At 37.5% G+C, this 288,358-nt stretch overlaps 1 protein-coding gene across 3 annotated transcripts; it reads left to right on the forward strand.

Moving 5' to 3' along the window:
* Positions 1-11,648: 11,648 nt before the first annotated feature.
* CSRNP3 (cysteine and serine rich nuclear protein 3) lies at positions 11,649-234,598 on the forward strand. 3 transcript variants are annotated; one of them, XM_056110365.1, is made up of 7 exons: positions 11,649-11,708; positions 35,434-35,604; positions 69,481-69,565; positions 152,765-152,935; positions 216,280-216,539; positions 227,444-227,740; positions 230,046-234,598. In XM_056110365.1, exons 3-7 carry the CDS (start codon positions 69,553-69,555, stop codon positions 231,108-231,110), a joined length of 1,806 nt encoding a protein of 601 aa, XP_055966340.1. In that variant the 5' UTR covers positions 11,649-11,708; positions 35,434-35,604; positions 69,481-69,552; the 3' UTR covers positions 231,111-234,598. The 3 variants fall into 3 exon arrangements, with proteins under 3 accessions (XP_055966340.1, XP_055966341.1, XP_055966342.1); XM_056110366.1 differs by lacking the exons at positions 11,649-11,708; positions 35,434-35,604; positions 69,481-69,565 and adding an exon at positions 133,489-133,689; XM_056110367.1 differs by lacking the exons at positions 11,649-11,708; positions 35,434-35,604; positions 69,481-69,565 and adding an exon at positions 135,431-135,533.
* The last annotated feature ends 53,760 nt before the right edge of the window (positions 234,599-288,358 follow it).

The raw sequence follows: 288,358 nt of genomic DNA on the forward strand, positions 1-288,358 counted from the left end.
TGAACATGATTTCTCTTTCTCTCCAAGAAATCTATATTCTAATTCACACAGTCGAGATGAAAGAACCCCCTTTTTGTGTGAGTATCTCCTTAATGTTCTATATTCCTCAAACAAGATAAATAACCCAGGTTCAACCTATTTAGCATATACTGCCTTGTAAATTCTCCACGTATATGTTGATCAATTGACTTTTCTTTGCTAATCTGACTGATCACCATCTAGCCTGAGGACAATCTAGTAGATAGATTTTCTCCAGCACCTCAATAATTTTATTCCAGCATTCAGCATTCCCAACAGACTTAGACGTGAAAAATATGACAAAAGATAAGAACCAGGCCCAAATAGACTGAGACAAGTTCAGTACTATAAACCAGAATTATTTTTTCCAGGGCAGAAATGGTTGAAAAGATTGAGAATGCCCCCTTGTCTTAAAGAATAAAAGGGCAAGAAATCTTCAACAGAAATCTTTATTTGCCCATACGTTTGGAAATGTGATCTGTAAGTGCAGAGCCAGGAGTAAGCCCTGAGCACTGCTAAATTTGGTCCAACCCCAATAGTCCCTTAAGTAGGTAATTGTTTACTTAGTCTTTTCTATTGTTTTTCTCTTTCCCATGTCATTCTTTTTTCTCTATTATTATTTCTTTACTTATACATACTATAAGCTTAGTCTATTGTTCTGTGCTGGAGCGATAGCACAGCGGTAGGGTGTTTGCCTTGCAAGCCGCCAGGCCTGCTGAGCCGGGTTAGATTCCTCTGCCCCTTTCGGAGAACCCGGCAAGCTACCGAGAGTATCTCGCCCGCGTGGTAAAGCCTGGCAAGCTACCTGTGACGTATTTGATATGCCAAACACAGTAACAAGTTTCACCATGGAGACGTTACTGGGCCTGCTCGAGTAAATCGATGAACAATGGGAAGACAGTGTTACAGTGCAGTGCTACATTTGGAAATAGAGCTCAAGAGATCAATCAACCCATAAATGAATTTATTGAGAACCCTGGCATCCAGTAATTTGCATCCCGCCCTTCCTAAAATTGTGGCACATTATTGTTTCTCTTTGCTCCTTCTGATAATGCAGATGAAGTGGCTATGGGGGACATAAGTCAGTCTTCTTGTCAGTTTACTGGTACCGGAATAAACCTGTTTATCAGCTATTATAGGCTGAACTTCGGCTTTCAAGTGACATGCACTTGAATTTGTGATCAAGAATATATACACTATTCACTTTTATGCCTTTGCAAGCATTATTCTATTCTTATTTCTTAGATTTAAATAAACTCACAACTGCATATTGATTTGTATCAGTTGATAATAGTAAGTAAAGTAAAGTAAAGGCCCTCCCGTTGATCATCGATTTGCTCGAACGGGCCCAGTAACGTCTCCATTGGAGACTTTGCTGTTACTGTTTTGATCAGTTGATAATAATATTAATAATTATAATAATAAACCATCAAAGTACTAGCCAAGTACTAACCAGATCTGACCCTGCTTAGCTTCCAAGATCAGATGAGATCTGGCGCAAGTGGGTAGGGTGTTTGCCTTGCATACAGCCGACCCGGGTTCGATTCTTCTGTCCCTCTAGGAGAACCCAGCAAGCTACCAAGAGTATTCACTCGGCAGTGCCTGGAAAGCTCCTCGTGACATATTTAATATGCCAAAAAACAGTAACAGTAAATCTCACAATGGAGACATTATTGGTGCCTGCTCGAGCAAATTGATGAACAATGGGAGGACAGTGTTACAGTGCTGTAATAATAACCACACATCTGTTTTGGCAAGATCAAAGACAAAAAAAGATTGATGTCATTTTTTGTTCTTCCAAGCAGAGATAAGTTAAAAAAGTGGAAAGAGTGAAAAGACTTCAGAATTGTGAATGCTTGCATATATACAGAAATGGGGAATGAAAAACTTGACTCAAGCATTTTATTACCTCTCACGAATTGCTTTAAAGCATTACTAACATTTGTTGAGTATTACAGCTATGCCATGAACTAGCTTTTTCTTTCTTTCACTTGGGGAAAGGGAAAACGAAAAAGTATTCTTTAAAATTTAAGGAAATGTTAAATTACCTTTGAGATAATGATAAACATTCAAAAATATCTTTTAAGATTTTAAGTTTTAAAAGAAATCTTTAAAGGAGTGAAAATTCAGTTGAAATATGTTTTACTCTTCAAATATGTCAGTAAACCCACTGAATTCCATAGGCAATGGTGCTTCATTTCACAGGACTATTAACTATGTAAAGAAATTTTTCACTCTTTCTGCTGATTTTTCAATATTCAGATGCAGACACCAATATTTTTTTCTTTTACAAGGAGATGGAAGCAGATTAGCTTAAATGTTTATCCATATGCATTATTAATAATAATTTTGCCATATTTTGCTTTCCGAAAATTTATTCTTAAGTACCATTCTTAGGAAATTCTTAGAAGTAAAGAATCTATACACATGTTTTTTCTCAACAAATAACCCTAAATTGCTTTGATTTCTTGCTATAATTATCTTAGATTTGTAATAAATATATATTTGTTGATATATAAAAAAATAAGAGTGTCTTCCTACAATACTACCTTGGAGGAATGGCTCTCTGGGGGTTCTAACTAGAGTCAACTTGGAGGTAATAAAATGACAAAGCATCTTTCATTCCCTCTGAGATGACTACAGAAGAACAGGATGTATAGTCCTGTAGTGCCCATCATAAAGATTTACACAAATTGTTCCTTTCTTTCAGATTGCTGTTACTTTCCTCAGTGTTACATTCTGTCATTAAATTCTCCACCCTCACTATTACAGCTTCCATTACCACCCACATGGCACTAAGGCTTTATCCATGGGTGGCAGATGTTATCACCATATGTCATCTGATCAATTTTCCACTCAAGGGTAATGTAATGTTTGGGGGAAAGCCAACTCACACTTTAGTAAAGGCTTTCTCTGTAGTCTCCACCAGCCGTAAATGCAAGCATCCTTTCAACTTCTTGGCTCTGATACTAAACCAAAAAATCAGCAGGGATCTTAGAGATGCTTTGCATGTTTCTGTGTTAGCTGGGCTTCCTCTCACTATCTCTTGCCAACTTGTTTCCTATTGAGGAGTTTAACATTATTTTGCTTTCTTCAGCTTCTATGTATTTCAGAATATTTCAGGCAAAGAATCATTACATAAATGAAAACTAACGGAGAGAAGTGCTTTCATCTGGTTCCTGAAGTTGTTACTGCATGTTTATTTTTAGGATCCACACCTCAACTCTTTGTTCCAGAAAATGGCATTACTCATAAAGTTCGAAATTTTTATTCTATGAATTGAAGAGGGTAGCCAAAACTAAATCACAATCAATATATACACATAGGGTTGATTTGCTCTTCCTCTTTCTTTTACTCTTTTCCAATTTTTCTTTTATCTCCATACCGTCTCCCAATGTCACTCATACCCTTGCAGGAGATTTATATTTTTATACATTTATTGAAATTTTCATTGTCAATCACTGTGATGTACTCCACATATTTTAATATTGAATAAAATATAGATTTCTTTGAGTTCCAAATCTTAGAGATAAACCTTAAATGATTTAGAAATTATTAAAATTTTAATTGCTGCTTTTTCCATCCAAAATATAATGTTTGGAAGGAGAGGAAATGGAAACAATTACCTATTTTTATTGATCATAAAATGATCTCACAGTTAAGCATTCAATATAACTATAATTTGGTAGAGAAATTTGTTTTCATTACACATGATCATAATCTTGTTTGTTTTGTCTTTGTTGTTTCAAGGAACACTCAGCATCACTTAGAGTCTGCTCCTGGCTATGTGTTCAGGGATCATTCCCGGTGGTGCTCAGTAGACCATATGTTAAGGGAGATCAAGCCTGGACCTCCTGTACGCAATGCATGTTCTTACTCCTTCAAGATATCTCTCGGTCCCTCATTTAATAACTTAAAGACTTGGTTTTGACACTCATGATCAAACTCATTAGAATTCGAATTATCCAAATGCTAGTCATTTCTTAGGAAATTTGTGTTCAAACATCATCACATCTTAATGCTTAAATTCCTTATTTTCAACTTAGCTATAAATATATATGTATATATATATAAGGAAAGCACATACTGCTTTATTGATTCTATAGCTTATTTTTATTTATTAATTTACTTTTCAGAAAATATGAATGGAGTCACAATACTTGAACACTTTTCTCAGAAGTCTTTCACTAATACTGCATAATTGTCATGAAATTAAAACCCTACTTGAAGCTGGTTTCAGTATGAATCTCTGAAGAAACTATTTTGATCAATTTTATTTTTATCCAGAGAATTTTATCACTAATCAAATTATTTCTGAAATGTTTTCTGCTGTGCTTTTCTATCTAAAATGTCAAAATTTGAGTTTAAAAATCAATTTATAAGACTATTATTTACACATGCAATACATTTTTTAAACTCTTAACAAAAGATCATAACATACTTTTTTCCCCTCACATAAAATACATGCTACTATTGCTACTATAGTTGTTCCAGTTATTGATCCATGCATTCTGTTAGGAAGAATCTCAAGATCAGAAGATACATATACTGTTTAATTTTGACCCAAAACATTGACTAATTCAATATTCTTGTTTTGTAGAATGGACAGCACATATACAAAAGATGGAATTAGCCTCCATTAGCATGAAAACTCCATAAAGTAAGATTTGGTTTAATGTAATGTTTAAGCACAAGGAAAGTGTCTTCCACATAAAAATGTTCAGTAAACATTGATGAATCCAGACTTTTAGATGAATATTGTTCATTTTCTACTTCCAGTCAATAAGCACATTCCTGTAAGTCTCATCAGTACTTTAATTGAAATCATTAAAATATCTCTGAGCATCTTTTACTATCTGTGCTTGATTACTATGGTGTCACACTGACAGAGGCAAGACTGAAGATCTACATTGATATCAGGTAGGCAATTTATAGGATATAAGAAATACTTTGGCTGGTAGCAGTGAACCATTATTTTTGAATTTCTACAACCATTTGGTTGATAACCATAAAGTCTTGTGTTCTATTTACTTCTGTTGATCAGTTAGTTTCAACATTGTATTAGCAATCATACTCAGTAGAATCAGGCCAGGTGTTGGATACTTGGGGCTGATTATGCAGTGCTGCTCAAACCCAATTATCTTTTTCTTTCACAGATAACGGTACTGGGTGTGGGGACATATAGCCATAGGAATGATATTCAGGGCCTTGCACTACTAATACCTGAGCTATCTTCCTGGACCTTTGATCTTGTGCTTCTAATTCTTGATTTCAAAAAGCAGTTCATGAATCTGCAAGTACTTGTTCAGACAATGCTAAAAGGAAAAAAGACATCACCTTATATAAATTATTTTTATCATTTGACATGTTTATGAGACAAGAGAGAAAATGTATTCTATTGATCATTCAGATTACTTTAATGAGTTTTTTAAAATCTTTGAATTTATTCATTGCAGGTTTTCTTATGAACAATATAGTTTTGATATTATATGAATTGCCACTCCTCAAGATTAGCCTAATTCCATTCATTTGGGTAGGATACAAATGCTATTAAGGATTTTCTTTAGTTTAGTATGAATAATTTCATTTAATCATTTGGCCTGTGTTAAGCCTCATCTGTTTCTTTAGTGGCCATTGTGTTATCCAAAATCCTTATCTCTACAACTCTATTATAGGAACCTTCACTCAGTTAATACATAAAACATTGAAATTTCTTTCCTATAAAACTTACTCTAATTTTGAAACTTCCTTGAAGGTTAGTAATTCATTTATTCTTTTATCTTCACTTTCCAGCTTTTAAAGGATTCTTAAATTGCTTAATAGTGGTGTTTAACAGTTAAAGATTTGGTAATATCTGCTAGTCATGAAAGATGTTAAAATCCCTCAGATTACTCTGAAGGACTGCTACTTTTGTGTCCAGAACATGAAGCTGAGTTTCCATGGTGATCAAGGATACAACTATCATAGTCTTTTAGAAGAGCATCTTCTCTATCATTATAAGCCTCTAGTATTCCTGTCACTTCCATTAAGGTAGAGACTCCTGCAGCAACAAGAAAGACCACTCTATGCTTCTGCTCAAATTCAGCTTCTTAAAATTGATGAAACAGCCTAGAGATTGCTGTGCTGGGAAGTCAATGTCCTCATCTATATAAAGCATTAGAATAGTCTTATTTTTATCTCTCATTCATTCTTTTTTATCACACTGTAATTTTTAAAAATACTGTTGCAATAATATGGGTTTATAACCTATTTCAGGTATCCAGAGTAAAATTAGATATCTATCTTATTATATATACTATGTATATATAAAAATTATGATTGCCAATACACTTCTAACTTCTATCCCTTTTATCTTTTGGTAACTAAGTGTTGTTTTTATATCATATCTTACTGTGCTCAGGCTTACTACTGGCTCTGTGTTCAGAGGTTACTCCCAGCAGCATTCAAGGGACCATATATGGTCCCGTGTATTGAACTAAGGTGATCCATCTGCTAGACAAGCACCTTACCTCTTGTACTATCTCTCCACTTCCCAACTATTTTATTTTGATGTTGTAAGCATTTATTTCTGTTTTGCTTCATCTAACTCATTCTGAAAACTACCTTCTGCCCCAACACTTTCGCTGAAAAAACTACTTCATTTCAGCTACAAATAAAAGTCAAGCTCAAAGGATGACAACAATGTTTCTATATTAAATGCACACAACTAACCTGGGGGATCTTGTAAAAACACAGATAGTAAGGTCTTGGGGGGAAGAGTATATTTTGGTAACACCGATAGTGTTCAGGACTTATTTCTGGGGGTTTGGGTGACCAATAATACTTCCAAAGATCAAACTGCAGTTGTCAGTCTGCAAGCTAGTCTTTAAGCCCTAGACTATCTCTCTATCACCCATATTATAATTCAATTTACTGGCAAGAGGCCTGAGATTCTTCATTATAAGAAGCCTTGAGATGCTCAAGGGTACTCAAACAGTTGGCACTTTATACAGCCAGGCAGAAGACCTGGCCTTTGCTTTGATAAAAAATCTCCCTAGTATCTCTAAATCTGTGTGTTTTACTGTACCACACTCTCCTGGCTCCCTTCCCACGCATTTCTTTTAATATTGTTTTTCCATTCTACACTTCTCTTCTTTATAATGTGCTTTTTTTTAGTATGTGTGCAGTTTGCATTAGAACATTTTTCTTTGTCACCATGATCTACAGATCTACATTAGAAACTGTTTTCGCTAACAAAAAGAAAATCAAAGAGTATTTTTATGTTTTTATGACAAAAATTGAAAAATGAAAATAGTAGGTGTAGAGAGTTTGTATCAGAATTATGGTTGTCTTGCATGTGGTCAACCTGGTTTAATTCTAAGTCATATGGTCCCCAGGAATGATGTTATAGCCCCCAAACAATGCAGGTTATGACTTTAAAACCATTCCCTTCTAAAGGGAAAAAAATCATCATCATTTAATTTGTCACAAGCATAACAGAAGCAGCATGCTCCCAGTTGTGAGAATGGGACAACCAACTTCTTTCCCTGAAACTGCTTTAGGTAGATCACAATGTATCTTATCATTCCTACTTTTGCTATATGTGTTTGATCAGTTACTTAGGGGGAATCTGAGAATACTAAACAATCCATCCAAGTAAATAGATGACAAATGTTTGTTCTAAGTCCTTTCAGCTCATGAATATTTCATAAGACCACTTTCCTTAAACTGCTGCTGACCCCATTCAGTCTCCAACTCTGCTTAGGAAAAGCTAGCCCCAAACACAGAGCCAGTAGGTGGTCCCAACACTGCCGGATATGGCCCAACTCCTTTTTTCCCCCACTAAACAGTAATGCACATTTAAGTAAAAAGGAGAACTATCTAACCCTAGTTTAATCACCAACCTGTGTTTCCTCCTAAATTAAGTATTTTAATAAATGTATGAAAGAAATAGCTTGAACATTTAAATAAAATTAGGTTTCCATTTTGGAGAGATAATACAGGGATTAAAGCATTTGCCTCACACTAAGCCTAGTCCTTTTCAGTTCCCATCCCTAGCATATATGATCCCCCAATTACCACAAGGAATGAGTCCTAAGCACAGAACCCTGTACTAAGACCCTCCAAAAGAAATAATTAAAAAAAAATGATGCTTCCTGAACCCAACTCCAGAGATTCTGATTTAGTTCATACAGAGTGGAGTCCTTTAGTTTTCAATTTTCATTCTTAGGGGAAAAAAAGGTGCTTTGAACCACAAATTTAAGAAACTCTGCACTGAGGTCATCCATCAGCACACCAACACCCTAAAACAGTGCCTCCCCTTTCAATTTAAACCAATTGCTAAGAGTATGGTGGGAGGGGGCTAAAATATGGAACATAGGAGGAGTGTGGTAGCTAAGGGTGAAAAGGGGAGAAGTGAAACTTTCTGTTAGTCACCTAAAGAAGGCAGATTTTCATGGGGTCATCATGTATTTTTTTTTGTCTCAAAAGGGGACAGTAGAGCAGCTGGTTCATGGAAACTTCTGCATGAAAGTGACTTCCAAATTATACTCACACCCTAGACCTCTCTATTATTTCAGCCAACTATTTGATATTTAAATCTGAATAGTTAAAACCATGTCAAAATATCTTTTTCTCCCAGTCCCAATAACGTTAGCCCTCCAGTACCTGAAATATTGATGCTATAATCTAACCAGAATAAATTGGGCTAGAGTTTTTATCTAATAAAACTAGCCAGTCAGACTCATAGCATAGTGGGCATAAAAAGCTCAAGCAAAGTTAGCAAAAGATGCTGTGCTGCACAGTTCTCACACAATGGTTCACCAAGTCTTGTGTGAAGCCCACAGATAATATTTCTATGGTGTTTGCCTTGCACGCAGCCAACATGGCACACCCAAGTTTAATTCCTCCGCCCCTCTTGGAGACCCTGGCAAGCTACCGAGAGCATCTTGTGCGCATGGCAATATTCAATATGCCAACACAGTAACAACAAAAATCTCACAATTTTTGTGAGACGTTACTGGGCCAGCTCGAGAAAATGGATGAACAACGAGAGGACAGTGACAGTGACAGTGATTTTTTTTTTTTGCTTATTTGGGGTGCCCTGGACAATGTGAGGGAGCTATCATGTGATGAAATGCTACATATCCTCCAGTCCTGTGGCTATTCCTGGTAGCACTGGGGTGTATGAGAGAGAGACAGAGAGACAGAGACAGAGACAGAGAGACAGAGAGGGAGAGAGGGTGTGTTACAATGTGCATGTGAAGGGGGTAGGAGGGACTTGAACCCACAACCTTGTATCTGCCTTCTCATCTATGGTTTAAACAACATACTGGGATCCAGATAAACATTTTTAAATACAGCTCTGCAAAGATACTTTTTAGCAGGTAATCCCAGCCTTCACCTTAAATAATATGTCTCTCCTAAGGACTCCTTCAGCTATTCCCAGCAAGAGGATCATAGAGACTATGAAAGCATTTCGCCAAATAGAGGACTGAGTGTGGGAATAAGAGATCATTGGACTTTCTTCTTATCTTCTCACACAGCCTCCTAATTCTACTCCAAATAACCTTGCATTCGTCGATTGCCTCGAGCAGGCCCCTGTAACGTCTCTTTCATCCTAGCCCTGAGATTATATTCAAGGCTCTTTAGGAGAATGAGACCCATCATTGTTACTGGTATTTGGCATATTTGGTACGCCACGGGGAGTTTGCCAGACTCTGCCCTGTGGGCAGGCTACATTTGATAGCCTGCAAGTTTGTCCAAAGTAGGAATGAGACAGTAAGATGTCATAAAAAAACCTTGCATACCAAGTAAAATTAGTGCCCTTCTATCTAAAGTAAGTTTTATATCAAGTGATCTTCTGTTCTCATTCTAACAGGACTGACCTTCAAAGCAGTTATGTATAGTTAATTCTGAACAAAGGCATGCCCTCATGCTCCTTACTCTTGGAAAACATAAGGAAATTAGAAAATCATGTCTCTGTCTCTGTCCTCTGTCTTTGTCTCTGTTCTCTGTCTCTCTCTGACTCTGTCTCTGCCTGTCTCTCCTCTCTCTCTCTCTCTCACTCTCTTTATGTTTCTACATCTGCCTCTCTCATTTTCCCCTTTAACTTTATTTTTATAAGAACAAATTACTAACTTAAGGAATTAAATAGCAAAGCCTATAAATATCTCAAGTAACCAGCACATACCTCTAGGGTAGAAATGGCTTTCATTGTTTCTGCCTCCCTAAGGAAAACTTCCACACACCTCCGTTAGTGGAAACTCATTTAGTAGAAATATGTATCATAAAAGACATCAAAAATCAAATGGGCTGGACACGTAATGAGATTTATAGACAACCGCTGGACTAGAGCCATTACTGATTGGATTCCACGAGACATCAAAAGATCACGTGGACGCCCACCTATAAGATGGTCAGACTTCTTTGTCAAGACCCTAAATGATCGGTTTGAGGCTCTACATGTTCCTAAAATGAACAGATACCATTGGGCTACGCTAGCACGCAACCGGGGTGAATGGAGACGTTACTGGCACCCGCTCGAATAAATCGATGAATAACAGGGATTAAGTGATTAAGTGATTAAGTGATGTATCATAAAGAGCTATGGTATTTATTTACATTTAAATGTATACATATATTTGTTTAAATTACTTGCTAGTCTCCATCTAACTTCCTGTGGATGAATTAGCTTTGTTGCTTTTAAGGCTTGCAAATCTCTAAATTGACATTTTCTTCAAGTGACTCTTTATTCATGGTCTGCCTTTTAGTTCAAAATTTAGATTATACTGTCTCGGGTTTAATAGAATAAAATTGGGGTTCAATTAGTGGCTTTGGATCATGGCAACCAAGTGGCTGATCCCTTTTTAATCTTCCACATGCTCCATTATTCACAGGTTAATGCTGGCATCTAAGGAATCTGAAGAAATGACAATGACATAAACGGAAAATATTTGAGTATTTGAATACTCCAGATAAAATATCTTTTTTATACTTATTAAGCCATGAAACTGGTTTGAAATGAAGATGGTGCCAAATAGGTATTGAAATGTAAATATATATGATACATCATTGTAAAGAAGATTCTAGATTCATTGTAATAATGTTTGTCTTTGTGAACTGAAGAGATGTAATGTTAGATAGATGTTTAGTTTCGACCTCCTGCATCTACATATCAAAATGCAGAAAGAGATCATTTTTTTCCTCACTACTCCACTGAAATAAAATTGGTGGAAGATTTTTTAAAATTGCAGTTTCCTAGGTTTTGCCTTGAATGCTTTGCTTTAATCTTAGGTGGAAAAGACATCAATTAACCCCATTTTTCTAAATCCAAATTAAACCTTTTTCTTCAGTTGAATTCACCTTGCTGACATGTCCCATGGCTTGGAGCTAATACATGAAATATCTTTAACCTCATTATTCTTTTCCTCTCCATATTCCTTTTCTCCTCTACCTCCTATCTCTCTCTCTCTCTCTCTCTCTCTCTCACTCACTCTCTCTCTCTCTCTTCTCCCAGCTGCAAGGATTTGTCCTCTAAAAGAGTGGGGGTGGGAGTGAACACGGATGGAAGCCGAGCTGGGAGCATGAGCCAGAGAATGCCAGGATCTGGCTTTTGTTATTGGTTGGCTACTGCCTGATGGATAGAGGAGGGAGGAGTGAACGCCTCAGTCTGTTCTGACGGAGCCGAAGTACAGAAACCATATTTACAGGTAAGAGCAAAGCAGATGAAAATAAATCCTTTCATTAATGAATGGTTGTTTTTTCAAAAGAGGATACTTCCCAAATACTACTGAGACAATTTTAGAATATGAAAATTATGCTGAAGACATTTCCAAAACCCGTGTCCTTTTCATTACTTGAGGAATCTTTTTCAATGAGCTGTTCTTTTCTCTGCAAAATCTTTAGAGGATACATACATGAAGGCACGTTTTATCCAGGATAACTTTCTAATCAACTGTTATTGAAGCAAAATTAATAGCAAATGAGTCATTGTTTGCCTTTCATTTGTTTGTTTTTATCCAGGCTTATGTTATTGAGATTAAAGCAAGGTTGAGTGAGAAAAGCTCGGTAAATTCCACAGGTTCTGGGAAAATGGAGTTTCTCTGTGTGTACATTATAAAATTTCAGGATGTGTTTTAATGTTTACATATACTAAATATTTTAGTAAAATATATTTTCAGGCTGTAGACTTCTAATGCTACTTTAAAGTGCATTTAAGTTCTTTTATTTAACTTGGTCCTCTTGATAATCCCATGCTACTGAGTAGCTGTATTATTTTATTTAATACATTATAATTTATATGATAGTTAAATATTATCTGCATTTTGCAATAGGCATGTAGTTTTATGTTAAAATTATATAAACCTCTTTGTAAAGGATTAAATATTATGATAAAATAGCATCTTAAAAGACAATTTTCATTGGTTTTTAGTTTTCTTTCTCAATCAAAGATATCTAGATAAGAATTCACCATGGCTTTAAATGTTGATGATATTCCTTGTGCAAAATTTTTTAACATTTTGAAAGTTAAGATTTTTCTTTATTAGTTGTTTACACATATTATTGTTATCTTTGATTTTCACTTAGGGCAATTAGGAGAGTTTTTAAATATATAGATTAAATTACAAACATAAAACTATGAAAAGAAATAGATTTCAGCAATTCAATTTTCTAGTTATTTTAATTCATAAAGGTGGGCCAACTAAAGGTGGGGAATAGCAATGAAACAAGGCTTCTCTTAAGAGGAATTAGAGTATGGTTTCATTAGTAGTCAATATATACTTGTTGATTACAATATTAAAATAAAGTCAACTGATGAAAAAATCAATGATGAAAATTACCCTCTCATATATTTTAAATATTTCTTTTAAGTCACTCACACTTCAACAATAATGAATTTATATATGTACATAATTTCTAGGAATTTTGGTATTTTTTTTGCTATTTGTTTTTATTTAATACTTGAAATTTTTCTTTTAATGGAGGCCAAAAATAACAGTTTTTTCAAAATTTGAAAAAAATTAACAGAGAAGCTAGTGAATACTGGGTAAAGATGTAGATGAGTAGAGAACTATAAATAAAAATGCTTAAATGTGTACAAATGCTTCATTTTTGTACACTTAGTCTCAAATTGATCCAAGCAAATACTTTTCATAGTTTATTTTAACAATTTCTACATTTCACAATAAGTACATAATAACTAAAATTTTTCTATGTTTTTAATGATTTTTTTTTCTAATATTATTTTTAAAACAAAATGGTTGAAAATAGTCAACCTACTAGGTTTGAATTTAAGATTATATGCAAGGCCAGTTATTCAACTCCTGAAATGCATTAGGAAAATAAGCCAAGCAGTTACTTTTTTTTTTTGAAATCATAAATTCTTAGTAAAGCTACCTCCAGGAATGAAGGGGAATTGATGAAAATTAGAGAGCAGAGTTCCACGTGGTTTTAAATTATTCTGTTTCCTTGGAAACCAGCTGCTGCAGATGCATTTTGCTTTCTTTGGCTAAAAATATCATCCTGTTAATAATTGCTAAGGGAAATGTTCTGAATATAACCAAAATATATTGTTCCTGCTTTTTTTAAAAATAATTTTCTTACCAGTTCACTTTTTGGGTTTTTTTTTAGCATAAAAGGTAGATAAACCCTCTCTCAATCAAAATTTTCTAAAAGTCTAGTGAATCTAGTGGCAGACATCTGAGACATCTCCACAACTATGGTAGCTTATGCTGCAGAAACTGAAGAGGAAAGTGTGTGTGTGTGTGTGTGTGTGTGTGTGTGTGTGTGTGTGTGTGTGTGTGTGTGTGTTGGAATGGAAAGAAAAGAAAGAAAAAAGCATGAAGAACAGTTAAGAGGTTCCTGTCCAAGTGAAGTATGAAACAAGAGGAAGGAAAACCATGTAAGGCTCCTCTGTGAAAGTATGGACACTTGTTTTTCCTTGGTGCAAGCACTTAAAACATTCAAATGTAGGTTTTAAATAGAGATTACTGTATACAGCTTCACCACCTTTTTGATACTTATGTTTTTTACCTTACATTTGTAGGGGTTAGTAATAAGCTGAAGACAATAAACTGAAAAACATTTTTAACATCTTAGTCGTATCAATGATAAGAAAATACTTGAGATATATGTTTAGACCTAGAATAGTGAAGAGGATTAAGTGCATATTTTAAGAAATTAATTCTTTATGTGTAAATTTTAAAAACTTAACACCCATATCATGATTCATTGGTTCAGTCATTTCCTTACGTTTATAATCTATTTTAGTTATTCATAACAACTAAAATTTTGATTTTAAATTATTAAAGCAATATATTTTATTGTAATAGTCACTATTATACACATAAATGCTTTTTGTTTTATCTGATGCCTTTTATTTGCAATAAATCATTTTATGTGGCTTATAAGAAATAAAAATCTACCAATCATCATATTTTAATTTTGGCAATTACTTAAATGAAAATATTTTCATTATAATTTTTCTAATTCTATTATAGACAGGAAAAGTCATTATAAAACTATTACATCTTTTCTATTTTATTACAAGTGAAATTTCTAAATATAGTTTCTTTATCTAAAATTTTTACCTATAATATTTAATTTTTATTATATTAGCTCTATTTATATTACATTTGTTTAAAACATGATTCTAATAAGTGCAAAAGTTAATTTCAAAGATTACTATTCATCAAAGAAGTCCATTAATGTAAGATCAAGTTTCTTATTTACTTTTACTTTAATACAGGTAGATAGTAGTCATGTGATTTACTTGCAGTCTTCATACTTCAGTTACATCAAGGGGTTACCATAATATCTATCAAAAAAAAAACAAAGGATGATGTTGTTTCAAAATACATTTCTTGATTTCTCCTGACTCATACATAGTCATAGCAATGACATTACCACCATCTAAAAGTAGTCTTGGTAATAAACAAATCTTAATGTATTGTTGATTAAAAAGTCCTTTGGCAAGTTCTCATTTGATTTTCATGTATTGCCTTTGAATCTGAGTTACACTAAGAGTATTGGAATGGCTTCTAGAAATAATTCCTTCCCTCAATTATTTCTTGATACATATCCAGAAACTAAAACTCACATGATTTTTTTATTTGGTGAAAAACTGAGCATTTCCTTGTACAAAATAGCATCCAGATGGAGACAATTTCATTGCATATTGAATATAGTATATAAAATTACTACAAATTAAAGAAAATAGAGTTTAGGACTTTTGGAAGAAAGTGAAAAGGTATGACTTGGACAAGAGGGCTAGAGAGTACAAGGAATAAGGCAGTTGTGTATAGCTAACCACAGTTAATCCCCAGCACCTATAGGATCCCTGAGCACCTCTTATCCCTGAATGCAGAGACATGAATAAGCTCTGAGGATGTAGCAAAACATCAAAAACCAAAAATTATGACATGGGTAGAGTACACCCAATGCAAGGCAATAGGGAAATTTTGAGTTGTTCAGACCACATGACTTTAGATCTGTCCTTGATGTCATTTGACTCTAATCATTTTGATTTACTGTTACAATCTCTTGGGCTTTTTGTGAATTTGCTGTCAAGGTAAAAAAATAGACATTGGGCTTTGTCCTCTGATGTGTTAGTATAGAGTTAGTTACTATCAGATAATTGATATATCATAATATATTCAATAAATGAAGCAGTAATTTCCTAAGCAGGTCTCCTGAATTATTTAACAAAGATTTTTGTTTATTTTTCTATCCCTGAGGTAGCCTCTCAACAGAAAAGAAATTTTGGTCAGCAGTCTTTACTAGGTACTGTTACTTTTTATACTGTCAGCATATTACGGCAGAGAATCGGAGAAAGGTTTCAAATCGTGAAAAATGATTCTTGTTTTGTTTTTTTATAATTCTTTCAGCTCATAAAATCTATATTTAAATTTTAAACTTTTGGGGATGGAGTGATAGTATAACGGGTAGAGTGTTTGCCTTCCTTGTGACCAACCTGGGATCAATCCTCAAAATTCTGTATGGTCCTCTGAAAACTACCAGGAGTAATTCCTGAGTGCAGAAAATGAGTAAACTCTGAGTATAGCTGGGTGTAGCCCCAATACAAAAAAGCAGAAAACAAACAAAGAAAATTTTAAACTTTTTGGCCCATTGTAATATCTAGAGAAGTGATTGGACGTGGACTTTCCTGTGCCCACTGAAGTCCACCAGCACCCTGAGTATATGATGGGAAATTCTGAGTGTAGAGACTCTATCTTAAGTGTCTACATTTAGAGATCTTTACCCTCTTTTGACATTGTCATTGAGAGCTCTCAATCCCAGTGCTGTTTCAGGCCAGTACTGTGCTCCCTATCATAGCTTTCTTCATATTTCTTTGCTGTCAACTCTTTGACCTCCCTTTAAGTCTCTAACTGTTAATTATAGCATTTGTTGGCTTGAATTTGTCTTAGTCTTTATACTGAAAACTAATAGAATGTTTAACGTATACTATGTTACACAATTGTTTTTGTTGATTGAATAAAAAGCGAATGGTATTTTCAGATAATATTTTAATCTTTTCTTATACTTCCAATAACATTAATTATATTCTAAGGTAGTTCACATATGTGCTTCTCTATTAATTGTTTTCAATATGGAAGATCCATGTCTCATAAATTTTATTGAGCAATGCAGTTTAAATTCTTCTACCTGATATTTGATAGGCTAATATTTTTTATTTTCCCACATTTCTGCAATTCAGTCATTGCATGTTGTTTTGTTAAATTAGTACTATGTGAGATAATAGAATTTGAAAACAAATATTTTTAGAAAGTTTGGGGGAGTCATACTCAAAATTGATCAGACGTTACCCCAGGCTCTGCACTCAGGAATTACTCCTGCTGGACTTGGGACATATGGGGTACCAGAGATAAAACCCCGCCATCTGTGTGCAAGGCAAACACCCACTGTACCATTGCTACAGCCCTTTATTTAAAAATTTTGTATTAGTGAGACACCATGAGGTACAGTTGTAGACTTACAAATTTTGTGCTTGGGTTTCAATTATACAATGATCAAATACCCATCTCTCCACCAGTGCCCATTTCCCACCACCACAATCCCAGTATCCCTCCCACCCCCCATTTTCCCCATCCCACACTGCCCTCTGTGGCAGGGTATTCCCCTTTGTTCTCTCTCTCCTTTTGAGTGTTGTGGTTTGCAAAAGAGGCATTGAGTGGCAATCATGTTTGGTATATAGTCTACTTTCAGCATGCTTCTCCCATCCTGGGAGGATCCTCCCAACAACCTTTGTTTGGTGCTCCCTTCTCTATCTGAGCTGCCTTTTCCCCTAACGTGTGGCTGGCCTCCAAGCCATGGAGCAAAATTCCTGGTACTAATCTCGGCTATTCTTGGGTGTTAGTCTCCTATTTGTTACTTTATGTTCCCCAGGTGAATGCAATCTTTCTATGTCTATCCCTCTCTTTCTGACTCATTTTGCTTAACATGATACTTTCCATGTAGTACCACTTGTATGTAAATTTCATGACTTCATCTTTTCTAACTGCCACATGGTACTCCATTGTGTAAATGTACCAGTTTCTTTAACCAGTCATCTGTTTTTGGAACATTTAATGAAAAAAAAATTTCTATAGTGAAGTAAATTTGGGACATCTAGGCAAAATTTCTACAATATCCATTTTTTAGATTCTTTTTTATGGTGATGTACAAGTGAGGTAAAGTATTTTTAAAAGGGTCCATGGTATTAAATACTTGGAGAGAGAGTATAGAGATTAAGGCACTTGTCTTCCAATGGCTGGCCCTGATTCAATCCCCAATACCACATGAACCCATAAGCACCACTAGGAGTCAGGAATAATTTCTCTGTATTAATGAATATAACTCAAATCCCATAAAATACTCATATATATGTATATCATTCCAGAATATTTTTATCCAGACCATAGCACTGTAGCACTGTTCTCCCATTTTTCATCGATTTGTTTTAGCGGGCATCAGTGACTTCTCCATTGTTACTGTGTTTGGCATATCGAATACATAATAGGCAGCTTGCCAGGCTTTGCCATGCGGGAAAGATACTATGGGTAGCTTGCCAGTCTCTCTGAGAAGGGCGGAGAAATTAACATGGTCAGCAGGGTCGACCTGGTGGAAGGCAAACAAACGCCTTACCCACTGTGCTGTAATCTGGACCACGCTTCCAATAAATAGCATTATCCATTGTAAAAATATGGGTCAAGTTGTTATATATTACATTAACCAGTGTTGAAATATATAGTATATGTCTTGAAGAATGTATAATGGTTAAATCATTGTTCATGTCTTTATAATATCAAATATAAAATATTCAATTAACTACAGTCTCTTAAGAGTAATTCATTTTTTAGTTCCTTGTTTTCCTTCTTTCAAAATTATTTCTTTTTCTATTTTTTAATGTAGCGTATATAGTTATGTTTCAAAATATTCGTAGTCACAAGAAAACCTTACATTCAGAATACATATAATTTTCATTGTAAACTCCATGCTGCTCAGTGATAGTCTATAGTACATACTTAATTCAGATTCATTTTAAGTGAAAACAGTATAACACTCATAGGCTTTAATTTTTGGCTAAATTTATTTATTTTTGGTAAGAAAAAAACAGGGTGGCAGGAGGGAAACTGGAGTCATTGGTGGTAGGAAATGTGCACTGCTGAAGGGACGGGTATTTAAACATTCTATGACTGAAACCTAATCATGAACAACTTTGTAACTGTCTCATGCTGATTCAATAAATAAATAAATAAACAACCATGAACATGATTGACAGTGTAGAGTAAATCCAAATAATTATCATTTAAATTCTGAAGACACCTGGATGTAGAAAGGTTGTTGACCTATTTCTTCTGAAAACATAATTCCAAAAATCACAAACCAAATTTGTGTAAAAATTTGTAAGAATTCCAAAAATCACAAACCAAATTGTGCTTTCACAGACATAAATATATTTAACACAATATTTTTGTATACTTTATTAAGGAGCATAATGTTAAGTAAACAGAGTATTAGGCAAACACGACACAACACACCCCCACACAAAGCCCACTAAAAAATTAAAAGAGAGAACATAGGGGAAATACTTCTAATTCACAATTATAAAAAGAAAACCAGCTTCAAGTAGTAAGATATCATCAAGAATTAAGGAAGAATGGGATGATTAAAATTATTATTCAAATTTCCAAACCCCTGGATTTAAATACTACTACTAGGGCTGGAAAGATAGCTCAAAGGGTTGGAGCAATGGCTGTGCATACAGGAGACCCAGGTGTGATCCCCATAATCAGCAGCACAGAGAGTGACCCTGAGCACCATGTGCAGAGTAACCTCTGAACACTACTTGTTTACCTCCTCACACTGATGCCACAAATAAATAAACTGAAATAAACCAATTTTAGACTTTTTTACTTTAGTTCTGTGACCTTGGTCTTGTCATCTCACCTCTCTATAATCATATTTTAGTTTAATAATGTATTCATATTAATATCTACCTCATGTCTTCAATGGAGATAAAGAATTGATAGAAAACATATTGTTATTTGATGACTCTAAAGCAAATTACCACCAATTTAACACCTTACAAGGTGCTTATTTATGAAGATATAGCAGTGTAAGTTTTAGTTCCTGCTCTGTATGACTAAATTCTGCGTTCATAAGACTGAAATTAAAGGCATCAGCCTGACTATCTTTCTTGAATAACATTGATTTGTCTTTTCTCCCCCTCCACCCCCTCTATCTCAGTGAGCTCAGGTTTATTGACTTAAAACCATACAGGCCTGAGGTCTGTAGTCTGGGATATACTTACTTACTTACACCCATCACTCCCATTCCTCTGTGTTTATCTTTAACTTCTTCTTTGTGCTCTGCTTCCCCTATCTGTTAATCACATATATCCCCAAATCAGATCCTGTGACTTGTGTAGTTAGATTCTTCTGAGTACTCTGTATTTTGTATACGCAAGTGAAATATTGCATTTCTCTTTCCCTATGTTCTTTGCATAGTTTGCTTTAGAGCAATGTCTTTTTTACATAGACACAGGAAGACAGTTAATGTTATGCTTTTGTAACTTGGGAGTTAATTGACTCTGAATTACTACTGGGCATCTATATTTACTCGACTTCAGCCTCAGTTGTCCTTAGTTCCTAACACCCCAAAGGGATGGTTCTGATGAGGGAGTTGGATGGACCCAGGACAACCCATAAGCTACGCAAGCATTGAAAAGAGACAAGGTCTAAACTATACTGGCATCAAAAAGACACAGGGCAAGCATCTTAGAACTTATAATAAGTTAAGAACTTGGTCATAAACAAACTCTGTCATGACCCCTCCAAAAAAGTAACTAGATAAAGACCCTGCTGGGGTTAGGAAGTACTAATCTGGCCTGAGGTCTGTAGTCTGGAGTATATAGAGAGATGTCCCCAGGAGAGCCACCTTAAAGCCTAATATATCTCTGTATCCATACAAAATGACTAGAAATATGATTAAGAAGTAAATTTAAGATGACCATTTAAATGGATATAGACTAAGGAACAGAGAAATATGGCCCTAGATGGTATTGTGCCCTTGGTGGATCTCCTTGAAGGATGAGGTTTTGTTCTAGAAGAAGCTTTCCCTGAGGGAAAGGCTTTACATCTGTTGATTACCTATGTGTAATTGCTACTCCCAACTCCTGAGGATTTTCTCTATAATGAACACTGTGAGACTCGACATGAGAGACTGGAAAATGGGGTGTTGGGAGGTGATGGGGAGAGTGGAATGGGAGGCAGTGTGAGATGGAGTGAGGGGCAGTGTGAGATTGGAATAGGACAGATATTGGAATAAATGGCAAATGATCACCAACCAGCATGGCCCCCATTTCCTCCTCTATTCATCCATTGCCATCAACTGGACAGGTTGGTGAGATGGCCCTTGGCCACCAAACACTTGAGGCACATGCCCACATTTTTTGAACCCACATTTCTTATATGTTGGGGGGATGAAATTCTACTTCAAAGCTCATTATTGTTGGAGTATATCAGTTCCTTTCAGATATAGGACTTCGCTCTCTGTTTCCTACTTGCTGTAGCTGGAGCCTCTCTGTCTAGAAGCTGCAACATTCCTTCTAATGTGACATTTTCAAAACTACAGAAAATATGACCTTGAAAGAATCTTGCTCTTAATTTCTGACCTATTTAAAATGGTTCATGTGATTAAGACAGGACACTGATTTGTGACCTTACTTCTATATGCAAAATCCCTTTGCCATATGAACGCAAATGCAATCACTAGCAATGCTCACACCATATCAACACTCCTGAGGTAATACTGCATGTGCACAAAAGTGAAAGGTACTCCTGCATGCCATCATGGAATTTTTTCTGTCTAATACATATATAAAATGTTTGCGAAGGGTCTGGCACAAAGGAGTGCTCTGTGTATGATAGTTCTTACTCATATTTCATATATGAAAAAATTCATAGAAATAAACTTAAAAAGCAATTCCACAATAATGGTAAAGGTATAACAAGTGTTTCAGGTCATTATTAAATACAAAAATTAGTAGATACTTTTGTCCAAGTATTTTGGAGATGTAAAAAAAATCCAAGTAATTTTAATTTCAGTAATTCATACTAATATATAATCAGATTTATACATAGAAATCAATCACAATCACAATCACAACCATCCTGTTATTCGTCAATTGCCTCGAGCAGGCCCCAGTAACGTCTCTTCATCCTAACCCTAAGATTTTATTTTATTTTTTAAAGTGCCATATTCAAGGCTCTTTCAGAGTTAGGAGAATGAGACCCTTCTTTGTTACTGGTATTTGGCATATTGGGTATGCCACGGGGAGTTTGCCAGACTCTGCCGTGTGGGCAGGTTACATTCGGTATCCTGCAGGTTTGTCTAAAGTAGGAATGAGATGATAAGATGTTGCGCGGCCACAAATGTGGCCGCGCGCTTCTGGGAGCTGGGTTTTATAGCTCTGAATCTTGGCCGTTGATGGGATTACATGGCGCCAGGGGGCCAGGTGGTGGGTGTGACCCACCCTACTGGAATTTGGAGGATCTGGGTGGAGGATGCTCAGCCCCAATCCAAGTAGGCTTGGCGATCTCGGCCCTGGAACCCACGTGGCTTTGTCTCTCTGCCGGTACCTTCATGTGTGCAGAGAGTGGTCTCAGCATGGTCATGGCTGGTCCTGGAGGTCTTCAGCTGCTGGAGCCCCGGTCGGGGCGGGGAGGAAAGTTAACCTGCTCCCCTCCAAGGGGCCCCGGTGAGGACAGCCAGGCGTGGGGGCAGGAGACTTTTCATACATAGAAATATATGAAATAAAATGCTAAGTACTATTATTTTTACTAATAATTTTAAAAGACACAAAGTATCTTCTGCAGAGGTTTTGTTAAATATGAAGACCATGTCAAGCCCCTAAACCTCAAAGTGCAAGAAAGTGTGTTGGCTTCCTCATTCCTAATTTATAATCCTGTGTATTGAGCTTGCTAAATTATACTGTTGGTCAAGATTTAGATTATGTTTTCCGTTTTGTTTTACATTTAATGCAGGACATTTTGAACTACATAAAATGTACCAATGGAGAATAAGGAAGCTAACAACTGTACAAAAGTTCCTATTAGCCCTATTTTCTATGTTGAACACCTTAAGATAAGTTAAGTAATTTGATGAATAAATCCTACATAGTTAATGATGAACTTTGTTTCAGGCAACAGATTTATTACCCTTTTCATCCAGATGATGACTTCTGATGCTTTCTGGGATGCTCCTTTGTTGAAGATTAACTGTCCACATACACATGGATCTATCTCTAATTGTGTTCTCAATTCTATTCCATTAGTTGGAGAAGCGATCTTTTAGTCTGAGAACCTATCTTTATTCCAGTAACACACTTCTTGATTACTATAACTCTGTTGTATGATTTAAAGTTGGGGAATAAAACGATTTTATTTTTAAAAAGAGGATTGATTTGGCTACTTAGGGGTAGGGTGGGTTATTACTTCATAAATTTCAACCACATTAGGTCTATCTACATCTTGAAAGAATTTCATGGGCATTTTTATATGTTCTTACCATCTCTTTCTTGCCTACTTACTATGGCAAGGACTTTTCATTACTAAAGTGAATAATAATGCTGATAACAGTCAACCTTAACTCGTGCCTTCTGTTAAAGAAAAGTTTTCAGTTTTTCTCCACTGAGTATTATGTCAGTTGTGGGTTTGTGATAGATTTAAATATATTGAGAAAAATTCCTTCTATTGTCATTTTATTGAGTAAGGTTTTCTATTTTTTATCATGAAATGGTGTGGAATCTTGTCAAATGCTTTTACTGGATCTATTGATATAATATGATGTTTTTCCTTATTTTGATATGTTATATTATTTTGACTGACCAACATATATTTAGCCATCACTGCATCTCTGGGTAAGTTACTTGGTCAGGGTTATTATCTTTTTTATGTATTTTGGATTCAGCTTGATAACATTTCAAAGATCTTTGTGTCTATATCAAGGATATAGATTTATAGTGCTTCTTTGTTATAGTGTCTTTGTATGTTTTGCCATCATGGGAATGTTTGTTTCATAGAAATTGCTTGGGAGGATTTCTGTTTCTTTGAGTTTCTGAAAGAATCTGAAAAGAATGGAAGTATGTTTTTTTTAAAGCTTAGAAGTATTGTCTAGCTATACCATTTGGGCATGGGTTTTTGATTGGGGGGAGACTTTTGATTACTATTTGAATTTTCTTGATAGTAACTGGTCTTATCAAATGCCCTGATTCCTCTTGATTCAGCCTTGGAAAGTTATGAGTTCAAAAATTTATTCATTTCTTCTAGGTTCAGTGGCATAGTGATTTTCATATTAGTCCCTGATGAACCTTTATTTTCTGTAGTATCTGTTGTGTCATCTTTCCTTTTATTTCAGATTTCATTTTTAGTGTCATTTTTTTATTGACTTACCATGAGATCCAGTTACAAAGCTCTCACATTTGAGTTTCAGTCCAACACCCATCCCTCCACCAATGCACATTTTCCACCACCAATAACCCCAGTATCCCACCCCCATCCGAACCCTCCCCCTGCCTCTATGTCACACAGCTTCCCCCATAGTCTCTCTCTACTTTTGGGCATTATGGTTTGCAATGCAGATACTGGAGGCTATCATGTTTGATCCTTTATCTACTTTCAGCACACATCTGCCATCCTGACCAATTCCTCCAACCATTATTTTCTTAGTGATTACTTCTCTATTCCAGCTGCTTTCTCCCCCAACTCATGAGGCAGGCTTCCAATTATGGAGCGATATTCCTGGCCCTTGTGTCTACTGTCCTTGAGAGTCAGTCTCATATTATTTTTTTTTTATATACCACAAATGAGTGCAGTCATTCTATATCTATCTCTCTCTTTCTGACTCATTTCACTTAGTATGATACTCTCCATGTCAGAGTCTTCTCTCTCTCTCTCTCTCTCTCTCTCTCTCTCTCTCTCTCTCTCTGTCTCTCTCTCTTTCTCTCTGTGAGTCTAGCTAATGGTTTGTGAATCTTGATTATTTTTGCAAAACTGGCTCTTTATATTATTAATCTTTTGAATTGTTTCTCTAGTTTCCATTTCATTAATTTCTGCTCTAAGCTTTAGTGTTTCCTTCACTCTGCTTTCTTTGGGAACTTTTGTTGGTTTTTTGTAGAAACCTAAGCCATGTTTTAGGGTTCTTTCTTGCTTCCCAATCTATACTCACATTGCTATGAACTTTCCTTTTCCAGACACCTTTGCTGTGTCTTATATGTTCTGATAATTAATATCTTCATTCTCTATTCATTCTAGAAATTAATTTTTTTTCTCCAATTTATTCTTTAATGTATTTATTGTTCAGTAGTAAATTTTTTAATTTCTAAGTGTTTGTTAAATGTTTTAAATCAAAAGAAATATTCAAATATACTTGATTTCCATTTTCAAACACTGTTATCTGAGAAGATACATGTTATAATTTCTATCACCTTGATTATATGAAGGTACTTTTGAAGACCTGGAATATGGTCTATCTTCCAAAATGTGCCAGGTGCACTATAGAATATATACTCAACTTTTGGGTGATGAAGGGTCCCTATATATGTCTGATAGATCAATCTCTTCCAACTCTTCCTTAAAGTCCAATGTTTTCTGGTTGAATTTTAGTTTAGTTGATCTATCCAGTAGAGATTGGGGAGTTGTTAAAGTCTCCAACCCACTATTGTATTGTTGTCAGAATATTTGTTCAGGCCTACCAGATAAGTTTTCAATTGTTAGATTGTCTCTTATCAGCTGTATTAATATTTTAGAGTGTGACTTCTCCATGCTGTGTAGGTCACTTGATCATAAGAAATGACAACCATGTCCCTTTTAGTCCTTTTAATATTGAAGTCTATGCTGTCTGATACAGAGCTCAATCTTTTTAAGGGTGTTGTTTGTCTCTAAGATTCTATTTTTAGAACTAGAGCGATAGTACAACTGGTAGGGTGCTTTGCCTTGCTTTTGGCTGACCTAGGTTCAATCCCTGGAATTTCAAATGGTCTCCAAAGCACTGCCAGAAGTGAATCCTGAGTGCAGAGCCAGGAGTAACCACTAATTGTTGCCAAAACAAAAAAAAAATTGATTTTGATCCCATTTTTACTTTGATTAAACAGATATGTCTCCTGTAGGCAGAGGAAAGTTCAGTACAGTTTTCTGATTCATCCTGACACGATGTTTCTTGATTGGTGAGTTTAGGCCACTGATGTTGAGCAAGATTATTGATATGAAGGATTTAATTGTCATCTTTCCGAGAAATTATCTGTTTTTGTAAGGTTTGTCTTCTTTTTTGGGGGGTCACACCCACAATGCACAGAGGTCACTCCTGGCTCTGCACTCAGGAATTACCCATAGCGGTGCTCAGGGGACCATATGGCATGCTGGGAATCGAACCCTGGTTGACCGCAAACAAGGCAAATGCCCTACCTGCTTTGCTATCGTTCCTGCCCCAAGGTTTGTCTTCTATAAAAGCCCCTTTAGTGTTTCTTGCAAACTTAATTTCAAGGTTATGAAATTCCTAAATTGTTGTTGTCAAAAAGCTTTGTATCATTCCTTCAAATCTGAATAATAATCTAACTGGGCAGAGTATTCTTGGTGAGGTGTTCATTTCATTGAGTTTCTTTTTAAATATTTTATTTAAGTACCACGTTTTACAAAGTTTGCTCGAGCGGGCCCAGTAACGTCTCCATTGGAGACTTTGTTGTTACTGTGTCTGGCATATCGAATACAACACAGGTGGCTTGCCAGGCTCTGCCGTGCGGGCGAGATACTCTCGGTAGCTTGCCGGGCTCTCTGAGAGGGGCGGAGGAATTGAACTCGGGTCAGCCATGTTGGCTGCATGCAAGGCAGACGCCCTACCCGCTGTGCTATCGCTCCAGCCCAATAAAAGAAAATTTATGAAAATTCTCATATTTCACCAGGGAGGGTGGAAAGTCCATTTCTGAAGATTTATTAAGCTGTTTCTATCTGAGCCTTCTGTGTTACTTATTTTGTTTATTGAATTTATTTGATATCAGTATTACTTTCCCATCTAATTTGGTGCACTCCTACTGGAATTTCAAAATTGTGGAATTTGAAAGTGTTGCAGGGCCACATATATGGCTACGTGATTCAGAAAGTGAACAGAGATGGTGGCTGTGGGAAGTGAGCATGGCTTCTGGAGCTCCCAGAAATACAACAGTGTGGGGGAGGCTGTCCACCTCCTCTCTAAGAAGACCCCAGATTTCTCAGCCTGATTTTAATCAGAGACCTGGAGTTTTCGTAGTTTGGTGTCTCTGGAAAGATTATTAGTGAAGCATTGGAGTTGGGTCTTTAGCCTGGATGCAGCAGTGAAATGTGACCATAACTTTTCAGGCTTCAGCAAGGTGAGGACTCAGTTCACCCCCCTCCTGAGGGAACCCCAGAGTTTTCAGTTGGGAGACTGTGTGTCCATGAATTTTAGTGGCATGGCTCTCTTCTCCTCAGAGATTTAGTCATTTAGAAACTGAAGAACAGGGCCAGTGGGTGAGTTGACATGGTGGTGACTGTCCATTTCACTGAGTTTTAAAACTATCTAACTCCTTTGTTTTCTGTCCCATAGTCTCTGACTTGGTAGGTCCGTCTAACAGGAACTCCTTTGTTTGTAATTTCTAGATCCCGCTGCTTTTAGTGTCCTGTTTTTGTCTTTTATAATTCTAATAAGTATGTCCCTTGGAATGTTTTTATTCCTCTTTATTTAGCTTGAACTCTTGGGGCCTCATGAATCTGAGTGCATGTACTCCTCAGCTCTGGGAAAGTTTCCTTTATGATTTGTATGACTGGTGATTCTTCATCTAGTTCACCTTTCAATTCCTCAGAGACTCAGATGAATCTTATCTTCCTCTTGAACTCATCCCATAGTTCTCTGATGTGCCATCCATTAATTTTGAGACTATGTTTTTGCTTTTCTTTAACATATGTTCATTCTCTTTTTTATCCTTTTATTTTTATTTTATTTTTATAAAGTTACACACAATATTTAATTACATTTAATATCCTAACACCAATTCCATCACCAGAATACCTTCCATCCACCATATTTTGGATGTTTCCATCCTGAATTGCAATCCCTGTCCCCAAGGCAGAACTGAAATAATTTATTTTGTATTTCTTTTTATAAATAATCTGCTAAAAATGATCCCAAAATAAGGTTTCTTAGAAGAAAGTGTGTGAAAATTGTATTTCACCCAGAAGCCATTAAGCCCTTCTATAAGAGTTTTTTTTTAAGAATCACCATGAGATACAGTTATAGACTTACAAACTTTCATGATTATGTTTCAGTCATACAATAATTGAGTACCAATCCATCCACAAGTGCCCATTCTCCACCACTAATGTTCCCAGTATCCCTCCTGCCACCCCCACCCCATCACACACACACCCTGCCTAGGTGGCAGGCACATTCCCTTTTACTCTCTCTCTCTCTCTCTCTCTCTCTCTCTCTCTCTCTCTCTCTCTCTCTTCTCCTTTTGGGTGTAAGAAGTAAATATCCAATTCCATCAGAAAATGGGGCGATGAAATGAGCAGAAACTTTCTCAAAGAAGAAATCTGAATGACCAAAAGGCACATGAAAAAATGCTCTTCATCACTAATCATCAGGGGGATGCAGATCAAAATGACAATAAGATATCATCTCACACTAGAGACTGGCACACATCCTTCTATGAGATTAGTAACATGTTGTTAAAGGTTGAGCCTTGTGTGCTTAAATACATATATCTGTAAAAATATATTTCCCCCTAAGATTGGTTGCCTTCTACTTTAAATCCCATCAAATGTGGTCTGCTACACTTGGTATATTGGTGGTGAAAAGAATGAGATGTCCAGGAATAGATTCACTCATGGGTGAGGCTCATCTGAGCATGTGGAGAGCAGCTGTGAGCATGGTGAGTGCTTGAGTTCTGGAGGTTTTCAGCTGCTGTACTGGCTCCATTGGCGATGGGAAGGGGCCTCATCATCCCCCTCTGGGTTGCTCCAGATGAGACAGCCTGGAGAGGGTTCTGGAAGTATGTCTGTGGTGTATCATTCTGTGCTCTCTTCCAAGAGATTTATTGTTGAGTCTATGGATTGTGGCCATTGATGAGATTATATGTCTCCAAAGGTGGCTTGTGGGAGTGACTGATAAGTTGCCTGCCAGAAAAAATGGGGAGATGGGGGAGGTCACTCATTCCCAGTTCTGTTGAGCATGGAGTTTTTAGTAACCAGTTCCACATATCTGGGGTTTTCTGTGGATAATTTTGAGACTTTTTGCCTTTTTTCTAAAGGTTTCCTGTATTTCTTCTTAAAAGTCACTGGTTTTGTTTTCAGCTGCTATTACTTGATGCTGGGTCTTTCCATTGATTTCTTTTTATTTCACCTACCAAATTCTTCTGTTTACAGTTTTCTGTGTCTGTTTTCATGCTTTCTTGTACCTGCACTATTGTTCCTTTGAGATCAGCCTCTTCATGGTGTCTCTAAGGTCATTATGTAATATGAGAAGTTATGCAGCTGGTTGGTATTGGTAGAGCCTACCTGGCTATTATCTTTGCTCACTGAGCTTAGTGGAACTCTATGCTACTTCCCATTGTATTTTTTCTATTGAGAGTAGGAATTGGGGTGAATACTTGAGTTTATCTCACACCTTTCACCCCTCCCCACCACCTCTGCTAGATCTCTAAAGGATTTTTTTTTATCCCAGTAAACTTGTGCTGTTTCTGATTTGTTTTTGGTATTTTTTTTTTGAGTTCTAAGTATATATTACTTGGTATCTTCCAATGACATTGGTCATTCTTCTCTTTAGGACATAATTTAGAGTCTGTTCAGTTTTATGAGCTTTTTTTTAACTCCCTGTAGGATCAGTGAATTTGTCTAATCTGACAAGACTGAAGCCAGTCAGACTAAACATGAGTCTGTGTAGGTATAAGTGTCTGCCCTATGGAGTCTGAAGTAGTGAGCTACAATAACTCCATGATTCTGGAAACTCTGAGAAACAATTCTACCTGGGACAAAGAGGCAGCATCTATGAGGCAGGTTTCTTCGCAAGACAGGGCTCAGAGTTCATATGGAAGAACCAGGAGTGAATCAATGTGAATCAACAGTTGTAAGAGACTGGGTTCTGATCTGAAACAAAAAGAGTATTCAGCTGGCAAGCTACCTCTGATGGTGGGAGGATGGATACTATTATTTTTGAACCTAAAAACCTTCTTAGGAGACTCCATAATTCTCAAACTTGACTTCTAACAAATACACAAGTGTAATCTCTTAGGTTGTAGAAAATAAGAATCGATTCATCCTTAGTGCCTTCTGTTTTGTATAGTGCTATCCAGACATGTATTCTCAGCACAGTGTTGTTAGTTATAGAATAGTTTAATATTGATGGAGGTTGCTTTTATGAGACTACATGAATGGAACAAAATCAAGAACATTTTTAATAATTGTTTTTTCCCTCAATCACTCTCTTTTCCTGTCAAAAACTGCCAACATCTGAATGGGTATAGCATCTCAATCTCTCTAACAATTTATCTTCTTCTGCAGGAACTCACTGTTGCCATGGAAATAATTGTAACATCAAAATTTCAATACTATAACACTACAGTGAAATTAAGTGAAATTGGACTGGTGATTTTTTTTCTCTTTCTCTCTCTCTAATACACACTTGTTATGATTTCAGACATCTTTTCCACTCTTTCCTTGTGTCTATTCACAAAGTCAATTGTATAATTCAATATCTCTATGAAGATTTTGTGTAAGATTCTTTAAAATAACCAGAAATTGCAAGTGTGTGCAAATCACATGCTAATTAGTTATGTTGGTTTGCTATCAGTTAAAATAAGTTCCAGATTATTTCCTAATAAGTTTAATAAACACATACATTTAAGACATATTACATATTAAAAAATCTATTAAAGTGTTAATCTTTAATTCTTCTAAAATCTTTAATTCTTCTAAAATTTCTCTAAATCATTCAGATAAATCCTTCGGGGAAAAAAAAAAACATGGCTGCATTAAATCATCAAGCATTGTTTTATGCTTGAGCTGGCTTGACCTTCTAAGAGGATCAGTCCTGAGTCAAGTCTTAGAATCCTTGCATTTGCAAGCAGTATCTTTATACTTGATTTTTTAAAATCTCGGGCTGGAGTGATAGCACAGCGGTAGGACATTTGCCTTGCACACAGCCAGCCTGGTCGAGCCCCATTCGATTCCTCTGCCCCTCTCGGAGGGCCTGACAAGCTACTGAGAGTATTCAATATGCCAAACACAGTAACAAGAAGTCTCAGATGGAGACGTTCCTGGGCCTGCTCAAGCAAATCAATGAACAACGGGAGGACAGTGTTTGTGTGTTTGTTGCTTTTTAAAACGTCAAAAAAGCAAACTTAGGAGGGTGGTAGTGAAAATAGTTAATGATAACTTCTATTTTCCTACCAAGAAGTAAATCCTTGATAATTGTCAACTAGGTCATATATTATCTCTGTACTACATTAGAGGAAGTATTCTATCACGTAACAAAGGAAATTTTACTTTCAAAGTAAACAAACCAGAACTACAAACTGGTACAATATATCTGAATGTATCCTATTTGCTAAGGTGCTATCTTTTCAGTAAATAATTACAAACCTGGAGACTGAAAATGCTTTCTGGTATTTGCAGACCTTGGGAAAGCTTTTTGACTTTCCTTTTCCTTCTCACTTCTTTTGAAAATTTTTTTTTCTAAAAGAAACCAACCACATGCACAGTTCTCAAGTCAGGTTTGAGACTTTACAGCTCCTCTGAGTCCCCGAATACTCTCTAAATATTTTCCTGAAATTTATTATTTTTCCTTTTCCTATCAGATTCATTCATTCAACTCTGCCTCCCCTCCCCTCTCCCATGTCTTTATGCACATTCCATTACTGGGACAGTTACTCATTAACCAATTTAAAATTATGTTTTTTATTACTGTAGCTTTACAGTGTAATTTAGATTTGGGCAAGGAGAAGCCTTCCTTCTTTTCCTAGGTTGGCAATAGATATAGGGGGAGCTTTGTTTATTCCATAACAATTTTGATACAATTTCCTGTGTCTTATTTTATATTTTTTAGTTGTGATATACAGTTTTCTTTATATAAGCAGCTCCACTTCTGGGTCTAGCAATAGAGCACACAAAACATATTTCAAAAGAGGTGATAAGAGAAATAAGGTCAAAGAGCTTCCCCAAGGCCTTCAATTACTAGAACTGTCTTTGGTCTCTAACTAGTTGCTGAGTGAAGAACACCTTACCTGTTATGTTGCAAACAAAATGCATTAAGATACATGTAAGTTTTTTATATTACTTTTTATATTTATATGATCATATTGTTTTCTTTGTATTGATCTGGCACACTGCATTTACTTGCATATATATTTCTTAGATTTTATATGAAGCACTAAGGTTTACAAAACTGTAATTGGTATGGTTTCTTTCATAAGACTTTGGGCATTGCAGCTTTCAGCAGAGTGTCTACTTCCCTCCACCACTGTTCCAGTATCCCTATGTCCACTTTCACCCCTGTGGTATACTTCCTACTGAAGACCATCAGTTTCTGTTGCCTTTGGGCATTTGTGATTCTCTTACTATGTATGTGTGTGTATCACATATATATGTATATCTCACTTAAATATATATCACATATTTAATACCCAAGAATAGCTGAGATCAGCACCAGGAGGATTACTCCATAGCTTAGAGGCCAGCCAGGCATTCTAGGGGAAAGGGCAGCTCAGATAGAGAAGGGAGCACCAAATAAAGGGTGTTTGGAGGATCCTCCCAGGAGGGGAGATGCATGTTGACAGTAGACTATGGACTGAACATGTTTGCCACTCAATGCCTCTTTTGCAGACCACAACACCCAAAAGGAGAGAGGGAACAAAAGGGAATGCCCTGCCACAGAGGCAGGGTGGGATGTGGGGGGTGGGGATGGGAGGGATATTATCCATGGTGGTGGAAAGTGGGCACTGATGGAGGGATGGGTATTTGATCATTGTATATTCGAAACCCAAGCACAAAAAATTGTAAATCTACAACTGTACTTCATGGTGTTTTACTAATAAAAAGATATATATATATATATCACATATATACCACATGGGCAGTCAACCCGGGTTTGATTCGTCAACCCCTCTTGAAGAGCCTGGCAAGCTAACGAGAGTATCCCACCCACATGGCAAAGCCTGGCAAGCTACCTGTGATGTATTTGACATGCCAAAAACAGTAACAAGATATCTCACAATGGAGACATTACTGGTGTCTGCTCGAGCAAGTCGATGAACAATGGGAGGACAGTGCGAAAGTGCTATGTACCACATTTATCATATCATATATATATATATATATATATATTTCACATATATATCACATATAGAGGAACCCAAGCATGTGGGTCCCAGGGCTGAGGTCTCCAAGCCTACTCAGATTGGGACTGGGCCTTCTCCACCTAGGCCCTCCATCTTCCAGTAGGTAGGCATCACACCCACCAGCTGCCGCCAGCGCCAGGTTGGTCTCATCAACGGCCAAGACACAGAGACTATAAAACCCAGCTCCCGGAGGAGAACAGCGCAGAGTGTCCTTTCCCCGCGCCTGGCTGTCCTCACCGGGGCCCCTTGGAGGGGGGAGGGCTGAATTTATTCCCCCCCCCACCCCAAGCAGAGTCCCAGCAGCTGAGGACCTCCGGAGCCAGCCATAGCCATGCTGGGACCACTCTCCACATGTCTGGACGGGCCTCATGCATGAAAGAACTGGAAGAGGAACCCAGACATGCAGGTCCCAGGGCTGAGGTCTCCAAGCCTACTCGGATTGGGACTGGGCCTTCTCCACCTAGACCCTCCATCTTCCAGTAGGTAGGCGTCACGTCCACCAGCAGCCGCCAGCACCAGGTTGGTCCCATCAACGGCCAAGATGCAGAGACTATAAAACCCAGCTCCCGGAAGCGCACAGCTGCATTTGCGGCCGCGCGACATCTTATTATCTTATTTTTTCTTTGGAGAACTTGGCAGGCTACCAAAAGTATCCTGCCCGCACGGCAGAGTCTGGCAAACTTCCCATGTCGTATTCAGTATGCCAAATACCAGTAACAATGATGGGTCTCATTTTCCTAATCCTCGAAAGAGCATTGAAATGGCTCTTTTAAAATCTCAGGGCTAGAAAGGAGACGTTACTGGTGCTTGCTCGAGGAAATCTACGAACAACAGGATGATCGTGATCGTGATATATGAGATTTTTCTCTGTATGTCCTCTCCTTCTGACTAACTTCACTCAACATAATACTCTACAGATCCATCCACATAGCTGCAAATTGTAGTTTATACTTTTCTTTGTATGAGTGTTTCACCTCTTGTTAGGTCAATTCCCAGGTACTTGATTTTTTGAGATACAGTTGTGAACGGCATTACCTTTCAGTGTCATCATTTTCATATAGAAAAGTCATTGACTTTATCCTATTTTGTAGTGTCTTATTTTACTATGCAAGAATACTGTTTCTAGAAGCTTTTCTGTAAAAACTTTGTCTTTAAGGTTTTCAAGGTAGAGTCACAGACATCTTCAAATAGGTGAGAGATAAATTGTATCTTAAAATTGCTCCTTGAGCTTTATTAAAATATTAAAGAGGGGAAGTCAGTTGGAGTATATGAAGACTGCTGTTCTATATGAGTAGAGTAGAGGTCAGATTTTAGAAGAGGTTAAATTGGAAGCTCCAAGGATCTAGACCTAAATAGCATCTGTGCCTCCCGTGCCTCCATTTTCTTTTCACTGCATGAGATCAAACCCAAGAACTTGTTTGCCACTCTAAGTCCCACACTCAACCCCTGGTGTTGCCCTTTGAACTTCAGCAGGCTTCCCAAGTTCACACTGGCTCAATGAACTGTTTCCTTGATTGAGGTCATTTTTATTGTGCCTATGCTCTGATTTTCCTGAGGTGAAGTATTTCTAGATACCTTGTTACAAATAACAGCAGACAAAAGAAAGGTAGACAGAACCCCAGGAACAAAAGAGAAAACTAAAATGATCTCATGATTTTGTTACATCTTACTCTTTTTTCACTAAGGTTATGACTGCACTTGTTCGAATGAGTGTTTGCTGCTGCTGGCCACACTGAAAGGTTACTCTCTAGCTTTAACAGGTTTATTACCCTAAGAACTTAATAACGTATATATGAACACTAACAAAATTTAAAAATATATATTGGACCATCCATGAATGACTTTTACTGCTCCTGTTGATAAAGAGAATGAAAAGATTTAAATTAATATTCTATCCAGTGAAAGATTTAGGAACAAGGGCTTATCCTTTTAAAAATCTATTCAGCCAACCCTCTTGTCCTAAGACTCGAATATTCCCTGTAGCTCTGTTGAATTGACTGGAAACATGATAAGTCATCTAAATTCTGCAGGTAGAACCATTCCTAGCAACCAATTTGATTTTTGATGGACAAAGAGCCCCAGGAAAGTAGATGTCTAGGTTTCTGAGAAAAAAAGAAATCCCAAGCAAGATCGACAGACCCTAATCAGTATGCTCTGGGTATGACAGCATGCAAGTGAGTGATCTATTTCATTCTGAACTCTGGCTCTGTCAATGTCAGGGCACGATTTACTAGCACAAATCAAATAAACGTATTTGACTCCTGTTTTGATACTGCACAACACTGAGCCATATTTCCTTATATAGGTACGCTTATTCTAAATGCTTAATCTTTTTTTTTATTTATAAGATGCTTGTTTCAGAAGGAGAATGAAAATAGCAATGATTCAGGGTAGAATTCTTTTTAATGTGTTTCAGCATTATGGAAATAATATGATAATGTAATAAATATAACACAAACAAGATAGGCTTTCCCAAAGGATTTGGAGACCTTGACTATGCAATTGGTGGTTAAATGTTCCCATTCCAATTATAGGTACATGTGACAGTGCTGCAGCTATGAGTGGAATTTATAAGGGGAAGTTTGAAGAAATCAACGGTTCTTTACCCTGTTCCTCTGTGCAGGAATCAGGTGATGAAGTTTTTAGCTGTGACAGTGCTGACAGTGTTGACAGTCTCAATTCATCCTCTTTGAACCATTTCACTGGTGAGTATCTGAAACCATATTTCAGATAGTACTCTAAGTTATGTTGCATGGGTGATTCTTAGAGCTCTTATCTTTATCCACCGGTTTATAGCTGGTCCCAAGATTTTCCTCACATCAGGGTATTTGTAAAACATCATATCATTTTGGTTAATTAAGTCTCAGTAGTAAAGCCCTCACTACTGTGGAGTATGAGTAGTGGAAGTGAGTCCAGTGGAAAATAAGCAGAAAGCAATTGAAAAACATATGTGTCTTCATTTTTTCATAGACCCATGGTTTTTCAAAAATATAATCAATTGAGATATTTTGGACTTCTAATATTGGTCACTACACTCTGGGATATTTTTAGTGTTGAGTATAACATCATCACTTCCTGGATGAGGAAATGTTTGCTTTCAAAAGACTGCTGTGGTGAAACATAAGCCTCAAAAGCTTTCATTTCTATTCTTGTGTGGATACCAGTAAACCTTGGACATAAGACCAATCTCATTATACTTCTGCACAATTGATGTGAGTGGCATCATTAGCTTTTATATATGTGTATGTATAGCACATAGCTAATGATGCTGTTCACATTAATTATATTATGTAAATGTAAATTATGTAAAATATTTATTATGTAAATATATAATTGTCACTGTCACTGTCCTCCCGTTGTTCATCGATTTTCTCGAGCAGGCCTAGTAACGTCTCCATTGGAGACTTTGTTGTTACTGTATTTGGCATATCGAATACATCACGGGTAGCTTGCCAGGCTCTCCGAGAGGGGCAGAGGAATCGAACTCGGGTCAGCAATGTTGGCTGTGTGCAAGGCAAAGGCTCTACCCACTGTGCTATCGCTCCAGCCCAAATATATAATTATATATTAATTATATGTATGTGTGGGCCACACCCTGCAGTGCTCAGAGGAGTTATTCCTGACACTGCACTCAGGAATTACTCCTGGTGGTGCATGGGGGAACCACATGGGATGCCGAGGATCAAACCCAGCTTGGTTGTCTGTAAGTCAAGTGCCCTTCCCACTGTACTACCACTCTGGCCCCACTATGTTACAGTTTAACTTAAAATTCTCATCACATCCAGTTGCATTGTTGCAACAGATGCATAGCCAAACATTTTAAAATAGGAAGTTTTGTGTTTTGTTCAGCATCTCTGAACATTTAAACTCAGTCATTTGGGGACAGGGGTAGTCAAATAATATTTTTAGAAGAATTAATATTCAAGTGCTGTAGCGATAGCACAGTGGGTAGAGCGTTTGCCTTGCATGCAGCTAGCCCGGCCGAGCTGGGTTCGATTCCTCCACCCCTCTCGGAGAGTCTGGCAAGCTACCAAGAGTATCTCACCTGCACGGCAAAGCCTGGCAAGCTACCCATGACGTATTCAATATGCCAAACACAGTAATAAGTATCACAATCTTACTGGGCCCGCTCCAGCAAATGGATAAACAACGGGAGGACATTGACAGTGACAACATTCAAAGCAAAACTAAGCAAGGTAAAATGAATGCCCTATAATTTTGTCCACCCATTATAGAATGTTGTATATAAGCGTCATTAAAAATTAGTTTTAGTCACCCAATAGGAGAAAAAGAACAAAAGGGAATGCCCTGCCACAGAGGCAGGGTGGAGGGGGGAATGAGGGGGTGGGAGGGATACTGGGACTGGTGGTGGTGGAGAATGGGCACTGGTGGAGGGATGGGTATTTGATCATTGTATAATTGAAACTCAAGCACAAAAATTTGTAAGTCTACAACTGTACCTCATGGTGTCTCACTAATAGAAAGGAAAAGAAAAAGAAAAAAATTGTTTTAGTAAGTAAACGGAATATGATCTAATATAGAAGAAAGGGTATTTTTCACAATACATTTTTTCCTAATATTAATTTTCTGAAGCTTTTGCATTTTTGCTTTAGATTTGGGGCCATACCCAGTGATCCTTGTGCATTATCCCAAACTCAATGCTCAGGTGCTTCTCCCAGTGAGGCTCCAAGAATCAGTGGCAGAGGGAATGGAACCTGGGCTTCCCACATTTAAATTGTGTCCCCCACCTCATTGAACTGTCTCTCTGAATTTGGAGTTTTAGCAATTGAAAAAAATTTTTTTTGGTTTAAGGATTACACCAGAGCATCTGAGTATGGATTCCTGGGACCAAAACTCAACGTGCCTTCCAGTGGGGCTCCAGAGTCCATGTGGTGCAGGTTATGAAATCTTAACACCACATATGAAACTTGTACTTAAGCTCTTTGACCCTTTATTTGCGAATTTTTAATCCACACAAGGGATTTAAAATACACATTAAAATTCTGTGACTCCCAAAATCTTATTTTAATGCTTCCCTGTCTCCAAGAATTCAGCATTTTCCTTGATAATTTTTATTCTCATGAGTTGAATTTTAAGAGGAATATTTTCTATAAATATTTATCTCTTAGATGATTTTTTGTTGTTATTCTGAGCTATACCTTGTGGTGCTCAGGACTTACTCATCACTCTGCACTCAAGGATTACTCCTGGAAGTGCTCAGAGAACCATATATGTGCCAGAGATTTGAAAGGGGTTAACCTTGCATCCTGTACTCCTTGAAATATTCATCTTGATTAAAATCGACTTCACTTTTTATGAATTAATAGAAACCATTGTAAATATAGTAAAGAATGAAAGAACGACTTGGGAACAAAGACAAAGCAATGACTGTTTTGAAAATAAGATTTTTATAGTTTCACATAGTTAATTAATTGTAGTTTTATATAATTAGTAAATTTTGAAGACTTAGATTTTGTTTGGGATTTTCCATAGCCTATTTATCTCTCCCTGTTAGTGACTATATTCTTTTTTTTTGTTTGGTTTGGTTTTTTTTTTTTTTGCTTTTTGAGTCACACCCAGTGATGCTCAGGGGTTACTCCTGGCTTTGCACTCAAGAATTACTCCTGGAGGTGCTTGAGGAACCATATGGGATGCTGGGAATAGAACCCAGGTCGACCGCATGCAAGGCAAACGCCCTACCCGCTGTACTATCACTCTGGCCCCTAGTGACTATATTCTTACAAAGATATGCAACTTGCTGTCTGTCACCCATAGTATCTGGAAGTGCATTGGTCATCATATAATGCTTAGAAATCTTCATTGAATGAGTAGGTTAATTTTAGAATATTTTTACACTTTATTGACAAAGTTGTATTCATTTAAGATGTCCAGTATGTATGAATTATATCATAATATGTACATTTTGTGAATACTCAATATTTATCCTATATAAAAAGTATTGTATATTAATTAAATCACTTAAGGTACTCCAGATTATTTATGCATAATGTATAGAGAGTGCTATATGTATACATTGTGAGATTACCACCAAAATCAAGCTCATTAACATTTTAATCACCTTGTTTGGGAGTAAGAAGGGCAACCATTTGAGATCCGCTCTCTTGAAAATTTGAAGTATACCACACATACTTGTAAAAATGTTAAACAGTTCTTGAAAATCGAGAGGATGTGTACTGTATAGTTATTAAAAACACAATAGTACAAGGTAAACTCAAAGCTATCTGGAGCACTCAAATTAATACCATTTATTCTGATCCTTGGAAAGTTTTTTCCAAGCTCCAGAGCCTACAGGCACTGCCTAGTAATTTTAAACATGTCCCCCTTTACTCATTTCTGGAAAATACCATTAACTTAGATCTCATTATTTGAGACAAACCCTCCCCTCATGCAGAACATTAACTTCTATGCCCTGTGATTTTTAACCACTCATCTCATGCAGAATATTGTCTTCTATAACCTGTGATTTTTTTCTTACTTATTTTGAGGGAAATTGAGGCAATACTCAGTGGTGCTCAGGGTCTATTCCTGGCCCTGCACTCAGGGATTGCTCTTGGCAGTGCTCTGGGGTACATGTATAGTATATGCAATCCAACTTGGGTCAGTGTAGTGCTAGGCAAGTACAATTGACCTACCCATGTTTTTAAACATGTGATTTTAGTAAAAATCTCTTAAAGTTGATGAATTGACCCTCTTCTGGTAAAATCAATGGTAACACTTTTCTATGCAAGATACCTCTTGAGTCCTATAACTCGTGAATTCACAAAGTCTACACAATGTTCATTTGAACTTTACCATGTCTTAGAACTGTGGTTCAAAGTGTTTTCCAGATAAAAGTGATATTTTGATGTTTTATTAGGTTTAGGATATTCCAGGACAGGCAGTTGTTATGATTACCTGGACAATTCCCTGGAAGGGATGACCATTGTTTTATTTTTATAGAATTAACCATTTGCTAGATATTTTGATAAAATAATTTTATTATTGTTTTAATATATTCTCATAACTTCTCTGGATCATCATCATTACAAGAATGTGTGGAGGAGGAAATATACATTGTGACATTATAACCAGAAATATTATATGCAAGTAAAGAAAGCAGCTGCAAAGTTTGATGAGTTTTTCCCCAGAACTGCTGTTAATGTACTTCTCCTTGTGATTTTTCAAGGGTTCTGAGGGAAACATTTGCTGATACTCCTCTGTAAGAAAATGGTGATATGCATCATTGAACAGCTTGTAATTGAATGTGTGATAAGAACCATAATGTGAGATAAACAGTGGGAGGAGGGGTAAGAATAGAAAATGTGACCTTAGAAGACACTGTGGGCTACTGATAGTCTGATCTCAAGTACAAAACCGTATTCATTATTTTATAAAGTTGAGCAAACTTGAAGAAAAATATTCCATTAAACATATTTTTGAAAAGGATCTAATATTCTATGTATACTAAAATAAGACAGAAACAATAGCTGATTCCCATTGGGAATTTAAAGAATGATAGAATGTAATGGGCTTCTGGGAGCCATGTGGTTCCCAGATGGCAACAAGGATAATCCAATATGGCCTCAAGTGAAAACCACATAAATATGGGGCCACATCATGAGCCTAGGGGTCACAGAGGGAAGCGAGAAACAAAGAAATTAGAAAGTCACTTTGAAAACAGCAGGAAGAAGTTTGAGAAACTCTCTTTCTGACTCTCCCTCTGTCTCTGTCTCTGTCTCTCTTTCTCTCTCTCTGTTTCCCCCTCTCTCCCCTCTCTCTTATTATATCTCTGCATCTCTCACAGCTATGTGGAGGGACCCAGACCATCAAATGCAAAGCATGAGTAGAAGTTCGAGAATCTGAGATACAGCAATTCTTAGGATTGTAATAACCTAATCTTTGGTAACTGCAATTAGCATCTCCTTTCCCACTGGTTTTGTTCTCAGTTAGTTTCTGGAGACACGCGGCTAATATCTCCTGGCTGTAGTATAATGTGAGTTTTGAGCTTTTGAATAAATTCAATAAGAAAAAAATGTGGTCAGCATATTCAATTTGGTTTTGAATGAACATTTCTCTTCCTCTTTCTGTAAGGAAGAGAAGACTGTTCAGACTTTCCTTGTATATCACTGACATTGATGGAAATATCTTACAGTGAGCATGCTGTTTTACATTTGCATGAGGAAAATTGGTTTGTCTTGTTGACATAATGCTACTTGTGATATTGTGAAAATGTTACAATAAAAAGCAGGCAAGATGAAGTATTTTATGTGCATCTTTCATGGCAGCTAACAAATAGAAGATTATTTCATTTACTCTAAAAGTAAAATCTTTGTACATTTCACTTTTGCCAGAGTGGTCCATAGGCACCTTGGACTCCCTGAAAAAAAAGATAACAATATATTTTCATCTCTTAAACTGCAGTACTCAACATTACTTGTTCAATAATTCAAGACTCCAGCAACCCACTTACCTTGCATTTTGATTTGACTCACTTAGTCAGAGCTTCTGACTGAATGGAGTAATTATTTTCCATTTTATAGGCTAGGTACAGAATTTGCTTTTATATTTTCCTTGTTTGCTCCAAGATCTAAAAAGCTTCTCTTATTTTGATGCTAAACTTAAAAGCACAATTATACCAAAATTCAGATAAAATTTTATATAACTGTTTTATAGTAAATGTAGAAAACTGACAATGATTAGCACTTAACTAGGTTAGCAACCATGAAAATCTAAATATTGAGGTAGGACTAGTAATGTTAATTATACTATTTTTATATAACTCAAGGAAATGAATGATAATATCTATTACTATATCTGAATCACATCACAAAAATATTCCAATTACCCATATCTGTCACTTACTTAACATGTCTACAGGTAGAAAGTAGTATTGTAAATACACTAAATTAAAAACTCAAAAATTAATTTTATCCTTATTATTCTATCTTCACATTAGTGCAGAATATTTTTATCTGACAAAGTAATTTTTGGGTACTATAGGTGACATATTTACAAGTAATGTTAATGTTTAACGTTATTAATTTAAATAATGTAACTTGTTATAAATATGTCTTCAAATATTTGTATTCTTATAAATCTCTTGAGAAGATTATATCCTCTTGTTGTAGTTACTCAGGAGAAATTACAGACACTAAGCAAATGATTGCCCAACTGCAAAACATTGTGGCTTGAAAAATTGACCCAAATAAATGAAATAATCAAAATTCTACTATCCTTCTTCAAAATACCATAATCTTTTCGCTTTGATTTGGATACCAGAGATTTGCTGGAGTGATAGCACAGCGGGTAGGGCATTTACCTTGGATGCAGCCAACATGACTGACCAGAGATTTACTGGCATTATACTTGATTATTCTAGTAATGATGAAATAATAGTGCCTAAAGCAAATTTCCTTATGTTTCTCAAAAGATTTTAAAACTTACCATGCAAATCAGACAATATGATGCTTTCTGACAGCTCAATGGAAGTGTATTTATGTGCCTGCACAGAGTACAGAAGAGAATTAAACCTGTTTCTTCTTTGAAAAGAAATTGAAAAAAAAAGTTGGCGATACTTATAAGATAGTTGCAATATTTATCTATTTGGATTTAGAAGTCACATCTGACTGCGATGACTATGCTCAGGGCTTACGTCTGGCTCTGTGCTCAGGAACTCAGAGGACCATTTGAGGCATCAGGGATCAAACCTGAGTCAGGCACATACGAGGCAAGTGTTTTACCCACTGTACTATCTCCCCAGTCCCTGGGTGCAATAATTAGTCATTTCATATTGGAAAATTTATGTATCTGTTTTGATAGTGAATATATACGTGTGTGTGTATATATATCCATATATATATAAAATAATTCTCCAGTACTGAATTTAATTGGGATTTGGATTAAGACAAAGTTTTTTGTTTATTTTTATATTCTGTCCATAGGTTCTACCTAAGCAGTGCTGGGGGAATTGAAGGCTCTTCCTGATGATCTGGGCTTAATCATTCAACCCTTGGGCCTGATGGTACTCAGGTGTCACTAAGACCAACCTGCAATATAATGCTAGAATAGGTGATGGAACCTGCAGTGCTATTTGACATTTACCATTTATATTTTGGTACCTATAATTTTGATTCCAGTACCAAACACACGCAAGTTGCAAGTTATGTATTCAAATGGGTGTGTGTGTGTGTGTGTGTGTGTGTGTGTGTGTGTGTGTGTGTGTGTGTGTTTATTTCCTTGGCACTAAAATTCCAGGTTTGTTTGTTTTTGTTTGGTGGGAGTGTGTGTTCCTAGCACTACTTGAGAACCTGGAACCACTCCATCTCTGTTAGGATCTAGTAGCAACCTAGAATATAATTTGAGAGTACACATTATATATAAAAGCATAGTTTTTTAAAAAAATTTTACTAGTGAAACACCATGAGGTACAGTTGTAGACTTTGAAATTTTTGTGCTCGGGTCTCAGTAATGCAATGATCGAGTACCCATCCCTCCACCAGTGCCCATTCTCCACCACCACTAATGTGATGAAATCTACATTAGTATCAAATAAAGCAGAAATATTTTCTTCTTTAAAATCAAAGGACAACATGTAAAAGCTAGAAAAGCGTTTTGATGATGTTGAATTTTCAGATTGGAAAATATTGACAGAAAATTTAAATTGAAATGAACACTGTTTCATTCATTTTTGTTTTCCCTTATTATAATAATGGAGTAGTAATTACAACTAAGTAATGTAATTGAGTTCTAGGAAGTTGGAATAAATAAAATTTGATTTTATACTGAAATTTATATTAAATTACTCATACATATAAATAACAGTATAATTTATCCTCTCCAAATAAACAACCCAACTACTCCCAATAATACTGAATTAAAATAATTTCCACAGCACTGTGAAAGGTGAAAGTTGTTAGACAGCATGCTAAATGTACTAAATAGGGAACACCAAGTAAAGGGTGTTTAGAAGATTTGCTCAGGATGTGAGATGGCGTGCTGAAAGTAGACTGTAGACCAAACATGATGGTCACTCAATACCTCAATTGCAAATCACAACACCCTAAAGGAAAGAGAGAGCAAAAGGGAATTCCCTACCACAGAGGTGGGGTGTGATGGAGGGTATGGAGTGCGGGGGTGGGAGGGCTATTGGGATCATTGGTGGTGGAGAATGGGCACTGGTAGAGGGAGGGGTACTCAATCATTGTATAACTGAAACCCAAGCACGAAAGTTTGTAAGTCTACAACTGTACCTCATGGTGTTTCATTAATAAAACAGAAATGCAATAGCGGATCCTATTAATTGTGACATTGTGGAAACCTAAATTGTGTTCCATGCGTGTGTGTGTGTGTGTGTGTGTGTGAACTTAAGTCTGTACTCTACCACTGGTTCTACCTTCATGAACAAGTGCTACATTACCCCTTCCCCTTCCCTTTGGGCTATGATCAGTGGCTATCACAAACTTGGTTGTCCTGCTACTGGAGATTACATACCTTTTCGTGGTTCCAGGGATTATAATGGCAGTACTAGGGGGAGGCCATTTAGCATGTGGTGTGATACTGGAGATCAAATTTATGACCTCATAACAGTAAGGTAGGCACTCTACCAATGAAAAACATCACTAGGTCCTTATATAATAATATATAATAATAATAATATTAAGAGAAACATTATGAGATAGAAAATAAACTTATCCAGGGTTAGAACATATTAGTAAAATTATTATTAAATATTCAAAATTAACAATAATTTTATCTTACTAATAAATAAATTTATTAAAGTTTAATAAATTTTATCTTACTCTTCATCCTAATGCCTACATCTTGTACATTTAAAAACTGTATATACTTTGTCTTAACAATTCCAGGATTTGAGACATTTAATTTTTGAGGAACTTGGATTAGAGAATATATTGATTATCAATTATAAGTATAGGCAGTTTTCCTAGTGTAGTCTGCCCTACTTCATGATTTTCAAAATGTGTTGTCTATTATGTTCTTGTTATGTCAGTGCTGACTTTTTGTTGCTTTCTGTTTCGTCTATGTTTTGGTTGAGAGAGAATAGCAAATATGAGCTTATATATATTCATATATACTTTATGGCGGTCACTTATCAATATTATACTTAAATGTTATGCTAAGATTGTAGTTTCACATATCATATACATTAATTTGGCATAGGTAAATTTTAAAATATGCGTAAAATTAGAAAGGCTGCAAAAGAAAACTAAGAAGTAAACCTGACTAGGAGATTTATAGATACACTAAAAGTGTATATATTAAGGGCTGGAGAGATAGCACAGTGGGTAAGGTACTTGCCTTGCATGCAGCTGGCCTGAGTTCCATCCTGGGCATCTCACATTGACCCCTGAGTACAATCAGGAGTGAGTCCTGAGTACAGAGGCAGGAGTAACCCCTGAGTATTGCTGTGTATGACCCCAAAACAAGAACAAACAAAAAAGCATATATATTAAAAATTCATCTCAATATTAAATAAAGAAATATTTTGGTGATCAAAGAATAAATTTAATCTAAAATAGATACACACAGACTAAATAAACTGTTATTTTTTATGAAGTAACTTAATTTTTCAGTCTTTACTAGCTTTGCAGTTAAAATACTGAAATAAAAAAAGAATACTGAAATGATTGAAACTTCTGATTATTATTATTTTAGGATTCATGATGGCAAGGTATATGTCCTATATTCCCATACATTGCTTAGCAATGACAATCACAGTAACAAGTTTTACTGAATGTTTTATCATTTGCCAGACTGTGGAAAATGCTTTAAATAAATAATTTCATTTGTAGTTTTCATGCTATAAAAGGTTTATTTATAATTAGCAAACTGTAATCAGTTTAGATAATCCCAATATTTTGCAAAAACCAAGGCATCATGGTCAGAAGTTCATCCAACATATGACTTCTCTTCATCTTATCTGATCAAGGTATTGGAGTTGGCCACATTATTTGGTCAAGGAGCTTCTTCAGAACTTATTTAATCTGGTGCTTGTTGACCTTGAGATTCACAATGAACACAGGTATATTTTTCACTTGTATCTTCTTAATGGCTTACTCAGAAGTCAGATAAACTTGATTATGGCATAATGGTGAAGCTTGTTTTTCCTGAGGGCACTTTTCTGAGACTAACTGGCTGTTTTCTCAGATTCAAAATAGGAGCTTGAGAATATGGGTAAGGTGCAGATCTTTTGTGACTTTAGACATCTTCCAACACTTTTGCTTAATTTGGGCTTCAGCTTTGGGAGGGACAGAGGCTTCCTTCTTTGCTTTTAGCATCATCTTCAAGAAAAGTCTACATTCTTATAATACTAGAAACCAAATAAGTTCATATTTAATTGCATGTTTGTGATCATTTTTTCAAAGAACAAACTTAATATATCAAATACTCACTGTCATTTAAGTATGACATTAATAAACTGAAATAAACTAACAGATCATATATAATTTAGGGTTTGGGGATACAATTAGTTTGTTTTTAAATAGGTATAGACCCATGGTAAATAACTTTTTGATATTAGATAATTATGAATTTTCTTATTGATATGTACAGTATTGTCATTGTAATTGAGTTCACTCTCCAGATTCCCTGCAGTAAATTTATTGATAAGTCAAATTCAGTATTCGGAAATAAGAATAATGAAATAATTGAATATTCTCAAATATTTATCTTAAGGCTTAATTTATCTTTAAAAGTTTACTATAAGAATTGTTTCTGTGTGTCCAGACTGCACAGTAGGTTACTGTTGCTGGGCCAGCCCAGGGGGGAAGGGGTACTGTCCCTCCACCTGCTCTCCCTTGGTGGCTTGGTGGCCGCCATCTGCCAGAGGCCATTGGACAGTCAGGTTTGGGCCCGCAATGATGAGACACGTGGGGCCTCAAGGGATGGTGGTGGAGCCGGCCCTTCCCTCCCCACCCCAACGAGACCCCGAGTCACTGCCGAGAAATGGCCTCTCTGGCTCCTGATCAAGCTGCTTTATGGCCATGATCCCAGAGACTCAGAAACAAATTGTGGAACCCAGCGGCTTTTCGCAGAAATGCATCCAGTCCCTACAGTAGGTTACCAGTGCTGGGCCACCCTAGGTGAGAATAGGTTTTGTGCCTTGGCCTGTTCCCCCTGGCAGCCCAGCAGCCGCCATACTCCAGAGGTCACTGGACAGTCAGGTTTGGGTCTGCAGTGACGAGACACGCAGGATCTCATGGAATGCGGATAGAGCTAGCCCTTTCCTCCCCGTCCCAACAAGACCCCGAGTCGTTGCCCACGAACGGCCTCTCTGGCTCCTGATCAAGCTGCTTAACAGCCATGATCCCAGAGACTCAGGAACAAATATCGAAACCCAGCAGCTTTTGGCAGAAATCTGTCTAGATATAATTGTTAAAATTTCAGAATTTCAAAATTCTCCACTACTGCAGCCACATGATATCATATGTTATTCATAACCAGCAATAGAAAACAAATTGTCTACTGTTGCCTTTTCAGCAGATCTGAGTGTTGGGGTAAAGTCCCAAATAATAGTGGTGGGTCTGGTGTCAAAATATTGAATGTAATCAAAGTAGAGAGAGAATAATGTGAAAAATCATCTGCCCCACAGGTAGGGAGAGGGCGTGGGATGGGGGTATACTGGGGTTTTTGTGGTGGAAAATGGGCACTGGTGAAGGTATGGGTGTCTCATTGTATGAACGAGATTTAAACCCGAAAGCTTTGTAACTGCTCTCACGGTGATTCAATAAATAAAATTATAAAGAAATTAAAAACATAAAAGTAAGGCGGTATTTATGACCAATTTAATCAGCTAATCAGTGGCTGAATAAATAGCAGTACTCCTACATAAAAAAATTTTTTTTCGCGCCTTAAATTTATTTCTTTCTTTATTTTTTTTTATAACTTTCAGCTTTCCGCAACTTTTTTTTAATTATTATTATTAGTGAAACACCATGAGGTACAGTTGTAGATTTACAAATTTTTGTGCTTGGATCTCGGTCATACCACGATCAAGTACCCATCCCTCCACCAGTGCCCATTTTCCACCACCAGGATAATATCCCTCCCCCTCCATCCCCCCATCCCCCCATCCCCCCCTGCCACTGTGGCAGGGCATTCCCTTTTGTTCTCTCTCTCCTTTTGGGTGTTGTGATCAGCAAAAGAGGCATTGAGTGGCGAACATGTTCAGTCCAGTCTACTTTCAACCTGCATCTCCCCTCCTGGGAGGATCCTCCAAACACCCTCCACTTGGTGTTCCCCTTTCTATCTGAATCTACATAAAAAATTTTAAAAAATTGATTTCTGCGAATTTTTTATTATGATAAAAATTGTACAGAATCCATTTATTACACAAGTTATTGAACAATCTGCAAATTACTCATATAGTATGTTCTATATCATCAATATAGTTGAAAGGGGCCAGCAGTGTGACTCAGTAGTAGAGTGCATGACTTATGTACAATTCTGCTCTGTAGGTTTGAAGGTTTGGGTTTTATTTCTGGAACTGAAAAAAAAAAATGAATAGGTCCAGAAAGAGGTTAAGGCTTGCATGTAACTTTGCTTTGATCCCCAGGACATATGTTCCCCCAAGCACTGCCAGGAATAACCCCTGAGTACAGAGTCAGGAGTTATTCAAGAATAACTGCAAGTGGAACTCCAAAACAAAGACAAAAAGTATGAATAAATATATCTATTGACATAAATTCACATAAAAAGTTTTCAAAATATTAGAAAAATCATTGTAAAATCTTTTGTGTGGTAGGATACAATAATATCCAGAATGCAATAATATCCAGACATTAACAGAGAAGGGAGGTATATATTCTATATAAACATAGTAAGTCTAAAGAAAAGTTTTCTATTGATAGTGGAATTTTGAGTCGTTTTTGTTATTAAATAGTCCTAACAATATGATATTGAGGCAAAAAACAGCCCTTGAGGTGCTGGTTACAATAGTTTTCTTTGTTTTATTGACACTGTTTTTGTTATTAAACATTTAAAAATATTTTACATTTGTATATTTTTAATTTATTATCGTATGTTTTATATATATGGTAATGGTATTTGCTATGTTAATTCATTAAAATAGGTGTCTAGATTTTATATCTAATACGACCACTGTTATGACATGCTTATAGAATTAATCTTGAATTAAATTACCAATGATAGAATTCATCAGAGTATCATTTTAATTGCTTTATAGAAGCTTTACCAATTTATGTTCCCACTTCTGATATTTGACTACTCTCTAACATTTTGCTAACATAAAACCATGTTGAGTAATATAATTTTGAACTAGTTCCATAGTACAGAATAAAAAATAACTCCCCATATCCATAAACTTTGACTTAGAGTCAATCTTTCAGTAAATACATGTTTTAAAATTTTAGTTATTATAATATCAGTTTTTAAAAAATATTATTTTTAAAAATCTAAAGATCTTGCAATTTCAGGTAGTGATATCAAACAAAGACCATTAACTTTTAGATTTCCAGAATCCAAAAACTTTAGGATTCTAAAATTCTCTCTTCTATGAAGTAAAGTTTTCATTTCTTCATGTATTATTTTGAATTCACAGAACAGTAAAACATTAATGCATAGATATTGTTGAAAAAAAGGAGCTAGACTCTATAATGTTCAGTAATGATAAATAGTTTCAGTGGTTGATTAACCCTCCTTTACTTCTTTTTGCAAATGGGTTGACAGATTATTGACCAGATTATTTACTTACTTTATTGAAAGAAGAAAAATCTCCTCAATTGTTAAGGTATGATAATAATAATAAAAAAGACTAAAATACTGTTCAGTGTCCTCCATATTGTAACTGTAACTTTAGATGCAATTTTTGTTTCTTTGTGGCCAATTCTTGTTTTGATAGCCTCCATCTGTTATTGATTTGCATTCTTTTTGTTGTCTGAATTACTAGGCAAGAATCAAATAATACAACTGGCCCTTCTCTTTTAAAGGCTGGAATAAATTACCTTTTTAGATGCTTTAAAAAAATTTAAATTCCCCACTTAAGTTAAAAGAGAAAGAATTCCTTCAGTTTTATGGTCAACTAGGAACTGCCAACATAAGCACTTATACTGAGTTTCCCTTGCTGGTAATTCATAAGTACATTTTTAGGGTTTCATTTCTTTTGCAAGTAATACTTGGCATTTGTTCTCATATCTCTTTGTTCTATTCAGTTAATAGTCATAGTAATATTAGTTAAAACTTTTTATTTCAAGTGACAAGTGCCTTTCAAAATCTAGTAAACAGAAAAGAGATATCTTAGTTCATGTAAGCAATAATGATGGGAGTGAGGTCATTTTTGGCAAAAATGGATCTGGCCCTCAAACGACAATCTCAATACATGGCTTTTCTCATTACAGAATGCTCTCATTTTCTCCTGCATATGAGTTTCCCCAGAGATTTGTGTAAGATGTAGTTCTGCGTATCACCATACACATAGTCCTAACATTATGATATTGAGGCAAAAAGCAGCCCTTGAGGTGCTTGTTGCAACAGTTTACCTTCTTTGTTTTATTGACACTGGTTTAATATCTCTTCAAATGTATCTAACCACCCTACTCTCACCAGAGATCTTCCATCCCCAATTCACAAGTACCAGTGATTAATCACTATAGTACTTTGGATTCCCTCTCCAGTTTGCTCTCCTGGTAACCTCAATTCTTAGTGAGAATCCAAGAGTTGCTTTAGTTAATTCCATTCTTTATATTCCACATATGAGTAAGATTTGCCTTTATCCTTATGACACATTTTAATTAGCATAATATCCTAAACAAATATATATTATTTTAGAATATAATGGAGAACTAGTACATTATGTAGTAAATCTATTTAATTCATTTGTCAGTTGATGAAACACCTAGGTTGTAGCCATATTTTGATTACTGAAATTAGTGCTGCAATAAACATAAGAGTGCATGTATCTTTTCAAATTCACTCTTTTTTTTTAAGTTCTTTGGATACCTAGAATTAGATTTAGGGATTATCTGGTAAATACTTTTTTCATTTTAGGGGTGCCTTCATACTGTTTTCCATAAGGCTGCACCAATCTTCATTCCCAACAACAGTGTACAAAGGTTACTTTTTTTCTACACTATCAGTACCTCTAGCTCTTGATACAGGCCATTATCATAGGTTTGATGTATCCATTATGATTTTGATTTACATTTTCTTAATAATAAATTATGCTGGTGATTCCAACAATTGAACGGTGAAACAATGGCTATTCTCTTGAGGATTGTTTTAGTTTGTCGATCACGCTCTCATTTCTATTTTTGTCTAATCTCTACCTGAACTCTGCAAGTCGCATTTGCTTGCCTTAGAAGATATCTCAGGTGGCTGTACTGGATTTTCTGAGGATTCTAGGGCACATGTGATAGTGCCTGTTTTTTGCAGTTCTGACCCATGTGTAGCAATTTAATGCATATCCCATCCCGCTCCTACCAGGCAGCACCAGCTCTTGAACTTGGGGTTCATTACCACCTTCCTTTGGACCTTTAGTTGTGGGGTATCCTCATCTTTCTATTGTTGCCAGTCTCTGTTTTCTCTATTTTGTTTGGCACATTAGCTATTTATATATAGCAAAAACAAAACCCAAGAAAATCCTTTTTCATTAGTTCACATGATGAAATTGTTTTCACTGCACCACTTAAGTGATTCTACTTCCTGAAATAGATCCTGATTAGGAACTGCAACATCGGTTGCATGCCCTTCACTGGAGCCAAGGGATGTGGTCTTTTGATGGACTATATATCATGAATTTTCCTATCCTTGTGGTCATAAGAAAGGGATTGTAGGGTATGTTTCTAGGGAAAAATGAGGAACAAAAATAACACTGGGTCACTGATAATAATAGCTTATATATTTGTATATGTCTTGATCCCATAATTAAAAACATGAAGATCTAAATTAAATAATTTAGAAAACAACAATGTACAATAAATTTCTCCCAAATCTGAACAGTAAAAATACATTCACTACTTTATTAAGTTTATAAAATATCTATAGTATAAATATTATAGATATTTTATAAATATCTATACATATTTTATAAACTTAATAAGTAAATAAATACTATAGCTATTTTATAAACTTAATAAAGTAGTTTTTCATACTGATAACTAATATATTAAAAATCTACTGAGTCACAATGAGAAATTCCTTGCTTGTCTTCATTGCACTTTCACTAGAAGTTGCAAAACCAGAGTTCATTATGTACATTTATTTTTTTTCTTTATTTTTGGGTAGCAGTATTGCTATTTATTCAGCCATTGATTAGACTGCATTATGTACATTTAACAGATAAAAAAAACTGTTAAATTAGGTAATTTTCCCTATGTCACATTATTAAGAAAAGATAGAGATGTAAAAGATGTGAATCTCTGTGTTCTTATACTCTAATGCTTAAGCACTTTAAAAGATTTTCATACTAGTAATACTACATTGAACTTGAGTTTCTCTTATATTCAAAAATTATTCCAGATTTCATTCAGTATTCACCTTACAGTAAAATCACTTTATTATAAAGTCATCTATTATAAAGTCTATTTACAAAGAGACTTCTGTAGTGAAATTGTCTTATATAATATCTAGAATAAATGCTTCCTTTCCTTATCCACATTCTATACTTGACATTGGCACAGTGCTCTTCTAGAAGATCAATTGATTGCATGGTTATATATAACCCACTTCTGTCTGCTACCACAGTCAATGTTTATGGAGTATGAAGAAAGAACATTAATATTTATTAAATATGTACTAGGTACTGCACACTTTCTGTAGGAAAACACTCATAAGGTTTCTTACATTTTATTGTGACTGAATGATATGGATGCGTTGTTACATAACAAAAAGTCAGTCCCGCTTTTTCAAGAGGATAAAAAGATGTCAGCATAGCTTATGCAACCATTTAGGGTGGTATTTGGGCATTTCTCCCTACAGGAAAATAATTATATGAATTTCCATGAAGAAAAATGTCCAACATAACAATTAAGGCAAATTCTATTGCTGTTTCATTAAAAATTGGCTGAACATATCCTATAAAGAACTCCCTCTTTTATTCATGTCAGTGGATATTGCTTTTTCTTCTTTTAGGTTTGATTTCTATTTTCTGCAGCTGAGCATGAAAGTACACTGACTAACAGTCTGCAATTTAGCTGTGTTCCTAGGACCATCTGTACGAATTTATGCATTTCCTGGGAATCTGATCAATTCTAGCAGCAACTCTATTTTCTCTGTAAGACTAAGGAACCCTGCAATCAATTTATATTTAAAGGTTGGTTTTTATTCGAGAAATCATAAGCATAAAGTCCAAAAATCTTTCTATGCTTCAAAATTGATTTCCCTGAATAATTCTTTTTCATGCAGACACACATTTTGATGTAATTATAAATGTAGTATCATGGTGCTAGTGTTTAATGTTCATTCCATTATTCCTTCATTCTTTCCTTTCTCCTTTCTTTCTTTAGTTTTCCCTGTCTTTTGTCTTTCTCCCTCCCTCTCCACCTCCCTCCCTCACTCTTTTATTTGCTTGATTTTCACTCCTTTTCCTTTTTGTCCTTATCCATATCTCTTGCCCCGTAGGTAACTTTAAAAAAATGTAGACATGATAAATTACAATACTGTTTCTATTAATGTTTTGGGAATACAGTATCAGTGTAACACACTCACAAACAGATTGTCAACATCCCTCCATCCCTCTACACTGACACTAGGCCCATTCTACAAACTCACCATCCCACTTAACACCACCGCCACCAATTAGCAGTCTCCCTCAATTCTATAGGGAGACTCTTAGGATCTGTTATTATTGGCTATTGTTTTTTTTTGATAAAAAAAACCATCTGATCATGTTTATTGATGTAGACAATGCTTTGATACAATTTAAACATCATTTTTTTATTTATTTATTGAATCACCGTGGGAAAGGTTACAAAGCTTTCAGGTTTAGGTCTCAGTCATGCAAATATCTAACACATTTCCCTTTACCAAAACTTATTTTTTACCATGAAGAACCCCAATAAAACCCCACCCCTCACCCCTCCCAGTCCCTGTGGGACAGATGAATTCTAGTTAACACTCTGTCTGCTTTGATTAGATTCATTGTTTCAATAAAAGATTCACCACTATTATTTAGAGTTTACCCCCCCCCCCAAATCAGACATGCTGAAAAAGCATTGTGAAGTGATTTGCTTTCTACAGCTGGGTTCAAGAATTAAATGTTGGTTTTGGATTTCTGCTATTTTACTTATTGACCCTGGAAGTATTTATACTGAAAGTCAGATAGTTAAGAAATTGGTTTCTGGCTATTGTTTATAGGGGCATATTTATTTTACTTCACATACTAGTGAGATCATTAAGTATTTGTCTTTCTCCCTCTGACTTATCTTATTTAGTGTGATACCCTCCAATCCCATCCAAGTTATAGAAAACTGCAACATTTCATATTTTTTATAGCTAAGTAATATTTTATTTATATACACAGAATTTCTTTAACCACTCATTTGGTCTTGAACTCTTAAATTATTTCCTGATCCTGGTTATAATAAACAGCATAGTAATAAAGATCATAATGCAAATATCTTTTCTAAGGAATGCTTTTGCATTCTTGAGATTGAATACCAGGAGTGAAATTGCTGAATCATGTGTGATGCTGATGGAGTCGTTTGGTGTCTTATGTGAAGTGGGGAGAAGCGACAGCCCCGAGAAGAAAATCGGCTGATTTCTGTCTATCCACCTCTGCCACCCCAGGGAACAGGTAGGGAAATCAAGGACTGTGGGCCTGGCTGCTTGCAGGAGAGGAAGGTCAATCCAAGACCTTATCCAGGCTTTTCAGGTTCTTTCTTTTTCTCTGAACAGAATTTTAGGGGAAGACTAGAAGTGAAGTAAAAAGCAGGTTTTGTTTGTAAGTTTTCAGAAAGGGTAGAGATGGTGCGATGGAGGGGAGGAGGGGAGAGATATGCTTACAAGAGAGAGAACATGGGATTCTCAACAGTGCTCAGGAAGCCCCAGTACACATCCCAGGATCAGATCTGAAAGTATGAAAGTATACATCTCAAGAGGGGAGATGTAGGCAATGCATGTGCTAGCGCTATATACATATGTTAAGTTCAGGGTCACCTCTTCTAACTCTTCCCTTAAAGCCAATATTTTCTTTCCTTTTCTTTTTTAAATAAAGTGAAGTGAGGTAATTTTTATTGGGTGAAACTTAGAAAGATGTGAGAGGACAGTAAAAGAGAAATCTGTGTTAAAGAGAGAAGATGAGCTTCTCCAGAATGGAGAAAAGCCCAAGGTCCATATATTTTTTTTTACTTTTTCATCTAGTTTTAATGGTTAAGATAGAGGTGTGTTAAAATATCCTGCTACTGCTATGATACTATTGATATCTTTTCTCAGGTCTGTTGGCAGTTGCTTTATGTATTTTGATGGCCCTTCATTGGCAAGCATGTGCTAATTAGATTATGACTTCTTGGTGCATACATCCCTTGATCATTATATAATATCTATTTCTGACTACTAAGTTCTATTTTGTATCACACCAGATAACCTTTATTTGTCCTGATAGTACCTTGTAGTTTCCCTCTGCAATTTTGATTCTATCTCTCATCTTAAAGTCAAAGCAAGTGAGCCTCAAGTGCACTTTATAAGTGGTCATTATTTCTCCCCTACTTTTCCCTATTTTATGCTTTTAATGCCTTACTGCTTCTAAGTAGAATTGAATTCCTTTTGAAGGAGACCATTTACTACATCTTAACTGTAGTATCTTATGAACAACTTCCATGTTATTTGTCTCTAAATGCTGGTACCAGTCCTTCAAATTTGAGTGACAATGAAATATTATTATTGTGATGTTTATTTCATGCACTGTGTTCACTATGTTGAACCATTCTCCTCTGGTCAGTCCAGTTTCAGTTGATGGGTCTAAAATTTGAATGTAAGATAAAATATTTTTTGATCTTAGTGTTCTTTGGATTCTAGCTCTATCTTTGGCATTTGTCATTTTAATTGCCATGTGTCTTAGTGTATCTTTAATTACAATATGTTTTCTCTGTGGATATATGTGTTTGGAACTCTGCACTTCTTGAGTATAGGTATGCACTTCTTGAGTATAGGTATATGACTCAATTGTCAGCTTGGGAAAGTTCTCAATGATTCTTTCCTCTTCTCTCTTTCCTCTTCCTCTGAGACTTCTATAATTTGGATGTTGTTTCTCTTTAAATTGTCCCATAGGTATCTGTTATTTTCTTCATCTTCCTCTTCTTCTTTTTTAATTTGAGCTTAAAGGGAGATAGCACTGTAGCATTGTCCTCCCGTTGTTCATCAATTTGCTTGAGCGGGCTCCAGTAACGTCTCCATTGTGAGACTTGTTACTGTTTTTAGCATATCGAATACAACACGGGTAACTTGCCAGGCTTTGCCGTGTGGGCGGGAGCAAAAGCACAGAGGGTAGGGTGTTTGCCTTGCACGCTGTTGACTTGGGTTCGATTCCCCTGCCCCTCTCAGATAGCCTGGTAAGCTATCAAGAGTATCCCACCTGCACTGCAAAGCCTGGCAAGCTACCCGTGACATATTTGGTATGCCAAAAGTAGTAACAAGAAGCCTCACAATGGAGATGTTACTGATGCCCGCTCGAGCAAATTGATGAACAACAGGAGGACAGTGCTACTACAGTGCTGTAATTTGAGGTCCCACAAAGCAATGCTCAGGCCTTAGTCCTGGCTCTACATTCAGGGATCATTCCTGACAGGGCTCAGAGACCATATGGAGTACTGAATATTGAACCTGAGTTCGCTTCATGCAAGTCAAATACCCCACCTGCTTTACTATTACTCCTGCCCCCTATTTTCTTTATTTTTAAAATATTTTTCTCCTTCTATTCTTGATTTATGGCTTTACATGCCTTCTTTTCTTTTTTTTTCTTTTTTTTCTTTTGCTTTTTGGGTCACACCGGGCAATGCACAGGGGTTACTCCTGGCTCTGCACTCAGGAATTACTCCTGGTGGTGCTCGGAGGACCATATGGGATGCTGGGAATTGAACCCAGGTCGGCTGCGTGCAAGGCAAATGCCCTATCCACTGTGCTATCACTCCAGCCCCCTATATGCCTTATTTTTAAACTAACATATTTGTTACTCGTTTTCTGTTGAGCTCATCTAATGAGATTTTTAGTTCACTTACCATGCTCTTCAGATCAGCCACTTCTGAATGCAGATATTTCATGCTCTATAGCATAGTTTCTCTTTCTTTGTTAGAGGTGTTTCTATCACTTCTCTCAATTCACTGGATATCAGGAACACTGTCATTCACTGATGAGGATAGATAGCTCTTGGGTGCTTGGGGATCTTTCTGGATACTTGTTTTCATACTATAGTTTGGGTGAGCTCTTCTACTGCTTCATCACATCTGATATGCACTGTGACAGCTAGGGTCAAGGTTGGGTTACCATAGACTTGGGTTACAATATAGAGTTTACATTCACCAATTCTAGGCAGACCCTCTGAAACTGAGTATGTATGCTTCTGACAGCTGCTGAGGCTTTGCTGTTCTAACCTGTGCTGTCCCAATACTTAACTGTTCCTAGTCCCTCACTCTAGGAACCAGTCAGCACTGTCAGCACTGTTCTCCCGTTGTTCATTGATTTGCTCAAGCAGGCACAGTAATGTCTCTGTCGTGAGACTTGTTGTTACTGTGTTTGGCATATCAAATACATTACGTGGAGCTTGCCAGGCTTTGCTGTGCAGGTAGATACTCTCGGTAGCTTGCCAGGCTCTCTGAGAGGGGCGGAGGAATCGAACATGGGTCAGCCTGGTCGGTCACTTGCAAGGCAAACGCCCTACCTGCTGTGCTATCAGCCCAGCCCTAGGAATATGTAGAGATATAATATGTAGAAATATAACTCTAGGAATATGTAGAAATATATAACTAATATGTAGAAATATATAACTCTAGGAATATATAGAAATATATAACTAATTTTAGGGAATTGTGTGTGCCCTTTTGAGCATAGCTGACAGATTTGAACAACTTGTTGCCACAGTCAAGTTTTAACATACCAGAACTAGTCTTCCTTATTCTTTGAAGTAATTTCTTCAACACTGGGCAGATGCAAACACTCAGATGCAGTATAGGGAGGAGCAGTATTTTCCTGGAAAAGGTAGTGGCAGCAGGTCATCTGGCTTCCTGAAATTGCAAATATGCACATGTTTTAACTGAAAGCCCAAGACCCTCCCAGGTCCAGCCCCTGCCTCCTTTTCAGATTTTGTCTGGGTGGGGATTCTTAAGGCTGCAGGTTCATTTTTAACCTGCTTGCAGAGACTGTTCTGTCCCAGGTATGCACTTTCTCTGTGGGATCACATGCAGGTTTCTATGACCAGTTCTGTATTAAGAAGAGAAATATGACAAAGTTATTAAATACTACTGGAAACTACATGAAGTTTGTTTTCACTTTTGAGTTTTTGGGTTACACCCAGTGATTTTCAAGGTTCCTCCTGGTTCTGTACTCAGGAATCACTCCTGGGGTTCTTGGGGGACCAGATGGGATGCTGAGAATCAAACCCAGGTTGGCAGCATGCAAGGCAAATGTCCTACCTGCTGTAATATGATTCTGGCCTGTTTGTTGTCATAGATCAATGAATTATCCCCATTTTCTGAAGTCATGATGATCTGTGTAGCTACTAAGTGCAGGTTATAATAGGGAAAATATGAATTTCACAAGATAGTTATTGTCATAAACATTTGAAGAAAATAGAGGAAGGCCTTGGAAGCAATTGTAAGTTATTGAAGATGGGGAGCATCTACTTTGAGGAAGGATGGGCTCTATATTGAGTAAATGAAAGCATGTGAACATGAGCATGATGAGTTTAAAAATATAGTTTTTGATAATGTTGTTGTTATATGATTATACATGTGATCTGGGCTGGAGCGATAGCACAGCAGGTAGGGCATTTGCCTTGCATGCAACTGACCTGGCCAACCCGAGTTCGATTCCTCCTCCCCTCTCGGAGAGCCCAACAAGCTGCCGAGAGTATCTCGCCCACACGACACAGCCTTGCAAGCTACCCGTGACGTATTTGATATGCCAAACACAGTAACAAGTCTCACAATGTTACTGGGCCCGCTCGAGCTAATCAATATGATCTGAACAATTGGAAACTGTTCTTTTAAAAGAATCTTTAAGTTTTCCCTATACCCTCCTAATTCCATTGGTCTTACAGTGGTAGAATTCCAAGCATATTTTGAGTATCTTTTATGATAATCTGTCCAATCAATTTTTTCCCTTTGTTGAATCAGTCTTGTAAGTTTTCTAATTTATGCATTTTTTGAGAATAAATTTTTAGGCTTTTAAGTCTCTATTTTCATTTTCAACTAGATTTTCTTTTAATACTTGCACATTCCCAGTAACTTTGGTTATTACTTTGGTTATTTTGGTTACTATTTCCATATCTTTAAATGGAGAAATATGTCATCAATTTTAGAGAATTATTTGTGCCCTTTTGAGCAGAGCTGACAAATTTGAAGAACGCCAATGATAATCACCCAATAGATAAAGCTTTAATTAGGATTGATTTAATTTGTTTATACCTCATTCATTTATATGAAATAGAATGATAAAATGCAATTAATATTTTACAAACACTTTTGGTAATGTGATATTACTTTATGCCAACATGTTAAGGAAAATGAAAATCCATTAATTCTTTAGATAACAATAAACTAAAGGCTAAGTAAATTTTTGATAATTTTACTTCAATATATCAATAGTGATGGTGTTCTTAATTAAGAAATCATTCAAAATAAAGTAAAATATAGATTTATTTTCTTACAAAAAATAGGCCTCAACTTTACATGACAGATTTATTTTCCTTTCTAGACTATCAATGATCTTTATCTATGGGAAGATCTCCTTCAGAAAGAATGATAATTTTGTGTTTTCAAGCATATTAAATACTCAGTAATAGTTTTTGGAGGTGAAACTGAAAACTAAGCTATTTCACTAGACTTAGAAATCTTATCATCACCTTAGACTACTAAATATCAAACTCACATTTTTTTGTATTCATTAGTTGATAGTCCTTTTTGATATAGTAGTATTGTGACATGAGCCAGTTTTTCAAACATGCATAAATGATTAGCTTTAAAGGTCTCAAATTCTTTGATGCTGTGAATAACAAATTTCTTCTCAAGACCCCAGAATTTGGAAGAAAAAATATTTAAAGATGGGAGCGATATAAACCGATATAAAAATATTTTTAACAACCTACATTTTTTTAGGGCCAGTCATCAAATCATCCATTAAAAATAGCACAAGCCGATCTGATCTGATAGCTCAGTCAAAACTACCACTGAGAGGTGCCCTTCAGTGACCTCAGTAAAGTCTAGCATAGCTATTGATTAAAACATGCCAACAAGAGTTATGTGCCTCACTGACCTACAAAAGATGTCCTTTGGAGAAAATGTTGATAAACATGGAAGAGTGTCTTCACCTTTGCCACTCCGAAGGGCAGCTGGGATTTATAGAGTGATTTTCAATAACAACTACCAGCTAGCTAAGAAGGGTAGAACATGGAATTTGGTCTTCATATTTATATACAGTATGGCAGTGCTACAGAAACTTCTAAAAATAAAAAACTGATTCTTGGGTTAGGAAGATATTACAGGGTTTAGGGCAATGCTGGGTCCCAAACATCTCATCCTTGGGACCTACCATTGAAATCTGAACTGATTAACTAAGTGTTGCCAGCAGTACCACTTGGAACCCCATCCTCCCACCCCCCAAGAAATGATCTTCACAGAAATTCTCAATTGAACCCCAGACATGACCACATTTCCTTTAAGTGTACACTTATAGTTTATAATAAATACTTCATCTTATTTTTCATAGGACTCAGAAACTGACATTCTGTAGATGAACACAACAGATTTGTGAGTCTAAATTATACAATTATATCAGTACTTGTATTCTGGGCTGGAGCAATAGCACAGCAAGTAGGGTGTTTGCCTTGCACATGGCCGACCTGGGTTCAATTCCTCCATCCCTCTCGGAGAGCCTGGCAAGCTACCGAGAGTATCTTGCCCGCACAGCAGAGCCTGGCAAGCTCTCCAGGGTGTATTCAATATGCCAAAAACAGTAACAAGTCTCACAATGGAGACTTTACTGGTGCCCGCTTGAGCTAATCGATAAACAACAGAACGACAGTGCCATGACAGTACTATGACTTGTATTCTGAGTCTTTTACAAATATCCCTTCTGAAATATTTTTCAAAATGCCCAGGAGAGTTATGTGTACCTCAAATCAGTCCCAGTCATCGTCTGTCACAGCTCTGGCTGTCACTGGCCCCTGGTGCATTCGGGACTGAAAGTTGCACCCCCAGTGGATAGATGCAATAATGGGCCTATAGGCTGATGGGCTAGTGAAAACTTTATTGAGATCAAACATTGCTAATATGGGAAAAGAGAAACTGTGCTTTGTGCAGGTTGAGGGCACAGGGATAAAGTGGGAAACATTGCAATAAGGGGAAAGTAATGCACAAAGGTGAAGTTAAACATAAGCACCTGGAATTGGGAGTGCCTCTGGGGAACTGGGAGCATCTTGGGAGCCCTATAGTGGATGGTAACAAAGGTAGCAAGGTGATAGGCAATTCTATTAACATAAATTCTCTTTGAGGGAGGAAGGACAGCCCAAAGTCAAGCCTGAGATGCTCATTCGTATGGAGGGACAAGTGATTCAGCAAATTCTGTTAACTGAACTATAGCAATTACAAAATATGGGGAGCTTGCTCCCCTTTGGGTGCTATCCTTTCCCATCTCTGGTACGGTGTCCCTGAAGCCCTTTCACCGTGAGGAAAATCCTCAGAAGATTGCTCAACAGGGTGGCATGGACCAGGAGATTCAGAAAAAGTGCTAAGAGGGATTTAACAAAGGTCATTTGCCGAACCAGGACATTACACTTCAGTTCGAGCTAACAGATTTGCTGCAGGGTTGTATTTCAGGCCTTGATCATTGCCTTATAGACATGGGATTGGAATCAAATAGCAATTTCTTATGATATAACCGAGGAATTGCAAAGGGAAACAGCATCTATGTATTCTTGGGGTACCTCATATGGAGATTGTTTCAAAGTAGAGTTATTGATGGTGAGAATTTTGCAGCACAGCTCTTCTAATTATTTTTCTCACAACTTCACACCCAAAATTAATTGCATAGTTCCATATTACAATCTCCATAAGTCACTCCTCAGAACCAAGTGCCAAATTGGATTGATTTCTAGCACCAGTCACTGCACAGCATCTCTAGAATTGACTTCATCCTCAGATCTCTATCATTTGGAGATTTACACCAAATATAACTTGTTCCACCAAAATTTTTCCTCTGAGGTATATTGTTCCAGGGGCTTGACTGACCTTAGTGTCATTCTTATCCATCAAATACATTTGTGTTGTGTCTGTCACAGAGGCAGGGGGAGGGAAGGGTGGGAGTGGCGGGAGAAACTGGGAACGTTGGTGGCAGAAAAAGGGCGCTGATGGAGGGATGGATACTCGAACATTGTTTGATTGGAGCGTAATCATGAAAATTTGTAAGTCTGCAACTGCATCTCATGGTAATTCACAAAATAAATAAATGAATAATTTTTAAAAATGAAACTTTGATCTTGTTCTCACACACAAAAAATATACGTGTGGATCTGGAGAGCTCCCCATTTTTTATTTCATTAGTTGTCTCTTGTTCTCTGTCTAACTTATAGGTGAGTTTATATTACAGATTAACAATAAAATTATTTATTTTTTTGGTAGTGAATCACCATGAGGTGATTCACTACCAAACTTACGAACGTTTATGTTTGCATTTCAGTCATACAATGGTCATTTACCCATCCCTCCACCAGTGCCCATTCTCTTCCAACAATGTTCCCAGTATCCCTCCCACCACCACCACCCCATCCCCCACCACCACCACCCCATCCCCCACCACCCCACCCTGCTTCTGTGGCAGGGCATTCCCTTTAGTTCTCTCTCCTTTCGGTTGTTGTGGTTTACAATAGAGGTAACAATAAAATTATTTTTTAAAATATTTCATCTCTTTAGGTTTGTACATATGTGACAAGCATTCTTATTTATAAAGTAGAGATTGGGCTATAAAAGGCAGTTCCTTATTTCCTATAGCATAAAACATTTTAATTCTAGGATACAATCTTTAAAACCCCTCAGTTTGGTAGAAGTGACTTTTTTTTAAAAAATTTTTATTAGTGAGGAAGCCTTAAGCATAAGAGAAAGAACACATGGAGAGTGCGGGATCCCGGAGGAAAAAAAAAAAGAAAAAACAGGTTCCAAAAAGAGCCAAGTTCACCCGCAAGTTCCAGATGGAGTAGGCGCCGCATCTCGCCTCCCCCAGATGGAACCCCGGTGACCAGAAGCCTCTACAAACACAGCTCGAGTATGCGGGAACGAGGACTTTTTCTCAAAACCACGCGGCCGCTTACGCGGCCGCGCGACATCTCTCTATATACAAAGTGATCAATGAGAAGTAAACCACCCAATGTTTCTCCCTGAAAGTCAGAGTTAAGTTTGGAGCACGGCCACAGCCCCAGAAACACAAGGACTTAATGCAGAACCCAGCAGCTTAGAGCAGAAAAGTGAAAGGACTATGCGTTAATCCAGGCCATCAAGTCTGCCGGAGGGGAAAGGGTGTTGCCCCATTCGCCCTCTCTTCTCTGGAAAGAAGGATGGCGGCCGCATGGGAGCCTTGTGGACAGCAGGTATGAGCCGGGGGTGTGGGGGCGACTAAAACCTCATGGGAAGGGGGGCGTTCCGGTCCGTCCTTCGCGCCCTGCCGAGGCCACCAGTTGCCCCCCGCGAGCGGCTCTCCAGCACGGCCACAGCCCCAGAAGCACAAGGGCTTAATGCAGAACCCAGCAGCTTGGAGCAGAGAAGTGAAGGGACTATGCGTTAATCCAGGCAATCATTTCTGCCCAGAGGGGAAAGGGTGTTGCTCCCTTCCGCCCTCCTCCCTCTGGAAAGAAAGATGGCGGCCACATGGGAGCCTTGTGGACAGCAGGTATGAGCCGGGGGTGTGGGGGCGACTAAAACCTCATGGGAAGGGGGGCGTTCCGGTCCGTCCTTCACGCCCTACCGAGGTCACCAGTCACCCCCCACGAGCGGCTCTCCAGCACAGCCACGGCCCCAGAAGCACAAGGACTTAATGCAGAACCCAGCAGCTTGGAGCAGAAAAGTGAACGGACTATGCATTGACCCAGGCCATCAAGTCTGCCGGAGGGGAAAGGGTATTGCCCCATTCGCCCTCTCCTCTCTGGAAAGAAAGATGGCGGCCACATGGGAGCCTTGTGGACAGCAGGTATGAGCCGGGGGTGTGGGGGCGACTAAAACCTCATGGGAAGGGGGGCGTTCCGGTCCGTCCTTCACGCCCTACCGAGGTCACCAGTTGCCCCCCACGAGCGGCTCTCCAGCACGGCCACAGCCCCAGAAGCACAAGGGCTTAATGCAGAACCCAGCAGCTTGGAGCAGAAAAGTGAAAGGACTATGCGTTAATCCAGGCAATCATTTCCGCCCAGAGGGGAAAGGGTGTTGCTCCCTTCCGCCCTCCTCCCTCTGGAAAGAAAGATGGCGGCCACATGGGAGCCTTGTGGACAGCAGGTATGAGCCGGGGGTGTGGGGGCGACTGAAACTTCATGGGAAGGGGGGCGTTCCGGTCCGTCCTTCGCGCCCTACCGAGGTCACCAGTTGCCCCCCATGAGCGGCTCTCCAGCACAGCCACGGCCCCAGAAGCACAAGGACTTAATGCAGAACCCAGCAGCTTGGAGCAGAAAAGTGAACGGACTATGCATTGATCCAGGCCATCAAGTCTGCCGGAGGGGAAAGGGTGTTGCCCCATTCGCCCTCTCCTCTCTGGAAAGAAAGATGGCGGCCACATGGGAGCCTTGTGGACAGCAGGTATGAGACGGGGGAGTGGGGGCGACTAAAACCTCATGGGTCGGGGGGCGTTCCGGTCCGTCCTTCATGCCCTACCGAGGTCACCAGTTGCCCCCCACGGGCGGCTCTCCAGCACGGCCATGGCCCCAGAAGCACAAGGACTTAATGCAGAACCCAGCAGCTTGGAGCAGAAAAGTGAATGGACTATGCGTTGATCCAGCCCATCAAGTCTGCCGGAGGGGAAAGGGTGTTGCCCCATTCGCCCTCTCCTCTCTGGAAAGAAAGATGGCGGCCACATGGGAGCCTTGTGGACAGCAGGTATGAGCCGGGAGTGTGGGGGCGACTAAAACCTCATGGGAAGGGGGGCGTTTCGCTCCGCCCTTCACGCCCTACCGAGGCCACCAGTTGCCCCCCACGAGCGGCTCTCCAGCACGGCCATGACTCCAGAACACAGAAACCAATTTCTTAACTATCTGACTTTCAGTAGAAATACTTCCAGGGTCAATAAGTAAAATAGCAGAAATCCAAAACCAACATTTAATTCTTGAACCCAGCTGGAGAAAGCAAATCACTTCACAATGCTTTTTCAGCATGTCTGATTTGGGGGGGGGGGGGTAAACTCTAAATAATAGTGGTGAATCTTTTATTGAAACAATCTAATCAAAGCGGATAGAGTGTTAACTAGAATTCATCTGCCTCACAGGGACGGGGAGGGGTGGGGGGTGGGGTTTTATTGGGGTTCTTCATGGGAAAGGATAAGTATTGGTAAAGGGAAATGTGTTTGATATTTGCATGACTGAGACATAAACCTGAAAGCTTTGTGACCTTTCCCACAGTGATTCAATAAATAAATAAATAAAAAATAAAAAAAAAAATTAAAAAAAAAAATTTTTATTAGTGAAACACCATGAGGTACAGTTATAGACTTACAAATTTTTGTGCTTGGGTTTCACTTATACAATGATCAAGTACTTATCCCTCCACCAGTGCCCATCCTCCACCACCATGGGTCCCAGCATCCCTCCCACCCCCCATCCCCCCATCCGATCCTGCCTCTGTGGCAGGGCATTCCCCCTTGTTCTCTCTCTTCTTTTGGGTCCTGTGTTTTGCAAGAGAGGCATTGAGTGGCAATCATGTTTGGTCTATAGTCTACTTTCAGCATGCTTCTCCCACCCTGGGAGTATCCTCACAACACCCTTTATTTGGTGCTCACTTCTCAATCTGAGCTTCCTTTTCACCTAGCACATATGGCTGGCCTCCAAGTCATGGAGCAAAATTCCTGGTACTAATCTCAGCCACTCCTGGGTGTTAGTCCCATTTTGTTGCGTTCTATTCCCCAGATGAATGCAATCTTTCTGTGTTTATCCTGCTCTTTCTGACTCATTTCGCTTAACATGATACTTTCCATGTAGTACCACTTGTATGTAAATTCCTTGACTTCATCTTTTTAACAGCTACATAGTACTCCATTGTGTAGATGTACCAAAGTTCCTTTAACTAGTCATCTGTTCTTGGGCACTCAGGTTTTGTCCAGATTCTGGCTATTGTAAAGAGTGCTTCAATGAACAAACAAGTGCAGATGTCACTTTGACTATATTTTTTGCCTCTCTGGGATATATTCCCAGGAGTGGTATTGCTGGGTCAAATGGGAGATCAAATTCTAATTTTTTGAGAATCATCCATACTGTTTTCCAAAAGGGTTGGACCAGTCGGCATTCCCACCAGCAGTGAAGGAAGGTCCCTTTCTTGCCACATCCATGCCAGCACTGGTTGCTTTTGTTCTTGTGGATGTGGGCCAGTCTCTCTGGTGTGAAATGATATCTCATTGTTGTTTTGATCTGCATCTCCCTGATGATTAATGATGTAGAGCATTTTCTCATGTGCCTTTTTGCCATTCGGATTTCTTCTTTGCGAAAGTTTCTGTTTATTTCCTCACCCCATTTTTTGATGGGGTTGGGTGCTTTCTTCTTGTGGAGTTCAAGTTGGCAAAACCCTCCATAATATTGAAGCTAATGGTATCTTCAGAGATGTCACGCCACTGGCCAAGCAAGTGAAAACAGAGATAGACAAGTGGGACTATCTTTAACAAAGAAGCTTCTGCACCTCAAAAGAAACAGTGACCAAAATATAAAGACAGTCTACAGAATGGGAAAGGATATTCGCCAAATACACATCCGACAAGGGGTTGATATCAAGGATATATTAAATGTGACTGTTAAGTAGTATATAATTTGTTTCATTAGCAAGAAAATGTGAATTTAGTTTTTTGTTTATTTGTTTGCTTGTTTGTGGGCAATACCTGATGGTGCTCAGAGATTACTCCTGGCTATACATTCAGGAATTACTCCTGGTGGGTTTGGGGGACCATATAGGATGCTGGAGATTAAACCTAGGTTGGCCACATGCAAGGTGCTATACTATTTGCTGTACTGTACTATCCACAGTGACCTACCCACTGTACTCTTGACCCTTAAATAAAGTTTATGAATGGTATTTTTAGATATCAACTGAAACACTAATTGTAACATTTCACTATGATCACAAATCATTTTTAAAGGCTACATTCGGTGGACATACTATAAATATTATAACATCTGTTGGCATGTTTACTTCATGATTTTTTTAATTTCCTACTTGCAATCCAATATATGTATCATTTAATAGAAGACAGTTATTTTCTAAAATATTCCTCAAATGCGGAATGCGATTTGGAGATGACCGCTGGACTAGAGCTGTTACTGACTGGATTCGGACGTCAAAAGATCGCGTGGCCGCCCACCTGTGAGATGGTCAGACTTCTTCGTCAAGTCCCTGAATGATCAGTTTGAGGCTCTTCATGTTCCTGGAGCAAGCAGGCGCCAGTGGGCTACACTAGCACTCGACAGGGGCAAATGGAGATATTACTGGCGCCCACTCAAGCAAATCGATGAGTAACAGGATGTCAAGTGATCAAGTGATCCCTCAAATAAGTGTAATAGGTGGCGCAAATTATTGCTACAACAATCTTTATATGTCACCACTTAGTGTATCATGTTCTCTGTAGACTTTTGAGACATTTAAAACTACACCTGAAATTGAATCATGAGTCAGTCTTTTTCATATTTCAAGTTCTGCTGAACCTGGGTTCCTCAAAACCAAATGTACTCAACTCTAGTGCAGCTTGAGACTTCTATATTAGTACCACAGATAGTCTAGTCTATTCTGAATCTATATCCCTATACAAGAGAGGGTTTTTGAGGACACAATTTTCTGAAACAATACCATTTCTTAAATATTCTTACTTGTTAAAATTCTCGGAATATCACTACCATAAGATATTTGTTTGAGCTATTTCTTCTTTCAAATAATACATTTGTAGCAGTCTGTATTAACTATTACTATTGGCTATGATCCAGTGATATTTCACTTCTGGCTACTATGACAACTGTCCACTGTCCTCCCGTTGTTTATTGATTTGCTCGAGCGGGCACTAGTAACATCTCCATTGAGAGATTTATTGTTACTGTTTTTGGCATATCGAATACTCCACGGGGAGCTTGCCAGGCTCTGCCATGTAGGCGGGATACTCTCGGTAGCTTGCCAGGTTCTCCAAGAGGGATGGAGGAATCAAACCCAGGTCAGCCGCGTGCAAAGCAAATGACCTACCTGCTATGCTATTGCTCTAGCTATGCTATCATTCCATCCTATGGCAACTGTGACAACACAAGACAAATCACACTCACAAATTTCTCTACTCTTTAAAGAAGTATTTTCAGGATAGAGACCCTCAGTACAGAGCCAGGAGTAACCCCTTAGCACTACCAGGTAGTCCAAAAACTAACAAAAAATTTCAAAAGGTGATGTTATACATAAAAAAAAGTGTCATAACAGCAGCTGGGATTTCATCTCCTCTTTAAATTATCACACTAATCATTTTGTACTATGGCTCTGTAATTTTAACGTCATAATTTTTCTTAGAACTTTATTTTAAAAAGTTGTTTTGCTTAAATTATTTATTACAGTTATCTTAAAGTCTGAATGAGTTAATGTTATAGTTTTCTTCAAAAAGTTTTTAAATGGGGCGTAGGGCATTTACCTTGCATTTGGCTGATCTAGGTTTGATTCCCAGAACCCCATATGATCCCCAAGCACTGCCAGAAGTAATTTCTGAGTAGAGCCAGGAGTAATGCCTGAGTATTGCCAGGTATGGCCCAAGAACAAACAAAATTTTTTTTAAATACACCTTATTTTTGTGATCATCATCAATCATGTTGAAGATTTTTATTGCTTTTCTTGGATTTTGTATTTCTTGTGGATTTCTTTCTTGTGAAAAATAGAAAGTTATTGAAATTATCTAGTGTTTTCTGATTAATAAAATGGAATGCCTTAACTTCTTATCAAGAATGTTTTTTTAATCGAATTACAGATATTAAGTGAATAAAATGTTTGCAAATGGCTAGAAACTGACTACATTCTTAAAGATTGATATTCTATCTGGACAAAATTACATATAGTATGTTCATTCAATCTATATTTGATGTGATATTTGTGTGTTCTATTCTTCCTATGAATTTGTCTATCACTATAATGCATTGTGATTTTTATTTATAATCATTTATTTTTGATAATATATCCTTCAACAAAACATTTAAGAATATTTTCTTTTTTAAGGAAAAATAAAGAGATCAACAGATTGAAAAATGTTTTGAGAGGCATAACATCTTCAGGAAGATACCGGAGTTCATGAGATTTCAAGGTTAGCAGTTCATATGCTATTATAATACTTTTATATATCTGTTATAAATTATAACTCTTTCATACTGTTGCTATTGCCAATGTGTAATTTGAAGATAGGTAAGAAAAATGTTCCTACTGAAAGTACATATTTTAGCAAGATTTCAAAATTTTAAAATATTTAATTATACCAGAAATCTAATTTTTTAATTTAATCGGAAAAGGTAAAGTGCAAATATTGTTTAACTGGCATCTATGTTTCCTGGTTATCAATATTTTATTTAATTCTTATGGGGTGTATTAGGGGCTCATAAGTAAATCTCAGAGAGTCTATGGGCCACTGCCAGCACTTCTCAGCTTGACTATATATAGAGAGACAGTTCAGTGCAAGAGACAACCAGGTGGTGGAATTTGTGTCCAGTGTTGGTGAGGGGTCTCCTGGCCACACTCAGTGATGCTTAGGGACTGTTTGTTACATCTGGTTGGGCTATGGAGTCATACAGTAGCATGAACTGAATTCAGGGCCCAGAACATGCACAGAACAATCACCAGTCCTTTGAAATTTTTCCCTGGTCATTTCTTCATTCCTTTAAAGAATTCATATAAATAGCATTAATATAAAAACAAATTAATAATAGTCATCCCTATATAGGTTCACTTTTATTTATTGAGGTATAAGTATATAACTATTTGCAATTTTTAAAATGTCCTTCTTCTCTCTGGGTACAATATACATATATAGTTTAAAAAATAGATAATTGGCAATTCTAAAATTCTTTAAATACCATTTTCTGGGACTAGAGGGAAGTATAGTTGGTAAAGTGCTTGCCTTGTATGCTGCCAACCTGAGTACAATTCCAGGCACCCCATATGTTCCCCTGAGTCCCACCAGGGGTGATCCCTGAGACCAGAGCAAGAAGTAAGTCCTGAGCACTGCTAGATGTGACCCCCCCAAAAAAATAAACAAAATTCTCTGACTTAAGTGTAGTTAAAACTTATGCTTTAGCTGAAGATTGCTCCCAGCACTGCTTGTGGACTGTTGCAGGCAAGGCAAATTACTTAATTCCTGTACTATCTCTCTAGCTCTATTTGCAACATTCTTCAAAAAATTATTGAAAGTTTTAAATTTGGACAAGTAAAGAACAATACACTTCCCTATTGTTACATAATTCACTATAAAAAAAACTAATATTTGAATTACCAGATACATTTACATGAGCAATTCTGATAGAATAGCTTGAGAAAGTGAACAATTCTGACTTCTACTTTTGTAGCACAACATCACTTTTTCATTCTAGTAAAAGAAAATACATAAACGATAAAAGCAGAATTAATTTCTGTTATGTAATTTATGTTATATTAGAAATGATAAGATACTATAAAGAAAAAGAATGAGAAAGGGCATAAGGAAGGGTAAATATTTTTATTTAATTTTATCAAATAAATATAGGTTAAGTTTCATGCTTATGAAGTATTAGTGTTTATGGATTTTGTGTACACAATTACCACCAAAGGATCCAGGTCTTTCCATTAATGACTTTATGTAACTTCAAGTCTACTTCTTCATTCCCTGCTACATACTCTCTATAATCCTTTCTTGGTTTTCTCAGTTTTGTAAACCAGGATCAAGGGTTCAATTTGACACTCTATTCCACTGTTTTGTTTCTCTATATATGTGGTGGAATTTTTATGGTGCTAACCAAAAGCAACTGTGATGACTATCAACTTCTGGCAAGTTTTCAATGTCATCATTTATTAAGGTAATGTTGTTCACATATATAAATAGCTAATATGTAACATTATTAAATTCACCAGAAATAAAATTTTTAAATGATAATGCAGTTAGTAAAAGAACATTAAATATTCTCCCAAGCTTTGAAAGCAAAACAAACAAAAAATAAATGCAATTCTCTGACTTAAGTGTAGTTAAAAGTTATGCCTAACACGAGTTCAGTGGGTTTGGCACTTGCCTGGCATGCAAACTGACCTGGGTTCAATTACCAGCATGCCATATTGTTACTTGAACACCATCAGGAGTAATTCCTGAGTGCAGAGCCAGGAGTAACTCCTGAGCATAGCTGGGTAAAGGTAAAGGTAAAGGCCCTCCCGTTGATCGTCGATTTGCTCGAGCGGGCCCAGTAACGTCTCCATTGGAGACTTTGTTGTTACTGTGTCTGGCATATCGGATACTCTCGGTAGCTTGCCGGGATCTCCGAGAGGAGCGGAGGAATCGAACTCGGGTCGGCCATGTTGGCCACTTGTAAGGCGAACGCCCTACCCGCTGTGCTATCGCTCCAGCCCGGTATGACCCCAAAATGAGTAAGTGTGTACTTCAAATTTTATAACAAATAAATTTACAATGGATATGAATTAGTCTAGTAACTTATTTAAAGAAAACTGGCTATACTACTCTCTATGTAGATCCTAGTCAATGTATTCAATCTCCATAATAAGTCATATGGATACTACATGGCTCTATGAATAATAGACCATTGTTTAATTTTCTCTTTGTTGTCTTACCACATATATTATCGTTTCAGGAAATCACAAGTATAGAGATTGAAGATTTTGGAAACCATATTATTCACACTGTAAACTAATTTATTAAAGAATATATATCTTATTTTGGACATTTTTATATTAGACAGTATGTGAATAGTTGGTAATATAAATAAACATATGAGCAAAAATGGATCATGAATATTATTTTGGGAGGTAATTTGATTTAAATTTTCTTATTACATAGTAAAGGCTGAGCATATCTGGAGGTTTTACAGCCTAAATAATCCTAATCAAGTTTAGTAAAACATCTAAACTACAGATGAATTCATTGTATAAATTTACATTAACTTAAAGTCATTCAATATTGATTTTACTGAAAAAATAGAAAATTCTGCAAACTAAAACAAATCCTTGGATTCTGATTATAGGACAGATGTTACTTATAGGGTTAGGGAGTAAGATTATCAATCTCAGGGAGAGGACAGTGGACTGTGGTGGAGTTAATATGGAACTAGGTGGGATGTGGTGTGGTTCATTTGAAGAGCTGTGAGTTGATCCCCTACAATATATACAAAACTATAAACCAACAGCACCCCAATATGCAAAAATCAATAATTGAGAAATTTAGTTAATTCATTATGTTGCAGAGGTATTTATATAAATTACTTTTCATTGTTAATAACCCAATGTAAAAGGTTGCCCAACCTTCCAAATAACAAACAAAGTTTGGACTGGACAGTTTGAAACACTATAATTTATAACCTATTTAGTCTCCCAAAGTCATGTATTTTATTTTTCCTTACCAGAGAGTTATGTCTCTTGAACACCAGTAACATCCAAATCATGGTGGAAGATTCATATTTTATGTTTACATAATTATAGAATTTGAGTTTTTATGTCCCCTGATTTGTCTACCACTCTCTACCTCTACATTCTCCTCAGGTAACCTGTGTTCTAGTAATAATGTTTACTTGTTTGTCTTTTCTAAGTTTTCTGCTTGTAATTATATATACTTAGATTACAAATAAAGGTAAAATCATCCAATGCTTGCTTCTTACTTATTTTGCTTTATGTAATTCCCTTGAGCTCTTTCAATTTTGTTAGAAATGGCAAATTTTCATCTTTTTTGCATGTCAGTGTATAGATGTAACAATTCTTTATCCAATAATTGATCAAAGAACATTTTGTTTTCTTTCATATTTTGTCTACTATAAATAAAAAAAGACAGAAATTGTAAATGATATAATATTTCATCAAAAGAAAATATTTTTTAAAATTGGAGTTGTAAAGGAAGTAAAAAATAATATTATTCTCAGCTATTTTATCTTAATTAAAACAAAGCAGATAATATCTTTTATATGTTGTATTGCAGAATGAAGAGATGCTCAGTAGTATTATATTCAGTCAATCTGTATAGTCTGCTTTGAGAAAACCAAAAGTAAAGAACAAACTAGAAGTGCAGAAGACTGGAAAAAGTTATGGGGAAAATAAGAACTTCTGATATGATAGCACTGTTATTTAAGGGTAACTTACATGGAATTTCAAAAAACAAGTAACAGTTTATACTTTTCTCTATATTCTCTTCCTTTCGTGCTAGAGCGATAGCACAGCGGTAGGGCATTTGCCTTGCACGCAGCCAATATGGGACCCGAGTTCGATTCCTCCGCCCCTCTCGGAGAGCCTGGCAAGCTACCGAGAGTATCTCACCTGCACAGCAGAGCCTGGCAAGCTACCCGTGACATATTCAATATGCTAAATACAGTAAGCACTAGTCTCACGATGGAGACGTTACTGGGCCTGCTCAAGCAAATCGATGAACAATGGGAGGACCGTGACCGTGACCTCTTCCTTTCAAACCCTTAATATTTGCTTTACAAAAGATAAAACTAGGAATTATTTGCAAATTTGACTACAAATCCAGTTGTCTTTGAAATCAGGAATAATAATTTGGGTCTAAATAATGATTCTCCATTATCCCACAAATTACCACATTCAAATATTCGTCTTTGACTCTCACATCATTTACATACTCAGAGTCATTGGCTTTGGGTAATTTATCCATCTCTTATGATTTAATGACTCGCTATGATTTTCTACAATTCTTATTCAACCCTCATTTCTATAAGTAATTTATCTAATCTCAGAACTCTTGACATTTTGAGCCAGATAATTTCATGTTGTGGGAGCTATTGCATGCCTTGAAAGTGTTTAGCAGTATCTTTGTCATCAGATACAGGTAGTATCCCACTTCCTAGTTGTGAAAATACAAAATGTCTTCAGAGTAAAACTACTTAGGAGCCAGAGAAAGCAGAGGGAGTAACCTGGCTAACAGTGGTGTGATCCCCAGCACTGCAGACAGTTTCCAGAGAACCTCAGCTCCACCAGATGTGACCTGAAAAATAAACAAAATATGGAGGAAGAGGAAGAGTGATCTCACTTTTACTTCAAAGACCTCAATAAAGCTTTGTGAGTATCACTTACAAGCCCTGAAGACCTCCAGCATCTTGTTATCAATTAAAATGGCTTAACTGAGACACTGAATTCCAGTCTTGTGTTAAAGTTAAGAGCACCTCTGCTCATATTTTTTCAGTTCCTTTTAGTTGTTTATACCTAGGATTGACTCTAAAACAAGTCTTACAAAACAGTAACAATGGATATATGGATATATAATTAGTGAGAAGAAATAAAGAATAGGAAAAATAATATAAAACATAAGAAAACACCATGTATGATATTATAGTACAAATAAAATAAATTATTTCCTTTCACTTCTTTATTCATATAATTTCAGAAGAACCTAATCTTTCCTCATGCCTGAAACTTTAATTTGGGCCTCAGCTACATTTGTACAGGATGTCCATACCTTTCTGCTTTGAATCTAAACTGGACTGAGACTTCTCATTCTTTATGTAGGCACATAAGTGTTAAAGGAGAAAACTGCACCATTCTGTATATTTTGGGGCTTCTCATCTGAATTATGTCTCAATAGCTTTCACTAATCCTTTCTCTCTGATTATGATCAGTCACTGTTTCAAAATTTTGTACCCTTTCCTAGTTTACAATATCTCCTTTTCACTCACAGAACATCTGCACTTTACTTTTTTTTCTTTTTGGGTCACACCGACAATGCACAGGGTTAACTCCTGGCTCTGCACTCAGGAATCACCCCTGGAAATGCTCAGGGGACCATATCGGCTGCGTGCAAGGCAAATGCCCTACCCGCTGTGCTATTGCTCCAGCCCCCAACACCTGCACTTTAAACAAGAAAACCGGGGCCATTGTATGAAAAACTATTTGTGCATCCTAGGAATCCCTGAAGTATCAAACAACTACATCAATCGACATTCTTGCTTTCTTTTCTCAGATCTGTAAGAAGCAGGAATTTTTCCCTTTCATTCAAGGTAGAGCCAATGTTTGATTTTATTCCCTATCACTGATTCTGAGGCTCTTTGCCATGAGCTGTTTTCTTTTTGTCCTTATCTTTAACTTTTTCTTCTTTAGTGTTTCTATTCCTTTAGCCTATACATATTCTTCTTTTAGCCAAAAAATGAACAATCCGATTGTTAAACAAAAATATATTGATCTCTGTCTTTGTTAGGTATCACTGACAGTACTACTCAATTTCTCTCCTCCCCACCTCATTCAAACACTCCACAGCACAAGTCTACATTCATTATCTACACTTGTAAGATTCAGTCACTCCTCAGCACAGCGAGATCTGATTTCTAACTCCATTTAACAGACCATGTTCTCTCTAAAAGCACAGATGACCTGCAGTCCTTATCTTGGCTAGCTCTCTCAGGCACATTCAACACTGTTAACTTCATTTTTCTTCTTTTACTCCCACAGTTATTGTGACACCCCTTCCTCTTGTTTGCCTCATACCCCAGTGACCCTTTTTAAAGGAACATTGCACAGGCTTTTATTTCTCTCTTCATTCACCGAGTCTCAAATCACAAACTCAAATAAATGAAGGTGGCCTTAGGTAATATATATCATAAAGTCAGTGACTTGAAAATATAAAAAACACAGTAAGAAGCCTAACAGCATGCCCACAGAAGTTCTTAATATTTCAGTGTTGTTCAAATGATAGTGTTCCCAAGAGATCCATTATTAGTTTATTGCTTATATCTCCTTCATACGCTTCCTGTTCAAGCAAAGCCACTTCTGTGATTTTATTAATGATTCCAACCCTTTCAAGTAAGCTACAGAATCGTATAATATACACCTGTCTGCAGGATACTACTGCCTATCACAGAAAAGCACCAAGACTTATGCAAGTGAAATATTTACAGTGATTTAGAGCAATTATTTATTAAAATGCAATATACAAACGTGTAAGAATGAGATAATAAGATAATCTTATTATCTCATTCTTACTTTTGGACAACCTGGCAGGCTACTGAATGTAACCTGCCCACATGGCAGACTCTGGCAAACTCCCCGTGGTGTACCCAATATGCCAAATACCGGTAACAATGATGTGTCTCATTCTCCTAGCCCTGAAAGAGCCTTGAATATGACACTTAAAATTTCAGGGCTAGGACAAAGGAGACGTTACTGGTGCCTGTTCGAGGCAATCGACGAACAACAGGATGATCGTGATCGTGATCGTGATACAAATATGTCATAAGCCAATGGAAGACCCTCCCAGAAATCCAAATACCTATAATAAATTAGTGTGTCTAAAGAAGTAATTTTAAATGAACTGATTATTAAGTTGATAGTACCAGAACAACTTTTTATTACTTTCAGGAAAATAAGTTGTGATGGTTTCATTACACAATATTGAAACAGAATATAAGTTATAAGTAAATACTTAAAATATAAGTTTAAAATATTTAAAAATAATTTAAATATTAAAAATATATTACTGAACACTGAATAAGTTCAGTGACTTACAAGTATACATGACTGTTTAGAAAAGTATTTAAACAATACAAGAAAGCAGAGGAAAATTAAACATTTTTATTTTGTATTTAGAAATGTTGGCATTCGCAGCCGTGCGATATCTTATTATGGCAAACTCCCCATGGTTTACCCAATATGCCAAATACCGGTAACAATGAAGGGTCTCATTCTCCTAACTCTGAAAGAGCCTTGAATATGTCACTTTTTTAAAAATCTCAGGGCTAGGACGAAGGAGACGTTACTGGGGCTTGCTTGAGGCAATCGACGAATAACAGGATTGTCGTGATCATGATTGTGATTTAGAAATGGTGAATTGACTAAACATCATTCATGGTATGCAGTTCTGAAAAGTGCAGAAGTTCGTATAAATGTCATCACAGTCAAGACACTAAATACAAATAAGAGACTAGAGAAATAGTTTAAGGAATAAGGCACTTGCCTTACAAGGGCCAGGTCCTGTTTCAATCCACATCATACATCTGGTCTCCTGATCACAAAGTGAGGAATAACCGAGAAACGAGGGTGTGGTCCCCAAACATAAAACTTTTATCAGTCCCCAAATTTCCTAATATGCCTTTTGTTAACTCCTCTCACTCCAATTTCTGGAAGCTGATCCATTTTTGATCAGATAGTTTTATGCCTTCTGCAGAACATCACATATGTCAAAACATATAGAATGCAGCATTTTATACTTTGTTCCTTTCACTTAGTGTAATTTATTAGAGATTCATTCATATTACTTTATCAATAATTGTTTCCTTATGTACCCCAGTTTATCCTATCATTCATTGAAAAGCAATTAGTTGTATAAGCATTCACTTAAAATTTTTTTCAAGAACCTATTTTTATCATAAATACTCAAATTATATCTCACTAATTTAGTATATGTTTAACTTTCTAAGACACTGTGAATTATTTACAAAATGAGTTATATAATATCGTGTGTCTACCAAAATATTATTGTCAGGTGTAGTTTTGGTTTTAATATCCTAAGTAAATAATTTAATGTTGTAAAATTTGTGCTTATTCAGCATTTGTGTGTGTATATGTTTGCTCAAATATTTTCCTATTTTAAAGACTATTTTTAGAGTAGTTTTAGGTTCACAACAAAATTAAGAGGAAAGTACAGAGATTTCTCACACCCCCTTTTCTGGACACTTGCAGTTTCTCTGAGTACCAATAATTATACAGTACCATAATTATACAGTAGCTACTGTTGATAATTCTACTTGATGAACACATCACAATAACTCTAACACCATTGTTTACAGTAGGTTTCACTCTTGTGAAACAGTCTCTGGGTATGAATAAATGTAAAATAACATATATCCCTCACAGTAGTATCTACAAAATATTGTTTCTACCCTTAAAACACACTGCGCTCTACTATTTATCTCTCCCTCCCCTCCAAACCCTGCAATCACTGATCATATTGCTTTGTCCAGGATGCTACATGATTAGAATTACATTGATTTATTCTTCTCATAGTGCCTTCTTTCACTGACTATTATGCATTAAAAGCTCATCCATGTCTTATTGTGGCTTGATAACTCAATTCAGTTTCTTTTATTACTGTTAAAGATGACAGTGTCTGGTGGCTTGGTTGCTTCCAAATTTTAACAAATATAAATGACACATTCCTACTCAAGTTTTTCATGGGATGTGATTTTTTTTTTATGTCAATACAGTCAATACAGGCCCTCCCGTTGATCGTCGATTTGCTCGAGCGGGCCCAGTAACGTCTCCATTGGAGACTTTGTTGTTACTGTGTCTGGCATATCGAATACTCTCGGTAGCTTGCCAGGCTCTCCGAGAGGGGCGGAGGAATCGAACTCGGGTCGGCCATGTTGGCCGCGTGTAAGGCGAACGCCCTACCCGCTGTGCTATCGCTCCAGTTTATGTAAGAGTACTACTATCTATTCAGCCACTGATTAGGTTGATTGAATTGGTCATGAACTCCACATTAATTTTTTTTTCATTTTTTATAAATTTTTTGTTGAATCACCGTGAAAGCAGTTACAAAGCTTTCGGGTTTAAATCTCGCTCATACAATAAAACACCCGTACATTCACCAGTGCCCATTCTCCACCACTAAAAACCCCAGTATTCCGCCATCCCACACCCTCCCCCTACCTGTGGGGCAGATGATTTCCACATTACTCTCTCTCTACTTTGATTACATTCAATATTTTGTCACCAGACCCACCACTATTATTTGTGATTTTACCACAACACTCAGATCTGCTGAAAAGGCAACATTGGACAATTTGTTTTCTATTGCTGGTTATGAATAACATATGATGCTGCGCGGCTGCAGTAGTGGCTGCAGTAGTGGCTGCGTAATTTTGAAATTCCAAAATTTAACAATTAAATCTGGAGGGGTTTCTGCCAAAACCTGTTGGGTTCCAAGATTTGTTCCTGAGTCTCTTGGATCATGACCATTAAGCAGTTTTATCAAGAGCCAGAGAGGCCGTTGGTGGGTGGCAACTCGGGGTCTCATTGGGGCGGGGAGGAAAGGGCCATCTCCACCCCCATGCCATGAGACCCTGCGTGTCTTGTCACTGCGGGCCCAAACCTGACTGTCCAGTGGCCTCTGGAGGATGGCGGCCACTGAGCTGCCTAGGGGGAGCATGTGAAGGAACAGCACCCTTTCCCCTTGGGGTGGCCCAGAGACAGTAACCAACTGAGGGGTCTGGACACATTTCTGCCAAAAGCTTCTGGGTTTCGAGATTTGTTTCTGAGTCTCTGGGATCATGGCTGTTAAGCAGCTTGATCAGGAGCCAGAGAGGCGGTTTGTGGGCGGCGATTTTGGGTCTCATTGGGATGAGGAAGAAAGGGCTGGCTCCACCCCCATCTCGTGAAGCCCCACATTTCTCACTGTGGGCCCAAACCTGACTATCCAGTGGCCTCTGGAGGATGGTGGTCACCATTCTCGGCCGGGGGAGCAGGCCAAGGCATGAAACCTATTCCCACCTGGGGTGACCCAGCGCCGGTAACTTACTGCAGAGACTGGACGCATTTCTGCCAAAAGCTGTTGGGTTTCAAGATTTGTTTCTGAGTCTCTGGGGTTATGGCTGTTAAGCAGTTCAATCAGGAACTAAAGAGGTCATGCCTCCAATTATATAGCTGAGCTGGAGGTGGTTTGTGGGTAGGTCTCCCACATACCAAATTTTTAGCCGTTTACTTTCTTGGTAAACTTTGCCCCAAGTTTTTGGGGTCTGGTCAAAGCCACAGCAGCAATTTTGGGGTATCTCAAAGTCTGAAGGCACCATCAGGCTGCTGATGCACTCGCCTCACAGGTACAGATTGACCTGTTGGCGGCACCATATCCCCTTATGCGACATGATTTTAAACCTTTCAGGTAAATGCCCAAGAAGCTGTTGCTAGATCTTATGGTAAGAGTAAGTTGTTAGATTTGTTTGTTTGTTTGTTTTGGTAAGGAATTGTCGAACTATTTTTCCGTATTGGCCATATTATCTTGTATTCTACTAGGAATAAATTTCTTTTGCTCAACATCTTCACCAGCATCTGGTGTTTTTGCTGTACAATCAGTTAATTGTACAGTGGTATCGCATTGTACTGATTTTTGTTTCCCTGAAGACATACAAAGTGGAACATACTTTCTTATGCTTATTTGACAATTGTTCATCTTCTTTTGTTTAAAGTTTCTTAAGGTCTGTAACCTATTTTTAAATGTTTTAAATGCTACATTTTATGTTTTATTTTGACTAGAAATACTACTTTGTATGTTTTATTTTTGCTAGTTGAGTTGTTTTCTATTCTTGCGTTTTGAGAGTACTTCATAAATAGTCTAGATAAAAATCTCTTGAGAGATTTGAAATATGGAAACACTCAACCTTCCATAGCTTGCTTTCTTATGTTCTTAACTATGTTTTTTGCAGAACAAAAGTTTTTAAATTTGGTGAAGTCACATTTATAAGATGCTTTATTTCTGTCATAGACTATGGCTTTGATGTATTTAAGAGCTGTTTGTCTAAAGCAAGGACAAGTAGATATGTAGTCTTTTATATGTAAATTTTTATAAGTGTAAGCTCCACATTCAATGTGTTATCAATCTTGAGTAAATTTTTGTATAAAGATGTGGAGATATATGTTTTGTACACAGACTTCCACTATTCCATCTCAATTCTTTTTTTAAGAGACTCGCTTTTTTCAACTAAATCTCCTCTGCATATTTGTCAAAAAGTCAATGTTTGTATAGTTCTATTTCTAAAATGGTATTTATATTCTGTCCCACTGATAAAAATATTTGTACTTTGTGTCTTATCACACTGTCTTAATTGTTATACCTTTAAGTAAGACTTAAATGGAATGAGATCATCTGTGTTCTCTACTTTTTTGAAATTGCTTTCGTATTCTGATTCTTTTGTCTTGGCATATAGCTTTAGCTTGCTTAGATCTACCACAGAACCTGATAGAATTTTTATTGAAAACTTCATTTATATAGATAAATGTATATATTCTTGAATGTTCCAAATTCAAATTAAATTGGATAATGCTGCATGTATAAACACAATCAATATTGTTAAATGGCAGAGTTATTAGACATCATAAAGAAAAAGGAGTCTCATTACAATATTTGGCAAAACATTGTAGGAAATTTTCACAAAAAAAATTAAGGGATTAAGAGACAGTACAAGAGATAAGATACAGTCAATCCCAGTAAGTTCTCTGGGAAAAAAAAAACCACATGTGCTCCCACAGCCCTACCAGGTGTGATCCCTGAGCACAGAGCCAAGAGTAAGTCCTGAGTACTGACAGATATGATCCCAAAACAAAAAAAAAAACCAAACTAGACAAAAAAGTTATCTTGACATCTAAATTAAAAACATTTTTTCGGCATATCATAATGTCATACAAACATAAAATTTCAGAGAAAATAGATATTATACTGGATGATTGAAAATTTCCTAATTAAGTCAGATCAAACTTTGAGTTTATTCTCTACTTATCTGTGATAACTTTGGCAAACTAACTTTCTCATTAATAACATAAAAGGATAGAATTTGATATATTGTAAACACATGTGTATTACTACAAAGTATGTAATTGTATTGGAAGTTTGCCTCAGGAGATCAGTTTATGAAGAAGTTTATTGTTTACTCTTGTCAACCAATCTACAACTTGCCTCTCATAGAAATGTGCTTTCATGTTCTCTTTTCCTACAAGAATTGTTTATTGTGACCAGATATCTTAAATGATTGCTTTGAGGATATGAGTCCTAATATTCTAACCTGCTAGTCTGTTGCTAATAAAGCCTTTCTTTTTTGACCATCACCATCTTTCAATTGATGGACCCATAAGCATCAGAGGAATCAGGCCTTTCATCACAAAGATGAAAACTTTTCAAAGATGAAAACTTCATCTTCAACAAGACCCAAATGAAATGATATAATTTTATCTATCAAGTTAGAAAATATTTTTAATTGAAAACACATTTCATTGTTACATACTATTGGTCAAAATATATCAGCAAGAAAATACATCAAGAAACTCATATTTATGTTTCACTACTTTAAATAAATAGGTTACCAAACAAAATAATATTAACATTAAAATAATAAAGCCTAAGGTAAATAAAAGACCAAACTATTTACAAAACATTTATAATAACATAAATGTTAGAAATAATATTCAAAGTAGAAGATTTCCTTTTATAGGGAGATAGTATAGCAGGTAAAATGCTTGCCTTGCATGTAGCTGACCTGAATTCAATTCCTGACACCACATATGGTCTCCAGAGAGCTGCAAAGAGTGATCCTGAGTGTTGCTGGATGAGGTCCCAAGACAAACAAAATACATGAAATTAAAATATTTATTTTTAAATATAGATGTCCAGTAATTTGTTCCTTTTCCTTTATTAATTTCTCAATGTTCACAACTTTAATGTAAACCTTGACATTTTTAAAAATCTACTTCTCTCTGACACAAATATTTTCCTGCAATGTGTTTACCAGTCAACTAAATCAGAAAACTACAAAGTAACTGAGATTAGTCCCTTGCTGAATCACTTCTAGAAAATCATGACCAAATTCTACTGTTCTCTTCATACTACTTTCTCCCTGCTTTGAGAGCTGCATCATCATTACCATCGCTATGATTTTGTTGCTTTTTCTCTCTTTTGGATAAAGTGATCCTGTTCACACATTTTTCCTGATTCTACTTATGTCTCTTCAAACCCTTCTTCAATATGACTGCTCTGAGGCTCAACAGAGAAAGTCACATCATGACTTTCATTCACCCTCTGAAATTTCTTGAGAAACTTTCCAGGCACTTCTATATCCAAGGTATGTATTTGAATTCCCTGCCCTTTGATTTTCTCTTCACTGCTTTTGCTCACCCTCCTCAGTCTTAATTCCATACTTCATCAGTCTTATTTATTTTCCATTCACCTTTTTAAAAACATTTTATTTTTATAAAATTGTTTACAATAATTCATTACATTTAACATTCAGACACCAATACCATCACCATTGCACTTTCCCACCATATTTCAAACGTTTACACCCCAAATCCCACAATGTTCATCTGAAAAAGGTAAATGAAAAACAATAGGAAAATTAATGCCAAGTAACTTTCAAGATTGCAGATGTTTTTAAATAATGAGGGATACCAAGTTTAATCAGGTCCATATTCATAGTTTTCCAAAGGTAGCTAAAAAAACATGTCATACACTAGAAAATCTATGAGGATATATAAAAGGGACTATACCTTTACAAGTCTAGTAAAAATTTAAGGACAGAGCATTTTGTAGAATCCCAATTCTACAGGGTCAGAATTCTAAAATCCGAAAAAATTCCCTTTTAAAGCAGCTGCCCAATTTATATAGCATTTACATATGCATTGGGTTATCTGTCAACTTATTTCAATACTAAGCTAACAGAGAAACTAACCAACTACAATTCTTTTAGTGTATGGACCCTATGGGTTTAACAACACCAAAAAAATATAGTTATTTATAATGTCATATGGTTAGCTGTAATTCCAAAGAAAGAATGTAGGAAAAGTGCAATCAAAATTGATTAACACAAATAAATTAGAGAATATTTTCAAGCTTGATTTTAGTGTTGTTTTCATAAGTTTTAAAGGTATATATTTAAATATGATTTCAGGTGTTGGATAGAAATAGTTTTTCTTCTAATTAAGATTAAATGTTGTTTTAAAATATTTTGTAAACATAATTAATTTAGGAGAAACTCTTGGACTTGGTTGGTTTTTGTTTTTGTCTTTTTTTTTTTTTTAATTCTTGGGTCATTTCAGAGCTACTCAGGGACTTCTCCCAGATCCATATTCATGGACCTACTTACACCACTCTTGATGATGTTTGATGGACTATGAGACTCCTGCAAGAAAAGCATGTACATTAGTTCTTTAAATAATCTCCTTGTTTTTCATATATATATATGTATATATATATATGAAAGCCCTTTGATGATTTCCTTTCTTTCCTTTGTTTTAAACATGTTTGATTCTAATTTAATTTTCTTCCTTAAGTTTTTAACATAAGACCAAAAATAAACACCTGAAAATTTATATTACTCTTGGAAAATTATATTTTGCTCTAAGTTACGTACTCCCTAAAACAGTGTTATTTTTTATCTTGACCGGGATTATCTTTAAAACTCAGAAATATATAAATTGATTCTTGTGAGATATTTGTTTAAATGCCCTTATATGTTCTTTTAAAAATACCAATGTATATAATTTTATGATATCTAAAAACATTTCTTAGTTTAAAATTCTTTTTCCTCTAAAATTATTTTTTAAAACATGGTAATGTTATTTTGAATACAGACTCCTAAGCAATTGTCCTTAGCATAGGTTTAATTTCTTGTTGTCAGAATCATGTAATTATTTCTTTTACATTTAGCATAGGGTGGCTTCATCTTTCTGTTAAACATTAGCACTAACAATTATTAGTATATTAACTATATTAATATTAGCAATTGTTAATAACAAATATTCATTTGTAGTGCTGAAAAATAAGTTACAATTTTGTGTGATTTTTTATCTCTAGGTATTTTAATTTTTAAGAAAAATATATGGTATGAATAACGATCAAAAATGCAAAAGAATAATTAGAGTAACATGACTGAGTCATTTCCAGACTCTCCTTTTTTAATCATCCTCACCCTCATCTCAGACAGACTGAGGATGTTTTTTGCTTCAAAATCTATTTCGATGCTTAGAGTAGCAATCGGAACCCTGTACTGAGTCATCTCCGCTTGACAATCTCATAAGGCTAAAGGGCATAACAAAGTGCTAAAAGAGGCCAAGTTGCCTGGTGCTTACATCGTATGCTCTATGTTGAGGTTTATTGATACAGTGGGACTACAAAAATGAGAGCAGAACCAATTTCTTTCATGCCCTTCACCTTTTTCCACAGACCACAAGATAACCACCATTATCAAAAAGAAACTAGAATTTCCCTCTTCTGTTTTTTGTGAAGCTAAACTAATGGGATTTCTTTTTTCTTTATCAAAGATGTTTTACTAGGTTAAATATAAATCTTAGCAGAATAGTGCTTACATACAGGACAAGTAGGATATTTACATTTCTAATCTTCTGTTACTTTGTGTAAAATAATAAGAATATTAAAAGTTATATTGTTCCAAAAATTTGATTATGTTTTGAGCACTACATGGGTTTTGTGCTCAGAATACCATCTGTATGCTGGGGATTGAAATGGGATCAGCCACATATAAGACAAGTGCCTTATTTGTTACACTATTTTCTAGCCTCTTATTTTGTGTTCAGTGTCTTTTGGAGGGGGACAGCACACTTGACTATGCTCAGGGGTTACTCCTGACACTGTACTCATCAATCATTCCATGTGATGCTTAAGGGAACATATGGGATGTGGAAGATGGAGCTTGGGTCAACCGTGTGCAGGGCAAGTGCCTTACCCACTGTACTGTCTCTTGGGCCCCTGTGTACAGTGTCTTGATTGTGATAGAGTTTACATGACTCCGGCTCCATACACTTATCAAATTTTACAAAACTATATACCATGAATAATGTTTAGTCAATTAATTCACATTTTTATAAGAATAAAAATAAGAATATATAAATAAATGTAAGATATTTCTTATATATAATAAATGTAAAAATAAAAATTATTTAATTTTCCTTTGCTTTCTTGCATTATTTTAATGCTTTTGTAAATAAGACATACTTATTTGTAAGTCACTGAATTTATTTAGTGTTTGAATGAATTACAATAATTAAAAAGATTCTAAAGACTCAAAATATAAGTTTAAAATATTTTTTTAAATATTAAAACATTACTGAATACTGAATAAATTATTATATTAAGTTATATAATGATAGATGTATTTTATGTCTCTTAATATACATTATATGTATTGAGGTAGTTCTATTATAGTCATCAAGTAACTATTAAGTTAAAGAATAAAGTGCCAACCTACAACATGCTGAGCATACACTTTGCATGCAGGAGGTCTAGGTTTAATTCCAGGAACTGCACGGTCCTCAAAGCATGACCCAGAATTAATCTCTATACACAGAGTAATCCCTGAACACCACCACATGTGGCCTAGGAAACACAAAAACGTTCCATAGTACTTACATGTTTCATTGAGTTGTTATCTTACATTAAAGAAATAATACATCGGCATATTGCTAAGAAATAACAAACTAGTATAGTAGCTGCCCTAGATGAAGCAGAATTATGATGGTTCTTTTAGATCTGCAATCTATATTTCTGCAAAACTTCAATTACTAGAGCAAGAATATATTTAACAGCATTAAAAAGCTATGCAAAGCCTTGAAATTTTCTATTAAAAGAATCAAATGATAGGAAACTATTTTCCTATATGCTTGAAGAATACTTTGACTATTAATACATTAATAATATAGTCCATAATACAGACACTCTGATTATGTTTTTCAGCTTTTTGCCACATGTTTCTTACTAAAAATGAAGTTTTTTTAGTAATACAGAAAAAATTGTGAAAGCAAAATAACTTAGGAATAAAAAATCATTTTATTTCTTAAGGATATGTATTATGTATATATTCAAATATATCATTGAAATAAGAAGAAATTTTTAATGCATTCCAAGAACTAGGTTTATTTTAAATGTTTTAATATATATCTCTTCTTTTGACTCACATTTTAAAATTGTTTTGAAAGAAAAGGAAAAAAGCATATTCCTCCCACTATTGAGAATAAACATTTACCTTTTCTACCTTAATCATGAACTAGGCAGTGGGCTGCAAAATTTAGATGCCTCATCCTTGTAGACCATTTGGTCCACAAATGTACAAATGATATACAAGATGACCCTCATGTCATTAAAGATAGGATCAAGAATGAGGCAAACTTGCCTGCTGAGAAAGGAATTTGTGCACTAGCCTTGGAAAATTTTATGTCTGAGTTGATCACAATGACAGTTTTATTGCCCTGATGAGAAAATTAAAACCTTGCTGGCCCAAAGAGAAACTTGAAATAAAAAGAGGATCACAGTCTGGAAAGTGAGATCATGAGTGGGATTATTGCCATAACTATCAATAGCACACATAGACTGAAACTCGTGAGATGAAAAGGCATTGAATTAAGTGTGGTAAGGCTATGTTATAAAACCTGCTTGGGACAGATGAACAGAAGACATAAATTTATACAGTTAATTTAATGTGTTATTTTTTATTCTATACATCACCAGAATTGCTAACACTTGATAGTTTTTGTTTACCAGGAAATTATAAACTCTCTTCTCAGAAAAATGCATATAGAAGTTTGCATGTAAAATCAGAGGTATGCATCCATAGATCCCTAGCTTGATTTTTTTTAATATGTAGGAGTACTGCTATTTATTCAGTCACTGATTAGCTGATTGAATTGGGCATGAACTCCACCTTACTTTTTTTTCATAGTTTTATTTATTAACCCCAATATATCCCGCTCCCACCCTACCCAATGCCTGTGAGGCAGATGATTTCTACTTAACTCTTCTCTGCATTGATTACATTCATCATTAAGAGAAAAGATGCGCCATTATTGTTTAGAATTCCCCGCCCCCACCCAACAATCAGAATTGCTGAAAAGGCATTGTGAAATACTTTGTTTTCTGTAGTTGGTTATGAGAATCATATAATGTTGCGCAGGCGCTATTGCGGCCACGCAATTTTGGATTTCTGTAAAGATAATTTAGAGATTGGTTTCTGTGCGTCTGGTGTTATGGCTGTGCCAAAGAGCCGCTTGTGGGGGGCAACTCAGGACCTCAGTAGGGCATGAAGGACGAGCCGGTACTACCCCTCTTCCCATGAGACTGCAGTTGCCCCATCAAGCGCCGACTCATACCTGGCCTTCCAATAAGCTCCGAGGAGGCAGCCACCTTGCTGCCGGGGGGGGGGGGGGGTATAAAGGAGGAAGGGAGCAACACCCTTTCCCTCCCAGGGAGGCATGGCGCCATAGTTTAATGCATGATCTATTCACTTTTCTGCTGCAAGCTGCCGGACTCTGGATTAAGCCCTTTTACCTCTGCAGCCATGGCCGGGCCAGAGAGACACTCGTGGGGGGCAACTTGTGACCTTGGTAGGGCATGAAGGGCGAGCCAGTACCGTCCCCTTTCCCATGAGACTGTAGTTGCCCCGTCACCACCAGCTCATACCTGGCTTTCCAATAAGCTCTGAGGTGGCGGCCACCTTGCTCCCGGTGGGGAGAAAGGCAGAAGGGAACAACACCCTTTCCCTCCTGAGGAGGGATGGTGCCGTAGTTTAATGCATGGTCCATTCACTTTTTTGCCGCAAGCTGTCAGGCTCTGGATTAAGTGCTTTTGCCTCTGGAGCCATGGCCGTGTATGTGGTCCAGATGCATTTCTGCCAAAAAGTTTCTGGGTTTCGAGATTTGTTTCTGAGTAGCTGGGATCGTGGCCATTAATCAGCTTGATCAGGAGTCAGAGAGGCCATTAGTAGGTGGCGACTCGAGGTCTCGCTGGGATGGGGAGGAAAGGGCCAGTTCCACCCCCATCTGGTGAGGCCCCGCGTGTCTCATCACTGCAGGCCCAAACCTGACTGTCTTGTGGCCTCTGGAGGATGACGGTCACCAGGCCGCCAAAGGGAACAGGCCACTGCACGAAACCTATTCCCACCTGGAGTGGCCAGGCCCCAGTAACCTATTGCAGGAACAGGAGGCATTTCTGCCAAAAGCTTTTGGGTTCTGAGATTCGTTTCTGAGCCTCTGGGATCATGGCTGTTAAGCAGTTCGATCAGGAACAGAGAGGCCATGCCTCCAATTATATAGCTGAGCTGGAGGTGGTTTGTGGGTGTGTCTCCCACATATCTAACTTTTGGCCGTTTACTTTCTTGGTAAACTTTGCCCCAAGTTTTGGGGTCTGGCCAAAGGAACAGCAGCAATTTTGGGGTGTCTGGAAGTCTGAAGGCACCATCAGGCTGCTGATGCACTCGCCTCACAGGTACAGATTGACCTGCTGGCGGCACCATACCCCCTCCTAGCTTGATTTTTAAATTATTTTCTTGGATTAACACTTTTTTTTTTTTTCCCTCGAGCGGGCCCAGTAACGTCTCCATTGGAGACTTTGTTGTTACTGTGTCTGGCATATCGAATACTCTCGGTAGCTTGCCGGGATTAACACTAAAAAAAGAAAATGCAATCTTTTTATTCTTAAATTTCAGAATATATGCTCATTTGTGTGCCAATGGCATGTTTTAAAATTTTATTTTTAATTAAACCCTATGTCAACACAACCATCTCAGAGCCTTTGTAAGTTTAAATATTAAGGATCATATGCCATAGTGCTTATCAAGTGGTATTAATTTGCTGTTCTGTTTTATGATGCTTAACTGATATTTATCAAATTCATTTCAGGTGCACTACATAATTATTCTATATTTGTATACACTGCAAAAATTTTTATCACACTAATTTTAGTTAATTTTTTGCCATACATATTTTTTCTTTTGAGAAAAATCTTTTCTAAAGATCTACTTTCTTAGCAACTTTCAAATAAGCAATAAGTACTATTAACTATAGTTACCATGTTATGAATTATAAGCCCATTACATTTGCTTTACAACTCAAAGTTTGTACATTTTGTCACTATTAACCTATATGCCCTCAAACGTGTACCTCTTGCAACCACTGATATATTTTTTGTAATTATCAACACATTTCATATTTTTCCTTTAGATTTCATGTATAAGTGAGATCATATGGCATCTTGTCTCGTATTTCCTTGTCTAAGATTTCACTATTTCCTTTTCTTTTTCATTAAGAAAATATTTTTCAGTAATAAGTTCACATTTTCCTCCATTCTGAAGGATTTCTTTTTTTTTTCAAGGTCAAATATCTTTATTTTGTTTTCTCCCCACAGTTATAAAGTTGTTCATAATTGGTTTTCAGTCATACAATGCCCAAAACCTGTCCTGTCACATGTAAATTTCCCACCACCAATGTCCTCAGTTTCTCTCCTCCTCCCATCTCACACTTACCTCTAGGGCAGGCACCTCTCTCTGCCCCCCCCCCACTTTGTCTCTCCCTCTCTTTCCTTCTCTCTCTCTCTCCCTTTCTCTCCCTCTCTCACTCTCTCTCTCTGTCTGTCCCTCTCTCCTTTCTCTCTTTCCCTTCCTCCTTCTCTTCTTTTGAACATTTGGACATTATAGTTTGCATTATAGGTACTGAAATGTTATTATGTATATCCCCTTATGTCAGCACTTAGTCATTGTCCAGCATGATCATTTCTAACTATTATTGAAATAGTGATCCCTTCTTTATCCTTAATGCCCAATTAAATTTTTGAGACACACCTTCGAGTGCTAAGGGCTTATGCCTGGCTCTGAGCTCAGGAATCACTCCTGGTGGTATTTGGAGATCATATAAGGTAGACAAGATCAAACCTGGGTCAGCTCCTTGCCAGGCAATCACTAGATCACTCTGATCAAATTGCCATTTTCTCGTACATGAATAATGTTTCATTAGACATATGTACCTCATTTTTTAATTTATTAATTTATTTATTATTAATTTAACAGTGAATATTTAAACTGTTTCCATATACAATCTAGGGTAAATAATGCAGTAAACATTGGAGTGTGTATATATTTTCCAGTGAATCTTTTTGTTTTCTTCAGGTAAATATTAAAAATATAATTGCTGTGTCATATGGTGGTTCTACATTTTTATATATAGAGGAAATTTCATGCTGTTTTATACAGTGACTGCACCAATTTATGTTGCCACCCAAAGTGCATAAGAGTTTCCTTTTCCTTGTCAACACTTAGAATTTCTTTTCTTTTTATAGTTCATCATAGATAGAACTTATATTGACCTTGAGACCACTCACTACCTTTAGACTGGTCAGCTGCTTTTCTCTTCGATACTAGCCATTCTAACATGTTTGCATTACCATGTGTACAGTTTTGATTTTCTTTTCTCTAAGGACTAGTGATGATTAGCATCATTTTATAAAACAATTGGTCATATATATACGTATATATTCTTAAATCTATCAGAGTCTATGACTACTTCATTAAAGAAGTGTTTGCTTTTTTCTGTTGAACTATATGAGTTCTTTATATATTTTGTGTATTTAACCTTTCATATTATTTATGACTTGAAGGGTATATTATCTCATTAGTGGGATGGTTTTTATTTTGTTGATTTTGGAGCTTTATTTTTACTTAATTTTGTTTTTCCATTGTTTGCTGTAAAAAAAGCTTTATAGTTGGATATTTACTCTTTTTTGTGTTTTGCATTTGGTTACTTTAATTTTTTTGGTGTTATATCCAGACTAGCACACCAAGTCTAGTAATAAGCATCATATTGCTTACGTTTTCTTCTAGATTTTTATGGTTTTGAGGGCTTCAATTCACTTCTAATCCATTTTTGGTAATTGTGTGTGTGTGTGTGTGTGTGTGTGGTGCACAATAGTTTTTCAGTTTCATTCTTTTGGACTAAATAGTTACAACAATGGATGTCCCGATTTTCTCAGCACCATTTATTGAATAGACTTTTTTCCTCCAATCTGTTTTCTTGCCTACTTTGCTATAAGTTAAGTAATTATATATGCATGTGTCTGTTTCTGTATTCTCAATTCTGTTGCATATTTTATCTATATGTCTATTTTTATATCATTATCATATTGTTTTTATTAACATAGCATTGTTATATAGTTTGAAATCAAGTTGCATAATGCATCCAGATCTGTTCTTTTGGTTGATGTTTTAATATTAGTTTGGGACAGTTTAAATATGCATATTTCTTTGTCTTCAGCTACTCTGGTTTATCGACTGTTAATCAGACTTAAATAGATTTAAACTCCTTGATTACCTATGGTTTGCCTATAGCTTAGAGAACTTTGGTTTTACATGATTCTTTCTACCAAAAAATATTTGAGTACCCAATGAATGGCCATATGAAAACAGCCTTTGTCATTAAAGGTATTGTTGCTGTCTAAGGAATATTACACACTACACACTTTTTGTTTACTGTATTGGAAAGCTTAACAGGTTTAACATTCTAAACTCAATATATGTTAAGAACTTCATAAAGTTGAAGTCAATAAATATTCATAAAAATGTACAAGTTTTGTCTCTGCCACAGAAATAACTGGTACAGAAACAGGTCCTGACAAATCTGCTTAGACTTCCAAAACTTATAGTCATAATCAACTACATTTAGTTCTTTCACATTTATCAGTTGTTAATTATTATATTAATTGAATACTATTTCTCATAAAAATACAATTTTAAATTGTGCTTTCAATTAAGGGAATGAATAAATAATATACTTAACATGAATATGTATTAGCAAAAATTCCCTCTAAAATCATATGGTATAATGTCCATTGTTTCTATATTGTATCAGATGTAAGGTAGTTCCCAAAGGAAAATCTAAAACAGGATATATAAGACAACCAAACAGGAATTAGCCTTCCCTTTCCTCTTCCTATCTCACTGTGCTTTCCAAATGAACAATCCACAGCAGTCAAGACCTCTGTTTTTCACATTGTTCCATTGTCTCTACTGCCCTGTACAGAAAATAAATCAATTTCTTCAGAAGTCGGGAGAGAAGGATGGTTAATAACAAAACTGACTGTTACTTTACATTCAGCTCCAAGCTGTTTTTTGTGTTCACAGCAAAGGGATCAAAGTAAGAGGGAAAAAAAGAAGTTACTTACTTCAGTGGGTTTGCAGATCCTGACATCATAAACACTGAGCTTGGGGGATTTGTTGGCCACATGGAAAAGATATCCAGAGTGAACAACAGGGAATCCAAAGGTCTTTAGCACCAGACACCGCACCTTGAATCTTTCAGATGAAAATATCCCTGGATCATAGATAAATAATGAATGACATTTATCTGGTCTATGGCATCAATACTATGTTAGAACTAGCTAAAAGAGTTTTTAATAGTTTCAATTAATGTCTTGTCAATATGTGTATATAGGAGGCATAAATTGTTATGAACTTTAAATTTATTTTTAATAAATAAATAGCAATGATTTAAAATATATCTATTCACAAGGAACTCGCAGATTGTCATTTTATTTATGGTCCCTTAACTATCCTTAAATATCATGCTAAAGTTTCTTTTCTGTGTCTTTCACATTTCCTCACTTTTTCTTTCATTCTGTGTTTTCTCTTCTCCACATTCCTCTTTCTAGTTTCTTATCATCATATTGATTTTAGCATCTCTTTCACCTTTTGATTAGATTTTATTGCTGAGCATTGCTACTTGTCTTTGAATTTTCTTTTTGTTTTGCTCAATTTTGAAAGCATTTATTATCTCCCATGTTTGAAGGTTCTCAGAAACCTGTGAAGAAGGAATGACTGTGTCATAAAGAAACCACAGAGTCTTTATTTTTCCCTTTGGTTCCTGAGGAGAAGTAAAATAACAAAATATTTTGAAGACAAGTACAGGGTCACGTTTATCTTTAAGATATCAGCAAGGACCCGCTGTTTCAGCAGTACTTCAACTAAAATAGTTACTGTGGTTCCTCAAAAGTACAAAGATTTTCCTGATACACTATAACAATTCCTACGAATAAAAATACTACTGGTAGGGATCAAGATGATTTATCTTTCCTATCTGGGATTCCACTGATGCACTGTAAATTTCTTATGATATTAATACCATCCTGCCCCTAATTGTGTTATTTTTCACAAACCAGTAGTGAAAAAAAATATGCCAGGTCACCTTTTGACAGTGAGTCTAATTTCCATTGTTATTTTCAACTCTCTTACTAGTATTCTCATTTCTTTGATATTTATTTTTGCTGCCTTTACTTAAACTTTTCATTTAGTAGTTATCTCTGTATTCTATACTTACTGCCCCCACTTCCATAAACTCTTGAGGATAGAGGGGCATGTCTGGTTTCTGTTATTTCCACATGGCCTTAAAAAGTCATTGTGTAGAATTGCTCTTGAAATGGATCATTGACATTTCAATGGCATCCTCCTTAATACCGTGCCATGACATCTCACCCGTTTCTTTTATAATTAACTGCAGGAATAAAAAATGTTCTATTCCTTTGCTATACTTGTAGTGTCCTCCTTTCCTTCATCAAAGAATAATAAAGTTACTTTCTGCATTGATGTAACATATTTTCTAGAATGTGACACTATATTTGTGAATACTGTTTTAGGGACATACAACTCATTTATGAAGAGTCTTCTGTCATTACTGCCTTAGTGAATTCTCAGGTATAAAAATCTGCTCTGTATAGCATTTTTATCAGAACTTAAATCACTTTCAAATAGAGAATATTCCTCACTCTTAGTAAAAACTATTGTTGGTAATGGTTTCAGAAAACATGATAGTTTAGGAAGGTGAAGTATTATTTGAGCAAACAAAGCAGACATTCTTAAAGTTTTTCTTTAAAATTAATCTAACTCTTTACATTTAACTCTGTCATATACTATTTTTATTATAATTCAATGGTAAGTTTGGATATTTAAAGTATTTCTCCAAGTATATTCATTATGATGACAAACTGACAAATCACTATGCATTGGTTTTTCTGTTGTCTCATATTAAGCTTTTCCTGCTAATGAGGCAGAAATAGACAAAAATTCACTTTTTTCCTTACCTTATTCAAGTAGGACACTTAATTTTCATCACTGGCATATTTAATTTTCTTCTTAGTCATGTACACACCCACTTCCCCACTCACTCTTGTGTGACCTGGCATTTCTCCTAACATTATATAAAAGTTTCGGATTTGTCCAGTAGTCAATCATTTATCTCTAGTGCTGGGTATTTTAAATATTTTATATAGTTTCTTCTTTATGTCCTTGATAGAGAACTCCAAGAGAACAAAGGCTGCCCTCTACTCCTACTCTATAATTTACAGTATTATTTGCACAGCTAACTTGCAGCAAGGTGTCTAATAAATGCATTTGATGGTGATTTTTAAATTTCTATTCACAGCTTTGTTTAGCTGTTGTTCTTGCTTCAGTTAATGTGCATTGCAAGTAATTGCCTGCTAGAGATATGGTTAGCAATCTGAAAGAAGTATGCAATGATAGTAAGAACTACTGCTACTTAAAATGGTATATTTTTTAGATATTATATATATGTGCTCTTATTGCTATGTTTGAGAGTATTGGTTAGAGAGGTCATTCAGTGACTTGTTGAGGTAAATTTTTTGAAATTTTCCCAACTTAAAACAAAATCAGAATAAGTTTACAGGTGAAGCCTAATCCTTGAACTTGATAGATCTCCAGAGCTGTTGGTAAGATGCCAATAAAACCCAAAGGATGAAATACCAGAAGTAATTGAGGTATAGTCCATACCCAATAAAACAACATGATATTACAATACTCTCCAGCCCCCAATCTCTAACCTATTACTGTTTCTGGTGAGCAACGTGCATTAGCTCAATGAGGCAAGGTGTTGGCAGGCAACCAGTGTCTTTTTCTCTCTCTCCTTCCCCCTCTAACCCCCTCTTCTAAGATGCATTGAATAGGCTGGTGAACTTGTTTATATTATTTGCTTCAGTGGCTTGCCTTAGCAAATTACTCCCTGTCTTTATTGTTAAATTCAGTGTACTGATGGTGTTTTACTTTTAGTTTGTAGCCCAGTATTTAACATTTCTGACTAGTGTAAACACTATTGAAAAAGTTGATAATCTCTTTGAGAGATACTTTCTTTGAAGCTGGACATTTATCTTGACCTCTATTTGAAAGTCTCTTACTCAGCACATAGTGAGTCTTTATTCTTGCATCTAAAAATTATCTTAATTCTATGGGAAACATAATTAATACCTATGATCTTGTCCTTTGCTCTACTGCTGGGCTAGGCACTCTTTATTTATCTCATTTGAATGCTTAGCTGTGAAGTAAGCTTCTCTTCTCCATTCTCTGCTCACTAAACCCTGGAGACTTGTGCAGACTTTTCCTTTCTATTCCACAAGACACCTCATTGATCTTTCAAGTTTTATTGCATCAGTTCTTTGTTTTCTGTAGGAATCCCTGCTGGCTCGTCCCGACAGGATTCCGGCTGTATTCTGAATTACCTACTTATTCTAAATCTCTAAATCCTGAACTCTGGATTCTGGTAATTTAGAGGTAATTCAACTGCATTGCCCTGCTGAGAAGACCCGCTCCATTTTCTGTGCTTAATAATTTGGTACTCTTTAGTATTTGTCTTTAACATGACTTCTGGAAAATATGTGTAATTTATGCATCTAGAAATAACATCACAGGAACATTTGGCATGTATTTTAGAAAGTCGAATATTTTTACATGACAGGTTTCTTTCCTCCTGAAAAAAAATGTGCATTTCCAAAGAAAACGTTACATTATAACATCTTGCATTGTGCTGACTGCTTCAATTTGGGGTTAGTACTTAACATCCACAATCAGCTACTTTTAATTGAATATCCATCTGAAGGGGAGTTACATTTCAGAGTTTAAATTCTAGTACAATCTTTATTTATAGTTGCTGGCCTCTCTACCTTATAACTCACTAAGTAATCACATCCTCTACCAAGGCAGATTTTTAGAATGTGAGGAAGGGCTGCCAGTTTTTTTGTTTGTTTTTAAACTTATTGCCCACTCATACACTGGAGACTATAGAAATTTATATTTAAAAAAAGGAAGGACTTCTTATAAAGGACTTATTCTTTACCAGGTGGCTTTTCACATTGCTTCTAAATTTCTGACCCAATGATAAATGAACAATATAGAGACTCGTCATATAACAATGGTTTTCTTAAGACCTCTCTACTCTTTCTTGAACTGCTTCAGGATGACATAACTTGGAGCTCTGCCCACTACAAAATGGGTGGTATTTCCCACCAAACCGTCTGGACACTTTATAGGATAGCTTCTTCTCCGTACACAGACTGAGATCTGATGACACACACCATGGAATGCAAAGATGAATCAGAATGCTCTGATCAGGTGACCACATATCTAGATAGTGTCTACTGAACCTTCTGTTATCCTTTAAGCCTTACACACTCAGAAGCACTTTATGCTCCAAGTATATGTGTCATAATCTGAGCTGTGGTCTAGAGTCCTTTCTTGCTGTGTATTTTCTTACCACCCCAGAATTAAAATAAGTGATCCTGTTTACCAACGTAGTGGGCTCTTGAGCCATTTTATCTCGTCTATTTGGGTTTTTTCACTGATCATTTTTTCTTTTGTTTATTTCCTTTCCCTTCCATTTGCAGTTGTGGTGGTGGTATGATGACTAGGAGTTACATACACAGTTGGTTATTAAGGTGCTTGCACATTCTTCTTGTAGAGATCCTGATGGGGCTCAAACGTTTGTCTGTTGGGAGTCTCACTTGGTGGTGGCACTTTGCTTTCGCTGTGATGCTCTTACATACCTGGAGCTGGCAAGCTCTGTTGAGGCAGCTGAAATCCCACATAGCAAGGCTGCTGGGAACATGCTGGGTATTGACCTCTCAGGTCCTTTTATACCACTTATCCCCCAAACCCCACAAATTACATATATTTTTGAAGTGCTTTTATAGTGTCATTAGAAAACACAAGGTCATGTAGGAACAAAACAAATTACCTTCTTACCAGTGAGGAAACCAGTATTTTTTTGTTTAAGTTATTTGTCTAAAATCTCGCCAGGTCTGACTTGGAGTTTGTTCATTGCAATGATGTATTCACTGACAGTGTCCAGTTACAGCTATCATAGACTTGAGTTAATGGTTTTTCAAAGACTAGTTTCAATTTGCCCATTTCTTTCAAGTTTTATACTTTATCCTAAGATTCTTGACATTTCATCTCTTCCTCTGGAAGATTAGTTTTCCTGATACAAAGTATTAATGATAGGATTGTTTTGTCCAAATGAATGGCATGTACAAAGCAAAAGTGTTAAAATCAGGCTTTTGAGAATAAGGTGAAGCTCTGGAATAAATGCCCATTTGTGCAAAATTGATAGTATAAAATTTTCTAGAGCTCCTGATGTCTTAAAACTCATTGTTACTGTTTGCTATAATGTTATCAGCATTAGCACTCACAAATTTTCTGTTTATATAGACATATACAAAATATATAGACAAAAACAAGAATAGTATATATGAGATACATCTTGAGATAAAAATTCAATGTGTGTTTGCATGTTGGATATATACATATAAACATAATAAAGGCACAAGTGATCCATAATGTAATAATAACATTTTATTGTCAGTATATAATAAACCTCATATCAGCATATATTAAATTGTTATAATTTCAATAGCTGCATAATAATAATACAATATAGGTTTCTTATCACTGAATTCTTTTCACTTTTTGTAGTAATACTTAGAGTAAAATGTTTAAATATGTACATGAGTGTTGCCTCTGTACAGATTGTTAGAGTGAATTCTAGGTCTTTTGACAAGAAATGTCAAACCAATGAACTTAAATTTATTTTGCATATTCTCAGTGCAAGCAGTTGTAGGAATCTTATTTGAAATAGGGCTTTTACATAGGAAAAAACATGATATTTAGGTTTATTCATACTTGTTAAGATGTTAAGTGACAAAACTTCCTTGAGTATCCAAGACTAGGTCTGAATATTTTTTTCTGAATTTATCAAGGATCTGTGCTTTAGTGAGCACCTGTGAACTCTCATATTCCTCCAAATGATCAAACAACCAGTTGGCTCCTATTATCAGTTTAAATATATTGTACGGCTGAGTCTTCTCCTTGAAGAGGCTGAAGGTGACAGTTATTTGGCTTCCTGGGATTGCTAAAACATCAATTGACTCACATTTAATTTGGGGTCTTGAATTTTCTTCTACCTTTACTAGACCAGGTTGTCTCAATCCATCTTCCTTAACTATACCAGACATCTCTGTCCGGAGGGGAAAGGGTGTTGCCCCATTCGCCCTCTCTTCTCTGGAAAGAAAGATGGCGGCCGCATGGGAGCCTTGTGGACAGCAGGTATGAGCCGTGGGTGTAGGGGCGACTAAAGCCTCATGGGAAGGGGGGTGTTTCAGTCCGCCCTTCACGCCTATCGAGGCCACCAGTTGCCCCCCACTAGCGGCTCTCCAGCACGACCACGACTCCAGAGCACAGAAACCAATTTCTTAACTATCTGACTTTCAGTAGAAACACTTCCAGGGTCAATAAGTAAAATAGCAGAAATCTAAAACCAACATTTAATTCTTGAACCCAGCTGTAGAAAGCAAATCACTTCACAATGCTTTTTCAGCATGTCTGATTTGGGGGGGGGGTAAACTCTAAATAATAGTGGTGAATCTTTTATTGAAACAATGAATCTAATCAAAGCAGATAGAGTGTTAACTAGAATTCATCTGCCTCAAAGGGACTGGGAGGGGTGGGGGGTGGAGTTTTATTGGGGTTCTTCATGGTAAAAAATAAGTATTGGTAAAGGGAAATGTGTTTGATATTTGCATGACTGAGACCTAAACCTGAAAGCTTTGTAACCTTTCCCACAGTGATTCAATCAATCAATCAATCAATCAATCAATAAAACAACTATACCAGACATCTATCTGTACTCAGAGCTATAGTTACGCTTGTCTCTGAGGTCTATCTACATTCTTATTATTATCATTTTTACTAGTGAACTTTTTTTTCCTAACTGCTTGCTTTTTTTAATTAACGAAAGTAATCACTTGTCCAAAGGGCCAGTAACTTAAAAGTTAGCTAAAATTAAATACTTAGCCAAAATAAAAATAGAAATAAGCTAGCAGACATAATTTTCTTAATATCTTATGCACATTTAAGTTATGTTTTATTCAGAATATGAAACAATGTTGAATTGTTATCCATTATGATTTATAGATTTTAGAGATTAAATATATTATTTTCTTTGAAAAAGAAGAATAAAACACCTACATACTAGAGGGAGGGAAAAAGAGGGAAACTTCTCAGTCATTAAATTTAATTATTTTCTTTCTATTCAGAATTGTGACAAGCTTCTGATAAATACATATATTGATTAAAATAGTAAGATATAGTTGATTTGAAGTTGCAACTAAATAAGTTGTTTTTAGATTGTTCAGTAGGTAAATATTTATTAGACTACTACTATAGACAAAGTATTATTATAGGGTCTTTAACATATCAAATAACAAGAGAGATATTACAGGGGCGCAGCACTTGCCTTGCACATGGCTAGCCCGGGCACAGTCCCCAGCACCATATCTCACTGCTTAGAGCTATTCTTAAATACAGAGTCACAAGTGAGGCACAATTAGATGTAGTCCCCAAATCAGTCCCCTTCCCTCAAATAATCAAAAGATGCAGATACATGCCCCCCAGGATCTTTCTGTCTGGGAAGAGAGGATTGACAATTATTTAACAATAAAGCACTGTTATTTATTTTTTATTTTTATTTTTTTATTGAATCACTGTGAGCAAAGCTACAAAGCTTTCAGGTTTAAGTCTCAGTCATACAATGATCAAACACCCATCCCTTTACCAGTGCATATTTTTCACCACCAAGAACCCCAATATACCCACCTTCCCAACCCTCCTGATGCCTGTGAAGCAGATGATTTCTACTTAACTCTCTCTCTACTTTGATTACATTTGACAAAAGATGCACCATTATTATTTGGAATTTCCCCGCAACCATCAGAACTGCTGAAAAGGCATTGTGAAATAATTTGTTTTCTGTTACTGGTTATGAAGACCATATGATGTCACATGGTTGCAATAGTGGCCGCACAATTTTGGATTTCTGATATTTTACTAATTAAGTCTGGAGGGATTTCTTCGAAAAGCCGGATAATTATGAGATTGGTTTGTGTGCCTCTGGGGCCATGGCCATGCCATATAATTTAATTCCATAAATTATATGGAATATTATGTAGTATGTCAGAAAAGTATATGAATAAAAAGAAAGATAGAACTGAGAAAGTGTGATCTGAAGTACACAGAAGAAGAAGGACTTAGTATTAAAATGCACAGGATAGGCTTATTGAGAGAAGAAAAGAATTGAAAGAAATGGGAGAGACAGACTAGGGTTTTCCTGCAGTTTTAATGTCCAATCAGAGGGCTCAATCTGCACAGAAGCAGGCAGGTAAGAATGAGCTCCCATAGGCAAAGGGCAGCAGTAAAGCTACGGTTAGGTGGAATGTAAGATGACAATAGAGTTACAGGTGATAGAACAATACAGGGGACCTCTTTACCTGTCACTTAGGCTAAGAAAATATGCTTATTGTTACTCTAAGTAATAGGGGGTTATTTTTTAAAAAATAAAATACTACTACAAAAGTAAGAGCTTTTGCAGGGTTTTGAGAAGAAAGTGAAATAATCTGAATTAGATATTTTAAGGGTCAGACAGCTGCTGTGTTAAAAAAAATGACTATAAAAAAGAGAAAAGTGGCACAGGAGAAGAATCTCTAAGGCTTGAACAAGAATGATAGAAGCAGGAGTGTAAGATGAGGTCTCATTCTGTATATGCTTTGAAGAATGTTCAAATGGCTATTTATTAACAGACTGTGTGCTACTAGAAATATAGGAGAGACAAGGATAAAGTAACATCTTAACTCTAAATATGATTAGTAGAAATGGAGAAGGTTCTGGGTTGCAGAATTTAGTCGAAATTTCAAAGTGATGGAGAGAACATAACAAATTTAAAATATTCAGTGTACATTCAACTGGAGATATTAAGGATGCAGTTAGATCTTGGGACATGGTTTTCTGGAGAACAGTCTAGAAAGACTGCAGATTTAGTTTTGGGTGTGTGCTTCAATACTTAAACCACGCAAGAATACATGATATGTAAAGACCACAAATATAAAAGTAAACAGATAAAAAGGCAAATATTGAGATGATATCCTCTTCATTTCAACTAAGAGATAAGGAATATTAGCAAAGGTGATAAAGTAGGACCAATCAGTGAAGTCAAAGAAAATCTAAATAGGTCTCATGTGAATAATGTGCATCAAAAAGAATTTGGTCATTACTTGTGTAGTTGTATCTGATGAGTCTACTAAAAGCTGAATTAAGAACTGGTCAATATATTAGCATCATGGAGACCACTCTGTTGGAGTTAATACCTGAGTTAAGTGGGTATAAGACAGAAGAGGTAGAGAAGATTTTTTGTGTGTATAATTTCTGTAAGCCAGTTTTTGTAAAGAGGAAAAAGAAAAGGTAGGGGGAAACTATAGGCAAAATGGGGTTAGAATTTCTATAATTTTTAATATGGGAGATAACTTCATCTTTAAATGCAATGATCAAATGGTGAGTGATGACTGGATAAAAAAACTATGGTACATATACAGAATACTACAGAGCACAACCTTAAGAAAAGATAAAGTATGCAATTTGCTGCAACATGGATGGACCGGGAGAGTATCATGCTAAAATCATCCAGAGTGAGAGGAACAGACTCAGAACAATCTCTCTCCTATGTGGGATATAAAGAAACCTTATAGGGGAACATCAAATGCCCAATGATAAAAGAAACAAAGAGCAGGAGAACTCATCTTCAGTAAGAAACTTGACACTGGAACAGAGATGAGGGGATTAAGTCAGGGAAGGAAAAACTAGGACAAAGGGATGTGGAAATGTGCCTGCCACAGATGCAGGCTGAGGAATGAAGGGAGAACTGGGGACATTGGTGGATGGTAGTGGCCACAGTGAAGGAATTGTTATTGCAAAAATATGCATTTGAAACTCAATCATAAATATCTTTGTATCTTTAATTCACTAATTCCATTTAAAGAGGTGAGATAATGAAAGAAATTCAACTTCAAAAAAAAAAAACCAGCAAGGTGAGTGAAAACTGAATGCCATCAGAGAAGGAATGAATTGCTGACATAGTCCCTGAATGAGCAAGATAAAATAAAACCTAATGCCTAAGGAAAAAAAGAAAATAGTGGAGAGATTTTAATATGCTTGTGCATTAAATCAGGACAGGCTCATTATATATAGTTTCAGGAGTCCTGGAATCATTGTAGAGAGGAAGGAAGATGTGAATAGGTATCTTGTTATTACCACAGTTCAGGTAAATTAAATAAAAATATTACTCACAAGCCTAAGGTAATGTTTTCCAAACACAGTAACAACAAAGTCTCCAATGGAGATGTTACTGGGCCCGCTCGAGCAAATTGATGAACAACGGGAGGATAGTGACAGTGACAGTGACAATGTTTTCCTTAAATCCAATTAAGTATAAGCCCTTTCTTCACTATAAGAATTCAGAACTGTTTGGGATGGAGCAATGGTACAGTAGGTTTGGTGCTTGCCTTGCACACTGCCAACCTTGGTTCAATCCCTGGCCACACATATGATCACCTGAACTCTGCCAAGAGTGGTTCCTAAGCACAGAGACAGGAGTAAACCCTGAGCACTGATGGGTGTGACATCAAAACAAAAACAAATATGCAGTTATAACTGCTTTTTCTGTTGAGAAGTTGAAAAGTTCTACATGGACCTGGAGAAGTTCTATAAAGAAGACCACACCTTCTACAAGATAATTGTCGGTGATTTAAATGCCAAGATAGAACTGAGAAGATCAGCCGAAGAACTCCACATCAGGACCCATGGCCTAGAATGGAACAAACAGGGTGAGAGACTGTCTGAGTTCATCATGTCAAACAAGACCATCCATGGTAACTCACAGTTCCAGAAAGCCGAATCTAAATGTTGGACATGGGAGTCTCCCGGTGGACGGTTCCACAACGAAATTGACCGCATCATATTCAATCGATGGTTTTGCCTGACCGATGTCGCTGTTGTCCCAAAATTGGATCACCATCTCCTTCGTGCAAAATTCTACTTCACGGAGTGGGGAGAAAGGGCTGCAAAGTTTAAGAAGAGAACTCCCAGAAGGACCACCAACTGGGAGCTCTTTGGCATTACTGCTGCAACATGGGAAGATGCCATTATTGACAACATTGATGAGGAGTATGATCGGCTGGTTCAGCACCTCCATGACTGTGTGAGGAACACCAAGAGAGAGATAGCCACCACAAAAAAACGACTGTCTTAGAAAACTTTTGAGTTTGTTTGCCAACGTGACTTGGCGCATGCCTCAGGCAACCGCAAGCAAATGTCCAAGCTTGCAAAGCAGTGCAGAGAAACGATAAAGGAATACCTCAAAGAGACAAGAGTAGCAGTGCTGGTAGATGCAGCAGAAACCGAGGAAAGCATTTTGAATGCCCTCCTGTCTTCACCAAATACAAAACTAAGATGACTGCCCTCCGACGTCCTGATGGATCTATCACATCTTCCAGAAGGGCAATGGAGAAGATTATCCATGACTTCTACTCGGATCTCTTCAATAGCCGTGTCCAGCTGCCCACATACCAAATTCAGCAGGATGGATATGTCGTTCCCAACGTTCTCCCTTCCAAAATCTGACGAGCCATTTCATCAGTAAAGAAGCAAACAGCACCCGGCCCAGACAAGATCAGACTTGAACACCTGAAGACTCTTCCACCAGTACTCATCAATACACTGGCTCGACTCTTCACATGCTACCTGTCTGAATGCAAGTTTTGATCCCAGTGGAAAGCCAGCAGGACTGTACTACTGTACAAGAAGAGATACATCCACAACATTGGCAACTATCACCCAATCTACCTGTTGTCTGTCATCTACAAGCTGTTCATTCGAGTCATCCTTAATAGATTGGCAGAATACTAGATGAAGAACAACTATGTGAGCAATCCGGGTTCCACAAAGGATTCAGCATGATCAATCATATCCATACAATAACCAAGCTCATTGAGGTTTCTTGGGAGTTCGAGATGCCGCTCTGTCTAATGTTCATTGATTTAAAGAAGGCCTTTGATTCTGTTGAGATGAAAGCAGTCATCAAAGCCCTAGCTAATCAGGGCATTCAAACTCAATACATCAGGATCCTTTGTGAGATGTATTATAGATTCACTACCAGGATCTCACCATTCTACAAAGAAGTGATCATCGATGTCAAGAGAGGGGTTTGGCAGGGTGATACTATTTCACCAAAATTCTTCAGTGCTACCCTCGAGAACGTCATGCGACGACTAGAATGTGAAGGAATGGGAGTTAAGATAGACGGTTGGCAACTACATATCTCCGCTTTGCTGAAGACATCATTCTAATAACACCAAACATTAGCCAAGCAGCACAAATGCTGACTGACTTCGACCGTGAGTGTGAAAACGTCAGACTCTAGCTGAATCTCACGAAAACAATGTTTATGAGATGCAGTCTCGTTCCTGACATTCCATTCGCTCTAAACAGAATGAACATCTCCAAATGCAGCAGTTATGTGTACCTAGGTCGAGAACATAATGAATGACCTGACACCTCAGTTACACAGGAGGAAGAGAGCGGCTTGGAATGCCTTCAAGAACTTCGAAGAAATAGCTAAAAGGACAAAGAATCTCCGGCTCCGGGCACATCTCTTTGATTCTTCCTGCATACACCTCAGAGACCTGGGCCCTAAGAAAACAGGATGAGAAAGCTAGGGTCTCCCAAAGAGGAATCAAATGAGCTATTCTTGGAGTATCACGTTTCACTCAAATGAGAGAAAAAATCCAGAGTTCTGACCTCCTACCTCTGTCAGGGACGCTGTCTCGTTTGCCGAGGCATCAAAGATCAGATGGGCTGGACAAGTAATGAGATTTGGAGACAACCGCTGAACTAGAGCTGTTACCAACTGGATTCCATGGGACATTAAAAGATCACGTGGCCGCCCACCTATGAGATGGTCAGACTTCTTCGTCAAGACCCTGACCCATTGGTTTGAGGCTCTTTGTGTTCCTAGAATGAGCAGACGCCATTGGGCTACACTAGCACATGACAGGGACGAATGGAGACATTATTGTTGCCTGCTTGAACAAATCAATGAATAACAGGATGTCAAGTGATCAAGGGAACTGTTTTTCTGTAAGTTTTTTTCTTGACTCAAAGAGCATTTTCCATTACTCTTGTAAGAAATGTAAAGTCATGAGTTCAGAGAATTTCCCTTAAAAATAGCACATCTCTCTTTCTCTATATTTCTCTAAATAAAATTGTTTTATTTCAGATATATCAAAATGGGCTGGAGCGATAGCACAGCGGGTAGGGTGTTCGCCTTAGAAGTGGCCAACATGGCCGACCCGAGTTCGATTCCTCCGCCCCTCTCAGAGAGCCCGGCAAGCTACCGAGAGTATTCGATATGCCAGACACAGTAACAACAAAGTCTCCAATGGAGACATTACTGGGCCCGCTCGAGCAATAGCAAAATAACATTTGAAAGAAAAAAATCTTTATTCTTCCTCAGTTGTCAATGGGATGAGTACACATACACATACTTCTTAAAGATGCTGTGAGAATTAAACAGTATTAAGTTAAGGGATTCCACACCACGCTGTTTCCAATTGGGGCGCCTCAGATGGGGGCGGGTGAGAGCCCTCCCCACCCCAAGGGACCCAGCCCCAGCAGCTGATCTCCACTACCCAACCACCACAACACTCCAGGCTACTCTCCGGACTGCATGGCTGCAAAGACACATCATGGAACGTTTCCTACCCACTGTCCATAATTACCACACTATGTTTGATGGAGTTCAGACAGTAGGCAAAAGATTATATATATAGGAGTATCCGGCAAGCTACTTAGAGCATCCTGCCTGCACGGGCAGAGAGCCTGTCAAGCTATCCGTGTCATATTCAATATACCAAAACCAGTAACTATAATGGTTTTCATTCCCCTGACCCTGAAAGAGCCTCCAGTCATTGGGAAAGATGAGTAAGGAGAGGCTGCTAAAATCTCAAGGCTGAGACAAATAGAGATGTTACTGGCACCCGCTTGAGTAAATTGACAAACAATGGGATGACAGTGATACAGTGATATAGTGATATCTAGATTTATATAAGAAATAATTTTATTTTTACCTCATTTTCTTTTGACCAAAAATCTTTTTCCCATACATAGCAGATTTATTTTAAATGTTTTAACATAAAGCATTAGAACTAAACTAGGTTATAACATTTATTATTTTTAACTAAAGGGCATCTAAATTGTTTGGAAATCATTGTGCTCTAAAAATTAGGTCCAAGGAGATAGTTCAAAGGAGCAGTGCATATGCTTTGCATGATAGAGGCCCAGGTTCTTTACCTAGCACTACACAGAGCTACCTCCAAGCACCATGGCAGACATTGCTCCTGAGTACCATTTGATGTATTTAAACAAGAATAGCAAAAAAGAAAAGCAACAGCAATTAAGAGAAGTGTAACTATGAGCAAAGTCACACATACATTTACCAATAAACTGCTTGTTTAAGGGATCTTGGAGGGGCAACCTTAGAGGACATATTAATGCCTCAATATTTCTGAAAATAACCTAATGTGAATAGCAGAGTCCAATTAGGAAGATTTAGTAATGTTGATGACACATTAATATAATCCATACCCATGGAATTTTTTAAAACTACCCTTTCAGGAATTTCTACTCTTGGAATTAGCTTTTAAAAACAATTTTAAACTGCTCTTTCTCTATCCTTTCAACTTAAAAAATTTTCTAAATTAGTGTCTATAATTTTTTTAAGTCATAGAGGTTTCATGACTTACTTATGAGAAACTACTATATAAATTATTGAAGTCTTGGAATTTGGCTACTTAATCTACTCTTAGCTATCCTGAGACTGCCTGGAGGGCATTGAAGAAATAAACTCTGAATTGGCATATCATAATGTGAAAATAATCTATGCCAACTGGGATCACATAGTTATGAAGTTTATACCTCAGAACCCTAATAAACCTTATAAAGATTTCTTTTTTTTTTTTAGTGTGAAAATATCGCAACTTTCCCAAGATCCACAGGTAATATCTAGTCATTTAATTGAGAGTTGAGAGTCAGAATAATAATATAACACAATAATATAAATCTAAGAGATTTGAAAGTCAATTAATCCAAGTTAATAGCAACTGCCTTCTTATAAAAATTAGGCTAATATAGAATTTGACCACTCATACTTAAAAACCACTGGGAGTCTGTCTCTTTTTTTGATTGTTTAATAAATAAACTTAGCTACTCAACCAGCATAAGCATTAATGTAGTAGCAATCAATTACATGAAACCTTATTGTTCTCAATGAGCTGTTACATTGTTCTTTTGTTATTCCATTTAAATCTTCATAAAATTGCTGAGAGACACATCTTTCATCAACACTCAAATTGAAAAGAATGGAAGTGGGGGATATGAAAAATATAATGTAAGAAACCATATTTTTTCTACCCATTAAACCCTTACACAAGGCCACACAGGTCAGCTCTAGAGTACAGTGAAGATTCATTGTTACAACAGCCTAAAGGAGCTTTCAGTCGTCTATAGTCCACATGGCATAGATGATGTGTCTTTTCAAACCTTTAGCACTGAAGTCTAGAGATAATTATCAAAATGACCTTGAAAATGTGCAAAGGTTTTCCCTAGTCTTTCCTCGCTGAAAAATCCTCACATTTCAGTGTGTTCAGCTTATAAGCCTTTAGAAATGAAATTACATTAGATTGTGGCACCTTGGATATTCTAAGATCTGAGATAATATGCATAGCCTAAACAATGAATTCAAGATGTAGTAAAATGAGAAACTTTCTCCCAGCACCCTAAAAATGATCTGAGATTATTGTTAATGATTTGGGCACAAAAAAACAAATGACATTTATAAAAAATCCACCAAACTTTCAATATTATAGGCAGTACTTGAACAAAAACCAAATGAAAAAATAAATGTAAAGTGAAAGAATACAAGAATTACTTTTACATTATAGAATGATTAAAATCATAGTTTAGAGAGAAATTCATTTTATCAGTGAAACTGTAGATGAATGTAGATAAGGTCCTAGGGGTAAAAAATCAAAGGGAAAGGAGTGGACAATTTATTTTAAATAGAGTGCAGTAGTATTAAAAGCTCAGTTACGTGCCAATAGTTTAGAATGAGCCAAGAGTCATTGTCTTTCTGGGACAAATAAATTCTAACTGTTCTAACTCATTTTATGTTTCACATTAATGTGAACTAAATGTGCTTACATTGTTTTCTGTTGACACAAACCAAACCAAAAGACCTTCATTTGTGAGTAGAAATGAAAATTCTTGCAACATTATTCTCTAGAACACTGTCAAGGCATGGTGTCTTTTAGGCTTCAATATTTAAGCAAATGGAGATAAATTTTCAAAGGAAAAGTGGGCCCAATCTATGCAGAACCTTCCCCCATTCTTTGCTGTTGTGCTTTCTCTGCCATACTGGCTAAATCTTAGGAGACTGTCATTACTTTGTAGGTGGTAATCTTTTTACATCAGTTGTTCAATGCAGGATTCAGTGCTCCAGCAGGAATATCTGTTTTGATAAAATGACAGTGGTCAGCTTTACCTCAGATAGTTTCTCCCCTTTTTTAGTTTTATTACGTAATGTTACTTTTGCTCCCTCAGCTCCTGAAAAAACTGTGCTTTCTTTCACCTCTAAAGTTGCTGTTTCAGATTCATCTTCTCTTAGCCTTTTCTATCATTTGCTTCCAGAGCTAGAAAGCTTTTATGGCCCTTTCCCATGCTATTATTCTTTGATGCTAAATCCACCTGAGCTCTCAATGTCATCCAAGGTCATTGTCACACAGAGTGCTGAAGTTTCTGTTTTGCACTTGCTAGATCAAGCTCAACCTCTGGATATTTCATCTCCACTCAGATCATGGGCTAGATGTGCTGTGATGCATTCCTTCAACTCCAGGTTAAATTCTGTGAAAGATGTTCAAGCAGACTTTTTTTTTTCATAATTCCAAGTGAATAGTGAAGTATCCCTTACACCTTTTTTTTTCATAGAACCTTGTCTATTTCCCCAACAAATTTTTACCCAAATGAATAGCAGGAAATCCTTTCATTTATTTGTATGCCACTCATCTTTATTTTTCTATTTTGTAACTGAATATTAATCCACTGTGGAGATTCCATGGTCTATCTCTATAATCACTTCCTTAAATTTAGTCCCTTGCTTGGTCTATAGAACATGCCGTGCTTGACCAGTTTCAATCTAACATTTTGCCTATTTCTGAATATGGCTGGAGCAATAAGCACACCCACATTGATTTACTTATTTGCTTTAAAATTGTTTCAATTCTTAATCACTAATTTCAACTTAGTCTAGGTGATAGTAATTAATTCTATCTTATTTCCAAAGTTAACTCAGCTTATTATTCTCCAGAAAATATTTTTTTGCTTATAAAGAAAGAAACAGAAAAATACTTAATAGGCTTTCTTCTATAATGTCTATTTTATTTTTGTCACATACACTGTTTATATTTCTCACCATGGATGAATATTCACATTGCACACTAATTTATTTCCTTGTTTACCCAAGAATATTGCTCCAAAAAAGTCCCTCTTTGAGCTTATCTACAGCTCTCTCTACAACACCAGTTTTTTTTTCATTCTAAAATATAGACTTCTTTCATTAAGAGGAGGAAAAGCATCTTTCTTTGTTCACATCATCTATCATCTATTGTTCTATTATTCATTCCACCCACTTAAGCAAAACTCCTTGAAAGAGCTCTTTACATAACTTTGGTCTGGCACTGCTTTTACTATTTTATCAAACGTGTATTTCCAGGTCATAGGGCCTCCATTTTTCTCAGTGAAGCTGTAAACTCTATCATTCACTTACTTGATCCTTCAAGAGCTTTAAGAGTTCATCAAAGTCTACCCAATTTTTAAAACCTTTTTTCATGTTGTTGCCAGGAAATCACAAGTTTTTTTTTCCTCTTGACATCTTTGCTGCTTTTTCTAACTTTCACCTTCTCTAGTTCTTCCTAATGTACTCTGTCAATGTATGTACAAGACTTTGTCAATAGCCTAGAGGCCTTAAATATTATTTGTTTACTGGAAAATGTTTAGCTTAAAATCATTCCATAATGAGACACACAACCATGTTCTCTTTGGGGATGATTTTGAAGTGACAGATGACCTCACGATCTTAATCATTAAAGTTATAACCCTGATTTGTTTTAGTATTATAAACCAATAAAATTTGATTTACATAAAATGATTAAACTATGAGAACTTATTATGACACATAACAGTTTTGCAAATTCCAATTTAAGTGTCCTTGTATAAAGTTTCATTGGCACACACACACACACACACACACACACACACACACATTCATTTGTTTACAGTATTATTTACAGCTGCTTTCGCATTACAGTAACAGAATTAAGTAGTTGTGACAACGACCATATGTCTTGCAAAATCCTAAAATATTTATTATCTGGCCTGTTACATAAAAACTTGTTGACCACAAATTTATAGTAGAATTTTCTGAGAGAAACAGAAAGAGGAGGGAGAGGAGAGGAGTGGAAGAAGAGCAATACCAGGCATATACAGAGGGACTGGCCTTCAAGAAAACAGATTTCAGCATATGAAGCTGGAGGCAAGGTGCTGAGACTTTTCAAATGTAAACAGGTTGATAGGTGCAAGAGGAAAGTCAGCAGGGTGCTGCCCATAGTCCCACAAACACCACACACTCTCAGTGAATCATTGTGCTGATCACTAAGTACCATGACATTCTAGAGGACAAAACTGTGTCATATTCGTCAGTCTCTCCTGCAGTGATCACAGAGTGCCTTTCTTTCTGACACTCTCATTAAATATTTCATTGAATCCCAATTGAAACTCTATTATAAGCACATTCCTAGAAACCTCTGCCCTTAGGGCCTTGCATTTAATTCTCTTACTATCTGGGCTCACATTTTATTAAAGTTTGATGTTATGTTTAGAGGTGTGAAAGAAAGGGAATTGGGTTTTTTAGTTCATTGCAGTTCACTAAGTGGAGTGAATAGAGTTAATATCTCATTAAAGTTAGCCTATTTCATTGCTCTTTTAAACTCAGTAGTTTTATAAGTAAGGGATTTTAAGGATAAACATTGTAAGTACAAGACATTAATATAGACTTCAAAATTCTCTTAAAAATTATTATTGTTTTATTGGACTATGGGCTGGATTGATAGCACAGCAGGTGGGGCATTTGCCTTGCACGCGGCCGACCCGGCCAACCTAGGTTTCATTCTTCTGTCCCTCTCGGAGAGCCTGGCAAACTACCGAGAGTATCTAGCCCACATGGCAAAGCCTGACAAGCTACCAGTGACGTATTTGATATGCCAAACAGTAACGACTGTCACAATGGAGACATGACTGGATCCACTCAAGCATATCAATGAACAATGGGAGGACAGTGACAGTGATAGTGGACTCTGGAGCACTGCTCAGAGGAATTTGAGATCCACTCTCAATCATACTTGGTCCAGTAAGTCCAGTGGTTCAATGCCAGGCCTCAGAATGCCACAGTTCTCGGGTTCTGTGGTGCCAGAGACCACCAGAACAATACTGTCATGCTTTAGGCCACTCTGGAGGAGTTTCCGGATACTGAGGCTACTCCTGGTGGTCCTGGGGACTCATACACACCTATGAATTAGCCAGGTTCCTCAGGGTTCTGTGCCTGTGCATCATTCCTCTATGATATCAGTACTATCTCCCCAGCACCATTCTACTATTTTTGAGACTATTATTGGTGTTTTCATAAGAGTCATATCTAGGGCCCAGAGCAGTAGCATAGAGGGTAAGAAACCTGCCTTGCATGCCCCAGACCTGAGTTCAACACCTGGCATCTCATCTAGTCTTCTGAGCACTGCCAGGAGTTATTCCTGAGTGCATGGGCAGGAGTAACTCATAAGCATCAACAAATGTGGCTCAAAAACAAAAGAAAACAAGAAAAGAACCTTTTCTAAAGTCAATCAGGTATTGTTGAAGATATAGGGCACTTAAATATTTGGATGTTCGTGAGTTTTGAGACCTTGAATTTTAATGTACTAGGATATACAAAACTTGTTCTGCCATTCCGTCACAATTTCTATTGTTTGTACAAATATTTCCAACCTGATGTGAGGTGTACTTAAATCTGTAATTGCTGATGAAGAGTGATCTGAAAACTCAGGAACATCCCAGATGATCAGTATGAGGTCTGTTTAAACACAAACACATACACACAGAGTAAAGGTAAAGGTAAAGGCCCTCCCGTTGTTCATCGATTTGCTCGAGCAGGCCCAGTAACATCTCCATTGGAGACTTTGTTGTTACTGTGTTTGGCATATCGAATATGTCATGGGGAGCTTGCCAGGCTCTGCCGTGCGGGCGAGATACTCTCGGTAGCTTGCCATGCTCTCCAAGAGGGGCGGAGAAATTGAACTCGAGTCGGCCATGTTGGCTGCGTGCAAGGCAAACGCTCTACCACTGTGCTATCGCTCCACACACAGAGTATATTTATATAATCATATATATATATATTCACTCCAATAACTCCAGTCACCAGATTCACAATTAAGAAAGTAATATGACTGTGGTGATCATATTATCTACTGCAAAATCAAAATATGTCCAGTGAATATATTATTCCCTAGCTTATACAAAATTATATCTCAATATTATTTAAATACATAGATGTTTGGGCTGGAGCGATAGCACAGTGGCAGGGCGTTTGCCTTGCATGCAGCCAACATGGCCGACTCGAGTTCAATTTCTCCGCCCCTCTCGGAGAGCCCGGCAAGCTACCGAGAGTATCTCGTCCACACGGCAGAGCCTGGAAAGCTACCCGGGACATATTCAATATGCCAAACACAGTAACAACAAGTCTCACGATGGAGACATTACTGGGCCCGCTCAAGCAAATTGATGAAGAATGGGAGGACCGTGACATACATGTTTACATAGGATACAATAATTTTTAAAATAACAACTTCTATGTGCAGGTGTCCATTATTTTACCTGCTAATTGAAAGTTAAATTTAAAGTTACTTATCTAATGCTTTTTAGTATCCTTTATAAGTGTTTGCACCTCCAAAGGGGTAACATGTATGTGGCATTTTTCAATTGTAATCATTAATCTTCTAGTAAGGCATAGATTGCTGAAAGGAGTGCTGTAAAGTGACTAATGATAGCATTATCATGCCTATGCAAGTAATATAATAGCAATAGTAACTCAGCACCTTTTCATAGTCTCTTGCCTCAGTTGTTAATTTTTAAGCCCCTCAAACTCATTTTTAGCATAGCAAAAACTTTGAGTAATAGGATCAGACAGAGGTAGTTTGGGGGAGGAGAGAGACAGAATACACTGCAAAGAGGGGAGAAGCTAAACATGTTTCTTATAAATTTGTATTGAAATTGAATTATGGGAGTTTTAGCTTCTTCTATTTGATTTCCTAATGTTACAAGCTACTTAAAAGATTTCTTATTTGCCTCTTTCTTCAATAAATCACTGTGGTTAAAAAAATCAGTGATGGGGCCGGAGCAATAGTACAGCAGGTAGGGCATTTGCCTTGCTCACGCCAACCTGGGTTCGATCTCCGCGGTCCCATATGGTCTCCCAAGCAACGCCAGGAGTGATTCCTGAGTGCAGAGCCAGGAGTAATCCCTGAACATCACTGGGTATGACCCAAAAAGAAAATCAACAACAGCAACAACAAATTCAGTTTTTGTTCTGTGAAGTTGAAAGAAATTGAATATAAATACAATCTGTGAACTGTTGACCTCTACTGATGGAGGAGTACCTTTAAGATCACTTTTTTCTAAATGGTATTAGACTCCTCATAGTAATAAGATATGGATGAGAGTTGAATGTGATTTTTACTAAGTATCCCATTTTTACCAACTGAACAACACTTAAATACATTAAACCAAGATAAACTTTTTTATTTACTGAACAAACTATCAGTTATTGGCTAGAATATTCTTTGGAAGATATCCCAGAGTTACTTAGCAGTAAAGAAAAGGGGTATGCAATAGAATTTACCGTTAATCTACAAGTTTAACACATTAGAACTTAAGGGGATACAGTAGAATTAAAAGAAAGAATCTGCATACAAAAAGGACAAAGAACACAGGTAAAAAAATTAAAATTCTATTTAATCTTTATAATACCCAATCTGTCCCATATTAAAGAGTTATTTTATGTGTAATATATATTTTAAAATAGGACAAAAATAAAGGCTGAAATACTATTCCTTTTCTTAGGAACATACAAACTCTTTTACTATTCTTTAAAATTCCCTAATTAAGTAGTAGAATGATTGGATGGGTTTCTTAGAGATGGGTTTCTAATGGGAATGTCAATTCTCATTTAAAATCTCCATACTGCTTGCCATAGAGACTAGGCCAGGTGACATTCCCACTAGCAGTGAATGAGGGTTATTTTTTCACTACTGGGTGGTTATAGGGATGGAAGGGAGGGTCATAAGCACTGTGGTTTTGGGGGATACATAATAATTTTGTACTTCAAGACCATAAACTTGAACACTATTATAACCCTATCACCTATATAATAAAAATGAAAAGTAAATAAATAAAAATCAATATACTTATACTTTTTCTATAAACAAAGATAATGTTTCAGTAACATCTAGAAAATCCTTTTTAAAGTTACCCAAGGTAGTGCCCATTATATAAGAAAATTAGGTACTTGTGACCCCGTTAGCACTTATTTTAAACACTTATTTATAGTTACTCTTCAACAATCCTTATCTCTTTTCCCATGTTCTCTTCTATCATACTAGTCTAGAAATAAATCAAAATTTTAAGTATTCTTTCTCTTTACTTCTAAGCTATATGGTTCTCACTGAGTGATTCCATGAACAGAGACATCTTTCTTTTTCCAACAGTTTTCAGTCAGACCACTAGAAATCTGTCATTTTGTAGTGCTTGCTCATTAACTCAACTTGAGTGTTTTAAGTCACTGTTTTTGATAGGAAGGAAAGTAACACACTAATCAATGATAAAGTACTATCTAAAAGCAAAGCTCAAGGACCTGCAGGAATAGCTCAGTGTTTTAGCAAACTTTTCTTACAGGCATAAGGTTTCTGAGTTCAGTCACTGGTGCCTGCATAGGTACTGAGCATGATCCTAGAAGTTCTAATTTTTGAGCCTGACAGCACTAAGCAATTTCCAATTGCATCACAGAGAAGTGTGTGTAAGCAATTTAACAAAAGGTCACAACTCCCAGCAAGCACTGCTGCTAAGAGATGTTCAAGGACCACAACTAGGAAGTATAATGCTGACCAAAACATAAATAAACACTGCAACAACTCACAGGAAACGCTACAACTAGAAAGTACAGGTATACCACTACTAAAGAGTATAAAGCCTCAACATCAGACTGGAATACATAAGGTACATTGGAGACAAAGTTGGCAAAAGTCTCCATGACATTGAAGCTAACGGTATCTTCAAAGAGGTCACACCACTGGTTGAGCAAGTGAAAACAGAGATAGACAAATGAAACTATCTTAAACTAAGAGGCTTCTGCACCTCAAAAGAAACAATGACCAAAATACAAAGATAGTCTACAGAATGGGAAAGGATATTCGCCGAATACACATCCGACAAGGGGTTGATATCAAGGATATATGAAGTACTGGTTGAACTCCACAAGAAAAAAACATCCAACCCCATCAAAAATGGGGTGATCTCTCTCCTTTTAGGTGTTGTGGTTTGCAAAAGAGGCAATGGGTGACAATCATGTTTGGTCTATAGTCTACTTTCAGCATGCTTCCCCCAAAATGGAATGCCCTGCCACAGAGGCAGGGTGGGATGGGAGGCATGGGGGGTGGGATGGATACTGGGATTCGTGGTGGTGGGAAATGGGCACTGATGGAGGGATGGGTATTTGATCATTGTATAATTAAAACCCAAGCACAAAAAACTTGTAAGTCTACAACGTACCTCATGGTGTCTCACTATAAAAATTTTTCAAAAAATGAGGTGATGAAATTAACAGAAACTTTCTCAAAGAAGAATGGCAAAAAAGCACATAAGAAAATGCTCAAGATCATTAGGCATCAGGGAGATGCAGATCAAAGCACAAGGAGATAACATCTCACACCACAGAGACTGGCCCACGTCCAAAAGAACAAAAGCAACCAGTGCTGACGCGGATGTGGTGAGAAAAGGATCCTCCTTCACTGCTGGTGGGAATCCCAACTGGTTCAGCCCTTTTGGAAAACAGTATGGACAATTCTCCAAACATTGGAAATTGATCTCCCATTTGACCCAGCAATACCGCTCCTGGGAATATATCCCAGAGAGGCAAAAAAATATAGTCAAAGTGACATCTGCTCTTGTTTGTTCATTGCAGCACTCTTTACAATAGCCAGAATCTGGAAAAAAACTGAGTGCCTGAGAACAGATGACTGGTTAAAGAAACTTTGGTACATCTACACAATGGAGTACTATGCAGCTGTCATGAAATTTACATACAAGTGGTACTACATGGAAATTATCCTGCTAAGCGAAATGAGTCAGAAAGAGAGAGATAGACATAGAAAGATTGCATTCATCTGGGGATCATAAGGTAACAAAGTAGGTGGAGGGATGGGTATTTGATCATTGTATAATTGAAACCCAAGCACAAAAATTTGTAAGTCTACAACTGTACCTCATGGTGTTTCACGAATAAAAATTTTTTAAAAAAAGAGTATAAAGCCTGCATAGCAATGTGTTTGGGTGTGTGTGCATAACAATCTAAAGTTTGCCTCCAGGTAAGCACCATAACTAAAAGTGTGTGAACATCAGAACCAGGCATAGAAGCAAATCCCAACATCAACAGCAACACAAGGGGAGGGGGAGGTAAAAATGTATAAAAGGAAATTTTAAAAGATATAATTTGGTTAACAGTTCCAGTGGATATGGAATACATTTCTGTATGGTAAATAAAAATTTTGTCTCTTTTGCATGTAGTTGTTTTATATAGATTTATTTCATTGGTGTTCAACCTTTTGAAATTATTTTACTAATGTTCACTATGTGTTTTGACTTACTGAAGTCAAAATTCAAGAGATTTTTTTAAAAGGAAGAAGAAAGAAAGCTACTATTTTGTATTTTGCCCATATTCACATAGCACATTTATTTTTTTAAATGTGCATTTATTTATTAATTTATTTATTTTACATTATTTTATTTATTTTTAATTTTATTAGTGAAACACCATGAGGTACAGTTATGGCCATTACAAGTTTTTGTGCTCGGGTTTCAGTTATACAATGATAGAGTATCCATCCCTCCACCAGTACCCATTTTCCACCCCCAATGATCCCAGTATTCCATCACCCCCATCCCTCCTATCCAATCCCATCTCTGTGGCAGGGCATTCCCTTTTGTTCTCTCTCTCTCCTTTTAGTTGCTGAGGTTTACAAAAGAGTCATTGAGTGGCAATCCTGTTCTGTCTATAGTCTACTTTCAGCATTTATCTCCCATCCTGGGAGGATCCTCACAACACCCTTTACTTTGTGTTCCCTTCTCTATCTGAGCTGCCCTTTCCCCTAGCATGTGCAACTGGCCTTCAAGCCATGGTGTGAACCTCCTGGTACTTATCTCAACTATTCTTGGATGTTAGTCTCCTATTTTGTTACTTTATATTCCCCAGATGAATGCAGTCTTTCTGTGCCTGTCCCTCTTTCTGACTCATTTCACTTAGCATGATACTTTCCATGTAGTACCACTTGTATGTAAATTTCATGACTTCATCTTTTCTAACAGCTGCATAGTACTCCATTGTATAGATGTACCAAAGTTTATTGAACCAGTCATCTGTTCTCGAACACTTAGGTTTTTTCTAGATTCTGGCTATTGTGAACAATACAGCAATGAACATAGAAGTGCAGATGTCATTTCAACTATACTTTTTTGCCTCTCTGAAATATATTCCCAGGAGTGGTATTGCTGGGTCAAATGGGAGTTCAATTTCTAATTTTTGGAGAATCGTCCATACTGTTTTCCAAAAGGGCTGAACCAGTCAGCATTCCCACCAGCAGTGGAGGAGAGTCCCTTTCTCGCCACATCTGCGCCAACACCAGTTGCCTTTATTCTTTTGAATGCGGGCCAGTCTCTGTGGTGTGAGATGGTATTTCATTGTTGTTTTGATCTGCATCTCCCTGATGATTAATGATGTAGAGCATTTTCTCATGTGCCTTTTAGCCATTCAGATTTCTTCTTTGAGAAAGTTTCTGTTAATTTCATCACCCCATTTTTGATGGGGTTGTATGTTTTCTTTTTGTGGCGTTCAACCAGTGCTTTGTATATCCATGATATCAACCCCTTATCAGATGGGTATTGGGTGAATATCCTTTCCCATTTTATAGATTGTCTTCGTATTCTGGTTACTGTATCGTTTGAGGTGCAGAAGCTTCTTAATTAAAATTGTCCCATTTGTTCATCTCTGTTTCCACTTGGATGGTCAGTGGAATGTTGTCTTCGAAGATACCGTTAGCCTCAATATCATCGCATAGTACAGTTAAAGGGAGGAAATATCTCTTTAAAGACCTCATTTTTCTAGTGTATTGAAAGAAATACTTTAATTATTTATATTAATTACTAAGGACTACAACCTGTCAAATACATTTCTGTAGTGAAACAATAAAAATCCTGAGCTCTTGAGTGAAAAGCACAGTAGTTTAAACTAAGAAAATGTCTACTTAAAATATTTATGCCTGTATTTTCCATCAGAGAAATGGGATAAAGTTGTCCTTATACTTCACATGGCTACTTTGGGTAAAAGAAAATGTTTAAAACTTCTTCAGAGAAAATTTAAGTATATCAAAAGTGCGAATAAAGTTAAACTAGTTAGCACAGTTCCCCTGAAAGACCATATAAATGTGGGCATATAAAGGGAGAATGGTTGAGATCTGTTACCTTACTTTTGTAAGGATGTTTTGGTTTTCCAATTTAGTAATGATTCTTCTGTTTGTTCTTTCTTCTTAAGATTCTACAAAATGTCATTTTGATTTTGTCAATATAGCTACTGAATCCAAAAATGGACTGTTCATTTGGATTTTATTCTCTGTGTAAATATTAGAAAATCTCATTTACTCTCGCATCTCTGAATCCAGAGCCAGTGTTTATAAAAATTGTTGCAATTCAGGCCACCATACAATCTCTTCTGTTTTAGGAAATGCTCCACAACTGAACTGAACTGTTACTATATTTTACTGCACAGTATGCCTTTAAGGAAAAGAAATTGACAGTTTGATAAACAAAAACTTAGGAAACAATTTCCTTTGTAAACCCATTTCTGTTTCTGGTCCATCTGTTGGAGTTTGGATGGTGAGAACTGTGAAAATTCTCATTATCAATCAGTGTCTCAATAAGTATTTCTTATGTTAATGACTATTAAAGTCCCCTGAAATTGATGTTGAATGGGTATGAACAAAAAGCTCTCCTATATGTAATTTAGCTCAGGACATTTTGATCTGTTTTACATAGTTTATTTAGCAGAGTGTCGAGAATTAATAGAAACTTCTGTTGAGAGAAATAGTATTATTAAAATTCTTATATTTGGTAGAAGATTTATCTAAAATGTGAAAATGCTTGTTGAGGATTATTATCAAAGTGTGAGTTTCCCCTTGATATATAAGCTGTTGATATACTGAAAAATCAGCCTGCAACTTCAAAGAAACTTAGGTTAATGTGTACAAAATTTCAGTGACTGCTTTTGGTCAAAGGAAATGTTTAATCACAGTTTCATTTCTTTTTTTAATTTGGAAAAGAAGGAGGTGAGAAAATGGTTTGCAAATGGATGTAGTAGTAATGATTGATAGTTAGGAAAAATACCCAAGAAGTTTTATCAGTGGAAGAAATTTTTAACAAGACTGTAAATATGTAACCATCTATGGAACAGTTATAGGAGTAGGAAAATTGCAAGGTATCCTGTCTGATACAACCCTTATCACACTTCTTTAGGAGTTGGGTGTCACTGTCACTGTCACTGTCCTCCCATTGTTCATCGATTTGCTCGAGCAGGCCCAGTAATGTCTCCATTGGAGAATTTGTTGTTACTGTGTTTGGCATATCGAATACATCACGGGTAGCTTTGCCAGGCTCTGCCCTGCGGGCGAGATACTCTCCGTAGTTTGCTGGGCTATCCGAGAGGGGTGGAGGAATCGAACTTGGGTCAGCCATGTTGGCTGTGTGCAAGGCAAACGCCCTACCACTGTGCTATCCAATATCTTCAGCTTTTTATCTATTCTTATTCAGACAGGCTTGAAAAACACAAACTGGAAACAAGTGCTCAACAATAATTTGGTCCTCTTAACAGACTGCTATTACCAGTTTTTTAAGCCTTCTGAGGTCAGCAATATAAGTGTGCTTTATGTATATGTTCTAACAACATAAATACTTTATGCATATATTCTCACAATACTTTAATAAGAACTTGTTTCACAGCATCAGCATTTTGTCATATTGGCTCTAAGAAAAAATGTAAATAAGGGAGAGTTCATCTTTGCCACCCAGTCTACTGGACTCTTTCTAGAACTGCTAACACATTAATATTATATGATGTTGTAAGATGTATAGTAGGGATTGAGAGATAATACAGGACTTTTTTAAAAATAGGTGAATAGTAGAGTAATAGACAGAGACAAAGAAGAGAGACAAGGAAGACAGAGAAGAGAAATATATAACCTTTGCTCTGTATGTGGGATAGGCTATGGAGACAGGTCTTAAAGAAGGGGCATGTGTGCAAAAAAAAAAAAAGAAGGGGCATGTTTAAGATGAAGATTAAAGCAGGATAAAGCATGTCCAGATGAAGAAAAGAAGATGTAAGAATTTTTAGGGTCATTTAAAAGTAATGAGGCACTATAAACGCTTAACTTTTGTATTAAAAGATTTTGTATTTTGTATTAACAGATTTATTTGTTAATACATATTTCAAGTTGCCATTTGGATCTGGAGAGATAACTCAGTGGTCTGAATGCTTGCTTTGCAGACAGGTATTTGTCCCTGATACCACTGTTCCTCCCAAGCTTTGCTGGGAATGATCACTAAGGAGAGTGCCAGTGATGTCCACTGAGCACAGCTATTGTGCTTCTGGGACCAAAAAATAATAATTAAAAAGTCTACAACTGTACCTCATGGTGTCTCACTAATAAAGATTTAAAAAGAAAAGTTACCCCTCAAATTGTTGCCTGTGAAGCACATTGAGAATATTTTATAATTGGTTCTTTTCAGTATACAGTTAATTAACCATAAGAAAATCCACCTGGGCTGGAGCGATAGCACAGCAGTAGGGCGTTTGCCTTGCGCATAGCAGGCCCAGCCGAACTGGGGAACTGGGTTCATATCCTCCGCACCTCTCGGTGAGCCCGGCAAGCTACCGAGAGTATCTTGCCCTCACAGCAAAGCCTGGTAAGCTACCTGTGACGTATTCAATATGCCAAACACAGTAACAACAAGTCTCAAGATGAATACGTTACTGGGCCCGCTCAAGCAAATCGATGAACAACGGGAGGACCGAGACCGCGACCATGAAGAATATCCACGAATAGTATGCTTAGGGTCCCAAAATCTCAGCAGCAAGTCTCTCTGGAATAGTAAGAATGCCGAATTGAATTACTGGACACTTGCACTGCAGGCACCTTCACATATAAGGAAGAGTTAGAATGAAGAAATTAATGTTTTCTTAATTTGGTGCATTCTCTCTAGATCTTCCTTTTTTCTATTTTTAAATTCTTGCTGGAACTTTATAATGCCTAAACACAGACTTGAAAATATTCTCTAGATCTTTCTTCCATCCTTAAAAATGTGAAGCAGGCTCTTGAATGAAGTTCAAATTCATGTCATTTTAGCACCTATATAACCCCACTACCAGTGATCCCTGACTACAGAGCTAGGAGCATGCTGAGAACTGCAGAGTGTGGCCCAAAAAACAAAAATGGAAAAAATTAAAAACACTTCTTTATATTTCATTTCATTCCAACCTTGATTTGGGGAGAAATATCAATTCTCCAAGACTGAAAGGATAGTTCAAAAAGCTAAAGCTCATGCTTTAAATGTAGAAACCTTAGGTTCTATCCCAATACATATGGCCCTGTGAGTACAGAAGCAACTACCAAGCACTGAGTTAGGAATATCCTCCTGAGCAGTGCTGGGTGTAGTCCCCAAACCAAAAAAACACAAAGGTAAATTTTCCAGCATAAGACATGGTCTGTGTAATTTGCATATTCTTCTCGTGGCTGTAGGGATTTTCTCCAAGAAATTGGATTCCTTACTGGTCCCTCCCAAAGAAATACACATTAGGTTCATAAATTCTAAATTGCCCTAGTCCAAGTGAGGCTGGGTGTACCTGAGTGAGTCCTGTGATGATGGAGAGGTGTCTTCTCCCAAGGCTGGTCAGACAAACCCTCTCTGGGCTGCCAAGAGAGTCTCCAGCCACCCCTCAAAGGGAATAAACATTTTGGGAATTGAATGAATGGTTATGAATGGCTGATTAACATTAAAAGTGTTTTGGATCTTTAGAGAACCAGTAATGTTTTTGTGGAGGGACATTGTCACAGAAACTTAATTCTAAGTTTACATCAAATAGGTTCTAGTCAAATTAGGTTCATTATGTCTTTCACTTAAAACTGCAACTTCTAAGAAACTATTAATAATGTTAAGTGAAGACTGATATGAAAGCTCCCTAGCATCCTTACCAGATTTTGTGAGCATACGTATAGTCTTTTTCTTCTAGACAAGTAAAATAATTTATCCTGTCAGACTCTGTAGCCAGATCAGAAATAGTGCCAGTCACTGACACTTCACTGTGCCACCTCCTACTACCCTTTGGGGTTCATTGCAACCTACAGAAAGGGTGGGAGTAAACATGTCAGTCTGCTGTATACTACAAAAGCTAAAATAGAAAAAAAGCAACAATGTGTCATTGCTGAAAAAAAAAAAGATTTAAGAGGAATCTAAAAATTAATTAGAAAACAATTCTGGCAGTAGTCCCGAGTTGGTTCAGTGGTAACGCAAAACTGCCTGTATTACAAGAGTAAGGCTGTGAGTTGGAATCCTCATCACTGTTTACATGAACTGAGGGTGATCCTAGTAGTTCTGCTGTCCATCCTCCACAACCAGATCATATGTAAACACCATAAAGTGTGTTTGGCCCTAGCAAGCATTTGATTCAAAAGAGGTAGCATGGACTGGGGAGATAGTACAGGGTTTAAGGTCTAGCATATGGCAACCCAGATATGATCCCTGGTATGACATATGAGCCCTGCCAGCAGTGATTCCTGAGCACAAAACCAAGAATAATCCCTGAGCATCCCTGGGTGTGTAGGAAGCCTTGTTCTTACAAAAAAAAAGGAATAAAAGATAAAGATTAACAAATACCATAACCATCAGTGGAACATCAATGATTAATAAGTGAGTGCCATTGCACCCCCTGTGTACTCTATGTGCAGAATTTGTGTGAGCACTAGCACTAGAAGACTGCAACCCCCAGTGAGCACATGCATAAGCACCACCACAACTGAAGATGTGAGACCAAATGAGCACCAAACCACAGATGTCACAACTAAGAAGGGAGGGAGTGGGAGAAATCAATAATCAAGTTTTTATCAAATAGGATGGCATCAGGCATCAACTCAGCCTAAGTGTGGAATGTGAGGGTCAAGTTAAATTTCGTTAACATCTTAAAACTTAAAATAGTTGAAATTGTTTAAAATATATTTCTATTTTTAAATGCTTTCCTATTAATTATTATTTAAATGATAATAATTATAACATAAAATTTGGTATTGTATTAGCATCAGCAAACAGAAAACAGAAAAAATCAACATCACCTATTAACAGTGTTCTATAGAGGACACTTTTCAAAATTTTGATTGTACTTTCTAATTATTTATGATCGTATATTTAAGAAAATGATACTACAGTGTATATTTTGCTTTAGACTTATACATAATTGCTTAATTATTTCTCTCTAGTCTTCTATACATATTAGTTGTAATCATCTGTATCTAATACTTTGGCTAATTCTTTACTAATTATTTTGTAAAAAGGTATATTGCTTTATAGTCATGATTCTGACTTTAATGTGTGTTTAACATTCTGCTGTTTTACCACATTGACAAATATGCATTAAATATAGTAAGGTAATTTCAAGTTTTAATTATTGGAAGTATGAGTTTTTTAGATATTTTTATATTAAAAATGGCTTTCTTCTGTGATACACTGCACCATAAATTCATTGTTGCCCACTCATTCCACAGTAGTTATAGAATATAGTTAATTAGAGTAATGGGGTAATGGATTGATGTTGTCATAGGTTTATTAGGTCAAAGGAATGCCACTGATACACAATGTAATAAATATATGTGGACAAGTAAAAGTCTCCTCACGTGAATGGCTGTGAAATGGTAGCAGTATAATGTCCAATTTTATCTTAACCAAGGTAATTGCATGTTCATGGATAACTAACAGTAACTAAAGGAAAAGGTCTGAGTCATGCTATGGCCTACAAAAATACCAATTGCTGTAGTGTTTGTGGTTGTCAGCTAAAGGATTATCAAGGGTTATAATAGTCAAAGTCTCCAATGGAGACGTTACTGGGCCTGCTCGAGCAAATCGACGATCAACGGGAGGGCCTTTACCTTTATAATAGTCAGAAAATATGTCTCTGCTTTTTTTTCATTGTTGATTACACATGACTTTTACTCACATAAAATTCTCAGGATATCTATATAAAGTTTTCTGAGACTACAATCAATATTTTTCTGGTTTATTACAAAAATAATTATTTTTGTTTAATGGAATGTTGATATTATTAACTAAAACGAACATATAAAGAATATTCATCACTTACCTGACCATCTGAATTAAATAACTACCTTCCACTAAGAAAGAACACATACATACATTGTAGTCATATATTAAATAAGAATGTAGAATTTCCTCCCCTGAATAACTAAAAGTTAAAGCCAACCATATTTGCATCATGGTTTCATGTAATAGTGCTCTTTGATAAAAATAGACATGAATAATGAATACTAAACGGAAAGCTGACTATGAACAAGAAAGAAAAATGCATGCCTTATATCAAAGAAGCCAGCCACTAGCATTAATAAGTCACCGGATTAAGCTCATTAAAACATTTGCCTAAAGGAGAAATCTAATTAAGTCCTGTATTTCTTCATGTTGTGTGATTAATATAAACCATAGAGGTGATCAAGATCATGATTTTCATCTACATGGATCAATTTATATAGTTTTGTTATAAGAGAACCATAATTAAGTTTAATTGATGGTTTTCCAGATTTTCACTCTTAATATGAAAAAGGGGGCAGTCACTTTGTTCTTTCTTAACCTTTAATGAGGCCACTGAGAGAAAGTCTATATTTTTAAAAGTTAGCTGTAATAGAAATTTGAGTAACAGTTCTGTCTATGAGCTTTCGTACTAGCCATTTAGCACTCAGAGACTAAGATGATATCTTTCTATTCTTAGAACTTCATATTCTTGCCTTGTACAGGGGGCAAATCAGTGTCTATGATCAAATAAATTCCTAGCTAACTTTTTCTTTAGTATTGCTTACCTTGGTTAATGGTATGTCAGCTGTGTTTCCTTCTGAATTCAAAATTTTGCATTACAGGAGGATGTGTCTCTTTATAAACTTCAATGTCCTTCTTCATCACCAAGTATTGCCACTGCTTTTATTCAAAACTTTGGGGTTTTTTTCCCCTGGAGTAATTAAACGGTCTAATTGGGTCTTTCTTCTTTCTGAACCTCTCTCCAATTTCTTCTCCTGAATCGCCTGATAAAACACAGCTGTAATCAAATTATTCAAATATTAGCTATTAGTGCAAACTGGCTCTCCAATGAGTTCAAAATATCTCAGAATTACAAATGCATAATCCCAACAATTTCACAAAGAAATTTTAAGTTTCCTTCACACATCATCAGTCATGCCTCGTAATGTGTACATAACTCTAACCCTTATTGGCTAGAATACTTTTCTCATTTTCTGCAAAAGAACTGTCCAATTCCTTGAAACATATTTCTTATGTCATCTCCTCTGTAAAACCCACCACAACTCCTTTAGGAAACATGATCCAAGAAAGTCATCACATTTAAACCATACTACTTTGGTTTGAGTGTTTAAATGCTAACTCACACTGGCAAGTCACTGTTAACCTATTTATGTTGAACGTATCAGAGCATTGAACAAGATTCTGTGCATATGACACTCAGAAAATGTAAAATAAAAAAGTGTGCATGAAAAATGAATGGATGAATGAATGAACTACAGTGAATAATATGGCAAAATTCTTTCTATGTGCTTAAGTTACAAATCAAAGTGGATTCAGTCTAGAACCTGAGTGTTTGTTGACTTGTGTTACTGAAATAAAATATAGAAAACACTTTTTCTTGTCCTTTGATAACCCAAATAGTGTCAGAACCATTTTAGTTATGGTACAACTTTCTTGTTGACTTGGAATGGGCATTGGCAGTATTAAAATTTTTTTCTTCTTCTTCATTTATTCAGTTCATGTTTTTATTTTTTTGCTTTTTTTGGGTCACATCTGGCGATGCACAGGGGTTACTACTGGCTCTGCACTCAGGAGTTACTCCTGGCGGTGCTCAGGGGACCATATGGGATGCTGGGAATCGAACCCGGGTCGGCCGCACGCAAGGCAAACACCCTACCCACTGTGCTAACTCTCCAGCCCCTCAGTTCATGTTTGATTGCGGTGTACATTCTGTTACTCCACCTTTTATTCTTTCCCACCTTGAACATACAATTCAGCATGTAAATAAAATAAAATCACTAAAATTGACTTTGATGATCATTAAGAAATTAATGTATTCTTTGTGTCCCAGGAGAGGAGTTTGCTTTATTTACCCCTTTCTCTTGATAAATACTGTTTTCTAGCACTTTTGTGGTGATAATGAGACTGATGGGTGGAGATAAAACGTGGGTACTTTCTTCTCAGTGTCACTGTGCATAAAGACTTCACAGCCATGTTCAAATGATTTATGTCCATATTGTATATGCAGTAGCAGCAGCTATAGAACTATTCCTACCATTTAAGCTGTATCCCTGGCCTCTTAGCTTAGCATCTGTTACTTTGATAAAATAATATCTAGCTAGAACTAAGAACGAAAAGAATGAAATGCCAGTAAGCTTATTTAATTTGATAGGTCATGTGTTTTTTAAGTCTTAGTTTATTTGCACAATCCAAATTGTCTGCTGTAATCTTTGCAGAACTGGAACAAATTTGTCTTTTCCCTAAATTTCTCCCAAAATTTCCAAATCATATATTAAAAATACATTGAAATATTCTTGCCATGTGCTTTTTTAAAGAAAGTTCCTATTGCGTTATAGTCCTTCATAGCCTCTCAAATTACAATAATTGATATTAACAACTTTTACAATATTAGAAAGTTGACAAACTAAGGTCTAAGCCAAAACAGTGAAATCACTGAATCTGTCTGACAAACTATGTTAATGCTCTCTACTTATTAGATAGAATTGGTTGTTGAATCATATAATCATTGACTTTTAGGTTATAAAGATCAAACATCAAATTCATCAACAGATTTTAAACATGCCTATTTCCTATGATGAATCCTATTCTCCTAATTACTGATTCACTCTCTTTATTTCATGCCCTCATCATTCTACCCACCTCCTTTTGTTAGATTATTGGGAATTAATTCAGTACATTAACTGACTAACCAGGTCTCAGCTATCAAAGTTGTCTTCCTTTCTCATTACTTTGACCATACCGCTTTTCTTATGCTATTATGACTTTTCAACATCTTAAACATTGCAAAACATCTCCTCACTTCAAGCTTTAGAGCATCAGAAGAAACAGTAGACTGCCATTTTATTCTTCAACAATATAAGCCTAACTCTCCGTCATCTTGATTTGTTCAGTTTATCTTACTGTAGTTAGTCAGTAGAACTCTTGCGCTTGCTTTTGGGAGTTCGCCAACATGACATTTAACAACCGGGAATTCCCTTTACTTCCAACTAGTATGATCTCTTTGCAATTAGTTCAGAAACTACATACCTGAAACATCATTTTCTGAGAAAAATAAATCCTTATTTGCTGTGGAAGTCCCCAAGTTTTTGCATCCTTCTTTTTCTATGCTCTCAAGGGTGGAAAAGCACCCATTACAAAGACACCCATTATCCCTTAAATTGAGTAAAATTCAGTGGTTACTTTGAATATGTACCCAATATTGTCTTTTTTGTATACTTTCAGGTGTATTACATTGTCTCTGCCATATTTATGTGTTGGTATGTAACAATAGATCATGTGTACATGACATACATTGTAGATCACATATGATGATATATACGTGTGTGTTCCAGTTATCATTATAGTACTCTTCTTATTTAACAAACTACATGGGACAAGAATTTGAGAAAAGATCAGCTAAATGATTCTCTTATAAACAGTGAAAACTTGGGTCACATCATGGTGCCTAGTTGGTGGCTGGGTAAGTCTGGACTGTTCAAGATGACTTAACAACTGTAAGAGTGGCTAGAATGCTGGGCTCAATTAGAACTGTCCCAGTACATTTTGTTTTTTCACCACAGCACTCTCAGGATAATCCATCCTCTTGTGTGGCAGTGTTCTGACAGAAAAATGTAAGAACTGCATAAGAACTGCAAGATTTTTTATGATTTAGCCTTGAAATCTTCAGAGCATCACTTCTCCAATTTTTACTGGTTAAGCAAATCACTAAAGCTAAGTTTTATCTCTCGGTTAAAATGATACCACAGAATTTGCTGTCATCATAAGTACATGTGTGGGTGCATATGCATTTAACATTTGATAAACCAGCTATTATAAAATTTTTCTTCATTAAAAAGACAATAATTGAAAATAGATAAATTGTATTGATTGTTCATGAAATGCATGCTAAGTCCATAAATTATCCATATAAAAATAATATTCTTCTATGTTCTTACTATCTTCCCATAACATACAAAGCAATAAAAATAAACTTTTTTAAGATAGAAGTTATTATCATCTTTTTGGGAACTGTATATGTTCCATTTTTATGTTCTAATAACTGTCAGAGCTTGGTATGTGGTAACCTCTCAATATGTTTATTGAATTAAATTGAATCAGTCCTGAATTTTGAGGTTGACATGGCCAATTTATTGACATCTCTGTATGTGTTGTGAAGGAGAATTAAATGTGGCAAGAAAATCCAGCTGAATCAGGATAAATCCAACATGAGGCGCTAGTGTACATACCAATTACAGTACAATGATTCCAGAAAAAACAGGTGATGGTATCAGTAAATCTTATCCATCTTATCCATCTTCCATCATGCAATAGAATTATGACATTATCCATTTTTCATTTCTATACTCAAATTACTGTATGAATTAGACAGCAATCCTTTGGATCTATTTTGAAAATTGTTATTATTTTGTACAAAATGGGAACAAGCAAAATTATTCTATGAGTGATGCCCCTTTATCATTTGAGGGAAAACCAAGAGTCTATAGTAAGAATTAAAATACTTTTTTCAATTCACAGCTTTTAATGTGACAGTAAATTGAAATCTTCTTTTAGTCTTAGACAAAATTTTCTTCTTTAAACTATGCTCCTGTAGCTATTGATTTCAAATGTAAAAAAAAATTAGTTAATGAAACTCTTATCTAAGTAGAGACATTGTGGTTGATAGTGTAACGTGAGAATTAGAAACATGTGCAATTCTCTATTCATGTCACTGAAAATTACAGAATTTTGATTGGAAAGAGAGGCCCATGTTGTTTTTCATCCTAGTCCTGAGGCAATTCAGATTTGCTTCAAATTATTTACTAAATTTATTTATTATTTTTTCTGAATGGATTAGAAAAGAAATTTCCTCTTGTTTCCAAACATTTTATCTACTTATTATACCTGTTTGCCTCTATTAAGTTAGTTTTTAAATTCCTTTAAGCAATCTCTAAAATTTATATCACTATGTTTCATTTTACTGATATTATTTGACAATAAATGGTTATAGTCCATTTAGAAAACAAAGTTATAAAAAATATTGCTTGATATGCTTTCCATAGAAAGACTTTTCTATTGCAATTTTGCAAATTTGACAACTGAGGCATAAGATGATAGAATAACTGGGCCAGTTCATTGTCAACCTCAGCAACTTATTATTATTCTGTTAATTCCTTTCAACATCTTTCTAGTTCTCTTCTCTTAGTACTGTTTTTCAATTATTATGCATTTAATAGGATCTTTACACTGTATACATTAAGTTTATAGACTGTAGTGTTTCCCATGGAGGCTCACAATTTAACCAGTAATTTATTTTAATCTCTAGATATTTCTATATGTCTTATATTAGGTATATTTTCTTTGTACTATAAATTAATTCTTCATATACAGTTATACAATTTCACATGTTTGCATCATTTATTTTAAAATTCACAATTATTTCCCCTTTCCAAAGACTATGGAAGTAACTTAGTTTTTGCTGACTCTTTCCTTCCTTTTGGCAACCATTTTATTTCACTGTTTTTGAAGTGATGCAGTAAGAGAAAAATGGCTGCCTTTTGTTTATTTCCTTGTACATTAGCATGATGACATCATTAAAGATATTAGCTAAAATGTACACATCTTTAAGAACCCGGAGGTACACTATTAGTCAGGAACAGTCCAATTTCCTTTTACTTTTAATTTCCTAAGATTTTTCAATGTTAGTATAGCTCTCTGTGCAAATAAAAAACCTGCCTTTTGAAAAAAAGTATTAAAAGGTGACATTTAAAACATATCTGCATTTTTTCAGTGTTTGGAAAATCCACCGAAAACATTTATTTAAATCTATCATAAAACATTCTTAATCAATGCTAAACCTGCAAAAATATAAAGAATCATATAAATCACTGAACTTAAGAGAATGGATTATTGACTTGTCAATTCTGGCCTAGATTATTTTTTTTTAATTTTTAATGGACACATAGTAAACCAACATTTTCAGAAAATAATTATTTCTAGAAAATATTTTCATATTAATAGAAGGTTCAAATAATCATTAAGATAGTTTATGCACTACCTTAATGATTATTGTACTAGTTACAAATACCATTGAAATGTACTATATAACTACACAGGACATTGATTTTCTCATTTTCATTTATGGCTCTTCTGACTTTTCTTTCTTTGCCTTTTGTTGTACTCTGCATATAATTTATCTTAAGAGTCTCAATGAGGTTATCAAGCAACAATATTTCAATGACCAACTTATTGTATACAGATTAATAAAGAGATGAGAAATAATTTTTGTCCTAAAAATACCAAAATCTGAGATAGCTTTTTCATTTGGAAAGTCACAATCTCCAAATTTTAGTAGTTATTTTCAGTGATTATATCAAAGAATATTTTGAAATATAATCTGACCATATATGTATATTACATAGTAATTTAAACTCCATGAAGTAGAAAATTCTGCACATTTTGAATAGTCACCTCTAAAACTACTTGTTAACACTGAAATCAGATAAGGTAAACCATATGCTTTATAGAGGTAGGCTGTCTAAAATAAGTTACTGTGATTTTAAGAATTAATATGAACCATATGTCCTTTAGATCTTTAAATTGAAATCTTCATTGTTCTTTTAAGTCAGCTGTTCTCGGAATCTGTCATCTTTTGAGAAGATAAATGAATCATCTGCATCTTTTAGCTACATCAATAAAAGAGACTCACCCTCACATCTATTTTATGAAAAGGAATTAAATTATCTTTATTTTATTCATAGAAAGTATGTATTAGTGATTGAAATTCCCATTGTAGAGATTTTGAGGGAGATAGTCACTTGTTCTCTGAAAAAATAAAAATCCTGCAAGATAGAATCTTGCCAGCAATCTAGAGGTTAAAACATACTGTCAAATCATTCAGTTGAGCAGGGCTCCTTAATAACATTTGTGCTAAAGTACTTTCAGAAGGAAAGCAGAAGGTAGGAAACTGAATTTTGCTGGTTCCCCTTCCTTACATTAGTATTCGGCCTCTTATTAAAATAAAATTCAGTTGGCTTCTTTTGAATGCCTGCTTAAGCGTTTTTGATAATAATTTTTTTAAAAAAGCCTTGTGAAAGGATTTCCATAAGTTGTGCTGCATTAATGACTTAAGGCAGCTTCATAAGCTGTTATTTCTTCCTCCTAGCAGACCTCAGTTGATAAAAATATCCATAGACATAGTGAAGTCAGTGGCATGCTTGTCTTTCTCAGACAAAACTCCCATGTGATCACATATAGGAAGCCTCAGTAAGGCTGATGCCGTGCGATGCCGTGCAGCAAGCAGTAGGTAATGAGTCTTTGTGCAGTGAAGCTCTTGTCGCTGAACAATAAAGCAGACGGTACCAGCAATAAAACACAAGGCCGGCAAATTTAAGAAGATTCAACTGAACCAGGAAGAACAGTGCCTTCGGTGATGCTGACGAGTATTGTAAAATGATAATCAATTTATTTTGGATTCTATTAAATAAAGAGTGCCAGAACTAAGATACAGCTATTTGAACAGGTCAGTGGCTTTGTGAATTACTCCAACACTTCCTTCGTGTTTGATTGGGTTTAATTTAGGGTGGGTTGATGTGTGTTTTGCCTTAAACAAAAACTTCGCAAGGTGTGTGTAGTGTGGAATAGGAAGGATGCACTTGAATTGACCCAATACAATTAAATTATTGATGTAGTCAGATGTGCTAGACAAATATTCATATGGTTATATTAAACTGAAAAGTTATTTATCCTCTTTAACAATTTGGGGGTAAGAAAAAACCCACAATTTCTAATCCTCTCTCTCAAAATAATATTAAGCAGAAGATTCATAATAAATATCTTGATTAAAGGGTTTGAATTATTTTAGTGATAACATTTCTGAATTGCAATAGTTTACATTGCTTAAAAATTAGATGTAATTTTTTTTTAATTTATTGATTCTTCCTGTATATTACAAGTGGGAGAGAGGTTTTGAATATTTTAATACTTTCAAATTTTAAGAAAATGAAAAGAACATGGAAATATTATTAGTGCTATTTATTAGAAGATTGAATTTTATATTTAATTACTGTAGTATATTATCTATTAATCTGTTTTGTGCCTTATATTTTTTCATAGTTTGGTAGTTGAATAATACTCTTGCATGAAACCTTGTATTTTATAGATATTACCCACTCACTAATGGAGAAAAAGATTAGCTTAATTTAAAAAGAATGCTTTAAGTGATGATGCAGGTTTTCTTATAGATTCACCATTTAGAAAAGATATGCCATCATGCATATTTTATTTTAAAAAATGTACACATAACCTCTTGTATCTAGAAAATAATCACTTCTTAGGTTTATGATCAATAGAGAAGTTTATGTTTTAATTAGAAATTGCTGTGTGTAGGAAGACAAGGGAGGAAATAATTTTAGCAAATAACAGCACAACACTGAACATCTTTGGCAAAGATAGAAAAGCATTACTGCTACATGAATCTTCAGATATAAATACATAGCTTAACTTTGCTCTACATTTTTACTGCTCTATTGTTTTAAAGCCATCCTGGGACCTAAATTCTTTACAATTAATTTCCCGGACACCGTTTGAGATGATCATCTCTAAGACACTAGGGCACATTTAACATTTTATAGAATCGCTATAGTAACTTCATGTATTTGCATGGAGACTAAAATAAATTTATGGCTGTACGATGCTGTTTAAACCACAACAAAAAGAAATACCCTGTGTCCTTGATTATGCATGCCATGTGTATTCCAACACGGAAAAAAAAATGGAGCTATGTTTCAAAAACAAGAGAAGTTAATGAAAATTTTAAATTGGCCTTCCACATGTATTTAAATGAAGTATTTGACTATTTGGGTTTCCTTGGTTACCATAGTCTGGGGTACTGACAGCTTCTTTGGGAGGGAAAGGACAAAAGCAGGACTTTAAATCAAAGAGTTAAAATCATTTATAAATTAATGGACCTGGGGGATGGGGGGCGGGCGTGTTACTGAGAGCCCAGCGAAATCCTTGCCCCCACTCCCCATCGCGTATTCCTGTTCTCCAGTGATTCAGGTATTCTGGCAGAACTGCAGTTCCACAGTTCCTTACCCAGCATTCCATTTCAGCTGCTGGAAGGCTGCCTGAGCCTTATGCAAATGAAGCCAGCTCCGTGGCTTAGACTGCAGAAGGAGAGAGGGGCGGGGGTAGAACGGAGTTCAAAGGTCACGGGGCTGGTGGAAAGCTGGATGTGTTGCTGAAAAAAAAAATGCACAGGGTTCCTCTGCAGCAGTGTTTTCCAGCAGTTAAATGAAATGTGCTTTATTTCTCAGAGTGAAGATTTTACAGCGTGTGCGCCGTAGTCGCTTAAAGTGCACGCAGGTACGGTGACAGATTTCATGATGCGCCTGGTTTTGTTTCTGTAAAGGACACTGATAAGAATGGGCTGTTTTAATTCATTGTGGAAATTGGCTGGGTTTCCGCGATCAGCTTTGCTTTCCTTAACTAGTTTTTAAAAATCTTGTTAAATGTTTTCTCGATTGAAAACATTAACATTCTCGGTTAAACCTGGGGTTTTTGTTACTATGCAATAATTTCATGTGAAAATAAGACAGAACTAGGATTTAAGCTTCGAAATATTACATCGTTTGCAAAGTTGTTTTTATTTGAATTCAAAGAGCTATCTAAAATGGAAACATCTAGGTAAAAATCGGCACTTACTACTTTAAAAGGGTTTTCATGTCTTGAAGGAATGTATTTTAAATAAGAACTCGCTTCCTAGCCTCAAATTCTTGTGAGATATCTGGAATTAAATAATGGAGTTCTTTTGTTCAGAACCCACACGTTTTCATAAGAGCAGTTTTAGTAAGCTAAATTTGCATTTCATTTTAAGGGTTTGGAGAGTTTTCATTCCGATATTTTATTGCCAAACAGCTAAGAGTTTATTTGGGGGTTACATCCTTTGAATGCTTCTTTCATTTTCCTAATTGTTCTTAATTTTCTTTGGTACTTTTTCAACAAAGCTATTTTGAACTCAGCATGTTCAACTTCCTATGACTTTTCCTTTTCCTTAATTCTGAATTGTAGGGTGATCCTCATAAATGTCACAGGCAGGACAAAAGTCTCTATGCACTAGATAGCACACTTGGTAAAATATATGATTACATCATAGTATAGCTGACCTGTATCAAACAAATGTGTACTCACTTTTACTGTTTATATTGCTTTTTGTTTCAGAAACATTTAAAAATAATCATAAGTAAAGATGCATGATCAGAATGCCTTTATCCTTATAATTATAACTGTTTATATCAGTTCAAGCAGCAACAATGTTTATGGGGGGAATGTTTTAATTTGCATCAAGAACACATCTGTCTATATTACAAGTTGTAAATGTATCAATAATATGTTGGAAAATGAAAGAGGAGAAATAATATTTAGTCATGAAATTACTGTTTTATGCTGCTGTATTTACATGGCATATTTGAAAATAAATTTTATGAAGCTTACATACAAAGTGCTAGTTCATATTTCCATAAACCTAATTACTTTCTTTGCACTGAAAAAAAGATGATAATTTTATTGCAATGATTAAGAAGTGATTATTTGGAGACAATATCTTTTATTTAAAAGTGGGGGTGAGTAGGAGGTGGGCCAAAACAGTGGGATGGCTATTTAAAGCAGTGAAGGACAATTACTCCAAATATTTATGAAATTGACTTTGTAGTAGCCATTCAGAGCCAGATTCTTACCCTTTATCACTCAGTAGGACATTATGACATTTATCCTGAATTCTGAGATCAATTCAGGAAAAAGAATTCATGTTTTTCTCTGAAAGATTTTTGAATGCTGTGATTGTCCTTTTCTTCTAATCTCTCTTTCTTTTGAAACTTTAAGCAATAACTGCTGCTAAGGAGGTTGTATTTGGAATGCATTATTTCCTTATGTTGAATGATAATGTACTGTCCTCTGGCCCAAAGAAAATATTTGTAGACTTCATACTATTTCTTTACAATTTTTATAAACATATGTTGATAGTCATAATATATTTATATGTAGTGAAATATGCATAAATATACAAATGCCTGTATACATGTATACAGATGTATACTTTAAACTACCAAGTAAATCTTTTTTACTATAACAATGCAACAATTTTTAATAACAATTTTCTTTAAATTTTGCCTTTAACTCAAGTTGTGACCATAGTTTCTGCGTACTATGCTCTGTATATGTTCGAGATGGAAAAAGGAGAGGAGGGAAGAACCAGAGTAAAATTTATTTAGGCAGTTCACTACTAATAACTTTGTAAATGTAACTACTACCAGTTAGCATGCTCTGAATATAGAAATAAAAACAGTGTGAGCAAAGAGCCCATGAAGATTCCTGGAGAAAATGTGATAATAGACAAATGTGATATAAAGAGAATTGTGCTTCCGTGAGTCAGGAGAGAGCTATATATATGTCTTGCAACAAATTTATGGCTTGGACTATCCTCGATAATTTATGTCTCTATGCAAATTCACTCAAAACTTTGAAGCATTTTTTGCATTAGCTTTAGCCATACCATTTTCATACAAATCTCAGTGGCACAGACTTAATAAGGTTATGATCTGGATATTAAAATATATAGAGAAAAACATGTTTGTTGTCAATGAAAATCAAATCAAATCTGGAAGGCAAAAGAGTAAACAGTAATGTCCAAAACATTGAGGATATACAATCAATATACTTCAAGATTTGTGTTAGATTAGATTTCAGAAAGCTCTGTGAGGATTTTTGAAAAATGAATTTCCTGCTTTGTGATTACTAGTCTATCTTTGTTATCACTGGAAACTAGAGACCATATTGTAAGTTTGGAAAAGATTCTAGGGCAAGCATGTTGTATTCAGTCTAGCAGTATAGAATATAGTCTAAAATCTAGAAATAACTGTTGTCATCTCAAAATTGCATGTGAAGGTTTTAAGTATATATATATATATATATATCTCCTTCTGAACTTATAATACATATGAAGTAGAAATTACAAAATTAAAACAGATAGAAGGAAAATGCTCAAAATACATATTCAAAATATAATCTAACGTTACTTAAGTAGTAATTTAAACAAATGATTGGATTTTATCATTATTTTTAATTTAAATATAATTGTATCAATTTTATGGAAAAGTATATGTACAAAAATCATAAAATGCATTTAAAATATTTTATTTTTATCTCACTATTAGACACTTATCAATACTACAATAATACTTGTTCTAGCCTTTAGAAAATAATCTGTACTGAGGAAACCTGGATAGAGAGATAGTACTCTATCTCGAGGTAATTGGTGATGTTCTTGCCTTGCGCACAACTGATCAGGGTTTCATCCCTAACATTGCATACCATACCCCAAGCCCCACCAAAACTGAGTGATCTCTGAGCGCAGAGCCAAGGTTAATAAGCCCTGACCACTGCCAGGTATGATCCCCAAACAGAAAAAAAAATCTAAAGAAATAAATTTTCAAATAATTCAAATTTATAACTTTAAAAGTCAGGTTTTTAAATACTATTGATTACTTTTATAGTACTTCTTAGTATGTCTTCTTGAGCAAGTAGAAATCAATTGAGGTGTGTTTTGTGGCATAAGAATCATTCCAGAGCCAGAAAGATAGTACAACAGCAAACCTGTGTCAATCCTAAGCAGTGCCTAAGCAAAGACCATCAGGATGACCCCTGAGCACAAAGCCAGGAGGAAGTCCTTAGCATAGCCAGGTGTGGTCCATTATCCCCCTCCCCCACAAAAAAAGAATAAGTAGAGGCAAAATAGTTTCTCAACACCAAAGGGCTTCTAATTATTCCATACTTTTTATATATACTTTTATATGCTTTTGTTGCTTTACTGCCTCTTTTTTAGTATTAAAGTTATTTAAATGCAGTAAATAAAACTACTTTTTACCTGTGAAAATTCATAAATACACTTAAATGTATTTTGCTTTATACTAAATTAAAAATTATTTAAGATTTGCTGAGTAAAGAAGAGATAAAACATTGCTCTATACTCTATAGACAAAAGTTCTGTGTCACATGTGTGCATACTATAATGAGCCCAGGAACAGAGAAAATAATTTTTGTTTTCATTTTTCTTACATCCATGATGCTTGTTTGAACTATAGATAAGTAACTGTCCTTGTTACTACTATGAGGGATATGTCATAATAAATTATCAATTGGAATGTAAATAACATTAGCTAATAGATAAGTGAGTAATCTCTTAACAATTATATCAACACACACACACACGCATACATACACACTATTCTGTAAGTCTGTGTGTCATTTGATCAATCACTGATTCCATAAAACTACTCTTTCCTATTTCAGAAATTGTGATCTATTTAATTATCAAATCCTGGAACTTTGAGATTTACTACCTTCTATCACACCACCATAGCAATCAGGAAGAACTGTTACTTGGACAGTTCTTTATATCCAAGCTTATGAATTCACTCATTCATTTAAAATACATTTAATTGTGTGTCTGTGACAACTTGCATCTCTCCAAACACATGCCAATAAAGTCATTTATTTGAAAATTCACAAATATAATTTATGTTTCGGAATATACAAAATGATCAAATTTCAGGACAGAAAAAGAGCATTCTGTGTATTCTGAAGAACTTTGAGAGCATTAGGATTGTTAGTTCCTTGAATTTAAAGACATGCTCTAAGAATGAGAGGTAGTCTAAAATATTGAGGGAAAACTTCATATTCTGGTCAGCTCCGTCCATTCACAATTTTAAAGGTTACTTTAACAAATCTGGGTTGCATTGTTGTTTAAAACAATAAAAACTTGTAAATTTAGGGTAATTCATTAACTAAAGAAACAGAGATTGCGTATTGTTTTCTTGATTTCTTAAGTGCTTTTATTATGTAGTTTATTGGGTGAACTCAATCCAAATTACTGAGTGTGAGTAAGTTGAATAGGATAGTGGTTAAAAGCTTAGGTTCAAGTTTCAACCTTGGAATCACTTCCAATACATGTTCACGTGTTTTGCCGCTTACATCCGTGTGGCCTTGAGCATAGCAGTTAAAGTTTGTAAGACTCATCTTCCTTTGCAGAGTGAAGAATAGATTTTTATCAAAAGATTTTTATGAACATAAAATGATAATGGCACATAGTTGTCACATGATTGCAAGATTGTGTGTGATAGTTAAATGTTAATATTAATATTTTTAATCACTAGAAATTGATTACTGACTGCAAATAAGGCAATTTTAGTTTAAGCCTATAATTACAGAAAACCTTGGTTTTTAGTCAGTAAGAAAGACATGTATTTTTCCAAGATCAAGACCCCATGATTTGTTTTGGGGGGGTGATGATTAGGCAGTAAAGTGGTAAAGAATAGCTGGTTTCTTGTTTTATTTTTTTCATTTTGGGGCCATACCCAGCTGTGTTCAGGGCTTATTACTGTCTCTGCATTCAGGAATCACTTGTGGACTTGTGGTAGAGCATGGAGGACCTTATGTGGTACTAGGGATCAAACTTGGGCACCCATTGTACTATCACTCTGGCTCACAACTCATTTCTTATACTCAGATAAGGCAAGTCAAAAAAGCTATCACCATAGCTATTAAGGTCTAAATAGTTTGTGGCATTAGGTAACTTAAATCTTTCCAAATGGAATCACGTTGTAAACACTCTCCGCTGATATGGTATAACATGTGTCTTTCAGAGCTTATTTGTTTTGTGTCCTTTATTTCCTTTAAAATTTTCATCATGGACCAGTGTTATAGCTCAGTGACAGGGCATATGACTTATATGGGTGGGACCATGGGTTAGGTGCCTGACTCTGTGATAAAGAGAGGGAAATAGATCATCTGTGTGTTTTGTTCCACCATTTTTCCATTTTTATTTTGATTTTGTACAATTAAGGCATAGTTTTATATTGAAACTTTTTATTCAGAGCTTCTGGCTCATTCATAGGCTATGAAATTTTTAGCTACAAAGGAAACCTGTCACAGATTACCTACCTGGCAATGTTAAGTGAGACAATGCTATTATATAGTAATGGAGTAGTGATTAAAAGTGCTAAAATGTCTGAGTTATGATACAATTTGTATTTCATAGATTTCTTTCTTTTTTAAACTTTCTGGGTAGCATAATGATGTTTAGGAATATTGCATTAATTAGGTACAAGATTATTTTTAATAAAATTTCCAAAATAGGTAAAGTTTTCTTCCTTAATTTTTGTGTTTTGGGCCTCAGTTGTACTGGGGTTTACTCACAACTTGGTGTGTGGAGTCCACTTTATATGTTGTTCTGAGGAACTAGCACTCCCACCAATGTGCTCTAGCCATGATTTGAGCCATCTTGTTGGCCCCATGGCTCATGGTTTTTAAACTTATTTCAATTTACTATGCTTAGTGAGTTTGCTACAATAAAAATATATTTCTGAAGGATACTGGAGGGATTGTAGAGGGCTTATGATGTTTGTTTTGCATGTGACCATTATTGGTTCAATCCCTGGCATAGTATATGGTCCCCCTAGAGTCACCAGGGTAAGCACTGAGCATAGCCAGGTGTAGCTGAACTCAAAAACTAAAATATATTGGAGAACAGTGAATTCTAGATAAGGAGTATCGTGACTCTACTATTGTGAAATATCAGTATCTAATGGATTTCCAACTTTAAAAGTATTCTATGAGGTTGGTGCGCCTATAGAACACTAAGTGACTCTTTTTAATTGCTGTTTAATGAAATGTCAATTGGAGGATGATTAACTATTGCTCTGCCGTAGGTAGTATAAATCTATGTCTTGCCTAAGGTGGTAATTCATTTTAAGAACTATCCAAGAAAAATTTTACTACTTACTCATATTTTTGATATATCCCTGTGCTTTCATCTGTAGGGCTCTGAAGGTTGGTAATATTTGTTTTTATTTGTTTATTTGATTTTATTTTGATCACACTCAGCAGTGTTCAGGGCTTATTCCTGGCTCTGCAGTCAGAGATCAGTCCTGATGGTGCTTGGGGGAACATATGTAGTGCCAGAAATTGAACAGGGATCAGCCACATGAAAGCCAAGTGTCCTACCCACCTTACTATTGCTTCAGTTTTTTTTAAGTAAAGTTTGACTATGTTTTATTCTGATTTTCACTTTAGAGAACTTAAAGAGGAAGTGTTTTTAAACATTCTCTTAGATAATAAAAATAGAATAGTCAATGTAGTTCAAAGAATATTTATGATTGATCTACATTGGCTGTTCTATTTTTATTATCTAATGAAAAAATTCTAAAATATTGAAGATAAACTCATTAAGCACTAAGGTAAAAATTATACGTATTATCTTCTAGTGGTGCAATAATTTTAAATTCTTTAACATTGGCATGGCCTTTTCTGCCTGTTAATGTAAAGGTAAAGGTAAAGGCCCTCCCGTTGATCATCGATTTGCTCGAGCGGGCCCAGTAACGTCTCCATTGGAGACTTTGTCGTTACTGTGTTTGGCATATCGAATACGTCACGGGTAGCTTGCCAGGCTCTGCCATGTGGGCAAGATACTCTCGGTAGCTTGCCGGGCTCTCTGAGAGGGGCAGAGGAATCGAACTCGGGTCGGCCATGTTGGCTGCGTGCAAGGCAAACGCCCTACTGCAGTGCCTATTAATGTGGTAAGCCTTATTTGTTATCCAAGGAGTTAGTCTAAATGCTATTCTTTAGTCTTAATAGCAAGCATACAAAATTAAAATTTTTTTGTTGCTAAGAGAAGGAAGATTAAGTTTTTGTTAAGAGAAAACATTATAGGCTTTTCAAAGAAAAGAGGTACTCATAATGTTAATGAAAAGAATTAATATACCAAGTGGAGATGCAGGTCACCAAAGACTGGGAATGCCCCTTCTTTGATACTTTATTTTTTGTTTCTCTTTGGATTTGGGGCACCACAACAGGCAGTGCTCTGAGTCTGTTCTTGGCCTTGTGCCAGGAGTGACCCCTGGTGTTATTGGACCTATATGTGGTGCCAGGAAATAAACGTGGGTTTGCTGCATGCAAATAGTATCTGTTTGCCCCCTTATTTCGTACTTTGAAATAGGGTGGTCTCACAATGAATAATTTCTGGGCTGGAGAGACAAAACAATAGGTAGGGTGCTTGCCTTGCACTTGGCCCACCTGGGTCAATCGCTAGCATCCTATCTGGTCTCCCTGAGCACCAGCAGGAGTGATTCCTGAAAACAGAGCCATTAGTTACCCCTGAGAACCACCAGGTGTGGCCCCAAAACAAAATACGATGAAAAATTGCTTCAAGTTGTGCATAGCTATCAAATTTGGGGAAATGGCATAATTCCCTCAGAGAATTGGTTCTTAACTGGGACATCTATAGATGCATGGCATCCATTTGTATGTATGTGCACTTTATTCTGGAGAAATCCTTCATATACTCCATCAAATTATCAAACTATGTATGCATTAACAAGCTGCAAAAATGTTGAAATCCAAAGCACCTAAATTTACTCAAATATTTAACTCAAGGTCACAGGTAATTGTGGTGCAAGGGATTCACAGGATTGGGAAATCCCACAATCATTTCTACAAGAACAATAAAAAAATTTTATTAGAAGAACTCTCAGGGTTCTTGGCTTAAACAGATACCTGGACAAGAGAGGTGTATTTGGCTGATTTGTGCTTATTTCTTTGGCAAACCACCAACAGCATTTTTCACATCAGTGGTGCCCTGTGGAAACACCTTGCAGGATTTTTATCCTACAGATGCAATGCCAAATTTCTATCCTTTTGGCAGCAAATACATTAGCTTCTTGCCAAATGGCTTAAGCAGAAATGACCCTAGGACTGTGAAAGAGGACAATCTTTTTTAAAGAAAAAATCTTAAGTATTCTGACAGGACATGGAGTAATAAGTGTTCAAGCCATTAAATTCTGATTCTAGTGTATTAAAATAATAGTTGTCTTATAAAGCCTTTAACCTGTAGTCAGTTTGGTTAAAAAAATAGCATTAAGGGCAAGAAATAGTCATGTCATTAGGTTGGAGCATCACATTACTCAAATCTTAGAAAAAGTGGTAGATGAAAAGGATTTAATATAAATTAACATAAATAAAAGTGTAATCCTTTACAAATACATCTGACTAATGAAAAACGTCACAAACAAAAAAGCAAAAGAATATGGTGATTTCCCAGGTATGCCATATTATCTTAAGTATGGCCTCCAAATAATCTTACTATTTTCAGCTAAGTTTATCTAACCTAATAGTGCAGGTGAACCAGATACCAGTATTTTAATCAACTCATTTACACTCTCTCTGTCCTCATTATTTGATTTTGATGAAACAAACAGAAGAAAATTCAAAATTACTTTTCCATTGTAGAAGAAAGGGAGAGGAAATCAGGGAGATAAGACTTGTTGTTTTTCTGTTTTTAGTTTGGGGGCCATAACTGGTGGTGCTCAGGACTAGCTCTACACTCAGGGATCACTCCTGGTTGGACGCAGGAGTCTATATGGAGTCCAGGAACTGAATCCAGCTCAGTTGCATGAAGGGACTATTCTATGTATCCTACTCTATTCATTGTATTATTCTATATTATTCATTGTATTATTCATTGTACTATTCATTAAACTACTGCTCCAGTTCCCAAGTAAAGGCATATTTTCACGGCAACTTAATCTTGGAGCTGCTTTTCCTAGCCTCTGTGCCAATTGCTTATTGAAACTAGTGATCTTACCTTTTCAAAGTCATTGAAATAGAATTTTGTCATATTATGAAGGTTTTCTCTCCTTGCTGGAAGAGTTTGATGAGGATACAAAATGAACTATTTGTTTTTTGACAAATATTTGGAAAAATTGTTTTCCATGTCACAGCCTAATTTAAGTTGCTAAACAAGTTCCTCATCTATATGCCATACACCATAAGGCAGAAGGGCCTTTGTTAGGTACCTTTGCAATTAGAATTACCAGAACTTCCAAAGAACCAAAGCAAAGGATAAACCTAGGCTCCTAAGAAAAAGTGATTAGAGTATCTTTAGAAGGCTTTTGTTCTTTAGAGTACTACTGTTAAAATATAACCAATTAGCTTCCTGTCCTCATGACCAGTGTATAGTGTTATCATGCCGAACACCAAGTGTCTTCAGGGACTCAACTCTTTTTATTTTTATTTTTATTAGCGATACACCATGAGGTACAGTTGTAGACTTAACAAATTTTTGTGCTTGAGTTTCAATTATACAATGATCAAACAAATACCCATCCCTCCACCAGTGCCCATTTTCCACCACCACTGATCCCAGCATCCCTCCCACCCCCTATCCCCCATCCCACCCTGCCTCTGTGGCAGGGCATTCCCTTTTGTTCTCTTTCTCCCTTTGGGTGCTGTGGTTTGCAAAAGAGGCATTGAGTGGCAATCATGTTTGGTCTATAGTCTACTTTCGGCATGCATCTCCCATCCTGGGAGGATCCTCCCAACACCCTTTATTTGGTGCTCCCTTCTCTATCTGAGCTGTCTTTTCCCCTAGCGATGTGTGGCAAGCCTCCAAGCCACGGAGTGAACCTCCTGGTACTTATCTCGGCTATTCTTGGGTGTTAGTCTTCTATTTTTTTACTCTATATTCCCCACATGAATGCAATCTTTCTATGTCTGTCCCTCTCTTTCTGACTCATTTCACTTAGCATGATACTTTCCATGTAAAACCACTTATATGTAAATTTCATGACTTCATCTTTTCTAACAGCTACATAGTACTCCATTGTGTAGATGTACCAAAGTTTCTTTAACCAGTCATCTGTTCTCAGGCACTCAGTTTTTTTCCAGATTCTGGCTATTGTAAACAGTGCTGCAATGAACAAACAAGTGCAGATGAGTGACTCAACTCTTTCATTTAACACCTCATATAGGTGTATCTCTGCAGGTTGTGGTCACCACAGAAACCGGAACCTCCACAACCAGGACAGCAACCCCAGTGGCAGTACACTGCTTTTCACTTATCACTACTCAGTGCTTGCTCACTCACTCTGTCCTTTATTCTCAGCATTGTGAATTCACATGGTCTACAGAAGGCTCCAATGTTTTTTCTTTCCTCTCTCATGTGTTGACTTGTGATCTCTGTCGACTTTGATGTCTGATGTATTGTCTTGTATTTATATATGTTACATACCTCTCATAGCTGTTTCTGGTGTCTGACTGGCTGCACCCCATATAAGCAAGATTTAAAGTCATTGATCAGGTTGCCTTAATTATCTGCCCCCCTCCTACCATAACACCACCACCTGAAGCTTTCAGCATGAGCAGCTTCCTTGAAATAAAAACTCAGTACTTAGTATTCCTTCTTTAATCTGCCTGAGGAAGACAGCATTTCACTAAATGCCCTTCTCAATCCCCACCTAAAAATGTTCTTACCATTGCAGAGTTTCTTACTTTATTTATTTGAGTTTTTGAACCACACCAGCAGTGGTAAGAGGCTATTCCTGACTCTGTGCCGAGGGGGTCACTTCTTGCAGTGCTCTGGGATGCCATTTATTTGTTTGCGAAGCAGTGTAAGTCAGTTGTTGACAACAATCCACAAGACACAGGCAGGATTCGGCACAACTACATGGTGCTTTTTGTTCACTTATTGATGCACTCAAACAAACAAAATAAATATCCATATCAAATCCACAAAGTCATATTAAGGTTCGTTTTCAAGATTTCCCACATCACTTAAGCCTAGGATCAGTCACACACTCAGCATAGCACTCAGTGAGATTCCAAGGTGACATGACACATACAGGACTTTGGTCCAGCAAAGATTCTTTTGATGCTTCTCATTGGCCCACTGTTCAGGTAGTGCGTTGAAAAGTAGAGACAATGAGCCCCCATCACGGCTTTTGGTTGCTGACACATTGGGGAGCTCTAAGAAGTTGTTTCTAAGGTGTAGGTAAGACTGTGCTTAGCTATGATTAGTATATAGGCTTTTGATTGGCTATACTCCTGAAGAATGTCCAAGGATCTCATGATTGCTTGCATATAGTGATGAATATGTTTGGGTGTAGGGATAGTCTTGTTTCAGTTGCTGTATTGAAACATCATCATCACTTAGTATGAGCTCCTCTATTTTGATTCATATCAGGCCTGCTTTGCTTTCATCATCAAGCCTGTATTTATCCAGATTAACAATCACCCACTCCACCTACCTTCCCACAGTTACTTGATAAATTTATGATTCCCTTTACAGCTTTCTTTTTTTTTTTTATAGGTTTTACTTGGCTGGTAAAGCACAAACATATTCATGTAATTTTCTTCTAATTAATGTCTTTTCTTATGTCAGTGTTTTTTATTTTATAAGTCATTCTCCTTTCTCACCAGGAGTCAAATACTTCAGATAAAATTGTCTGATAAATTACAGAAAGCTCAGTTAAATTTAAAGTTAAGATGTAAGACTAATAATAAGTAAAAGCAGGTTCCAGTTGTTGCTTATATTTTATCAAAGATTCAGATTTAACTGGTATCTTTTTTTTTCTAAATTATCTAAATTATACCTTGGGAGATTGATATTGTTTATATCCTCTCCCTTTTTCTCTCTCTTTCTCTCTTTCCTTGAGGTAATGCATTTATAATTTCCATAAAGGTAAAGGTAAAGGCCCTCCCGTTGATCATCGATTTGCTCGAGCGGGCCCAGTAACGTCTCCATTGGAGACTTTGTTGTTACTGTGTTTGGCATCTCGAATACGTCACGGGGAGCTTGCCAGGCTCTGCTGTGCGGGCAAGATACTCTCGGTAGCTTGCCGGGCTCTCCGAGAGGGGCGGAGGAATCGAACTCGGGTCGGCCATGTTGGCTGCGTGCAAGCAAACGCCCTACCCGCTGTGCTATAATTTCCATGTTATTGTTAAATATGTGTATCTGTGTAATGTTACTTCACCATACTAAAAGCCACAGTCAGTAACCTTTAGTCAGTAACCAGAAGTCATGGATAAGTTCATGTTATGTATGGAGAGAACATTTCAAAGAAAACTGCAAACTTTGAAATGCAGTTGGACTTTCTTTTCTTTTTTTTCTTTTTTTGGTTAAAAAGAGAGTTTTTACTGAAACTTACTTAGGAGTATATGAGAGATGAGAAAGAGTGGAAGTACATGTTCATGAGAGAACACAAGTTTCTTCAGAGTTGAAAAAGCAAACAAAGAAACATGGAGACAAGCAAACAAGATACCTGTACAAGGGCTTGATGAGCAAGCAGCAGTTAAGCACTCTGAAGCCTGTAGGTAATATTCTCTAAAGTGGAACTTGTCACTCTGACCTGTCGTCAAATAAATCAGGAGCTGGGCACATAACCGAAGATGGTCTTAAAAAGTTGCTCAATTCTTGGACATTAAACTTGAACTGTGAAAAAAGAGAAGAGTTTCTGGACTTAAACCTGTAGTCTTGGGGGATCTAGAAATAAAGCAAGGAATTTTAACTACAATTTCAGCAACAGTCCTTATTCCTACATTTTCTAAGTATTCTGTTTTCTTTTCTTTTTTTTTAATTTCAGCTCTATTTTAAATTGCGTGAACATGTATTTTTCCAACAGATGTCTTATGCTTAAGTTAGCTAGAATTGTCTTTTCAGTGGCTTACAAGCAAAAGAAGTCTATGACATTTTGAGGTCAGTTTCCTCTCAAATTTTGATTCCCATTCTATTTAATATGCCAAATACTTTATCAGTCAGGAAAAATTGTAGTAAATGAGATATAAATATAATTTTTGCTTCATCAAGTTTTTTGTCTGGTAGAGAAATGGATATAGAGGAATGCACATTGTTAAATTAATTAAAATATGAAAATGGAAGGGTTTTGTTCACTCTTCAAATATTTTTTCAGCATATAGTATTACAAAGACTGTTCTAGGCTCTTGTAACATTAAGAAAGAAAACAATGATTCCTACACATCTGTCTTTTACTAAGGAATAAAAACAATTAGTAGTAAACAGAAATAAATAATATGGCTTAAAGAGTGGTAAATGCTAGGGAAAAAAATTAAATGTTGATCAGAATGACTAGTTTCTCAAAAGTTAGGTTGGAGAACCAGAAAGTTATTAAAGCTAAGGTATTGGGTACAAGGCTAGTGGCTCAAAATGAAGGGGTTAGCTAAACTAGGTTGTTAATACTTTATAAACCATTTTGAGGATTTTGAACTTGATCCTAAGGCAATCCAAAACCACTTAAGAGTTTTAAGCTACAGACTGACAGGATCAGATTTGCATTTTAAATTTATCCTTCTGCCTCCAACCTGGAAAACACATTGAAAACAAACAGTAGGGGATGGGAGAGAATAATTAGGAAGCTGTTGTTTTAAGTGAGAAGTGGTGGTGCCCTGACTAGCATGTATTTTATTAATTGTAAATAGTAACTGTGCTAAAATGTTGCTATAGAGATTTCTGTGTTCAACTTTTTATATTTAGACTAAATTAATGCCTGTCCAGTTCTATCTACTATTCTTTAGGTTTTGATGCCATATATTAAGTCAATTTAAAATGTGGTCAATTCTTTCACTGGCTTCATATTTCCCTGTTTAGTTATGTTTCATCTTAAGAAACAAAATATATATTATGTGGGGTGGCGGTGTAACTCATCTTACTCTAGAAGAAGTGAGAAAGAAAGAGAAGCAAGCACATTACAGCCCCCATTTTACCATATTGGAACATGGTCCCCTGTATTCCATGAATGATGTAGAGAAATATGCCTTTCCTAAGAAAGCTGGAGATCTGTGGGCATATGGAATTGAAGAAACACACAGGGCTGAGAAATTGTACAGCAGGTAAGGCACTTACTTTGCACATGGCTGATCCCAGCTCAATCCCCAACACCTCAGAGAGTGTCCCAATTCCCTGTAGGAGTGATCCCTGAACTCAGAGCCAGGAAAAAGACTTCAGCAAAGCCAGGGGTGGCTCAAGGAGTGTGGGCACATGGTTTTTCATTGTTCTCGTTGCTGTATCTTATTATAAAATTGTTCCTTTTTCTTGGATTTCCATCTTGTATCACTTTGTGTCTTTGTGTCTTGGAGTCTCTCCCTCATGAATTACTTTGCATCTTGTTTGAAACAAACCATTTTAAAATTTATATCTTGTCCTACTTTATTTCAAGAACTTTACTTAAAATATCTTTTTGTCTCTTCACCCTGTTCAGATATGCATGAACATTTATGCATTTCACACTCTTAAGATGGAAAAAATGATATGCTAATCTGAACAGTAAACAATAAAGTCAACCAGAATAGAGATTTTTTTTTCTCAGAAGACTGGACAGTGTGATATTTTCATATGATTATTTCTCTGTGTCCACTGTTAATGTAAGTCATTGAAAAGACATATTCATGAAACAAAGTTATAGAACAGGAGTTTATAAGTATTTTGAATTTGAAGGAGCTCAGCATAGGGGGTATTTGCTTCATGAGGATAGGTAACTTGGTCTAGTGCATTTTGACTCCCTTGCTACCCACCTGAAGTGGAATTAGGCATATATATAAAAATGCAAGTGAAATTAAGCTTATATATATACACAACACATTAACACATACTTTAGATTAATGAAATATATTCACATAAATAACACTTAATATGAAGTACATGATGCATGAAACTATACTTAGTTTTACTAGATGACCCACCAGGATTGATTGAATAAGAGATATAAGGGCCAGGGAGGCAGATCAAAAGGCTGGAGCACATAGTTTGCATGCAGGAATCATGGGTAGGGTCCTTACCCTGCACGCACCTAAGAGTGCTTCCAGAAACAAGCATTGAGTACCAAGTTGTTTTAAACACCACCAGGTTTGGCTGCAAAATTGAGGGGTGCTGGGGGGGCAGAGAGAGAGAGAGAGAGAGAGAGAGAGATTTAAAAGGAAAAAAATATAGATATAGGGATGTCCTGGCACTATTTGTGGGGGCAGAGGATACCAAGGTCACTCCTGGGAACGAGCAGTATGACAACGTGTGCTTGATCATATTCAGCTCTAGAGCTGTACTGAACAGAGCCCGCAATGGTTGTCTACCTGGGCCACCACAGCTGTGCCCAGGGAGACATAGGTACCAGATGTTGAATTTGGGACATGTTTCTTTCTGGGGCTAGTGTGTGGATAGTCCCACACAAAGAAAAGTCCCAGGAGGGAACTACTGCAGTACAGAAAAGAGACTAGAGTAAGAAATTAGATCTTTAATTTGATTTTATCACAGAATCAGCTGGATGGCTTTATGTAGCACTGAGTCCAAGAAGCCTTCTCACATAGGGTTTTATTGGTTTTTCTTCTTCCCTTTTTTTTTTTGTGATGTCCTCGATCAAATCCAGGGTTTCACACATCCAATGTATATGCTTTGCTTCTAAGCTACATCCATGATCCCCAAGAAGTTTCCCATTGATTTCTGCGGTGGGACCTGAGAATTTGCCTGTTTAATAATTTCCCTTTCAATGATATTAATGATGCAGATACAAAAACCCGCTTGAAAAAATAATTAAATCTTGGTGAGCTGGATTAGCTAAAGAGAAACAGACATTGCTTTGTGATCTTCACAGACAAGGGATTTTATATTTCTGAGAACATACCTAAATCATGTAACCAAGTAGGCATCACAATAGTTTTAGAGGTCTTTCTTTCTCCTGACCAAGGAGACTAATGACTAAATGGGAAGCAGAGTAAAGAGTGACTTCCAGCACTCAAAGGAGAGTTCAAGCTGACATAAATGAGATGGACAATGGAATGCATGGGATTGACTTAACTCTCCTAGCCAAGTTAACCTCTTATAGCAATGTAAGACTATCTATATCTATACATATCTACATAACCTAAAATATAATGGAAGGGCAATTAAAATTGCAGCATATATATATATTTATATATACCATCTCTTAAAATAACCTTACACTGCAAGGAAAATTTATATCTTCTAGCTGACTGTGCATATGTCACGTTAAGTGAGACTGGTGCAGAAAGGGCAGTGAAGGAGAGTCTTTTATCACAGAGATGGCATTTAGGCTAAACCATACCCCTCATCTGCACCGCTCAATTAGTATAATCTCCCAGGTAAATAATAGCCCTTGGAAGTTCTGATACTTTGGTAATGGCTTTAGCAACCGGGTGTCATTGGTACACACTTCCCTTATTTCACTATTGACATGGAAACCACCTAAATGTAAGAAGTGATTTCCTCTGCTTTTTTATGCTCTGCTAAAGAGTTGGGGTTTTGTTTTTGTTGTTTTGCATTGCATTTTAAATTTGAGTACAGTGATATTGCTTACTGATCTGTGTTTCTTCTAGGTAAATGTTAGAGAAGGAAGTCATTGTTTGGGGCTTAAGGGATACTGACATTTATTTTTGCTACCAAATTTCCCGGATAGATTCTTTTAATTTTCCAACAACAACAACAAAAATGTATTGCATTAAAAATGAACTGGATTTTGGAAAAATGGACATATTTCAGTAACCAAATAGTCAAATGCTAATATTCAGTTTTATTTTTGTTAAACCGGGAAAAAAAAAGGAGAACCAAAACACCAATGCTTTCAAGGGAAAGCTCAGCTCATGCATAAAAACTCACACATACACACATAAAAATGACTCAGGAGACCTTGGCTACACATTCAGCGGTCAAATATTTCAATGCTTCATTGCTTCCTTTCCTGTTACAGGTACATGTGACAGTGCTGCAGCTATGAGTGGAATTTTAAAGAGGAAGTTTGAAGAAGTTGACGGCTCTTCACCCTGCTCCTCTGTGCGGGAATCAGATGATGAAGTCTCCAGCAGTGAAAGTGCTGACAGTGGGGACAGTGTCAATCCATCCACTTCTAATCATTTTCCCCGTGAGTACAAAAACCATACCTGAAGCTGCGTGTCTGGATCGGTAGTGGAAATATTGTATCACGTTGGTCATTTCCTTGAACCTATTTACTCCTTATGTCTTGTTTTTCCAATTGATTTAAAACCAAAAGATAAGTAAAAATAAATTGTGATGAAGGCAGTTTAGGGAATTCTGTTCTTTAGATTGCTTTTAGCAGTAGATTTTGTTTTATCTTGTTAGTTAGCTGATGCAGTGCGGTAGGCTGGGGGCGGGGGTGGTGTGTGTGTGTGTGTGTGTGTGTGTGTGTGTGTGTGTGTGATATTTTCTCATTGCTTTTCCAGTGATGCTCCTTGGGAGTAGATGGGTCAGTGCGTGGTGATGAGATGACAGGGGACAACAGAAATTATTTCTAGACCAAACAGAATTGATCCTCATATATCTAAAATGATATTTGGGGTGAGGGGAGGTAGAATGATGATGTATTTGGAAGTGGAAGCTCTTGGTTGTGGAAAGAAAAGTTAGATGATCAGGTGGTAAGAGTGCAGGTATGTGCTGTTAGTATCTATTTCCTGTATTTTCTTATGTTCTCTAATCTCTAAGTATAATTTTTAATGCCCAAAGCCAGTAAACACCAAGGATATATGTTATTTTTCTTATTCCTTTCTCTTCCACACTGTAATTAACATCAGCCTCTGATGTCAGTAAAGCTATTTATGAGGTTTGAAGGGCCAATGATGAAAGTTCTTAAGGTGGTAATACAGTCCACAAGGACATTGAAGTAATTGTGAACTCTTCTTCTTAAGTTTATGTTTCCAACAGAAATATTTTAATATATCATGATATCATGATAGATACCTAACCTTGGATTTTCCATTTTTCTGTTAAATGGCTGATTTGGAAATGTGACAATCCAGAAAACAACAAAAACAACATATTTTTAAAAGGTAGCAAGAAACTCAATAAAACAACTAAACATAAAAAATATATACTAAAAACTAGTAACATCACTCTTTAATTAAGAAAAATGAATACAAAACATAATACAAGAGAAATTACAGTTATAGCAGAATAAAATAAAAACATTTGTGGACAAGGTTATTTTTTTGTGGACAAGGTTATTATCTGACAGAGGAGATCTATAAAAAATAATTATATGTAGCATGATAATGTAAAATGAAATTCTACCTATGATTCAAAAAAAGAAATTTATCCATATATCTTTTAAAAAAATGTTAGAAGCTGGTTTTGCATTTCACTTAGTATTCATATTGACCCCAGGGGACCACATGTACTGCTGGGCATTGAACAGAGCTAGCCACATGCAAGGCATGTATCTACTCTCCTGAACTATCTCTTCAATCCCTAAATTAAAATTAATATCTTAAAATATATGCCAAAGCACATTCCAGATAGAGTAAGTAAATATTAGGTTTCTTTTTAAATTAAATGATGGATGATGTCACATTCTTGTCAGACATTTAGGACTGTTATCCTAGCTTTAAAGTAAAAGAATAAAATTACTTTAAAAATTTTAATAAAGTAAAAATGTTAAATAGCCGTTAAACAAAAAAGCCCTCAGTAAAGCAATCTATTAAGGTATAAAACTTCAGTTAATGTGGTATATAGGGCTGGAGCGATAGCACAGCAGGTAGGGCGTTCGCCTTACAAGCGGCCAACATGGCTGACCCGAGTTCGATTCCTCCGCCCCTCTCGGAGAGCCTGGCAAGCTACCGAGAGTATTCGATATGCCAGACACAGTAACAACAAAGTCTCCAATGGAGACGTTACTGGGCCTGCTCGAGCAAATCGACGATCAACGGGAGGGCCTTTACTTTACCTCGAGCTCGAGCAATGTGGTATAATATTATTTTCTAAATAGAGCATAAAATGTATGTAAATATTTTAGGTAAATACAAAGATATATACCCCCATGATAATACACAAATAAGAATTTTAATTAACAAATGTTTTAAAATATGTAATAATGGTTGAAATTGCAGATTGAAACAATCCAAATGGGATTTCAAGGGAACGCTATCATAGAAATGCCCGGTTCATGAAATTAGTGCTCTTGTCATGCATGGGTGCCAGGGTTCAGGCCCTAGCATTGCAAAACAAAACAAATCACAAAAGCACACTCATTTCCTACTTCTTTCCACTTCCCTCTCCCTAGCCCTTGGTACACAAAAAAACATAAAACAGACCAAAAAAATTATACTATTATCTAGGGCTGGAGTGATAGCATAGCGGGTAGGGCGTTTGCATTGCAAGCAGCCAGTATGGTCGACTGGAGTTCGATTCCCCTGCCTCTCTCGGAGAGCCCGGCAAGCTACTGAGAGTATCTCGCCTGCACAGCAAAGCCTGGTAAGCTACCTGTGCCATATTCAATAGGCCAAACACAGAAACAAGTGTCACAATGGAGATGTTACTGGGCCTGCTCAAGCAAATCGATGAACAACGGGAGGACAGTGACAGTGACAGTGACTATTATCCAAGTCCTGCTAAAAGTCATAGTACATATCATAGGTACATACTTTGTTAGTAATAGCAATTAAATTTTGAAAGCACTTTGAGAATATGAGTCAGGAAAATATTCATATCCAGATGTTTGTACTTGAGGGAATTTATCTGAAAAGATAAGCATAAAAAACAAATGGAAAACTGCATAAATATGAAAATGTTTGTGGTTAAACCATTAACCAAAAAATAGACCACAGAAACAAAGAAGGAGAGCACTGGAAGTTAACATGTTTAAGAGTGGGGAAGCAATTCATTGGATTATGGCAATATTCACAATTAGTGTATTTTTGTTGATGAAGAAGCCTTTATGGCGATATGTAAAATCCTTATGAGACAATATTAAGAAACATAAAACACAAATATATTACCAGAGAAAAATGTCCATATGAGCAAAAAATAGTAAGTTACTCTAAATGGTGAAAATTGTTTCATTTGTTAGCTGTGAGAATGATGCATGAGTTTCCATATTTATTTTTATTTATGTTAATATTATATGTGGACCATGCAAAAAAAGAGATTAAATTGTAACCTAAAATAATAAGTGTAATTCAGAGTGTTTTTATGTGCAGACAACAGATTGAAATGGCATGGTCATATGAATCATCCAACACATTAACCAACCCATAGGAGTTACATCCAATAGAAATTTGTTTTCACACTGAAGAAAATGAGATTATTTTATAGAGACCAATAAATTATTGAATGCCTGTTTATTACTTCATATCAGTGGTAGCTAGCAGTGGTTAACCTACTCAATTCTTTAATTTTTTAAAATATAATTAAATGAGGAATTTGTCTACCTTTTGTGGACTATCAAATTTATATAGCATTTGGAAACCAAATTTACTGTCACATTTTGATTTGGGCAGGGGGTCAGGGGCATTGGGTGATACTCTGGAGTGCTCATGGGACTATGTGCTGCCAGAAATTAAACACACGGTTCTGCATGCAGAATATTAGCTCCAGCTTGTTGAGCATTTCCCTGGCCCCAATTAAATTTTTTTGATATGGATATTTAAATATCACTGCTCTTAAATCAATTGTTTAGATTTTAAGTATCTTGGGTACCGAATAAGTTCTGAGAACTAACATATTGTATATTATAAAAGCAGGAATTGATAGGATGGTTTGATACAAGTCAGCAGCTATGTTAGTAAAAAATACTATGCACTTTCAGCGTTTTGTAAACATGTTCAATTTGTAGTACATTGCATTTTGATAAGAAAAGCTTCAAAATTTAGTCAGTAAAAGGATTTGCCCTCTTCCTTGGACTTCTGCTTTAGGCGAAGCAACTTAGCATCCTGCAATCAACCAAGGTCATGCCTTGTACTTTGCTTGACATAGAAGCAGCTGGATTCTGCATTGCTGTGAAATGCTTTGTTTCATCAAATCCCTGTGGTTGTATAGCCAATCAGCCTGTACTTGAGCACTGTCAAAAGGAGAGCCACAGAGAAACTAGAGAGGAATAATTTCTTTCTGTCCTTTCAAGGTTCTTGGCACTTCACATGAGTAATGAGAAGCTATGTGATGAAGTGTCCTCCCAAAAGGGACACATTATTTTTCCTGTAATAGAGTGTTTCTAAAATAAATGTACAGTATGGAGAGAGCAAAAATATCAAGAGGCATAAGGATAGATATTCCAAATTTTACATGAAAACAACTGTTATATAGGAATAACATAGGAATTTACATTACTGGATTAAACTTGAAGTCCAAAAATTGTTGTATGATTAGGAGACATGATTTTATTGCCTCTATTAAGGTAGAAAGTAATTTCCAGAGATTTTATTCAGTTTTACCAAAGTCTGAGATTCTAGTCTATGTTTTCCCTTTCCTCCTTTCCCTTTTCTGTATTTCTTTCCATTTGCTCTCTTGAACAGAGCATAAATATCCTACCATGTGCTCCCAAGTCAATCTTTCTTCAATGTAATTTCCATTGCACTAGTTGCCCATTTCATAATGGCATTAGAGTAAAAAAAAAAAAAAGAATCTGATCTGAGATATTGCACTGGAATCAGACCAAAAGATTCCTTTACTCTTTATCAAATTATTTAAATGCACCAAAGATATAAATTCTATTTCTATTCACCCACAGTTGGGCATTTGGGTTGTTCCTGTATCTTATCTATTGTACTAAGCAATGCTATGAACATAAGTGTGCATATACCCTTTGAAATTAATGTTTTAAAGTTCCTTAATGATATAGAAGGGTTCAAAATAGCTCTTTAAATTAAAGTCAAGACCAAATAGGAACTGAAGCCATATGGATCAAACCATGACTTGTGAATACCCATTGAGGTCTCATATCCTGGACCATCTTTGTGCTGTTGTCTTTACTTCTCTTTCGTTTATGTCCTTTACTACCACCATTCTTGTTAACCGCTGATGCCCACAACCTCAACAAGAATTTTTTTTTTACAAATTAGAACAGTTCTACCTTTGAAATACCAAATTTATGTATCATACACTAAAACTGCTTTTTCCTTCCACTTTCTATCCACTCCCCACTAATTTAGTTTATGCTCTTGTTTTCCCCAGTAGAATTTCCACTATTTGTCTTAATATATCTTTCCATTTTGCATCATTTTTTACATATTTTCATATTTTTGTTTGCTTTGGTGACCAGGTTTCTAGTCATTTCTTTACGATATCCTTCAGTCATATTCTTCAATTGAAAATATTGCAAATTTTAGGAAGTTTTAGAGAAAATGACAGGGGCCCATAGTTAATTTTTTCCTTCAATATCAAAGCACTATTAGTCAGACTGTACAGTTCACTCCATCTCCTACCTCCACATAGCAAATTATCTTGCCTTCTCGTTCTCATGAACCTTGCCTTCACAGTTGACCAGATTTACATGTCCTTATCCTCTTCCTTTGAACAAGGCACTGAAGATGAATTTTGAAAGAATGAATATTTACCAAAGGCATAAACTGGACCTTCTATACTAAGCATCGAGTAAACACTTAATAAGTTATATGTATAAATAGATAATTCAATGGACCTGTAAATATTTACTGTTTGCTCTTCACTGCTCTATAGGGCTAGGTATAAAAGAAAAATTGGTTTCTGTAGATACTCATAGAGTCTAATAGTACTTTTGCATTTCTCCAACACTTAACCTTTTTCTGTTTAAAATTGTAGCTGTTTGTACACACCTTTTGTTGTTCTGGAGACTTATAGAGCATAAGCATCTATTTGTAGAGCTTAAAGATTGGTGTTGCTAAACACTTGACAAGAGTAACATAGCTCTGTAAAAAGTTGTCCTTTTTTCAGTACCACCAAACTGCATGACACTTTCTTAAAGATTTATAGTAGGACTACATATGTGCATTTATAGTAGGACTTCTTAGTAGCATGAACATAAATGGAAATAAATATCATCCTCCAGGCTATCTAATTTTTTAATGGTTGCTGTTGTGATATATCAGGGTCCTGATTTATTAATTATTACATTTGAATATAAGCAACATTAAACTATGTTTAAAATGAGTCCCACTGTAATGATGTATGTATATCTAGCGTGTACCTTTCTGGGTTTCATTTGCTTATTTATATCTTTCCTGGGCAGAAGCATCACTGTTTAATTGGATCCTGCTCAGCTATTTATGCATAGCTATATAACCCACTTGAGGGAATTCAAGTTCCTTTCACCTTAACTATCCTTTGACTCAGCTAAAGAAAAAAATTCATTACCAAGTCAGATCACTTGCATTATATATGTAGAACTCATTTAGTTGTTGCTTTGGCATGATTTAAATTCAGGATCAAGATCTCGATTTAGCTCTAATAAATGGCAGCTCATTAGGTTCGTTCTTCATTTCAGCCTGCTGAGAATTTTTTCAATCCTGTTTTTGTCTTATTTATTTGCTTTTTCTCCCACAGTTGTGTGTTATATAAATGTCTCAGTCTATCCACTTACCTCCATTAGTGTTGTGTCTCCCAAGTGCATATGACTTTCATCTTTCTCCTGGAGTGCCATAGGAGCCTGCCAACTGCTCTCTCTGCTTTCTTTCTTGCCCAAGCCTCAGCCGCTTCCCCCTGCAGCATAATAATGGCTCACATAACTTTCCTACTTAAATCTTTAACTTGTTTTCTTTTGTATGTATGACCATGGCCTACAAAGTCCTGTAACTTATGGTTGAGGCTCTTTCTTCTCTGTCCTCTAACTTCCAACATCCCCTCTATTCTTCCCAACACCTCTGAACCCTAGCCACACTGACGTTTTGTTTTCTCTGTTCTTTGAACATAACTAATCTTTACTGCCTGAAATTTGCTCGAGCGGGCCCAGTAACGTCTCCATTGGAGACTTTGTTGTTACTGTGTCTGGCATATCAAATACTCTCGGTAGCTTGCCGGGCTCTCCGAGAGGGGCGGAGGACTCGAACTCGGGTCAGCCATGTTGGCTGCGTGCAAGGCAAATGCCCTACCTGCTGTGCTATCGCTCTCTCTCTCTCTTTCTGGGAGAGCCCGGCAAGCTACCGAGAGTATTCGATATGCCAAACACAGTAACAACAAAGTCTCCAATGGAGACGTTACTGGGCCTGCTCGAGCAAATCGAAGATCAACGGGAGGGTCTTTACCTTTTTTACCTTTACCTTACTGCCTAAAAATTCTGCCTCCAAGAGTTATCTTATGGCTGACTTTTTAGATTTCAGGTTTTAACTAAAATAGCCATTCTGTAATATATAGCTATTCCCGATCACCTTCATTCAAAGGATATAGGTCCAAAGTCCGTATCTTAGAAATAGAAACACAACTTTAAAGGAAAACTGATTATTTAGATATTGTTTCAGTTATTATTTAGATTTGTTTTGGATAGATAATATAGTGGGTAAGATATTTGCCATACAGGCAACCAACTCCAGAATAATCCCTGGCACTGCAGATGGTTCCTTGAGCAAGAGTGATCCCTAAGCAGAACAGAGCCAGGAGTAAGCTCTGAGTAACCATCAGGTGTGGTTCCAAGACCAAAAGATAGATAGATAGATAGATAGATAGATAGATAGATAGATAGATAGAGATAAATAGAGTGTGAGAGAGAGAAATAGATGAAATGAGATTGAAGCAGCATTAAACCTATGTAGGCTTACTATACCATTCTAAGCTTTCTCATAAACATATATTTCCATAATAAATTTAAAGTATGTGTAGGTCCAACTTATTCAACTTATCCTAAAATTTCTGTAAAGGACCAAGAGCTAGGAAAAAAAATCAATGACATGCAATTTTGAAAAAGAATAAGAGGGAAAGTATGTTTACTTTAGCAAATATAAACACTAAAAGTACTATAATAATTAAGGCATCTCAATTGGATGAGAAAGATTCAATATGGAGTAAAGAACTTGGAAATAAACCCACATTTAACATGGCAGCATGGGATCTGCCAGGGAGACAGTACAGATGAGATAGGAAAAGAATGACTACCCAAATATTCCTTAACAGCTTGCTGGTCACATTGAAAAGGATAAAATTAAATGCTTACCTTATACCATATATGAAAATTAATTTCTAATGAACTAAATATTTAAATATGAATAAAAGCCTATTGGATTAAATGATAAATATAGAAAAATATATCTGTGATTTGGTATGATGCAAACAGCATAAAAGGTAAAGGTAAAGGCCCTCCCATTGATCGTCGATTTGCTCGAGCGGGCCCAGTAACGTCTCCATTGGAGACTTTGTTGTTACTGTGTCTGGCATATCAAATACTCTCGGTAGCTTGCCGGGCTCTCCGAATAGCTTGCCGGGCTCTCGGAGAGCCCGGCAAGCTACTCCGAAGCAAACAGCATAAAGCATTAGAAAGTATGATACACTTAAGTGCAGTAAATTTAACTAGTTTATATGAATAAATATAAATGAATAAAAATAAATATTGAAAAGATGGACTGAATATTGGAAGAAGATACTGCAGCTCACCCATTGAGAAGGAGTTTGTAATCTGGTATAAAAAGAAGTACAAAAATAGTGGAAAGCAAATGAAGACTTGAAAATAGTCATAGGTGTCAGAGAAATTCCTCAACAACTTAAGCACAAGCGTTGAATGCAGAACACCCAGGCTCTATCCTCCGTATCGTATCATCTCCACAAACACTATCAGGAAGAACCCCTACATTATAAGTCAGTAGTAGCTCCTTAACACTATGAGCAATGGTCTAAAAAGCAAACAAAATAGTCATAGTATATGAACAGATGATATACGAAATTAAAAGTTTTATATAGTATAAGTAGAGGTTCAAGTCTGTGAGGAATTTGGGAATTTAAAATTGAAAGAAGACACCATGTCACACATGTTATTTCAACAGTTTGGCAAAATCTGAAAGTTTGACAATAACAGATATTGGCAAGTATTAGCTGAAGCAAGAACTTTTATACTGTCTTTGCATGACATTGTTCAGTCATCTTGGAAATCTGTAGTGAAAAATTGAAAGAATAACTTTCCATTAATCTGTACTGGATAAATCATAGTTAGTTTATGTAGTTGAGTATGATAATGCAAGTTGCAAAACTATGTAACTTTATATAGTACTTACAAAATCAAAACACATGAAATGTTTTATTTTACATTTTATGGAAGTAAAAATATATAGTGGAAGGGATGATGCAAAACAATGTGAAGATTGATAACTCTAGACAAAGAGAAAAAATAATGTGGTATGCTTTAGCTAAACCTTCTTACTTGTTTTAACACAAGCAGTCTAAAAGAAGTAATGCAAAATATTAACATCAATTAAATATGAGTAGTAAGTACCTGCTATTTTCTGGAAATTTGAAAAATCCTATTTCAATAAATTACAATTACCTTTCTCTCGCTGTAAAATTCTCTGGGTCACCCCACTATTCTATGTCTTTTAAGTTCTTTCTACTTGATAGTACATACCATCACTTCCAACTATTTGATAGGCTGTTTACTTTTCTGTGTTCTGTTTATCACTGTATTCTTATTAGGGGAAGGCAAAGAGAACATATAATACTTGTAAAATTTCCAGGCCAAAATTGGTTCATTAAAGTATAACTAAATGTATAATAATCATTGAGAACTTTCATTTTGCCTTCACTGTTAGCCAAATGATCGCATGTTTTCCTTATGTCCTTTCACACACATTTACTACCTTTTTTCCCAAATGCGGAGATCTCTGTCTTGCTACAGTGTTCCACTCTAGGTTTCCACAGTGACATTTAGGAAAAAAGTAGAAATAGTTCCACTTGGAAATTGCTTACAAAATTAAGTACTCAGTTAATTTCAGTACTCAGTTATAAGTTGTATTCAGTGTTTTATATATATATATATATATATATATATTTACATATACATATACAAGTATATGTATATATACAAGTATATGTATATATGTATATATACATATATAAAATATATATCACAAGGAAATCGGTGAAATAGTTGTTTGTGTTTGGAAACCAAATGAAAGAAAAACACTTATATTGACTATGGTTTTTCTTTCCCAGTGCATTGGTTGAACTTGTGAGAATGGTACTCTGCTGCAAATTTGTTTCATTTGCTAAAATTGAAAAACCATAGCTAAGAGACTGGAAGAGCCTTACTCTGAGTTTTAGTTCATTATAGGTAGCCCTGATTGTGGTTAAATTATTTGACCTATTTGGTTTTTTTTGTTTGTAAGGTATAAAACCTAAATGACTTTCAGGATTTTATAATTTTTATGAGAATTCATTTTTCTTCAAATACATTATACCTTTTTGTTTATGATATTTAAATTATAGTATTTGAGGCCATTCCTAAATTTTTTTTTATACTTTGGTATTAGTGTGTCTATCTGTAAGTTCAAGAGATTTATGTAGGAATATGAACATTCTGGTATCCCATTGTACTATTTTTCCTTGATGATTTCACAAAAATAATAATCATCTGAATTATTTTAACAGAATTTTCTTTTAGATGTTTTGAGTAAATAACTAATAAATTCAAAGTAAAGGACATTTGAACTTTTAAAAAGACAACTGTAAAATGTAGAAATGAACAAAGACAAGTGATAAGAGCTGGAATAAAATGATGTATGTTAGGGCTAGAGCGATAGCACAGCAGGTAGAGCATTTGCCTTGTTGCGGCTTACCCAGGTTCAATTCCCAGCATCCTATATGGTCCCCAGAACACCACTAGGAGTAGTTCCTGAGTGCATGAGCCAAGAATAACCCTTGTGCATTGCCAGCTGTGACCTAAAAAGCAAAAAAAAAAAAAAAAGCATGTTAGCCCACTGCAAAACTAGAGGACTACATAAAATATTAATGGAATTAATTATATTTTATATTATGTTCAAAGCTGTCTTAGCTAAAGTTATAAATATTCACTTAAGAGCTTCTCACTGCTACAAGAGAATAGCCTAACTGAAAATTTCTAAAGAAAGTTATAAAATAATGAAAAATTATAAGAAATGATTTGTCTGGGACATTTCAAAACTGCATAGTCTCAATGAAATGTTATTTATAAAAATAATTATTTGTATTTATCTCACTTGCATACTAATTGCCTTTCAAGATTTGTGAGGTTAGCCCTACTTGTCAATGGAATGTGGCGATATTTAGGTAGTATATTGTAAGAGACTATGTGTGCTAAAATAGACATTGATCCGACTGAAATTCTCACTTAATGTAATACCTTTGAGATAACTATTAAAATCCACATATACATGGCAATCTACCTAGTAGTTATTAGCAGTTAGTTTTATTTAGTTAATTGAAATGTGCATTGTTTGGGTTTGGTTTGTGGTTTTTCTTTTTCTTCTTTTTTTTTTTTTTTGGCCACTGTTTGCAGTGCTTGGGGCTTGGGGAATATAATGAGGTGACAGGGATAAAACCAGGATTGACCACATGCAAGGCAAGTACCTAAACTCTGTATTATATCTTAGTACCAACTAGTTCATTTTCATTTCATTTCATCATCCTGTTATTCGTCGATTGCGTCGAGCAGGCCCCAGTAATGTCTCTTTCATCCTAGCCCTGAGATTATATTCAAGGCTCTTTAGGAGAATGAGACCCATCATTGTTACTGGTATTTGGCATATTTGGTACGCCACGGGGAGTTTGCCAGACTCTGCCCTGTGGGCAGGCTACATTCTATAGCCTGCAAGTTTGTCCAAGGAATGAGATAATAAGAAGTCAAAAAAAAAGATGCCCTGATAAGATGTCGTGCGGCCGTGCGGTTCCGGAGGCTGGATTTTATAGTCTCTGAGTCTTGGCCGTTGATGGGATTACACGGCGCCAGGGGGCCAGGTGGTGGGTGTGACCCCCGCCTACTGGAATTTGGAGGATCTGGGTGGAGGATGCTCGACTCCAATCCGAGTAGGCTGGGAGATCTCGGCCCCGGAACCCGCGTGGCTTTGTCCCTCTGCCAGTACCTTCATGTGTGCGGAGAGTGGTCTCAGCATGGTGGTGGCTGGTCCTGGAGGTCTTCGGCTGCCGGAGCCCTGGTCGGGGCAGGGAGGAAAGCTCAACCCGCTCCCCTTCAAGGGGGCTCCAGCGAGGAACAGCCAGGCGCGGGGGCAGAAGACTGCCCGTACCAACTAGTACCAACTAGTAATTATTAATAATCAATACTAGTAAATTAGAAAACCTTTAGTATCACTACTACTAATGTCTGAACACAAGCTGCGAACATTCTCATCAAAGATTGTTTACTCAGAGGCAGGCAATGTAATTTTGTTCCTTCATCTATAAATACTAGGAGAAAAAAGGAATAGACACAGGGCCAGGGTAGTGCATATGCATTCAAGGCTCTGGATTAAATCCCCAGCTCTACAGAAAAAAGAAGACAAGCTGCATTATAATTTTCATAGGGCTTAAATAAAGAAATATAGGCAGAATGCTGTACATTGTATGTAATATTTAGTAAATGCCAAAAATACAATTGCTCTGTTGATGATGGTGGTGGTGATTAAGTTCCAAGGACAACACATTTTATTGATGGAGTCTATCTCCAGAGTAAAAAAAGGCATATGACAGTTTTGGATAGAATGGGAAAGAATTCTGGGATAGATCTAGATTAGGGGTGCAAATCCAAATATTTTCTGATGGAACAGGTTGTATCACTGTGAGAAGGACCCAGGTATATGACAAGATGACATTGGTAGGCCTAGAAGATACCTACCGAAAGGCTTTGAATTGAATAATGACAGCCACATCAACAAAAGTAATCAGCATATCCAATCAAAGGAAATTCTTCTTGAAGCTAAATTCTGTGTTTCAGATACCTATTTGCTAGACATTTTACTGTCTAGGAAGTAGAGCATTCTTCAAGGAACATCTTGGAATTCATTCTTAGCAGCCATGGGGAGGTAAGAATTTGAAGAATATATCTTCCCCATCCTTGATGGCACTGATCCTATAAAAAGCTTAACAGTTCAGCTGTAATAACATTTATTGAGTCTTCATTAAACTTTCAGTGCTTAGGACTACACTTACATTTACATGCTTTATACATGTACATGATTAGCATAACTGATGTTGTATCTAATGCTGATTTTAAGTAGCCGCCTTGAGACACAAAGCTAATAAACAGTGGAGCTATTTTTTTATCTGACTTCTGAAAATAGTTTCATTCAATACAGAAAATAGAGCAAATACAGTAAAGTCTAGTACTACTTAAAAAATTTCTTGGAATTATAAACCTTTGTATTTAAATGCCATAATCAACAGTAAATACTTTTGTCTTAGATTTATTTTGAAGGTGAAAAAAGCCTAGTCTTTTTCTAAGTAATATTTTCATTTCTTCATAGTAAAAGGAGTCAGGAAGAAAAATTTCTGACACAGTTATGACTAAGAGGATAAGACTGGGCATTGCGGCACTTCCCAGCCAGACCCACTTTCTTTCAGGAAAAGCTTCAGAACTAAAGAGAAGGAAGTTTCTTGGCAACAGCCTCCTCTTTGATTGACCACATCAGACATTAAAATATCTATGGGGTCATTAGCATCAGCCATTTACAGAGTTCTGTTGCAGGCTATCTTAATGGAAACATGTGAGTGCTTTTATGAGTGCACTCCAAGATATGATTTATGGGAAATAGTCACACGAGTGTTTGATGTCTTTTGGACTCAATCTTCTAAACTCTAGGCACCATCAGAACATCAATAAAGCGTGACTTGTATAAATACCCAAGCAGAGAAATTAATGTTGGCACAGGTATTTCTGGAAATTTTTCTATAACATTCATCAAGAACAATTTACTGGAAGAAATGGATAGTAACATGAGACTAAAAATCAGAGAGGTGAAGGAGCAGAGGAAAAGAGAAGATCATGCAATTGATTCAAATGAAATGTATACTTATAGACTCAGATATGGAATTAGAAAAAGAAAAAGGGCAACTAGCAGGAAAGTACTACAGGATAGAGGCTTGTGTTAGTTCCTGGCATACAGAGAACAGCCTACAAGTGGATAATAAAAAGAATATGCATATAAAAGCAATTTACTGCTGTTCCAGTTAGCAACACTTGAAGTTTCCAGTTAAGAGACTGAATAAATTTTATTCTCATAAGAAGAGTTTCTGTTCAAGGGGTAAAAGAAATGTGACTTTTTAAAAATGACATTTGAGACTGCAATTTACATGCATTAGCACTTCCAATTCTCACAACAGTCCTAGGAAATGGGTATTACTTTTATTCCTAGTTTTACACATGATGTAACTGTGATTCTGAGAAAGTGAGTGTCTTTTCCAGGATCCTACCGTTACTTAGATGGGGAGATCAAGTTTAGAACATGGTCATGCACAATCCAGAATTTGATCTCTATACTATGATTTTTTTCTGTGAAAGCCTTTGAAAGACCTACCATGTAAAACCTTCTTCTTTTCTCATAGCAGTTCTCAATCCAAGTTTGATCTTCATACAATGAAAATCACGTATGGCTGTGATCTAATCCTCTAAGTATAGAATAAAATATCAGATTACTTTAGTCTTCATTGGAAGATGTTTTATTTTATTCATGTTGTGTAAAAAGTGAAATATGGGCTGAAGAGATTGTTTAAGATGCTTGCCTTGCATGAGGCCAGCCCAGTTAGGTCCCTGGCACTGTATGAGATCCTCCAGCACCTCCAAGTATAATCCCCGAGCGCAGAGTCAGGAGAGAAGTAAGCCCTAAGCACCACTGGTTGGGAGTGGCTCTAACCCCTCTCCCCATCCAAACAGTGAAAATTTGTTGGGTTATGGCTTTTTATCTCCCTCTCTTCCCAGCAGGCACAGTTTTCTTCAAGCATATGCCCCACTTGCTTTGCTAAGGGTGGGAGACACAAAAAATAAAACGTGACCCCATCTTCAAGGAACTCCCAGTTATATTGATAGGAATAGAGCATGCAAACAATTTTCAATCGATCATAAAATGAGTTTATTAAAAAGATTTTTGCTTGGAGGCCACACCCAGCAGTACTCAGGGCTTATTCCTGGCTCTGCTCTCAGGAATCACTCCTGATAGTGCTGGGAAGAACTTACACAGTGCTGGGATTAAACACAGGTCAGCGACATGCAAGGCAAGTGCCTTATACACTGTACCATGGAAAACAGAAGCTAAAATAAATAAATACTGTTCTTTAATCAATCTCGAAACATTATTATGCTGGGTGTGAATCTTGAGTCTTGCCCGATCACAGCTGTTCTTGCAGGTTTTACTGCAGGCACCCTACCAAAATATTATTATTTGTGTTCTGCTTGCCTCCCTCAGTTCTGTTTTTCAAATACCAGTGATGCCAACTCTGGCATTTCTATTTTATCTTTCTAGCATTTACTTTTTTTAAGACTGTAAGTAGAACAGAGGAAGAGCATCCTTGTCATAGACGAGGGAATATCTAAGCTGCTGTATTTTTATTTTGTTGTAAATAATATTCCTTTATTAAAGGTAATTCATTGCCAATACTTACCATGTTCTTGATCTTTTCTTTGGCAGTTTGTGTCATTGAAATTTTAATCTAGTTAAAAGTCTCACCTTATTTTAATCTTCATAGCTGTACGTACATGTGTGCGCACGCACACACCTTGTGTACGTGCTTTCTATCCTGCTTCATCTACTGCCTTGGCCTCACTGATTCCCTGCCTTGTTATTTTGACTTCCCACTTGGTACTTCTACCTATTATGTGCTTTTAATGTTTCTACAAAAGAGAATGTTTATTTTGCTCTTCAGAGCCTTCAGTTTTAATACTTAGGGAGTTATCTTCAGACCATTTAACATGTTCTTCTGATCTTATAGATCTTGAAAAGCAAGTAGAACTTCCCTCTTTGTGCCTGATATTCCTATTATGTTTTTAAATGTTTCCTTTCTAGTAGGTCTCTTACTATACTGCTCCCATATTCCAGATATAAAAATACATATATTTTGTATTTGTGTATTTTTATATATGAATTATATATTATATATATATAAAATTATTCCTAAAGTTTTACTGGGGCAGTGAGGAAAGAGTATATATCTCAATTTAAATTTATACAGATTTCCATGCAAATAAATAATTTTAACTGGCACTTCATTTTCTTTTGTTTGTGTATTTCCCATGGAATTATTGTCCAGCAAAATGCCCATAGTTCTCATTTGGAATTACAAATCCTTAGATGTATTTATTTCAGTCTATACATGTTTATAAGAGTCAAACTTGTTCTTCTTGGACATAGTACACAAAATTTATTAAATATGTATAAATACAAGAAGCCTTTGTTGTGATAACTCCCTGGTTTCAGAAAATCAGGATTACAATTCACACTCCCACATGTGGTTCTGTGGATTAAACCTGGTCCTCCTACACCCAAGCATGCTCTTTAACTCCTTTATTTATTTATCTTGGATCCCTCCATGAGGAAATTTGGGTTTTGTTCTGTTTTTGTTTGGGGGGCCATACTGGCTTATTCTTGGATCTGTGCTCAGGGATCATTCCTGGCTATGCTGTGAAACCATATGTGGTGCAGGGGATTGAACCCAGGCCAGTCACATGCAAGGCAAGCACCTTATCCCTGAACTATCTCTCTGACCCTCTTCATCAGATATTTTGATGAGGTATGAGCATTGATTCTGCTGTTTCTCTCTCCAAAATTCTACTTCTGGGCTTGGATTCTGCTGGAAGGCAGCCATTAACAAATCTGTATCCTTCCTATTTTTATTTTATTTTTTCTTTGGGGGTCTGGGACTGAATCTGTCACTCCTCGGGACCTACTTCTAGCTCTGTACTTAGGGGTCACTCCTGACTGTGCTCAGGGAACCACATGCGGTGCCAGGGATTAAACCCAGGCTGACCACTTGCAAGGTAAGAACACTTCAAGGTGTACTATCCAACCTCTTATTTTTCTCATTCCCCCTTCCTTTCCTTTTTGTTGTTGTTCTCATGACCAGGGGTTCTACACACTTGGTTGAAGTTCTTGCACACTAAATTGTGGTGTTAACCAGGAGTCACACACTAAATTGCAGTGCTGGTGCGTGTGCTTGCCTGGGGTGACACGAAGCTTGTATATGTGCTCCCTAAGGGTTGTGCTCTTTAACTGTGGCATTTGCACCTGTTTTGATCATTATGCTTCTCAGAGCTCACATCCTTGGTTGTGGTGAGCTGGAGACCGCAGACTGTTTCCGTGCCAGGGATCACCTAGCAGTGTTACTGGAATGGGAACTTTTGACTTGCAGCCTTGTGTTCCTAAGGCAGTAGCTTTGTCAGTGAGCCTTCCCCTACCAAATGAGAGGACTTCTGTCTGTCTTCAGTCCATCAAAGCAGCTGTCTCCCTGTCTTTTTCTGGCTTTTCTTATAGCAGCACAGGAAAGCCTTCTTATCAGCCACAGTCCCACGAACAATAACAAGAATCTCAGTACCTGTGCAATTACTCCAACTCACTTCCCTTGTTTATTCTTCCCTAAAGAAGATTCAGCAAAATCATCCTGGTATTTTAAGGGCATTGAAGGAAAACTTATTTCATAGCCTTTTGACCTTTTAATGGAATTTTCATCGAAAGTTCTCATTTGTTTTAGGCTTTTCCATACAGATCCAGAAGTTAGCAAATAAAGTAATCTTTATTGAACAGGCCTAGATTTTAGATTTTGTGAGTATGTTATTTCCATCATCATCCCTGGTTCTGTGGTCTCACCTGAGGGACTGAATAGAGACCGCAGGGCCTCTTCTCACACACCACCCTGGGCTTCCGGCAGCCGGACTTCCTCCTGCTCTAGCAGGAAGTCAGTCTGTTTTCTGTTTCTCCCTTTGATGTAAGCTTACCATTTCCTCATTTTCACGAACTGAAATTATTTTGTAGATTCACATTTTTCCCCTTGTATTTTTATTGAGGCACACTTCACATAAAATAAACCAACATGTTTAGAATATATTTAGCATAGGACAATTTTTTATTTATTTATTTATTTATTTATTGAATCACCGTGGGAAAGGTTACAAAGCTTTCAGGTTTAGGTCTCAGTCATGCAAATATCAAACACATTTCCCTTTACCAAAACTTATTTTTTACCATGAAGAACCCCAATAAAACCCCACCCCTCACCCCTCCCAGTCCCTGTGGGACAGATGAATTCTAGTTAACACTCTATCTGCTTTGATTAGATTCATTGTTTCAATAAAAGATTCACCACTATTATTTAGAGTTTACCCCCCCCCCCCAATCAGACATGCTGAAAAGGCATTGTGAAGTGATTTGCTTTCTACAGCTGGGTTCAAGAATTATATGTTGGTTTTCGATTTCTGCTATTTTACTTATTGACCCTAGAAGTATTTCTACTGAAAGTCAGATAGTTAAGAAATTGGTTTCTGTGCTCTGGAGACTTGGCCGTGCTGGAGAGCCGCTAGTGGGGGGCAACTGGTGGCCTCGGTAGGGCGTGAAGGGCGGACCGAAACGCCCCCCTTCCCATGAGGTTTTAGTCGCCCCCACTCCACCGGCTCATACCTGCTGTCCACAAGGCTCCCATGCGGCCGCCATCTTTCTTTCCAGAGAGGAGAAGGCGACTGGGGCAACAACCTTTCCTCTCCGGACAGACTTGATGGCCTGGATTAACGCATAGTCCTTTCACTTTTCTGCTCCAAGCTGCTGGGTTCTGCATTAAGTCCTTGTGCTTCTGGGGCCGTGGCCGTGCTGGAGAGCCGCTCGCGGGGGGCAACTGGTGACCTCGGTAGGGCGTGAAGGACGGACCGGAACGCCCCCCTTCCCAAGGCATAGGACAATTTTTAAATTTAATCTTTATGTTCTTTACTGTAAAGATACAGACTTTGCCTTCATTTTTCTATAAGAATTGTGCAAATTTTGAGATCAATACCAGGAGGATTACTCCATAGCTTAGAGGCCAGCTGGATATTCTAGGGGAAAGGACAGTTCAGATAGAGAAGGGAGCACCAAATGGAGGGTGTTTGGAGGATCCTCCCAGGAGGGGAGATGCAGGTTGAAAGTAGACTGGACTGAACATGTTTGCCTCTCAATGCCTCTTTTGCTGACCACAACACCCAAAAAGAGAGAGAGCAAAAGGGAATGCCCTGCCACAGTGGCAGGGGGGATGGAGGGGATGGAGTGGGGAGGGATTTTATCCATGGTGGTGGAAAATGGGCACTGGTGGAGGGATGGGTATTTGATCATGGTATGACCAAAACCCAAGCACAAAAATTTGTAAATCTACAACTGTACCTCATGGTGTTTCACTAATAAAAAATAAATTAAAAAATAAATAAATAAAAAAAAAAAAACAAAAGTCAGAAACAAAAAAAAAGAATTGTGCAAATTTGAGTTGTAAAACATGATATCTTCTTTACGTTTCTTTTATTTGTGAGGCACCATTAGTTTACATGACTATACATTTTAGGAGTACTATTTTATGTGTTTCAGGTACATGTTATCATACCACTACCACCACCAGATATCCTAGTATTTTTTTCCCATGGTCCATGGATCCCTCTGATAACTACTGTTCAGCTGTCTGTGTTTTTGTTTTTGTCTATTCCCTTGATTTGTTTCTCTATATCCCATATATTATCAGTCTATATTCTTCTGACTGATTTTACTGTGCATGACCCCCTTCAGTCCCATTCATATTATCACAAAAGGTAAGATTTCATTTTTATAGCTGAGTAGTATTCCACTGAGTATACAGTCCACATCTTCTTTCTCTATTCATCTGCTCTTGACAGTTTAAACTGGTTTGGCTACTATAAATAGCACTTTAATGAATATAACTGTACATGTATCATTTTAATTAGTATATTTGTATTCTTAGGATAGATAACTAGGAGTAGAATTGACAGATCATATGATAGATCCATTTTTAATATCTTGAGAAACCTCTATTTTCCATAGTGTTAACCAGTTTATAGTCCCAACACTATATGAGTATGCTGTGCCTCTGTACACCAAACCCAATCCCTTCCAACACTTGTTCCTTCTAATGTAGGATATTCTCACAGGTGTAAGATGACATTTTTGTCTTTTTGATTTGCATTTTCCTGATAATAAGTGATAAACACTATCTGTTCACATGCACGTAGGTTGTCTCTTTATCTTCATTGGTGATGTGTCCATTCAGCTTTTTTCTCTATTTTTGATGACATTTTTATTTTGTTGCTCTTTATATGTCCTTTATACATCTTGGTTGTTAGCCCTTTGTCACATGTATTTTGTGCAAATATTTTCTGTCCTTCAATAGGAAATCTTTTTGTGTTAGTGATTTTATTTCATTTTGCAGAAACTTTTTCATTGGACATAATCTTATTTATTTGTACTTTTTCCCCCTTGTTATTGGAGTTGAATCCTTAAACACATCACAGAAACCAATATCTTGATATTTTGCACCTGTTTTCTAAAATCTACTTTATAATTTATGTTTTACATCCAAATCTTTAATCCATTTTGAGTTAACTTTTGTGCAAGATGTGAGATTGTCATCCAGTTTCATTCCTTTTCACATAAAAATGATTTACTATTCATATATTAAGTGAAATGATTATTATTTTCGAGCTGATTCATGCATTCATTTCTTCACATAATTGACATTTGAGGGTAGGTATAGGTGGGTGTGTGAGAACTTGAAATTTACTCTCTTAGGAAATTTCCAGTCTTCTAAGGGGCATTATTGTTAACTAGAGTTCTCATGCTGTGCAGCAGCGCTTTAGATTTTTTGATTCTATATAACTGAAACTTTGTAAGGATTTGTCCAGTTGGGGGTACCAAGCTATCTACAGAATTGCTTGCTGGTCAGCTGCTCTCATTGATAGTTTAACGGGGGCTTCATAATTTTCCCCTGTGGATCTCTCCTCTCCACAAAAGTGGCTTTGGTTTTCTTCTCATAAAAAAATGGGGGGCGGGGCGGGGGGCTTTATTAACCTACAGTCCTCAGGGAAGCCAAATACAGTATGGCTCTTGCCTTCTCTGCCCTTGCCATTTCCTATTTCCTCCTTCTTCCTAACACCTCATTCCTTTATTTATTCTGTCCCCTCCAGAAGTCTCACCTTCTATTCACTAAAGCTGACTTTGGTGCCAGATGTTAGAATTGTTAATCTCCACAACCCAGTGAGGGAGATATTCTAATTTTACAATGAGGAAATGAGCTTACAGAGGTTATGAAGCCTGAAAAAGGTGGGAAAGTAAATAGTGGCTAAGGCAGATTGGAAATTGCTGTCTGAGTCTGATGCAGTGTGTGACCACATTGCCCTTCAGGCTCATTTTGTCACATCAGGTTCTTAGAGAATCATGCAGAGTCCGCAAAGCCATGTGACACTTCAGAGATCTGATTTCAGATCCTGGCTCCCACATCTTGTTTGCCTCCTTAGCAAATGACTGAATTTCTCTGAGTTCATTTCCTTCCCTGTAAAATAAAGTGCGTGATTCATTTTCTCATTCATTTTCCGAGCACTTCTGTGTGCTCACCACAGTTCTAGGTCTCAATGACACGGATGCGAATAAGATACCACCCTAATGAGCATTAGAGGGAAGGGGGAAGGGCAAGGGAAAGGAGATATGAAGATGAGTAGAAGGAACTTATTGGTGGTAGATGTGGTGACTCAAGACATATGTGATGGAGGCATGGAACTAAACTACTCACATTTTGTGCTATTACAAACCAATAAAAAATCAATAAATATAAATATACAAGATGTTATAAACAATATAAATAGAATATACTGTAATTTGGGGGCAGGGCGGGGGGTTGGACTGTACCCTACAGTGCTTAGCGCTTACACCTGGAATGGCCCAGGGACCAAATCTAGGTTAGGGCTTACACCTAGAAGGGCTCAGGGACCAAATCTAAGTTGACTGGAAGACAAGGACCTTGCCTTCTATACTTTCTATCTTGTCATAAAATATTTTTAACACATAGTAGATAAATAAATAAATACAGAACCTCTCAAGTTATTCACACTTTGGGGAGGAAACACAGGAACTTAAACACAGCATGTTTTTATAGGAACTCTGAAGAGAGATCAAATGAGGAAGAGAAGAGGGTGAAAGAAAAAAGGGACTGGAGGACTTTTCCATGAAAATGAAATCTAAGTGATGGCTCACCTGGAGTACGGAGAGGGATCACCTGGTATTGAAGGCAATGAAACTCAGAAATAGGGCACTTGTCTTGCAAATGTAAAACCCTGGGTTTCTACCCCAAGCACTGTGAAATAAATTTAAAATAAAATAAAACAAAAATAAAAAAGTTTCTTGGCAAAAGGAAAAGTAGCACTGTCCTCCCGTTGTTCATTGATTTTGCTCGAGTGGGCACCAGTAACGCCTCCATTGTGAGACTTGTTGTTACTGTTTTTGGCATATAGAATATGCCACAGTAGCTTGCCAGGCTCTGCCATGCAGGTGGGGTAGCTTGCTGGGCTCTCTGAGAGAGTAGGAGGAATCGAACCCAGGACAGCTGCATGCAAGGCAAATGCCCTATGTAAACTGTGCTATTGCAGTGCATAAAAGGAAAAGCACAGCAGCTTAAAAGCCAAGTTTAGGGACCTGAGGGATAGATAGTACAGCAAGTTAGGTTATTTACCTTGCTTGCAGCTGCATTGACCTTGACCCTGGTTTGAATATCTCTGTATGGAGTTTCCTGAGTACCAGGTGTCACTCTTGAGCACAGAACAAGGAGTGGATTCTGAGCTGAATGTGATAACCTTCCTTCCAAAAGAAAAAAAACATTAAAAATATACATTTAATGGAGACTAGCAACTAAGTTGATTCTTATGGGATACAAAGGTCCATGTTCAAGTTTACCTTGTTTCACCAATGACTTTTGCACTCTCTGGAAAGTAAAGATGCATGCAGTCAAACCATAAATCCCATTTTGAATTAAGTTATTCTAATTTTCACTTTCTGTTCAGTATCTAATAAAATCCATGAGACATTCAACACTTTGAAACTGATTTTGTTAGAGGATTTTGTGTAGTTGTAGGTTGCTGTAACAGTTCTGAGCATGGTAAGGTAGACTAGACTAGACTAATCTACTGGCCTATTATAGTCAGTAGATTAAGTATAGTAAATGCATTTTGTTTTGTTATATATATTTTCTCTTTTTCCCTTTTCCTTACAACAACTTTGTTGCTGTTGTTGCAGTAACCAGAAGTTATGACTTTTGGTTGTGTTGTTTGCTTGGGGTTGCACATCTGATTAAGTGCTTGCACATTCAGCTGTGTGTAGTGCTTTGGGGGGTTTCTGTAGTGCCACAGACCTGCTCACTACATGTCCCACTCCTTACTACAGTACTCACACATCTCTACCTGTGGTGCTTGCCAAGGGTCACACATTTTGCATGTGCTGCTTGCACATACCGGGCTGTGTGCCGGAGATCCCACACTCTGTAGCAGCTCTGGGGTGTCCAGAGAGCTGAACTGCCAGGATTGCAGTTGACACACGTTGGTGAATCTGAGGACTGAACTCATGAACTCATGTTTGCAAAGCAGGCACTGCTGGCCACTGCTGGCCACTGAGTCATCTCATGGGCCCTGGTTTATATTTGCAAGCTATGTGAGGTTTATTGACATATAGCCTCATTGTAAGTCAAAGAATATCTATATGTAACTTGCCATATTTCAAGTGTGTAAATGTCCTCTTGACTCTTTCAATACTTTTATGTATTGCTAACTCAGTATTTCCTGTCCAATGTATATGTGTGAGCTGAACACATATAACACTGCCTTGCCTCATTGTTATGACTGCAGTCTCTTTTACTATCCTTTACATAGATCAGCCCAGGCAACTGCTACTGTCACCTTTGTGTTCTACCTGCTGTTCTATCTGTCTCATTGCAAATGGTCTTCACACTAGTGTGGACCAATCTCTCCCATAGGTGAAAATTCTTGATTCCTCCATGCATTTTTACATAAAAATTATGGCTCTTATTTTTATTCCCAAGCTACAGAAAATATGCAATTGCCTTTATTTTCTTTCTTTTATTTATTTATTTATTTATTTATTGAATCACCGTGGGAAAGGTTACAAAGCTTTCAGGTTTAGGTCTCAGTCATGCAAATATCAAACACATTTCCCTTTACCAATACTTATTTTTTACCATGAAGAATCCCAATAAAACCCCACCCCCCCACCCCTCCCAGTCCCTGTGGGGCAGATAAATTCTAGTTAACACTCTATCTTCTTTGATTAGATTCATTGTTTCAATAAAAGATTCACCACTATTATTTAGAGCTTACCCCCACCCCCAAATCAGACATGCTGAAAAGGCATTGTGAAGTGATTTGCTTTCTACAGCTGGGTTCAAGAATTAAATGTTGGTTTTGGATTTCTGCTATTTTACTTATTGACCCTGGAAGTATTTCTACTGAAAGTCAGATAGTTTAGAAATTGGTTTCTGTGCTCTGGAGTCGTGGCCGTGCTGGAGAGCCGCTCGTGGGGGGCAACTGGTGGCCTCGGTAGGGCATGAAGGGCGGACCGAAACGCCCCCCTTCCCATGAGGTTTTAGTCGCCCCCACACCCCCGGCTCATACCTGCTGTCCACAAGGCCCCCATGCGGCCGCCATCCTTCTTTCCAGAGAAGAGAGGGCGAATGGAGCAACACCCTTTCCCCTCCGGACAGACATGATGGCCTGGATTAACACATAGCCCATTCACTTTTCTGCTCCAAGCTGCTGGGTTCTGCATTAAGTCCTTGTGCTTCTGGGGCTGTGGCCATGCTGGAGAGCCGCTCGTGGGGGGCAACTGGTGACCTCGGTAGGGCGTGAAGGACGGACCAGAACGCCCCCCTTCCCATGAGGTTTTAGTCGCCCCCACACCCCCGGCTCATACCTGCTGTCCACAAGGCTCCCATGTGGCCACCATCTTTCTTTCCAGAGGGAGGAGGGCGGAAGGGACCAACACCCTTTCCCCTCTGGCAGACTTGATGGCCTGGATTAACGCATAGCCCGTTCACTTTTCTGCTCCAAGCTGCTGGGTTCTGCATTAAGTCCTTGTGTTTCTGTGGCTGTGGCCGTGCTCCAAACTTAACTATGATTTTCAGAGAGAAACGTTGGGTGGTTTACTTCCCATGGATCACTTTGTATATACAGAGATGTCGCGTGGCCGCATAAGCGGCCGCGCGGTTTTAAGGAAAAGTACTAGTTCCCGCATACTCGAGCTGTGCTTGTAGAGGCTTCTGGTCACCGGGGTTCCATCTGGGGGAGGCGGGATGCGGTACCTACCCCATCTGGGACTTCCCGATAATCTCGGCTCTTTTTGGAACCTGTTTTTTTTTTTTTCCCTTCGGGATCTGTGGATCCCGCCCTCCATGTAGTCCTTCTCTTCGGCTGAATGCTGTAAAGATGGCCACTTGCCTTTATTTTCCACAATCACAATTATATTCTGTTATATCATGGATACAATGAATATTTTTTCCATTTTCTAATTGCATTTTCTTGCTCTCCTCTTCCTCATCCTTCTCAATTCCTTTTTCCTTATCCTTTTTTTTTTGTATTTGGTTTTGGGCTATACCTGATGGTTTTCAGGTACTACTCCCAAGGGTGTGTGTGTGTGTGTGTGTGTGTGTGTGTGTGTGTGTGTGTGCTGGCATCACCCTCTGCATTGCTGAGGGACCATATAACGTGGAGTATTGAACTCAGACCTCCCACATATAATGCAGACACTCAACTTTTTGAGATATTTCTCCATCCATCTAATTACACTTGGTTTTACAACTGAGTAGCCCATGTTGTATGCTGCCATATGACACTGTCTTTCTTTTACATGTGATACTTGTGACTTCTGTCTTTGTGCTTTTTTTTTTCACTTTGAAAAGTGCTATCTCCGAACTCCCTCCATGTGACTTTCTGTGAAACTCACCTATTTTCCCTTTAACTGCTATAGATCATCTAGGTATTCTGTGTATGCATCTTCTTTCTCCCCATATATGATTGTGGAATGTTCACTGGTCTTGACATTCCTCCTGAACTGAGAACTTGACCTCTGATGCAAACGCATCCCACTCCCTCTAAACAGCAAGTGCAGAATTTTTCCTGCCATTTTTTAAAATTTCTCTGTTATCCAAGCTGATTTAGTTATTCTTTCCTTATTTTCCTTTCTACAACCTGAAATTATTTGCCAAATACCCTGAAAGCCTTTAGTTTTCGGCTGCTCTCTCTATTCTAGCCATAGGTAGCTTTCTTAAGTTCTTTTATTTTTCATTCCAGAATCTTGAAGTACACATAGCTTGCCTTTATTGCAAAATGATTTGGAACAGTATACTTGAAAATCTCTTTTGTCTCACTTTTAAAAAATATAATGTATTGCTATCTTCCCATGAAATGTTTCTTCTTTAAAATTGCACTTGATAACATGCAAACCATGTGTTTGATGCCCCCCTCTATAAATTATGACACTTTATTTTCTGAAAGAAAATTGTCCAATAGTTCTCACTTTCTTGCTACACAGCTCTGTACATTCCTTTTCTAAATTACTTCCACAACCATTAATAATGCAGCTGAGCAAGTAGTGTATTTAGATTATCACCAGCCAGAGACGTGTCCAGGAAATGATTCTTCCTTCATGAAGATTCTCTCAGGGATTTCTCAGGACACAGCCAATGTACAGCAAACCACCACTTGGACTCTTCTTCTGCAGACATGTTCTCTTTCTGGTGTCTGGCTCTACATCCTGCTTTCTTGAACTATGGGTCATGACCCCACATGGGGTCGTGTAACTGGTGTGAAGTTCTGGGGGAAATTTGCAATGGTAAACGATACCTGAATGTGCATGGACCTAAAACTGGTGCAGAATCAACTACGAAATGAATCTGAATTGTTTCTAGCAGTGCATAAGGTGTTGCATTTCTCAGCAAAAAGTAGTAGTGAGAAATGTTGAAAAGTGAGAAAAGTTGAAGCCCTGCCCTACATAGTATACAGTAAATACAAATGTTTCTGTAAATACTTGGTAACAGTGCTTGCTAACACAAAGTAAGTCTTGGAAACTTTGCAAAATTTCTAAAGATAACACATATTTTTTTAGTCTTTGCTATTTAGATTTGCCTCAGAATCATTGCAGTGGTCCTCATCTGGAATTACTTGAATCAGCCTTACATTTGATTTATGTGTGGGTTACTCTTATTCTACTTTAATAGATTGACATCACTCACAAGCTCTGGGGATTATGTTTCAGATATTTCCCACCTCCACCAAAACACTCTTGTTTCATATCTACTCAACTCTTGATTCATCATGTATGCCCTTCCCTGACTTTTATATTTTTCTCAGCCAAAATATGACACCACTTTCTCAGTTTCTTTCTGTACTGACAGAGTTTCTCTTGGTAAACCAGCGGTTCTTAAAATGTAGTACCAAAAATAAAAACATTGACATCACATAGGAGCTACTAAATCAGAAACTAGGAGGCAGCCTGGCAAGCTGCTTTCACAAACCTTCCAGGTAGCAGCATGATGTCTTAGAATCGTTTTCTCTGTTCAGTGGTGCTCTATTGGTACCTCAAAATTGGCCGTGAAGGGAATATTTACACCAGGGGAATTGACTAAAGCAGTGCTATATCTTAACAGCCATTTGTTACTCAGCTCACTGCTGTTTGTAGGTGAGTCTAATATAAACTAACATTTGGCCCTGTTTTTATAGATTCTGTCTGACACTCAGCCCTACTCAGGACAAAGAATCTGTGGTTTGCTTCTTCAGCCTCTCACCAAGTTGCTCTCATCTTCCTTTATGCTTACAATTCTAGGGGCAGATAAAGCACTTTGAGTGTGTTCCCTCTTTGCCGCTTTCTGTCGAATTAAGCAATATATAACAACAACAGCAGATTATATGACTCTAGAAGTGTCTCGTATCTGCCTCTGAAGTAATTGCTTTTACTCCTGGTTCATGTACATCATGCATACAGCTAGATTCTATATAATTTTCCTCCAAGGTCTAAATTTCTGAGTGTGATAATGATTCTCTTTTCTCTGTAACATATCTGAAGTATTGGAAGTATGTGACATGTCCAAGACAAGCTGGTTATTTGTCAGTTGGGAGAGAGAACAAAATCAGGTACAGTGTAATTTTCTCCCTCCAGGATGACTGATGAAGTATTCTACCAAATGAGAGATTAAAAAAAAACTCTAGACATTCTTGGTTTAAAAAAATCAACCATATTAGTAAACATTGAATCCCATAGCCATCAAGTTACTGTGTTGTGAAAACTTGAACAACCTGGCATTAATTCTATTCCATCAGATACTTTAAATAGTACCTTTATTTGTCTTCATTTTGCACTCTCTCTGTCACTGATTCCCTTTTTTATTACCAGATGTCCTGCTTGCTGCATTCCACAAACCAGTCTTTCTCTCAGATCTAGGAGACCCCAAGCTGATTTCCTGTGGTTTGGTCCTCAGTCACTTAAAAAGAAACGTTGCAGTCTTTTTCTTTTGTAGTTGGGAGGGGGGATTTGATTGTTTAAAACAAGTTTACTTTCAAAGACTCTCAACAGATTATACAAAAGCATAATCATCTGATTTGTATGTAGACTGAACAAAAAAAAAATACTGCGCGTAAACCAGCCAATGGTGCCTGCTCTTTGATTTTTGAAGAAATAAAGAAGCTCCCCTTTTGTCTCCTTTTCTTCTGGAAGATTAAACTCATGTGTTCTTAGTGAGCAACATATTAATCTTAGAATCATGCAAATGTACTTTGAATGGGTCTTTTTCTTTTCTACAAAGACTGCATTATAATTACAATTTTCGTTATCGTCTACGTCTTGATCTTACTCATTTTCCTTCAACTGTCTATTTTTAAATTTTTTAATTGAATCACCACGATGCACAGTTACAAAGTTGTACATGATTGAATTTCAGTCATGCAATGCTCCGACATCCATCCCTTCACCAGTGCATATTTCCTGCCACCAATGTCCCCATGTCCCCAGTTTCCCTCCCTCCAACCCTCACCTCCCCTACCCCTACCCATACCTCTACCCCACCCCTGCAGCCTTCCTCTATGGCAAATACTTTCTCTCCACTCCACCTCTCTCCCTTTCTCTCTCTCTCTCTCTCTCTCTCTCTCTCTCTCTCTCTCTCTCTCTCCTATTTTCCTTTCAGGCACTGTGGTTTGCAATGCTGTTACAGAAAGGGTATCATGCATATCACTTTACCTCCTTCCACCACTCAGTTTTTGTCCAGAGTGATCATTTCCAACCATCATTGTCATAGTGGTCACTTCTCTGTCCTAACTGCCCTCCCTTTCTCTCTTTGTGGCAAGCTTCCTACATGAATCAGTTGTCCCTGGCCCTTGTTTCTGTTTTCCTTGGGTATTATTCACATATTATGTTTTTTTTATTTTTATATCTCACAAATGAGTGCAGTCATTCTATGTCCCTCTCCTTCACTGTCTATTTATTCTTTTGTTCATCCTATTTATCTCCACTCTACCTCAACCACAACAGAATAGTCTGTTACATATTCGTAATGCCTTTTTCGTCCTTAATCACTTTGAAACCCTCTCTATATTTTCTCGTTTGTTAACCCTCAGTTCTCCATAATATCGCCATTTTTAGCCTGATCTCTCTAGTCTCCAAAGCTGCTCTTGGAATGCATCTACTTTCCTCCCTGACACAAGATGAAAAAGAGAAAGTAAGCATTTTCCAGTTTCTTTTATATCGATATATTTCCATCATCATGAGTTTCAGCACCATTTTAGGAAACATTGACCTTGTATGTATATCTTCCTGTGGGAATTTTATCAGAATTTTTTTTATTTCTCCTGTCATAATATTGCTGATATTCAGCATGTTCAAAGAGAACTCTAGTCTTCAAAGATGGTTGAGCAGAGGCTTATTGTCCCTATTCATTCACCAGACATTTATTAAAAGCCTACCCATGGCACAAAAGGACATGGGATACCCCAGGGAGGCTAATTGTTTGTTCAACATTTTCTCATTAGGATCAGAGTTTTCAATTATTTGTATACCTTTTCATTATGTTCAAAATGAGAGATTTATTACATGCACTAAACATTATGTAACATTATAACTTCATCATAATTGCCTTGCTATTACAATTTTCTGAGCCAGATAACTTCTGAGGAGGCATGTAAGAGTTTTAAATTTGAGTGAAAAAATAAATCATAAGCTCCTAGTAAATAGCAGTTGTACTATATATTGGACACTTTTTTGAATTTTAGCTCTGAGTGACTGGGAGTTCAGACAGCAGACTAAAGGTTGGGGGCTGCATGTGTGAAGGATGTTGCCCTGCCTGACATTGCAAGGAGTGGCTTCGTATGCATGCCTTGTGTCTCCTTAGCTTACGGGAGTGGTGCTAGTGGCTTTATTATACTCTCACTCATGGGAACGGTGATTTTGTTGGGAATAAGATCAATTCACAAGTTGCTGGTCTCCTGTGAAAATAAAGCATTGCTAGTGACTATACTTTATTTATTCCCATGATATCCTGTTATTTAAGATGCCCTTGTAGAAGCCTTTCGCAGCTTAATGTGTTAGGGATATTAAGAAAACAGTACTTGATGACCCCAGGGATTTAAGCCACAGACTAAGCAGTAGTGAAGATAAAGAAATTATTCAATTTGGTAACAAGATGCTGAGAATGATTCATTGTGTTTAGTAATAATTTCCTTTATTGTGAATTGATTGATTGATTTATCAAGCAGTGCTCAGAGGGCATAAGGACCACTCTCAAGATTCTTGAACAACTGTGCAGCAGTTCAGTGGAAGGACTCAAGATGCTTTGCAATACTGCTAAGGGGTTTCCAGGACTGTATGGGGTGATGCTCTAGGGACCTAGATGATGGGGATGAAACCTGAGTCAATCATATATATGCAAGGCATGTGACTCAACAACTTCACAATCACTCCACCCTAAATGATAGTTTCACAATAGTAGTTTGATTTACAAATCTGTTCCCATGCACTATAGTTATTATAGACCAAACGATCTGATCACTACTTATTATAGGTAAAGTTTATTGAAACACAGCCACTCTGTGATTCATTCACATAGTGCAGTGGTTTTGCATTATAATGACAGATGTATCTACCGACTTCAAAGAGAGACGTTCCCATACTATTGGTTCTTAAAAGAATGAGCTCATACACATTTGATACATGTTCACAGCTTCTCTGCTGCCTGACAGTAATTAGATGATAATACAATATGACCATAATCACACTAACAATAATGAAAAATTGTTAAGTATTTCTTTGAATACTTAGAATTCATCCAAAATCCTTATTCTGACTTTAGTGAGAAAAACCTTTTTTTTTTTTAATATCAAAGTCACTGTTGGGATTACAAAAGAAATGATCTGGTACCCCACTGTGTTCTCTGTGAACTAGAAAAATGATCAAATGACATCAGCAGGGCCTGGAGAAATCTCAACAGGCTAAGTGCATGCTCTACAATGTGTGAAGCCCGGGCTCCTTTCCTTGTATGGCATAATTCCCGAAGCATAACTGGGAGTGAGCCCAGAAAAAATCCAGGGGTAGTCTCCATGCACCCAGGGATGTGGCACAAACAAACAAGCAAACAAAACAAAGCAAAACAAAGCAATAGCAACAAGTATCAGTAGCATCAGGCAAACTGATAAGATAAAATTTAAGAAAGACTGGACAGATAGTACAGCAAGGAGGGTGCTTGCCTTGAATGCAGCTGACATGAGTTTGATCCCTGGCATCCCATAAGGTTTCCTAAGCCCACCAGGAGTAAATTCTGAGTGCAGACCTAAGAATAACACCTAGTCGTAGCTAGGTGTGGCCCCCAAACAAGCAAAACTTAAGAAGAAACTTATGATAACATGAAAAAGAAGAAAGGGGAGGGTAGATGGAAAAATTGTCAAAGAAGTTAGAGTTAAATAAAGAAGGTAGAGTAACACAAAGACACATTTGAGTTCTGATAGGAAGGCAAGATCTTCTCTCCTATGACTTAAGTGAGACATTTCTATCTAAATATATCTTTCAAAGGTAATCTCCATTCTGCCTTCAGAGATACTTTCATAAAATAAAAGTTTGGCCAAACCTGTATTTGGAGAAGGTAAAGTTTTACTCCTCTACAATACAAGTCTATTACCCTACTAAGAAAAAGGAGGGTTGTAAGGGAAACCCATACTTTGCTCTCCCCCAGTCTCTGTGATTGCTATTTAGTGCCTTACATTTATATTTACAAAATCAAGATAAAACATCATCAAATATAAATCATTAGTGTTTAAATAAATTTCCTACTTTTGATTCATTTAAAAGACAAACTACATCCAATGAGTATTTATTTTGAGGATATTTCCAATAAATATCATTATTGTATCCTGAGAATTCACCCACATCTTTATTTTACTACTTTTTTATTTATCAGAATTTTGCACTCTGAGATTTAATGGAAGCAAGCTGGACAAATTGCCTATCAGCTGTCAATTTCTGTTTCCTATTTACAAACTAGAAAACTTATATCTTATTTGTAAAATTTTCATTAGTCAAGAATTGATTTTATCAATAAAGAATTAATCAAGTGACACTAGAACAATGGTTAATGTGTGGATATATAAACATTTTTAGTATTTCTTAATATATATGTATGTATATATGTGTGTATAAATATATATGTATATATTATACTGCATTTGTACACTTTTTTCATATCATATTTGGCTGGAGCAATAGCACAGCAGGTAGGGTATTTGCCCTGCATGCGGCCGATCTGGCCGACCCGAGTTCGATTCCTCTACCCCTCTCGGGGAGCCCAGCAAGCTATCGAGAGTATCTCACCCGCACGGCAAAGCCTGGCAAGCTATCCGTGACGTATTCAATATGCCAAACACAGAAACAACGAAGTCTCACAATGAAGATGTTATTGGGCCAACTCGAGCAAATCGATGAACAAAGGGAGGACAGTGCTACAGTGCTACTTGGTGCAAATATTTCTGTCTTTGCTTGGCAAAACATTAACTTGGCAAAAAGACTAACTTGAGTGAATCAGGGACTGAAGGATTGTACAGGTAATGGCATTTTCCCTGCATACAGTACTTGTGATGAAACCCTGGTTTCATCCCCAGTACTGTATATGGACCCCCAGCACTGCCAGGGATCACACCTGAACACAGAGCTAGGAATTGTTTCTGAGCAATGTTGGGTGTAGCCAGGGCATAACACCATTGTCCTGCAAAACACACACACACACACACACACACACACACACACACACGAAAGGTGAGCCAGACAATGTATGGTTAAGCTTATTGAACATCTCTTACAGCATTCATCCATCTTTACCTGATGATTCCATTTCAGCTGCAGTAAATCTGGGGATACCCTACTACTTGCTATGGGCATCCAAGGTATTGGCTCTCAAGAAACAGAAATTTACAAGAGAACTTATAATTTTTTTCCCAAAGTTTATTGAGGGAAGGGGTTTGTGAGAGAATAGAGAAGAGTCTTGTGCCTGAGCACAAAGGAGGGAGTACAGGACAGTGTCATGGCTGACTCCCTATAGGAGTTAGGAAATCTATTTGGGGGAATTTTAAACTCTCCCTTGGGATTTGAAAGCATTGGTCCCATTCGCCAGTGTCTTTGTCTGCACTTGTCTCCAGAAACTTCATGACACACTAGTGTGCACCTGCTTAATTGGTGTTGGCTGTGGCAAAAGGCACTACAGGTGGTGCCAGCCCAGTCAAGATCAATGGCACAGACCTAGTATGACAGAGTTTCTCATTAACCATATGATCAATGAGTTGCTTATTACTGCTGCCACAGGAAGGTGGTTTAGCCAACAGGTTGCTTAATAACATGCAAGCGCCATGGTTAAGATTTCTCTCTTGCTGGGGAAGAAGTTTGAATAAAAAACCACATTAGCTTGCCCTGAAGAATTTTTAGCCTGGATAGCATTTTTCTTTGAAGAAAAATTTGCTGAGAAATCTACTGATTTGGATTTCTTGATGGAGAATGAGGGCCCAAATCCATAGAGAGCTCTGTCTTACTTTTCAAAAGACTGGTAATGTAATAATATTATTGAAAGGAAAAAATTCAGGATAGCCTTTAATTGCTTCTGTAATTTAAATTTTAAATCACCCATATCTTTTGAATATGGATTATTAACCTACTAAAGTCAGCAGGTGTTGAGTTTCTATCTTTAAGAGATTATAATGGCCTCTTGTGAAGCCTCAAATTTTGCTCCCAGTCATATTTTATCTTGTTTTTCCTGGAATTTCTTGTGAACCTGCATGAAAACATACTTTTTCATTAAAAAAAGAGAAGAAGAAGAAATCCCTCTTGTAAGTGGCAGCTTCTCTGGTCTTGTTTTATTCAACATTAAAATGCCTGTCTGTTTTCCTCCTAATAACTTGAATCCACCAGCTCAAGAGATTTTTAAGTTTATCTGTTGTCTTCTGAATCAAATCTTATATAGTGATTACATATTCTCAAATCCAGTTTAGACCATTCATGTATTTCTTGTTGAATACTAGCAACTATGTCTTCTTTCTTTGTTCATTTCCTCAGTGCTGAGAACAGTATCTGGCTTGAAGTAGGTGTTCAATAAGTACATGTTAAATTTAACTAGTAACTGAAGTATAAATAGAACTTCCTCTGTAACCACTGATTATTCATAGCTTTCTAACTTTGTTGTGCCCCTAACAACCTTGGGATACTTTTCAGAGCTAATAAATGCTACCAACATTTTCAAAGCTTTGTTTATAAAACTTTATCTTTCAGTGGCATAACCAATTCCTTCATTGAGTTTTCTTAGCATTACAAAACAATCTAACCTACACATATTTATTTGCTTTAGAATATGATTTATAAAACATGTTTGAGCATCTGTGGCTGGAGGGTCAGTCTTGGGGAAGCCACATGAATTAAATAGGACCTGGGGGTTGGTTCTTGCTTGATGAAGACAACTTTCCTGTCAGTCACACAAAGGCAACTGTCAGGCTGTTCTCAAGTCTTGATCTCAACAAGATCGAGAAGAAACTTGAAACTTTACCCTGATATACTCTGAAGTATAGGACTTGGAACTGGGGGCGGGGGCTTTCTTTCTTTCTTTCTTTCTTTCTTTCTTTCTTTCTTTCTTTCTTTCTTTCTTTCTTTATTGTTGAAGGGGGAACACCCTGTGATACTCAGAGCTTACTCCTGGCTCTGCATCTGGAATTGCTTGTGGGGGGCTTGGAAGACCATTTAGGATGCTGGGGATTGAACCAGATTGGCCACATGCAAAGCAAGTGCCCTTCCCACTGAATTATCTCTCCAGCCCCCCAAATTCTTGTAACTTGAGTCTGAGCAAGAATTGATTATCTTGGGTCAGAGAGAAGAAAAGCCAACAACCTCTCAGACAAAGACAGTCTATGTAGAAAACAAAGCGATTTATTAAAGAAAGAATGCAAACCTAAGGCATAGGTGCAGACACTCTCACTGGAGTTATGCCTGTCAGATCTTGGGGTAGGGCTGTTATAATGTTAGTTAGTAAGGTGCAAAATATTCATGAAAGATTGGGTTAGTGAAGTATACTGGGATTACAGGCATGCTTGTGCATTACATGTGTTATTAGCATCTCATTATACAAGTAGGGGTGATGTGAGCAAATATTCTGCATTTTAGTCAGAATGGAAGTAAGGTGAAATCAAGGTTTGGTTTCCTCTTTATACACAAAAAAGTAATCAATTGGAACTAGTTCCTCTGAGTTCAAGAATCAAAAGGATATTATTCTATGAGTTTTCATCATCTGTTTACTGCCTCTCCTCTTACCTACAATGTCTCAGGTATTGAGGAAGCAGTGGTAAATTAGACTGATTAAAGTACTCATTCTCAAAAAGGGGCCAAGAAAGTAGATCAAAGATCTAGAGATTTGCATGCTTTGCATGTAGGAGACCAGTACTCAATCCCTAGTACCACAAAGTCCTCTGGGAATTATCAGAGCAAGCCCTGAACATTGAGCTAGGAGTAGCTCCTGAGCATGGCAAAAACCAAAAGAAAAAAAATACATGGAAAAACAGACATGTACATATAAAACATTGACAGAAATAGGAATGGCATTGACAAAAATAAGAAAAGCAATGGATGGGTAACTCTTTTAGATACGAAGATTTGAGAAGGGACCAGCAGGATAATACAACTGGTAGGGAGCTTGTCTTGCATGTAGCAGACCTTAGTTCAATACATGACATCCCATATGGCTTTGTGCACAGCAGGAGTAATTCCTGAGTACAGAACTAGGAGTTACTCTTGAGCACTGCTGGGTGTGGCCAAAATGAAGAAGAAAATTAGAGAAGAGCTCCTAGAGGTAAAGGCATATGAGTAACACCTAGATTATATTGGGTATTGTGCAATGTCCTGTGCTCGGTGCTGAGAATGTAAAGATTAGTAGATCATACTCCTTGTGATAGCACAGCGGGTAGGGCATTTGCCTTGCATGCGGCCGACCCGGGTTTGATTCCTCCGACCCTCTCAGAGAGCCTGGCAAGCTCCCCACAGCGGATTCAATATGCCAAAAACAGTAACAATAAATCTCACAATGGAGACGTTACTAGTGCTCGCTCGAGCAAATCGATGAACAGCAGGAAGACAGTGCTGCAGTGCTAGGTGACAATAATTGCACTCTAGGATCCGAAAAGTACTTTAGTTGTTTTTTTGGGTTTTCTTTTGTTGTTGGTTTTTTGGTGGGGAAGGGATTCTGTTTCGCTTTGTTGGTGCCCAGAATCAAACATGCCTCACACATGCAAGGTAACTTATGTTACTGCCAATCCAAATCCCTACCTTTAAAGCATGCTAAACACAACCTTCAAAGGAAGGTCATTCTAAGGATGGAATGGTTGGGGATGTAGTGGTAGTACAGTGACCAATGTGCTTTCCTCAGGACTTCATATAATCCCCAGAGTCCTCTGGGTGTGATCCCTGAGCACAGAGCCAGAAGTAAGTCCGGGACACTGCCAGGTGTGCATCCCCCTTGATAACCCGCCCCCTTGCCGTCCTCCCCCCCCCAAAAAAAAAGAATAGGATGGAATGTTTTCTTAATGAGTTTGTGTGCTTCTGCTTATGTGCTTCTATTATATTATCATCCCCCAGGGAACAGATTAAGTATTATTATTCCCCTGAGACCTTACAGTTTGTAAGCGTTATAGGACTAGCTGTTGGATGTGTTAGAACTGCCTTGACAGAGCTATTCCAGTAATTCCTCTAGAGCTGGGGAAGAGTCTCCTGGAGCTCCTGTCTTAGTGCCCTCAGCTGTGGGAATGATTGCCCTTCCCTGTGAATTATGAACTTACCAAAAAAATCCAGGGAAGAATGTCTGATAAATGGGACAGCTTCCAGCACAGTACAGCATGCTGGGACATTGCAGCTTTATGAGGTCATCTTTTTCCTTCTATTTGAAAAGCTTACTGTGATTATCCTGGGAGCGAGTGAGCAGAACTTGTAAAGTAAAAAAGTAAAGGCCCTTCCGTTGTTCTTCGATTTGCTCGAGCGGGCCCAGTAACGTCTCCATTGGAGACTTTGTTACTGTGTCTGGCATATCGAATACGTCACGGGGAGCTTGCCAGGCTCTGCCGGGCGGGCGAGATACTCTCGGTAGCTTGTCAGGCTCTCCGAGAGGGGTGGAGGAATCGAACTCAGGTCGGCCATATTGGCTGCGTGCAAGGCAAACGCCCTACCCGCTGTGCTATCACCTGAGCAGAACTTGTACAATCTCTTACTCTATTTTCTCCATATTAGCAAAAATGTGACCCATTCCACCAAGACAATTTGCTTTATCCTGGTAGGCAAAGCATACCTCATTGTCCTCTTATGAAAAGGAATTTTAAATGAAAATTATAAATATCCACTTCTTCGTGGCTTGAGAGATAGATAATACAAGGGTAGGACATTTATCTTGCATGTAACCAACTCGGTTTGCTCCCCAGCATTTCATATAGTTCCCCAAGCATCACCAGGAGTAATTCCTAGTGCAGGGCCAGTAGTGATTCCTGAGCATCACTGGGTGTGGCTTAAACAACAACAAAAATATTCAGATCTTTAAAAAAAAAAAAACCAACAGAAACAACCTTAAGTTATTCTCAGAGGCACAGTTGAAGCTTTACTCTCTGAGATAATCAGGTGATTTAATAAGGAGGTTGATGCTTGGTGAGGCAGATGCAAGGAGAATAAGTAAGAGAGAGAAACGGTAATCTGTGCTCCAGTGAGAATAGGAATCATAGAGCATTCACATACACAGAGGATAAATTCTTATTGTTTGGAATCCTAATCTTACTATATTATTTACACATGGGACAATATTCTCTCTCTACAGTAGTATTTACAATACTGCTATAATTAATCTATATGTGCTTAAGTTTTTTTTAGGTGACAGTAGGCATCTAGATGTTGTGCCTAGTCTGGTGCACCCCCCTAGGGTCCAGGCCAAAATCGTACAATTCTATAGTATTAAAATGCTTTAGGATCATTCATAGTCATTACACCAATAAATAAATAATAAATAAATAAATAAATAAAACCAAAAATGAAAAGCAAGTTTTCTCCACCTCTCTGATTTTCTTCTTCCTCACTTCTTACCTGTTCTCTCCTTTCCTATTGACGTACTATAAATGACAATCTTCCATTGTATAAAAGTGTCTAGTTGCTTCCAGATTATTCTCCCAAATGTCCAAACACAGCATAGAGAGTAGCAAATCCAAGGGTAAAGAAATCTAGAAATTGTTGTAACTCTGAATTTATAGATCCTAAATCAGTGTAAATACTTTTTTTCTAGTATTCATATTTACCTTGAGAGAAACAATGTCTTAGATTGAGTCAAATGAGCATCACTGTTCTTATCTACTGTTGTCAATGCCAAATTGATATATAAGCCAATTAATTGATAATGTATGCAATAAACAACTTAGAAATTACCCAAGCTGTAGATGTTTAATGTATATTTATTCAGTAATGAATAAATGTGAGTTCATGCATGGCATGCAGAATATTAATGAATGAATTGATTGGGAGTGTTTTTCATGAAGGACTCTTTAAAGGAGTGAATAAGGAAGATGATTTGTATGCTTTTAAAGAGCTGCAGAATGACAACTGTTTTAATTCTTTTGTGAAGACACGTCTTGAGGTGTTTTCCTAATAAAGTTGATGTACTTGTGACATTTGAATACATCTCTCCATTAGTTCTTTCACTAATATTAAATGAAAGACGAGACAAAATTGTCAAATCAAGTCTATTTGTTATAAGCAGTTACATAACTATAAAAACATGCATAATTATATTTCTATATTTAATTGTCATATACCTTAAAATTCTACTGAATCTTACGCTCTAGTTTTCTACAATGTTCCTTTGCTTATTAATTTTTCAGATAATTAGAAAATTAAGTGTTAGTTTATTTATTGACTAAATTGCCCTTTAGGCTTTTAACCATGCCTAAACAAAGCACAAATATTGTTCTCTATGGGACAGGAATTAAGAGTAGTTAGTGGGCCCTGGGGTCAGTCTATATATATAGCTGTAAGTTCTATCCACAATGTCAAGGCATTCTCAGTTTTGTCAAGGCCAGTTTTATTTGTTTTGTTTTTAGTTAAATGTCTGCTATAAGGGGCAGAAATGTGGCATAAAGTACTTCTATATCAAGCATACAGGTGTGTCCCAGAGCTATGATTCTAGGTTAATACAACAGGAATCATGGAATAAATAACTAAGACATAAAGGAATAATAGCTAACCAAGAACAGGATGCTTGCTAGAAAAGCTTGATAACTAAGAAATGAAATGCAAACAAGAACTCTAACCACTGTGCTGTTGCTCCAGCCCAGCACTCTTCTATAGGTTGCATCAAACTAAAGAGAGATGTGTCAGTAATGCCGCTATCCAGTGGTATGAATATGGCCTGAGAGAAAGAGCAGACTAACTGTACACCTGGCAAATTAATGGAAGTTGAGCTCTTAATGTACTTCCAAACTCATTCTCACTGGTTCAGAATTAGGTGAGATTTGCAATTACAACTTCTCATGGTGGGGCAGGCAAGAAATGACACATTCATAACCCATCTAGAGTGTTTTTTGCTTTTAAGCATACTTTATGAAATTCTGTGAATAATTACTTTTGCTTTGCTTTAATGAAAATTTGAAAATATGGAACATATGGTCATAAGTGCTATGACATAAGGTGATTTATTTATAGTAATGCTACCTCATGACTATATTAAAATTTTTATTGACATTTTTAAAAAACTATATTAAGTGATTCTTAATATAAAATGGTAAATTTATAGTTTTTATAAGTTTGGTGCTTTTTGTTATCATTGTCTAAGAGAAAGTTTGAAGCAGTATAAAGAAATAGATTGATTTATACTATAACCCCAAAGCAATAAATATTAGCACTGTGGTATTGCAGTTTCAGTGGTTTGTGTGTGTTTGTGTGTGTGTGTGTGTGTGTAATACATTTAATTTTCTACAAATTAAAATTTTTCTTTTCTACTTTGCTCTTTCATTCAGAGTATTATTTCAGGCATTTTCTAGCCTGTTAAAGCATCTGAAAAATCAGTGACAGTGAAGTGAATTTTATATTATATCCTTTTATGGGGTTGAGGGTTTGAGCCACAACTGGCAGTGCTCAGGGGACATATTCAGTGTCAGATATTCAAATTACAACCACCTTTCCTTTTGTAATGGTTTCTGTCCCTAAATATCTTATTATATCCTTATGGGCAATTCCTGAATTCAGATTTATTTTTGTTTTTTAAAGATATTTTTTACTTTATACTAAATATATTGGGCTGGAGCAATAGCACAGCGGTTGGGGCGGGCCGACCCGGGTTCAATTCCTCTGCCCCTCTTGGAGAGCACAGCAAGCTACAGAGAGTATCTTACCTGCACAGCAAAGCCTGGCAAGCTACCTGTGATGTATTTGATATGCCAAAACAGTAACAATGAATCTCATAATTTGTTGTGAGACATTACTGGTGCCCACTCAAGCAAATCAATGAACAACAGGAGGGGGGTAACAGTGCAGTGCTCTAAATATATTGACATTAAGAAGTTGTTTTGGATAATGTAGTAAACTATAAGCCAAATAGCCATGTAGAAAAGTGTTCATCTCTATACTATTTTCACCACATTAAATGATTATAATTTTATACTATAATAATTTTGTACTATAGTATAATTGTGTTACGATAGAAAATTTTACTTTGTGATTGTTTTTATTTATTAGCAAGGATCATTGCATTATCATATATATACATATAACATAATTTTTGTTAGCTTTTATTAACTTTGTTCATCAATTATTAGAAAATGGCTCATAAGCAGAAAAATTCCATGGCCAATTCTTATTATTTATAGTAACTATGGTCTGTAAAATGACAACAAATATTAAATTAGAAAATACTTAATTATTATTTCTTAATGATTATTTCTAGGAGACATACAGGGTTAGATTCCTACAAACCTCTGGTCCACTGATTTTTATTTACTATTTATAGTGTTTCAATGTAAAGACATTTATTTAATACAAGTGTTGAATTAGGAACATTAAACTCATGACCAAAGGCACTACAACTTAAATCTAAAAAAGCTTTATGTAACATATACATTTTCTTTTTTAAGATGGATTATAGTTTTAGTATGCTGAGGAATGCTACAGAGTACATTAGCATAGCTCTGAGGCCATTTTATTATTTTTTAATTTCATTTTTTATTTGTTTGGGTGCCATATCAGCAGTGCTCATGATTATTCCTGGCTTTGCACTAAGGCATCACTCTTAGTGGTGAATATGCGACCATATGTGGTACCTAAGATCAAACACTGCATGGAAGGAAAAAGGGTTTACTCCTGTACAATTTCTCTGATCCCTTGAGAACAATTTAAACAGTAAAATGAACAACAAACAGCCAAAGGAGCAAATGAATATGGCGCACTATATCCCACAGGAAGGATGCTTGTTTTTTTTTTTCTTTGAACAGCTCAAACAAGAAAGCAGACATCACCTTTTCCTGTTTCAGCTAGGAATGACAGGCAACACAAATTTTTTCCTTCTTTACATGTGTCCATAAACAACTGTGTGGGTGAGATGATTTTGAAATTAGAAGTTTCAGACAGTAAGAAAATTTACAAATACAAAAATCATGAATAAAACATTTTAGACTTTATATATAGTCAGCTGATCGCACATGAATAGTGATAAGTAGAAGTGAATTTTTAAAAAATGAATGAATAAGTGAATAGATAAATCTAATCAATTCATGTCCAAAGGAGCAGGTAAAATAATTTTCAGCAGACTTGGTTCAGATTTCTATTACCAAATATGGTTCCCCACTACCACTAGGGAGTCACTCAAGCTTAGAGCCAGAAGTTGCCCCTTTAACACCAGTGTTTGTGGCCCCCAAAACAAAAAATTTATGGAAAACAGGAGAGTTAGTACAAGGGATAAGGCACTTTCCTCGCATAGGGCTAACCCATATTTAATCTCACATACCGCATATGGTCCCTGAGTGACCCCAGAGCACAGATCAAGAATAAGCCCTGAGAACAGCAAATCATCACCCAAATATCGAAGAAGGAAGAGGAGGTTGGGGGGATGGGAGGAGGAGGAGAAAAATTGTCCTTTAAATTCTATGATTTTTTAAATGTAAATGCTTTATAGAATTCAAATATTTGAAAGCTTGATTAATTTTTATTTAAATACATAATATTTTCTATTTTCAAACATTATATAATGCCTTAAAAATACTTATGTTTTTAATTCAAATAATAGAATATTATTTTGGAATCATTTATACAATAAGCATAGGAAGAGTACGCAATTTATCTGAGATCACACAGCAAGTATAAGGCAGATCCAGGATTTGAGCTAAGTGCTTTGACTCCAGAGATGATGTTTAGCAACAACTCTGTCCTCACTACAAACCTGGAATATTCCAGATAAGAAAACAAGGGTTAAGTAACTGACACGAGATGGTAATGAACCTTCTAGTGTGTCTGACTCCAAAGCCAATGTCATTAGAGTTTATAGTTCCTGGCCTCTTAGTAGTGTGGGGTAATGAAATAGCAGATACTAATGTTTTATTATTTAGCCTGATTCTAAGATGAAAAGAATGTGCTTTCTCTTGTTTTCTTAATACTGCTGTTACATTATTATCGTTGCCATAATTCTAATTTGTCTGGATCCTGGGAACAGGTGTTCATATAATAGAAGGAAGGAGGAGTATTAGTCCGTCCATACCCAAGAAAGGGATACAGATTTTTGTCAAGATTAACAGCTTGAGCTAGGACTGACATTGTCTGCATTCAAATCAGGCTACTCTAATACTCGCTGTTAGGTTTAAAAAATCAGGCTACTCTAATACTCGCTGTTAGGTTTTAGTAAATTACTTTGCCTCTGTAGATCCTACTTTTATTTATTAATGTATACAGTTACAGTTCTTCCTATTCAATCTGTGATCGTGTTGATATAAGGATTCAAGGAATGCCTACCAAGGAAGATCCTTGGCACAGTATAGATTTACAAATAAAGCTTCACTAATAAAAGCAATACTTAAAAAAAATTCAGTTTTGACATTTTACATGTTTTCACATCTTGTAAGATATTAGAGGTTTCTATATTTTAATTGTCACACATATTCATTAATAAAATTGACATGCATTCCAATATTCTTATTATATATATATATATATAGATTATGGAAACACATGGCTGTAGTGATAAATAAATGCATGAAATTTTTAACCAGACTACCACCCTGGTTCATGAGAAACTTAGAAAAACAGTTACAATTTTTATTTTCTTCATACTCCTGAGCTGTCCAGACCTCCCTTTCCTAGTGAGTTGTTTGTTCAAACCTATCTATGGCCTCCTTCCGTCTTTCTCAATTTCAATCACTGACTAAAGAAAAGGGCTTAAATTCTGGTGAATGAAAGCAATTAAATCCTCTGCCATCTGGGAACAATAATAGTCCCTTCGCTTTCCCAAGATTATTCACATATTCAAATACATCCTGTGTTATCCCTACAGAAACCTTCATCAAATGTCAGGAGTCTAGTGGCCAAGATAGGGTCTACATTAAATTGATTTTGTCTTTCATTTTTTACTTTTTCTAATTATAAGGTCTAAGAGTTCCTCTTGTGAAACAATGAGCCTCTGGCAAGGATCAGAGATTCATATTTTGTTGATGTATGTTAAAAATTGGACTTATACATTGATAATGTATATACTTGACAAAGTCTGTAGCAGTGTTCTCTCATTGTTCATTAATTTGCTCAAGCGGGCACCAGTAATGTCTCCATTGTGAGACTTGTTACTGTTTTTGGCATATCGAATACACCATGGGAGTGTGCCAGGCTCTGCCATGCCGGCAGGATACTCTTGGTAGCTTGACGGGCTCTCTGAGAGTGACACAGGAATCGAACCCAGGTCAGCCATGTGCAAAGCTCTACCCACTGTGCTGTCGCTCCAGCCCCACTTGAGAAAGTCAGAGGAACTAAACCAATGTTAGAAATTTGAGTTGGTTCCAGGTAGTAAAGAAACATAAAAATTGTTGAAAATGGGGAAGGAGAAATGGTACAGCTGATGAGGCAGTTGCCTTGCATGTGGCCAACCCAGGTTCAATCCCTGAACCCAATATAGTCCCATGGCCTCCCCTCTACTCTCCACCTCCAGGAGTGATCCCTGACATAAAGCCAGAAATAAACCCTGCTGGATGTGGTCCCAAAACAAAACAAACAAGGTTGAAAAGTGGTGTCTTTGGGAGACTGGAGAAGTTGAATTTGACTTTTTAAAATACAATATACAATATACAATATACGGGCTGGAGCGATAGCATAGCGGTAGGGCATTCGCCTTACAAGCGGCCAACATGGCCGACCCGAGTTCGATTCCTCCGCCCCTCTCGGAGAGCCCGGCAAGCTACCGAGAGTATTCGATATGCCAGACACAGTAACAACAAAGTCTCCAATGGAGACGTTACTGGGCCCGCTCGAGCAAATCGACGATCAACGGGAAGGCCTTTACCTTTACCTTTACCTATACTCATTAATCAGTTTTTTCTCTGTCTCTCATGAAATATCACTGTCACTGTCAATGTCCTCCCTTTGTTCATCAATTTGCTTGAGCGGGCCCAGTAACATCTCCATTGTGAGACTTGTTACTGTGTTTGGCATACTGAATACATCACAGGTAGCTTGCCAGGCTTTTTTTAAAAATTTTTATTAGTGAAACACCATGAGGTACAGATGTAGACTTACAAAAAAATTTTTTTAAATCTGCTGGTAATTTTTTTTCGTTATTTTTATTAGTGAGACGCCATGAGGTACAGTTGTAGACTTACAAATTTTTGTGTTTAGGTTTTAATTATACAATGATCAAATACCCATCCCTCCACCAGCGCCCATTCCACCACCATGGATCCCAGTATCCCTCCCACCCCCCACCCCCCCCATCCCACCCTGCCTCTGTGGCAGGGCATTCCCTTTTGTTCTCTCTCTCCCATTGGGTATTGTCGTTTGCAAAAGAGGCATTGAGTGGCAAACATGTTTGGTCTACAGTCTACTTTCAGCATGCTTCTCCCATCCTGGGAGGATCTTCCCAACACCCTTTATTTGGTGCTCCCTTCTCTATCTGAGCTGCCTTTTCCCCTAGCATGTGTGGCTGGCCTCCAAGCGATGGAGTAAACCTCCTGATACTAATCTCAGCTATTCTTGGGTGTTAGTCTCCTATTTTGTTACTTTATGTTCCCCAGATGCATGCAATCTTTCTATGTCTATCCCTTTCTTTCTGACTCATTTCGCTTAGCATGATACTTTCCATGTAGTACCACTTGTATGTAAATTTCCTGACTTCATCTTTTCTAGCAGCTACATAGTACTCCATTGTGTAGATGTACCAAAGTTTCTTTAACCAGTCTTCTGTTCTTGGGCACTCAGGTTTTTTCCAGATTCTGGCTATTGTAAAGAATGCTGCAATGAACAAACAAGTGCAGATGTCACTTCGACTATACTTTTTTGCCTCTCAGGGATATATTCCCAGGAGTGGTATTGCTGGGTCAAATGGGAGCTCAATTTCTAGTTTTTGGATAATCGTCCATACTGTTTTCCAAAATGGCTGAACCAGTCGGCATTCCTACCAGCAGTGAAGGAGGGTCCCTTTCTCACCACATCCGCGCCAGCACCAGTTGCTTTTGCCAGGCTTTGCCGTGAGAGCAAGATACTCTCAGTAGCTTGCCGGGCTCTCTGAGAGGGGCGGAGGAATCAAACTCGGGTTGGCTGTGTCAGCACTGTGCAAGGCAAACACCCTACCCGCTGTGCTATCGCTCCAGCTCCCATGAAATATAAATCACTAGAATATAGAAGGAAAACAAACCATTTAACTCCTTCTCTTATTTATAATACAGTACAAATCTGAGGTTACGTTTTTCTTTGGGGGAAAAATTCTTTTTTTAAATTTTGGTTTTTGGGTCATATCTGGTACTATACGGAGCTTCTTCCTGGCTCTGCTTTCAAAGATCACTCCTAATAGGTCTAGAGAGACCATATGGTTGTCAGGGATTGATTTTAGATCAGCCACATGCAAGATAAGTATCCTTCCCACTGTACTATCTTTCTAGCCCCTGGAAAAATATTAGAATAAGAAACCTATATGTCATAAGAGTAGCATAAGAAAAGGAAATAATATATCTTTTGAGGCTTTTTATGCTTCTAGAATGTACCTGAGAATATATATGTATCCCCCTTTATTTATAGAAATGTGATAGTAGAACTGTAATTGATATGATCCTTACATTTGTTCCTTTTTGCAAGATGTTTGCAAAGAAAATATTCTGTAGTTTAGGAAGTGACATAAGAGAAAAAGACTGTTTATAGAGTAATTAAAAAACCCATTAAACATTCTTTAAGAAACATTAGCTTGTAGACGGCAGGGAATGATTCATCACTCTATTATTTAAAGATTATTTTCACAAACTGTGGTAGTTATGATATCTGTGCACATAAAGTTGTCATTTTGCAAGAATTTAATGAGTAGAAACCTATTAATAAATTTCATTAATTAAACAACTATGTATTGATTATTCTCTGTGACCATATACATTTCTATACTATTGGGAGTCACTGGCCCACAGATCCCTTACACTCAAATTCCACAAGTCTTTACTTAGACGCTAGAGTCCACTTCTTTAACTCCTCTTTTCCTGGGTCTTTCTCAGTATGGTGTTTACAAAAACAATACTTAGGGATGATATCCTGCCATATTCTAGGACAAAAAAGTAAACTTGAGGGGTCGGAGCAATAGTATAGCGGGTGGAGCATTTGCCTTGCACACAGCCAACCCAGGTTCTATCTCTGACATCCCATATGGTCCCCCAAGCACCACCAAGAGTAATTCCTGAGTGTAAAGTCAGTAATAACCTCTGAGGATCGCTGAGCATGAAACCAAAAAGTCAAAAAATAAAAAAAATTACAAAAAAGTAAATTTGTTGGGGATAGAGTGATAGCCCAGAAGATAAAGAACTTACCTTGTATGAGGTCAACCTGGGGTCAATCCCAGGCATCCACTTGGTTTCCCAAGTCCCACCAGGATTGATCCTGAGCACAAGCCTTGAGCACTGCCTGGTGTGACCCAAAAAACAAACAAAAGGTGAATTCTCATTTATCACCCGTGATAGATCCTCCATTTTGCCCCTGTAGAACTTGAGGAACAAGAATCGGCAGTAGAAATATAGGGGTTATACTGCTTGCTGTGCTATAAATAACAAACTAGTAGTTTCTGACCCAGGAGTCTTGTATCTTTTGCCCCCAGCAAGAAAATTTGAGCAGAATAACATTTTGGCTTTAGGGAAATTCAGTCCCAGACATGGTAAATCTCTACTTCAATTCAACTTCTATTTTAGCCTCCATTGTTCAAGTTTACCTTGCATTAATATTTCACAAAAAAATTAAATCCTTCTTGTAAATTTCTTCTCCTGTCTCATAATCTCATCTGATAAGGTCTTTAACTCAGTCTTTTCATGATTACCACCAAAAGAGAAAAGTTACCTGCTTTAGATCATGTCTGTGCTTTTAAGTTTCATCAGGAATGAACAAAACCTTGAACAAATTAAAACATTTTATTGTTTCAGGACATTCACTGCTTTAAGAAAATTTAAATCTAAAGAGGCAGAACCTTTGTATAGACCAGCTCTACTATACCATATTATAAAGGCAGGAATTTCAGTTACATTTTGCTGGAGGTCAGTATTAGTCATATTTTATTGGCCAGATTTTTTCTTTCAATATCATTTTGTATGTGCAGGTAGTTTTTCCCCCTACCAACTTTAGAGGTATGGCTTTACAAGCTCATTATTAATAGTTTATTTAGAGGTTTACTATCTTAAGTTTTATGTAAAATATAGCAATCTTTAAATGGTTTCTATGTTTTCTTGTTGCTGGAGTTCTGAGGACCAACCTAGGTCCAACGTGCAAGCCAAGTACTTAACCACCAAGTTACATTTCTCGCCTAAAATGATTTCTAATTCAAAAGTATGTGTACCATTAGACTATAAGATAATATGTCCTCTCTTTAGTACATATTTTCTTTTTTTTTGGAAAACACTGAGAAAATTAAGTTACTAGAAATTATAAAGGAGAGAAGACAATATTGACTAATTTTAAGGAACGAACTGTCTAATATCATTTAAGATGAAGGGGAAAAGTGAGGCTTACACACATAGAGATGTATGTATGAAGCTGTACTACTAAATTTATATGATATTGCAAACTAATGGCAAATAAATGAAAATCTTAATTTAAAAAAACTAAGGAAATATATTCAAGAAATTTAAATTTTTATGCCGTGGGTCAGTTATTTATTCATGAACATTATTTTAATAGACACTTATAAAATAAATCCTAGGGTCCCAGCAGGATGTTTTATGTTATGCTTTCCTCAGTCTGAAGGATTTAGCCCTTCTTCTCTGGGTTCTGACTGAATAGAAGGGAGCTGAACACCCACTCCTACTATTAGCATCAAGGTGGAGCTCTTCCAGAAATGCAGAGAAAAGAGCACTCAGCTTATTCTGGTGTTTCAGAAAGACTTCCTCTGGGCAGAGACACAGCACCACAGGCTGGAGAACATGCTTTGCCTGCAGGGGGCTCTGATTCCATCTCAGCACTGCATATGTTTCCCAGAGCACCTCCAGGAGTAGCCTCTGAACACAGAGCCAGGTGTAGCCACTGAACCCAGCTTCATGTAGCCCCAGCTGTCCTCGCCTGCACCCTCCAGAATCTTCGTAGAACTGTCATCTAAGTTATCTCAATTGTATGTCTAGTGCATCTTAAATTATAATTCAGTCAGAGATATTGTGCTTATGCAATTCCTTTATAGTTTTAAAAATGTTAAAACTGTGTAGGGATGATGAAAACTTAAAGCAAATGCTCAGACTGAAAAACATGCACATTTAGCGAAAAGTCATAGATAAACCTTTTATTTCTGCCTTTGACATGAGCGTCCCTCCCCAGTCACTCGTTGAGAATCAGAAACAAGGTCACTACACAGTCACTCTCTCAGCCTTTTTTGTTTTGTTTTGTTTTGTTTTGTATTTTTTGGGGGTAGGCGGCAGCACCTTCAAGGCTCAGGATTTACTCCTGGCTCTGTGTTCAAAGATGATTTCTAGTGAATCTTGGGGGACCACATGTGGTTCTGGGAATCTGATTCTGGTCAGCTATGTGGTGCAAGGAAAGTACCCCACCTGCTATATACAGTCACTCCAGCCCTTACCCTCTGCTTTAATCTCAGTCTGTGTCCTAAATTTTCTGTAAATTTAATTTTTTTCAAAACTGGGGCAAATAAAGTATTAATTGATATATTTCCTTTCTTTTTAAAAACTATTTGGACTTTCATTTGGGATAAACATAGTAAAGGCTGCTTAGAATTCCTGATTAATAGAAGAAATCATGCTTCTAGATTCTGTCCTTCCTGAGGAAGTTCCAAGTTCAAATACATATTCTTGACTTGGTTTTGCTCTCCAGAAAGACTTTTGAAGGGCAACAGAACTGAGTCCTGTTGCCCTTGTTGTTGTTGAGGGTGTTGTTTTGGTTTGTTTGTGGTGGTGATGGTTGTTGGTAAGTGGTGTTCTGATCTGGATCGTCACGATGTATTAAAGTTGATGAGCTAGATTGTGCGGTCAGATGAGTGAGCAGCAAAGGCTTTGAGCAGGTGACATTTCATGAAAGCTGCTGTTTAATCCTGCTAACAGAAGAGACACAGGATGCTATTGAGAAAATATGTAGGGCAGGAAAAGAAGTTAGTTGACTTGAAGAATAGCAAATGTCTCCTGTCATTGTGTGAGAATTTTAATCAAAGGCCTGCCTCATGCAATTTATTTTGCATTGAGATATTCCATGTCCCCCAAATATTTCTCCAATGCTGGTAATAAATTGCATTGCCCTCCTGGTTGTAAGAGTGCAGGTATTCTGCTGCGGAGCCATATGGTTCCCATTTATTTTAATGTGTCTTTGACATCAGGAGAATTGCTGAGACAGCAGAGGAAAATGCTTACACCTTGGACTACAGCCAGAACTGCGATTATTTATGGTTAAGAATTACAATTTTTTTCCCCTAGTAAGAAACAGTAGGGTTTTAAGAGGGTATCCATGTTGTGTTTTTAATAAAATGAGTTTACAGGTATATATGTTTTAGAAATGACTATCATTTAGTAGCAGTGAAATTTGTTTCTTACTATGCAATTTAGGGTTTAATTGCACATACGAGAGATTAAGGAAATGAGCTGGGAAGTAAGTGGTATATATTTTCTACTGCAATAAGGGAACATGGTTTTTATTTAGTTTAGCAGGATCACCGAGAGTTTTCTGCATATGGAAGACTTTTCGTCTGTGATTCGTACATATTACAATTCAGATTTTAATTGATTACATTGCGGGGGTATTTTTGTTTGCTTGCTTGTTTATATACCTGGTAGTGCTCAGGGCCTACTCCCCATAGTGCACAGGGGACCATGTGGTGCTGGGGATTGAACCTGGTCCTCTTTCATGCAAAATATGTGATCAGCTCTTACAATTAAAATTGAACACAAAAAGTTTGGGTTTTTTTTTTTTCTGTTTTTGGGACCACACCCAGTGGTGCTCTGTGTTTACTCCTGGCCCTACACAGACATCACTCCTGGCAGTGCTTGGCAAAAATAATACAGTACGAGGGATCAAACTGGGGTTGGCTGCCTGCAAGGCAAGTGCCCTACCTTCTGTACCATCTCTGCATCTCCAGTCCAGATTTTTTTAACAATTAATGTTTTCCAGGTATCAGGAAAGGGTAATATTCTTTTAATTCACTAGTAATATTACATGCTTACAGTAGAGAAGTATTCTTTAAAATTGAGAAGATATTGTATTCCCTATGTAAAAGTTAACTTGGGGCTTTGTAGAGATCTTAAATTCCTTGAAAACTTTAATGATATCTGATAAATATATATGGTATAAAAAGAGAAAGAAACTGGTAAGATCAAAATTCTGTAAAGTGATTGTTAGCAGTAATAATGTGAGAACACTAGCCGAGTGTATGGGACAGCAGGAAAAAAATCACAGCTTCCTTTTTGCTTTGGGAAAAACTGAGAACATTGCAGATTTAGAAAATTACTTGAATGTTACATCATTGTTTCAAACATTTTCCATAGGTATTTTCATTCATAAACTTTATGCGATGTAAAGATACAATTGAACCAGAAGGAAGACTGCTTCCCAAATAATTAAATGCCAGACAATTAAATTCTAGGACTAAAAACTGACATTAAACCTGCTGTTTAAACTTGTTGGAGCTTTCCATTCTTCAGTCCCCACAGAATTGTGTTTGTGGTTGATGTCAGATTGTCTTGCAACCCCTTCATTTTTCAGCCTTCACTTTTTTAGACTTTCACTTTTTGGATCTCTGTTCATGAAAAGAAGAGGAGAGTCAGTGCTAAATCACTTTCATACGAACAAAATTATCATTTCTTTTCCTTTTCTTAATTTTTGCTCTTTCAATACTTTGATTTTAATCTTGTAACTTTAAAATGCAATGTTTGGTTTTTTTTCTTAACAAGTAGAACAAAATGGCTTTATTTTATTACACATAAGATTCGGGGGGATTTCTATGTCATAAATAGAAAAGTGTGCATAAAAAAGAGCTGGTTCAAAAAAATTAATCAGTCCTTTCGAGTAAATCATTTAAATTATCTGTGACATTGAAAGTGGACGGTCAAGGTTTACACTTAATTTTCCTATGCAGCTTTCTGAACTTACATCAGTATCCTGCATGGTTAGCCTCCTCCCCTTCTCCCCGACCCCCGCCAAGCTGAAAATTGCAAATAGATGATTATACTATTTAGCCACTCTTCTAATGGCAAATTCAGCTTGCCATGTGCTGAGCAGCCTGGGTTATCGCTGTCAGGAGAGATTCGGGAAAGAGCTGTTCCCTGCATGCTGCTCTGACTTGCTTGTGTGGCTGCAGCCAGCAGACTGAATGGTTGGCGACGTGACCTGCATGTTCATGATCCTAAACAAAGCTCTAGTCATCCAGTCTCAGGGGTCATCTTATTTATTTAGATTTGTGCTATTATTTTTTTCCTTCAATGCTTGGGTATACTTTTACATATCTTGATGCAATATTTAATATTTCAGTTTTATATGAGAGAGTGTTTTGATTTTGTAAATTAATGATTTAAACAAAAAGGGTTTTAAGTTGAATTATTTTTTCTCAGTCAAAGCAAAGCATGAAAGATGTTATTAGCCTTCAGTGTAATCCATTGTGAATATTTTTGACTTAATATTAGACTGGAAAATATGTCTCATCTTGTCTATGAATTATAAATCCCATTCCAAATTCTGCAGAAAGACTAAGGTCAGAATACTTATTGGTTTTATATATGTTAATCATATTTAATATGGTGCAGGCTGCTGCCCTACTAGTATGTAAGTCAGTTGGTTAGTTTAAGATGACAATAGTGGAATTTAGAGACTTGAGAAAGAATGAGCTGTTTTAAAGCATTTAGAACCATCCTTCATACTAGAGTCAAATGCAAACTTGAACTTGTCATTACCAGCATCACAGTAAAAGGGAGATGATTTTCTTTGATTTTTTTTTGCATGATTACTTTTGTAGTAATAAAATAAGTAGTAAAGAAAAAGAAGTCCCTAATTTGCTGTTGGATGAACACAGACATTTTTTTCCAGTTGTCAATCACGTTTATTTTTTGTTTAAGGTTAATTTATTATTTATTTTATTATTATTTTTTACAGACTTACAAATTTTCATCATTAGGTTTCAATCAAATAATGTTCAAGTACCCTTCCTCCACCAGTGCCCATTCTCCACCACCAGTGTTCCCAGTGTCCACCCACCACCTTACCCCTGTGGCAGACTCATTTCCTCTTATTCTCTCTCTCCATTTGGGTGTTATGGTATGCAGTATATGCACTTAAGTAGTCGTCATATTTTGTCTATAGCCTACTTTCAACACATATCTACCACCCCGAGTGAACCCTCCAACCATTATTTACTTAGTGGCCTCTTCTCCATTCCACCTGCCTTTTCCCCCAGCACATGAGATTGGCTTGCAAGCTGGAACACAGACATATTCTTACACTTTCTGCCTCTGTAACAATCTCATTATCTTCTTAGAAATACAAAGCATTCAATTCCAAAGTGTTTGATATATCCTAACGTTACCTCTGATATTTCCAATGTTCAGGATAATCTTCACTTAAATATATGTTTGTTATTCTTCATATATATAAAATAACTTGCTGAAAATGAGATAAAATAATAATCAATAGATATTGATTTGACATGACATTGGTAATAGCTAATAGACCTATATTTTGCTTATGCAAGGTTTTATATCACATAATTCTTATATCACATAATATTTAAAGGTAGTTTGGATATTGTTCATGGTTAGAAAGAAAATATTACCAATGAAACTTTAATTTTGCCTTTCATTCATGCATGCACCAAGATGTATCCTTGTAGTCTCAGTAGTTTAATGCACCTTGATTGCAAGCATAAAACTGCAAGTTTATCCCTAGTGCTCCATGTGCTGGACACACATGCTGATCACAGCCTCAACAGCTTTGTTGTTTGTGCTAGCTCTGTGTTCTGAGATCCCCAGTACAAAAGTGATATCTGACTGCAACAGAACTAACGTGTGCAACCACCATAGCAAAAAAAAAAAAACAGGGGGGGAAGGGACTAAAGAAGATGCGGGAACATCTTGACTAGGGCTCAAACTGCCAGAATTGCCATAATGTGCAGGCACTATAATGAAAAGTTGGAGCAAAACTCTGTGTGTGTTGTGTTGTGTGTATGTGTGTGTGTGTGTGTGTGTTCCCTTGTTATTACTAGTACAATAGTGAAAGAAAGGAAGAAAGGGGATAGGGAGAAAAAAACAAATATTTCCTTATTATGGGTTAATTTTGCTTCTTGTGTGATTCACTGCCATGCCCTACATGCTTTAAGCAAAGTTGCCAAAGACATGACCAGGGCAAATGTATTCAGGAAAATATGAGGGCTAAGAATATGTGAAATGAAAGAGGATAATTAGAGAAAAGATTACTTTTGATAGCAAAGATTCATTATTAAATGTCTATATTTCCCGATTGTTCAATTAATTTTAGGTAGTCACGGTCCTTCCATCGTTCATCGATTTGCTCGAGTGGACCTCAGTAACCTCTCCATCATGAGACTTGTTACTGTGTTTGGCATATCGAATACGTCACGGGTAGCTTGCCAGGCTCTGCCGTCCGGGCGAGATACTCTCGGTAGCTTGCTGGGCTCTCCGAGAGGGGCGGAGGAATCGAACTCAGGTCGGCCATGTTGGCTGCGTGCAAGACAAACGCCCTACCGCTGTGCTATCGCTCCAGCAGGAGGCGGGGTGCACACATCTGACTGTGCCCAGGGTTGACTGACTCTTTGGGTGGGAACCCTATGTGTTGCCCAGTATTAAACCAGGTCAGTCATGTGCAAGGCAAGTGCCCTGCTCACTGTACTATCTCCAGACTTTGGGTTGATTTTAAGTACTCCTTGTGGTTAAGATTTGAGATCATGTAGAGGATACCTTAATTGAGTGGAACCAACCATAACAATCATGTCAAGTTGTAGACAATGAAAAATATGATAACAGGAAATTTGTATAAATCACTTATAAAGATGAAGAGCAGTTTTAGTATTAGTAGCTCTAACCATTGGAAATTAATGTCTAAGGTGTTATGCTAATTTGTATACAAAATATTTTCTGATGATACTAGTTTGTTTGAGGCTTCATTACTTTATAACTGATTTAACCTTGATTTGTTCTTCACATGGTAATAATATGCACATTTTCAGAACTCAATGAGATTCATTTGGACTGTATGATTTTAAAATACCAGTTTTCTTTGGTTTGGAGGTGCATTCTGGGCAGTGTTTGGGGGGGTGAGGCATAGAGTACTGGGTGATCAAATGTGGGCTCTTGTATACAAAGCATGTACTCCAGTTCTTTGAACATATCCTGAGTCCTAAAACAAATTTTAGCTGCGCTGGCTTACCAGGAAAAGACAGATTAATTTTTGCAATATCATTCTGCTTCTACCAAAATTCCCCCAAATAACTGAAAAATAAATTCAGGAGACAGATCATCTGATTTTTTTTTGAGCACTGTATGTAAGAAAGAAGTGTAATATTGACTTTATAACCAAATTGTGGAATTAATAATTGCTTAAATAAGAATTATTAAGAATAATAATGAAGATAGCTGATGTGCTTAATTTACTAAATTACAACTTAATATGTTATCAATTATAGATTTGTGATAAAATTAATTTCCTGTTTTTTGTTATATAATTGAACATTATGTTCATTTTATTTTTTTTCTAATTTTTTAAATTTGTTTATTGAATCACCGTGAGAACTGTTACAAAGCTTTCAGGTTTAAGTCTCAGTCATACAATGATCAAACACCCATCCCTTCACCAGTGCATATTTTCCACCACCAAGAATCCCAATCTACCCCCCATCCCAACCCTCCCCAGGCGTGTGAGGCAGATGATTTCCATTTAACTCTCTCTCTACTTTGATTACATTATTTCAACAAAAGGTGCACCATTATTATTTGGAATTTTACCCCAACAATCAAACCTGCTGAAAAGGCATCGTGAAATAATTTGTTTTCTATTGCTGGTTATGAAGACCATACGGTGGCGGAAGAGACAGACACCTTTTCCCTCCTGGGAGGCATAGCACCATAGATTAATGCATAGTCCATTCACATTTCTGCCAAAAGCTGCTGGGTTCTGAATTAGGTTTGTGTGCCTCTGGGGCTATGGCCGTGCTGGAGAGCCACTTGTGGGGGGAGCACCTTGTGGTCTCATGGGGCAAGAAGGACCCGCCGATTCTACCCCCCCTTCCATCCCATGATGCCCCTTCACCGGCTCATACCTGGCTGTCCAATATGTTCGTTTTAAATGTACAACAAAATAATTTTATATTTATATATATTGCAAAGGGATGACTATCATAATTGTGTTGACCATAGTCAAATTTTAGCTACAATTTTTTGTAACGATGAAACCTTACAAACCTACTGGTTAAGCAACTTTCAGATACGCAAGGCAGGATTATTGACTATAGTCACTATGTTGCATATTACTTGAGGTACAATTCTTGCCAGGGATGTGGCTCAGTGGTAATGTCAGGACCATTCGTCTTTCTGACATATTTTTTACTATGCTTTTCACAAGGTCTATTTACATTGTCACAAAATTTTATTCCTTGTTTAATGTTAGACTGGATCAAGAATTTTCAGCCTCTTTGTCCAATTTCATGGCAAAATACAATCATCTGTTTATTGCTTTCTACCTTTTCAGCTATCAGAGCTCCACTGATAGTGGGCTGACATCAATAGGAACAACTGTGCCTTAAGAGGGTGGCAAGCATATTGCTCAAGCATTAGCTCCAAAATGACTGCATTATATTAGAATCAGTGATCCACAATCTAGACTTCAATTTTATAGGCCCAGATACATGACGGCCTTTGCACATGCAGAGAATGTAACTCCGACAGAATGACACATATCAACCACATTCACAGATAGCTGAAGTCTGCAGCTCATTTATCTTCAGTATGAATTCCAATTGATGAGTCCACTAGATAGTCTGTGTAGGTGTATGAATGGATTGATTTATGAGTGTAGTAATAAAGTAAAGCCAGTTAAATTTTCCTAGAGCGGAATATGATTCAATTGTAATATTTTGACATACTCATCTTCTTTATGGGAACAGAATACGTGTCTTCTCTGAGCTCTGCTCTTAGAAACATCCCATCTGATTCTCAGGTTTTACCTTCCGTTATTTAAAATAGGAGCCACACCCAGATGTGTGGGGAGGTCCACTCCCAATGATGCTCAGTCTATTGATGATTGATGTAGGCCAGGCAAATTGATGTAGACCAGGCAATTTGGTGCTTGGGAGCTACAATTGCTACCCAAATAGTGCTTACAGATGAATTAGGGAGTAAGTATCATGTAGTGCCAGAGATGGAATCAACCTCCACCACTCTACCACTTGAGTCATATTCCCAGTCCTGAGCATCCATTTTTAATCCACCCTGTTTTTAACATTTTATAGTACATACTATTTTATCCACTTACTTCCTAATTCTGCACTATGAATTACTCAATTTTTCAATTCTCTTCTACTTTCATTTTTCAAAGCACCTATTTTATGATAGGTAACTTCGACACGTAGCCATTATCAATTGCTCTGTGGTTTTCATTTGCAAAAATAAATATTGTCTCCATTTTATGTGATCATTTTATATTAACACCAATATTCCCTGGTGTGTTAACCATAGTGGTACTCTCTGCAGCTGTTTCCTGGCCAGAAAATATGGAGTTGCTGCATTTACTTTTGCTTCAGGGTAATAACTGTGAAAGGATAAAAGGAGCTAGAAGACACTAAAAATTAGGATCATGCATGAGAGAGACTATTTCTCTGAGCAGTTATGAAAGCCACTTTTTACCTCCTTTTTTCCTGCTTTTGACCTTTGACTGGTGGAGTTCAGTCATTCTGCAAAAGGTGCAGATGACTAGGTTGGTACATCAGGGGAGGTTCAGAGTTCCTAAGGCAGATGTATTAAGTGAATTTAGTCTATTTTTTCCCAGGCTTGAACAACACAGATTATTTTCTGTGTGATTTTATTTTGTGATGTTAGTTGAATTCAGACCTACAGGCAAGAGATATCCCTTAAAGGCCCATTCTTGTACTCCAATTCAATTATCAGAAAACAAATGTGGGAGCCCCCTAAGTTCATGAAATAGACACTTAAAATATGCCACCATCAGGCTGTTTCTATAGTATTTTTAAACCCTTCGTTTTAAACATATTCCATTGACCACTGGACATTCTTTCTTCGGTGCTCTTTATACTGTGTAAATGCCAAAACAAGCATAAGCACGTGTTTGGATTATAGTCACTGTGGGTGGTAGAAGCATGGATTCTCCTCCAGGCCAGCAGTGTCAGCCATACCCATAGCCCAGGCAAGAGGCTCCTGCTCTCTGCCCCTACTGTCATCTTCAAAACCTTTGAAAATCATCTCCAACATCTTTTATGGGGTTGATTCTGAATAAATTATTGCTCAGTGTAATAATTCATTCAGAAAGTTGAGGAATTCTTTCTATAATTAAAAACATAGGCTCAAAAGCTAAATTTTTAGTAAAGGAAATTTGTCTAGAACAGGGCTGGAGCATTTTTCACTCACAATGCATTTTCATTTGAGATATGCAGCACTACCAGAAAGACCTCAATTCATTATGTGTGTGATTCTGAATTAATATTTGGTTGGTGTATGATCCGAACTTTTCAAAGCCCCCACAGTCCGTTGTATGACCGCAGTTGGAGTCACAACCCACAATTTTAAGAATCTAGAGGCTAGTATACCATAGATCATGTCAAAATAATTCACAGGATTGGCAAAACGGGTGACCATGACTAAGAATATAATCTCTAATAAGCACTACAGCCACTATTAGGACACATTGTGAGTTCAATCCCCACAGCAAATATGTGTGTGTGTGCACAGTAAATAAAGCTTTCAGCCCCTAAAGAGCACTGTGCCTGAGTACCACAGAAAAGTCACGTATGATTCCTGGTCTCTGCAATCACAGCAAAGGTAAGGGAAACAAAATTTTAATGTAAAGATTAAAAATTAAATAATTTGTAGCAATTTCTAGTATTTATGATAGATACTATATAAAGGAATACTCTAAAAGCTCTTATCAATGAATATAAGAGATCTTATCTCAAAGATACCATTTTAATAGTATCTAGAGCGAAAAAAGTTTAGAGGTTATCACACCAAGCCAGAGACTCTAGTCTGCTATAAGGTAGAGGTTGTCAGATAGCACAACAAATTATTGAGCAGATGATTAGTATTTTGCTTTCTATGGTGATCTTTCACATTTTTAAATATCCTTTATTTTAAGATGATTTGGACATATAATTATGGAGCAAATTTAAATTTTTTAATCAAATTTTTAAAATACTGCCAAGAGTACAAGTATGTTACTGTGAAGATTACATTAATAAATGGGGAAATTGTACATTGCTTGAAAGCAGTTGTTTTTTGGCATCTCTTCTGAAGAAATAAAACAGTAGAGAGGGAACCATGGGAAAGCTAAATTCTTCTTGCCCAAATGTAATGTTTGTCTTACTCTATAGTCTTTGTATAGAAAGAATTTTGCAAAATCTGTTCATTCTGAGTTTCTTATCAAAGAAAATGGGAACACAGTAGGGCTTTTTTGGGGGGGTGGGGCGTTAGCTAGTTTGTTTTGCTAAGAGAGCCAATCATCTCTCCAAAATGTTTGGCACATGGTAGGTTTGTGGGTTTGTTTGGGGGCTTCCCAGGCAGTGGTCCAGAGATCTGGAAAACCTCCAGTTCTCCCAGAACCTCCAGTCCAATATGACCAGTGGTTCAATGCAGTGTTATGGATTTCCTGGCCACCATAGAGGTGCAAAATATCCTTCAGGACCACACTCAGATCATATGGTACCAGGGATTAAACCAGATAATGCATATCCTTAGCCTCTGTATAGTCACTCCAGCCCAGATCCTTGTTTTTCATTTATTGATAAATCACAGAAGCCTCACTAACCTTGGCTTGTCAGTTTTAAGAAAGTGGGATAGAAACAAAGGAACTTGATTCCTCTTAGAAGAATAAATAAATCCAAAGAGATTGGACTGAAATAAATATTGAAATTATTTATAAATAGCCTGGCAAGGCACCCGTGATGTATTCGATATGCCAAACACAGTAACAACAAAATCTCCAATGGAGACGTTACTGGGCCCGCTTGAGCAAATTATTGAAATAAGTAAATTGAAATAAATCTGAAGAATATTATGGTTACATTTATTTCAATGCTAATACAGTCTCCTAACGCAGAACCATATTTGTAGTCATTATCACCTGATAACCAACAGAAGTAAGCACCAAATGCCAGCCTGTACAAATCTCTTAGAGTGGCCTCAGTTTTCTACTGAGCTGGTTACTCCTGGGCCAGGAAGAGAGACTTTTTTTCACCATTCATTCTGTAACGATTTTACCATTGTTATTTCACCTTGGGTTGATTTTGGTTTCCTCAAAGTGAAAAGAATTAGGGAGAGCTCAAGGAGTTGTAGGGACAAAATGAAATAATACACGAAAAAGTTTTTTACAGAGAACAGTACTTGGGAACATTTCATAAATGTTAGCTTAGTTTATTTTTGCCATCCAAAGATTTCATCTCAGTTCTTTGTTTCTATTTTTCTACTTGAGCCTGTATATTCAGTTCTAGAACTGCCAGAACAAAATAATTAACTAAGAACAATAGAAATAGCTTGTCTTAGTCTAGAGACTAGAACATTGAAATCAGAGTTGAAGGAGTCACACTCCCTCTGATGCCTATAGGGATATTTTCTTCATTTTTCTCTTCTGGGATTCCCAGATATTTTTTGACTTTTTTTAAATTTATTTATTTATTTATTGAATCACTGTGGGAAAGGTTACAAAGCTTTCAGGTTTAGGTCTCAGTCATGCAAATATCAAACACATTTCCCTTTACCAATACTTATTTTTTACCATGAAGAACCCCAGTAAAACCCCACCCCCCACCCCTCCCAGTCCCTGTGAGGCAGATGAATTCTAGTTAACACTCTATCTTCTTTGATTAGATTCATTGTTTCAATAAAAGATTCACCACTGTTATTTAGAGTTTACCTCCCCCCCAATCAGACATGCTGAAAAAGCATTGTGACGTGATTTGCTTTCTACAGCTGGGTTCAAGAATTAAATGTTGGTTTTCGATTTCTGCTATTTAACTTATTGACCCTGGAAGTATTTCTACTGAAAGTCAGATAGTTAAGAAATTGGTTTCTGTGCTCTGGAGTCGTGGCCGTGCTGGAGAGCCGCTCGTGGGGGGCAACTGGTGGCCTCGGTAGGGCGTGAAGGGCGGACCGAAACGCCCCCCTTCCCATGAGGTTTTAGTCGCCCCCACACCCCCGGCTCATACCTGCTGTCCACAAGGCTCCCATGCGGCCGGCATCCTTCTTTCCAGAGAAGAGAGGGCGAATGGGGCAACACCCTTTCCCCTCTGGCAGACATAATGGCCTGGATTAACACATAGTCCGTTCACTTTTCTGCTCCAAGCTGCTGGGTTCTGCATTAAGTCCTTGTGCTTCTGGGGCTGTGACCGTGCTGGAGAGCCGCTCGTGGGGGGCAACTGGTGGCCTCGGTAGGGCTTTTTGACTTTTCTTAACATCATTCCAATCTGTATAACTTTCTCCCTCTCTCTTTATATCATCCCTCTCAAATATCTGTCCAAATTTTCCCTTTTCATATTGATGATTCTAATGTTTTAAGAGATACACTAATGGCTGCACCTTAAATTGATCTGCACTGTAGCACTGTCTTCCCATTGTTCATTGATTTGCTCCAGTGAGTGGGCACCAGTAATGTCTCCATTGTGAGACTTTTTGTTACTGTTTTTGGCATATTCATTATGCCATGGGGAGCGTGCCAGACTCTTCGGTGTGAGAGGGATACTCTCAGTAGCTTGCCAGACTCTCTAAGAGGGACGGAGGAATGGAACCTGGGTCCACTGCATGCAAGGCAAACACCCTACCCGCTGTGCTATCTATTGCTCCAGTTCATAAGGTTCCAAAATCACAATTCAGAAAAGAAATATTCACTCTTATTTTCATTGCAGTACTATTCACAATAGCCAGAATCTGGTAACAACCAAAGTACCTGAGAACAGATGACTGGACAAAAAAACTATGATATATCTATATGTATATCTATACAATGGAATACTATGTCACCTTTACAAAAGATGAATTCATGAAGTTTAAAATCTTATTTCCTAATAAAGTTGTCTTCAACGTATTAAGGGTTAGAATTAAGCATATTTATAGAGGAAGAGAACAGAATTCACTCTAAAACAGCATGATTCTGTATCTTTGTTTTATTCAGTAAACCTTCCTTCTCAATGACAGATTCTCATATAATATGGCATCATAGTGGTTGTAGTTATGTCACTACCCATCTGCATTGAAAAAAGGATTCTCCATGTGGAGGTTACTTCAATGAAAATTAAAAGGACTGGGGTATATAATGTTTTCATGCCTTAAATTTTTAAAAGTTCACCATTTTAATGTGTCTCTCTCTGTCTGTCTATGAAACCATGTATGTCAAACTTCCACACTGACCTGATTTTGAAACTCCAGTAATTAATAACAAGATTTCCATATACCTCATGATATTTTCAATTATTTCAATGCATAGATGAATTAAAATCAAAGCCTGAATTGCTATTTAATGGAATCAAATGAATACTTTGTTAGATTTTGATTGCTAAAAAAAATGTCCAAATGCCTAGGTACCAATATGAAGTCTTTTTTTGTGTGTGTTTTTTATTGCTTTTTCTAACTTTCCAATATTTATAAACAAGAGTTTCTTTGTTGGAAGGAGTACAATGAAATGCTGAAATGCTAGGGATCAAATGTAGGAATTATACATGGAAATAAAGATTACCAAAGAACTTCTCTCTCTCTCTCTCTCTCTCTCTATATATATATATATATATATATATACACATATATATACACACCATATGTAAATAATATCCAAAGTATAATGGTTATAGTTTGTATCATGTTCTTTGACTTACGTCTTTCACCTTACAACTCATGTGAAAATAGTAAACAGTAATTCAGGGTATGGAGAAATAAATTCTGTCACTGGGTCATAGGTTAATGGCAACTTTTCTGAAAGTTTTCTCAGGTTATTGATGTAGAAGTACTTTAAAAGATTTAAGACAAGATGTTGGAAACTATGTCAGCTCTGGCATATAACATGTTTAAGTATCTCTTAACCACAAATGGTTCACTGTAGGTTTAGAATCTTCATGCCTCATTTTCTAATCTTTTGCCTCACTTGAAAACGGCCGCCTTGGGTAATCACTGTTTTTTTTTCCCTTCTCTTTCAGCTTCCTCTATCCTCAAAAGGGAGAAGCGCCTGAGGACCAAAAATGTGCATTTTAGTTGTGTCACTGTGTATTACTTCACCAGAAGGCAGGGCTTCACGAGTGTGCCCAGCCAAGGGGGCAGCACCCTGGGTATGTCCAGCCGACATAACAGCGTGCGCCAGTATACTCTGGGTGAATTTGCCCGAGAGCAGGAGAGACTACACCGGGAGATGCTGAGAGAACACCTCCGAGAAGAAAAACTGAACTCTTTAAAACTAAAGGTAAAAACAAAACCCAACATTAGACATTCATTTCCGTTCAAAGTCTTGCATCCTTGGTGCTTAGAGAAATATGTGGTACCTAGGACTCTCACAAAGCCTGCTTAGCTCGCCAGCCTGAGTTACTGTTTTATATTTATGCTTTTTTTGTGCACTTTACACAACAGACTACTTATTGTGATTCCGCCCCCCCCCCCCCCGCCCTTGCATTTTGAATCACATCCAGCAGTGCTCAGGGCTTACTTGTGGCTCTGCATTCAAGAATAATTCCTGGAGGGACTCAGAGGATGATACGTGGTACCGGGGTCAAACGTGGTCAAGTATGTGCAAGGAAAGCACTCTGTCTCCCCAGCCCAGCCCTGTGACCTCTTTTTTTTTTTAAATGGTGTGTCTTTTCCCTGAAAGTGATGTGAAAAATTTAACCTGACAAGTTTAATTCATTCTGTAAATATTTGTTGTGTAATTTATAGGGCGTTAAACCTATACTTGAATTGAGTCTAACTAAATTGAAAATTAGATATGGTCCATTCTCTCCTGAACTTACATAGTAATAGAGAACAAAGGTATTACTCTTTTGTCAAGTAAAATAAAAATCCCAGCCTCCAAAGAGGCAATGAAGAGTTGCAAGGGCCTGTGATAATATCTATTTGGAATTGATGCCATCCAACATCACACATATTCCACAAAGAAGTGATGAGAATGGGGACTTTGCTCTGTAGGAGAGTACCTGCCTTGTTTATGTGTGGTCCTGAGTTTAATTACAGCACCACAAAACAAACAAAGGAGCCTAAAAAAAGCATTGACCTGAAATATGAATAAATAAATTGGCAAAAGGATATGCAGAGTTGGTTCAAGAAGCAGAAAGAGTCAGAGCTACCTTGAGGAGAGAAAAAGCACAGTGAACTTACAAAGGCTGGTGTGGACTGAACAGTGACATGAGTGAAGAAACAGGAAGCGAATGCGCTTTGAAAATGACATGATGATTTTTTCCTCTTTATTCTAAGGTCTTAAGAAGTCATCTGAGAGTTTTCAGGATGGAGTGAGTGATAAGGATGTTATAATCGAACTCATGCTATGATGTGAGAATTTTTGTGACAGGAGCAGTGATGTTGTGATAGGGGATTCTATGATAGGTGGAGTTAGACAGTTAAGAGATAATTACAGTAGTCCAAGAAGGAGCTAGTAGTAGGTTAGATTAGGGGAGATAATCAGAGATGAACAAAGAAAGAAGTTTAGGGAGTAAAAATCAATAGCATTGTTATGGATTGGATTTGAAAGAAAATGTCCAGAATGACACCTGAGTTTGTGAGTTGAAAAATGTAATGTGGGTGATTTCACTTTTCTCTGTGACAAGGATAAGACAAGAAATTCTGGAGATTGGGGAGAGAAGATATCGCTAATTAGGTCATTTTTAACAAAACTGATTTTGAGAAGATTTTCAGTTACTGAAAAATTTCAGGGAGGTGTCCAGATGAAGAAATCTAATGTTGGGTTCCATTAGAAATTAATGGAGAAAAACACAAACTCAGGAAAATGACTTTCATCTCCTAGAGACATTGCGTCTGTATTGGTCCAACCTGGCAATGCATAGAAAATACTTCCCCAATAATATCTGATGACAAAGTACTATTTTTAGGGTAATTCAGGTCACTAGATATAAATGTTAGCTGAAAACCCTAAGAACCCTTGCATTACCTATACCTTTAATTTCATTGTGAAAAAAAGCCAACACAGGTGTGATGTATGCTTCAGAGCCCTTAGATCTAGTAGCACTGTAGCACTGTCCTCCTGTTGTTCATCGATTTGCTCGAGCGGACCCAGTAACGTCTTCATTTTGAGACTTGTTGGTACTGTGTTTGGCATATCGAATACATCACAGGTAGCTTGCCAGGCTTTGCCATATGGGATACTCTCAGTACCTTGCCAGGCTCTCGGAGAGGGGTGGAGGAATCGAACCTGGCTCTGCCGGGCTGGCTGCGCACAAGGCAAATGCCTTACTCCTGTGTTATCACTCCAGCCTAGTAATTAGTTAGAGTTTGTTTGGTTTTTGTTTTGTGGGCTGGGTTTTGTATTTTGCAATTTATGTGCATGCCACGTTTTCATCTGCACAACAGGGAAGTTGTGGTTTTGAAGAGCTGAGGATCTATACTTCTAGAACCAGAAGATCTATTATAATGAACTTTGAAGTACATTAAAGATGCAATTGATATTTGAGGAAGCCACACACCTCCAGAATCCTTTTTCTGTGTCATGCTGATATATTTTGATACTCTAATTTGTATTCAATGACTTTTTTTTCACAAGCCGATGCAAAAATTTTCTATTATTGATTTAATCTTTCACTGTGCTTAGCGTTGAATCTGAGTGGGTGTCACGTCATGATTTGTCATTAATAAATGAAAACATACAGTTTGGTGAAGATATAAATCAAAGCCAGGAAGTTATGGTTCCAAATGAATACTGAGCAAAAAAATACTAAGGTGATCTAATGTTAGCCATGCTATACTCAAAGTATTTAGAAACTGAGAAGTATACATCTTGTGTCACATGTGAAACTAATAAGAGATCACAACAATGTGAATGAGTTCATCAAAAACCTAAAGAGAATTATGAAGAAAAACTTGGATATATAATTGTTTTTCTTCTATTATGTCAATTAGCTATGAAAAAACATTTAATTCCCTCTCTCCTTCTACTTCATGCTGCTGATATTGTTGTTGTGATGGCTCAAGGTTTTCCTGACTATTGTGCCCTCATGTTTTAGCTGTGGTAGTGGAGGCCACATATCAGGTTCTGGTGCTTGTAGGCTCAGCCTCAGTACTCACTGAGTTTTGCACTCCTTTAGTTGTAATATTTTTACACATGCTCACTAGATTCACACTCTGACTAGAGACCAACAAGTTTCAGTTATGGTGATCATGATGCTCACTCACAGGCTCACAAGATGTCATAATTTCGGCCATGGCACTTGCACACTAAAGTCATAAACACCAGTAAATCCTCAGAAAATGTCTTTAGTGACAATATGATTAGAATATTCAGTGAGTCCAAATAAATAATAGCATAACTAGTGGTAAAAGTATGAGTTGAAGTGGGGAAAAAACCTATAATCAGAAATTATAGAAATGAAGACTATGATAAGTGATATAAAAGTCTTAAAAGCTCTGAACAGCAGCATAAAAGATGCTGAACAAAAGATTGAGGTTTCAAGATGAGAAGATGGAACCTCTAGGAAACAGCAGGAAGTGGAAGTGCAAAGAAATGAACAGCATACCGTAGAACATGTGATGGGTTCAAGAAGAACAACATAAGAATCAGTGGAGTCCCTGAAGAATAGGAAGGCAAATGTTATGAAGAAACAATGAAGAAATTATAAGAATTTCCCCACATTGGAGATTACAGGCAGAAATCCAAGAGGCCCAAAGAATCCCAGCAAAAATAGACTCAATTAGGAAACTCCAAAGCACATTGTTTTCAAAATGACAAAATCCAAAGATAGAGTACTGGAAGAAGCAATATTTAAAAAATATAGGAACTTACATACAGAGAAAAGTGCAAAAGATATACAGCAGATCTACCAAATGAAACTCTGAAGGATAATAGTACAAAAACTCAACATAATGAACACCTCACCAAGAATACTCTATCCAGCTAGAGTATCATTCAGATTTGAAGAAATGATACAGACCTTTATAGACAGGCAATAGTTTGGGGAATTAATAGCCTTTAAGCCCATTTTTAACGAAGCATTAAAAGAGATTCTCTAAAGGAGAAGACAAACTTCCTAACATGTGGCATTGAGTATGGCACACACTAACAGTGTATATGATAACTTAATAGTAGATTAAGAAATGTATATTTATCACTAGTTTACTAATGGTTTTTATATATGTTCAATAATTATTTGGGCTGGAGCAATAGCACAGCGGGTAGGGCGTTTGCCTTGCAAGCGGCCAACATGGCCGACCCGAGTTCAATTCTTCCGCCCCTCTCGGACTGCCCGGCAAGTTACCGAGAGTATCTCACCTGCACAGCAAAGCCTGGCAAGCTCCCCGTGACGTATTTGATTTGCCAAACACAGTAACAATGGTCACAATGGAGATGTTACTGGGCCCGCTCGAGCAAATCGATGAACAATGGGAGGGCAGTGACAGTGACAATAATTAATTAATGACTGACTTATATTGGTTAAAATCACTTAGTGATCAGTCATCATAAACTGACTTTTATTGATGTATTTTCTGATAATTTCTTTGGCTATTCCTTTAAGTTTTGTTGGAGCAAGTAGCACTGTAGCACTGTCCTCCCATTGTTCATCAATTTGTTTGAGTGGACCCAGTAATGTCTCCATTGTGAAACTTGTAACTGTTTGGCATATCGAATACGTCACGGGTTGCTTGCCAGGCTTTGCCGTGCAGGCATGATAATTCTTGGTAGCTTGCCAGGCTCTTTGAGAGGGGCAGAGGAATCAAACCCAGGTCGCCAGGGTCAGCCACATGCAAGGCAAACACCCTATCGCTGTTATATATATTTATGTGTATATATACATATATATTATGTACTAGTGTGATATATCAAAGGATTAGTGCACATGCTCTGTAAGCAGTAGACCCAAGTTCAACCCCCAAAAATGTATGATATCCTGAGCACCACTAAGTAAGCCCAAACCAAGTCAAACCAAAATAACACAAAATAGTAACAAAAATGGATGCATAATTTAAGTGAATAAATTTAATTGAGGATCTTTTCTAAGGTTATCTAAAATCAATCAGCAGTTAAAAAATATTAGTTATCCAAAAATTTCACATATGTTGAGAAGTGTTTTCAATTAGGCTGTAGAAAACAACCAATTCTATTTTGGTGATTCAAGCATGTCTTTTTGTTGTTGGTGGTGGTGGTGGTGATGGTATTCCAAAAATAAAGAAAGTTAGTTAAAATGCAAGTTTCTAGAAGAAATAACTAGCTTTAGATTTCTAAATTACAGAGCACAGTGCTTTTTCTCTGTCAGGCTCATTCAAACATGTCATACTCTTCACAGTAATCAAGACAGTCATCTTAATACCACACTCTTTCTACAAATTAAGTGCTTAGATTTCATCATCTGCACCACATTGTCGAACAATTAGATTAGCTTTTATTCCCATTTCACATTTATCTGTAAAGTGCATTAAGCGACCATTTGTATGTTTCATAGAGTCTTGGCTTACCAATTGCCTCTGGGTTATATCTTACCAAATTTTACTACCTTGTAGAAAATTTCATTTCATTTTCACAGCTCTTGATTGACTTCTTTTCCAGAGTGTTTTTTTTTTCTCAACCTTGCTTGTTCTTCCACTTCTGTGCGAAATCAAGGTTTCCACCCAGGTTCCGTATTCAATGCCTTTTCAGGATTATACACGTTTTTCCATTTTTCAATTGTTACTTAAGCAATGCTTGACTGTTTGCTCTCTTTTCTCACACACACAAAATAAGAGTTGCCGTAGTGGCAGACATAATACAGTATATACAGATGTTGATTTATGATGATGCGCACCTGAAACTTATAAAACATTATACTACAATGTTATTTTGATAAAAATTTATTTAAGCTAAAAGAGTTTCCAGATGTTAGCTCTTACTTTCATGATCCACATCTAAAAAATCTCTATCTAAATCTTCTTCATCACAAAGCCAAGATTTATGACTGTGCTTTGTTCTTTTAGTGATTTATCCAGTAACTATTTCTCCACCTCTAGCCCCAGTCCTGCCCCTTGTATCCTTTCAGCAGCCTTATGATTTAACTAAACTCCAGGTAAAGTTCCTAAATGCCTTAGGAACTATGAGGGATTAGGGATTTGTGAGAGAGGGTAGATACGAGCTATTATCTCAGACCTATAGTTTCCAAATGTTTGGGTGGGTTTTTAATTATTTCCACATACTATTATTCTTTATTAGGTGGGTCAGAGCCAGCTAGTCATGGTATTTTTAAATGTCCTTATCCCTATAGAACTTCTCTGTAAAACTCTGCAGGGATTACTCACAAGCATGTTTCACATCAGTGCTTCCAGAATGCATCCAAATGTAGACCTGCTCCAGTAACAAATGGAAAACTTTGATATTCCAAATACTTATCGTGTCATATGCACAGCTGGTTTTGACAAGTACAAGAGAATACATCTAACCAAAGTGATAGACTGAAAATGGGCTTTAGTCCTGCATTCTAAAATACAATAAAAATACAACATTGCAAAAGATTGCTGGTGTTTCCATTTAAATAGAATGATTAAACGGGTATAAATAAATAATATTCTTCTTCTCCAATAAACATTGACTTTCTTGGACAAAAGAGATAGTAAAGTGAGTTAGGTTCTTGTCTTGCACACAGTTAACCCAGGTTCACTGCCAAGCACCCCATATTGTCCCCCAAGTGCTGTCAGGAGTGATCCCTGAGTGCAAAGCCCTGAAAATAGCCAAGTGTGGCCACATTTTTCAAACCACATTTTTAAAAAGCTGACATAGTTCAGGAGAGTCAACTAAACTGATTCACTTGGTTAAATTGTGATGAATATCCAGTGACTATGCTGGTGGCAACTTGCTAAAGTTAATCACCAGCTTGTGTGTGTGTATATATATGTATATATAGTCACGATCCTCCCGTTGTTCATCAATTTGCTCGAGCGGGCCCAGTAACGCCTTCATTGTGACACTTGTTACTGTGTTTGGCATATCGAATACCTCACGGGGAGCTTGCCAGGCTCTGCCGTGTGGGCGAGATACACTCGGTAGCTTGCCGGGCTCTCCGAGAGGTGCGGAGGAATCGAACTCAGGTCGGCCATATTGGCTGCGTGCAAGGCAAACGCCCTACCCGCTGTGCTATCGCTCCACATATGTATATATATATGTATCTTTTGTTGTAACTTGAAACTGGCTGTAATAATAACCATGAGACTGACAAAAACATCTAATTAGAATTTTTTTTCTTTTTTTCTGTTAAATATTTCCTAGAACACTGTAAGATTCATCTGGCTAATTAGTCACTTACAAAACAGGAAATTTTGGTTTAAACCAGAAGAGAGGATAATGAAATGTATAGAGTTTGCACCTTAATGTTATTCTCTTTCTGGTAAATTTTTGCAGTGATATATAAGCCAAAGAATCATTGTAACTTAAGTTGTTAAAATTCTTGTTGGCTGAAAAAACAAGACATCTTGAATTCAATGAGAGAATAATTGGTAACTATTTGTCACCTTTAATTAACAGCTAATATGTCAAAGAATTACAGTATGATATTTTAAATAATATCAAAATGATCTGAATCTTTTCCTTTATTTAGTTTTTCACATCTCAGTGACTAGAGTCATCTATCCAATTTTTTACCACAAATTCAGAAGTTTCTTTTATCTAATATATAGCTGTAATAATTTTGATATAAAAATTTATATTTGTATGGCCAATGTCTTAATTCATATCTCTAAGGACTCAGAACTTGCTGCTTTTGAGATAGCCCATTATTTTATGCAACTTAGTTGCTTTGTTGGAAAGCTCTTCCCTACTTTGATTGATGATTGCTTTCTAATAAGACTTTCTAAGTTCTTCTCTCTAAACAAACTAAATAAATCTTGTTCCTATACTCTAAACTCTGTGTTTGAAAACAGTATTTTTGGACAAGGAAATATTTGAAATAAGTTTTGTAGACTCCCTATGTTTCTGCGAAACACAGCTAACCCATTCAGTCTTTTTACTAATCTGTCAAGGAAATATAGTCTATCATCCGTTTTGCTTTTCTTGGATAAAATGCTGCTTATTAATGTTAACCTCAGCTGGAGCGATAGCACAGCGGGTAGGGCGTTCGCCTTACACGCAGCCAACATGGCTGACCCGAGTTCGATTCCTCCGCCCCTCTCGGAGAGCCCGGCAAGCTACCGAGAGTATTCGATATGCCAGACACAGTAACAAAAAAGTCTCCAATGGAGACGTTACTGGGCCCGCTCGAGCAAATCGACGATCAACAGGAGGGCCTTTACTTTACTTTACTTTACAAAATATGGTATTTGATCTATGCATGGTTCTCCAGATATGGTCCATACATGTTATAAAAATGTGATAGTAGTAAATGCTTTGTTTATGTATATACATACATTAATAAGTTGGTCTCCTGCTCTACCGACTGGGCTGGAGCGATAGCACAGCGGTAGGGTGTTTGCCTTGCATGCAGCCAACATGGCCGACCCGAGTTCGATTCCTCCGCCCCTCTCGGAGAGCCCGGCAAGCTACCGAGAGTATCTCGCCCGTATGGCAGAGCCTGGCAAGCTCCCCGTGACGTATTCGATATGCCAGACACAGTAACAACAAAGTCTCCAATGGAGACGTTACTGGGCCCGCTCGAGCAAATCAATGATCAACGGGAGGGCCTTTACTTTTTACTTTACTTTACTTTACTTTACTTTACTTTACTATATTGGTAACCATTTGAAACTTGATAAATTTGTTCATATTAAATTGGTAGTAAGCAAACAAATGCACAAAACCTAGGGAACCATGTCTGCTTCTTCTTTTTAATCAGAACTTAATTAAATGTCCTGTGCAAGAATCTCTCTTAGTGGTGGTCATGATATAAGAGAGCAATCAATAAAGTTTTATTTCATTTTTTAAGAGCCTGATCTTATCATCTGCAATTGTGATAAACCTGTCTTTTAGCTACTTATCAAAGAGAGGTTTGTAAAACTACACTTAACAGGATAGCCCCAAGTTCATGATATCCTTCAAATAAACTCTCTTCAGAGAAAAAAGGACGGAATTTCCCTTTCCCAGCACTAGATGACCTCTGTTGAAATTCTTTTTTAAAATCACTGCTGGTTTCTGATAAGGTATGTACGTGCCACAAGTGTACTGTTTGTAGGAGGTGTTTTCAGTTGTTCAACTAACTAGAAATTTATATATGCAACTTTGCAACATATTCATCAATCAATTCAGATTCTGTCTTCCATGTACAGAACATAGGAAATTGTGAGGGGCAGAGAGATTGTCAGGGGTTAAGGCACTTGCCTTGCATGCTTCTCACCTCAGTCTTAATCCCTGCCTAGTTTATGGTTGCCCAAGTACTGCTAGGAGTAAGCCCTCAGCACCATGGGTGTGGCCCCCAAACAGATCAGGATTTTGTCATGAGAAGGGCAGTGGGGGAAGAAAGCTAACTTTCCCATTTTTTTTCCCATTTTTGGTTTTGTTGGGGGGGGCAATACTTGAGAGTTATTCCTGGCTCTGTACTCAGGAATTACTCCTGGTAGTGCTCAGCGACTGTATGGGATGCCGGCAATCAAATCCATGTTGGCCATGTGCAAAGCAACTACCCACCCATTATACTAAGGCAACTTTACCTCACATAGGATTTAGTATGTGTTGGGGATTATGTACTTTAATTCCTTTGAAATTCAGATCTGTTAGACAGATAAGGATACTTCTGTTAGCAAATAAGGATTAACAAAATATGACAGCAACAACCTAAGTTATAATCTTGTAGAGGACATCATAAGAAGAAATCAAGGAAATAAATTACATATCATATTAAGAAATACCTAATAAAAAAAAAGAAATACCTAATAAAGGGGAAAATTCATTCTCATAAGAATGCAAATTTTTGAAATTGCATATCAGAAACTGTTGTGATATATTTTAATATATACTCGTTACTGTGTTATTTCTACTCAAGGAAAGACTTCTGTTTGTTTTTTTAATATGTTTATAATTGTCTGCATGGTTTGGTATTAGGTCTCTAAATACCAAACTTTTTCCTATAAAGATGAAAAAATGATGCTTAATATCATCAGAGTATTTTAACTCTGTACAAACTGAACTATTATTAAAATAAATGATGACAATAATTGCAAACAATGAAGCCTATGAATTAATAAATTTAAAAGTCAAAGAAACTGACTTCTCCTTTTAGAAGTTTCTCAATGATACCTTAGTGTTTTTTGCATGTATTCCTATTTTCCTGCGTAGAATATATTTTGTGTTCATATTCTGAGAAAACATTTTTCTATATTTTTTTAATAAAAGAAACATAATTTATGGTGGTATAACCATGAAAAGGGAAATGCTGAGTCTGAGTTTACTGATGGATGAAATTAATTTGGAAAAATACATAAATAGAAGCTGCATAGTTATAAGTCTGTGAGACAGAGTTGTCCATATGAGCTATTATGCAGAAGGTATTGCTTTGGGCACTGGTTCCCATAGACTCCTTTGAGGCCGCATTTATTGTTTCAGTTTCCTGTTGGCAAAAGCTTGCCCCTGCTCCCCTCTACTTCTTGTCTGGCTGAGGTCTCACTGGCCTGACTGATTACTTCATATCAAGCCCTTATTCTTAGAATGTTCTGCAGGGTAACCGTGTTTGTAATCCCAATAGCACAGTGCAGCACAACTTTATTTCCTAGTACATGATTTTGCTGGAGCCCATAAGATGGGGTTGTTATTTCAAGGACAAGTTGTTTGCTGATTTAGGTGGTAATGGCTTTCACTAAGATGTTATCCCTTCTGAACAAGGACACATTTATTCCAGCAGCAGAGCTGCCCATCACAACAGGGTCTAAAGATAGCTGTCTCTGATAGAAACCTATAACCTTGAATCTTTTCCACATTACACAGGCTAAAAGCTCTAAGACTAGCTTCTAGCATTAGGAGGTTAAGAGTTCCAATTAACAGTCTTCTTTTAGTGGCACTTTTAAAAGCCTTTTGTTTTCATGGCTTTATTTCCCCTCCTGTTCTTTCTTCAAAGGAAAAAAACTAAAAGGAAGGGATTTGAGTCACAAACATGTATTGATTATGGAGACATGCTGTTACATAATGATTTCATTCTTATCAAGTATAAAAGTAAAGATTAAAGAACCTGCCCATGCTAGGTCTCTTACTTCTCTGCTTTGTGTTTTCAGATGACTAAGAATGGCACCGTGGAATCTGAAGAAGCTAGCACTCTCACCGTGGATGACATTTCTGATGATGATATTGATTTAGACAACACCGAGGTAGATGAGTACTTCTTTCTGCAACCCCTGCCAACAAAAAAACGGAGAGCACTGCTGCGGGCCTCTGGCGTGAAAAAGATTGATGTGGAAGAGAAGCATGAGCTTCGAGCCATTCGCCTGTCCAGGGAGGACTGTGGATGTGACTGCCGCGTGTTCTGTGACCCAGAAACGTGTACCTGCAGTCTGGCAGGCATTAAGTGCCAGGTAAGGATTTGCATTTCAGGTAATCTAATAGTGTTATGCACCATCCCTGCAGAGGTAATTGTTACTTTTAATGGCATTTTCTACTTCACAAGGAAAATGTGGAGCTGAGGCAAGACGTGATTCTGTAGAAAGACTTAATTCAAGCCATTTATAGCATGTGTGCTCTGCTTAAAGTACTAGGAGGCAATGTGAAAGTTAACCCAGGCTGCAGTGGAGAGGATTGGAGTAATTTTCCCTCAATTTTGTTTATTTTATTAATTTACTTTGGCTTTTTATAAGGAATCAGGTAAATCATGACACCCCTTACATCCGATTGTGTATTTTCTGTTTCTATTCTTGGGGTATAAAATGATGGTTGTTAGAGGTGATAATGGACTAATGGGGGAGGGGGAAATCACTAGATTAAGATTTTAAAAACTCAAGTTCTTCTCTGGACTCTGATTTTTAGCGGCTATGAAAATTGGCAAGTCAGAAAGGAGAGGCCAGATATGATGAGAAGCTGGAAAACTGCAGGTCAACCTGACCTAGCATCTGCTTTTGTACATGTTTTATTAAAGCACTGCTATATTTTGTTGTTGGTTTTCATGTTGTAGATGGATGCTTTCATGCTTCTCCAGCAGAATCGATAGTTGCCACAGAGACAAAGCCTCAGATATTTATTCTCTGGCTTTAAAAAAAAATTTTTGCCAACTCCTGAACTAGATAATTCTCTGGTACACAGCCATCACAGTGATTTATGATTAATTAATATTATTTTATTATAAAATGGCCTCTTCTGTAAGGAGGCAAAAAGTGAGGACAGTTATCAGTTAAATAGTTGCTTGAAGTGAGTTCATATAAAAAAGATACACGAGTAAGAAAACAGCTATAGATTCTGGCTCTTACAAATGCGTGTTGAAACTAGAATCACAGAGCTACAAAGGGGGCCTTCTCCAGTAGAGCACAGGAAATTCCATTCGCTTGAGCAGAGTGATTTTTTTCCCCATGTTCTGGTCTATATGCAGGTTAATTTGTTGAAGTTGGGGAAAATTAGCGACTATCTTGAGTACCTTAGGATTTCCCAGAATTCCACTTAGCCACCAGCACCAACAGCTCAGTCCAACAATACGTGCTGGACCCAATCTTTCTAAAAAAAGCAATTACTGAAGTAATTCTGGGATATTGGTTAATTGAACAGTTTCTTCCTTGAAGATGCTTGTGATCCAGTGGAATGGGGAAGAGAAGATGGGAGCCAGGACCTAAGCACACAAGTCCCATTAGGCATGAAAGAGCATGCCACTTACAGTGGGGCAAAAATACCATGTATAGGGGGCTGGAGAGATAGCACAGAGGGTAGGGCATTTGTCTTGCACGCAGCCGACCCAGGTTCGATTCCCAGCATCCCATATGGTCCTCTGAGCATTGCCAGGCATAACTCCTGAGTGCAGAGCCAGGAGTAACCCCTGTGCATCGCCGGGTGTGACCCAAAAAGAAGAAATAATAATAAATAAATAAAATTTAAAAAATACCACGTGCCAGGTAGCAGGGATACAAAATAATGAGAAAGTTAGCTAAGGAGAGTGGATGATCAGACTGCATGATACTACATGGTATGAATCTGGACATCTCCAGAAGAGAAATTGATTTTGTAGTAGACACGAGAAAAGGGGTGTGACTAGTTAGGAGATGATCATGTAGTTTAGAATTAAAAAAAAAACAGGTTGGGATGAAGATAGTGAATGGCCATGTTGGCCATGTTAGCTGGCATGCAGCAAAAGGGAAAAGTACTTGGGGATAGGATATAAGCACTACAGAAATGGAAATAAAATTACTGAGATGGAAAGAGAGAAAAAAAGATCAAACAAGAATTTTTCAAAACCACATGAAGGCTAATGAACTACAAATAAACACCTAGAGCCATGCATTTTTATTAAATATAGGATTTAAGACTAGATAAGAGCTTACATTTTAAAGCTTTACTTCTAGGACTAGAGATATAGTAAAGTGGTTAAGGTGTTTGCCTTGCATACTTGACCCAAGGTTCAATCTCCAGCATTACATGTGGTCCCACAAGTACTGCCAGGAGTACTTCCTGAAAGCAGAGCCAGAAGTTACCCCTCAGCATCGCCAGGTATGGTCCAAAAAACAAACAAACAACCAAAAGCTTCACTTTCTTTTTTTTGCTTCTCTTTGCAACTGGATTCTCATTTATTCCAGCAAAAATAGAATTAAGTCATCTTAGAGTCAAAGGGGTTGCCAAGCAGGATGGAATTTATATTTAGTTTGTCAGAGTTCCATGAGGCTAATTTATGTCCTTCTTTCCAAGGTGGATCGAATGTCTTTCCCATGTGGCTGCACGAAAGAAGGATGCAGTAACACAGCAGGTAGAATTGAATTTAATCCTATCCGTGTCCGGACTCACTTTTTGCACACCATAATGAAACTTGAACTGGAGAAAAACCGAGAGCAACAAATCCCCACTCTGAATGGCTGCCATGGTGAGCTCAGTGCTCACAGTAGTTCCATGGGCCCAGTAGCTCACTCAGTAGAATATTCCATCACAGACAATTTTGAGATTGAAACGGAGCCCCAGGCTGCAGTGCTACACCTGCAGTCTGCTGAGGAATTAGATTGCCCAGGAGAAGAGGAGGAGGAAGAGGAAGAGGAAGAGGAAGAAGATGGGAGCAGCTTCTGCAGTGGAGTCACCGATTCTAGCACACAAAGCTTGGCTCCAAGTGAGTCAGATGAGGAGGAGGAGGAGGAAGAGGAAGAAGAGGAGGAGGATGAAGATGAGGAAAAAGGGGACAGCTTCGTGGAAGGCTTGGGTACTCATGCTGAAGTTGTTCCTCTCCCTTCTGTCCTCTGTTATTCTGATGGCACCGCCATTCATGAAAGTCACCCGAAAAATGCTTCTTTTTATGCCAACTCTTCAACTCTGTATTACCAAATAGACAGCCACATTCCAGGAACACCAAGCCAGATCTCGGAGAACTACTCCGAAAGAGAAACGATCAAAAATGGTACCCTCTCGTTGGTGCCTTACACCATGACCCCAGAACAGTTTGTGGACTATGCCCGACAAGCAGAAGAGGCTTATGGCACCTCCCACTACCCAGCTGCCAATCCCTCTGTTATCGTTTGCTGCTCCTCCGCAGAAAATGACAGCGGAATGTCCTGCAACAGTTTATATCCTGAACACAGGTCCAGCCATCCACAAGTGGAATTTCACTCCTACTTGAAAGGCCCCTCCCCTGAAGGGTTCGTGTCTACTTTGAATGGTGACAGCCACATTTCAGAGCACCCTGCTGAAAATACCCTGAGCCTTGCCGAAAAGAGCAGATTGCATGAGGAGTGCATCAAATCGCCTGTAGTTGAGACTGTCCCAGTGTAGTAGCTTCAGTTATTATAGGACCAACTGACTCTTTTCTTGTGTAAAGCACTGTATTTCGTTGGATTTCTGGGCTCATCCTTGTTTAAATCAAGGACCAAAAAAAAAACTTCAACTGTGGTAAATCTTCCAGACTGTATTCTGCTTTCCTCCGTTCTAGCTATATGACTGTGGCATTGCACAAATACAGTCTCTATGAGGATTTTAAAAGATTTCAGACAGTTTTGATAGAAAATGCTAATTTAAAAAAAAAAAAAGCATATCTCACAGTTGCCTACCTGTCAAACTGTGCAAAACCTGCCAAGCTATGTAGATCAGACCTCCAAGTTTTGGATTATCGGGCCTGTGCAAGATAGTTAACCAAGAGTGGGAAATAATAAGATTTAGAGACCTAATTTTCGATATATCTGAAGATGATGGTGACTTTTTAATGTCAAAGTAATTATTGTAAGAAAAAAGATTTAATAGTTCCATGTGTATTTTATTTATGGTAGTTAGAAGCTATGTTTTGATGAAAATCAACAGCAGCATGTTCTTTTAAGCTGAAGATGCATAGTTAGTACCACCGAGCATGCCCACATGGATTGCACCTGGAATCCATTCACATTTTTATGATCATAACTGATCAGATTTGCAAATACTTTCTTAAGGGTGAAATAGGCCTATTTTTGCTATTTTGGACAAATAAATGAGTCTCTATGTGCAGGTCCTTAAACAGTTTTCTCTAAAGTTAAGAGTTAGGACAATCCTGCAGTGAGGGTCTAGTTCATTACCCTCCCTCAATTGACTCCAGAGATGGAGGCAGACGGAATTGCCTTTCTTTTTTAAACAGCATCATCCTGGTTCTTAGCTTGGACAGCACCTTTAAACTCTACTCCCCTCTGTCAAAATGCACTTTAGTGCCCCTTCATGGTACCTTGTGAGGGGTGGGGACTGAGAACTCTTTGAGATGAAAAAAATTTTCAAAAAAAAAGGTTTTTTAATCGGTATCTATTATAAGGTTCTTATAATTAACATAAAGGAATCATCCAGTGATACTTTATGAAGGAAAAATGACCTGTTTTCTTTCGCCACTATGAAGACCTAACTCAATAGAAACAGAGGAGGCTGAGGAAAGATGGAAGAAACACCTCCTCAGCAACCAGCCTTTTCTACAGCGTGATCAATCTATCTCTGCAAAATGAGTGAGAATGAGATTTCCATTTAGTGACTAGCTGATTGAAGCGAGGCCTCTACCCAGATACTCTACTAGGCCTTACTTTTCTGAAGCGTTTTGATTTCACTTGTATGGGACAATTAGCCAAACAGTCCAGAATGCATTGAATACTTTCTAATTACCTCATATGCCCTTATTAAAAGGGACAGATAGAAACAAACCCTGCACTCCCCACCTTTAGGTTATCTGCACTTGATTCATGGGAGGACTTCTAAAATTCTGTTTTCTTGTAAATTACTTTAGGTAACTAAATAGGGTTCTGCCTTTTTTAAAATGCAATATGACAATGCTAAATCCATTTTACATTTTTAATCTTCTGTTGGTATATCATTTTATATTTTATGCCTCTTTGAAATATGGACATGCCTTGCTATTCGGTGACTGCATTGCTACTTTCTTTTTAGGTCTTTTGAGATCTGGATGTTTAGAAATGTAGATTTTAAAAAATACATTGTAGGTCTCAATTCCTTTTTAAAAAATCCTTATTTAATTAAACTTTCAAATGTTTGATCTAAGGAAAGTCCTCCAATAGAAAAATTTTTACTAACACTTGATTTGGGGAAAATATGTTTACTTGGCAGCTCTTTCACTGTGCAGTTGGTTCCTGCCTGCAATCAGCCCCCAACTTCTGGGCAAATTTAGGACCATATTAACATTAAAGAAGCTTTGGGTTTTGCCCTTAGGGTTATAGCAGTATTGAGGTCAGGGAAGTTCCTTTTGAAGAAATCTTTTGAGGTTATCGGACTGGGGTTTACTCATATCTTGGTAGTTTATCCCTGAGCATCTGATGAAGGTGCAGGTTTCAGTTCTTGACCTCCCAATTTTTTTCTAGTACCGATGAGACCTAAAGAGCCCAAAGAGAAAATGACAAGTTTGCTGTTCCTTCATTGAAATAAATGAAGAATCAAGTGTGCTATATTTTCTGGTCCATTATAAGCTCACAAAGTTTCTCTGTGTGAAGCACTCAGGGCTTATTCTTGGAACAGAGAGTGTGGAAAAGTGGATGCCATGAGTCTGCAACAACGTTAAAAGAGTGATAGTTCAGTTTTAGAAAGGATGGATAGTTATAAATTCAGCTTTATTTTCACAGGACGGTTTGATGCTTATATATTTATGTTGAGCTGGATCTCTGTTTTATTGTTTACATCCAAAAGGATGCTTTACCTAGAAATAGGCAAACAAAACAAAATCGAACAAACAATAAAAGCCTTTTGTTCTCTGTCCAATTGGGACTGAAAATCACTGCTATGCAGAATAAATCTTCCAACCATGACAGCTCCATTCTGAACTTTCATATATCTAACCTAACTCCTTATCATCTCCCACAAAATAAGTACAAAGAATACCTATCAAAACATTCCTCCCTCTCAGACATACATGAAATACAGTGCACACTAGAGAATGGCAGGTGATAGGCAATGATCAGTATTAAGTACTGAAATTTTTCCACCCAAGAATCTGACTGGATTTTACAATCCAAAACTGTGACTAGAAAAATGAAAAAAAAAATTAAACTACAATTTGAAAATATTTGGGCAATGTTACAAATAATACTAATGGTGGAATTACTTCATTGTTACTTCCCTTCACAGAAGAGCTGAGAAAGCACAGTGCTCCATCGATTTTTATTTTCCATTAATAACCCTTCTATTCAACAGAAATTGCCCACATGCCAGGAAAGCACTATAGTTTTTCTAAGCTTTTTAAAATGGAGATCAAGCTGGATGCAGCCAATTGGGATACTTAAGATCTTTATAGCAAGACACAATAACCTGACCTGCAGCTGTTGTGTTGCTCCCAAAGTATATCTGACCAAATTAGTCCTTTTTGACACAGCTTTTTAGTCATTTACTGTCAGTGGCAAAGCCTCCCCCTCTGCTCCCTGTTGTCTCAGCACCACCCTGCACCTTTCACTGGAGCTTAATTCCCAGTGATAATCCCAGCCAAATTGATTTGCAAGTCAAGTGATGAGAGCAGCTTGCATCTCCTTTGTCAGTCCAGGTCTCCTCTGGGAAAAAGAAGTCAATGAAAGAGATTTACTTAAGTTGGTTCTTCCATCTCTTGATCATTGATTATTAAGACATAAATGAAATCTGATGGTCCCATGTCTTTGGGTTAATTGAATATTGTAGTTATTTTTTGAATATCATTCTTTCTTGTGATGAAGCTATATTTTCCCAGTGTGCCAGACACATGGAAAACATAAAAGTAATATTTATTAGTGATGAAGTCTTTATAATATTTGCTGCCCAGCAATTCTCACCTTAAAGAAATAAATTACCAGAAACTCTGCCATAAATAAATCAAGATGCGAGGAAGATTATATTAAGTGATTTTGGGCTTTGAATTTTTATACTTTGGTCTAACAGGTGACTTCTAAGCAAAAATTTTATTTGGTTATCCCTTAACAGTAAAATATATCATGGATTATTTTCTATAAATTGGTGTCTCTGATCCTTTATCTTTTTTATTTTAAAATCCATTGGTCTTGACAGAATTTTTTTGGCTCCCAATTCTTTCGAGATAGATATTTACATAGTACCTAATATGTTAAAGGAAGTGCCCTAGATTATATAAAGAAGGGAGGTTGGGCACTGCAAATTCCTAGTGAAGGTGATGATGATGAAAAGCTGTGTGGATTATTCAGCCAGGCCTTATTATGATCTGGTTGTGACTTTGTAAAGTGGCATTAGAAAAAGTGACACTAATTCTTGTCTAATAATAAAAAAACTGTCACTAAAAGGACTTCTCTTTCCTAAATTAATGAAACTCACAAGAACCTTCTTCCTCTCCTCATATCTAAATCCATCATTTTAATCTGGACTGGGCTAGAATGAATGAAAAATAGAGAATCTTACTAATTGCTTCCTCCATATTAGATGTATAAAAATGATGCTAAATTTATATCAGGGGCCAGAGCGATGGGACAGCAGGTAAGGCATATGTCTTGCAAGCAGCTGAACTAGGTTCCATTCCCTGTACCCTGTATGATCCTCTGAGCTCTGCCAGGTGTAATTCCCGAGTGCAGAGCTAGGAGTAAACCCTGAGCACCACTGGATGTGACCCAAAAAAACAAAAACTAAAAATTAAATTATATCAGCAAATCACTACCAGACAGTATCAACAGTGGGTTTGACTCATACATAACCCAGGAAAACTCTCAAACAACAACGTGGAATATGATCTTTCTGATTTCTATTTATAAATAGGCTATCAATATAAGAGAATCTTCATTTTAGTTTCCAAGTGTACAATCTTCCTTGCAGCGGGTAGAAAATAGGGCATCCTGCTCCCTCTCTTTCAACTAGAGTTACAAAACATGTGAAATCCTCAAAGTCATCCAGAGACTCCCATTTTAGAGGTTGTCAAAAGACTTTCCATTCATCCTACTATGACTTAATCTCTCTCATTTAAATGACATCTGTTCCTGATAATCTCACCAAGCATTCCATGTTGCTATTTTGATGTATAAAATGCCAGCCTTGAAGGGGAAGCACTTGTGCTTTCAAAAGCTAGACTTGACTCCTTTTACAAATGGAATTATCTGTTGAACTATCTTTAACAGATTCAACACCACACATTTAATGTCTTAATCATTTCTAGTTTAACACAAATGCTCAACTCTTGATAGATTACTCTGAGATCTGTTAGCTTGTGCTGAAGTAACTTAGATGCCTAAGCCAAATATCACAGTTTTACATAAACAGTACAGTTCATCAGATGCTTTCTGTAGCACTGAAGAATTTAACTGAATTGACTGAATATTGGGATTTCAGAATTTCATTGGGATTTTGGAAGAGTCAGAGAGGGCTGAGGATAAAAATCTTAAAAAGTGGTATTGTTTTCTAAGAACCATAACATTTTAGCAGAACTGAAAACTAGAATTGTGTTATCTTATAAAAGCTAAATTCACAAACTGGCAGCCTGAATTCTGAAAGGACCGTTAGTTAGACTGTGGAGACTCATAGGGATTGGTTGGTATTCACATTTGCTCACCACCACCCACATCAATCTCATTCTACTATTAAAAAAATTTTGAAGATTTAAAAAATAAAAACTGCCACGGTGTGTTATAAACGTTTTAAGATTTAATCACATTTTATATTAAAATGACTGATTGTTGTCAAAAGTATTAATACGGAAATTAAAAATTGCTTAATAGTTTACCCACAAATATCAGTATTTAGAGTCATCATTAAACCAATCATTTCTAATTTTCATTTCAACTCCTTTTAGGGATATAAGCTTAAGAGACTTATCTCCTAATCAATGCAGGTGTTCTGTTTGTTTTGCTTTTTGTATCAAAAATTTGAACTCAAAATATGACTGTGATCTGGATTTTGCTGGTAATCAGGCTGAACATGATCAAACTACATGCTGTCTGGGTAGAAAATATCCTGATATCCTAACAGTGGCCATCGACAGATGCTAGAAATCTACATATATGTAGATTCAATGTCTAAACCAACTCACTTTATATGCACTTTTTAATCTAACAGACATAGAATAGCCTGCAATTTCACTACTTGCAAATACTTGTTACAGTTGTGAGAAATGAAGTAACTTTAAATATTTAAGTCATGTGATTGAGTACTTTCACTTGTGACAGATACAGCACACTATAGGGTAATCGATTTTTATTTAATATTTTATACTTGTTTTTTAATTTAAGAAAAGTCAGCTCTAATGTTTCATTTCATTTCGTCTCATGAAAGTTCATAACAGAAAGAAAGCTTCAAAGGAATATGATAGAATTCAGTTGGAGAATATTTATATTCAACATGCTAATGATGTCATTCTTTCCTTTTCAAGATTCATTACCATGGAAAGAGTCAAGTCATTTCACTGACTATAGTGACATCTATGAGACCATTTAAATATTAAGATAGTGTATATTGATTAGAAGAACTTAGAAGAGTGTAAATTTCTGGTCAAAATTAGCCTTGTCTTTCTTTAATTTATGTGACCCAATTGAATGGTTTTAGTTGTAATTTTGAAATAAATACTTTGTTGGTTATTTCTTTTCTTTTTTAAGGGAGAGAGCAGGGCAGGGACACCCAGTGTTGCTCAGGGGCCCTTTTGGGCTCTGATCTAAAGTGGTCAAAGATCATATGCAGTGCTGGGGATCAAAACCGTGGTCAGCACCAGATAAGATAAGCGCCTTACCTCTTATACTATATCTCTGATTCCCTTTTTACCTTTTTCTTTCGACTCCTTCCCACTATTTGTATCTGACTAGTTAGTATTTTATTAGTTTGAAGGGCACTTGGTTTAGACAAAAGGATCTTCTTAAAATGTACCCATGAGTTTCTATCATAAAATATCAGTATAAAGTGTAACTGCTATGCCATAATCTCCCAGTGAGTATATGGTCTCATTATCAGGCTTTGCTTTTTTCCTTACATAAGAAATCTACTAAAAATGAGATTGGATTTTCTAATGTTGTAGCTTAATGTATCCAATTTTGTTTTACCTTTCTCTTTATGTTAGCCACTGAGTTCTACTCCTTAGTAATGAAGAAGTCCACCCACCTTTACAACTACAACTTTATGTGGTTTTGAAATTTTACTTAAATATAAAAAAGGAAGAAATTAAACAAAATTGAAATATGTGTTCCTCTAAGATGGAAAAACCTAAATACCTAACCTTAGTAAATAAATACCTAAGATTGGTTTTGTCTTGTTTTTAAAATTTAGTGTTGATTATTAGATAGTTTAATGAAAGGAGATCTGAATTTGATAAATTTGAAATCTCAATAATTGGCCATCAGTCATTTTCTTTGTGCTACAATCAAGTAAGGTCAGCTTCAAAACTTACTGTCTGAATATCAATTTATTAAAAACTAATTATGCCAAATGGGTATTCAGAACACTACTTTTTCCCAGAGATACATTGTCCAACTGTATATGAGTAAAGGAAAGTTTAAGATTATTCAGTGTTCTTCTAATGTGGTCCTGAGACTGTAAGATATCTCCAGAGATCATCTGCCTCATCCATCTACCTCTCGAGAAGACTGTCATTCAGACATGCCCAACAGGATAGAGAGACCCACTTATTCTTAACACCACTTCTAAGAAAAGCGATTTCATGGCAACACAATCTAGTTCTCTTAGGTTTTCCTCACAATAAGAAAATTTCTTGGCCTGCCTTTGTGGGGCAGGCACCTGGAAACAATTGTGGTGATTTGGGCCATTGTGTTGATAACTCGGTGGAAAGTTTCTCAAAGTTATATTCACAAGTCTCCAAAGAAATCAGATTTTTAAACAAAGATATAGATAACAGTCAATCACATGGCTTACTTCTCACAAATATGGCTCTTTATAAATTTTTATTTATTAATGATTCCTGTGAGACCAGCAGGTAATGTCAGCAAAAGTGACTCTTTCTGAGACCTTATGACAAACATCAGAAATCAGATCAAGTAACTATTCAGTTTTCTAAGAAATTTTTATTATAAAAAGTGAGCATATTTTGCCTTCTTGCTTTGAAATACCTTTTCACTAATCTGTTTTGACCCTGCGGCGAAAAATGAGGGTCTCAAGCTTATCTGTTCTTTCTAGGGCAAATATTTGTGGTTGTGGAGAGTCTGATGTAGAATAAAATGACTGGGGAATGACTCAGTCACCAATTGATGTCAGCCTTTTTCCCCATGGCCGCTTCTCAGGGAAGTGCTGATGCCTTCTGAGGAATCAGCAAATGTCTTTGAAATTTGTCATCTTGACAAAACTGGAAAAGGAAGTGAAGAGTTGGGAAAGGTGGTTTTTTTCTGATCAGATCACATGACCAAGCACCCCTGCTGCTTTCAGTGTGATTTCTGTTTACTCAGAGTTGCTTGCAACTCATACAGAACTACCCGGAAGATGAGGAGGAGCACCCCTGAAAATTCCTTTCCCCATGGGATTTTTTTCAATATATATACAACAGCTTATCTCTCCAACATGGATCTCTTGTGAAATGACAGCCACACACCGTGGTTGCTCTGCACAAATAACTCTAGGGGACATAGCCCCTTTTACTTTTTTTTTAAAGGAAGCTATAAAATGCTTATGTAAAGGGTATTGAACAATTCGGCCCGTGTTTAATTGACTCTAGGCACCTCTATGGAAATATGTCTGAGGCGTAGTTTGTGAAACATGTTTCAAAAGTGTTTGATGTAAAATAAACGCTAGACATTTACAGTACAGAAATAGTTTTAAAAATTAAAAATCTGTAGGTTACAACTCTGTTTCTAAGAACCTCAGCATTTATTGTGTCTTAGTACAGTTGATCTGCTTTTATTTTAGTTTCTTGCATTTCTGGTGTAATAGCCTCTTAAGATAGAACTATTAATACATATGTACTGGTTAATGCCTGTTAATGCAGAAAATGGCACTTTGTAATTTCAATGTGTTTCCCTCAATGTCACAGGGTATATCAATTTGATAGGAAAAGGTCACATTAACATCAGTCAAAAATGCATTGTTCCCATTTAAAACATCTGTTGAATTGGTCACAAAGACAAATGTCAATTTTTGCAGTGTTTTGGAATTTTTGTTTGTTTGTTCGTTTGTTTAAATCAGGATGTTAGATTTCACCTATGTCTCCACTTTCCAGCTGCCATAGAAATTTAGTGTTTTTGCAAATTCTGGTGAAATCTAGTGAGCTGAATGTAATGATTCATCAAATGATCCAAAGGACTTGGGTATTATCCTGTAGTCTATTTTAAACCATTCAGAGATTGGGAATGGTCTTTATTCAAGGGTTGTCTTGTGAGAGCATTTGTTACTTTCTTTTGTTACTTGTCTTTTTTTATTTTTATTTTTTGTTGGCAAAAAAATGTCGGGAGGTAATTAAAAGAAGTTGGTGAGGAACTCACTATGAATTTTTTATACTGTGGCTTGTTTTGTCTTTTAATTAGTGTTTGTTGTTAATTTTACTTGGTTTCAGCAGTATTTTGATGGTTTTTTACTTTACTGTTATGTTCAGTCCAATCTCTTTGAAAGGTTGAGAGGGAAGGAAAGTAAAACTACAGTTCATACATACAATCACTTTACACTAATACGTCATGTTGTATGTCAGTTTTTTGATCGGTTTCTCTTGTGTATAAGTTATAACATCAAGAATGCCAAAGGGTATAAAATAAGCTACATAATATTCAATAGAACCTAACCTGGACCTTATGTTGTAATAATTTATTCATATTAGTTGTAGTCTACTGTATTTATACTTTCAGTATTTATTATGAATGACATGGAAATTTGTGTATTTATTGTGGCTTTTTATTGCAGTGTGTATATATATAAATGACAAATAAGCATTTTTAAGTCTTATCCTTAAGTTTCTTTTATTAGTGGCACTTGTATTATGCTGTACTTTTTATTAAATATTGTACAATATCTTGTCCATTTGTTTGCAGCAGAGTAAAACCGGTTTCTAAATTGTATATACTGTTGTGTTTCTATTGCATTTTTTGTGTAAATTCTTACAATCTGAGATGTCACAAAACACAAGAATATGCCCTCCCTCTGTGTAACATTAATTCTTGAAAAGTTGTGTGTGAAACCAGTTCCTGTGAAATGATTCATTGCAGTCTCATCTCAAACACTTGTTAACTTTGCTATCAATGATCCCTAAGTGGATATACTTATAACATTTTTCTTCTTCAACTATTGAACCTCTTCATCAAGTAAAAATGTCTAAACAAATATGAGGGCCGGAGAGAAATTCCCTATTCAAATGAAATTTTGGAAGATATTTTTACAAAGTCAAATTCTACCCCTTATAAGGAGTGACTCCTAGTTCACCTACTTAGTAATTTTATTTTGCTTTGCGTTAATCATTTGGTTTTCAGAATAGATGATCATACACTTAGACATCTATATGATTTAAAATCAACATAATAAAATAGTTTATTTTCTTAATAGCAGAATGAGGAGAAAAGAAAATATATCCTTGAAAATCTTGTATTATATACAAAACTTAGTTCTCAACTTGTTTTTTTTTAATCTGTCCATTGAATCTAGAGTTTTGAAAGTTAAATGTGTTATGTAATTATATGATCATATTAAAACCTTAATGTAACTCACTTACTTAAAAAACAAGATAACTACAGTTGTCTTTTGATTTTCCTCATAATCAGATAAAACCAAAACTTTATGGAATGCCCCTCATAATCTCTTAAATTGTGAGTACCCCAAATTCACCAGAGGTGGGATTTTTTTTTTCAATAGGATCCTCCACAGTGTTTAGGAACTCTGGGGGTGGTTTGATCTCAGCAATCTGGACCTGAATATTCAGTGCCCTCATCAGGCAGGCGTGTTGGGAGTCACTGAGTTTTCTTCCCAGCCTTTTTGTTCATGTAGTCTTTCTTGGCTTCTTCTCCTGAGACCACAGATCAGCATCCGGTTGCCTATTATTCTATTGCCTTGACCTGGGATTAGCTCACACCTACTTTTTTTAGAACCCCATCCTGATAACACCATTCTAAAATTGACTCTTTTTTGTTTAAATTGCCTTTTTCATATCCCTTTTCTTTTAGGTTGATCCCCTCCTCTTTTTTAAGGTCACCTTTTAGATACCCTGAAAATTGCTGATGTGCCCTTGTATGAACACTGCAGCAATATATAAGAGCCCATTCAAGGCCCACCTCTCACTCATGCCTGTATTTACTTTCCCAACAGGCCATTCTGGGAGCAGAAATATGATGCCTTATTCTTGGTGTCTTCTGCATCTAACTTAGTGATGAGAACATAAGAGGCGATTAAAATTTGGTTTTGAGGGACCAGGTAGATAATAGCAAGTGTAGTGTACTTGCCTCACACACAGTCAATCCCTTCAATCTCCAGCACTGCCTATGGTTCCCTGAGCCCCACCAGAAGTGATCCCTGACTGCAGAGTCAAGAGTAAGCCCTGGGTATGCAAAGGGAAGGGGAGAGGAGGTGGTTTCTGATATATGAGAAGTGCAACGCCCAAGGGATATATTTTGCGGAGTTCTAGTGAGGGAAGGATGGCTCGCTGAAAGGAAGGAAGAGATGTCAGAGAAAAGGAGGTTCAGGAGTCCATATTTTACATTCCTAATTATGGACCAGGTTGAGGGAAGGCTTCATCTTACCTAATCCACCTTAATGACTAATTGCTATTTGTTACAAGAATAATTGTTCTAACCAGAGATGTATCTCACTCAGTGGTAGAGGTCTTCCTTTGTGTGTGTGAAGTGCTACAAAAAAAAATCCTAAACCTATTCTCTAAGGACACTAGCTAGAGTGAGGTGAACAATGAAAAGTAACCAGGGTCCTTCCCCACAAGCAAGCATAGTGGTCTAAAGCATGACAAAGAAAAGATGAATTGTTCACAGGTCTGCCTAGCTGGGAGAGGTAATGACTATGAACTTAAACTAATGTAGGTGGAGCACAGGAAAGGACTTAGTTAGACAAAACATCATTGGCATAAATCAGGTTGTTGGAAGGAAGGGGTGTTCATTTTGAATGTACTTAAAAAGTAAATGAAAGGAAATCTGAATGTAGAGCTTTGACAAACCTGCTATCAGGTTGTGTGTTTTCAGAGAAGACCATATCTTTACTAGCTTGATGTTACAGGTTGTGCCCTTCAGAAGTAAGTGTGGATATGACTTTAGTATGAGCCATTTTTTTGTATAGGCTGGGAGTTGGAAACAAATCAAGAAGAGGAGTCAAGCTCTGATGAAGACCCAGCAAATAATAAACCAATTTGTCCCTACTAGGTTGCCCTAGAACTTACATTATTCCCCTGAGCCTGATGTGTTGCAAATGTTTAGACCTTCTTAGCTCCCTGACAGTCAGTTACTGGGAACCTTCCTTCCACTCAGGAAAGGATGGCTCTTAGGTAAACTGGCATTCTGGAGTGGAGGGCGCTTCCTTAAAGATCTGACAGCTGAAAGTTGTGTTCTGACAGCTCAATTAAGAGCTAGAGAAGCTGCTCCTTGTAGAGGATCCTTGCACATATCTTCCTAGTCCTTCACATTCCTCCCTCAGGTCCACTTCTCAATGTACGCGTCAGAGCAGATTCTCTGGGATTCTGTAGGAGGCCTCTCCCTGTGGAAACCCAGAAAACTTGATGAGCAGAATAAACCACAGCATCAGTAACCTCAGATTCTCTTTGAACCACAAGTAACACTCCATATCACCCCCCCCCACACACACACACACCATATCCCCGCCCCCACACACACCCAGTCCTTTTCAGTTCTACATTCTTTTCAACTCCTGTCACCACTTCCACTGGACTCAATAGCTTCCATGGGGGTATGACCCAGATCCCAGAGTCATCTGAGTGGGTTCTCCCTTCCCATCCTCTAAACATAGCAACACACCCCTTTCTTCCTCAAGGTCAGCTGGCATCTATTCTTCCTGCCTAAATGTCCAGGCAGCAGCAGTAGCCAAGTTCCCTGATAGAAGTACTGTCTTTGGGAACAAGAAACCTGAACCATAAAAAGTCTACAATACTAGGGGACAGGAAGCACAAAAGTCTCTATGGGGTAATCTTAATCATGGCTGGCACTATTAGAGGATCTAAAGTGGGTTTATGGATACATTTGTTCTTCCTCTGGGGAACATAGTATTATACAAATGTTTTTGATACAGTTTATATACTGAATAATGGAGATCAGTATCCCCTTCTTATAGAATATCACCTCTAAGTTCACACTAAATTTGGCACTTAAACTTCCCCTGCAGGAAGCAGTTAATTTTGTATCAGGCCAGCAGCTTCTGAGACTCTACAATGAGTAACAGAATTCATGTTCATGGACCTTCTGCCCATCTTCCTTTACTACAAATTGTCCACCTCTTCAACATGCTATTAGGTGGATTCTGTTTGTGAAGATCAAAAATACCTAAGCCCTGCGGTCAAAAAGAAAAATTCAGAATTACAAACTGAAACACAAAAACAACGCCACCACTGGTTCTTCTACAAGGTTGCAGTAATCAATCTGCTAGCAGTGTCTGCTTAGACTCCAGAATTACAGTCACACATTAAAGACTCAGCATCAGTCTTCATTGCTGACATTCTGTGCATTTGGCAGCCACGGTAGCTTCATCAGCCCTGGAAAACAGGAGACCGTGCTCAGTTCCCAAGTATTGTCATCGTGTCTCCCCACAGCATCACTCATTGTCCCTATCACTGGAGTGTTGGGGTCTTGTAGACTAAGACTGACTCCTGTTAACTTGTGAAGTTATCTTGTCCCTCTTACACCCTCTTATACCTGAACTGAGATGATATACACCACCAGTGTAAGATGCTTAGGCAATTTACATTACAAATATGTTTGTCACTGTACTGTCACTGTCCTCCCATTGTTTATTGATTTGCTCGAGCAGGCAGCAGTAACGTCTCACAACAAATATGTTTAAATGGATGAAATTATTTTCATGTATTTATTTAACACTATGCATGAAACTATTATCATTTTAATAAGTAATCAAGATATAAATAATTATTGAGGAGCCAGAGCAATAACTTTAGGGGTTAAAGCCATATGGTCCTCTGAACACCAACTGGGTCACCCCTGAACACAGAGCCAAGAATAACCCCTGCCACTACTAGGTGTCGCTCATTTCCCCCACAGCCTATCAGTGATGCTTCTCCCCCCTTTTCTAAGTCCTTGAAATTGAGTTTGTATTTTACAGTCACGGCACATTTCATTTGAGCTAGTCACACTTAGTGAGTGAATATCATATTAGATAGCGGAAGGCAGCATGGTGTTTACTGCTCCTCTGTAAAGATGGTCTTTTGTAGGTGTCGATAGAGACTAATATTTTCACGCTTTATGCACTTCTACATGTCTCCACATGTTCAACCCTTAACCTCCCTTTCTCCAGTTTGGTAATTTTTCTCCTTTTAAATCCCTGATGAATCAGCAAGCCATTCACTTCTGCCATGAACCCATAGATATCCTGGCAGTCATTTCTCCTCCCCCACAGAGAATGACCAGGTGAACAAACCAACAATACACTGCCCATTTTATTGTTTTCTTGCTTTCATTCATTCATTTTTTCCCTCGTCTCTTTTTGCTGCTGCTGCTGTTGCTGCGATGACATATGGCTGCACATGTGGAATTCTAGAGGTCACACGGCTGTCTTCAAAATGGTGATACAGTAGGTTGCAGTGCTCACACAAATTTAACTGAGGTACACTTGATATTTCACATTTTGTTTTGATACTAGGGATCAAACTTTAGGCTTCAATCTAACACTAATCAATACCTTCTCTCCTCTACCCCTGTTTTTCTGCTAATTTTAAGTTTTCCCTAGCCACTCAAGGACACACCCTAAGTGAGGCTATTTAGCTGATACCATACAATTAGAGTTTGCTGTATGTTCATTTGCTAGACAAAATTGCATTATTTTCTATCTCCATGTGCTGACAAAAAAGGAATTCTCCATATAGAGAGAGGATTGGATGCTTATGAAATGCTGATACCAGGAGGGCTGAGGCCATGGAAGACAGGGCTGCTTGTTCACTTAACTTCCTTGTGCTTGATTCCTGTATTTTAATTCTTCCTTACAGTAAAGTGCTATTAATCCCACGTAATCCTTTGTGGTTTAGTTAGATGCCTGATCATGGCATGTGGTTCCAGAGGCATGGTCACTTGATGTTTAGTCAGCTTCTTTGTCTTGAGAAGCCCTCAGAAATAAATCCTGGAGTTATGTTGCAAAAGGCACAAACACACCTGCTACAAATGGCAATGCCTTTGGGGGTATGGTGCCACCAGCAGGTCAATCTGTACCTGTGAGGCGAGTGGATCAGCAGCCTGATGGCGCCTTCAGACTTCCAGATACCTTAAATTTGCTGCTGTGCATTTGGCCAGACTCAAAAAAATTGGGGCAAAGTTTACCAAGAAAGTTAGGTATGTAGGAAACACACCCACAAACCACCTCCGGCTCAGCTATATAATTGGAGGTATGGCGTCTCTGATTCCTGATTGAACTGCTTAATGGCCGTGATCCCAGAGACTCAGAAACAAATCTCGAAACCCAGCGGCTTTTGGCAGAAATGCGTCTGGTCCCTGCAGTAGGTTACCGGTGCTGGGCCAACGCAGGTGGGAATAGGTTTTGTGTTCCCCCTGGCGGCCTGTTCCCCCTGGCGGTCCAGTGGCCGCCATCCTCCAGAGACCACTAGACAGTCAGGTTTGGACCTGCAATGATGAGACATGTAGGGCCTCATGGGATGGGGGTGGAGCCGGTCAAGTCCTCCCCATCCCAATGAGACCCCAAGTTATCACCCACAAATGGCCTCTCTGGCTCCTGATCAAGCTGCTTAATGGCCATGATCCCAAAGACTCAGAAACAAATCTCAAAACCCAGTGGCTTTTGGCAGAAATGTGTCCATACCCCACAGTAGGTTACTGTCGCTGGGGCCACCACAGGGGGAAAAGGGTACTGTCCCTCCACCTGCTCTCCCTTGGTGGCTCAGTGGCCACCATCCTCCAGAGGCCATTGGACAGTCAGGCTTGAGCCCGCAGTGACGAAACTTGTTGGGTCTCACAGGATGGGGGTGGAGCCGGTCCTGTCCTCCCCGTCCCAATGAGACCCCAAGTTATCACCCACAAACGGCCTCTCTGGCTCCTGATCAAGCTGCTTAATGGGCATGATCCCAGAGACTCAGGAACAAATCTCGGAACCCAGCAGGTTTTGGCAGAAATCCCTCCAGATTTACGTGTTAAAATTTTGAATTTCAAAATCGCATGGCCACTACTGCAGCCACGCGACATCATATGTTATTCATAACCGGCAATAGAAAACAAATTGTCTACTGTTGCCTTTTCAGCAGATCTGAGTGTTGGGGTAAAATCTCAAATAATAATGGTGGGTCTGGTGTCAAAATACTGAATGTGATCAAAGTAGAGAAAGAGTAATGTAGAAATCATCTGCTCCACAGGTAGGGGGAGGGTGTGGAATGGGGGTATACTGGGGTTATTGGGTGTGGAGAATAACCCACACTGGTGAAGGTACGGGTGTTTCATTGTATGATCAAGACTGAGACCCAAAAACTTTGTAACTGCTCTCATGGTGATTCAATAAATAAAATTATAAAAAATGGGGGGGGGGGGGGAGGTAAGGTGGAGTTTGTGCACAATTAAATCAGCTAATCAGTGGCTGAATAAATAGCAGTACTCCTACATAAAAAAAAAATGGCAATGCCTTGATTCCAGGGTCTTCATTGATTCTATAACAACGTTTTGCCTCTTCTATTTCTAATTCTTGGTGTCTAATGGCCTGAGCAACAGGACTCCATGTACTAACATCAAAAACAGCATCAAAAATCTTATTGGCTCTATGCTACTTAAAGCTGTGAATCTATTACATTACCCAGATTACAGACAGAGCTATAATCCCAGATGCAGAACCATGTTGTATTCAGAACCTGAAGAGGCTTATTAACACTAAGTTTGTGCTTTTCCCACTTGGTTTGGGAGAGCAGTTTGCATCTTTACTATACCGGAGATGTCTTCAAACACCCCAGACTACAGGAGCCTTAAAGATTATGCTGGAGCACCAGGCGGGTCCTTACGTCTTCAAGGGGTTCATCCACTGCCCTCCAGGAGGCATATGTTTTACCAGGGCTTCAGCATGCTGACAATGTAAGGCTCATTTGACCTGCTTAATATAATACCATAAATTAAGTGGTATTCTGCAAGATTTGTTGAGAATCGGGATCACTTTGCACAGTTATAATGGAGTACAAAACCAAATATACATTTGTTGTCCATCCATGTGAGTGCAAACAAGTGTGTATCCTTTTTTCTAATTAAAATCTAGAGGAATGAACATCCACAGTACAAAATGTGTCCTATGTGATTAAGCGGTATGGACAGTTGAATTCCATTCTCATCACTGCAGTTTCATAGAAATATTCATTTATTGGAATGACCAAAAGACAATAATCACAAGTAAAATGGCTAAAACTATAACACTAGAGGACAAGTTTGAAAATACAAAACAAAAAAATGCATGCTTACACTAAATAGGACTTTCTTCAGATACCTCAAGAGACTTGAATTTACTCTCTGTGGAACCAATAGCAGTCTGGAAAGCAGAAACTATTATACCATAGAAAGGATTTTCTCGAGCGGGCCCAGTAATGTCTCCATCATGAGACTTTGTTGTTAGTGTGTTTGGCATATCGAATACGTCACGGGTAGCTTGCCAGGCTTTGCCGTGCGGGTGAGATATTCTCAGTAGCTTGCCGGTTCTCCGAGAGGGACAGAGGAATCAAACCTGGGTTGGCCATGTTGGCTGCTTGTAAGGCAAGCACCCTACCCGCTGTGCTATCGCTCCAGCCCATAATTAAAATGGTTTTACTTAAAAACAAGTGTAATGGTGCAGTGGCTAAATGTATGCCTTGCATGAATGACACTTGCATTTGGTCACCATCACAAAACACACACACATACACACACACACACACACACACACACACACAAATAAACAAACCCAGCTTAGGTATGTTAGCCAGTCGAAAAAGATAGGAGTTGGGGTTATGATGGATTGTATATTTTTGACCCAAATAACAGTTCAGGTTAATTCATAAAATTCAGATTCAAATATAAGATGACAAGAGTGTGCCAGAAAGGGAGAATAAATATAAAATCAACTTTAGGTTCTCGTACACCCTGCTTAGGAATTTGGCCCTTTTTGGCTAAGATCAACTGTAGTGATTTTTAAATACTTTTTAAAAATTTAACGCACCATACAAAGTGTCCAGAGTACAGTTTCAAGCATGCAGAGCTTCAAGGTCAATCCCACTACCAGTGTGACCTTAGCTTTTAGGGAGAGTCAACCAGACCTTTTAAAGAAAGTGCCTCAAGTGGCAAAGTAGAATGGTTTAAGGGAGTTTTGCAAGATAGGAAGCTGAGAACTAAATTAAAAGTGGTTATAATTTGGTGCTAGAGCAATATAATCTGTAGCTAGAGCTACAGCCATTAGAGCATTTGCCGTGCATGTACTCAACCAAGGTTCGATCCCCAGTATCTCATATGGTTCACTGGCCCCTCTCCCCCTCCCCCCCCCGCCCAGGACCACCAGGAGTAATTCCTGAGTTCAACAGCAGAATAAAACTGAAGCATCACCTTGTGTAATGCACAAGAAAAAAAAGAGTAATTATGAGCAACAGAACCATGTCTCTCTGCTCGTCATTCACTGTCTTTGCTATGCTGGGCATTCTTTCTACACAAGGATGAGCCTCAATAACTAGCTCTTAAATGAGCAAATGCTCAAACAAAGTACCACCAGTCATCTGAGTAAAGACAGTGACTGTAGAAACAAGAGGGTTATGAGTTTACTAGATACATAACAGGCTGAATATAGATTAAGAGGAGACAGGAGTCAAGCATATAGTAACTTGATTTATACTTCTAGATCAGAAACATGAAGAAAAGTAATGTGATCCAATGAAGGGGAGGAAGATCTGAATTCTAAGGTTCATCCAAAAATCTATTTTATGTGCATTCTATCTTGAAAGTTCTTAATAACATCTCCACTAATGTGCTTTTGTAGGTGTTTTCTATGCAGACACTCCCCGGGACTCCCACCACTCTGTCAGCATTCAACAACCTCTGCTTAGTTGTCAAGTTTTCAGTGGTAAAGCAAAGCAGCAAGCCAATTACTGAGATCATTCAGATGAAAATTTTACTTTTGCCTGAATTAGCCAGAGAATTGAAGCATAAATGGACCTTTTCACTTGACTGATTGAGATAATTGCCTCACTTTTATAGGGGAGACCTATAGCTGGGAGGCTATGTTTGGTCACCAAAACATGTTTGTCATATGCTTTATTGACTTTTCTTGAACGAGTATGCTTGTTTCGGTGCCACACTCAAAGGCGTCCCCTCGTCACTTTAGGCATCTGAAAAAAATGCTGAGAAATACCCTTACCTGTGAAAAACTCATGAATTCTTTTATTTGAGGCCAGCCCCAAAGCACAATAGCATGGGCCTCTTAGAAGATTTAAAATGGCATCTAGAGGCGTCTGCAAGGAGGTGGCAGAACAGGAGGTTGGTTCATTGAATAAGACGCAAAAAGTGTGCATTAACTCCAGGTGCATTGGAACAAATGGCTTTTCCTGACAAGAGTGGGTAGGTGGACTTGAAAGAAACATGTAATTTACATTTATTATTGGAGGGGTAAAAGGAGCTAATGAAGAGAGCTGTGTAGGGGCAGACATTAAAGCAGCAGCAGGACTCAGATCAGAGCTTTTGGACTGCATCCTATGTAATAGAAGCTTTTTCTAACAGCATGGCACACGGGGCAAGGATTGCAAAGAAATAGCACAGCATCTGAGCTTTTCCACTGTGTTTACTACTTGGTAGTTTGCCATGACAGCCAGGAAATACAGACAAATCAAGCTCACTGATGACCTAGAAAACTCACTGAAGAGCAAGATATACATTAGAAAACCCTCACAATCTCTCTCAGGAAAGCTTGCCGTCTACAGTGTAACTACTTTGTGAGAGCTCCCCTTACTGGCCAACACAATGAACATCCTAAATTCCTCAGTGGGAAGACATCACAAAAGCATCCTATTTAACATCTAGGTTTCCTGCATTAAAAAAAAAAAATACAGATGAAGTCATGAAATTTACATACAAGTGGTACAATATGGAAAGTATCATGCTAAGCGAAATGAGTCAGAAAGAGAGGGATAGACATAGAAAGATTGCATTCATCTGGGGGATATAAAGTAACAAAGTATGAGATTAATACCCAAGAATAGCTGAGATCAGCACCAGGAGGATTACTCCATAACTTAGAGGCCAGCCGGGTATCCTAGAGGAAAGGGCAGTTCAGATAGAGAAGGGAGCACCAAATAAAGGATGTTTGGAGGATTCTCCCAGGAGGGGAGATGCATGTCGAAAGTAGACTATGGACTGAACATGTTTGCCACTCAATGCCTCTTTTGCAGACCACAACACCCAAAAGGAGAGAGAGAACACAGGGGATTGCCCTGCCACAGAGACGGGGGGATGGGGGGATGGGGGTGGGAGGGATATTATCCATGGTGGTGGAAAATGGGCACTGGTGGAGGGATGGGTATCTGATCATTGTATAATTGAAACCAAAGCACAAAAAATTGTAAATCTACAACTTTAAAAAAAATAAAATAAAATAAAGGGAAAAAAATACAATTCTAAGATATGTCATAAATATTAAAATAAAAGAAATATCAGCAGTGAATTTATCAAATTCTCCAGAATTACATTTACACCCATTTAGCATCAGTGAATGTTTCAAGAGTCTGATGTTAGAATTTGTAATCCTAAAATATATATGCCAAAAACAGTAACAATAATGAGTCTCATCCCCCAGACCCTGAAAGAGCCTCCAATATGGCAGCATTGGGAAGGATGAGTAGGAAGAGGCTGCTAAAATCTCAGGGCTGGGACGCATGGAGACGTTACTGGCGCCCGCTCGAGCAAATCGATGAACAATGGGACAGCAGTGATAACAGTGATACAGTGAAATTATACATGGCAGTTTTAATTTTTTAATGTTTTAAACTTTTAGTCTGCAATTTCAAAAATATTTGTGGATAACAGATAAGACACACACAGTAGGACTAATATACAAAAAAAATGAGCTGCATTTAAGGGAATCTTGTGTACTTAATGGGAGATAGCAGTAACAAATTTTCTTTCTTTTTCTTTTCTTTCTGGCTTTTTGGCTCATACCTGGCAATGCTCAGGGGTTACTCCTGGCTCTGTACTCAGGAATCACTCCTGGCAGTGTTCAGTTGATGATATGAAATACCAGGGATCAAATCCCGGCTGCATGCAAGGCGAACTCCCTACCTGCTGTACTATCTCTCTGGTCACAGTCATGAATTTTCTTTTCGTTTTAGTAACAATAGAAATCTGACATTTTGTAATATACATAAGCTATTCATAATCAATTACGTGGAAATATAAACTAGTAAAAATAAATCATTGCATCAAAATATGTCTTCCTAACTGTTACTGCAACTCTAAATCAATTATTTTAAAATTTTAGTAAATTTCTAATTATGTTATCTTTAAATTTTCAAAAATGTGCAAAATAATATATTTATATTGTAACTATGTATCACCCAACTTCCCCCTCCCCATTATATATGTGTATGCATATGTGATATTATATTATGTTAAGAATGGAATTTTTTTTTGCTTTTTGAGTCACACCCGGCAATGCCCAGGGGTTCCTCCTGGCTCATGCACTCAGGAATCACTCCTAGCGGTGCTCAGGGGACCATATGGGATGCTGGGGATTGAATCCCGGTTGGCCGCATGCAAGGCAAATGACCTACCCTCTGTGCAATAACCAAATTAATGTGTCATCAAATGTATATATTTCATCAAGAAGTCTGAGAGGGTCCAGGAGATAGCTCAAGTGGTGAGCACATACCTTGCATGCATGAGAATCTGGGTGCAATTCCAGCACCATATGCCCTCCCATCACCCCCTGATGTGGCACCGGTGGCTTCTGAGCACTGCCACACTGTTTCACGGGGCTGAGAACCCAACTGTCAGGCCAACATTCTAGGACAGCATAGGATATGACCCCAGGTGCCCACCTATCTATCCTTCCCTGAACTACGGGATGTGGTCCCAATAAAGCTCTTTATTTGTTTGTTTTTTGTTGGAGTTTGGGGAGGCCACACCTGAAAGTGCTCAGGACTTATGCCTCTGTGCTTAGGAACACTCCAGGCAGCTCAGGGGTCCATATGGAGTGCCAGAGATTGAACCCAAGTTGGCTACATGTAAGGTAAACATCCTACTTGCTGTACTATCTCCCTGGCCCCAAATCACCTTCTCCCAAAATTAGCAGTTTAAGTCAATTTTTAAAATTTTCATCAGGTTTTTCAGTGACAAATATTTAGCATATTATTCTTTTAGAATATCAATTAAGAAAGTGAATTATGCTATTTAGAGCAAACAAGTGTTTAAAGTCCAATTGTTTCAAAGATGGTCTCTTTTCAGCTTTATCAAGAGTATGAGACATTCTGCTCCAAGTCTCCTCACACAGACATTTGAGGGAGTCTCCACCATCAGAAGCATCCTCAGTAAGAGGAGGGAATGTAGACTGGGCCCTAAAAGTTTCTGCTAAAATTAACTCCTGCCACTTCCATTCCCACTACTTTGGCCAATGTCAATCATATGAGCAGAAAGTAAATTGCACTTTGCATCCTACTGTCTTAATCAATTCCCAGCAAAGATGTTTTAATGCTTATCGAAAGGGGGGATGTGTAATGTAACTCTCCTACATCCTGGGAAGGACAACAGGAACAGGAATAGATAGCTCCAGTGACAAGTTCACACACACTAGCAGGAACTTGATCTTGATGCGGCGAAAGACCACAGTGCTTCTTAGATGAAAATCAAATACAGAAACCAGGTTGAGCGAAATTTGTTTTCTATTTTTTTAATAACAGAAAGAGGTAAAACATCACATTTGTTGATTAGGTATACTGACTGCACTCCTTCTGAGGTCTTTATACTGAAATAAATCATCTAAAATTGAGCACTCTGGGGATTTCACTGTGATTGATTGATTAGACTGTGGTTAGAGACATTCAGGCTGGATGTGCGGAATGGGGCAAAGGCCTGAGCAGCTGCTTTCAGGACTCTGGCCTCAATCTTGAGGGTTGTCATGGTGACAGCTGCTTCTTAGAGCCCACTGGGAGCCCAGTAGGTGCCCAGGCTGCCAGACCTTTGTATCACAGCGCCCCATCCCTGGCCTTTCAGGTACTAGCATAATGAATTTTCCCACCAGGGTATTCCTGCTTGCTAACCTGAGAACCCTTCATTCTTGCTTGAAGGAACTGTCAATTGCCAGATGTCCTTTTAAGCAAACAATTTCTTCTTTCTCCCCTTTATTTCTCAGCATCTTCTCCCCTTTCCCAAGGTTATGGCCACATAGTTTATAAAGTTATTTCAATCCACTAATTTAGGTCTAGTGGAAAACCTAAAGAAACAAATAGATCCTCTAACACAGGAAAGTCAGATATAACTTTCGGAGATGTTGGAGATGTTCCACATCTGTGTTGTTTGCTGCAATAACCCTTGGCCACAAATGGCTGCTTAGCGTCTGAGTATGAGCAGTTCAACTGAGCAAATTTCTTAATTAATTTAATTTTGATTCATTTCCATTTAAATAGTATGTGTGGTTAGAGCAAATGAATTAAACAGCACAGTTCTAAAATCATATTTAAGACCAGAGAGTTGTGTCACCTACAGCTGAGCAGGGAGAACTATCCACAGTAGCTTTCTGGCATTTGAATTAGCACATTTATTGTTGCTCTGAAGCATATCCTTGTGATTGCTCATTAGGTATACAATGCCCTGCTTCAGTGGCTTGAAATCCTAGCTTCACACTAGAATTATTTGGACAGTTTTTTAAAGATAACCATACTAAATCTGAAACCAATATAATAAAATCACTTAAGTAGAGGGTACGGGATAATTTAAGACCCTCGGGTGATTCTAATGTACATGTAGGAATGAAAACTGATGTGCGCTGCTATCAATGTTATAGGAATCTGATTCTACTGATACACCTGCTAGAACTTCTTGAGAAAGTAGCTTCCAAGGAAAGCTATTCTTCATTCTGGTTACATGTTTTGTTTTATGAACGTGTGCTTAGGGCATGTGGAGAAACTGAAATGTGTTGGCCCACTAATATAGTTGGCCTTCAAAGCCAGGTGAGGTTTCTGTATTCCTGGTTGCTAGTTTGGGAGCCCAGAGAAGTAATAAGCCCTTGAGCACATGTACATGATTTACCTTGTATAGAAAAGGGAGCTTGGAGATGGGACTAAGGCAAACCAGTATTTGAGTTTGTGTGATTGCTTAATGGGTTTGCATTACTTGGGCAAAGAGAGTATCTGGCATTGTGCCCACTTTGGTTCTGTCCCTGTATGTGGATGCTTTCTAAGATTTTGTGGGTTGTCACTGCTGGTCTCTGGAAAGATCCTGGGATGTCCTAAACCCATGCAGGAATGGGAGCTTTCTAAGACTGGTGGAGGGAGAAGAGTGATTCTAATGGGGTGACTGCAATGTGTGCAGCTTCATATAACGTTAGATCCCGGTCCCTTGTCTCTTCTTGGCGAGCTCTGAGATGAATCGTATGCCGCATGAGTGGTGCAACAGGCAGACGCGGGGCCCAGAGGGCAACTGCCAAGTTGAGAAGAGGAGGCCATCTCCGGAAGTAAGTCTCTCCTGATGCCAGATGAGTAGACCTGATGCCAGAAGTTTTCATTCCTGGCTGTAAAGCTCAGAAGCCTCTGTTCCATGTAAAACTAGAGGAAAAATTTAATGCAGAGAGGGTAATTTTCTGCTGGGGAAAGCAAGGACTTGCCAACGTTGTCCTAAATTCCTTTCCTCACACTCTAGGGATGCAGAGTACAGGTTGCAGTGGCGGGAGGTGGGGGGAGGGGGTGGCTAAAAGGATTCCCAGTGGGCAGGAAAGGAGGTGTTCCAAGCAGGACCACCCCCCTGGTGGTTCAGAGTAAAAAAAAAAATAAAGCAGACTTGTCTACAGGCTTACAGCTAAAACAAATTTTTTTTCTATTTTGATTAAAATTGTATGCAGAATCTTCCCTGGGGGGGGGGGGGTGAAATTGTGTGGGGTGGGGGTGGGGTGCAAGAATCAGCACTGAGAACAAATGGGTGTGGAAAGGAAGGAGGAGGAGGGAGGGAGGGAGGGAAGGAGGGAGGGAGAGAGGAAAGAAGAAGGAAGGAAGGAAGGAAGGAAGGAAGGAAGGAAGGAAGGAAGGAAGGAAGGAAGGAAGGAAGGAAGGAAGGGAGGGAGGGAGGGAGGGTAAGAGGGAGGAGGCAGGAGAGCTTTGCTTCGCAGTGCTCGTGACCATTCCAGATTGGATTCCTGGCCATCCACCTGGTTCCCCCAACCACACCAGGAGCAATCTCTGAGTATCCAACCAGGTATATATAAGTCCTGAGCACAGACGGGGTGGTTCCCAAAGCAAACAAAATATTTTTTTAATTATTTTTTTTAAGAGTAAGTGTAGACTAAACTTATTCAGTAGCTCTCTACACAACATTCACATGATTTTAAAGACCTCTAAGTTTTGGTTAAAATATTTTGTGGGACAGAGAATTAGTACAGGGATCCCAGTTCAAATCCCAGACATCACACCTGGTAGAGCTCCAGGACTATTTTAGGTTCTGTATTCAACAGGGACTTCTTTCTGTGCTGGAGAATTATATGTGGTACTGGGAAATCAAACTGCAACATCAGTGGATTGCAAGGCAAACACCTTACCCCTTGTACTATGTCCCTGGCCCCCAAAACATATTTTTACTTCATTCTTGGAAGTCTGGAAAGAGGTCCATTAAAAATCACTGTATTAAAAGAACTCTAGTAATATTGTTAGAAGTATGTAAGAGACTGGGACTCTGTGCCAGGCTGTTTTCACTCGAGGTGCCCCAAATGGGGGTGGGCAGGAGCCCTTCCTGCCCAAGGGACCCAGTCCCTGCAGCAGACCTCCACTACCCAACCGCTGCCACACTCCAAGCCACTTTTTGGACCACTCGGCAGCGAAATGGCCATGCAACGCATCATAAAACACTTCCTACCCATTTTCCATAAAGACCACACCATATTTAATGGAGTTCAGACAGTAGGCAACAAATCTTAGAGAGAAATATATATATGTATATATTTGTGTGTGTGTGTGTGTGTGTGTGTGTGTGTGTGTGTGTGTGTGTGTGTGTGTGTAGCCTGGCAAACTACCGAGAGTATATCGACCACACGTGCAGAACCTGGCAAGCTCCCCGTGGCGTATTTGATAGTATGTCAAAACCAGTAACTATAACAGGTCTCACTCCCGTGACTCTGAAAGAGCCTCCAACTGTTGTTAAAGACGAGTAAGCAGAGGCTGCTAAAATCTCAGGGCTGGGATGAATAGAGACGTTACTGGTGCCCGCTCCAGTAAACCAAAGAATAACAGGATGGCAGTGATACAGTGATATAAGAGACTTAATGATGGTTTTCCAGACATGCCATCACCGTAATTCCCAAGTCCTGTGAAACTTAATCTGTAAAACAAATGGGACTTTGGTATGTAATTAAGAATCTTGAGATTGAAAGATTATTCAGCTGGGTTCTTAAAGAGGAAGTTTAAAGAGTCCAGAGATCCATGGTCACCTGACATTGGATAAACTAGGAAGAGATAGAATTTACCCTTCAATCATAAGGTCTTCTAATCATGAAAGTCTTCTAATGAGAGAAAAAGGCCAAAGTCAAAGAGTAAGAAGATGTGACAATAGGATCAGAGAATGGAGTATTGCTCTTTAAAATAGACACTTTCTAGGCTTCTGGAAACTGTTAGGAGGGGCAAAGAAACTGATTCTGATCTGTCTCTAGTATCCCCAGAAATAATGCTGTTGTGGTAGCATCTTGATTGTAGATTTTTTTACTTCTAGAATCATAAATAACAATTTGTTTTAAGCCACTGCATGTGGTAAGTGCATTATAGCAGAAATAGAAAACTAATATGGTGATCCACAAACTATAGCATAAACCCAAATAAGAAGTAGAAATGAACTCGAATAACTTTCATTGAAAATAAAGTACTTTGAGCGTAGAGTAGATTGCTCACCTTCATTCAGGGACTTAGTGAAAGTTTAGAATGAAGCAATATTCTCCAACATGGATATTTCTCCACTCTACTCCAGTTATTCTACCTTGAACTAGTCCAAGCCTGCCCACATTTTCACATTATCTCATTATTCCTATATCCTTAGCCATGTGGACAAATGAATTACTAGAAGTGTTTTCCCCTTGAATAAAAATTATCGTTTTCTTTGTTTTTAATCTGGTAATGCTATTTACAATAGTTTCTAATATATTATAGTTTTATACTTGTGATGCTATCTCACCAACTGCACCTTCAGGGCCTCAGGAACCCCTACCACTGTCCCAAGATCCTCTCCCCTTGCCCACTCAGACTGCTGTACTGTTAGTTGTTTCTCAGACTTCTTTCCGGGGGGGGGGGGGGGGTTGTATCCCTTGCTTTGTTTCTTCATAATTCACTTATGAAAGGTATCATTGGATGTGTGATGTTTGTCTTTTTTCTTCTGCCTCATTTGGCACAACATGATACCCTCTATCTCTATCCAGTTTGCAGCAAAAGATATGCTTTCATTTCTTCTCATAGCTGGGTAGTATTCCATTCTGTGTAAATATATCACAGTTCTATTACCATTCATCTCTAGGTAGGCACTTGGGTATCGCATCACAACATTGTTCATTATAGATAGTCAAGGTTGGAAATAACTCAAGTGTCCCATTGTTTTTTTGTTTGTTGGTTGGTTTTTCACCAGCTTGGTTCATATCTTCCTTCTTTCTCAAGTTTTCAACATTTTTGATTGTTAATTTTTATTGAAGGGTAAATTCTATCTCTTCCTAGTATATCCAATGTCAGGTGACCATGGATCTCTGGGCTCTTTAAAGCTGCTCTTTAAAGATCATGATGAAGAATCTATCAATTTACCCCTAAATATGGTGAAGATCTGATTAGCTCGGGGCTTGTCAATACTATGCAATGTGATACTGACGCAGAAATAGCTGACCAAAGACCATGTAGTCAAATACCTAAATTTGAAATACAACTTCTTTATGAACTGTATTCAACTAATTTCAACAACTTAAAGAAAATGAATAATTAGAGGCCAGGGAGATAGCATAAGGGGCTAGAGCATGTTTTGTGCATAGGAGATTAGGGTCTAATCCTCATCAACACATGGTGCCAGAGAGCCCTCCCACACTATACACACACACACACACACACACACACACACACACACACACACAAGAAGAAAAAATAAGAATTTGTTTTTTTGGTGTAGGTAATATCTTTTGTCTATCAGCAAGATTATTTTACAAGTTACAGTCTCAATGTCTAATCTCAGAGAAGTCTTGACACATTTTTATTGAGATATAAATGGCATATCATAAAATTCACCACTTAAGTATTTTTAATATATTTAAAGATTTGGGCAAACATCACAATGATCTAATTCCAGCACATTTTTAACAACCTAAAAAGAAATCCCTTAGACACTAACAGTTGCTCCCAGTTCTTCCTCTCTGTGCCCTTATAATCAGGCAACTACTAATCACCATTATATATAGGAATTTGCCTATTTTGAACTATCATAGGTAGATTATTCAATAAGAGTCTTTTCTGGCTAAACTTTTTTAAAAATTTTTATTAGTGAGACACCATGAGGTACAGTTACAACTGTAACTGTACCTTACAAATTGTGACTTACAAATTTTTGTGCTTGGGTTTCAATTATACAATGATTAAATACCCATCCCTCCACCAGTGCCCATTTCTCACCACCACGGATCTCAGTATCCCTCCCACCCCCCATCCCCCATCCCACCCCGTCTCTGTGGCAGGGCATTCCCTTTTGTTCTCTCTCTCCCATTGGGTGTTGTGGTTTGCAAAAGAGGCAATGGATGGCAACATGTTTGTTCTATAGTCTAATTTCAGCACGCTTCTCCCATCCTAGGAGGATCCTCCCAACACCCTTTATTTGGTGTTCCCTTCTCTATCCCTTTTCCCCTAGCATATGTGGCTGGCCTCCAAGCCATGGAGTAAAATTCCTGGTACTAATCTCAGCCATTCTTGACTGTTAGTCTCCTATTTTGTTACTTTATGTTCCCCAGATGAATGCAATCTTTCTATGTCAATCCCTTTCTTTCTGAGTCATTTCGCTTAACATGATACTTTCCATGTAGTACCACTTGTATGTAAATTTCATGACTTCATCTTTTCTAACAGCTACATAGTACTCCATTGTGTAAATGTACCAAAGTTTCTTTAACCAGTCATCTGTTCTTGGGCACTCAGGTTTTTTCCAGATTCTGGCTATTGTAAAGAGTGCTGCAATGAACAAATAAGTGCAGATGTCACTTAGACTATACTTTTTTGCCTCTCAGGGATATATTCCCAGGAGTGGTATTTCTGGGTCAAATGGGATTTTCTGGCCAAACTTTATTATGCCTAATGCATTTTCAGTTTATCCATGTTAAAGAATATTTTTAAAATAAACTGTACCTTATGGTGTCTCACTAATAAAAATTTTAAAAAATAAATAAAATATACTTGCTTTTTCTGGATAATAATACTTCATTTTATGGATGAACCAAACTTCTTTTACCAACTATGGGCATTTGTATATTTTCCCTTTTTAAATTCTTTTTAATAATGTGACTTTATGCACTGATTTGTCCATGGGTGACTAAAACATGTTTTTAATTCAACTGGGCATCTACCAGGGAGTAGAATTATTTGGTCATATGTATAAGATTTTGAGGTAATGCCAAATTAATCAGATTCTCTTTTAGTGTAGACAAACCAATTATTTGATTAAAGTAGAAGTAAAGCATTTGGAGTGTTTCTCTAAGATAATAAAAAGCATCTTATCTTTTTCAGAGATTTGAGCATTTCAACCTGCTAGCCCCACTTATAATACTCCCTCCATTACAGAAAAATTAGGAAATAAGAAATAGCTGGACAAACCACTTCTCTTCTCCAAAGAAGTTGGAAGAGTTAGCTAAAAAAAAAAAAAGGTAAGAAGGATTCTCTTCCATGCCACACAGATTTCTGAGACCCTCATTGGGCCAATCCAATCCACGGTACTCATTTACTTTCTCTCTGTATTTTCCTGTCTATAACATTCACTACCTATTTTTTTTACTTTGTTGATTATCTCTTTCCTTTAGTAATACAATTCCATGAGATTAAGAAATTCTCTATTATGGTCATATGACAAAGACTAGCACAGTATCTGTCACAGAGCAGTCTGGAGCTGAGTTCAATTTTTAGAGTTCTTGTTCCTTAGTAAGTAGCACATGAAGGAAGATGTGTGAGTTATGTAAGAATGACTAGTAGAATTACGTGATCTTTAGAGGTCATATTCCCTGGGTGGTTTTTTTGTGTGTGTGTGTGTGTGTGTGTGTGTGTGTGTGTGTGTGTGTGTGTTTTAAAAAAATGGCAAAATAAGTATTAGAAAAAATTCTAGATTCTAGAAACTGATATGACTCAATGAAATGTGATAAGTAATTTAAGGCAAATAAGGCTAAAAGTTAGACGTCTTTAATCCTCTTGCAAAGGTAAAAAGACCATACTGAATATTTCATGCTCAGATTTTAGTCTCAAGATTATCATTTGCATAATAGCTGTATTACTGTAGGACTGTAGCACTGTCCTCCTGTTGTTCATCAATTTGATCAAGCAGGCACCAGTAACATCTCACAACAAATTGTGAGACTTGTTGTTACTGTGTTTGGCATATCGAATACATCATGGGGAGCTTGTCAGGCTTTGCTGTGTGGGCAAGATACTCTCGGTATCTTGCTGGGCTCTCCGAGAGGGGCGGAGGAATCGAACCTGGGTTGGCTGCGTGCAAGGCAAATGCCCAACCCCCTATGCTATCTCTCCAACCTTTACCATAGATAAAAAGATAATCATAACCTGGAGTAGTTGTGAGAAACAGCACTTATCTAGTAGTATCATCCAATTCAAATTTTTGCTCTGTTCTCCACTATCATGGAAATCTTGGCCAAGATTTTGAACTTTATTTGAATCACTCTTTCCCATTGGTAGAAAAAAGTGAATAATACTGTATTATAAGTATCCTGTATTATAGTAATCATATGTAATGGTGATAAAATTCATGATCCTGTATAGTACAATCCTGTGTCCAATGTATCATTCAAAAGAAGTCACCAATTATGCTACGTCTCTTTCTTGAAACATTTGTGTCACCAAGAGTTTCACTATGCTTGTGTAAGAAAAAGAAGAATCATGTAACATTACCTAAAGGAAGAACATCAGGGAAAAACAAAATAAGAATCATCATTTGTTTGAATTGATAATTGATGTTAATTGATAATTGATGTTAATCCAAATTAATTAATAAATTAATCAGATAAATAAAGATGAGTGACTTGGAAAATAATCTCTAAGGAAAAATCCTAGCTCAGTCACTGCGGGTCACTTTGAGCTGTGCTCAGCACACAGCACTGAAGGAATTGAAGCCTGTGTACACACAAATATGCATTTCTGTCATTTGGGCAATTTCTCTGATGCCTCGACTCCTCTTTTTATTGTCAGTGTTTCCTGTCCTGAGATAAAAGTTATCATTTGAGACTATAAAGTCTAGAATCCTCTCAAGACTGCCAGGTAGGAACCTGGGCATCTGTGTCTTCATAAGGTCTTTTAGGATCTTTGTTATTGGACAGTACATAAAACTGATGCTAAGTTTTCCTCCAGAATGAAACCTCAGAGTTGAACATTAAAAGTTGAAGTTAGTTGGCCTGACTGTTGCATTAAAAATGATGCTAAATAATTTAACAGAAACTTTTGTTAGGCGTATAAGGAACAAACTGTTGTAGACTTATTGTGCCAAACATAGGGAAGAAAATATTGGCTTGGAACCCACTCAAGCATTGATGTGTCTGAACACCAAACCTAAGACTCCTAAGTTCTCAGGCAACATCAAGTGTCTTCTTGCACAGAAGTAGACTAACTTTTTGTCCCTAAAGTTACTTCTAAATTAGGTGCTTCCTAACATAAGATTGTGTTCTTAGGTAGTGTTTTTGGACTGTGCCCTGAGCACAGTGGGTAGGGCGTTTGCCTTGCATGTGGCCAAGCCGGGTTTGATTCCTCCATCCCTCTTGGAGAGCCCAGCAAGTTACCAAGAGTATTCCTCCTGCACGGCAGAGCCTGGCAAGCTCACCGTGGCATATTCGATATACCAAAAACAGTAATAAGTCTCACAATGGAGACTTTACTGGTGCCCACTTGAGGAAATAGATGAACAATTGGGAGGAGAGTGCTACAATGCTACCCAATAAAGCTCAGCGGCTATTCACCATGTGTTGCTTTAGAGACCATGCAGTGCTGGGGATTGAACCTGCATGTGATGTTTCTGTTCCAGTCCTCTGAGCTCTCTACTTGGTCCCTCATATAAATATTTCTTAGGAGATACAGTGAATAATGAAAATGGTTAATATATTTTTATGTTTTTGTAGCATAGGAAAGGTAGATTTAAAATATTTGTGGAATAATAACCCAAGTTAGCTTATAATGAGTTATACAAATGGAAGGTCATGGGGATAAGGAAGGGTGATGGAATAGAGACAAAGGGAAATTTTTTTTGTTTGTCTTTTCTGCATCTCTCTCTCATGGCTTGTAAAAGCTCTCATAACTTTATCACATGTAAGCCAACTCTGTGGCATATCGAATACATCATGGGGATATATATGTATATATATAAATATATTATATATTTATATATATACATATATATATATGCAGACTCTCCCCTATTCAGCAAATAAGTTCCTCATTTTTCTACCACAACACAAAAATCTGGTTATGTTAAGAAGAAAAGCTTTTATTTTATTCATAACCATTTTATTCAATTTATCTTTGGTTGTTGTAATGTTGTGATGGAAATCACACATGGTTATAATGCTAAGAATGGCACTCTGTGTGTGTGTTTGTGTGTGTGTGTGTTGCCAGGGATCACAATCAGTAGTGTGGAGCATTAAGGGAGTATTGAAATCAAGGTCTCAGGCCTGAAAGGCAGTTTATATCAGTAAGCCACATTGCCAGTTCCCGTATAACCCTTTTAATATCTGAATCGAAAGGGTATGGTGCCGCCAGAAGGTCAGTCTGTACCTGTGAGGCGAGTGCATCAGCAGTCTGATGGCGGTTTTAGGCATCCAGATACCCCCAAATTGCTGAGGTGCCTTTGGCTAGACCCTAAAAACGTGGGGCAAAGTTTACCAAGAAAGTAAACAACCAAAAGTTAGGTATGTGGAAGACACACCCACAAACTACCTCCGGCTCAGCTATATAATTGGAGGCATGGCCTCTCTGGTCCCTGATCGATCTGAGTAATGTCCATGATCTCAGAGACTCAGAAACAAATCTTGAAACCCAACGGCTTTTGGCAGAAATGTATCTAGTCCCTGAAGTAAGTTACAGGCACTGGGTCACCCCAGGTGGGAATAGGTTTTGTGCCTTGGCCTGTTCCCCCTGGCGGCCCAGTGGCTGCCATCCTCCAGAGGCCACTGGAGAGTAAAGTTTGAGCCCACAGTGACAAGAAACGTGGGGCCTCACGGAATGGGGGTGGAGCTGGCCCTTTCTCCCCGTCCCAATGAGACCCCAAGTCACCACCCACTAATGGCATTTCTGGCTCCTGATCAAGCTGCTTAATGGCCATGATCCTAGAGACTCAGGAACAAATCTCGGAACCCAGCAGGTTTAGGCAGAAATCTCTCCATATTTCAATCACAATCAATCACAAATCATCCTGTTATTCGTCAATTGCCTCGAGCAGGCCCCAGTAACGTCTCCTTCATCTTAGCCCTGAGATTATATTCAAGGCTCTTTAGGAGAATGAGACCCATCATTGCTACTGGTATTTGGCATATTGGGTATGCCAAGGGGAGTTTGCCAGACTCTGCCCTGTGGGCAGGCTATATTCGGTAACCTGCCAGTTTGTCCAAAGTAGGGATGAGATAATAAGATGTCATAATAAGATGGTCAGGAGCTGGTTTTTATAGTCTCTGAGTCTTGGCCGCTGATGGGATTACACGGCGCCAGGGGGCCAGTTGGTGGGTGTGACCCCCACCTACTGGAATTTGGAGGATCTGGGTGGAGGATGCTCGGCCCAAATCTGAGTAGGCTTGGAGATCTCGGCCCCGGAACCCGTGTAACTTTGTCCCTCTGCCAGTACCTTCATGTGTGTGGAGAGTGGTCTCAGCATGGTGCTGGCTGATCCTGGAGGTCTTTGGCTGCTGGAGCCCTGGTTGGGGCGGGGAGGAAAGCTCAACCCGCTCCCCTCCAAGGGGTCCAGGCGAGCGAGGACAGTCAGGCGCGGGGGCAGAAGACTGCACTCTTCTCTTCTGGGAGCTAGTTTTTATAATCTCTGATTTTTATAGTCTCTGAACTTTATAGTCTCTCCAGATTTAAGTGTTAAAATTTCAGAATTTCAAAATCACGCAGCCACTACTGCAGCCATGTGACATCATATGTTATTCATAACCAGCAATAGAAAGCAAATTGTCTACTGTTGCCTTTTTGCCAGATCTGAGTGTTGGGGCAAAATCCCAAATAATAATGGTGGGTCTGGTGTCAAAATATTGAATGTAATCAAAGTAGAGAAAGAGTAATATGGAAATCATCTTCCCCACAGTTATAGGGAGGGTGTGGGATGGGGATATGCTGGGGGTTTTGATGGTGGAGAATGGGCACTGGTGAAGGTATAGGTGTTTCACTGTATGAGTGAGACTTAAACCTGAATGCTTTGTAACTGCTCTCATGGTGATTCAATAAAAAAAATTATAAAAAATGAAAAAAAAGTTAGGTGGAGTTCATGCCCAATTAAATCAGCTAATCAGTGACTGAATAAATAGCAGTACTCATATATAATATATATGTATATATGTATATATATCTGGATGGAATATGTATATATATGTGTGTATATATCTGGATAGAATCTACCTTGTTTTACAGAAACTGTCAATCCAGAACATAGACTGACCAGGTAGACAGGCACATTGTAGATAAATGAGTTACACATATCACACACACACACACACACACACACACACACACCCCACATACACACACATATATATGTGCATACATATATATAATGATAAACAACATTTAAAAATGAAGAATTGGGCCAGAGATAGTACAGCAGATAAAGCACTTGCCTTGCATGGAGCTGGTTCTGATTTGGTCCTCAGCACTCCCTATGGTCATCTCTCTCTCCTCCCAGCCCCACCAGGAGTGATCCCTGAGCACAGAACCAGGAATAAATCTGACCACCTCCAGGCATAGACCCAAAACAAAAAATAAATAAATAAATTTATTTTTTTATTTATTAAGGGCTCTGATTCTCTGAAATAGATGCATGTAAACTTAGTGACAATCCTTTTCAACAATGTCTAGCTTTCACTAATACAATAAGTAATAAGAGAGATGACTAGTTTGTTTGTTTGGTTGGGAGTTTTCTTAGCTTTTGGGTCATACCCAGCATTGCTCAGGGGTTACTCCTGGCTCTGCACTCAGGAATTACTCCAGGCTGTGCTCAGGGAACATATGTGATGCTGGGGATGGAACCCGGGTTGGCCAAGTGCTAGGCAAACACCCTCCCTGTTTATACTATCAATCTGCTCCCTGATGACTACATTTTCATTTAAAGGGCTTGCGTTTTCATTATACTAAAGGCAAAACAGGGAGGTCAAATGGAGATGAACAATTTTTTCTTATTGTTTAGTTTTCATATTGTTGTACTTCCATTTTTGTCTACATAATTTCAGGTTTATTACATATTTCAAGAGTAACATAGAATATTTCCATGTATGTCACACAATCCCCTTCAAATATTTTACCATCTTTACTTCCTATGTCATTATACCCATTCTTAAACATTTGAGCTTACGCTACAGAAACAGTGTAAGATTCCTGGTGCCAAACATTGGATGACGTCACGACAACACCCAGGGTGAGTCAAATATGTTTCTTATACCAAAGGCCCCCCTGCTACACAAGGTTCAGAACATACCATCGTTCCTAAAGTCTAGCACATGGGCAACACCTATGGGACAGAGACATTCTTTGTCCTTATTTTCTTACTTCACATGGGTCTGTTGGTTCACACCTCGTAATTCTCTGTATAGCACAGCAGCTTGGACATTTGCCTTGCTCACAGCCGACCTGAGTTTGATTCCTCCACCCCTCTCAGAGAGTCCGGCAAGCTACCAAGAGTATCCTGCCCACATGGCAGAGACTGGCAACTACCCGTGGCTTATTGGATATGCCAAAAAGAGTAACAACGGGTTTCACAGTGGAGACATTACCGGTGCCCGCTTGAGCAAGTTGATGAACAATGAGAGGACAGTCCTATAGTGCTGCAGAAATGATGTTCCCAATCCACAAATGCTTCCCTGTTTTGCAGTGCTTTGGCGGCTCCCTGTCCAGCTGGGGAAGTCCTGGCCAGCTGAAGCACTCAGGCTAGGGGTCATGCGGGCTCTCTCCTTCAGCTTTCAGATCATCATTAAGTGTCTACAGGCTGAAATCTCTCTTTGGAAGTTGGAACATCTTCTAGAGTTCACTAATTTAAAAAAAAAATGTGGGAGGGTGTAACTATTGTTACAAACCCTGTCCAGGCTTTCACTTTCTAATGCTTTTAGACATCTAACGCTGCTCCAGTATTAAGAAAAAACAGTTTGCTTCTTATTGCAGCCACTGACCTAATTTAGCTGAACACACCTATTAAATATTTATTAAACATCAGTTAGTGTAAGCACTATATCATATAGATACACAAGGGCAATGCCCACTGGGAAGATTTCCAGTAAATTATAAAGTATAGTATGAATGAGGAAAATGGTTGACACATAGAAAAGAATAAGTGTAACATGAACTAAAGTATAGGAAAAAGGGTTCTACACAATATCAGGAAATAGGAAAAGATGAGCTGAAAAGGCAGAGCCAAAAACCTCACAGAGTGTAAGAGAAGCTACCTTTCATCTTCTTATACAGATATGGAAATAAGCCTCCTTCATTATTGCTCATCTTTTACAAATGCAGATTCATTCCATTGGGCACCAAGGGCTCAAGAGATCCAAGTTGTGGAAGTTCAAGCTAATATAGTTAGGGAGGGGGAGTTCTTGTTATGAATATAAAGCACAAAATTGTGAACAGAATACAAAGAGTACTTCAATGAGGATTTGAATTCCACAAATAAAACAATTTTGAAAAGTTGTGAATGTGTTTTGGATCAATAATAATTCTGTTAATTAAAATGCCTCTACAATACTTCCTGTAGTTTCACTTTGCATTCTTCTAGCTAGAAAATATTTTTGACAAGCTCCATTTCCTCCCTGGCACAGTATAAAACTATCCCTATGAAAGATAAAAAATTAAATGAATGAGGATCAATTTTAAGGAATGTTTTTAACTTCCCTTTATATTTATGTACTTCACTCTCTAGATGGTGCAAATTTTTCCTGTGCTAGACAATAGGATCAGAGCACAACTCCTGCCAAGGCTTCCCTTAGAGGAAACTTTCCTGGTCTTTCAAAGTCTTTCAAAGGGTTTTTCTGGAGTAAGGAAAGAAGATGATGACCTTAGGATTGGGGAGGAAAGGAAGGGCAATGAAAGCGAACCAAAGCATGAAAAGAGGTTACAGAACATAGATTTAGGCAAGATGCTGAAATCATCTTCCCTGAATGCTGACTCATAAGGCCTTTTTTTCATAGGTTTGTTTTTTTTTTCTCCTTTCCCATCACCAAGTAAATCTGAATGTTGAGGAGAAAGTCACAGTTTCAGTGTTGGAAAAACACAGATCTAATACACACTGGTGAGCAGGTAAGAAAAGTTGACAAACAGGGAGGCTCCCATGTTTGTGTCCACTTTTGAATTCACTGGAGAGACATGTCAGCAAAAATCAAGAGGAGTATCTTCATGTTTGCTGCTACAAAACAAAGACAAGAAATTAAAATGTCATCAAAATGTTGACTTTGCCCAAACCAAAAATTCTGGTTTCATACTCAAAACTATGCCCATTTAGAAGAAAAACACATTCATTTGGGTTTTGTGGTTTGGGGAAAGATCTGCCTGAGAGGAGGTGAAAGTCGTGGTGCAGCATTCCTGGACGCTCCATGGCCGGCTTGGGGAGATCATCATGCAGGCAGCTCCTTCTCTGTGAGAGTCAAAATAGCAACGGGACCACAAATAATTCAAAGCCAAAAAGATTTTCCTCCCTCCAGTTCCAATTTTCCTGCTTCTCTCAAATGGCTCTAGCAATCCAGCCCCCACAAAGCCTTTCCTAACTGAAACAGTGGCAACTCTCTTTGAACTCCATTTGTACAAACAATTCCCCTGGTTCCCTTCTAACTCCATTAAGTTCACTTGCCCTCTGGAACAACCTAAATCCTTTCATATTGTAAATGTCCAGTGCACACAAAGGCCCTTCTAAGCTATAAGTTCTCTATCTAATTCATCAAGCGTTTTGATTTCCAAAGTCTGTTGTACAGATAAATATTTATCAATGGTGTCTTGTGACAAATAAGAGACAACAGATCCATTTTAGAGAAAGTAAGAATAAAATAATGGCAAGGAAAGCAATGTGCTTAGATGCACACCACTTCACTCTGACCTCATTAATGTCATCACAATTCTAGCTTCTTGGACCAATTTTTATACGGGGTAAGGAGTGGGTTAGTGTCACAACCCAGAGGGTCCCTGGGTGGGCCTGGTGTGTTTGGGACCTATAGATGTTCCCTGGCTGAGAGACAAGGAATAGGTTGGAGACAGATTACCAGACTTTTATTCCCAGTTCCACTGACCAGATATAGGGGAGAGTGACCATGCGAGAGTGGGGCTGGTGATAGAGTGGCTGCTGAGTGATAGACTGGGAAGCAATACAGGGGAAGTGTAGCACAAAGAAGTTTAACACAGGCACAGGGAAATGGGGAGTCTACAGCAAAGGAGGCATTGCAATGGGTGAGACAAAAGGGTGGCAGATAACTCAACTAACATAACCACCTAGGGAAAGAAATGGATGCCTAGCAAGAGGAACAGGCCTAACTGCTGATAATAGAGGAACAAGGATCACAAATTATGGGGGCCAGAGTTCCCTTTGGCACTGCCCTTTGTCTCTGAGTTAATGTTTCTAAGGTCTTTAGCCCCAGGGAGAACCCCTGGATAATCAACAGGGCAACATCACCTGATAGTTTGGGAACAGTGCCAGCAGGGGATCCAACAGGTCAGGTCACACCCAGCAGTGCTCAGGGGTGATTCCTGGCTCTGTGTTTTGGAGTAAACTCTGGCAGTGCTCAGGGAACCACAGATGCTGCCAGAGATTAGATCTGTAAAGCAAACAAATGCTTTATCACTTTGTACTGTCTCTTCAGTCCCTTCAATTAACTTTTCCATCACGTAAAATAAAAATCCTCATTTTAAAGAATAATAAACCTAAGAGATAAGCTATACCTGACAGTGCTTTTTATGCTTTTCCTATTCATATCCTTATTTTTCCATGTTTCAAAGTGAAGTTAGGCCCCCATGATGGCTTGTGTGAGGCGGGGAGGAGAGAGTCAGTTCCTTTCTCCCGAACCACCTCTGCCACCCCAAGACCCAGGGTTACTGGGTCCTTGTCTTGCCTCAAAGAAAAGAAAATTCTTTTCTTTGAGACATACACGAGCAGTGAAGTAAAAACAGATTTTATTTGGAGGTTTTTAGGAAGGGAAAGGAGGGAGAGTGAGAGAGAGAGAGAGAGAGAGAGAGAGAGAGAGAGAGAGAGAGAGAGAGAGAGAGTACACGGGCTTCTCCAGGGACAGAGCCCCTACACACATCCCACCCTTAGATATGGTAGCATGAAAGTATGCATCTCAAGAGGGGAGATGCAGGCGCCACATTTGCTCAGCATTGTGGGCACAAGTAACACATAGGCTCAGGCAGTATATGTGTGTATGTATTTTGTTCAGGGTCACTTTTATAGGGTGTAATAAAACAACCTAGGCTTAAGGGAATCAAGCTGCCTTACATGGGGCTTCTAGTTAGATAAGAGTCCTTTGCTAGAAATCACCAGATTGTTTTCCAAAAAGGCTGTACCAGTTGGCATTCCCACCAGCAGAGGAGGAGAGTCCCTTTCTCCCCACATCCACACCAACACCAGTTGCTTTTGTTCTTTTGGACGTGTGCCAGTCTCTGTGGTATGAGATGATATCTCATTGTTGTCTTGATCTGCATCTCTCTGATTAGTCATGAAGAGCATTTTTTCATGTGCCTTTGGCCATTTTAATTTTTTCTTTGAGAAAGTTTCTGTTCACTTCATTACTCCATTTTCTGATGGGATTGGACACTTTTTCCTTGTAAAGTTCAACCAGTACCTTGTATATCCTTGATATTAACCCCTTATCAGAAGGGTATTGGGTGAGTATCCTTTCCCATCCTGTAGGTTTTCTTTGTATCCTGGTCACTGTTTCTTTTGAGGTGCAGAAATTTCTTAGTTTGAGATAATCCCATTTGTTTATCTTTGCTTTCACTTGCTTGGTCAGTGGCATTTCTCTTTGAAGTAACCTTTTGTGGAGGGTTTAGCTTCACTATCATATAAATTGAGTTCCCATTTGATCCAGCAATATTACTTCTGGGAATACACCCTGGGAGCCCCAAAACACAGAGCAGAAACACCATCTGCACTCCTATGTTCATTGCAGCACTATTCACTGGAATCTGGAAACAACCTGAGTGTCCAAGAACAGATGAGTTGATAAAGAAACTATGGCACATCTACACAATGGAATTCTATGCAGCTTTCAGAAAAAATTAAGTCATGAACTTTGCCTATAAATGGATGGACATGGAGAGTATTATGCTGAGTGAAATGAGTCAGAAGGAAAAGGACAGATATATAATGATTGTATTCTGCATTCATTTGTGGTATATAAAAATATATACAGTAGAAGAATAATATCCATGGCCAGGGTAAAAATGGATCAGGAGGACTGGCCAATGGTTAAAACTAAGCACAAGTGTGTGTGGAGCTGAGGGTAGTTAAGATAGAGAAGAATCAGTATGACAATAATAGCTGGGAATGATCACACTGGACAAGATCTCAGGGATATTCTTGATAACCTTTCCATATCAATATTATCTTTGTAATGATCTATCCCAGAGTGAGTGATTCAATTAAAAAAAAATTTTAAAAAAAGAATCCTTTGCTAGGGAGGTTGCCAAAGGGGTGGAGTTGGAAGTGGTCAATGGTCTTCTTTGAAATTTCTTTCCTGGTCTTTTGTTCCTGCTGGAGCTTCTTTCCAAGGGGATCCAGCCTTCTCTGGGTCTCTTGCTGGTGCCAGGTAAAAGTCTTATCAGACCTTAGATCCTGTGCTCACAAGGTAGGCCCTGATTCCCTTAAGCCTAGGTGGTTTTATTACATCCTAGGAATTCTATTGCCATGGGCCCTTCCCTGTCCACTTGCCTACATCAAAAGTAATAACTATCTTTTGCATTAATTATTGACTTTTCTGCAAATTCAGACTTTTACTATTCTTGGAGTTTTGTTTGGTTGTTTTTGTCTTGGTTTGGGTTTTGGACCATACCTGGCAGTGCTAAGGGTTTACGCCTGAGCACAGGTCTGAGGACAATCCTCTGCCCTCTGAGTGTTGGAGTACACGGAGCTTAGGTTTATCAAATTGTACCCATCACAGTGCTCCCGAGTCACTCCCATTACTTTGTCAGTCTGTAACCACTTCTATGCTCTCTTTCCCAACCAATTTGTAAGGTCTCATCCTTCTTAGACACTGAAGCTGTACTGTAAGTTAATATTGCCTTTCTCCTCTCCTTATGTCTTTTGAGCAGTTTGCCTTAATGCAATGTCCTTTTGTATAGATACAGGAAGACAATTAATTAATATTATGCTTTATAACTTAGGATTTAATTGGCTTTGAATATTATTCACTCCTGGGCATCTGTCTTCTCAGCTTAAGCCTCAGTTGCCCTCACTTCCTAGCACTCCAAGGGCAGGGTCCCGACATGGGACTGGATGGAACCAGGGCAAGCCGGTAAGTTATGTGCTACCCTGGCATCGCGATGGGCCAGGCCAAGGTGCCAATATAAGTTAAGAGGTCGATCATAGGCAAATGATGTCATGATCCAAAAGTAACGACGAGACTAGGGCCCTGCTGCTAGGAATAGGAAAGATATCTGGCCTGAACACTGCAGTCTGCGATCGAGATGGCCCTAGGAGAGCAATTCTATAAGCTCAAAGTATTTCTTACTGTGTCCATACAAAATGATTAATATTATGTATGCTTATATGTTGGTTGGACAAGGAGAGGAGAAACACGTCCTAGAAGCAGTTTTCCTGTGTGTCCTGACTAGCTTGGATGAGACTGAACTTTCTCCCCTTCAAACTGCCTTCAGTAAATGATTTCAGTATATTGAGGTAGTTTCTCTTATCTCACAGGAACCTAGCTGGCCTTAGGTATACAGTTCCCAGGTGCTAAACCAGGCCTGGTCTTTGGGATGTAGATGCCTGGCTCCAGGCTGGCTGATTTTGGAGATGTAGATTCCGAGCTCTAGCAGACTGGTCTTTTTTGTGCTAATCTAAATGCTTGTAGTTTATAAAAAGGTGAGGCCAGGATTACTGGCCTGCTGATGTAAAGAAACAATGTATGCTTTGCCTCAGTGTTCTTTCTGTAACTCCTTTTGATGACATCACTATATTGCACCCTTTAGAGGTATTATGATCTATATAAGGGAGATTTCAGGGCTCTGGTGGGGGGGGGGGGGACATGTGCATCAGAGAACCTGGGAAGATGGGGCTGAGGACAGAAGCTGAGAGAACAAAGGCGCACGTGCTTGAGGATTCCTGAGGCCTCCATGACATACATCTCTTCCATGTAATAAACGGCTGCTAAGACCAACCAGCTTGGCCTCGCTTCCTTCCTTCGCCTGACCATCGCCATCGACCTCCGTGGAGTGGGGAAGCGGCCTGACCGCCGGCCTTTTTATTTTTTGTGTGTTTACACATCTGAGCTCACTTTCGTCAGTGCTCAGGGGACCCTATGTAGTATTGGGGATGGAAACAAGGTCAGCTGCATGCAAGGCAAACACTTTAACACCTGTGTTATCGCTCCAATTTTTTAATATCATAAAAATATGAAGTAGCATCATTTATAATATTATACAAGTATCATATGTACGTCTTTTAAAATCTGTATATCTCCATTTTGTTATATGCCAATAGTTTCCCTTTACCACCACATAATTAACTCATCTTGTCTAGTTACCAATTTATCTACATGCATTCCTTTCCACTTCCCTTTAGGTAAACACAACTTATATTTTCATTCCTGCGATTTATTTTTATGGAAAATGGGTGTTGCATTTGGGGAACAAATCCAGCAGAGGTCCAGGGATACTTCCAGCTTGATGTACAGGGTCACATCCAGTGGAGCCAGAGCTTGAATCTGAAGTTCCAGCATATAAAGCATTTGCTCCAGTCCTTTGCAATATCACCCCGGTCCCCTCTGATAGATCTATAAGAGCTCTGTATCAATCACAAACCTCTCGATGTAAGAAAAAGATTATATCTGTTGCTAATCAAGGATAGTGGGAATAAATAAGCCAGCAGAGGCTATTCTTCACAACTAAGCTTCAAGTTTCCCTGGGACTTTCAGAGAAATCTAAATTCAGAGGAAAGCAGAAGGAAACAGAATGGAGAGTGAATGTCAAAGCTAGGACAGTGAGGTTAGGAATCTGCAGTGGCAACTGGTTGCTGTTGGGTCAATGCTGCCTTACTAGTTTCTAAAGTTTACCCTGGCCCATCTTCAGGAGACAAGACTACATGGAAGATCACCTTCTTAGACTGTGTTCAAAACAGAGCAGTCAACCTAGATATCAGGCTTTCTCTCAAAGTCATGCTCAGGTGTATCATTCAGGCAAACTTCCCTGACACCCAAATACCCATCCTTGAACATTAACCCCAAAATGCCATCAGGAACACATTCTGATTTGAAAATAGTATGTGCAGGATGGACTAGACTATTGAAAGAAGAATGTTTTACACAAAGTGCAAAATGAGTCAGAAAGTCCATGAGTGCTCAAAGAACTTTGGAGAGATTCTAGAAACACTCACAAAAATTAGCTTAGAGAAACCTAAATGACCAAATTTGGGACAATCGAGAGTCAGAATATACAATGATAGTAATCACATCATTACACATTAAGTTATGAAAATTTTATCAATTCTGAATAAAATGAATGAAAAGAACTTCTTTACAGTATATGCCAATTAATGTTAAAGACATACTAAAACGTGTTAGAATTGAGTTATATTAAATAGGACTGCAATTAAATAGAACCAGAGAGAGTACCAGGGATAGATTGCTGGCCTTGCATGCATCTGACCTATGTTCAATTTCTTGCACCAAATATGCTCCCCAAAGCCCAGCCAGGAGTGATTCTTGAGTGCAGATTCAGGAGTAAGCCTTGAATACAGCTGGGTATGGTTAAAAAACAAAACAAAAAATAGATAAGACTCATGAAGGGATGCTACAGTGAGTGGGTGATTTTATCATCTTTTTTTAATAGCACAGCGAGTAGGGCGTTCGCCTTACAAGCGGCCAACATGGCCGACCCGAGTTCGATTCCTCCGCCCCTCTCGGAGAGCCCGGCAAGCTACCGAGAGTATTCGATATGCCAGACACAGTAACAACAAAGTCTCCAATGGAGACGTTACTGGGCCCGCTCGAGCAAATCGACGATCAACGGGAGGGCCTTTTAATGAAAAAGCATGTTTTTATTGTGTTGGAATATCTCTCAGCAAAATACTCATTACCTGCAAAAGTAAAATTGTAGAAATTGGGTAGAGAAATCTGGTAGGCACCAACTAGACTAGTTAACAAAGTTTAACATTTCCAGTAATAAGACCAATATTTAAAGTCTTTCTCATGCAATTCTCTAAGTACAATTGCGCTTCTATATTATATCTGATACAAATGTATGGCCTGAGTCTGAACATAATGAAATATTAGATGGACCTAGTTTTATTGAATTCTTTAGACTTGTGAACCACACAAAAGTCAGAGAAAGAGGCCAGATAGTACAGCGGGTAGGGCATTTGTCTTGCATGGGGCTAACTTGGATTTGATCCCTGGCATCCCATATGGTCACCCTACACTGCCCAGAGTAAATTCAGCTAAGAGTAGCCCCTGAGCATCTTCGGGTATGACTCAAAGAGCCAAAAAAAGTTAGGGAAATATTATGGATCTCTCCTAGGTTTAAAGAAATAAAAGAAATATAAAAAACAAAGTGCAGTGACTAGAGAGAGTGCAGTGGGCACTGTGCTTGCCTTGTACATGGCTAACCATAGCATTCCATGTGGTCCTTGAGCACTTCTAAGAATTATCCTTAATCAGAGAGCCAGGATTAAGTCCTGAGCACTGCCAGATGTGGCCTAAGAAACAAAGCAAACCAAAAACTAAATGCAAGGCATGATCCAGGTTTGAGTCCTACACCAGGAAAGAAAAACTAATACTATTAGAACAATTACAGCTATTTAAATGAGATCTTTAAAATAGAGTAGATAGTAATGTTGTACCAATGTTAATTAGTTTAGATAATTGTATCCTTATTATGTGGTAGAATGTCTGTAATATCCAGTATGGAGTACTTAGGTATCATGGGATGTGCCTGCAACTCAATCTCAAAATGATTGAGGAAAACTTTTATCTTTGTATGGATATGTGTATATATTTTTATGTGACAACTAGTTTTTGAATGTCTTTAGAAAAGTCAACCTCTGTCTACTAAAATTGGGTATTCAATATTCTTAAAAAAGTTATAATTACTCTTATTTTATGGTATGATTAGGAATATAAATGTGTAGGGAAAACTTTCATAGAAAAAGTTATTTAAAATTTAGAATACTGGGTTCTGAAAAACCAAGGTAGATTATAAACATTAAAGTAAAATAATAACAGGAAAATATGCTAATATTAAAGTGTTATTTTTAAAGAAAAATAAGATCAGCATATCGAATCTACATGACAAGAAAAGAGAGAAAAGAAAAAACACTTGAAAATGCAATTTTTAGTCAAATAATAAAATCTTTATGTTCTTCACTGAGTTTGTGGATATTGTCTGATAGAGGAAACATTATGGGCTTTTATGTAGGCAAATGATAAAGTTATGTGTGGTAGATGGCTTTAACTATGTTGAGGAAATCCCCTCTATCCCCATTTTGGCTAGGGTTTTCATCATAAAGGGGTGCTGGATCTTGTCAAATGCTTTCTCTGCATCTGTTGATACGATCATATGCTTTTCATCTTTTCTTTTGTTGATATGATGGATTATTTTGAGTGATTTCTGAATGTTAAACCATCCGTGCATCCCTGGGATGAATCCTACTTTGTAATGGTGTATGATCTTTTTGATGAGTAGTTGGATTCTATTTGCTAGTAGTTTGTTGAGGATCTTTGCATCTGTGTTTATCAGGGATATCGGCCTGTAATTCTCTTTCTTTGTGGTATCTCTGTCTGATTTTGGTATCAGGATAATATTTGCTTCATAGAAACTGTTCGGAAGTGTTTTTGATATTTCAATTTTGTGGAAAAACTTAAAGAGGATTGGGAGTAAGTCCTCTTTAAAGCTTTGGAAGAATTCACTAGTGAATCCATCCAGGCCAGGACTTTTGTGCTTGGGGAGACTTTTTATTACCATTTCAATTTCCTTGATGTGATAGGTCTGTTCAGGTATTCCAGGTCTTCTTGGTTCAGCCTTGGGAGTCTGTAGGAGTCTAGGAATTTATCCATTTCCTCGAGGTTTTGATGTTCCGTGGCATAAAGTTTCTCAAAGTACTCCCTGAGGATCTTTTGACTTTCTGTAATTTCTGTTGTAATGACCCACTTTTCATTTCTGATTCGGTTTATTAGGGTTTTCTCTCTCCCTTTCTGTATGAGTTTTGTTAGAGGCTTATCGATCTTGCTAATTTTCTCGAAGAACCAGCTCTTGGTTTCATTGATCTTTCGGAATGTTTTTGGGTTTCCATCTCGTTAATCTCTGCTCTGAGTTTTATTATTTCCTTCCTCCTGTTAGGGCTGTGCTCCTTTTGTTGGTTCTTCTCCAAGGTCTTAAGCTGTGAGGTTAGTTTATTTATGTGGGCTTGATCCTCCTTCCTGAGGAATGCTTGTAGAGCTATAAACTTTCGTCTTACGACAGCTTTTGCTGTGTCCCATAAGTTTTGGTAACTCATGTCCTCATTTTCATTCGTTTCTAGGAATCTTTTGATTTCCTCTTTGATTTCCTTTCTAAGCCACTCGTTGTTCAATAGCACACTGTTTAATTTCCAGGTGTTTGATTTAGTTTTCTGTTTTTGCGTGTAATTTACTTCTAATTTCAGCGCATTATGGTCTGAGAAGATTGTTGATACAATCTCTATCTTCTTAATTTTATGGAGGTATGTTTTGTGGCTCAGCATGTGGTCTATATGGGAGAATGTTCCATGTACGCTTGAGAAGAATGTGTATTCAGTTTTTTGAGTATGAAGTGTCCTGTATATATCTAGTAAGTCCCTTTCTTCCATTGTTTCCCTCAGATGAAGTATGTACTTGCTAAGCTTGAGTATAGTTGATCTATCAAGAGGTGATAAAGTGGTGTTGAAGTCTCCCAATAGTATTGTGTTGCTATTGATGTCTTTCTCCAAATCTATGAGTAGTTGTTGTAAGTACTTTGCTGGTCTCTCATTAGGTGCATATATATTTAGTATTGTAAGTTCTTCCTGTTGTACAGATCCTTTGATCAATAAGAAATGGCCTTCACTGTCTCTTGTGACCTTCTTCACTCTGAAATCGGTGTGGTCTCATATTAGGATGGCTACCCCAGCTTTTTTATGGGAGCTGTTTGTCTGTAGGATTGTTTTCCAGCCTTTGACTCTGAGTTTGTGTTTGCTTTGACTATTGAGATGTGTTTCTTGCAGGGAGCAGAATAAAGGTAAGGTAAAGGCCCTCCCATTGATCGTCGATTTGCTCGAGCGGGCCCAGTAATGTCTCCATTGGAGACTTTGTTGTTACTGTGTCTGGAAGCTCATCAGTGGGGCTACACGCGGAATGCATCTTGTCACTCTATCCCATGTCCCTTGGGAAGGTCTAAGGCCATCAGAGGCCCTAACAGGGCCCTCCCCGAGCTCGGGGAGGTGAGTTCCCAGAGAATGGGCCTCCAGCGAGGGCAGACTGGGCAGGAGATGCTATGGATCCCCTCTCCCCCGCGGAAGGAGTCCTAGCGGATGCCTCCTTAGCTGGAGCTTGGAACAGACTCACGGCCAGCGAAGGGAGCAGAATGTTAGGTTCAATTTTCTAATCCATCCTGCCACACTGTGTCTTTTAATTGGTGCGTTTAGCCCATTGACATTGAGAGAGATTATTGTTATGGGGTTTTGTCCCATTTTTCTGTTGAAATTTGGTGTATTTGAGGGGCCTGTCTTGCCTTAAAGTATCCCATTTAATTGTTCTTGTAACCATGGTTTTGAGTTTATGAAGTTCCTGAGCTGTTGTTTGTCTGTGAAACTGTGTGTTGTTCCTTCTGCTATGAATGAGAGTCTCGCTGGGTAAAGTAATTTTGGTAAGGCATTTATTTCATTGAGTTTTTTTACTATATCCCACCACTGTTTTCAGGCCGTGAGGGTTTCATCAGACAAATCAGCTTGAATTTTAAGGATGCTCCTTTGTAGGAGATTTCTTTCTTTGATCTTGCTGCTTTCACAATTTTGTCTCTATCTAAGGTTTTAGTCATTTTTATCAGGATGTGTCTTGGGGTATTTTTATTCGGATTTCTTCTAGCTGGTACCCTTCGGGCCTCCTGAATGTGGTCACAAGTTTTCTTCAGTTCTGGAAACGTTGTAGCAATGATGTCTTTGACAGTTTCTTCTTCATCAGAGTTTTCTTCCTGTCCCTCTGGGACTCCAATAATTCTTATGTTACCCCCTTTGCTTCATCAAGATCTTCTCTTGCCATCTGTTCCTGAATTGTGAGTCTCTTTTCCATTTTCTGCTCTTTTCTGGCAAGTCTCGGAACTTCATCTTCGAGCTCACTGATTCTGTTCTCAGCAGCTGTTACTCTGCTGCTGAGGCCTTCCACTGAGTTTTTCAATTCGCCTACTAGGTTTTTCAGGTCTGACAATTCCGTTTGCATTTTCCTCATTTCTGCCTTCAAATCCTCTTATCTTTTATTGACATTGCTTTCAATTGTCTCTTTTAGTTCCCTAAGCATCCTAAGTAGCTCCCTTCTGAATTCCTTGTCAGAGAGGTTGTCTAACACTACAGTACTGTTGGTGTCTTCTGGGCTAGCCTCTTCAATAAGAAAGTTTGGTGGGCTTTTGTGTTGCTTTACCATTGTGACCAGTGTGGTTTAGACCTTCACTTTCACTATTACTATTCTGCTTGATATGCAGAATGAATTGAGATAGGCTTAACAAGTTATTGGCTAATGTGTTTCTAGTGGTTGACCTAACCTAGAGAAGGTTCCATCTAAGAGGGTAACTTGTGGTTCCTATGGGATATGTAGTGGGAGAATAATTCATGGCCGCATTAGCGGCTGCTACTCAAGAAAGGGTCCCTGGCGCTGGGCGCTGGGCAGTACCTGTTTGAATGAGGAGAGAGTGCCCGGAGCCATTCAGCTTTGTTTCCGCGAGATGTGCCTCAGTTCCCATCCCTCACAGATCAAGGGGGAAAACCGGCTGTTCTAGGGGATCAAGCTAGCTGCGCCTGCCCAGAGAGAGTCCCAAGCCCTGGGTGCCGGGCAGTACCTGTTTGAATGAGGCGCATCCCTGATTCTTGATCATCGACGGAGGTCAGAACTCCGGATTCTTTCACTCATTTGAGTGAAACGTGATGCTCCAAGCATAGCTCTTTCAATTCCTCTTTGGGAGACACGAATACCATTCTCATCCTGTTTGCGTAGGGCCCAGGTCTCTGAGGCATATATTAATGCAGGAATAACAGTGGAATCAAAGAGATGTGCCCAGAGCCAGAGGTTCTTCGTCCTCTTAGCTGTTTCTTTGACGCTCTTGAAGGTGTTCCAAGCTGCTCTCTTCCTCCTGTACAGCTCGGGTGCCAGGTCATTTGTCATGTTGACTTCTTGACCTAGGTACACATAACTGTTGCATTCGGAAATGGTCATTCCGTTGAGAGCGAATGGAGCATCAGGAACATTTTCTTCATAAGATTCAGCTGTAGTCCGACCTTTCCACACTCACGGTCGAAGTCAGTCAGCATTTGTGCCACTTGGCTAATGTTTGGTGTTATTAAAACAATGTCATCAGCAAATAAGAGGTGGTTAGTTGCCAACCATCTATCTTCACTCCATTCCTTCCAATTCCAGTTGTCGCATGATGTTCTCGAGGGTGGCACTGAAGAGTTTCAGTGAAATGTATCCCCCTACCGAACCCCTCTCTTGACATCAATGATTACTTCTTTGTAGAATGGTGATATCCTGGTAGTGAATCCGTAATACAGCTCATGGAGGATCCTGATGTATTGAGTTTGAATGCCTTGATTGGGCTTCAATAGGGCTTCAATGACCGCTTCCGTCTCAACAGAATCAAAGGCCTTCTTTAAATCAATGAACGTTAAACAGAGCGGCATCTTGAACTCCCGAGAAACCTCAATGAGCTTGGATATCCTGTGGATATGGTCGATGGTGCTGAATCCTTTGCGGAACCCGGCTTGCTCGCAAGGTGGTCCTTCATCTAGTGTTCTGCCAATCCTATTCAGGATGACTCGAGTGAACAGCTTGTAGATGACAGACAATAGGCAGATCGGGCAATAGTTACCAATGTCGTAGATGTCTCCTTTCTTATACAGTAGTATCTTTGTTGTCTACGCACCAACATCCAATTATGATGAAGGAGAAATTGAGAAGTTCTACATGGAGCTGGAGAAGTTCTATAAAGAAGACCACACCTTCTACAAGATCATTGTGGGTGATTTTAATGCCAAGATAGGACCGAGAAGGTCAGCCAAAGAACTTCACATCTGGACCCATGGCCTAGAATGGAACGAACAGGGTGAGAGACTCTCTGAATTCATCATGTTGACCAAGACCATCCATGGTAACTCAAGGTTCCAGAAGGCCGAATGTAAACGTTGGACATGGGAGTCTCCCGGTGGACGATTCCACAATGAAATAGATCACATCATATTCAATTGACTGTTTTGCCTGACTGATGTCGCTGTTGTCCCAAAATTCCAAACAGGATCGAACCACTGTCTCCTTTGTGCAAAATTCTACTTCACAGAGCAGGGAGAACGAGCTGCAAAGTTTAAGAAGAGAACTCCCAGAACGACCACCAACTGGGAGCTCTCTGGCACTATTGCAGCAACATGAGATGATGCCATCCTTGACAACATTGATGAGCAGTACAATCAACTGGTTCAGCACCTCCATGATTGTGCATGGAACGCCGAGAGAGAGAGCAACAAAAAAAATGCCTGTCTTCAAAAACTCTTGAGCTTATTTACCAAAGTGGCATGGCGCAAGCCTCAGGCAACCACAAGCGAACATCCAAGCTCGCAAAGCAGTGCAGAGAACCGATAAAGGAAGACCTCAAGGAGAGAAGAGCAGAAGTGTTGGCCGATGCGGCAGAAGCCAGGAAAAGCATTCACAACGCCTGCCTGTCCTTCTCCAACTACAGACCAAGATGACTGCCCTCTGATATTTTGATGGATCTATCACATCTTCCAGAAGGGCAATGGAGAAGATTATCTATGACTTCTACTTGGATCTCTTTGATAGCCACGTCCACCTGCCCACATACCAAATTCTGCAGGATGGATATGTCGTTGCCAATGTTCTCCCTTCCAAAATCCAGTGTGCCATTTTTTTAATAAAGAGGCAAACAGCACCAGGCCCAGACCAGTTCAGACCCGAACACCTGAAGAATCTGCCATCAGTACTCATCAATACACTGGCTCAGCTCTTCACACGCTAACTGTCTGAATGCAAGGTTCCATCCCAGTGGAAAACCAGCAGGACTGTACTACTGTACAAGAATGGAAACATCCACGACATTGGCAACTATCGCCCAATATGCCTACTGTCTATCATCTACAAGCTGTTCACTCAAGTCATCCTGAATAGGATTGGCAGAACACTAGATGAAGGACAACCATGCGAGCAAGCCGGGTCCCGCAAAGGATTCAGCACCATCGACCATATCCACATGATAACCAAGCTCATTGAGGTTTTTCGGGAGTTCAAGATGCTGCTCTGTCTAACATTCATTTATTAAAAGAAGGCCTTTGATTCTGTTGAGATGGAAGCGGTCACTGAAACCCTAGCCAAACAGGGTGTCCAAACTCATTTTATCAGGATCTTCCGTGAGCTGTATTACGAATTCACTACCAGGATCTCACCATTCTATAAAGAAGTGTTCATCAATGTCAAGAGAGGGGTTCGGCAGGGTGATACCATTTCACCGAAACTCTTCAGTGCCATCCTCGAGAACATCATGCGACCACTGGAATGAGAAGGAATGGGAGTGAAGATAGATGGTCGGCAACTACACCACCTCTGCTTTGCTGATGACATTGTTTTAATAACACCAAACATCAGCCAAGCGGCACAAATGCTGGCCAACTTCGACTGTGAGTATGGAAATGTCGGACTACAGCTGAATCTCTACGAAGACAATGTTTATGAGAAACAGCCTCGTTCCTGACGCCCCATTCGCTCTCAACGGAACCACCATCTCTGAATGCAACAGCTATGTGTACCTAGGTCGAGAGGTCAACATGACAAATGACCTGGCACCCGAGCTGCGCAGGAGGAAGAGAGCGGCTTGGAATGCCTTCAAGAGCGTCGAAGAAATAGCTAAGAGGACGAAAAACCTCTGGCTCCGGGCACATCTCTTTGATTCCACTGTTCTTCCTGCTTTAACATATGCCTCAGAGACCTGGGCCCTACGCAAACAGGATGAGAACACTATTCGGGTCTCCTAAAGAGGAATCAAAAGAGCTATGCTTGGAGTAACCCACTTCACTCAAATGAGTGAAAGAACCCGGAGTTCCGACCTCCATTGATGGTCAAGAATCAGCGATGCTGTCTTGTTTGCCAAGTCATTGAAAATCAGATGGGCTGGACACATAATGAAATTTGGAGACAATCGCTGGACTAGAGCCATTACCGACTGGATTCCATGGGACGTCAAAAGGTCGCATGGCCACCCACCTATGAGATGGTCAGACTTCTTCAAGACCCTGAACAATCGATTTGAGGCTCTTTGTGTTCCCAGAATGAGCAGATGCCTCTGGGCTACACTAGCACGCAACAGGGATGAATGGAGACGTTACTGGCGTCCGCTCAAGCAAATCGATGACTAATGAGATGTCAAGTGATCAAGTGATCACTATCACTATCATCCCGTTGTTCATTTATTTGCTAAAGTGGGCACCATTAATGTCTCCATTCATCTCTGTCATGTGCTAGTGTAGCCCAATGATATATTGGGGGTTCTTTCAGAGTCAGGGGGATAAGCACCATCATTGTTACTGTTTTTGTTATATTGAGTATGCCACGGGTAGCTTGCCAGGCTCTGCTGAGTGGGCAGAATACTCTTGGTAGCTTGCTGGGCTCTTTGAGAGGGATGGACGGTTTTGGGGCAGCTTCTAATCACCTTTACAGGTGTTCCAGTCAAGCATATATGTGGGCAGGAGACTCTTGGTAGCCTGCCAGGTTCTCTGAGAGTGAGAACTAGACAATAAGAGGTCTCTTCCGGTAGCTTGATTTTATAGTCTCTGGATCTTGGCCTTTGATGGGGTTACAGGGCAGTTGGTGGGTGTAACTGTCTAGCTACTGGAAAATGGAGGAGCTGGGTGGAAGAGGTCCAGTCCCGAACTGAGCAAGCTTGGAGATATCAGCCCTGGGTCCCGCACATATGGGTTCCTCTACCGGTTCTTTCATGCATGAGGCTCATCCTAGCATGTGGAGAGTAGTCTCAGCATGGCTGTGTATTCATATATAATGATTATATAGATGTATTAATATATAATGATTTATAATTATGAATACATGAAACATATAATGTAATGTTATTTCAATAAAAATATTTACAAATTTAAAAAAATACCAAATCGAAAAGTTTCTGGAGCAAAGATGAAGAAATGAGTTTGGAAACATAAGAAACACAGGGGCTGGAGAGATAGTATGGCAGATCGGTGCTTACTTTGCCTGAGGCTGACCTGGGTTTGATTTCTGGCACTCTATATTGTTCCCTGTGCACCGACAGGAATAATTCCTGAATACAGAGCCAGGAATAAGCCCTCAGCATAATTAGGTGTATGCCCCCACCCCCCGGAAAAAAGCTTTGTTGTTTTTTTAAAGAAACAAATGGGACACAGAAAAAAAACAGTACTAAGAAAGAAATCTATAGCAGTATATATTTATATCATAAAACAAGAGGGAAAAACGGTCTGGAGTGATAGTACAGCAAGTAGGATACTTGCCTTGCATGCAGTTGACCACTATTTTGTCCCCAGAACCCCATATGATCCCTTAGCACAGAACCAGACGGATGTCCTGAGCACTGCCTGATGTGGCCCCAAACCAAAATAAAAATTTAAAAGAATAATTTAACTTCATATCTAATAGAAAAAATAACAGATAAAACCTCATGATAGAAAGAAATAATCAAAATTAGAGCACAGGTCGTCCTGTGCATACACATCACACACATATACACACATATGCGTGCACATGAAAGAGTGTGCACAATAACAGATGATTTCTCCCCAGAAATTTTCAGTATCAAAGATAGTGACTTGATAAAAGGTCTCCAACAAGACTGTAAGATTGGAGAAGAAATAAAAATATTTTTTTCACAAAAAACAGTTTAAAAATTTTTTTAAATTATTTTACGAACTGTTTTAAGGGACTTCTATACAAGCACTGAAGCCCCACTTGGCAGTAGTGAGATGTTAGGGGGAAAAACAAAGTATAGATGAATAGTAAGCTTATTTTCAAGTTGTTTCCATTATATCTATACTGTTGAATTTTTAAAAAAATTTATGTGGTGTAAAATTGGGGCATATAAATTATACTTCTGTTCTAGCATTTTCATCTAGTAATCCTTAGATATCTAGTTTTTGTTGAGATTTTACAATCATTTATGATAGTATTTTCTACACCAGCATTAACTGTGCCAATAGTTTATATTAGCTTCCCCCCCTCACTCATTAGCATTTCCTCAAATCAGGGGTGGTCTACGCTTCCTTTAGAGGATGTGTCATGTTGTCCTAATTCTTTTGTTAAATGTTTTTGGATTGTCTCCCATAAATCATATTCTATTCTGAGATTCTAGATTTTAACTTGTTCCTCTTTGAAAAATACTAAAGCACTAAGCTGAGAAAAGCCCCCAGCACCACCAGGTGTGGCTCTAAATCCAAAACTGAGCTTCAGAAAAATTCCTTACAAGCACACACTGTCCTCCCATTGTTCATCGATTTTGCTCGAGCGGGCCCAGTAACATCTCCATTTTGAGACTTCTTGTTACTGTGTTTGGAATATCGAATACATGATGGGTAGCTTGCCAGACTTCGCTGTGTGGGCGAGACACTCTCGGTAGCTTGCCGGGCTCTCTGAGAGGGTCGGAGGAATTGAACCCGGCTCAGCCTGTGTCCAAATCAGATAATTCTGATGTGCAACTTGGATTTCAATTTACACCTAACTCATCTAATTATGATTATTTTATGTTGCCCCCCCAAATGTTGTAGAACCTACATTTTAATACAATCAATACATTGGGTGTTGATATAAACCAAACTTAAATACTTCAAATAATGTTAAGTGTTTCATGTATTTTTTTAAAACATGAAAGAAAAAGGTAAAAAGCTCACAGACTTATTAAGTATAAGAGACTTGACCTTTTTTCCGGTTTTCTCAAAGCACTCAAGCTTGCTTACTCAGAAATAGCAGATCCCTGTCTGGAGAGGAGCTTTGTGTATAGGAGACCTAATTCAATTCCATCAGGGCATTGAACGAGTGCACTAGTCAGCAACTCCTAAGCACTAATCCAGAAGTAACCCCTGAATAGCACTGGGTACAAACCCAAAACAAAAGACATGCAAAGAAATAGCAGATCCAAAATTTTTACACTTTTGATGGTTTATGTAGCATGTCATGAAATTGCTTATCAAGAGCAAGACTAATCCTCTGGCAATCAAGTATCAAAATACATCACAATTATTTTAGTAACAGGCAATATTTGTGTATTGCTTATTTTTATTCATTTATTTCATTCCCTTTCTTTCCCTTCATGTTGTTGTTGTTGTTGATATTTTCTTCCCGCTTCCTCCCCTTCATGTGTTGCTGCAATCACTAGGTTGAACACATGCCAGGTTGTAGTTCTTGCACATTTTTGGGTGCAATGTTTACCTGTGGGTGGTACATCAGGTTGTTGATTGTGCTTCCAGGGACTCACTTAGTTGGGGCATATAAACTATACTTGTGGTGCGGAAATACGCTTGTCAAGGTATGTACTTATTAGTAATGTCACTTGCACATTTCTTTTTTTTTGCTGCATCCCTTTTCATGGTAGTTGCACACACCTGGCTGCGGTACAGTCAGAAGTCATGTGTGGTGTTGGGAGTGTCAGAGATCACAGACAGCAGTGGGCTCACATATAGTACAGGTAGGAACAACTAGACACTTGGAAGACAGGCATCCAAAGTCCTCTGCTTCATCTCTGAGCTGTTACTGCTTGTTTTAAATTATGATTGTGTGATCACATACCAAATTCAGTGACGCCACCTCAGGCTAACAGTGAAGGGCAGAGTTTACAATCCAGAGTTCCTAACATGGAGTCTATTGGAATGAAGGCAAGTTGTCAGAAACTGTAGAAACTAGACATCTTGCCCCTAAGCTTCAGATTAAACAAGTGTTCCACAATTTAACAATGAATTGCATGTAAATCTCTTACAGGTGGTAACCCAGGTACATAATTTTCCATAGACAATATTTCAAAATTTAAAAATCAAAAAAAGAAAAAATACACACAAAAATTAAATATAGAAAAAATCAAAACAAAAAATCAACAAAACTAAATAATATACACTGCCATACCATGGGCAAATACCTAATGAAATACATTACACTTGAGTAACAGCTTTAGATATCCAAATCAGGTAAAATTCTCCTTTGAAAGCATTTAGCACAGCCATACCTAACCAATCTAAACTAAGTAGATTTTGGTGGAGCTTAATATGGCAACACATAATTAACACAAAGGAAGGCACTCATGATTTGGGGGTTTGTTTAAGTATTCATTTACTAAGTTTATTTATAAATTATATTTAAGGGGGTGTTTTTGTGTTGTAAAATACAAGTCCAAGAATAACATTATGTTCCTGTATGTTCACTCTTTGGCTGTAGTTTCCAAAGTGGTTGATTATCACCACCTGGGAGTCACTGGAATTATCCAAAGGAACAATAGG

This window comes from Sorex fumeus, unplaced genomic scaffold (assembly GCF_029834395.1).
Source record: "Sorex fumeus unplaced genomic scaffold, SorFum_2.1 ptg000009l, whole genome shotgun sequence".
Lineage (NCBI taxonomy): Eukaryota > Metazoa > Chordata > Mammalia > Eulipotyphla > Soricidae > Sorex > Sorex fumeus.

Bases quoted from the DNA above. Each gene is read 5' to 3' on its own strand.
- CSRNP3 (XM_056110365.1), top strand. The intron at 152,936-216,279 runs GTGAGTACAAAA...CTTCTCTTTCAG, and splicing joins CACTTCTAATCATTTTCCCC to CTTCCTCTATCCTCAAAAGG. The intron at 216,540-227,443 runs GTAAAAACAAAA...TTGTGTTTTCAG, and splicing joins TGAACTCTTTAAAACTAAAG to ATGACTAAGAATGGCACCGT.